We start from the raw sequence: 243,793 nt of genomic DNA on the forward strand, positions 1-243,793 counted from the left end.
ACCTAAGTGCTCATCAGCAGAAGACTGTATAAACAAAATGTCATGCATACATATAACGGAATACTACACAGCTATAAAGAATAATGACGAGTTCTCAAAATATATTGGGAAACCCTGGTGGCATAGTAGTTAAGTGCTACAGCTGCTAGCCAAAAGGTCAGCAGTTCGAATCCGCCAGGCGCTCCTTGGAAACTTCACAGGGCAGTTCTACTCTGTCCTATAGGGTCACTGTGAGTCAGAATCGACTTGACTGCAGTAGGTGGTTTTATTGTAATGTGGATGAATCTGGAGGACACTATGTTGAGAGAAACAAGTCAATCACAAAAGGACAAAAATTGTATGATCACACTTTTATAAGACAATAGGTACCCATACGGAAGCCAACATTCACTGGTGGTTACCAGGGATGAGAGGGGGAAGAAGGGAGAGTCACTCTCTAGATAGTAGACACTTGTTATTTTTGGTGATGGAAAAGTCAATACCCAATATGGGTGAAGTGTGCACAACTTGACCAAGGTAAATGATGACACTAAGAAGTATACAAGAATAAGGGACATTTTTGGTAAATGCTAGAACATATACAACTTTGCAATAACAACAAAAAAATATGTGTGTGGCTACATAGGTAGATATGTATTCCTATGTATAGGAAATTATATGGTGTGTATATACAGTTGTGGAAACCTTGGTGGCATAGTTCTTAAGAGCTATAGCTGTTAACCAAAAGGTTGGCAGTTTGAATCCATCACGCGTTCCTTGGAAACTCTATGCAGCAGTTCTACTCTGCCCTATAGGGTGGCCATGAATCAGACTCGACTCGACGGCAATGGGTTTGGTTTTTTTGTTTTGTTTTGTTTTTTAATATGGTTGTACATATAGGTGTATCTGTAAGCACATGTATATGCACGTATGTGTGTGCTTCATATATATAATTAAGCACATAGAGGGCAAAGTTACAGATACTTCCTAGACATAAACAAATACCTCACAGGAATGTTTTACTGGATTTGAAGGCTTAGGACCACAGTCTTGTGGGAGAACTTGGTTCATAAGTTTGATATTCTCCATCCTAGTTTAGTGAGTAGCATCTCGAGTCTTAAAAGCTTATAAGTAGCCATCTAGGGTGGTCTCTTCTCATCTGGAATGAAGGAGAAAGAAGGAAACCAACGACTCAAAGAAGAAACTGGTCTGTAGGACTAAAAGCCTTCATGAACCCTGGCAGCATCTATCCTGAGACCAGAACTAGATGGTGCCCAGCTACCGCTACCAACTGTTCTGACCAGGGACCCTATAGACTGTCCCAAATAGAATGGGATTAAAACATAGAACAAAACTCAAATTCTTTAAAAAAGTCCAGACTTATTAGACCAGTAGTGTCATTGATTGAACTGTGTCCCTCTAAAATGTGTGTCAGCTTGGCTATGCCATGATTCACAGTATTGCATGGTTATCCTCCATTCTGTGATCTGACTATCCTTCACTTTGTGATGTATTATAAATCATAGCCTCTATTCCTACGGTTATGCTCCCATTTGGGAGTGAGCTGTACATTATGTTAATGAGGCAAAATCAGGCCAGGTTAATGAGGATTACATTATGTTTGTTATCTTAATGAGGCAGGATTAGGGTGGGATGTATCTTGAGTCACTGCCCTTCACTGCCCTACAAGAGATAAAAGCAGAGAGACAGAGGGAACTACTACCACCAAGAAAAAAGATCTAGAAGCAAAGTGTGTCCTTTGGACCCAGGGTCCCTACTCTGAGAACCTTCTAGACCTAGGAAAAGATTTATGTCAAGACACCTGGAGATCTCCAAGGAATGCTGGACCCACAGATGTTAAAACGAAACAAGGATCTTCCCCCACAGCCAACAGAGAGAGAAAGCCTTCCCCTGGACCTGGCACACTGAATTCAGACTTCTAGCCTACTAAACTGTGAGAAAAGAAATTCCACTTTATTAAAGTTATCCACTTGTGGTATTTCTGTTACATCAGCACTAGATAACTAAGACAGGTAGAGACTAAAGGAACACCTGAGACTATCGCCCTGAGATACCCTTTAAACTTTATACTGAAATCACACCCAGAGGTCACCCTTCAGCTAAATAACAGATTGGCTTGTAAAATAAACAATATCACCTGTCATGGGGGAAAAGACCCCTAACTCAAATTTAATTAAAAGAGATTTTTATTAAACCAAGCCAAAGACAATCAATCCGATGAGGGACCCACTAGTGTGCACCGGGCACAAAAGACTAGCAGAACCCACTGAATTACAGTCAGGGAGCAGCTAACATACTGTTACAGAAGGAAGTAAGGATACATCATTGTCAGGGGTGGAATAACAAAGTGTGACCTTAATAACGATTGGTTACGGAGCTTCTGTCGACTAAGTTACATGCTTAGTGACATTACATCGATTTGTGGCTTACAAGTTTTGTCTTAATTCTCCTTGGGAATGATCCATTGAGGTGAGGTATCTGGGTTAAGATTCCTTTGGAGACAAGCTAACAAAATCTGATTGGTGCTTGAGGAGGTAAGATAGTTTCTACTTAGTGATATGGGTACTTTGTTGATTAGTTGCCACTTAGTTACCATGAAGAGTTCACAAAGTGGTCAGAGTTACATAAAAGCTCCCTGGTTTTGTTACAAGGAAAAGCCACATTCTTTTAGATACTAAGCTAACAGAGAGAACTGCCCTAACCAGTTTACCTTTCTGGTTCCACAGATTTTCTACACAGAGTGAATTCCAAAATTGGATCCCACTTTAGCTTTTCTTACTCAGATCAGATACCTCAAAAATAATTTTTAGGGCCTCCATATCAGTACTGTGTTCCTTTAAAAATCATCTATATGAGACCAAATGGTCAACATTTATCGTAAAGACGAGAAAGTAAGGGGGGCAGGGAAGCTAAATTAATGGAAACAGAACAATCGGAATGGAAATAATGAGAATGCTGGCACATTGTGAAAAACGTAACCAATATCATGTCTAGAAATTGTTAAGTGCAAACCAAATTTGCTGTGTAAACTTTCACCAAAAGCAATAAAATAAAAAAAATAAAAAAAAAGGAAAGAAGAGGTAGGAGTAGCTCACACATAATTTATTCCCAAAAGCTGACACTTCACTGAAGCCGCCCTGAGGCTTTCTTGGTGTAGCTCTCATCTGGGGCAGAAAGAAAGTACCCTCTCTTTCTTTGTGACTCTGAGCAGTGTTCCTTGTACAGAAGACTTTCTTCATTTCCTACACACTCAAAGCACGTAGCCACTGCTCTGTTGGGAAGAGGCTATGGTTTCAATGTTCTCCCAGTTGAGAGTTTGCAGAGCAAGGGAGTTAGACGTTTGGCTGAAATGAACTGCCAGCAAGAGACAAGCACAGTGTGGTTCATTGTTGTTGAGGAATGCAAGCCCCACCCCAATAGTGGAGCATGCACAAGATACTTCCTTCATTATCCAAGCATCCAAACAGCATTTTGCAAACATAAATGGCAGTTTTTGACAGATTGCAGCTCTCATCTAGTGGGACTCATTGCTCTAATTTGGCTGAGTCCTGAGCATATTGCAATATGCCTTCCCCTAAAAAGACTTTGCTGGGTTTCTGCCATCTCCCAGAATGTATATAAAGAGATGGCTCTTCCCCATAACTGCACCCACTCTAACATATATAAAACACATATTTACCAATTAGCAAGCTAGAGACGGGTGACCAACTCCTAAGTGCTTGATTGATTGAAATCATTTCAAAGACAGGTTTCATTATGCCATAGACTACCATCATGTCTAGCATAACAGATTATTTCATATTCACTTTATGAGACACTTGCTTAGTCAGAAGTATATGTGTTCCTAGAGGGTATAAAAATAACTAAGATTTGGAATCTTAGAACATCTGGAGGGTTGAACAGCAATGAGTCAAATACTTTTGACGTCAGCATGGTGTTATAGCATTTGAAGAAGTCCAATAACCATAATGATGGCCATACATTAAAAATAACCATTGCATTGGAAAAATTATAACTTGCCAGCTCCACTAACCGGGGGAGCTCAGGACAGAAGCAGCTCCTGTCCAGGTATAAACAGTCCATGGGATTTGATTACCTTTCCCTTCTGCATACCTGTGTGGGCTTATTTCAGGAGAACAGGCCCTTGTCGGGAGGCTTCAACCATTTCACCTGTGCAGTGGAGAGGTGGGTGTTTGATGTTTGACACCACTTTGCCTATTAAACAGGGTCCTCACCTACCCACATCAGGGGTCTAAGGACTGGTGGCTTCACTCAAGTCACCCAGCCACCCATGACAGGGGTCCAAGGATAATAGGTACCTCCCAGTCCTTACAACCAAAAACATTGGGTGCCCATGGTCCATCTGCAGAACTGGTGCACCTGTATGCTCTAGGGAACAGGGACATACTTTCCTCAGAGACACTTGGGGGATGAAAGTCAGCACACTGCTGTGTTCAGAGCATGACCTCTTGCTGCAACCAGATACTGGTACCTACACCAATCACCCCGCCCCTCTAAGACTGTAGGACACAGCCTATACCATACACTTGATGATCAGCTACCTGGACACCTGAGCTGAATTCATACAAGAAAAGTGAATGGACTCCTAGACTGATATACCTGATAACAGCTCTAGCCATTTGGAGACAGGCCGTCAGAGCTCCAAAGGTGAAAATAATCAAGCTAGCTCACGCAAGCAACCCATTTTTGCATATCAAAACAAAACAAAAAGCTATGACACAGTAAGCAAACATAAAATAAACTAATACAATAATGTACAGATGGCATGGAGTCAACAGTCAATATTAAGTCACATAAAGAAACAGACCATGATTCCCTCAACAAGCTCTCAAAACAAAGAATCAAGGGACCTTCTAGATGAAAGTGCCTTCCTGGAATTACCAGAGGCAGAATACAAAAGATTAATATACAGAACCCTTTAAGACATCAGGAAGGAAATCAGGCACGACGCAGAACAAGCCAAGGAACACACAGATAAAGCAGTTGAAGAAACTAAAAAGGTTATTCAGGAACATAATGAAAAATTTAATGAGCTAAAAAAAATCCATAGACATACAGCAATCAGAAATTCAGATTAACAATAAAATTACAGAACTACGCAACTCAGTAGAAAGTCAGAGGAGCAGAATTGAGCAAGTGGAAGGCAGAATTGGTGAACTTGAAGATAAAGTACTTGGTGCCAATATATTTGAAGAAAAATCAGATAAAAGAATTTTAAAAAATGAAGAAAACTTAAGAATCATCTGGGACTCTATCAAGAGAGATAACCTATGAGTGACTGGAGTACCAGAACAGGGAGGGATAACAGAAAATACAGAGAAAATTGTTGAAGATTTGTTGGCAGAAAACTTCCCTGATATCGTGAAAGATGAGAAAATATCTATCCAAGATGCTCATCAAACTCCATATAAGGTAGATCTTAAAAGAAAGTCACCAAGACATATTAAAATCAAACTTGCCAAAACCAAAGATAAAGAGAGAATTTTAAGAGCAGCCAGGGATAAACAAAAAGTCACTTACAAAGAAGAGTCAATAAGAATAAGCTTGGACTACTCGGCAGAAACCATGCAGGCAAGAAGGCAATAGGATGACTTATATAAAACATTGAAGGAAAAAAATTGCCAACCAAGAATCATATAGCCAACAAAACTGTCTCTTAAATATGAAGGTGAAATTAGGACATTTCCAGATAAACATAAGGAGAGGAAATTCGTAAAAACCAAACCAAAACTAAAAGAAATACTAAAGGGAGTTCTTTGATTAGAAAACTAATAATATCGGGTATCAATCCAAGACTAGAACACTGGACAGAGCAATCAGATGTCAACCCAGACAGGGAAATCGCAAAAATAAATCAAGATAAAAAAAATGCTCAAAACAAGGAAACAGCAAAGTTATTATGTAAAGAAGACAACATTAAAACAATAAGAAGGGACTTTTTTTTTTTAAGAATGTAGTCATAGATCTTTCATATGGAGAGGAAGACAAGGTGATAAAAAGAAATAAAAGTTAAGTTTAAATTTAGAAAAATAGGGGTAAATAAAAAGGTAACCACTAAGGAGACAAACTATCCTACACATCAAAATAAAATACAAGGGAAAAAATAGAGACTCAGCAGAAACAAAATCAACAACGGTGAATATGAGGAAAGACAATATATAAAGATAAACTACTCAGAACAAAAAATTAAGTAGGAAAAACAAACTGTTAACAACACACAGAAAAAGACATCAAAATGATAGCACTAAATTCACACCTTTCCATAATTACACTGAATGTAAATGGACTAAACGCACCAATAAAGAGACAGAGAGTGGCAGAATGGATTTAAAACACAACCCATCTATATGCTGCCTACAAGAGACACACCATAGACTTAGAAACACAGACAAACCAAAACTCAAAGGATGGAAAAAAATATACCAAGCAAACAACAATACTGCAGGAGTGGCAATACTAATTTCTGACAAAATAGTCTTAAAGTTAAATCCATCATAAAGGATAAGGAAGGACACTATATAATGATTAAAGGGACAATATACCAAGAGTATATAACCATATTAAATATTTATGCACCCAATGACAGGACTGCAAGAGACGTAAAACAAACTCTACCAGCATCGAAACGTGAGATAGACAGCTCCACAACGATAGTAGGAGACTTCAACACACCACTTTCAGTGAAGGACAGGACATCCAGAAGGAAGCTCAATAAAGACACGGAAGATCTAAATGCCACAATCAACCAACTTGACCTCATAGACATATACAGAATACTCCACCCAACAGCAGCCAAGTATACTTTGTTTTATAGTGCACATGGAACATTCTCTAGAATAGACCACATATTAGGTCATAAAGCAAGCCTTAGCAGAATCCAAAACATTTGAAATATTACAAAGCATCTTCTCTGACCATAGGGCATAAAAGTGGAAATCAATAACAGAAAAAGCAGGAAAAAGAAATCAAACACTTGGAAACTGAACAATACCCTCCTCAGAAAAGACTGGATTATGGAAGACATTAAGGATGGAATAAAGAAATTCATAGAATCCAACGAGAGTGAAAACACTTCCTATCAGAACCTTTGGGACACAGCGAAAGCAGTGCTCAGAGGTCAATTTATATCAGTAACTGAACACATCCAAAAAGAAGAAAGGGCCAAAATCAAAAAATTATCCCTACAACTTGAACAAATAGAAAGAGAGCTACAAAAGAAATCCTCAGGCACCAGAAGAAAACAAATAATAAAAATTAGAGCTGAACTAAATGAAATAGAAAACAGAAAATCAATTGAAAGAATTAACAAGACCAAAAGATGGTTCTTTGAAAAAATGAACAAAATTGATAAACCACTGGCCAAACTGACAAAAGAAAAACAGAAGAGGAAGCAAATATCCCGAATAAGAAATGAGAGGGGCGATATTACACCAGATCCAACTGAAATTAAAAGAATCATATCAGATTACTATGAAAAACTGTACTCAAACAAATTTGAAAACCTAGAAGAAATGGACGAATTCCTAGAAACACACTACCTACCTGAACTGACACAAACAGAGGTGGAGCAACTAAATAGACCCATAACAAAAGAAGAGATTAAAAAGGTAATCAAAAAACTCCCAACAAGAAAGAGCCCTGGCCGTGATGGCTTCACTGAAGAGTTCTACCAAATATTCAGAGAAAACACCACTACCACTAAAGGTATTTCAGAGCATAGAAAAGGACAGAATACTACCAAACTCATTCAATGAAGCCACCATATCCCTGATACCAAAACCAGGTAAAGACACCCCAAAAAAGAAAATTACAAACCTATATCCCTCATGAATTTAGATGCAAAAATCCTCAACAAAATTCTAGCCAATACAATTCAACAACATATCAAAAAAATGATTCACCATGACCAAGAGGGATTTATGCCAAGTATGCAGGGATGGTTCAACATTAGAAAAACAATTAATGTAATCCATCATATAATTAAAACAAACGACAAGAATCACATGATTGTATCAATTGATGCAGAAAAGGCATTTTACAAAGTTTGACACCCATTCATGATAAAAACTCTCAGGAAATAGGAATAGGAAGAAAATTCCTCATCATAATAAAGGGCATTCATACAAAGCCAATAGCCAACATCATCCTAAATGGAGAGAGTCAGAAAGCATTCCCCTTGAGACTGGGAGCCAGACAAGTATGCCCTTTATCACCACTCTTATTCATCACTGTGTTGGAGGTCCTAGCCATAGCAATTAGGCTAGATAAAGAAATAAAGGGCATCCAGAATGGCAAGGAAGAAGTAAAAGTATCTCTTTTTGCAGATGACATGATCTTATACACAGAAAACCCTAAGGAATCCTGAAGAAATGTATTGAAACTAAGAGAAGAGTTCAGCAGAGCATCAGGATACAAGATAAACATACAGAAATCAGTTGGATTCCTCTACACCAACAAAAAGAACATCGAAGAAGAAACCACCAAATCAATACCATTTTACAGGAGCCCCTAAGAAGATAATATAAAAAAAAAAAGGAATAAATCTTACCAGAGATGTAAAAGACTTATAGAAAGACAACCATAAAACACCTCTGCAAGAAACCAAAAGAGACCTACATAAATGGAAAAACATACCCCGTTCGTGGCTAGGAAGACTTAACAGTGTAAAAATATGCATTCTACCAAAAGCCATCTATAGATTTAATGACATTTTTTAATGAGATGGAGAAACAAATTACCAACTTTATATGGAAGGGAAAGAGGCCCCCGATAAATAAGGCATTCCTAAAAAAAAGAACAAAGTGGGAGGCCTTACTTTACCTGATTTTAGAACCTATTATACCACCACAGTAGTCAAAACAGCCTGGTACTGGTACAACAACAGATACATAGACCAATGGAACAGAATTGAAAATCCAGGCATAAATCCATCCACATATGAGCAGTTGATACTTGACAAAGGCCCCCAGTCAGTTAAATGGGGGAAAAGACAGTCTTTTTTACAAATGGTGATGGCATAACTGGATATCCATCTGCAAAAAAATGAAACAAGACCCATACCTCACTCCATACACAAAAATGAACTCGAAATGGATCAAAGACCTAAATATAAAATCTAAAACAACAAAGATCATGGAAGAAAAAATAGGGACCCCTAATACATGGCATAAACAGTATACAAAACAATGCAGAAGAAAAACTAGACAACTGGGAGCTCGTAAAAATCAAACACCTATACTCATCCAAAGACTTCACCAAAAGAGTAAAAAGATAACCTACAGACTGGGAAAAAGTTTTTAGCTATGACATTTCCGATCAGCTTCTGGTCTCTATAATCTATACAATACTGCAAAAACTCAACTACAAAAAGACAAATAACCCAATTAAAAAATGGGCAAAAGATATGAACGGGCACTTCACTAAAGAAGACATTCAGGTAGCTAACAGACACATGAGGAAATGCTCACAATCATTAGCCATTAGAGAAATGCAAATCAAAACTACAATGAGATTTCATCTCACTCCAACAAGGCTGGCATTAATTCAAAAAACACAAAATAATAAATGTTGGAGAGGTTGTTGAGAGACTGGAACACTTCTACATTGTTGGTGGGAATGTAAAATGGTACAACCACTTTGGAAATCGATTTGGTACTTCCTTAAAAAGCTAGAAATAAAACTACCATATGATCCAGCAATCCCTCTCCTTCGAATATATTCTAGAGAAATAAGAGCCTTTACACGAACAGATATATGCACACCCAGGTTCATTGCAGCACTGTTTACAATAGCAAAAAGACAGAAACAACCAAGGTGCCCATCAATGGATGAATGGATAAATAAATTATGGTATATTCACACAATGGAATACTAACGCATTGATAAAGAACAGTGAGGAATCTGTGAAACATTTCATAACATGGAGGAACCTGGAAGGCATTATGCTGAGTGAAATTAGTCAGTTGCAAAAGGACAAATGTTGTATAAGACCATTATAAGAACTCGAGAAATAGTTTAAAGGAGAAGAGAATATTCTTTGATGATTATGAGAAGGGGGAGGGAGGGAGGGAGTGAGGGGTCATTCACTAATTAGATAGTAGATAGGAACTACTTTAGGTGAAGGGAAAGACAACACACAATACAAGGTAGGTCAGCACAACTGGACTAAACCAAAAGCAAACAAGTTTCCTGGATAAACTGCTTTGAAGGCCAGCTTGCAGGGGCAGGGGTTTGGGGACCATGGTTTCAGGGGACATCTAAGTAATTGGCATAATAAAATCTATTAAGAAAACATTCTGCATTCCACTTTGAAGAGTGGCGTCTGGGGTCTTAAAAGCAAGCAAGCAGCCATCTAATGTGCATCAGTTGGTTTCAGCCCACCTGGATCAAAGGAGAATGAAGAACATCAGAGACACAAGGTAATTACGAGCCCAAGAGACAGAAAGGGCCACATAAACCAGAGGCTTACGTCATCCTGAGACCAGAAGAACTAGATGGTGCCTGGCCACAACCAACGACTGCCCTGACAGGGAACACAACAGAGAACCCCTGAGGGAGCAGGAGATCAGTGGGATGCAGACCCCAAATTCTTGTAAAAAGGCCAGACTTAATGGTCTGACTGAGGCTAGAAGGACCCCGGTTGTCACAGCCTCCGGACCTTCTGTTAGCCCAGGACAGGAACCGTTCCCAAAGCCAACTCTTCAGACAGGGATTGGACTGGACAATTGGATAGAAAAAGATGCTGGTGAAGAATGAGCTTCTTGGATCGAGTAGACACTTGAGACTATGTTGCCATCTCCTATCTGGAGGGGAGATGAGAGGGCAGAGGGGGTCAGAATCTGACGGAATGGACACAAGAAGAGAGAGTGGAGGCAAGGAGCGGGCTGTCTCATTAAAAAAAGGAGGGTAATTAGAGTATATAGGAAGGTGTATATAAATTTTTGTATGAGGGACTGACTTGATTTGTAAGCTTTCACTTAAAGCACAATAAAAAATAAGATGATATAACCACTGCATACAATTTCAAGCACCAGCGTCCACACGTTTTAGAAAATTAGTTGCTTAACTGGTGCATTTCGTTAGCTACAATCCACTCTGATTTGGGAGAATGTACACTTGGAATGAGTAGCTGGGTTACTGTAATTTGCCCAGCATGGGCTCCCTAAACAAACAAACAAACAAAAGTAGTTGCCATGGAGCCAACTCTGACTCAGGGCAACCCCATGTGTGTCAGAGCAGAAGTGCACTCCACAGGGTTTTCAGTGGCTGGTTTTTCAGAAGTAGATTGCCAGACCTTTCTTCTGAGGCCCCCTGGGTGGATTCAAACCACTAACCTTTTGGTTAGTAACTGAGTGCTTAACCATTTGCGCCATCCAGGGTCCCCTGTGAACTGCATACATTCTTTTTATCTAATTTTCTTTATTTTAATAGAATTTATAAAATAAAACAACCCACAAGCCATAACTCTTCCTTCCAACGCATACTGGTCAGGGTTGGAGGCCTTCCTTGGGCTTAGTCAACCGGCCATCACAGCCACCCTCTGTAGATGTTGCATCGGAAGCTGGTGACACAGCCAAGGGACCTAATGTTCTTATGCATTTAACTGGCACGAGAGTTGTCTGCTCCATTCAACTGATCTCTTGAATAATCCAATATCGTCTATGGATATTTGGAACATATTAAAAGGTTGACTGAAAAAGGCATGACAAATTTACAATAGTGGTTATTTTGGGGGGAAGGAAGAGAATGGAATTGAAGATGGGTAAGAAACGGACTTCCATTCAATCTGCAATATTCTGTTAAAAATCAAAACAAATACTGCAACTGTCAAATATGGTATTTTTAAATCAGGAGTGATAGAGAGTCACAGGGTGGTGCAAACGGCTAACACACTTGGCTGGAGGTTCAAGTCCAGCCAGACGTGCCTCAGAAGAAAGGCCTGGTGACCTACTTCCAAAAAAATCAGCCACTGAAAGGCCAATGGGGCACAGTTCTGCTCGGGCACACAAGGGGTCACCATGAGACTCAACAGCAACTGTTCAGTAGGGCGTGGAAGTATTGGCTCTATCATACTCTTTTTTTTTCTTTCCTTTAAATTTATAACTATCCATGGGACCCCAAAACACTTAAGAAAAAAATTAATAACTAAAGCAGGGAGCAAGAAAGTCCTAAAATATGTTTGGTAATGGTGGAAGCAGTGTGAATACTTGCCAGTGGATGCCTTGCACGGTCTACTCGAATGCAACCTTTGTGGCTGTGCAGTGCGAAACCTGCACAGCTGTATGTGGCAGCCCTGAGTAAGCCAGCTGCAGTGAAGGACTTTTGTGCCTGAACTGCGGAAGCTAAGGTTGAAACATTAGTTTGCTACTGGATACTGGAGTTGCGACTATCATGCCAAGGTGCTGAAGATTTTCAAGTGGAAGAATGGCCTTGTCTAAAAGTATATTTTAGGAGAATGAATCAGGAATCTGCACGCAGGATGAGTTGGTGGGGAGGAAATGGAAGCAGCAGTGATGTGACGTAGGATGATGGAGGGAAAGCCTAGGAAGCTGCATCACCCTGGCTGGTATTCAGGAGACTTCCATTCTTGCTTCTATTCTGTTACTAAAAAGCTGAGTGATCTCGGTGGTTGTATTAGCTTCTCCTGTGGCTGCTGTACAAAGTACCACGAACTGGGCTACTTATAAGAACAGATATTCATTGTCTCACAGTTCTGGAGACTGGGAGTCTGAGATCAGGGTGTCAGCCACATTGATTCCTTCTGCAGCTCCGAGGGAGAACACATTCCATGCTCTCTCCTAGCTTCTGGTGTTGCCCGCAATCCTTGGCATTTCTTGGTTTGCAGATGCGTCACTCCAATCTCCGTCTCCGACTTCACAGGGCCCTCTTCTCTGTGTGTCTCTGGGTCTCTTCTCCTCTTTTATAAGGATGCTGCTCATATTGGTTTAGAAGCCACCCCGCTCCATTACGACCTCACGCTAACTTAACCAATAACATTTTCCAAGACCCTATTTTGAAACATCGTCATGTTCTCAGGTAACAGGGGCCAGGAGTTCAACATATCTTTTGGGGGGCCACAATTCAATCCATAACAAATTGTATATTCTATACCCACCAAATTACTAAAATAATAGTGTATTTCAAGGATAATTGGAAACAGCCTTTCTGACCCAGTCTGACGCTTTATTAAAATGGCATTAAATATGTCAAATAATAGCAGTATTTTGAGAATATCTGGAAAATTAGCAATACATAAAGAAGGAAATTATTGCTAAATTTACCACTCAGAGCTAATTGGGAGACCTGGATATTTGTGTGTGTGTGTAAACAAACGTATTTAAAAAAATTGAAAACAGGAACATTCATATTTTGCAATTTGCTTTTTTCATTGGCCGTCACACGTGTTTCCCTGTCTTTAAATATTTTTTGTCGTTGTTAGTAACTTTGACATATTCACATCATATTTGCCTAAGTAGTATTAGATTTTACAAAAGCACCTTAGCTATTTATTCAACTTCTATTTTTTAATATTTAAGTTGTCTGTTGCCATTTTTCACTTGTAAAAATAATGCTAAAATAAACACATTTGGACCTAATTAATGTGGGTACATATTAGAAATGAAAATACAGGGTTTGAAGTTGTGAATGTATGAAAAGTCCTTGATACACGGTGTAAGTTTGAAAGGTAAAAAATGCTCTTGTTTTAATTCGTATATTAGTGAAGGTGAACATTTTGCAAATATTTATTAACCATTATGTGCTTCTCTTTTGCTTATGTTCTTTGTTCATGCTTCTGTTGGGATAATGGTTATTTTTGTTGCTTATCAATGTGTCTATCATATACATAAATAATTTTCCAGGTTATTGGTTTGCATTTGAATTTTATTTATGGTGGTGTTTTTAAATATATGAAACTTTGACATTTTACATATTCAAGTGTGTTGGTCTCTTGTATTGTGATTTTTCCTTGTCTTTTGGCTCAGAAAGTCCTTTCTCTCCCCAATGGCAGAAAAAACATTCACCTATATTTCATCATAATTTTTTTATGGTTTGATTTACATATATACGGAGTAGTAACTTATTTGGAATTGCTTTTTTCTGATTACATTGGTAATACTTTCTCTGTATAAGATATTCATACTATACATAAAATATGAGGAAAAAAGAGAAAAATCACCTGTAATGCCAGGCCACGGAGATGACTACTGCCAATATTTTGTACGTTTATTCATTTGGTAAATAATTTTATTTTTCATATCTACCCTGTATTGAGGGCAGTGGTGGTTTAGCAGTAGAATCCTCACCTTCTATGCAGGAGGCCAGGGTTCTATTCTCAGCCAGTGTACCTCATGCACAGCCACCACCCCTCTGTTCATGGAGGCTTACATTTTGCCATAATGCTGAATAGGTTTCAGTGGGGCTTCCAGACTAAGACAGACTAGAAAGAGAGGCCTGGCAATCTACTTCTGATAATCATGCAGTGAACACCCTATGGAGCACAAAGATCTGATTCAAAACCAATCATGGGTATGGCACAGGACTGGGCATTGGTTCTTTCTGTTCGGCATGAGGTCGGCATGAGGTCACCATGAGTCAGTGCTGACTTGGTGGCAGCTAACAAGAACAGGCACTGAGGAAACGATGAGCTAACCAGGCCGGATCTGGTCTCCCGTAAACCCTGGGGTTGTCTTTCCGGGGGGGATTATAAAGTCCAGCCACCCCACCACTGTGTTGCTTTGAGGAACTCCCTGCCTAACTGCCCAACGCCATGCCAGCCACCACAGGCTGACTGTGCACCACTGTGGCCAATGCCCGATTTTCTAACCAGACATCATGGAGGGCAGGGGGTGCTAGAGATTTGAGCTTTTCATGCATTATCAGGGGTCTGCCAGGGTCAGGACCCCAGTGTCAATGTTTGGGAGCTACCGAAGCAGCATGCTTCCTGCCCCAGGACACCTCTGGCCAGAGGGTCCTGACTGATGAGCAAACCTGCATCAGATGTCAGTGCAAGGAAATTTACCTTCATCTCCATTTTCTTGTAGTGGTCAACAAGGGCTGTGGCTGCTTGGCGGCTGAGAGTCAGAGGCAAGTTTTTCCTCCATTCAGGGTATCTAGGACGATAGAAACAAGGCCTGTGAGGCAGATTCTGACCCTCCCTTCTAGCAGCTAGGAGGACCTGTGCTCCAGTGCCCAGCTGCCCAGAGTCTGTTGAAGAGGACATTAGTAAAATGATAATAAAACATTCATCCCTCCAGACTTACGTGTGTACAATTTTTCCCTTTTATAAAATATGTTTTTGTGCTGCTGTGTTGGCTCCAACTTATGGTGACTCCATGTACAACAGAATGAAACTTTGCCCAGTCCTATACCATCTTCATGATCATATACTCAAGTCCATTGTTGCAGCCATTGTGAATTTTGAGTGCCTTTTTTTTTTTTCCAATTTAGGGGGCTTAACTTTCAGCACTGTCGTGGATTGAATTGTGTCCTCCAAAAATATCTGTCATCTTGTCCACCATTTTGTCATCTGATGTGATTTCCCTATGTGTTGTAAATCCTATCACTATGATGTAATAAAATGGATTAATGGCAGTTATATTGATGAGATCTACAAGATTAGATAGTGTCTTAAGCCAATCTCTTTTGAGACATAAAACAGAGAAGCAAGCAGAGAGATAAGAGGACCTCATATCACCAAGAAATAAGCACCGGGAGCAGAATGCTGCCTTTGAACCCAGGGTTCCTGTGCAGAGAAGCTCCTAGTCCAGGGGAAGATTGATGATAAGAACCTTCCTCCAGACCTCACAGAGATAGCCTTCCCCTGGAGCTGACACCTTGAATTTGGACTTCTAGCCTAGTTGTGAGAAAATAACTTCCATTTGTTGAAGACATCCACTTGTGGTATTTCTATTATAGCAGCACTAGGTAACTAAGACAATGTTCTGTGGTGATCCAGAGGATTTTCAGTGGCTAATTTTTGGAAGTAGATCTCCAGGCCTTTTCTTCCTACTTTTAGTCTGGAAGCTTCATTGAAATCTGTCCACCATGGGTGACCCTGCTATTTGAAATACTGGTAGCATAGTTTCCGGCATCACAGCAACACCCAAGCCACCACAGTACCACAAGCTGACAGACAGGTGATCAGTATAAAATATAATCACTCTGTACCACAGACCTACTATAGACGTCTTTCAATTTTAATAAACATAGAGCTACAACAACATTTTTTTAAATAATTTGTTTTATTTTTATTGTTGTTGACTGATTATATTCTTCAAGTTGTGTAACCATTCTCACCCTCCTTTTCTGAGTTGTTCCTCCCCCATTAACATTAACTTCCCCCTAAGTTTCCTATTTAATCTTTTGAGTTGCTGTTGTCAATTCAACCCCATATAGATAGTTCTTAAAAAAGCACAATGCTCAAGGCAGACATTCTTTACTAGTCAAGCTAAACTATACAATATCATTTTTTACGGTTGCATTTTTTTTTCAAGTGTAAGGATGCAATATAATTTTCTCAGTAGGTTGTTTCCAGTTTTAGTTACGAAGAGTGCTTTAATAAACATGCATATATATGTACATATGCATGTATATGTATATATATTGCATATATATTATGCATATATTATATATATGTTTTCATTCTATTGGGATATATTTCTAAAAGTGAAATTGTTCAAAGCATATGGATTTATAAAACACTGATATCTTTTGCGAAATGAGCAAAGCGTGAGAGCACCTATTACCCCAAACCTCTGCTGCTGTTGTTGTGTGCCGTCGAGTCCATTCCTGCTCATGGCGACCTTATAGGACAAAGTACAGTTGCCCCATAGAGTTTCCAAGTCTGTAAATCTTCATGGAAGCAGACTGCCACATCTTTTTTCCAGTGAGCTTACTGCCGACCTTAAGGTTAGCAGCCAAGCACTTAACCACCAGGGCTCCTTAAACCTCTGCCTGTGCTAGATTTTACTGATCTTTTAAGCCTTTACCAATCTGATGAGTTGGATGTTAATGTCTCCTTTGGTTTCCCTCACTCCATGCCGAATCTTCTGTCTCTCTCTGCTGGATCATTCTTCGCAGCCTAGAAACCTACTCGGCCATTTTCCCATTAAAAAAAAAGCCAGCTCTCTCTTGACCCCACATCACCTTCTGTCTACTGCCCCTGTTCTCTATTTCTCTTGGCAGTTAGCCTTAACATGTACTCTCTCCTCTGCTTTAGCGAGCCTTCACTCTTCAGCCCTTCTCCATTTGGTTCCATCCCTTCCTGCCCCAGGAAACGGCTCTGGCTTCAGGTGGCTACCATGTTGCCAGACTCCATGGGCCGAAGTCCTGTCCTCTGCCATCTTCTTAGCAGCATCATAAGCATCTTTCAGAACATTCTCCAAGGACTATCCAGTCATAGCTTCACTGACACCATGGTTTGTAGGCCTTGTTTACCTCTTCTGCAAGCCTTTCTCTCTGTTTTTCTTTAGGATAATTGGCCAAATAAGTTGGTTGACATTTCCTTCCATTCAATCAAATGATTTCTTTGCCCCATACAAATCTGGCTTAAGTTTATGGTCACAGAAAACACTTTTTAAATATTACAAATATGTTCCTATGAAATATGTTCTCCATTGTGTTTATAATAACATCCTCTGGCATATCTATAACCAATAAACCAATCACCATCGAGTTGATTCCAACTCATGGCAACCCTAGGTGTGTCAGAGTAGACCTGTGCCCCACAGGGTTTTCAATGGCTGATATTTCAGAAGTAGATTGCCAAGCCTTTCTTCTGAGGTGCCTCTGGGTAGACTCAAACCTCCAACAGCTGAACACATTGGTCATTTGTACCACCCAGGGATTCTGGCATTTCTATAGTCCTTTATAAAACATTTTTACATCCATTGGATTATGAGGTACTTGTCCACCTATATGGAATTATTCTCATATTACAAACATAGGTGTTGGAGCCTCAAAAGGTTAGATAGCTCCTGTAATATTGTAGTCAAGGTTTTTCAACCTCAGCACTGTTAATATTTGGAGCCTGCCTTAGGCTGGGTTGTCTAAAGAAGTAAAACCAGTGAAGCATGTATATAGAGAGAGTTTTATCTCAAGAAAATGGCTCACGCAGTTGCAGATGCTGGCAAGTGCCAAGTCCATGGGTCAGACATCAGGCTGGAGGCTTCTCCTGACTCACATAGCTGCAGGGGCTGATGCACTCAAGATCAGCAGGTTGCATGGCAGGCTGCTGGCTCACAGGCTATGGAGGACAATGAATGTCAGAATTAGCAGGCAATAAAACAGGCTGCTGGTTCAAGTTGCAAGAACTGGAGGTCAGATGATGATGAGCCAGATGCAGGATCCAGAGCAAGGGACGAGCAAGCTTTGCCAGAACACCCATATATAAAAAACCAAACCTAGTGCCATCGAGTTGATTCCGACACATAACGACCCTATAGGACAGAGTTGAACTGCCCCATAGAGTTTTCAAGGAGCACCTGGCAAATTTGAACTGCCGACCCATTGGTTAGCAGCCATAGCACTTAACCGCTATGCCACCAGGGTTTCCTCATCCGTGTGTGTGTGTGTATACATATATATATATATGTATATATGTATGTATTTATTGGATGAAGGCCACAGCCCCTGAGGAAACTCCCTTTACAACTGGTTGGTTGAACACATTGAATCACATCATGTAGGATGACTACATCATTACATAACTCCCAAATTACATCATTACATAATGCCAAACCACATCATTACATAACTGCCAAACCACTGAGAATCATGGCCCAGCCACATTGATACACAGCCTTAACAATCATAGTCCAACCCTTGTCAATTTGGCACCTATACACATCTCCATAAACCATACATGATCTCTAAATAAAGACAATTACAAAGTCATACTTGCCCATAACATGATACATTTAACATGCATACAACCAAAAACGCACTAGCACCATTTACATCTTATATTTTATAAGTCAAGAAAACAAAATATTTGATGCTGACATACAAGTTAGAAATACTCATGACAATTACAATTCTTGTTTCTGTATTCCCTTTACACTCAGCAAGCACTACAGTTGGTCATGGATTTTTGCCTGGTGGGTGACACAAGCCTTCATTCCTGAAGGGTCTGGGACATTAGCAGTCATGTTGGACTTGCATTGCTATAGTTTTCTGTTGGCTTTAATCACAGGGCACGGTAGTACTAAGAGATGCCATAAGGGAGCTCCCATACTCCAAACGTACTCTTCTTTACCTCCATTATATAATACAAATCTGATTTCCCCTTGGTAATCAGGGTCAGTTGCACCAGCTAATATGGTAAGTCCCTTCTTTGCTGTTGATCCAGAGGCGTGAGGAGTCCAAAGTGGCCGGAGGCATTCTTAACTTCCAGTTCAATGGAATGCATGTTGTGTCTCCTGCTGACAGCATTCCTCCCTTTGGAACTAAGATGTGTAGACCTGCAGAGCATAAGGTCGTAGGGACAGGAAGGAAAAATTTGAGAGTGGATTGCTAGAGGTAATAGTGATTGGGGTCAATCCCATTTCCACCCCTTGATTCCTGGACCTGTGAATCCTGGCTATCGAATAAACAGCACCATATATAGGGCCCTGATTTAGAGCATATACAGCCTCCTGAAGAACATTCCCCCAACCCTACAAAGTATTGCCACCTAGCTGGTGTTGTAAATGTGGCTTTAGGAGGCCATTTGGTCAAGCCAGCTGCTTCAGATGATGGGGAACATGGTAAGACCAGTGAATTCCATGAGCATGGGCCCGTCGCCACACTTCATTTGCTGTGAAATGAGTTCCTTGATCTGAGGCAATGTAGTGTGGGATCCCATAATGGTGGATAAGGCATTCTGTGAGTCCAAGGAAGGTAGTTTTGGCAGAAGCATTAGGGGCAAGGAAGGCAAATCCATATCTAGAGTAAGTGTCTATTCCAGTAAGAACAAAACACTGCCCTTTTCATGATGGAAGCAGTCCATTATAATCAACCTGCCACCAGGTTGCTGGTTGGTCACCTGGAGGAATGGTGCCATATCAGCTTTGGTCTGTGCTGCTGGCAGATTGGGCACTCAGCAGTGGCTGTAGCCAACATGGCCTTGGAGATTGGAAGTCCATGCTGCTGAGCCCATGCATTATCTACATCCCTGCCACTATGGCCACTTAGTTCATGAGCCCATTAGGCAATAACAGGTGTAGCTGGAGAAAGAGGATACCTGCTTTCCACAAAACACATCACCCTATCCACTTGATTGTTAAAATCCTCTCTGCCTAGGCCATCCTTTGGTGAGCATTCACATGAGACACAAATAAGTTCACTTCTTTGACCCCTTCAGAGAGGTCTATCCACATACCTCTTCCCCATACCTCCTTGTCGACAATTTTCCAATTAATGTCCCTTCCAAGTCCCTTACCATCCACCCAAACCATTGGCCATGGCCCATGAATCAGTATACAATCTCACATCTGGCCATTTTTCTTTCCAAACAAAGTGAACAACCAGGTACACTGCTCAAAATTCTGCCCACTAGGGGAATTTCTCTTCACCACTGTCCTTCCAGAAAGTCCCAGAAAGGGGCCATAGTGCTGCCGCTGTCCACTTTCAAGTGGTGACTGCATACCGCGCAGAACCATCTGTAAACCAGGCACAAGTTTTCTCTTCCTCAGTCAACTGACCGTAAGGAACTCCCAATGAGGCCACAGGTGCAGACTGGGAGAGAGAAGTTAATGTGACACGAGTGAAGACCATGGGCATTTGGGCCACCTCTTCATGCTACGTACTTGTGCCTTCAGGTTCTACTCAGGCCCGATCTCATATATTCCACTTCCATTTAATGATGGACTGCTGGTGTGCTCATCTGACTTTATGGCTCTGTGGGTCAGGCAACACCCAGTTATGATGGGCAACTCAGGCTGCATGGTAACTTGGTGGCCCATGGTTAAGTGTTCAGTCTCTACTAAGACCCAGCAACAAAGCCAGAAGCTGTTTCTCAAAAGGAAAGTAGTTATCTGTTGAAGATGGCAGTGCTTTCCTCCAAAGTCCTAAGGGTCTGTACTGCAATAGGGGCCTGCCAAAGGCACCAAACAGCATCTCTATCTGACACTTCAAGAACCCTTGATTCAGTAGGATTGTATGGCCCAGGAGGCAGAGCCACTTACATAGCAGCCTGAACCTGTTGCTGAGCCATCTCTTGTTGTAGGCCCTACTCAAAACTAGCTTTTTGAGCCTCTTGATAAATAGGCTGGAATAGCACACACAAATGAGGGATATTTTGCCTCCAAATCCAAAGAGGCCCACCAGACATTGTGCCTCCTTTTAGTTGTAGGAGCAGCCATATGTAACAATTAGTCTTTCACTTCAGAAGGAACATCTTGACATGCCCCATACCACTGGACTCCTAGAAATTTCACTGAAGTGGAAGATGCCTGAATTTTTGTGGGATTAATTTCCCACCCTCTAGAATGCAAATATTATACCAGTAAGTCCAGAGTCGTTGACACTTCTTCCATACTAGGTTCAATCAGCATAATGTCATCAATATAATGGACCAATGCAACTTCTTATGGACGGAAAAGGTGATCAAGGTCTCTGCAGACTAAATTATGACACAGGCCTGGAAAGTTGATGTAGCTTTGAGGTAGGACAGTGAAGGTGTATTGCTGGCCTTGCCAGCAGAAGGCAAACTGCTTCTGGTGTCCCTTTAAAAATGGAATTGAGAAAAAGACATTGGCTAGCTCAATAGCTGCATACCAGGTACCAGGAAATGTATTAATTTGCTCAATCAGAAACAGTATTTGAAACAGCAGCTATAAGTGGAGCCACTGCCTGGTTAAATTTTGTATAATCCACTGTCATTCTCCAAGATTCATCTGTTTTTTGAACAGGCCAAATAGGTGAGTTGAATGAGGACATGGTCAGAATCACCGCCCCTGCATCTTTCAAGTCCTTGATGGTGGCAATAATCTCCACAATCCCACCAGGAATTGATACTGATTTTGGTACACTCTTTTCCTAGGTAGGAGCAGTTCAAATGGCTTCCTTTTGGCTTTTCCTACCATAATAGCCTTTACTCCACTTGTCATGAATCCAGTGTTGGAGTTCAGCCAGTTGCTGGGTACATCTGTTCCCATTGTGCATTCTGGATCTCTGGAAATCACTACAGGATGGGTTAGGGAACTGACCAGACCTACTGTGAGACGAGCCTGAGCTAAGACTCCATTAATAACCTGACCTCCATAAGCCCCCACTCTGATTGGTGGGCAACAGTGGTGTTTTAGGTCTCCTGGAATTAGTGCCAGATCAGAGCCAGTCCACAGTAATCACCAAAAAGTTTGGTTATTTCCTTTTTCCCAATGAGCAGTAACTCTCATAAAAAGCCATAGAGCTCTTTGGAGAAGGCTTGAAGAAAGATTAACAGTATAAGTTTTTGGCAGTATACTGGGGTCCTTCCTCAAGGGAATTCAGCCTCCCCTTTGTTCAAGGGGTTTGGGGTCTGTAAACTCAAGCAAGTCTGGGAATTGATTGATGGGCCATGACTCTCTATCCTGGCCTTTCGAGTCAGACTGCCTTTCACTTGACCCAGAATTCTTCTGCTGGTACAGATCAAGTAAATATTTAGTAGATTTCCCATCTATTTTACTCCTAGGGACAGCATAACTAAATAGCCAACGCCATAAGTCCATACAAGTAAGACTATTCTGATTGTTGCTTTGACTCCGCAGTCCATAACAGTAACCACACTCCCTGTATTTGTCAACTGAGTGCCGCCACTTGGCCCTCACCACCACAGAGTCCAATCAGCCTCATTGTAGTTAGGTGCCTTAATTCAGTAAAGGCAGTTCTCACTATCAAGTCTGACTTATGTAAAATAGCAATCACAGAAGTCTTCAAGGATGATGGGGCTCCTTCATCCAAGTTGCAGTAAAAGGTGTGTCCTCTGGGTACTCCACGTGTGGATCTGTGGGTCTAACCTGATAAATCCACTTTTGCATGCCAATTTCCCTAAGCCTTTGGATACTTTTTCTACAGTATACCAAGGCAGATCTGGTACCTCAACTTAATTTAGTGTAGGCCACCAATTAACCCATACTTCAGCAAATCAACCATATAAACTATTAGATCCTTCCCTAACCTCTTGAGCTTAAACATTAAAAGAAGAATTTGTGCTTAGTGGGCCCATATCAATAAACTCAAACTTATTCAACTTTAAGTTCCTTGCACCATTATTCCACACCCTTAATTGCCATTTCCACACATATTCTCCAAGTTTCTGTATGTACATATTAGGAAAGTCAAGCAGTTCTTGAGTGTAATGTACCTCCTCCCAGGTCACACTTTATACTTCATCCTTTGGGGCTTGCTAGAACTTAAGTCTAGTTATAGGTCTAGAAGCAAAATGGGTAAAAGGGTGGGTCCTGGGAACATTCAGCAATGCCCCTTGTAAGGCATCTGCCTCAGGTGATGCCCCAAGCAATGACTCAAACGCCGCCCCAGGTGATGGCTCAGACAAAGGATCTTCCAAGATCAGCAGCCAATATGACAGGACTCTGGCTCAAGTCCCAAGCACTGGAGATCAGATGATGACAAGCCAGATGCAGGTTCCAGAGCAAGTGAGCGAGCTTTGCTAGAATGTCTATAGGTTAGGTAGGTAGGTCGGTCTGTTGGTCGGTCGGTGGGTGGGTCGGTGGGTGGGTCGGTGGGTCTGCGGGTGGGTCGGTGGGTCGGTGGGTCGGTGGGTCGGTGGGTCGGTGGGTCGGTAGGTAGGTAGGTAGATAGGTAGGTAGGATGGAAGCTGCATCCCCTAGGAAGCTCCTCTTACAACCGATCGGCTGATCACATCAGATCACATCATGGAGAAATGACTACATCATTACATAATTGCCCAATTACATCATTATGTAGCTGCCAAACTACATCATTACATAACTGTCAAACTACATCATGCCAAACCACGGAGAATTATGGCACAGCCAAGTTGACACATAATACTAGCCATCAAGAGCCAGATAATGCTTTGTTGTGGGGAGGCTCTCCTATGCATTGTAGGATGTTCAGCAGCATCTCTGACCTCTCTCCCCTGATAGCAGTTGCACCACCTCCCCCAGTTGTGACAACCAAAAATATCTCCAGATATTGCCACATGTTCCTTGGGGGAAAAAAATCAACCCCCATTGAGAAGCATTGTTGCAGAGTGAGAGTGGCCTCCCACGGGCAGACGGTGTGTTGTCAGATGGTGAGTGTTGATCAGTTTCCCACTGTGCCCTAGGCATCTCAGAATGGGGAACCTGCACCATGCGGGCACACTGCAGGGGTCAACTGCATGAAACCATTGCAAAATACGGGGAATACTCTTGGAAGGTCACTTTAACTCAAGGATTCCTGGGGTATGACCTCACAATTGCTAGAGTTGGGTGTCTTTAAAAATAAGCCTTTAAAAAGATTCCTTTAAACAGCAATACAAGATGTGGTATACTGTTCAAATCATGAATATACGCTTAGGGGAGAGGAGAAAAGTCAATAGTCCTAGTGTTTGGTAAACACCTATTTGTCGCTTGGGCTAAAGCTCCCAGCAATAGCATCACCTGCAGGCGTAAAAAAAAAGCACTGTGTCTAGACAGTCTCTAAAATATTGTTAAATGTCCTCAAAATAAGTGTTGTAAATCCTAACCCCTATGCTTGTAGACATAACCCCATTTGGGAACAGGGCTTTCTTTGTTATGTTAATGAGGCCGTATCAGTGTAGGGTGTGTTTTCAATCAATCACTTTCAAGATATAAAAGGAATAGTTTAAGCACAGAACCGAAGGATCCCTGATGGTGCAATGATTAAGAGCTCAGCTGCTAACGGAAAGGTCAGCGGTTTGAACCTACCGGCTGCTCCGTGGGAGGAGAGGCCTGATGATCTGCTCTTGTAAAGATGACAGCCTAGAAAACCCTATGGAGCAGTTCTACTCTGTCCCTTAGGGTCTCTGGGAGTCGGAATTGACTCAACGACACACAACAACAAGCACAGAAGCAACAACTCACAAATGGGTGAAGATACATGCCATGCCACATGAAGATGGCCAAGGAACCAAGGAACAGAAGTTGACAAGAGACAAAGGCTTTCTCCCAGAGCCATTAGAGACAGAAGGTCTTCCCTTAGAGCAGGTGCCCTTAATTTGGACATCTTGAGTTCTAAACTGTGAGAAAATAAATTTCAGTTCATTAAAGCCACCCATTTGAGGTATTTTTGTTACATCAGCATTGAGGCTAAGACACTAGCCAGTATTAAAACTCTCACCATAAGCCTTTCTTCATCTTGGATCTAGCTGGCACCTGCTTCTACACGAGGACAAACTTTTCTACAGCCCCTCCAGAAGAAGTTCTTCATTCTCTTGCCGTCCCTACCATAGGGTCCCAAAGTGGGATCACATCTTCTCTGTTCCTCACTGACAATCCTAGACTGCTGTGCCTCGATTCTTCCAGGTGTGTGCCTTCCTGCTCTAACAGCCTTCATCACTTCTCCTGTTGCTCTCCACTTTCTACCTGGCCATGCCCATCATTGAAGGCCTTGGTACTGGACCCATGGTTCCCTCTCTACTCGGAATTCTGACATCCTCAAGTAATGCTCTGGGTTCATTTCTCCTCTTTGGTGATCTCCATCTCACTCCATTGTAGTTTTTCACTCTGTGGGATAGGCTGGCACTTCCTCTCAAAGACTACCTCTTGCCTCTAGAACACATAGCCCTATCATGGTGGATGACTGGCAGTTCATGGACATGGTGGTCATTCTTGTTCTCACTCTCAATCTCTCTCTCCCCTTGGGCTCCCTTCTTGCAAAGCTGAGCCTTTGTCCTTAGATTTTACCCTGCCTGGGTAATTCGGCCCTCCCTCTGGCCCCATGCTTGTTGATCAAGCCAATTTTGATCATCCTTGGTCAGGGCAGGGTTCACTCTCTCTAGGAAGATTCCTGACCCCACACTTGACATGCTCTTCCATCCCTTTTTGTAACAACATGCACGCACAGCCTTACCAATGCCCCTTTGTGCATCTGATCCCCTCTCTGTCAGCTCCTAGAGGTCGCAGCTCTTATTCTTTTTCACTGCTCGATTTCTGCTGATTAGCCCATAAAGACATTTAAAAAGCATTTGTTCAAAGAATGAATAAATGGGATTTGTAGGAGTTAAATGAGATACTGAATGTCTTAGCTACCAAGTGTTGTCTAACAGAAATACAGCAAGTAGATGACTTCAAAGAACAGAAACTTCTTCCTTCACAGCTAAAGAGGCTAGAAGTCTAAGGGGAAGTCCTTCCTTGTCTTTTTTGGCTTGTAGTGAAAAAAAAAAAAAAGTTGCTATCGATTCCAACTCATGGATACCCCATGTGTGTCAGAATAGAACTGTGCTCCATAGAGATTTCAATGGCTGATTTTTTGGAAGTAGATTGCCAGGACTTTCTTCTAAAGTGCTCTGGGTGAACTCGAACGTCCAGCTTTTCAGTTAGCAGCAAGTGCATTAGCCATTTGTACCACCAAAAGACTCCGTCAAAAAAACAAAACCGATGGAGGGGGCCAAGATGGCTGACTAGGTAGACACTACCTCAGATCCCTCTTGCAACAAAGACTCGGAAAAACAAGAGGATCGATCACATACATGACAATCTACAAACCCTGACCAACAAACACAGATTTAAAGAGTTGACCTGAGTGACAGAGACAGAGAACAAACAACTACGGGGAAGCAGAGACTGTTTTCGGAGCCTGGAGCCAGCGTCCCAGTCAGGTAACCTTCGCGTCGGGCTTAGGACGGGTCGCAGGGGAGCTGAATACTACATCCTGTGATGGTGCAAACACGGGGCGCAGCCCTACCCCCCTGAACTGACCTCGGGAGGGGACCCAGCCGGTCAGCTCAGGCAGAGCGGCAACGCGGCTGGTGGGAGGAGAAGTACCCGGGAGGCAGCAACTGGTTTTGGAGCCGGGACTGCAGCGTCCCAGCCAGGGAACCTTGGCACGGGGCTTTGGACTGGGCACAGGGGACCTGAGCACCACATCCTGTGATGGTGCAAACACAGGGCGCAGCCCTACCCCCCTGAACTGACCCCGGGAGGGGGACCAGCTGGTCCGCGCCGACGGCGCAGCGACGCGGCTGGCGGGAGGAGAAGTCCCCAGGAGGCAGTGACTGGTTTTGGAGCTGGGAGAGCAGCGTCCCAGCCGGGGAACCTTGACGCTGGGCTTTGGATTGGCAGCGGAAGAACTGACCACGGCTTCTGGGGGCCAGACCCTCGGCGGAAATCTCTACCCAGACAGCACACACAGGCGACACGCCCCGCGAGAATCTCAGATAAAATAGTAATCCCAAGCAAGATAAGCAACTTTGTCTATATTCCAGGGTGCTACTCTCTCCTCCCCTTCCCAGGCGGCTTCATTAACATTGGAATTTCCTGAGCCAGAGGGAGAACGGCTCTGTGGCTTTTCTTTTCCCTTTTTTTTTTTTTTTTTTTTGGTCTTTTCCTAACTCAAAACCCATGGACCAAAAATCCTTCCCTAATTGGACTAAAAACACAGAACCAGCTCCAGCCAAGCATATGCGATCCATATCTCAGGCTTTCATCCCTACAGGGAACAAGGTGGCTATGATAATGCAAAGGCATTTCTGATAGGGATCTGAATGCATTTTCTTTAGCAGATTTACTGGAAAAATAAGTTTCCCAGGTCTGATATCTCTGCGTATTCAACAGAGCCCTCACTGACCCACAACAGGGAACCTAGGGCTGAAGCTCCCCCCAGACCACCTAGCCTCCTGCCTTAGGGGTCTAAGGAGGGTGACACCTACCAATCTGTAGAGGTACTTGCATTGGGGGCCTAAGGTACAGCTGCAGAGCCCACCCACCAAGGTGATTTAGGAATAGAGACACACCTACCTCACTGACACTTGGGGGAAGCCTGTCAGCATCCTGCCCCCCCTGGAGTGTGAACCCCAGCTGCTAATAGAATGTAAATGGACTAAATGCACCAATAAAGACACAGAGAACCTCAGACTGGATAAAGACACACAATCCGTCTATATGCTGCCTACAATGGACACACCTCACACTTAGAGACACAAACAAGCTAAAACTCAAAGGATGGAAAAAAATATATCAAGCAAACAACAAGCAAAAAAGAAGAGGAGTAGCAATATTAGTTTCTGACAAAAGAGACTTTAAACTTAAATCCAACACAAAGGATAAAGAAGGACACTACATAATGATAAAAGGGACAATTGATCAGGAAGATATAACCATATTAAATATTTATGCACCCAATGACAGGGCTGCAAGATACGTAAATCAAATTTTAACAGAACTGAAAAGGGAGATAGACACCTCCACAATTATAGTAGGAGACTTCAACACATCACTTTCAGAGAAGGACAGGACATCCAGTAAGAAGCTCAATAGAGACATGGAAGACCTAATTACAACAATCAACCAACTTGACCTCATTGACTTACACAGAACTCTCCACCCAACTGCTACAAAGTATACTTTTTTTTCTAGCACACATGGAACATTCTCTAGAATAGACCACATATTAGGTCATAAAACAAACCTTTGCAGAATCCAAAACATCGAAATGTTACAGAGCATCTTCTCAGACCACAAGGCAATGAAACTAGAAATCAATAACAGAAAAATTAGGGAAAAGAAATCAAACACTTGGAAACTGAGCAATACCCTCCTGAAAAAAGACTGGGTTATAGAAGACATTAAAGAGGGAATAAGGAAATTCATAGAATGCAACAAGAATGAAAACACTTCCTATCAAAACCTCTGGCACACAGCAAAAGCAGTGCTCAGAGGCCAAATTATATAGATAAATGCACACAAACAAAAAGAAGAAAGAGCCAAAATCAGAGAACTGTCCCGACAACTTGAACAAATAGAAAGTGAGCAACAAAAGAACCCATCAGGCACCAGAAGAAAACAAGTAATAAAAATTAGAGCTGAACTAAGTGAATTAAAGGAACAGAAAAACAATTGAAAGAATTAACAAAGCCAAAAGCTGGTTCTTCAAAAAAATTAACAAAATTGATAAACCATTGGCTAGACTGACTAAAGAAATACAGGAAAGGAAACAAATAACCCGAATAAGAAACGAGATGGGCCACATCACAACAGACCCAACTGAAATTAAAAGAATCATATCAGATTATTACGAAAAATTGTACTCTAACAAATTTGCAAACCTAGAAGAAATGGATGAATTCCCGGAAAAACACTACCTACCTAAACTAACACATTCAGAAGTAGAACAACTAAATAGACCCATAACAAAAAAAGAGATTGAAACAGTAATCAAAAAACTCCCAACAGAAAAAAAGCCCTGGCCTGGATGGCTATACTGTAGCGTTTTACCAAACTTTCAGAGAAGAGTTAACACCACTACTACTAAAGGTATTTCAAAGCATAGAAGATGACGGAATACTACCTAACTCATTCTATGAAGCCACCATCTCCCTGATACCAAAACCAGGTAAAGACATCACAAAAAAAGAAAATTACAGACCTATATCCCTCATGAACATGGATGCAAAAATCCTCAACAAAATTCTAGCCAATAGAATTCAACAACATATCAAAAAAATAATTCACCACGACCAAGTGGGATTTATACCAGGTATGCAAGGCTGGTTTAATATTAGAAAAACCATTAATGTAATCCACCACATAAATAAAACAAAAGACAAAAACCACATGATCTTATCAATGGATGCAGAAAAGGCATTTGACAAAGTCCAACACCCATTTATGATAAAAACTCTTACCAAAATAGGAATTGAAGGAAAATTCCTCAACATAATAAAAGCCAACAGCCAACATCACTCTAAATGGAGAGAGCCTGAAAACATTTCCCTTGAGAACGGGAACCAGACAAGGATGCCCTTTATCACCACTCTTATTCAACATTGTGCTAGAGGTCCTAGCCAGAGCAATTATGCTAGACAAAGAATTAAAGGGCATCCGGATTGGCAAGGAGGAAGTAAAATTATCTCTATTTGCAGATGACATGATCTTATACACAGAAAACCCTAAGGAATCTCCAGAAAACTACTGAAACTAATAGAAGAGTTTGGCAGAGTCTCAGGTTATAAGATAAACATACAAAAATCACTTGGATTCCTCTACATCAACAAAAAGAACATCGAAGAGGAAATCACCAAATCAATACCATTCACAGTAGCCCCAAGAAGATAAAATACTTAGGAATAAATCTTACCAAAGATGTAAAAGACTTATACAAAGAAAACTACAAAGTACTACTACAAGAAATTAAGAAGGACATACTTAAGTGGAAAAACATACCTTGCTCATGGATAGGAAGACTTAACATAGTAAAAATGTCTATTCTACCAAAAGCCATCTATACGTGCAATGCACTTCCCATCCAAATTCCAAAGTCATTTTTTAATGTGAGAGAGAAACAAATCACCAACTTCATATGGAAGGGAAAGAAGCCTCAGATAAGCAAAGCATTACTGAAAAAGAAGAAGAAAGTGGGAGGCCTCACTCTGCCTGATTTCAGAACCTATTATACAGCCACAGTAGTCAAAACAGCCTGGTACTGGTACAACAACAGGCACATAGACCAATGGAACAGAATTGAGAACCCAGATATAAATCCATCCACATATGAGCAGCTGATATTTGACAAAAGCCCAGTGTCAGTTAATGGGGGAAAAGATAGTCTTTTTAACAAATGGTGCTGGCATAACTGGATATCCATTGGCAAAAAAATGAAACAGGACCCATACCTCACACCATGCACAAAAACTAACTCCAAGTGGATCAAAGACCTAAACATAAAGACTAAAATGATAAAGATCATGGAAGAAAAAATAGGGACAACCCTAGGAGCCCTAACACAAGGCATAAACAGAATACAAAACATTACCAAAAATGACGAAGAGAAACCAGATAACTGGGAGCTCCTAAAAATCAAACACCTATGCTCATCTAAAGACTTCACCAAAAGAATAAAAAGACCACCTACAGATTGGGAAAGAATTTTCAACTATGACATCTCTGACCAGCGCCTGATCTCTAAAATCTACATGATTCTGTCAAAACTCAACCACAAAAAGACAAATAACCCAATTGAGAAGTGGGCAAAGGATATGAACACGCCCTTCACTAAGAAGATATTCAGGCAGCTAGCAGATACATGAGAAAATGCTCTCGATCATTAGCCATTAAAGAAACGCAAATTAAAACTACAATGAGATTCCATCTCACTCCAACAAGGCTGGCATTAATTCAAAAAACAGAAAATAATAAATGTTGGAGAGGCTGCGGAGAGATTGGAACTCTCATACACTGCTGGTGGGAATGTAAAATGGTACAACCACTTTGGAAATCTATCTGGCATTATCTTAAACAGTTAGAAATAGAACTACCATATAACCCAGAAATCCCACTCCTCGCGATATACCCTAGAGAAATAAGAGCCTTCACACTAACAGATATATGCACACCCATGTTTATTGTAGCTCTGTTTACGATAGCAAAAACCTGGAAGCAACCAAGGTGTCCATCAACAGATGAATGGTTAAATAAATTACGGTATATTCACACAATGGAACACTACACATCGATAAAGAACAGTGACGAATCTGTGAAACATTTCATAACATGGAGGAACCTGGAAGGCATTATGCTGAGCGAAATGAGTCAGAGGCAAAAGGACAAATATTGTGTAAGACCACTATTATAAGATCTTGAGAAATAGTATAAACTGAGAAGAACACATACTTTTGTGGTTACGAGGTGGGGAGGGAGGGAGGGTGGGAGAGGGTTTTTTACTGATTAATTAGTAGATAAGAACTGCTTTAGGTGAAGGGAAGGACAATACTCAATACATGGAAGGTCAGCTCAACTGGACTGGACCAAAAGCAAAGAAGTTTCCGGGATAAACTGAATGCTTCAAAGGTCAGCGGAGCAAGGGCGGGGGTTTGGGGACCATGGTTTTAGGGGACTTCTAAGTCAGTTGGCAAAATAATTCTGTTATGAAAACATTCTGCATCCCACTTTGAAATGTGGCGTCTGGGGTCTTAAATGCTAACAAGCGGCCATCTAAGATGCATCAATTGGTCTCAACTTACCTGGAGCAAAGGAGAATGAAGAACACCAAAGTCACACGATAACTAAGAGCCCAGGAGACAGAAGGGGCCACATGAACCAGAGACCTACATCATCCTGAGACCAGAAGAACTAGTTGGTGCCCGGCCACAATCGATGACTGCCCTGACAGGGATCACAGCAGAGGACCCCTGAGGGAGCAGGAGATCAGGGGGATGCAGACCCCAAATTCTCACAAAAAGACCATACTTAATGGTCTGACTGAGACTAGAAGAATCCCGGCGGTCATGGTCCCCAAACCTTCTGTTGGCCCAGGACAGGAACCATTCCCGAAGACAACTCATCAGACATGAAAGGGACTGGACAATGGGTAGGAGAGAGATGCTGATGAAGAGTGAGCTACTTGTATCAGGTGGACACTTGAGACTGTGTTGGCATCTTCTGTCTGGAGGGGAGATGGGAGGATAGAGAGAGTTGGAAGCTGGCAAAATTGTCACGAAAGGAGAGACTGGAAGGGCTGACTCACTGGAGGAGAGCAAGTGGGAGTGCGGAGTAAGGTGTATATAAACTTATATGTGACAGTTTGACTTGATTTGTAAACGTTCACTTGAAGCTCAATAAAAGTTAATAAAAAAAAAAACCATTGTAATTGAGTTGATTCCAACTCATAGCAACTCTATAAGAGAGCAGAACTACCCCCATAGGGTTTCCAAGGAGCAGTTGGCAGATTCGAACTGCTGACTTTTTGGTTAGCAGCTGTGCTCTTACCCACTGCACCACCAAGCACCAAGAACTCCATAGCTGCCAGTAATCCTTTGCATTCCTGGGCTTATAGATGGAGCTATCTCAGTCGACTGTCTTCCTCTTCCCCTGTCTGTGCCTCAGTGTCTATTCTGGTCTTTTTATAACTCAGAAGGGATTAGGTTTAGAACCCACCCTACTCTGGTGTGACCTCATTAATGTAACAAAAGAAAACCTCCTATTTCCAAACAGGGTCATATTTACAGGTACAAGGGTTAGGATTTTAACACATTTGGGGGACCACATCGTTCAATCTATAGCACTGCGTATAGCCCATATCTGGCTCATTCAAGCACAGGTAGATACTATTTTTGCTATTAACAGCAATGATGCTAAGCCTGATGTATTGAGGCCAGTGTCACTCCATGATTGCATTCGATGGGTGCATGGAAGGTCACTGGCAAGACTGTTCCAAAGTGCCCGCGAGGGCTGCTGCTCGAGGAAAAGATAGCGAGAGCCGTCAGTACCTCAGCTGCTCAGGAGAAATGGTTCAAGTCGTAGCTGGACAAGGTCCCCTGTCCCTCTCAGGAAATGTCACTTTGTTTTATATCACGTTGTGCCCTAGCTACCACTCAGGGAGACACACAGTGCCTCACAGGCATGTATGCTGGGAATCGGAGCTCAAGGGACTCCGATCTGCAGAGAAGGTAGTACCATGGTCCCAGCCACGAGCTGACCTTTCCACCTTCAGGTGATGCTGCTCCCTGTTGGAGGGCTGGGGGAGCAGGGGAACTCACGATGAATGCAGAAATCCACTTTGGTTGGGGAAATTAAAAGCACATTTAAGCCTTTGTAGGACATTGCTAAAAGATGTTCCACAATTCTGTTTGGTTGAGTCGTTAAGAGCTGGCCTGCAAAAGAAAAGGTCGGCAGTTCAAATCTACCAGATGCTCCTCGGAAACCCCATGGGGCATAGCAACTGATAGGGTTGCTATGAGTCAGAATCAACTCAACAGCAATGGGTTTTGGCCTTGAACTAATGTATTAGGCTTCTTCACTCTCAGTTTCCTCATTTGTAAAGTGGGTGGCATGAATACTCATCTAGGAAAGAGCTCTAAAGAATGAAGGGGATTAAAGTACCCAGTGTTCCTTAACATTGACTTGTAGTTGGGTACCCTTGTTGTTTCCTGTCAGCTATAGACCAGCTGAAAGTTCCTAGGTGGTGCAAACAGTTAACATGCTCGACTGTTAACCAAAAGGTTGGCGGTTCACATCTATCCAGAAGTGCCCCGGAAGAAAGGCCTGGCAATCTACTTCCAAAAAATCAGTCATTGAAAACTCTATGGAGCACAGTCCTCCTCTGACTCGGGTGACTCAGGGTCCACTCGACAGTCACCGTTTTTTTTTTTGTTTGTTTTCGTAGACTAGCGTGGTACCTGCACCTGGGTTGTCCTTACCGGGGAGTGGAGCCCTGGGATTTAGGGGAAAACTGATCCAGGTACCTCTTTAATCTAGAGGGTATCTGAGATTGTGGTTTGGGCTAGGAAATGAAGGGTGGAACAAGATGAAGATCACCTTTTGCCAGGCGATGGAGTTAACGAGGAATAAACAGCTTTTCCCTTTCCTAAGGCAGTAATGTGAGCCAGTGCTGGTTCAGTGGTAGAATTCTTGCCTTCCATGTGGGAGACCTGGGTTCAATTCCCAGCCATTGGGCTTCATGTGCAGCCACCACCCGTCTGTCAGTGAAGACTTGGCGAGTTGCTATGATGCTTAACAAATTTCAGTGGAGCCTGCAGACTTAGACTAGGAAGAAAGGCTTGGGGCAATCTACTTCTCAAAATCAGCCCCTTAAAACTCTGTGAATCTCAGCAGTCCCATCCACAAGTGATTACAAGGATGGCACAGGACGGGGCAGCATTCGTTCCTTTGTGCACGGGGTTGCCGTGAGTCAGGGCTGACTCAACAGTAGCTAACAACAACAACAAGGAGGTTACAACAACAACAAGGAGGTTACAACAACAACAAGGAGGTTACAACAACAACAAGGAGGTTACGTAGCAGAGGGCCAAGGGCAAGACCCTGGGGCCAAGCTGCTCACAGACCAGCCTCACTTCTTCCCACTGTAGTCAATTTACTCAGTCTTTCTGTGCCTCACGTTTCCTATCTGTAAACTGGGATAGTGATAATTCCGGCTTCATTAAGCTGTGATGTTTAATGAATTAATGTATGTAATGCTCTTGGGAGATTGCCCGGTCAGGATTAGTACATGGTGGATGCTAGCCGCTATTACTGTTCTTATTGCTGTTGTTATTGTTGTCACTATTAGCCTAAGTGAAAGATGAGAACATCCAGCTTACATATAGCCTTTGGTTTACTGTAATCACAGAACCAAGGGAGCTCTGATGGCACAATGGTTACGTGCTCATCTGCTAACCAAAATGTTGGCGTTTTGGACCCACCCAGTGGCTCCACAGGAGAAAAATCTGGCGATCTGCTTCCGTAAAGATTAAAAAAAAACAGCCTAGAAAACCCTGTGGGGCTGTTCTGCTCTGTTACGTGAGGTCACTGGGAGTAGGAATTGACTTGACAGCACCCAACAACAGTGTGGTTTACTCTGAACAGTTATGCTGGGGGCTAAAATAATATTAATAAATCATTGAAGAACAAAGTGACGATTAAAGAGTCACTGTGCTTATCGGAAAACCTGGTGGCTTAGTTCGGCTGCTAACCAAAAGCTTGGGAGTTTGAATCCACCAGGCGCTCCTTAGAAACACGGTAGGGCAGTTCTACGTTGTCCTGTAGGGTTGCTATGAGTCAGAATCTACTCAACAGCAGTGGGTTTGCTTTTTGGTTTTTTGGTGCTTAGTTAGGAGTCCTGTGACACACTAGTTAAGAGCTCAGATGCTAACCCAAAGGTCAGCAGTTTGAATCCACCAGCTGCTCCTTGGAGACCCTCTGGGGCAGTTCTCTTCTGTCCTGTAGGATCCCTATGAGTTGGAATAGACTCAACAGCAATGGGTCTAGTTTTTCGGTTTTGTGCTTAGTTATAAGAGCTAAGTGCAGATTTAAAGACTGTGTAACAGGGCACACTGTGGCTCCAAATCCCACAGAACAAAGAAAAAGACACACAAAATAATCAGCCAGAAAGCCCAGGAATCAGTACTTGGGACTCAGCCCTCAGCTGCATTCTCTGAGCACTGAGCTCTTGTAAACTTCGGAAGAGAAACCCCATACCCTAAAAACAGCAGAGTGAGATTTTGGCAGTCTACTTAGATGCTGAAATTCTACATTTAGGTCATTGTTTATTTTACCTAAACGTGGTAGTTGTTTTACTTACATAAATGTCTATGTGTTATCTTATTGTAAACTTGATAAAGCAGAGGGTCAGCAAAAAAGAGGAAGACCCTCGACAAGATGGACTGACACAGTGGCTGCAACAATGGGCTCAAACATAGCAATGATTGTGAGGATGGCACAGGACCCAGCAGTGTTTTGTTCTGTTGCACACAGGGTTGCTATGAGTTGGAACCAACTCGACAGTACCTAACAACAACAAGAAATTATAAACTTATTATTAAAAAAAAAAAAAATGCCCTGAAAGTATGTCATTACATGAAAACCATTCCTTTGTATCTTGACTTTAGAGAAAGCTTCTCCTCCCTCCCTTCACCCTCTCACCTTCTCTGCTTTCATCCTTTTATTCTATCACGACACAGATTTTTGTAACTGTTGGAAAAGTGATTGTTAGAACAAATCCAAACAAAATTGTTAGAACAAGTTCAAATATCATCAATAACAAATTCACATTTCAGTGAAATGTAAAAGCTTCCCACCAAATCCTAAACCATCTGTTTTCTGTGATCCTAAATCCTGTAGCTCGCGACAGTCTGATCCCATTGTACATGGAGTCGCCACGAGTCGGGGTCGGGTGGGCGGTGCGACTAGACGGCAGCTGACAACAGCAACGTGTCCCGTTGACGCACGGCGGTGTGGACGCACAGTGTTTCCACTGGTATTTATTTTCTTTTAGATTTCCTCTTTAGCACGGAGTTATTTAGCAAACTCTTTTTAAGATTTCCAATAAGCTAGAGATTTTGGTGCTGTCAACTTAGAATATCACAGAACTGTGGTCAAAAATCCTATTTTTCTAAGATTTCTGTTGTTGTTGGGTGCCATCGCTTAGCACCCCATGTGACAGGGTAGAACTGCCCCACAGGGTTTTCTTGGCTGTAATCTTTATAGAAGCAGATCACCAGGTCTTTCTCCCTTGGAGCCACTGGGCGGCTTTGAACCACCAGCCTTTCAGTTAGCGGCCAAGTGTTTAACCATTTGTTCTTCCCGGGCTCCTTTAAGAGACTGGTTGGGAAATATTCAGTTTTTTTTGTTATTGTTGACAGCTTTTCTTTTTGACATGAAGGGTAAAAAAGCCAAAACAAACCCACTGCGGTCGAGTCAATTCCGACTCATAGCAACCCTATAGGGCACAGTAGAACTGTCCCATAGGGTTTCCAAGGAGCGCCTGGTGGATTCGAACTGTTGCCCTTTTGGTTAGCAGCCATAGCTCTTAACCACTACACCACCACGGTTTCCTGAAGGGTAAAGGATGGAGAAATAAATAGAAGGTAGAATCAAAGAGGGACAAGAGTATGGAAGGAAGGGTCGGGGCCTGGGGGAAGATAAGCACATCTGAACTTTGCCTCATCATGGACTTTGGCAGACACGGAGAGAGAGAACACCGACCAACAAAGGTCCCCCATCAACTCCGGCATCACTGTTGATGCAGGGCGTGAAGGAGCCTTCTCAGCTCAGTGTTCTAACCTTTTCTTGGTGCCAGAGGCTGCAGCTGAAGACAGATGGCAGCCACATGAGGAGTGGCAACTGATTTTCCCAGGCACGGGTCACTGAGAAAGGACAACTTATGCCACCGTGGTCCTTGCTGGGCACTGTGGGAAGGCTAAGGAGGAGGGAACTCAGTAGAAGCCCAGATCCCAGGCACCGTGCATGCTCAACTGGAAGTCTCTATCAACTGCTATGACACTATGTGTACAAACAGTGGCCACTGCTACCCTGTCACAGGATACCCTGGCTCTCCAGCATTGTAGAAGACGGGATCGGTCAAGCCTAGGCTGAGAGAACCAGCATGGCAGGCTAGAAACCCCCAGACTTAGACAAGCTGGGGCCATATATGTGTCCCTGAACATTGCCCTTGTGACTTGGTGAGGGTCTCAAGCCTGGGTTTCCCCACCTGTAAGGATCTATACCTTACAGGGTCAACTTGAAGAGCCCATAGTATGAAGTGTATGGGTATACTTAATAGTGCTTAGGATTTGTTGTTATCGTTAGTTGCCATCGAGGCAGCTCCAACTCATGGTGACCCCACGTAAAACAGAACAAAATGTTGCATTGCCCTGCACCAACTCCACGATTGTTGGTGTGCTCAAGTTCGCTGTTGTGGCTAATGTGTATTTTGAGTTTCTTCCAACCTGGGGGACTCATCTTCTAGCACTATATCAGACAATGTTCTGTTGTGATCCATAGGGTTTTCACTGGTAGATTTTTCAAAGTAGATAACCAGGCCTTTCTTCCTAGTCTGTCTTAGTCTGGAAGCTCCACTGAAATCTGTCCACCTTGGGCAACCTGATGGTGTTTGAAACACTGGTGGCATAGTTTCCAACACCCTAGCAACATGAAAGACACCATAGTAGGACAAACTGACAGGTGGGTGGTGGTTTAGCACTCAGCACACCATCAGTGTTAATCGGCTTATCCAGGCTCATCTCCTGGGATGTTCTGGCAACACTGAACACTTCTGGCAGGGGGATCTCCTGTAAGTTCCCTTGCCTTGACCTCCGTAGCTCTGCTTCCCCTCCCTTTTTCGTGCCTCTGCAGCGCCTCTCTCCTGAGTCCTTCACTGGCTTTGCTTTCTCTCCAGTTCTCTGTTGTTGTCTGCCAGTTGTCGAGTTGGCTGCGACTCACTCTGACCTCATGTACAACAGAGCTAGCTAACTACTAGCCAATCCTGCACCATCCTCATGATCATTGTTGTGTTTGAGTCCATTGTGGTGGCTATCTCCCTTTCTATACAGGGGAGCTCTGTCAAAACCTCCACCCAGGCCGCCTCTCTCCCTGGCCGGAGCCACCTCTCCACTGTGCTGACTTTCACATTTTATGGAGGGCTCCTGAATTAATACTTAGAGTCCTGATCTTTACACAAGATCCAGCGTCTCATTTCCAGTTTCCTTTCGGGCATCTCCATTTGTAAAGTCTAAAACCAAGCTTCCTGGTGTCCCCCGGCTGGAAACCTCCAAGTCAGACACACTTAGCTTCTCTCTCTTCCACATCCCATCAACTGTCACATCCTGTCAGGCTGATTCTGCAGTGGCCCACATCAGCGCTGGCATCTGGTCTCTCTTTTCCATTCCCATCATCGTCCTTGTAATTCAGACCCTCATTACCTAGCACGTGGGTTCAGGCAGCCACCTTCTAATTTGTCTTGGTGCCCCCATGCCCCTCTCTACCCCCTCCCTCCCTCTCCTACAGCCACACACTGACTAATATCAGGAGAGTCTCTAAAGTACAGCTGATTGTTATCAACGCATTGCTGTTGTATTCTTATCAGTTCCCTTTTGTTAATGGCAACTTCCACGCACGGCCTCCTAGACTGGTCCCCCGTCTATGAGTCTGGGATGTCTCTCCAATTGTTCTCTGTGTCTGTTTGCCAGCTACAGGGACTCCTAGATGTTCCCCCAGACATATCTCAGGCTGTCCTGCTTTGCCGTTGTTCTCACCCTTCTGTCAGCCTGGAAATCCTGGCAGCATAGTGCTTAAGAGCTACAGCTGCTAACCAAAAGGTCAGCAGTTCCATTCCACCAGGAGCTCCTTGGAACCCCTACAAGGAGCTCTGCTCCGTCCTATAGGATCGCTATGAGTTGGAATCGACTTGACAGCAACGGATAGGGTTTGTCAGCCTAGTGTGAATGTTGTTACGGATTAAATTATGTTCCCACAAAATATGTGTTGGAATCCTAACTCCTATGCCAGTGGGAAATAGGGTTTTCTTTGTTACGTTAATGAGGTCATACCAGTGCACGGTGGGTCCTAAACTCAATCGCTTCTGAGTTATATAAAGAGCAGATTAGAAACAGAGGTACCACACAGAGGGGAAGATAGATGTCACGTGTTATGGATAGAATTGTGTCCCCCCAAAATGAGTGTCAACTTGGCTAGGCCATGATTCTCAGTATTGTGTCCACCATTTTCCCATCAGAAGTGATTTTCCTATGTGCCGTAAATCCTGCCTCTATGATGTTAATGAGGCAGGATTAGAAGCAGTTATGCTAATGAGGCAGGACTCAATCTACAAGATTAGGTTGTGTTTTAAATCAATCTCTTTTGAGATATAAAAGAGGGCAGTGAGCAGAGAGACAGGAGGACCTCCTACCACCAAGAAAGTAGTGCCAGGAGCAGAGTGCATCTTTTGGATCTTCTTGCAGAGCCAACAGAAAGAGAAAGCCTTCCCCTGAAGCTGGCACCCTGAATTTGGACTTCTAACCTACTAGTCTGTGAGAGAATAAACTTTTGTTTGTTAAAGACATTCGATTGTGGTATTTCTGTAATAGCAGCACTGGATGACTAAGACACTGTGTGAGAATCATCTGCAAGCCAAGAAATTAGTGGATATCTGAGACTACCACCTCCAGAGCTGTGAGATAATACAGTTGTTCTTTAAAGTCACCCACTGGTGGCATTTGTGTTATAGCAGCACTGGGTAACTAAGACAAATGGCCTTCCTTCAAATCTTGACCTACCTAGTTCTATCCTTTCTTCCCATAACTCTCTTCCCATTTCCCCCACTCACTTACCGCATCTTGCTCCTGGGATCTTCCCCAGAACTTGGCTTGTATTTCTTAGACAACAGCAAGATGTTGGGAAAAGTGTATGTACTTGAGAGTCAGCCTTATTTAGGTTTTTAACCCAATTTTGCCAGCATCTAGCTGTGGGAGCTTAGGAAAGTTACTTAATAACTTAAATATAGCATATTATATATTATGTTACAATATATAATATGTTGCTGTCGTTGTTAGGTGCTGTCGAGGTGGTTCTGACTCATAGCAAGCCTACATACAACAGAACAAAACACTGCCCAGTCCTGCATCACCCTCACAATCATTGCTGTGTTTGAGCCCATTGTTGCAGCCACTGTGTCCACCCATCTCATTGAGGGTCTTCCTCTTTTTCACTGACCCTTTACCTTACCAAGCAGGATATCCTTCTCCAGGGACCGGTCCCTCCTAATAATATGTCCATATAATATATCATATGAAGCAAACATATCACATAAACAAATAGCTTAGCCCAGAGCCTGGCACATGGCCAGTACTTACCAAGGTGAATTATTTCATTGTGGTGGATGTTGTTATCACTAGATGTCTTATTACCCAGTACTGCTATAACACAAATACCACCAGTGGGTAGCTTTAAAGAACAGAAATACATTATCTCACAGTTCCGGAGACTAAAAGTCCAAATCAGGGTCTTGACCATGTAGATTTCTTCCTCGCTGGTAGTTCCAGATGCCCCTTGGTTCCTTGGCTTGTAGATGACCCTCACACGACATCTATCTTCCTCCATGTGTGGTGCTTCTGGTTCTAATCTGCCCTTTATATAACTCAGATGTGATTACATTTAGGACCCACTGGCACTGGTATGACCTTGTTAACCTAACAAGGAAAACCCTGTTTCCAAGCGGGATCACATCCACAGGTGTAAGGGTAAGAATTCCAACATATATTTTAGGAGGGATACAGCTTAATTCATAACACTAAGGTGTAAGTTCCATAAATGTAAAGGCAGCCCTTTCTTTCTTGTGGTTAAATAAGTGAGAACTTAGACCTTGTTTGAAAAAGTTTAAAAATTAAATATTAGCATGAATATATTGATGCTTTCAAATTTGAACATTTATATTTGAATGTCTAACACTGCCTCAATTTCTTGAACTGTGTTTTCCTTCAAAGTCTACAGGGCTGGCGCTGAGCCCCGGCTCCGCTGCACCGCAATCACAGCACGAAGCCTCAGCTGGGTCATTATCAAAGAGTGGCTAAGTGTGTTACTGGAATCACCTAATCACAAAACGCTCTGGCATCAGTTAAAAACATCAACAGATGTAGGCTCACAGACATTTCTATTTCAGTAATCCAAAGAGGTCTCACTCTTCTGAGTTCTCTTGTGCCCAAGGAAGAGGGGATTTTTAAATGAGTAACGGGTGTAAACATATATGTTTTCTCAATTTCACTCGAAAACACTAAGAATTCTCCTTGACAACTTTTTAATTGTGTTTGTTTTGTTTTTGACGTCATTCTCTCTCCTGTCCAACCAGATGTCCAGAATCCAGAACAGCAGACTCATACTCAACAATCTTTGGGATTGTGTTAGACAGAAAAACAGGCTTCGAGAAATGTCCACATTCTAATCCCCAGGAACAGTGAATATGTTACCTTACGAGGTAAAGGATAGCATATGCAGTTAAAGTTACTAATCATCTGATTTTAACATAGGGCGATTATCTTGGATTATCCATGTGTCCCCATTGTAATCACAAGAGTCTTCAAAAGTGGAAGAGAGGGTCAGAGTCAGGGAAGGAGATGTAATAATAGAAGCAAGGTCAGAGTCATGTGATTGATTGTAGGTTAAAAATTTTTTTTTGGTAGTGGATAAATAAATATATATATGTATATACAAACATACATACACCTACTCCTCACTTGCTGACTATCTCGTTACCCAACATTTCACATTCACATATAGTAAAAAATCTACTATTCAACTATTCTGGGCATTAACGATGTATGTCTGGCAGTAACAAATGCCAAGATGCAAGGCGAGAGTAACGCTGGCTGTGATGGTTAAGGTCATGTGTCAACTTGGCTGTGCCATGATTCTCAGTAGTTTGGCAGTTGTGTAATAATGTAATTTGGCAGTTGTGTAATGATGTAGTCATCCTCCATTTTGTGATCTGATATGATCATCCTCCATTTTTGCCTGACACCAATTTTTGCATAATGACCTGGTCTTTGGAACCCAACCATGTCGATAAATGAGGAGTGGGTGGATACTATTTCATAATCATTGAGCACCTTGTCAGATATCAGTTTCTTGGGCATAAGGAGAAACACCAGTGCCTTAGCCAAGGTGCCAGTCTCAAGAGGCAGGAAACTGATATTTACCACTTCACTTTAAAGCTCATGCTGTGCCCACAAAAAAAGAACAGATGTTCTTAAATAATTACAGATCAAACGGCATCCAGTGTGTGAGTCTTGAATTACTGGTGCTGGAACAGATAGAGCTATTTATAGTCATCCTGGGGCTGGGAACGGAGCAAGTGGGACAAAGAAGGACTAATGTCTAGCTCAGGGGCTGAGACTTAAATGAAGCATTGCAAAGGGGCAGCTGCCAGTTATGGGCAGAACAGTCGACACCACCCACACAACCACCGGTGGGAAGGAACGATTTCAAACCCATGGCCTCAGAGACAGGGACAAGCCTGCACAGGGAATTGTTTTGCAGGGCCTGGCTTTTAGCAATAAACCACCAGCTATTCTTGGTAGAGGGGAGAGGCTGAAAAAGCCCTGAGGCCTCTTTTCTTGTATTCACTAGCTGGGTTGAGAATTTTAGCTTCTCAAAAAAGAGTGGGCTCTAAGAGAGGAACATTGGAGGAGGCAGAGGCTCAATGACAGGAATGAAATCATTCTTTCCGCATTTACAGAGCTGGGCTTTGTTTCCAAGGAGGGACAATTGAGAAACAGTAGACTAGTAGTTTATTCCCCAAAAGGATGAACGCAGGGACTCTCGTGGGTGTTCATTCAGCCCATCAAGCAAGTGCGCAAAGTTGGGTGGACTGGTGCAATGGCAGCAAGGTGCCCCTGTGGGCTTGTCTCCACAAAGGCAAAGCAGCACCGTGATTCAGGTCCTGAATTTTGGGATCAGATAGGTCTAGGTTTGAATCCCATCTCAGCGTGAGCTTATTCAGGTCACTTAAATGTCTCCCTAAAATATAATGTATCTGTTGTACACCAGTGTTCATTGCAACACTATTCACCATAGCCAAAAGATGAAAACCAAATGGATAAACAAAATGTGGTATGTACATACAATGGAATATTACTCTCCCATAAAAAGGGATGAAGTTCTAACACATGCTACAACATAGACAAACCTTGAAAACATTGTGCTGAGTGAAATAAGTCAGACACAAGGACAAATATCGTATGATTCCATTTATGTGAAATATTTAGAATAGACAAATGCGTAGAGACAGAAATAAATTAGTGGTGATCATGGGCTGGGGGGATGGAGGAATGAGGCATTATTACCTAATGGGGACAGAGCTTCTGTTTGGGGCAATGAAGAAGTTTTGGAAATAAATAGTGGTTATGGTCAGAGAATGTTGTGTGATTGATGTCACTGGATTATACACTTGAGAATGGCCAAAATGACAAACTTTATGTTGTGTATATTTTACCACAACTAAAAAAGAAAAAAAAGTGGGATAAGGGTATTTTCAGAGAAACAAAAAGCTGAAAGAATTTGACACCAGCCACCTAACTAACCAGAAATTTTAAAAGAAGTTTTCCAGGCAGAATGAAATGATACCAGGGGGAAACTCAGACAGGCATGAAGGAATGAAGAATTCCAGAAATGGTCAAAATGAGGACAGTTTTAAAACAATATATTTTTCTTTCTTGGTAATGTCTTTAAAAGTTAATGAACTGTTGTAAAGGTCAATCGCAATTAAATGCAATCTATTCAATTCAGTTTCGATTCAGCTACAAATATGACACTTCTTTCTCTGACCCTAACCACCAGAGCTAGGTCAGACCACACAACCCAAGACCTCAGGCACCAGCTGCAAGCTTGGGGGTACACACCACACCTTCATTTCTGACCTGTGGCCTACAAATTCAGGGGTTTCTTCTACCCTCCTAACGATTCCAGACATAAGTGCAGAGGTCTCCGGGTCCTCCTCACTTCTGACCTGCTGGCTCCCTCCACTCCTTCAGGTCCATTAATTAACCAGAATGAATCACAGGACTCAATAAAGCTCTGTACTTACAATTACAGTTTTATTATAGCAAAAAGGATGCCAATGAAGAGAAACATGGGGAAAGGCCTGGAAGGGTTTCCAGCGTGGAGCTTCCATGTCCCAAAAAGAGATGTGCTACACTTCCATGTACACAGATGTTTTTCATCAGCCAGGAAGCTCCTAGAGCTTCTGTGTCCAGAGCGTTTTTTGGAGCCTCATTATGTAGGCATGATTGATTGAGCTCAGAGAGAATATGCTAATATCCTAATACATGCTACCTCCTGAGGTAGGCTGATGTCATGCATCTGGTCTTTCTACCCTGACTAGCCCAGGCCTGAATCACCTCATCAGCATAAACCCTCAGGGTATGGTCTGTAACCTTTAGAGATAAAAGACACTTCAATCACTGGGGAAACTCCAAAGTTTTGGTGGCTATCCCTCAGGAACCAAGGACAAAGACCAAGTCCTTTGGACAAAGTTCATCGTATAACTATTAAAAGCAAATTAACAACTGTAGGGCTTATAATACTTGAAGAGGTAAGATATATGGCATAAATAGCAGAAGGGACGGGGAAGGGAATGGAAAGATACTGTTGGAAGATTATTACATTACACATGAAATCCAAAAACCAAAAAACCAAGCCCATTGCCAAGTCAATTCCAACTCATAGCAACCCTATAGGACAGAGTAGAACCACCCCACAGGATTTCCAAGGAGCAGCTGGTGAATTTGAACTGCTGACCTTTTGGTTAGCGGCCGTAGCTCTTAACCACTGTGCCACCAGGGCTCCATATGAAATAGTATATTTGAACACGGAGCAGTATTTGAAGGGAGGCTGTGATAAGTTATGGGGACATATTGCAAATGCTTAAGTAATCGCCAAGAAGAAAGTCAAGCAATCTAGTGAGAAAGACCAGTGAAGAAATCAACAATGGCGGCCAAGTGTTACTGTCAAGGTCCACAGGGACAAGTGCAGCATGTGAGGGGTGTACTGAGGCAGGTCAGCTTCCGCTGGCCTTTGTAGTAATCAAATGTTCTCAGGGTAGGTGCCGTAAGTTAAGTCCTGAAGAGACTGGCCAGACCTAGGGAAGAAGGGCTGGAGAAGAATGCCCCAGGGGACTGATCCAGGGAGCCTGTGCAAAAGGACCAAGCTGAGAGAGTCTGGCCCTGACAGGAAGAAGACTGATAGGTGTCCACCACCAAAACACCAGACCACCAGCTGGAGTGAGGACTGTGAGAAAAAAAAGAAGTATTCATGCAAAAATATTTGCATATTTCCACTGATAAGGTGCCCTCATCCTTTGAGTATGTGTGCATGCACGCATACTGTTACATGAAATAAAAATGGAGTCATGTGGTTGACAAAATGGCGAAGTTGGTTGAGTGGACAATGCCCCTAAGACTTGTTTTTACTGAAACTTAAGCCTAGCTTTCCTGTCAATCAAGCCATCCCCAATGAGCACTGAAATCCTGACAGTGTTTCGACAGTAAATTGAATAAACCAATCAGAAATAAGCCTGTTTCTCTATATTGTCAATATAAGCCAATCTCTGCTGATACTTGGTGTAGTGCCTTTCCACATGTGGTTTGGTGCTACCCGATTCATGAATCTTCTGCCCAAATAAACCTCATCTAATAGATTAATTTTATTATTGATTCAGTTTCTTTTGACAGCTGAGGTGTTTTTCTTTTACAGAAGCCCTCCTGCATCCTTTTTAACATATTGGTCAATACTTTTTCACTTCAGGGAGCCCATTGTTTTATCTTCACTCTCTTTTCAGTTGCCCCCCCCCGCCCCGTAAAAGAACCCAATTATGTTGCCATCAAGTTGATTCTGACTCGTGGTGACCGCGTGTGTTACAGAGTAGAGCTGTCCTCCATAGGGTTTTCAACGGCTGTAATCTTTACGGAAGCAGATCACTAGGACTTTCTTCCACAGCCCTGATGAGTAGGTTCAAACAGCCAACCTTTAGGTTAGTAGTCAAGTGCAAACTGTTTGCACCACTTACCGACCCCTTTCCAGGTTTCAACAGAGCTTCTAGACTAAGACAGACTAGGAATTTCAGCAACAGATGGTCAGCAAGAAAGAATGAGCAAGATGAAATTCATGCTACGATAATTTTTTTTAAACTGCCAGGGATATAAGTTTGAGTGATCAAGGCTGTACAGTTTACTTTATAAAAGAAAATATACTTTTTAAAAATTAAAACATATAAAAAAAAGTACAAAATTCTATAATGGGATCTATAAATGGGATCTTATTGCACATGCTAATCTATTTTTAAAAACACCAGCAATATGTCGGGGACACCATTTGTATCCACAAACACCTTTCTAGAATATCGTTAAGTTATCAACATGCATTGGATTTCCTTATCTTCTTGTTAGCCTATCCCAGCCCACCAGTGCCGTCGAGTCCATATATACCTTTAAAAAACAAAAACCAAACCTTTTGCCACTGAGTCAATTCTGACTCATAGCAACCCCATAGGACAGAGTAGAACTGCCCGACACTGTTTCCAAGGAGCGCCTGGTGGATTGGAACTGCCAACGTTTTCGTTAGCAGCAGTAGCACTTAACCACTACACCAGGATTTCCTATATATACCTTAGGATCTTCAAATGAGGTTAATACGAGTAAATATTTGCTTTCTATTTTGTATTTGAAGCTTTCTTGTATCTTCTTTGGAGTAAGAAGCCATTACCCTAGAACATTGCTCATACCATAGCTAAGAATGTGAGACAGCATTATTTTGCAGACCTACGCCAGTCATTTACACTTGGGGCTTTAGATGTCTGACACCTATTCTCTCAGAGCAGAACTCATGGTTTAGATGCAGGGTCCTATTAGACCTACACTATACTGACATCTGCTGGTCACTAAGAGGTCATCGCTTATAATTTAAAAAACCAAACCCATTGCTATTCAGCTGACTCGAACTCATAGTGACCCTATAGTAAAACTGCCTCATAGAGTTTCCAAGGCTGTACTCTTAATGGCAGCAGACTGACACACCTTTCTTCCACAGAGCCACTGGGTGGGTTCAAACTACTGGCCTTTCGGCTAGCAGCCAAACGCTTAACCGCTGCACCACCAGGACTGCTCATAATCGCTGGTGATAGCTATTCAGAATGGAGAAAGACTCACAAGGTGGTTTTCTCTGAGTATGCTGAACTTAATTTTTACTCAGTTTTTAAGGCTTTAACCACGCGAATGTACCAATTTCTTTAGGCATCAATGTCCATAATCAAATTGTTTTTCTCCATCTCTATTTCCTTTGTTCTACCACTTATCGTCAGTTTTTCATACCGTGGTGGCTTGTGTGTTGCTGTGATGCTGGAAGCTATGCCACCCATATTTCAAATGCCAGCAGGGTCACCCATAGTGGACAGGTTTCTGCAGAACTTCCAGACTAAGACAGACTGGGAAGAAAGACCGGGAAATCTACTTCCAAAAATTAGTCAATGAAAACCCTATGATCCTAAATGGAGAGAGTCTGAAAGCATTTCCCTTGAGATCAGGAACCAGACAAGGATGCCCTTTATCACCACTCATATTCAACATTGTGCTGGAAGTCCTAGCCAGAGCAATTAGGCTAGAAAAAGAAATAAAGGGCATCCAGATTGGTAAGGAAGAAGTAAAAGTAACTCTATTTGCAGATGACATGATATTACACACAGAAAACACTATGGAATCCTCAAGAAAACTACAGAAAATAGTAGAAGAGTTCAGCAGAGTCTCAGGGTACAAGATAAACATGCAAAAATCAGTTGGATTCCTCTACACCAACAAAAAGAACATCGAAGAAGAAATCACCAAATCAATACCATTTTACAGGAGCCCCCAAGAAGATAAAATACTTAGGAATAACTCTTACCAGAGATGTAAAAGACCTATACAAAGGAAACTACAAGACATGACTGCAAGAAAACAAGGGACCTACATAAGTGGAAAAACATACCTTGCTCATGGGTAGAAAGAATTAACGTTGTAAAAATCCCTATTCTACCAAAAGTGATATATAGATACAATGCAATTCCGATTGAAATTCCAGTGACATTTTTTAATGAGATGGAGAAACAAACCACCAACTTCGTATGGAAAGGAAAGAGGCCCTGGATAAGTAAAGCATTACTGAAAAAGAAAAACAAAGTGGGAGGCCTCACTCTACCTGATTTTAGAACCTATTATACCGCCACAGTAGCCAAAACAGCCTGGTACTGGTACAACAACAGATACAAAGAACAATGAGACAGAATTGAGAATCCAGACAGAAATCCATCCACATATGAGCAGCTGATATTTGACAAAGGCCCAAAGTCAGTTAAATGGGGTAAATACAGCCTTTTTAACAAATGGTGCTGGCATAACTGGATATCCATCTGCAAAAAATGAAACAAGACCCTTACCTTACATCATGCACAAAAACTAACTCGAAATGGATGGAAGGCTTAAATATAAAGTTTAAAATGATAAAGATCATGGAAGAAAAAATAGGGACAACACTAGAAGCCCTCATACGTGGGGTAAACAGTATACAAAGCATTACTAACACTGCAGAAGAGAAACTAGTTAACTGGAAGCTCCTAAAAATCAAACACTTATGCTCATCCAAAGACTTCACCGAAACAGTAAAAACATTACCTACAGACTGGGAAAAAGTTTTTAGCTATGACATTTCCAATCAGCGCCTGATCTCTAAAATCTATATGATACTGCAAAAACTCAACTACAAAAAGACAAATAACCCAATTAAAAAATGGGCAAAACATAGGAACAGACACTTCACCAAAGAAGGCATTCAGGTAGCTAACAGATACATGAGGAAATGCTCATGATCATTAGCCATTAGAGAAATGCAGATCAAAACTACAATGAGATTCCATCTCACTCCAACAACGCTGGCATTAACCCAAAAAACACAAAATAATAAATGTTGGAGAGGTTGTCGAGAGACTAGGACACTTATACACTGCTGGTGGGAATGTAAAATGGTACAACCACTATGGAAATCGATTTGGCACTTCCTCAAAAAGCTAGAAATAGAACTACCATAACATCCAGCAATCCCACTCCTTGGAATATATCCTAGAGAAATAAGAACCTTTATATGAACAGATATATGCACCCCCATGTTTATTGCAGCACTGTTTACAACAGTAAAAAGATGGAAGCAACCAAGATGCCCATCAGTGGATGAATGGATAAATAAATTATGGTATACTACGCATCAGTAAAGACAGTGATGTATCTGCGAAACATTTCATAACATGGAGGAATCTGGAAGGCATTATGCTGAGTGAAATCAGTCAGTTGCAAAAGGACAAATATTGTATAAGACCGCTATTATAAGAACGCGAGAAATAGTTTAAACAGAGAAGAGAATATTCTTTGATGGTTATGAGAAGGGGGAGGGAGGGAGGGAGAGGAGTATCCACTAAAAAGATAGTAGATAAGAACTACTTTGGGTGAAGGGAAAGACAACACACAATACAGGGGAGCTCAGCACAACTGGACTAAACCAAAAGCAAAGAAGTTTCCTGAATAATCTGAATGCTTTGAAGGCCGACGTAGCAGGGGTGGGGGTTTGGGGACCATGGTTTCAGGGGACATTTAAGCCAATTGGCATAATAAAATCTATCACGAAAACATTCTGCATCCCACTTTGAAGACTGGCATCTGGGTCTTAAATGCTAGCAAGCGGCCATCTAAGATGCATCAATGGGTCTCAACCCACCTGGAGGAAAGAAGAATGAAGAACACTAAAGACACAGGGTAATCCTGAGCCCAAGAGGCAGAAAGGACCACGTAAACCAGAGACTACATCAGCCTGAGACCAGAAGAACTAGACGGTCCCCAGCTACAACCAATGACTGCCCCGACAGGGAACACAACAGAGAACCCCTGAGGGAGCAGGAGAGCAGTGGGATGTAGACCCCAAATTCTCGTCAAAAGACCAGACTTAATGGTCTGACTGAGACTAGAGGATCCCGGAGGTCATGGTCCCCAGACCTTCTGTTAGCCCAAGACAGGAACTATTCCCAAAGCCAACTCTTCAGACAGGGGTTGGATTGGACTATGGGATACAAAAAGATACTGGGGAAGAATGAGCTTCTTGGATCAAGTAGACACATTAGACTATGTGTGCATCTCCTGTCTGGAGGGGAGATGAGAGAGCAGAGGGGGTCAGAAGCTGGCTGAATGGACACAAGGAGAGAATAGAGGGAAGAGGTGTGCTGTCTCATTAGGGGGAGAGCAATTAGGAGTATATAGCAAGGTGTATATAAATTTTTGTAAGAGGGACTGACTTGATTCGTAAACTTTCACTTAGAGCATAATAAAAATTTTTTTTAAAAAACCCTACGAATCACAACAGAATATTGTCCAATGTAGTGCTACAAGATGAGCCCCTTAGACTGAAAGGCACTCAAAATACACAGTGGCTTCAGCAGTGGACTTGACCTTACCGATGATGGTAAAGATGGTGCAGAATCAGGCAACTTTCATTCTGTTGTACATGGGGTTGCCATGAGTTGGCTCTGATTCCACAACTATGAACAACAATAAATACAACAATGAACAACAATAAATTCATCCATCGCTGCCGGTTGCAATTGGTTGGACCAAGTATGATCATTTATCACTACCCTGGGAACATTTGTGTGGGAGAAAGTGGACAAATAGAAAACTTCCCAAGCTGTTCCCGTTTACCTTGTTTTTACAAATGATCCCCCTGAGCTCTTGGGTCTTCAGCAGAACAAATATAAGGGGCCCGGGAGAGTGGAGGGCATGGAGAAATAGCTCAGAGAGCACCTCATGCTGTGTGCCTGCTCCTTTCTTTTCATCCCACTTCATCCTGGTGGCCTCAGTGTACATTATACAACCAGCCCCTTCACAGAAATGTCAGTGGCAAAAAACTGAACTGTTATTTGTCATTCTGGAAAACAGCTTAAAATTGTAAGGTGAACTTCCAGAACCCTAGTTCCTAGAAAGAGAAACTCCCCCTAGAGAATAAGCTCCTCCTCCGTATACCTACTGTATTACTCCCCACTAGCATACCTACGATGGCAGTGGGTTTGTTTTTTTTTTTTGGTTTAGCATGTCTAAGGAAGCCCTGGCGGCATAGTGGTTAGGAGCTACGGCTGCTAACCAAAAGGTTAGCAGTTCGAATCCATCAGCCGCTCCTTGGGAACCCTATGGGGCAGTTCTACTCTGTTCTATAGAGTCACCATTAGTCGGAATCAACTCAACAGCAATGGGTTTTTTGGTTTAACGTGCCTACTACCCCCTGCTAGTGTCACCCTAGTCTTTTGCCCCATCTACGGGGTCACAAAAAGAAATGAGATTTCAAAATCCCGTGGAACTGGGCTCAAATCACCTCTCCCCCTCACCTGTCTGGACATAGGTGAGTTATAAAACGTTCTAAGTCTTGTTTTCATCAAATGTAAAACATGAATTAAAAAAAAACAGTTGACATCAAGTCGATTTCCACTCGTGATGACCCCATGTGTGTCAGAGTAGAACTATTCTCCATAGGGTTTTCGATGACTGATTTTTTGCAGGTAGAATGTCAGGCCTTTCTTCAGAGGCATCTCTGGGTGGACTCCAACCTCCAACCTTTCAGTTAGCAGCCAAGCATGTTAACAGTTTGCACCAACCAGGGGCTCCAAAATATAAATAACAACAAATACTTCAAAAGGTGTTCACAAGGATCGAGATGAACTATGCATGTAAAACTTGAAAGAGGTCCCTAGCACATAAAGGGGAGTCACAGCAGGTGCCCTGGCCTCTGTTCCCCTCTCTCTGCCCCTTTCGTCTGCTCCTTCTGAGAGCCAGGCATCTTAAAAGCAGTCTCCATCTTCCTGCTCTCCAGTCTCTCTTCCGCCCCTCCAATCAAGATGTTCCCACTGCTCCACTGAAACCATTCTCAACAGGCTCACCCATGACCCACTGACTGGTTTCTGGCCTGGGCTCACTTAACCTCTTAGGATCCCATGACACCCGCTCACTCACCTGGTGTTCCTTCTACGACACTCCTTCTCAGACTCCTTCATTAGCTCTTCCTCCTTGTCTTAGGCTGGGTTCTCTTAGAGAAGCGAAACAGTAAAGTGTATAAATATATATAGATAGAGATTTATATCAAGGAAACAGCTCACGTAATTGTAGAAGTAGGAACGTCCCAAGTCCTTAGATTCACAGAGACGCAGAAGCTGGTGAACCCAAGACCAGCAGGTCAGAGAGCAGGGCTCCACTCACAGGCTGTGAAGGCTGAGGAATCCCAAGGTCAGCGGGCAAGACCACAAGATTTCTCCTGAGTCATTTAGCTGCAGGGGCTGGCGAACCCAAGATCAGCAGGTCAGGGAGCAGAACTCTTGCTCACAGGCCATGAAGATCGACGAATCCCAAGATGGACAGGTAAGTTGCTAGCTCAAGTCACAAGAACCAGAGGTCAGACAAAAGACAGCTGCTGAATCCAGAACAAGACAACAACCTTGGCAAGGCAAGCAGGAAGGAAGTAGGCAGCAGAAGGTGGAGAGATGAAGGCTGAGGGGGCAGTGAGCCGCCACAGGCCTCACCCCCACCAGTAACACTCAGCAGATCCCATCACAGGGATGATCACATATCGAATTTCAACAGGGAAGTGACAAAACACTGAGAAATCATGGTCCAGACAAGTTGACACATTCCTCAATCCCTTTTGAATAGGGAAGCCTCAGAGCTCAGTCACAGACTCTCTCATCTTTCCTCTCTAGACATTCTCCTATGGATCCCCACAGGTTTAAATAACACTTACATGTTGGTGGGGGCAGTGGTGCCTCAGTGGTAGAATTCTCACCTTTCATGCAGCAACCCGGATTCGATTCCCAGTCATTGCAACTCATGCTCAGCCACCACCCATCTGCCAGTGGATAGCATGTTGCTATGATGCTGAACAGCTTCCAGTGGAGCTTCCAGGCTAAGACAGCCTTGCAATCTACTTCCAAAAATCAGCCATTGAAAACTCTGTGGATCACAAGAGTTCAACTTCTGTTGTTCACGGGGTCACCACGAGCTGGGGTCTGATTTGACAGCAGCTAACAACAACAACAAGATATGTTGATAACTCCCACAGTATTAGCTCAACCCTAACCTCCCCTTGAGGGCCAGGCTTGTACATTCAACTCTTTACAAGGCACCTTCTTGATGTTGTGCTGAACGTCTTTCATGCACCTTCTTATATCCTCTTAGCCCACCTCTTGCTCCAGCAGTTGCTGTGGCAACCAGCTGCACACAGGAGGAGCTGACAGCACCTCACCTCTGAGGCCTGCACATCCTTACCTTAAGCCCCAGGACTTCCTTGCTGATGCAGCTTTGGCTATCTGCAGAAGCCCACTCACCAGTCAGGTTGAAGGAATCTTACACCGGGGAGAGCAGGGACTTGATACTCCCAGAGGCAACCCTAGAAAATGGAGGGGTGGAGAGGTGGTAGACCAGCACTTCCCTTTCTGTTTCTCAGCAGGTTTCAGCCCACGTGCCCACAATGGGATTCAACTCAATAACACACTCTTGGGTTGCCTTTCCTCTGTCTTGGTTCCACTTGTTCCAGGTCCTGGTCCACCTCCTGGTCCTACTTCCCCAAATAAATTATCCACGTATACGCTCTTGTCACAGGGCCTTCGTTTGGGAGGAACCGGAGCTCAGCAGTCTGAGAAATGGGCCCCTTGAGTGAGCTTTCCGTGGCTGCAGCAACAAAGAACCACGAGCTGGAAGAAGTTACGCCTGAGCTGAGGCCTCCAGGATAAGTAAGAGTTGTAAAATGGAGAGGTTAATCAGGGGTGGGAGGGGCCAAGGATTCCTGGGTGCTGGTTAGGATAAACTAGCACTGGAAGTGCTCACTTATCTATGCCAAGAAATCTGGAGGACAGCTACCTGGCCAACTGACTAGAAGAGATCCATATTTATGCCTATTCCAAAGAAAGGTGATCCAACCGAATGTGGATATTATCGAACGAATGTCATTAATGTCACACACAAGTAAAATTTTCCTGAAGGTCATTCAAAAATGTCTGCAGCAGTATACCAACAGGGAACTGCCAGAAATTCAAGCCGATTTTGAAGAATGCGTGTAACAGAGATATCATTGCTGATGTCAGATGGATCCTGGCTGAAAGCAGAGAATACCAGAAGGATGTTTACCTGTGTTTTATTGACTATGCAAAGGCATTCGACTGTGTGGGCCATAACAAATTATGGATAACTTCGCAAAGAATAAGAATTTAGAACACTTAATTGTGCTCCTGAAAAACTTGTACAAAGATCAAGAGGCAGTCATTGGAATAGAATAAGGCAATACTGCGTGGTTTAAAGTCAGTAAAGGTGTGCATCAGGGCTATATCCTTTCACCATACATATTCAGTCTGTATGCTGAGCAAAAAATCCAAGAAGCTGGACTATATGAAGAATATAGCATCAGGATTGGAGAAAGACTCATTAACAACCTGCGTTATGCAGATGACACAACCTTGCTTGCTGAAAGTGAAGAGGACTTGAAGCACTTACTAATGAAGATCAAAGACCACAGCCTTCAGTATGGATTACACCTCATCATAAAGAAAACAAAAATCCTCACAACTGGACCAATTAGCAACATCATGATAAATGGAAAAAAGATTGAAGTTGTCAAGGATTTCATTTTACATGGATCCACAATCAACACCCATGGAAACAACAGTCAAGACATCAATAGACGCATTGCATTGAGCAAATCCGCTGCAAAACATCTCTTTAAAGTGTTAAAAAGCAAAGATGTCACTTTGAGACCTAAGGTGCACCTGCCTGAGCCATGGTGTTTTCAATCACCTCATATGCATAAGAAAGCTGGATGATAAATAAGGAAGACCAAAGAAGAACTGACACCTTTCAATTGCGATGTTGGTGCCAAAAGAACGAACAAACCTGTCTTGGAAGAAATACAACCAGAATGCTCCTTAGAAGCTAGGATGGCGAGACTTTGTCTCACATACTTTGGCCATGTTATCAGGAGAGCTCAGTCCTGGAGAAGGACATCATGCTTGGTAAAGTAGAGGGTCAGAGAAAAAGAGGAAGACCCTCAAGGAGATGGGTTGACACAGTGGCTGCAACAATGGGCTCAAGTATAATAACAATTGTGAGGATGGTGCAGGACCTGAGAGTGTTTCGTTCTGCTGTACGTAGGGTCGCTATGAGTTGAAACTGACTTGATGGCACCTAACAACAACAATAGTTCGGGTTAAAAACCACAATAAAAACACTGCTAACATTGAGTTGATTCTGACTCATAGTGACAGAGTGTCATTGCCCCAAAGGGTTTCCAAGGCTGTGATCTTTACAGGAGCAGACCGCCACATCTTTCTCCCAAGGAGCAGCTGGTGGGTTCTAACCGCTAACCTTTTGGTTAGCAGCCAAGCACTTTAATCACTGCACCACCAGGGTTTACACAATAGTCTTGCTAATTAATAAAGACCATTTTGCCTTGGGCAATGTGCTCTTTTGAAGAATTGGTTTTTTTGGGGGGGGGGCAGGGAGGAGATGGAAACTCCAGGGTCTACTGGAAGCTGTGCTTTAGGGTAAATTGTTATTATGTAAACACCACTCCCTCACCATTTTCCACAGCCATGTCAATAAGATGGCGTAAGAGAATCTTCGGAAGTTCTTTTCATCTTTGGAACATTTTTGACCTCCTAGACAATATCTGGGTTTTAGATAAAACTTCACCCCACTAGCAAATCGCATATTCAATAAACTTCAATCAATTTCTATTATTGGCTTAATATAATTTTTGCTTCAACAATTCTTAAGTATATTTCAAAAGTTAGAGAAGCCCTGGTCTAGGGCTCGAACTTAGGATGACAGGCGTCATCAGAAAGCCTTTCTGAGTCTGAAAGCCCAAGGCAGACAGACAGTTGCTGGCCTCCATTGTGTGTCCCTGTGCTTGTCCCTCCCGAGTCAGCTGCAGTGTCACTGCCTCTGAGAGCAGCAGGACTGCGTTCAGCATCTGCGTGTTGCCTCTGCTGCACAGGAGGGAGCTTTGCCTGCTGCCTGGTGCCGGTGTGAACGCCATGGGGGGCTACAGCTGGACCCCTCACACTCTGCCCACCTTCACAGGCCTAATGGGCCGCCCCACACACTGCCTTGGGCACTACAGCTCACAGTGGGCACCCGCCTACATAAAAGAGGACAGGCTCCCAGCCCTTTCTCCCCTTGCCATGACTGGGCTTCTGACAGTTTACTGCCTGGGGCTGTGGCATTCTACAGGGATCTGCAGGGTCAGCTGGTCCCTGCAGGAACTCTGAGGCCACATCTGTCCAAAACCGCGGCCCTGAACTCCACCTGTGGATATGACCTCAGCTTGAGACACAGATTGCCTTAGGAGTTATTGGGTTTCAAAAGGCATATGCTTGTGCGCGCGCACACATGAGTAAAAATGTTTTCTGCTTGTGCTTGTGGTTCAGTTGCACTTGGCTTCCATGGGGCCCCTCGCATGGATCTTACAGAATCCTCCCATTGCTTCCTCTCTGCTCCCTAAAAGGCAGCTGCGGTGTAGGGGGCTCCTCCTTCAGTCCCGCATCCACACTTAGAAAGTCATGTAACTGTTCTATGCCTCAGTTTGTTCACCTATAGAATGGGTATAATCATGCCTACTTAAACACTCGCAATAAAATTAAAAGAGATGCTCAGAAATTATATACTGGTACATGCTGCCGCATGGATGAACCTTGAAAACATCCTGCTGAGTGACATCAACCAGACACAAAAGGAAAAATGCTGTATGATCCCACTTACAAGAAATATCTAGAATATGGAAATACAGTGAGAGAGAAAGTCAAGTGGTTGCCAGGGGCTGAGGGGAGAGAGGAATGGGGAGCCACTGCTTCACGGGTACAAGGTTGCTGTCTGAGGTGATGAAAAAGTTTCGGAAAGAAATAGTGGCAATGGCGGCATACATAAAAAAAAATTAAAAAATAATAAAGGAGATGTGATAAGATGCATCACACGCTGAGATACAGAAAGTTCTTGCTACAGACGTGATCCTGCTGCCCAAGAGGGCAGCTCTCAGTGGGTTGTAGTTTGGTGGAAGCCCAGTCTCCCAGGTGCAGGGCCTGAGGAGGGTACTTGTGGACTAGTTATCTGTGAGTGCCATCCCAGGGGACAGAAGTGAGGGATTGGGGAGGGAGGCAGAAGACTTGAGGGAGGGCCTTTTACCACAGTGGCCTCCGTAACAGATGGTGGGATCCTGAGGACCACATGCTGGGAAGTCTACTCAACCTCACTCGCTACCTTTCCTTGGAAGAGTAGAAGAGTTTACCCCTGGCCCCCATATGCCATTCCTCAAAGGTCAGGCGCACAGAGTGTCAGCTCTCCACATTGCCAGGTTGCACCTTCATAAGGTGGCTCAGACGAGGGCGCTGCCGCGAGTGTTGTTAGTGGGAAAGCCCTGGTCCGGGCAGCCACGGTGTGGCATGAGTGGAGACAGGGTGCTGCCAGGGTGCACCCACGTGAAGCCGGGCAGACCTACCGCAAGGTGAGCCAGAGCAGGTGGGGTAAGGTCATGAGGACCTGCAGTGGGGCATGGGAGGGTTCTAGTGCCCCGGGGTCCCAAGTCAAATCATCTTATCATGCCCTCTGGCTCCGTCTGCTTTTTTTCCCTTATCTCGACTCCTGTTTCCCCCACATTTCTCAACTCTTATGGGGAAATCTGGGCTTTTGAGAATATCGTCAGCCAAACAAGGGTCTTTCTGCAAGGGAAATTGATCCTCTCAGCCCACGGGGCTTCATCGTCAGGCCCTCTGCTCTTCTTGGCAAGGCTCGATTTGTGTGCCTGTCAGTGCAGTTCAGTGGCTGGTGGGGTTGTGTCATTGTTGTCGCTGGGCTGCTATCATTGTTGCTGCTATCGTGTCGTTGCTGGTGCTGTTACATTGGCGTCGTGTTGTGTGTTGCTGCTATTGCGTCGTCGTTGCTGCTGCTGTTACGTTGGTGTTGTGTCGTTGTTATTGCTGTGTTGCTATTGTGGTTGCTGCTGCTATTGGGTTGTTGTGTCGTTGCTGGGTTTTTGCTGTCTTTGAAAACCCAGAGCTCCGCAGACCTGGAGCCTTTCCAGAGCCCTAAGCGTCCGAGTTCTCTGTATTCCCCTTGCCTCCCACACACCTTGCAGGTGCCATCCACACTGGAAGCAAGGATTGACTCAGCAATGTTCCTGCAGAATAAAACATCATTAAATCAAAAACAAATGAACGCACTAGCAGACCAGAAGCAGCAGAGTCAAACAGCCAGAGGACCGCGAGGTGGAGGCAATGTGTTTGGGGGCCTTTGGGTCTGTTACGGATTGAATTGTATCCCCCCAAAATATGTGTTGTAAGTCCTAACCTCTATGCCTAGAGTCCCCGGAAACACCGGTGGCGTAGTGGTTAAGAACTACAGCTGCTAACTAAAAGGTCAGCAGTTTGAACTCACCAAGCACGCCTTGGAAACAGTATGGGGCAGTTCTACTCTATCCTATAGGGTCGCTATGAGTCAGAATCGACTCGAGGGCAGGTCGCTATGAGTCAGAATCGACTCGAGGGCAGGTCGCTATGAGTCAGAATCGACTCGAGGGCAGGTCGCTATGAGTCAGAATCTACTCGAGGGCAGGTCGCTATGAGTCAGAATCGACTCGAGGGCAGGTCGCTATGAGTCAGAATCGACTTGAGGGCAACCGGTTTAGTTTTCGAAAAAAACTAAACCCATTTTTGTAATCCCATTTGGGAATGGGTTGTCTTTGCTATGTTAATGACGCAGGATTAGCATAGCATGTGTCTTGAATCAATCTCTTTAGATATAAAAGGAATTAAATAAGTGAGCAGAGGAGAGATGGGGTAAGATAGATGGCAAGCCACATGGAGATCTCCAAGGAACCAGGAAGCAGAAGGCGAAGAGACCAGGGCCTTCCTCCAGAGCCGACAAAAAGAGAAAGTCTTCCCCTAGAGTCAGCGCTCTGAATTCAGACTTCTAATCTCCTAAACTGTGTGAAAATAAATATCTGTTTGTTAAAGTCACCCCCTTGTGGTATTTCTGTTACAGCAGCACTAGATAACTAAGACAGGGACCAAGGCGTCCCAGCAGTTGCATCGCTCACTGACACCCTACAGCACCAGCCGTGTACCTGCCTGCTCTGTCCAAGAACTCTTCATGTCCAGGAAATTCAGGACTCCCCCAGGCCCCAGACTGAGAGCACAGGAGAGGGCCCCCAGGTCCTCCCATGCCGCCCCCAGACAGGTGGCACCCTGAAAGTGGCCATGACCTAACTCTCTAGGCACCTAAGATAGGAAATAACCGCAAGGCTTTCCTTGCACCCCTTTTCTGGAAGAGGACCAATGAGAAGGGTTTAAACCACCTTAAACAAGGCCTCTTTTCTCCAGGACAGGGGCAGTAGTGGTTCAGTGGTAGAATTCTCACCCTCCATGCAGGAGACCTGGGTTCGATTCCCAGCCAGTGCACCTCAAGCGCAGCCACCATCTGTCTGTGGAGGCCTGTGTGTTGCTATGATGCTGAACAGGTTTCACTGGTACTTTCGGACTAGGAGTCTACTTTTGAAAATCAGCCAGTGAAAACCCCCTGGATTACAAGGGTCTGATCTGTGATCGATCCTGGGGAGGGCACAGGATGGGACAGCATTTCCTTCCATCTTGCGTGGGTTCTCCACGAGACTGGGGCCGACTCTAGGCAGCTAGCAACAGCAGTCTGGATAAATCAATCCATTTGGAAAGGCGGGCCCACTTCTCTCTGGGCTGACTCTCTGCCACATGCCCTTGAGGCCTTGGAGAACTGAGCCTGAGCACCCACAGGTAGAAATCCCTACCCCCGGGACACCAGCTTTCCTCAGAAGGAGCCAGTGAGTCTTGGGGTTTTTTGGCAGCTCAAGAATCTCAGATTCTCCCCAATAAGATAGGAGCAGCTGGACTGTGGAGCTGCCCGTAGCTCAGGGCCCCTGGACAAAAGGCACATGAAAGTCAGGTACCCCGAGAAAGAAGGGCCTCCACTGCCCTGCTGGCTGAGAAAGCCGTGGAGTTCCCTTACTCCGTCCCAACAGCACCAGGGCAGGGAGGAGGGCGGGGCAGTCTGCAGGATGTGGGGTACAGCCCATCATCTCCGTTCTGGGGTACTGCCAAGGGAGGGGGCAGAGGCCACAGCTCCAACCTTTGTGTTCCTAGGCTCTGGGCACAGAGGCCTTAGCCAGCATCCTAGGGGAGGAAGGAGGGGAGGAGCTCTGCGGGCCTGGGAGCCAGGAGTCCTCCCTCTGGGTGCCTCAGGGGTGAGGTGCCAGGAAAACAGTAAGTACAGTGGGCACTTGCTATACACTGACTGCCCTGCCCCAGGGCTAGGTGCTTTGTCCCTTCTCTCTGACTCTCGAGCCAGCTGTGTGAGAGAGGTTATAGCTCCGTCCTATATAATCGGAACCTGAATCCCAGGGAAGGGACTTAACTTGTCTGAGGCCCCCGCTGGTGAGTGGGAGAGCCAGGATTTGGACCCCGGTGTGTCTGATTCCCAAAAGGCCATGGAGGTTGTGACCTGGATAGAGTCAGGAATTTGGGGCCAGAGACAGAGATCAATAAAAACCAGTTGTCATAGAGTTGATTCCAACTCATGGCGATCCCATGTGTGTCAGAATAGAACTGTGCTCCGTGAGGTTTTCAATGGCTGATCTTTCAAAAGTACGCCTTTCTTCTGAGGCACCTCTGGGTGAACTCGAATCTCCAACCTTTCAGTTAGCAGCCAAGTGTTTTAACTGTTTATGCCACCCAGGGACTACAAGAGACGAAGACACTGCAAGGGGAGCAAATGAGGGGAGTCCTGTGATCATCCGCCATGGGCTGTGACTTGCGTTTATAGCTGCCTGGGAAGAGGCACTGCCCCACGCGTGCTAGTGCACCCCATCCCCTGCCCAAGAATGTCAGATCCACACTGGACAAATTTCTCCTGTTTTATTTATTGCTGAATTCCCAGTGCCTAGGCTATTTCAGACACCCCTATATAGTACATTTCACATGCACACACACACACACACACCTCTTTGGCAAAACCCCTGTCTTCCTGCTTCTTGGAGTATGAACAGCCAAAAAGCACTGGAAAGGGTATGAGCATTGGAGAGAGAAATTCCCCCAATAAATACAGATTCCTTCGCATTCTGGTAAGTCCCTGGCTGGTGCAAAGGGTTTGTTCTCCGCTGCTAACTAAAAGGTTGGCAGTTCAAACCCAGCCAGTGGTGCCCCAGAACAAAGCCCTCACCATCTGCTTCTGTAAAGCCAAGGAAACGTCAGAATCGATTTGACGGCAACAGGTCTAGTCTGGTTTTCCCATCCTGGTAACACCATCTCCAAACATCTCACTGGGGAGAAAAATGAAAATTCATTGTTCTTGAAATGTAAAATTGGACCTGCATACGGAATCTCTCAAAATTGAAAAAGGAAAACAAGATATTTCCCCCCCTTGGTATTTTGTAATCAATTCAGAAGAAGCTTGAGAAAACCTCCACCCTTCTGCGGCCCAGCATCCACTCAGCTGAACATTGCTCAGCCAGGATTACATGAAAGCTGAGGAAAGAATGGAAACACACAGAAAACCTCATCCCAGCCCTCGCTGCTTGGTCATGTTCCAAAATGACCTTCTTGCCAAGTGGACTTTTGGCTTCATCCATTCGAACAACTCTCACTCACTGCTTAGAAGAGGTGTTTTGGCTGAAAAAGGAGCTCATGATATAAGTCTCACATGACATTTCATTCCAATAGCGAGATTCGGGATAGGAAACAGTGACTCGGAAGCTGGTAGAGTTTGCCTGATTCTCTTCGCAGGGCACTTCTTCCCCCAAATACCCTTCCTCTGGTCATTCAATTATCCTGGCTCTTCAGCCCCACATCGCCACCCACTTACTTTATATGTTTATTTAACAAACATATGTGTTCAGAGCTTACAATCTGCCAGGCACTATTCTAAGTGCTTCATGTATGTGAAGCCTGTGCAACCTGTAAGGCTGGTATTATTCTTATTATATCCATTCTACAGATGAGGAAGGAGTCTCTGCGTTGGTGTAAATTGTTAAGCACTGGACTACTAGCCAAAAGGTTGGTGGTTCACACCCACCCAGAGGCACCTTGGAAGTAAGACCTGGCAATCTGCTTCCAACCCTATGGAGCACAGTTCTACCCTGAACAGATGCAGTTGCCATGGGTCCGAATCGACTCGACAACAACTAACAACAACACAGATGAGGAGACTAAAGCTCAAGGTAAGGAACTTGCCTAAGGCCACATGGCTGGTAGATGACAGAACCAGGATTTATACCAAGCTCTGGTCCACCGTCTGTCAACACACCAAGCTCTTTCTTCCTTGAGGTAAGCCACCCCTGTATCCAATCCCTCCAGAGCCCGAGATCATCAGGAAGCTAATCTGATAAATCCTTCTGCTAATGAGAGATAGTTGGGCGATGGTCTCCAGAAGTTTCTGGAGCCTTCTAGAGCCTATTCTCTTCCATTTGTCCTTTAAACCAGAGGCCAGGGCTCCAAAAAAGAGATTTTTCTGGCTACTTTAAATCAATACACATTCACCAAGGATATATTGTGAGTCAAACCAAAACCAACCAAACCAGTTGTCATCGAGTCTGTTCTGACATCCTCATGTGTGTCAGAGTAGAACTGTGCTCCATAGGGTTTTCAATGGTCAATTTTTCAAAAGCAGATTGCCAGGCCTTTCTCCTGAGGCATCCCTGGGTGGACTTGAACTTCCAACCTATGGTTAATAGCTGAGCACTTAACCACTTGTGCTTCCCAGGGACTCCACTGGAAAACCTGGTGATGTAGTGGTTAAGATCTATGGCTGCTAACCAAAAGGTCGGCAGTTTGAATCTACCAGGCACTCCTTGGAAACTCTGTGGGGCAGTTCTACTCTGTCCTATAGGGTTGCTGTGAGTTGGAATTTACTGGACAGCAATGGGTTTGACTTTGGTTTGAGACTCCACTATGGAGGTGTAGTTCTACTCTGAAGCACTTGGGGTCACCATGAGTCCGAATTGATTTGATGGCTACTGGTTAACTGTGAGCCTAGCTCTTAGGGCTTCTAGAAAATCTAGGCCATTTTAGGCCATTCTGTTCCCATCTCCTTGCTTCTGTCTGAAAACTAGGCTGGGGCATAGGAACTACTTATTTGGAATGAGGGTATTTTTTTCAGAGTCCTTTAAAGCCTAGAAATTGGCAATAGATCTTGTACAGAACACCCAAGAAGGCACAGTCCGCTGTGTCCTTGGTTCACTGCAGTGGGTCACCAGGAAAATCTGCCTTGCGTATTATTATGGTATTTATTCGTTTATACATGCCCACCTGTTTTCCAAATAGCTAGCTGTCAGCCTCAAGACACAGAGACCTTCAAAACACACCAGTGCTTGACGTTGAAAATCCCTCAAGGAGAGGTGGTTGCCTATATGTTCATTTGGAGAAAAGAAGGGGAATCCAGAACACAGATTTAACCCACACAGCGTATAAACACCCCACACAGGGTCCACACACCCCACATGGCGTCCACCCTCTGCCATAGCAGGAAGGCGGAGGGCTCTTGATTATCCCAGCAGCCCAGGAACTCTGCCCCTCCCAGATGCTGGGGTCATGTGGTCCAAACGGCAGAAGAGCAACCACCACCCACAGCCGTGGTGAGACAGCGGCAGGCTGCCCCTGCTTCAAGGCAGGACAGGTCCTGACCCAATTCTGCCTCCTCAGGACACAGCAAAGGGCCAGGGCCAACACCCAACTACGATTCCTGGTCCACACTGGGGACAGGCTTTACTGAGCCATTGAATCCTAACAATTTTATTTGAGGCGCAGGACTTTTTTTCTCTTCTTTCATATATTCATTAAAAAGCAAGCAAGTTAAATTTCTAGATAAAGAAGGACTCCTCCTTGCTGGGAAAAGGGCACGCAAACTTTATGTAGCTAGATTGAGAACAAGAGTCATGTGTCACACCCAACAGCCCACCTTCCCCTCAGAGAAAGTGGTATCATGGCCTGATGAGTATCTGGGGCTCTACAACCCCTTAAGGGAGTGGGCCAAGTGTGTCTCCTTAAAAGCCCCATGGGGAAACTGGCAAAATTGGAAGTTCCTTGGTTGAGGAGGAAGTGGGCAATGGGAGCATCACCCTGCTTAATGATCCTGCACAGCCCACGCCAGCACCTGGTGAACTTCTGTGGCCCCACAGAGCAGATACAGGCTTTGTCCAACTCTAAGGCCCCTCTAGTTGACAATTCTGTGTGTCTCTGTGTCTTCCTCTGTGTGTGTCTTTCCACACCACTTCTAAATGTCTTCTCTGCAAAAGTAATTTTTCCTTTGACCCTAAGCACCCAGGCTAGGTCAGACCTCACAAGTTACTGGACACAGTCCTGCAGGCTGCCAAGTCTGCCCAAGACCTCAGACACTAGCTGAGTACTGGGCACTCCCCCAGGACCCCCTCACTATGAGCTACAAATTCAGGGGTTCCCACTATCCCCTTAGAACACCAGCCACAAACTTGGGAGTCCCCACAGCACCCTCATTTTTGACATATTGGCCACATGTTCAGAGCCCTGGTGGTGCAGTGGTTAAGTGTTTGGCTGCTGACCAAAAGGTCAGCAGTTTGACTCCACCAGCCACTCCTTGGAAACTCTATGGGGCACTTCCTTTCTATAGGGTTGCTATGACTTGGAATCAACTCAACAGCAGTGGGTTTTTGGTTTGGTTTGGCTATATGTTCAGGTGTTTCAACTACCCCCTCAGGTTGTATAACTCACTAGAACAACCCACAGAACTCAGGAAAGCTGTACTTAAGACTGCAGTTTTATTATTGCAAAAAAGACACAAATCAAGACCATCATAAAGAAGAGATGCAAAGGACAAGATCTAGGAGGATGCCTAACGTGGGGCTTCCATGTCCCAAGGGACACTTTACTGCCCTCCACACACACATCCTCCAAGCATCAGTGTCATTTACCAGCCAGAAACCTCACCCATGCTTCAGTGTCCAGAGTTTTTATTGGGCCTTCATTATGTAGACCTGATTGACTCTACCCCCGAGGCTAAATTCAATCTCCAGCCCCTTCCCATCCTCCTTCCCCTACCTTAGGTGTGGCCTTTCTGATTTAGCCAGCCCCACCTAACTTGAGTCACCTCATGGCCTTTCTGATCTAGCCAGCCCCACCTAATTTGAGTCACCTCATTAGCATAAACCCTAAGGTGTGTGGTGGAGCCTTCAGGGATAACAAAGACATTTCAATCATTAGGTAAATTCTAAGAGTACAGAGGTTACCTCCCAGGAACTAGGGGCCAAAGACCAAAGCCTTTGGGTCAAGTAGTTCTTCACCCCACGGAGGGCATCACACAGATTCCAACTACCTGAAGCTGGGAGTATGGAGAGATTTACTGAGTTTCTTCAGGGGTGCAGAGCACTGCTTCACACACAGTGCAGGATCTGTCTCCCCAGTCCCTCTCTCCCATCTCTATCCTAGTGCTGCCCCTGGAACACAGCCTCTCCGCTCCCCCCGCCGTCATCCTGGCAGGCAGCAACCCACTGTGGGTACATGCACAGCTGTAATAACCTGGTCACAAACACAGCCACCACGTAGAGGTCGGCAATGACTCATCTCTTGCTAAAGATGTTACCAGGTTCTGGAGAGGGATCCCTTCTGGTGATCTTGCTGATGTCGATTGGTCTAAGGGCTTTGATTATTTTTTGACAAGTTAGCCCCAGTTGCATTACTTAGAAATAAGTCATGCCTTCTATGAATAACGTAATCTGAAAGGTTATTAGAAGAACTTACAGGTGATGAGGAAATTATTCCAAGTGCACAAATTGGGAAAGCTCAAAAGTACATTAACTACCTTGGGCCATTGGGAGCTCATTGAGAGCCCTAAAATAATTCATCAGGTAATAACACCAGAGAGTTACACAGCTGCCATCTCCTGACATCCCTGACCTTTGGAACAGAGGCCAACATGTCTTCCCTGTGTTAACATAAATGAGCAGAAATAGAAAAATTGTCTAAAGTGCTCCTGATTAGTTGGTGCTGAACTAAGGTCTAGATCTCCCCTGGGCTCCTAGTCTACCCCCTTTCAGCCCTGAAGACCAGAACTTTAGCTATTTCTCACCGCGGGCAACTTGGCACTTCAGAGAAAAATCTAATTTAATGTTTTATGAAAGGCATAAATATTCTAGATTTTTCTCCTTCCATTTAGTCACAGTGAAGACCATGGTATCTGATCCTCCTTGATTTTCAGACAGTCAAAAATTAAAGGTTTTCTGAATTTTTCCTTTTGTACAAAACAAAACACATGGTGGACCCATGCTCTGGTTTTGTCAATGTTGGTATTGATTATTTTTTAAATTCTTCATAGGACTGTTACGTTAGTTGCCCTCAGATTGGCTCCATCTCATAGCAATGTTATGTATGACAGAAGGAAATGTTGCCTGGTTCTGTGGCATCTTTATGATCATTGATATTTTTGAGCCTACTGCTGTGACTTTGTGTCAATCCATCTCATTGTGGGTTTCCCTTATTTGCGCTGACCCTGTTCTGTACCAAATATGATGTCCTTTTCTACCAACTGTTCTTTCTTAATGACATAAAATAAGCAAGATAAAGTCTCACCATCCTCACTTCTAAGGAACATTCTGGTTACATTTCTTCTAAGACTAATCTGTTTGTTCTCCTGGTATCCATGGAGGAGTCAATATTCTTTGCCAATACCATTTTAACTGATTCCTGGAACTAAATGCCAGGTTTGTTTTTTTTTTTCAGTATTGTTAATCTCTGTGGCTAATATACTAGGAAGCCTTGGGCCCCAAGCTTACAACAGTACATTTCATCTTCCCATTCTCCCAGGCGGAGGGCTATTTCCCCCAATTCACAGAAGGAGAAACTGAGGTCTAAAGAAGTTGAAAAACTTACCCGAAGTCCCACAGCTAGAAAGTACTAGGATCACACTGGGATCTGTTTGAATTCCAAGTCTGTGATCCTCCGATTTCACCGAACTAACATTTATGATACAATGCCGAATGCACTTGGAGAAGCATTTGCCCCTTAAACGCCTCCATAAAAACCAGGCAGAAACAACCAAAATGCCCACCAACAAATGAACAGACAGACAAAATGTGATATATACATACACTGGACTATTTCTTGGCCATGAGAAGAATGAAGTTCTGATAGATGCCACAACATGGATGAACCTTGAAAACATGCTGAGTGAAATAAGTCAATCACAAAAGGACAAATACTGTATGAGACCACTATTATAAAAACCCAAGAAAAGGTTTACACACAGAAAGATGCAATCTTTGGTTGTTACGAGGGAGGAGAGGGTTGGGGGTGAAATCATTAACTAGATAGTAGAAAAGTGTCAACTTTGGTCAATGGAAAGACAATGCACACTATAGGGGAAGTCAGCACAACTTAACCAAGACAAAGTCACCATGACAGACTGAGTTACTGGGGCTCAGGGGTGGAGACCGTGGTTGCGGGGGTTAGCTAGATCAACTGACATAAAAAAGTCCATAAAGAAAATGTTCTACATCCAACTTTGGTGAGTAGTGACTAGGGTCTTAAAAGTTTGCAAGCAGCCATCTAAGATAGACCTACTGGTCTCATCCTGGCTGGAGCAAAGGAGAATGAAGAAAACCAAAGGCACAAGGGAAGTATTAGTTTGAAGGACTAATGGACCACAAGTACCACAGCCACCACCAGCCTGTGCCCAGAAGAACCATATGGTGCCCGGCTGCCACTACCAACTGCTCTGACAGGGATCACAATAGAGGATCCCGGACAGAGCAGGAGAAAAATGTAGAATAAAATTCCAATTAACTACAAAAACAAAAAGACTAGACTTAACTGGTCTGACGGAGACTGGAAGAACCCTGAGACTACGACCCCTAGACACCATTTAACTCAGAACTGAAGCCACTCCCAAAGTTCACGCTTCAGTCAAAGATAAGCAGGTCTATAAAACAAAACAATAACACACATGAGGAGCATGCTTCTTAGTTCAATCGTGTATACAAAACCGTAAGGGCAAAACCTGCCCAAAAGCAATGATGAGAAGGCAGGAAGGGACAGGAAAAATGGTCAGATAAAAGCAGGGAATTGGGGTATGGAAGGGGAGAGTGCTGATACATCATGGGGAGTGCAACCAACGTCACAAAACAATTTATGCATAAATTGTTGAATGAGAAAATAATTTACTCTGTAAAGTTTCATCCTGAAGCATAGTTAAAAAAAAAAAAAATGCAAACATAACTAGGGGATGAGTAGTACCTATGGAAAACAGTTTGTGCCATCTGGCTTAGTCTCCTAGTGCCGCCGTAAGAGAAATACCCCAAGTGGGTGGCTTTAAAAAACAGAAATTTATTTTCTCACAGTTTAGGAGGCTAGAAGTCTGAATTCAGGGCACTAGCTCTAGGGGAAGGCTTCCTCTCTGTGTCCGCTCTGGGAGAAGGTCCTTGTCTCTTTTCAGCTCCTGTTCCTTGGCAACCTTCATGTGGTGTGGCATTTATTTTCCCCCATCTGTGGTTTCTTACTTCTGTATCTAATCTGTTCCTTTTATATCTCAAAAGTGATTGGCTTAAAATACCCTACACTGATATGGCCACATTAACATCACATACAAAACACTTTTCCCAAATGGAATTACATCCATAGATATGTTGTTGTTAGGTGCTGTCCAGTAAGTTCCAACACATAGCAACCCTCTGTACAACAGGACAAAGCACTGCCTGGTCTTGTGCCATCCCTACAATCATTGCTATGTTGGAGCCCATTATTGCAGCCAACATGTCAGTCCATCTCGTTGAGGGTCTTCCCATCTGGCACTCATCCTCAACTTTACCAAGCATGATGTTCTCCTCCAGGGACTGGTCCCTCCTGATAACATCCCGAGTACGTGAGACAAAGTCTCGCCATCCTTACTTCTAAGTAACATTCTGGCTGTACTTCCTCCAAGACTGATTTGTTCATTCTTCTGGCAGTCCATGGTATATTCAATAGTCTTCACCAACACCATAATTCAAAGGCTCCAATACTAATTCGTCTTCCTTATTCATTGTCTAGCTTTGACATGCATATGAGGTGATTGAAAACACCATGGCTTGGGTCAGGCGCACCTTATTCTTCAAAGTGACATCTTTGCTTTTTAACACTTTAAAGTGATCTTTTGCAGGAGATTTGCCCAATGCAATACATCATTTCATTTCTTTTTCATTTTTTTATACTACTTTAGATGAAGGTTTACAGAATAAACTAGCTTCTCACTAAACAATTAATACACGTGTTGTTTTGTGACATTGGTTACCAAGTCCACAACATGTCAACATTCTCCCCTTCTCGAACTTGGGATCTCTATTACCAGCTCTCCTGTCCCCTCCTGCCTTCTAGTGCCTGTCCCTGGGCTGGTGTGCCCCTTTAGTCTGTTTTTTTTTTTTTTTTTTTTTTTTTTATGGGCCAGTCTAATCTTTGGCTGAAGGTTGAACCTAGGAGCAATCTTATTACTGAGCTAAAAGGGTGTCTGGGGGCCATATTCTCAGGGTCTCTCCAGTCTCTGTCCGGCCAGTAAGTCTGGTCTTTTTTGTGAGTTAGAATTTGGTTCCACATTTTTCTCTAGCTCTGTCCAGGACCCTCTATTTTGATCCCTGTCAGAACAGTCAGTGGTGGTAGCTGGGCACCATCTAGTTGTGCTGGCCTGTCTGGTGGAGGCTGTGGTAGTTGTGGTCCATTAGTCCTTTGGACTGATCTTTCCCTTGTGTCTTTGGTTTTCTTCATTCTCCCTTGTTCTAGATGAGGCAAGACCAGTGGACTATCTTAGATGGCTACTCACAAGATTTTAAGACCCCAGATGCTACTCACCAAAGTGGGATGTAGAACATTTTCTTTATAAAATGTGTTATGCCAAATGAGCTAGATGTTCCACGAGACCATGGTCCCCACAGCCCTCAGCCCAGTAACTTGGTCCTTCAGGGAGTTTGGATGTGTCTATGGAGCTTCTGTGACTTTGCCTTGGGCAGGTTGTGCTGACTTCCCCAGTACTGTATGCTGTCTTACCCTTCACCAAACTTACCACTTATCTGTTGTCTGTCTAGTGTTTTTCCATCTCCACAACTCCCCTCCCTCGTGACCATCTGTCCTGGTTATCTACTGCTGCTATAACAGAAATACCACAAATGAATGGCTTTAACAAAGAGAAATTAATTTTCTCACAGTCTAGTAGCTTTTTTTTTAGTAGAAGTCCAAATTCAAGGCGTCAGCTCCAGGGGGAGCCTTTCTCTCTCTGTCAGCTCTGGAGGAAGGTCCCTATCCTCAAACTTCCCCTGGTCAAGGAGCTTCTCAGGTGCAGGAACCCCGAGTCTAAATGACTTGCTCTGACCCTGGCGCTGCTTTCTTGGTGATATAAGGTCCCCAACTCTCTGCTTGCTTTACTTTTTGGAAAACAATACGGCACTCCCCTGAGAGATAAAATGTGGTGCAGGCCACACCCCAGGGAATCTCCCTTTACATTGGATCAGGGAGGTGACCTGAGTAATGGTGGTGTTACAATCCCACCCTAATCCTCTCAATATACAGTCACAAAATGGAGGACAACCACACAATCCTGAGAATCATGGCCTAACCAAGTTGATACACACATTTTTGGGGGGACATAACTCAACCCATAACACCATCTGAGGTTGTTTCTTTCTGTGTGTAAACCTTTTCATAAGTTTTTATAGTACTGGTCTCATACAATATTTGACCTTGTTTCACTCAGCATAATGCCCTCCAGAGTCATCCATGTTGTGAGATGTTTCCCAGATTCATCATTGTTCTTTATCATCACATAGTACACCATTGTGTGTATATATACCATAGTTCATTTATCCATTGATCCGTGGTTTCCATCTTCTTGCTTTTATGAAAAATGCTGCAATGAACATGGGTGTGCATGTCTATTTGTGTGATGGCTCTTATTTCTCTAGGATATATTCTTAGAAGTGGGATTGCTGGATCATATGGTATTTCAATTTTTAGCTTTCTAAGGAAGTGCTATATTGTTTTCCAAAATGGTTGTATCATTTTGCATTCCCACCAGCAGTGCATAAGAGTTCCAATCTCCCTGCAGCCTCTCCAACATTTGTTATTTTTCTTTTTTTTCATGCCAGTAATGTCGGGATAAAATGTTATTTTATTGTGGTTTTGATTCGCATTTCTCTAATGGCTAGTGATCGCAAGCATTTCCTCATGTGTCCCTTAGCCACTTGAATGTCTTTTTGGTGAAGTGTCTGTTCATTTCCTTTGCCCATTTTTAATTGAATTATTTGTCTCTTTGTTGTAGAGGTGTTAGATTTTCCTGTAGATTTTAGAGGTTAGACCTTTGTCTGATTTGTCATAGCCAAATTTTTTTCCCCAGTCTGTAGGTTCTCTTTTTACTCTTTTGGTGAAGTCTTTTGATGAGCACAACTGTTTAATTTTTAGAAGATCCCAGTTATCTAACTTATCTTCCAGAGTTTATGTGTTGTTAGTTATGGTTTGTATCCTGTTAATGCCGTGTATTAGGTCCACTAGCATTGATCCTATTTTTTCTTCTGTGATCTTTATAATTTTTGGTTTTATATTTAGGTCTTTGATCCATTTTGATTTAGTTTTTGTGTAAGATGTGAGGTATGGGTCCTGTTTTTTGAAGATGGGCATCCAGTTTTGTGAGTGCCGTTTGTTAAAAAGACTGTTTTTTCCCCATCTGATGGACTTTGGGCCCTTGTCGAAGAACAGGTGACTGTAGGTAGATGGATTTATATCTGGGTTCTCAATTCTGTTTCATTGGTCAATGTGTCTGTCGTCGTACCAGTACCGGGCTGTTTTGATTACCATAGCTGTATAGTAGGTTCCGAGGTCAGGTAGTGAGAGTCCTCCTACTTTTTTCTTCTTCTTCAATAGTGTGCACTACTTATCCAGAGCCTCTACCGTTCCCACATAAAGTTAATAATTAGCTTTTCCATCTCTTTAAAGAATGCTGTTGGTATTTGGATTGGGATTGCATTGTATTTGTAGATTGCTTTAGGTAGAATTGACATTCTCACAATGTTGAGTCTACCTATCCATGAGCATGGTAGGTTTTTCCATTTATGTCATTCTTTTTCAGTTTCTTGCAGTAGTGTTTTGCAGTTTTCTTTGTATGGGTCTTTTACATCCCTGGTTAGATTTATTCCTAAGTATTTTTTTTATTTTATTTTATTTTATTTTTTTAGGGGCTATTAAATGGTATTGTTTTCCTGATTTCCTTTATGTCATTCTCTTTATTGGTGTATAGGAATCCAACTGATTTTTGTCTGTTTATCTTACATCCTGCAACTCTTCTGAATCTTTCTATTAGTCGGGACAGTTTTCTCATGGAGTCTTTCAGGTTTTCTGTGTATAGTATTATGTCTTCCTCAGATAAGGACAGTTTTATTTCTTCATTACCAATTTGGATGACCTTTATTTCTTTTTCTTGCCTTATTGCTTTAGCTAGGACTTCCAGCACAATGTTAAATAGGAGGGGTGATAAAGGGCATCCTTGTCTTGTTTCTGTTCTCAAGGGGAATGTTTCCAGCCTCTGTCTGTTAAGAATGGTGTTTGACTGTTGGTTTTGTATAGATGCCCTTTATTATGTTGAGGAATTTCTGTTCTATATATATTTTATTGAGAGTTTTTATATCAGGAATGAGTGTCAGACTTTGTCGAATGCCTTTTCTGTGTTGATTGAAATGATCATGTGATTCTTTTATTTTATTTTATGTGGTGGATCACTTTGATTTTCTAACATGAACCATCCTTGCATACCTGGTATGAATCCCACTTGGTTGTGGTCTTATTTTTTTGATATGGTGCTGAATTCTTTTGGCTCGATTTTGTTGAGAACTTTTGCGTCTATATTCATGAGAGATACTGGTCTATAATTTTTGTGTGTGTGTGTGGCATCTTTGTATTGTTTCATTCCTTGACTGCTGTTTCCAGGGACATTGATTGTGGATCCAAGTAAAACAAAATCCTTGACAACATCAATATTTTCTCCTTTTGTCATGATGTTGCTTATTGATCCAGCTGTGAGGATTTTTATTTCCTTTATCTTGAGGTGTAATCCAACCTGAAGGCTGTGGTCTTTGATCTTCATCAGTAAGTGCTTCAAGTCCTCCAATCCTGATGCTGTGTTTTTCTCCACACAGTCCAGCTTCAGCATACAGATTAAAAAAGTATGGTGAAAGGAGACAACCCCTTTGCACACCTTTCCTGATTTTAAACTACGCAATATCCTCTTCTTCTGTTTGAATAACTGCCTCTTGGTCTATGTACAGGTTCCTTATGAGCACAATTAAGTGTTCTTGAACTCCCATTCTTCTCAATGTTATGCATAATTTGTTATGATCCACACAGTAGAATACCTTTGCATAATCAATAAGACACAGGTAAACATCTTTCTGGTATATTCTGCTTTCAGCCAGGATCTATCTGAATCAGCAGTGATAGCCCTCACTCTACATCCTCTTCTGAATCCAGGTTGAATTTCTGGCAGTTCCCTGTCAATGTACTGCTATAACCATTTTTGAGTTATCTTCCATATGCATAGGGTTTAGGATATACAACACACATTTTAGGGGGATACAATTCAATCCATAACACCATCCTCGTGCAACAAGGCAGGAATAACAATACATTTAGGGAATCAAGGTGAAACAGAGCTGAATTCTTGCCCATAAGTGTGATTTAATCAACTTGTTCTGAGACAAAGAAGGTAGGGTATCTGAATGCAATGTGGAGACTGAAGACACAAAAGAATCTGGAACAATGATCAAAACATTATTCATGCGGTTATTACTGAGAAACTGCTGAGAAGAAAGGAGACACAGAATTGCTCCTCCATGCTGTCGGAGTGAAAGCCCCTGGGAAGCTTTGCCAGCTCAGTGAGCATGAAGGTGACGTAAATGGTTCCTGTAGCAAAGCATTCAGAGTTAATTTATGGAAGTGGAGAAAAGAAGAACACATACACAATCATAAGGCCAGTTTCCCTAGTTTTCTCCTCTATCTCAAAATGAGATCAGTATCAATGGTTATAACATTTAGAACAAAGTTGTTGTTAGCTGCCATCAAGTGGGGACCTGCCTCATAGAGCCTCAGGCACAATAGAGCAAAGCTCTGTCTGGTTCTGTACCATCTTCATGATCATTGGTATGCTCAAGTCCCTTGCTGTGGCCTCTGTGTATTTTGAGTGTTTTCCAAATTAAGGGCTCATCTCTCAGCAATCAAACATTATTTTGTTGTGATCTATAGGGTTTTCACTGGCTAATTTTTGAAAATAAATCATCAGGCCTTCCTTCCTTATCTCTTCTAGTCTAGAACCTCTGCTGAAAACTCTCCACCATGGTATTTGAAATACCAATGGTATAGCTTCCAGCATCATAGCAACATGGAAGCCACCACAGTACAACAAGCTGACAGATGGGTTGTGGTTATAAAATATACCACACTATACCAAAGTTATGCAGATGACACAACCTTGCTTGCTGAAAGTGAACAGGACTTGAAGCACTTACTGAAGAAGATCAAAGACTACAGCCTTCAGTATGGGTTACACCTCAACATAAAGAAAACAAAAATCCTCACAACTGGGCCAATACGCAACATCATGACCAACGGAAAAAGATCGAAGTTGTCAAGGATTTCATTTTCCTTGGCTCCACAATCAACACCACTGAAGCAGCAGTCAAGAAATGAAACAACCTATTGCCTTGGGCAAATCTGCTGCAAAAGATCTCTTTAAAGTGTTTAAAAGAAAGGATGTCACCTTGAAGGTAGGGTGCGCCTGACCCAAGCCATGGTGTTTCAGTTGCCTCACGTGCATGTGAAAGCTGGACGATGAGTAAGGAAGATCGAAGAAGAATTGATGCCTTTGAATTATGGTATTGGCAAAGAATATTGAATATACCATGGACTGCCAAAAGAAGAACAAATCTGTCTTAGGAGAAGTACAACCAGAATGCTTCTTAGAAGCAAGGATGGCGAGACTTCATCTCACATACTTTGGACATGTTATCAGGAGCAATTAGTCCCTGGAGAAGGACATCATGTTTGGTTAAGTAAAGGGTCAGAGAAAAAGAGGAAGACCCTCAAAGAAATGGACTGACACAGTGGCTGCAACAGTGGGATCAAGCTTAACAATTGAGAGGATGGCGCAGGATTGGGCAGTGTTTCATTCTGTTGTACACGGGGTCGCTATGAGTCGGAACTGACTCAACGGTGCCTAACAACAACAGCATACCATAGGCCTACCTAAGATGTCTTTTAGTTTTAATAAACACAGAGCTACGGTATCATTTTTTATGATTGCGTTTTTTTCAAGCATAAGGATGCCATAATTTTAGGAAAGAAATTGAGGTCTATAATAGAAAAAGTTAGGAAATCTAAACTTAAATTCTGGCTTTGCAGTCTAGTACTTGTTGACAGCAAACCAATCCTTGAACCTCTGTGAGTCTCAGTTCCCTCCATCTGTAAACCAGAGGGAATAATTCTTGCTTCCCTTCTCTTACGTGATTGCTTAGCTGATCGAATTATATTGTGAACTGAATGTGTTTTTCATAAAGTATAAGGGATGGTAAAAATGCAAGGTATTTTTTCCTGCTCTGTGGTAGAGAATCAGAACAATTGGTGTTATTATAGTCACATTCTACTCCTAGCTTCTGTGACAGTAAAGATGTTGTGGAGATTATTTAAACCCTTAAAAGCTTTATTGTGCATGGATCAATAACAGCAAAAGTGTTTTTTCAAGCATGTGGTGTCTGCAAAAGCAAAAAGTTTATTGAATTCTACTAAGGCCTCTTTATAACTCAGACCCTATCACTTTCACCTGGTTGTTGTGAGGCTCAATGGCAGTTCAGTGGTAGAATTCTCATCTTCCATGCGGGAGACCTGGGTTCGACCCCTGGCCATGGCACCTCGTCTGCGGCCACTACCTGTCTGTCAGTGGGGGCTTGTGTGTTGCTGAACAGGCTTCAGTGGAGCTTCCAAGCTAAGAAAGGCCCGGTGATTTATTTCTGAAAAATCAGCCAATGAAAACCCAATTGATCACAACGTCCTGATCCACAACCAATCTTGGGGATGGTGCCAGACCTGGCAGTGTTTCGTTCCGTTGTGCATGGGGTCACCATGAGTCAGGGATTGACTCAATGGCAGCTAACAACAAGATCAACGTTGTGAGGTTCAGAGGACATCATGAAGCTGAAAGTCTTCTTTGAACCCTGAGAAGCAATTCATCCATTAGGTGGTTTAAGCTGGGAAGCAGCAGCATCGCCAGTCCTGAGGGCCACCAGAATGGACACGAACACCACTGGAGGCTGAGGGGGAGTGGGCCGGGAGTGGCAGGCTGGTGCTGAGAGGGGCCTTCGCTGGCCCCTCTGGTGGATACGATTTTCCTCCCTCCAAATATGGCGTTCAAAATCAGTAACAACAAAAGTGTTTTTTCAAACATGTGATGTCTGAAAAAGCAAAATGTTTATTGAATTCTACTAAAGCTAATTTATAACTCAGATTCTATCACTTTCAGACCAAGCAATGAGATCCCCAGAGCCACAGAGGAGCAGCCCATGAGGAGCCCCCAGCCCTGCAAAGGTGGTGAAATAAAACTAAAAGGTGAGACACCTTTTCTTCTACTTTAAGTACACTCAAAGCATCCGTGGGTGGAGCAAACAGTGAACACGTTCAGCTGCTAGCTGTAAGATGGGCGGTTTGAGTCCACCTAGAGCGCCTCAGAAGAAAGGCCTGGTGAGCTATGTCTGAAAAATAAGCCACTGAAAACCCTACGGAGCACAGTTCTGCTCTGACCCACATGGGTAGTCATGAGTCTGAGGCTAGTGCATAGCAACTGGTTTTAATAAACTTCTCAAAAGTCACGAGAATGAGCCTACGCCTATCTTACTTCCAGATATTTAAGGCTGCAACTGCCAAGAGCTTGTCATGGTTCTCACTATCGTTTTCAACAGATCCGCCTTTACAAGATTAATACAATTATGCTGTCACCTTTATATCCTGAAACTCATCCAGGTGTTCCACGTGCTCAACACCTGCCGGGAGAGGAGGATGAAGCACGTAACACCTGAGAAGTTTGCAGGGCAGCCTGGCAGGTGCCCTCAAGGAACTGATGCCTTTTGGGCAAGTTCCTTGGGGAGGGACGTGATGGCTGGTAGGGGTTTCCTGAGGAGCTGATTCTATGTGCAGTGGATTGAAACACTGCCCGGTCCGGCACCATCCTCGCCATCACCAGGATTATTATGCTAATAACGTGCCATCATTAGCATCCTAGAACTGTGGTATTTCCATACGGCTCCCAGCCAGAGGTGACCAGTTACCGTCAAGTCAGTTCCAACTCATGGCGACCCATGTGGGTCAGAGCAGAACTCTGGTCCATAGGGTATTTTTCCTTTCGTGATTTTTTTTCTTCTTCTTTTCTTTATTTTATTGTGCTTTAGATGAAGATTTACAGAGCAAATTCGTATCTCATTAAACAACACACATGTTGTTTTGTGACATCGATTGCCAACCCCACGACGTGTCAACACTCAACCTTGGGTTCTTTATTATCAACTTTCCTGCTCCCTCCTGCCTTCTCAACCTTGCCCCTGGGCTGGTGTGCCCATGTAGTCTCGTTTTGTTTTATGGGCCTGTCTAATGTTTGGCTGAAGGGTTGAACCTCAGGAGTGACTTCAGTATTGAGTTAAAAGGGTGTCCGGAGCCATAAATGTTTCTTCAGTCTGTCAGACCAGTAAGTCTGGTCTTTTTTTGTGAGTTAGAATTTTGTTCCACGTTTTTCTCCAGCTCTGTCCAGGGCCCTTTATTGTGATCCCCGTCAGAGCAGTCAGTGGTGGTAGCCGGGTACCGTCTCGTTTGTACCGGACTCAGTCTGGTGGGGGCTGGGGTAGTTGTGATCCATTAGTCTTTTGGACTAATCTTTCTCTTGTATCTTTGGTTTTCCTCATTCTCCCTTGCTCCAGATGGAGTGGGACCAGTGGAGTATCTTAGATGGCTGCTCACCAGCTTTTAAGATTCCAGACACCACTCACCCAAGCAGGGTATAGAACATTTTCTTTATAAACTATGTTATGCCAATTAAGCTAGACGTCGCCCGAGACCATGGTTCCCAGCTCTCTCCATAGGGTTCTCAGTGGCTGATTTTTCAAACGTGAATCACCGGGCCTTTCTTCTGAGGCATCTCTGGGTGGATTCAAACTGCCAACCTTTCAGTTAGCAGTTGGGCATGTCCATTGTTTGTACCACCCAGGAACTCCAAGCCAGGACTTAAGGAAAGCAAACGAGGCCACAGAGTAGCTTACGGTTGTGCAGGATCTGTATTGCACAACCCCAGGGGCATCTTCCCCATGGACCATGCTAGGAATGGTGTCCCCTAGGGATATGCAGGGCCCACATGCTTACGCCTGCACGGAGTCTGGAAGTCTGGCCCCTACAGGCTCAGTTACCCTAGGTTCTAACCATGATCCTCGGCACACTTGTAAGCGGAGTATGCCAAGTCAATGTCTGAAAAGGAAAGAAAATAAGCAGATCAGTAGACAATGCAGTTTAAGCTACCCAGAGGCACCTTGGAAGAAAGGCCTGGCCCTCTACATCCAAAATTCATCCACTGGAAACCCTGTGGAGGACAGTTCTACTCTGACGCACATGGGGTCGCCGTGAGTCAGAATCGACTTGACAGCAACTGGGTTTTTAGGAAATGTGGCATACACAGTTTCTTCACCTCTGTTCTCCAGGATTCGCCTTCCTTAGCTACTTGCTTTGGGAAATGTATTCACTTGCCTGGAAATCCCCTCTCTGTTGTTTGTTGAAAACAAAGAACAGAAACACAAGAAAAACCCTTTCATTACCTGGTACTGTGTTACACATGTACGTAACAAAACAGGGGATAAAAGTCTGGGCTTGTGGCAGCAAACAATGAGGGATTCATGGACCCACTGAAAGAAACGCACACAGCAAAGAAGCCATCGTGTGCCTTTTTTTTTTTTTTTCTTTAGAAATTTTCTCGTCAGGAAAAAAAAAGTTTGTCAGGAGCAGGAAGAATCAAGACTTACTTTCTTCAGACTAATCTGATAGTCACATCCGTATTTAAAAGGAAACTGTAATAATCTGGGCTGGCCGTTGACTGTGAAGGTTCTAGAAGCAAGGAGACCCAGAGAAAGTGAACTCTTGCCACAAAAGAGGGCAGAGGGATTTTCTGAGATGGGGCCTGCTTACAAATGGGTCCAACTTTCATAGCAATTCTTTTTTTTCCCAACTCATGCCACAGGCCTGGAGGTGTGTGTTTTATAGGCAAGACCCTGATTCACCGTCAGCCACTGGAACCAAAACTGTTGTCATCAGATGCTATAGACTTGGCCCCCAAATCACAGTGACCCTTGCACAATGGAAGAAAGAAAATGCAAACCGAACCACTGTGATCTATAGAATTTTATTGACTGATTTTTAAGTAGGTTGCCTGGCCTTTCTTCCTAGTCTGTCTTAGTCTGGAAGCTCCCCTGAAACTTGTTCAGTATCATAGCAACATGCAAGACTCCATTAACACACGGGTGGTGGCTGTGCTGGGTTCCACTGATGAAGATTAAAATCGAACTCGGGTCTCCCGCAGGAAAGGTGTGAATGCTACCACTGAACTACCAATGCCCTGAGGCTGGAATCACAAGGGAAGAAAAAAGCCCCAGTGCTCTGGGTGAGAACTGCCAAGCAGGTCTGGTCTCTTCAAAACTCTTGCTAATTAAGTGATTGGAAAAGGGACAGAAAAATTTGCAGACAAAATAGTCCAAAGTTTATAAATTCTTATAAAGTAGTCCAAAGTTTATAAATTCTTATCTCGGGTGGATTCAGTCTTGGATAAACAAGCACATAATTTTCCTTGTGCACACAGAATTTCATGGAGCTCAAGGAAGGAGCTGCTATCGCTGCAATGGGGTGTATGGTGGGCAAGGACTAGGAGTGGGGCTGGCAGTCAGTAAGGGGATGTGACTGTCCCCCCTCCTCTGCAAGGTAAATGGTGCTGTTTCTCCAGTACGTTACTCTCCCCCATGGAGCCCCTGCAGCATCCTGAGAAAAGTGATCCCAGGACCCCAGGTGCCAGAGAAAATGTGTGGGTGGGTCAGGGCTAGCCCGTCCCTGCTCATGTTGCTCAGCAGAACCTCCTTTCTCTTCATGCAAGTCAGCAACTACTTACAAACATTTAACAAGGCTCACTGTAGGCAGCACAAAAAATTAAGCACTCAGCTGCTAACTGAAAGGTTGGAGGTTGGAGTCCACTCAGAGGTACCTCAGAAGAAGGGCCTTTTGAAAAAATCAGCCATTGAAAACCCTACGGAGCACAAATGTACTCTGACACACATGGGGTCACCATGAGTAGGAATTCACTCAATGACAACTAGTTAGGATCTTGGTCTGGCCCTTGCTAGGGTGCCTCATCTTTTTTCATCTGTAAATGGGGCTGGCACTCACAGGGCCTGCCTCGTCTGATTGTTGGTCAGATTCAGTGAGCTGACACATGTCCATTTCGGGGAAGAGGGCTGGCCCACCACAGGTGCAAACACCTTCAGCCTTTGTCACTGTACACAGCACACACACGACATTGTGCCAGGGTGGGCTGAGGGGCAAACATGGAACATATTGATCCGTGGGCCTCCACTTCTCTTGCACACTCATTCCACGTTTCCTGGGGCCGCAGTAACAAAGTACCACAAACTGTTACTGTTGTTGTTAGCTGCTATCAAGTTGGCTCCAACTCATGGCAACCTTATGTATAACAGAAGGAAACGTTGCTAGTCTTGCACCATCCTCACAATCTTTGTTTGCTATGTTTGAGCCCATTATTGCAGCCAGCATGTCGATCCATCTCATGGAGGGTTTTCCTTATTTTTGTTGACTCTCTACCAAACACGATGCCCTTTTCTAGTGATTGACCTTTTCTGATGACTTGGTTCAAGAAGACACATGAGACTATGTGGGCAGCTCTTGTCTGAAGGGGAGATGAGAAGGCAGAGGGGGATAGGAGCTGGCTGAATGGACACGGGGAATACAAGGTGGAGAGGAGGAGTGTGCTGACACTTTATGGGGAGAGCAACTAGGAATACATAGCAAGGTGCCTATAACTTTTTGTATTACAGACTGACTTGATTTGCAAACTTTCACCTAAAGCACGATTAAAATAAATAAATCAATAAACCCCCCACCAAAAAAAAAAAAAAAGTGAGCCTGTATTTGGCACTGGTCTCTACTGGCAAATTCTCTGTTTTGCCTGATCGGCTGGGTCCTGTGGGAGGAAGAAGAGGAGGGTTAGGGGAACAAGAAGTGCACTGGGCCAGGGTGGGGAGAAGGGGGCTGGCTGTGATGTGAAATAGAATGGAGACCTTTAGCAAGGACTTGAAGAAAGTGAAGGAGTGGTTGATCTGCAGCTGTCAGGAGGAGAGCATCCCTGACAGAGGAACAGGCCTGGTAAGAGGTCTGAAGGCTGGAGCGCACCAGCCACAGTCTTCAGAGAGGAGCCGTACAGCTGAGAGGCTGGAGCTGCCGGGGAGAGGTCAGAGCGGAGGGAGCCTGTGCAGACCACAGAGGGCTCACCCATCACTGTAAGACATGGGTCCCACGGGAGGCACGGCAGGGTTTTGAGCAGAGGAGCAACACAATGTGACATATTTTAACAAGATCTTTCTGGCTGCTGAGCAGGTAAGAGTGGAGGCCAGGACACCAGCCAGGTGGGGAATAATGATTCCTGATGATTGGATGTGGGGTGTGAGAGAAAGAAAAGTCAAGGGTGTCTCCAAAAATTGGGATCTGAACAACTAGGAGGATGGATAGGATATTTACCTGAGGGAGGAAGACCACAGGTAGAGGATTTGTGTGTGTGTGTGTGCGTGTGCGTGTGCATGCGTGTGTGTGTGTGTGTGTGTGTTGGGGTGGGTGAGGCATTTAAGAGGAGAAGTTGTGTTTTAAATGTTAAATTTGAGATGTATGTTGGAAATCTCTGCAGAGTATCAAGGAAGCAGAGGGTAGGTGAGTCTTCGTGTTGGCATCCAGGAGAGGAGGGTAACCTTGGTACTATGAACTGATGATATTTAAAACCATGATTATGGGTGCAATCCCCAGGAATTGAGCATGGACAGCGCACAGAAGAGGACCAAGGACCAAACCCTGGCATTTCCAACACAAAGAGGTTGAGGAGAAGGAGAGAACCACGGGGAAGAAGAGAAACCAAGAGAGGGAGGTGCCTTGCATAGGAATCAAGAGAAAAGGGAATCAAGACAGAGGGTGAGGCCCTGTGTCAAATGTTGCTTTTATGGATTGAATTGCATTCCCCCAAAATATGTGTTGGAATCCTAACCCCTATACCCTGTGGATGTAATCCTGTTTAGAAGTAGGATTTTTGTTATATCAATGGGGCCACACCAGTACAGGGTGTGTCCTAAATCTAATCACTTCTGAGTTATTAAATGGGCTAATTAGATACAGACATGGACATACACGGGGGAAGACAGACACCATGTGAGAATTGGCCACAAGCCAAGGAAACAAGGAACGCCCTAGCTACCGACATGGAAGAAATCAACATGGCCAATACCTTGCTTTGGACATTTAGCCTCCAGAACTGTGAGAAAATAGATTTGTTCTCTTGAAAGCCACCCCGTTGTGGTATTTCTGTTATAGCAGCCTCGGAAGACTAAGACAGTTGCCAAACACTCAGGTGAAATGAGAACCAAGAACTACCCAACTCCACTCTGGGGCTCAGAGCCAAAGATGATGTTCATACGCGGAGATTGTCCTTCCCTGGGTTGCGGCAGCTCATCTCCATGGTTTACACTTGGTTCTAGGGATTCCATCAAGTTCAATGTCCAATGTGGGTTCAACACAGACTCAAGGATATGAGGCTGTTTATTTAGCCCTGAGCTTCGAGCACAAAATACCACAGCCCAAGGCCTATCACAGGAGTTAGAAAAGTAAAAAACACTGCAGCCATCACATCCCCAAGCAAAAGGAGACCAAATTCATCAGCGTCACCACATTCATAAACAGAAAGCTACCAGCCTTGAAGAGCAGGTAAGGCAACTTTCTTCCATGTCACTATGGAGAATATCACTGTCCTGCACTTACGAGGTAGGGATACATTAGAGTATTTTCTTTCAAAGCCAAATTTTAAAATCTCTTAACTAAAGATGATCCAAAAAATAGCGATTTTTAACACAAAAAATGCTGCCCTCAAATTTTCCCTAAGTTAATGTCATGGATCCATTCCTGCAATGTTGGAATCTGAAAATGTCCTCTGCTGACTGTGGGGCAAAGCCCTTAACTTCTCTTGGTCTCAATTGCTTCACTTGTAAATTTTTTTTTTTTTTTATGGAGCCTTGGTGGCGCAGTGGTTAAGTGTTTGGCTGCTAACCAGAAGGTTGGCAGTTCGAATTCACCAGCTGCTCCTTGGAAACTCTGTGGGGCAGTTCTCTGTCCTACAGGGTCAGTCGCTATGAGTTGAAATCAACTTGGCGGCAATAGGTTTGGTCTGATTCAAGGAGAAGATACCCATCTGTCAGTTTCTTGTGCTGTGGCGACTTTCATGTTGCTGTGATGCTCGAAGCTATGCCACAGGTATTTCAAATACCAACAGGGTCACCCATGGTGGACAGGTTTGAGTGGAGCTTCCAGACTAAGACAGACTAACAAGGAAGGCCTGACCATTTACTTCCAAAAATTATCCAATGAAAACCCTATGGATCAAAACAGAATGACCAAAACAATGGACTCAAACATACCAATGATCATGAAGATGGTACAGGGCTGGGCAATGTTTTGTTCTCTTATATACAAGTTACCCATGAGTTGGAGCTGACACCTACCAACAACAAAGAAGATAAAATGAGATAAAATATGTAAGAGTTTGGAACAGGTCCTGGCATATGGCAGCTGATAAAAAGTAACTATTATCATGGTAATGGCCTGATTTTAAGCATCTTGCCAGGATACTGGGTGGCACAAGAGGTTTCTGATCAGCTGCTAACCCAAAGGTTGGCAGCTCAAACCCATCTAGCAGCTCCATGGAAGAAAGGCCTGGTGAACTGCTTCCATAAAGATTATAGCTGAAAAAAATAGAGCAGTTCTACTCTGTTAACGCATGGGGTTGCCATGAGTCTTGGGGGGGGAGTCTCTACTTGATGGCACTTAACAACAACAAAACATCTTGCCAAGAAGATAAATGTCTACCAGAAGTCCTTATCCGCCCCCCCCCCACCCCCACACAGGAAGCTCCAAAGGCCAGGCTGTGGGCTGTGCTAGCTCCAAAGTCCAGAGTTCCAAGAGAACCCCAGTCTGCCCTGCTGACCAAAACACTCCCTCTCTCAAGCAACTCTTAAACTGTCTGTGAGAGGAGCCCCTTGGGACTTTTTCTCCTCATTACGCAAGTGATAAAGGCTCCTTGCAGGATTTTGGATGGCTCAAGGGAACCTCTATGAAAAAGGCTTGGCTTGTGATTCAAATCTTCTCATCATAGCTGAGGAATCCCTGGGTGGAGCAAACGGTTAAGTGAAGAACTACTAGCCGAAAGCTCGATGTTCTGGAAGACAGACCTGGTGATATGGCCTTGAAAACTCCACAGAACAGTTCTACTCTGCACACATGGTGTCACCATGAGTTGGAATTTATACAATGGCAACTAACAACAACAACAACAACAAACTCATAGCTGAGATCCCACTGGGTGCATGAGTCTATGTCCTGCTGTTTGCCCCAAGGAAGAATTTCTGTGCAGTAACTTTCTTTGTTAGGTGCTTTAGTTTTTTTGTAGTCCACTCTGAACAGGGCCACCAGCCTCCTGAGATGGAGGAGCCCCAACTCCCAGAACAAAGCAAACAAATTCCACCCTCCAAACCAAACAAAATCCAATCCTGCTCAGCCAGGGAATGGATCTTTAGGCTCCATCTGCATTGTTTACTCAGGGGCAGAGCTAAACCTGGCCGCCTTCTCCACGGCTTTGCAAAGGTGTTTCATTCCACTGGACTACAGGGAGTTCCAGGTTTCTCACAGGACTGAGAATGTCAATTTTCCAAACCCAGGATGATAAATTAGAAGGGCTACTGGTAAATTTTTATAATGGCATAGCAAACTCTAGGGTGTTAAAAACTTAATAAACATTTGAACCTATATCTATTACCATCAGTAACATTGTTGCTTTTTATTAATAAATAGCTAGTGACTATTAAGCAATTAAGGAGCCCTGGTGGCATAATGGAGCCCTGGTGGCACAGTGGTTAAGAGCTTGGCTGCTAACCAGAAGGTCAGCAGTTCGAATCCACCCAGCTGCTCCTTGGAAACCCTATGGGGCAGCTCTATTCTTTCCTACAGGGTTGCTATGAGCCAGAATTGAGTCGACTACAACAGGTTTGGCTTTTTGGTTTGGTGGCATAATGGTTAAGAGCATGGCTACTAACTGGAAGGTTGGCAGTTTGAACCCACCAGGGGCTAAGTGGGAGAAAAGACCTGGTGGTATGCTCCCATAAAATATTACAGCCTAAGAAATCCTGTGGGGTAGCTCTACTTGGTCCTGTGGGGTCCCATGAGTCAGAATCTACTCAAGAGTACCTAACAACAAGATTAAGGAATTATAAAACCTGCCAGCTCTTTGTGAAATGACTGATAAGTAGTATCTCCTAATTTTCAAAAATATTGGACGAAATGGGCTTTATCTCCCATTTGACAGATGAGAAAGCTAAGGCACTAAGGGACAGAATGGTTTGCTGAAGAGTATACAGCTGGAGAAAGGCTGTGTCAGGATTCAGACCTTGTCAGTGTGACCGGGGTGTCCTAACTTCACCATGTTGCCCCTTCCCCTCACTCCTTGGCATTCCAGGGGCTCACCTGCCTGTCTTTTTAAATAATCCCACCAAGCACTTGAAGGGCACTTTTGATCTGGTGCTACAAATCTCTCCTCAGCCCAGGGAAAAATTTTTGTTCCTTTGGTCATGGCTCCACTGCCACCATTTCTGTTATCTTTTCCTGGACTCCTGTCAGATGAAAGAAAAGATCTTCTGGACCTCCTTCCATGATAAGCACTTCCTTTCATAGTTTCCATCTCTTTGCCTTTTCCCTCTGTGGTTGTAACAATTCTTTGAATTAAATCGAGCTCCTAATTCATCATATCAGATTTTTAGCTCTGTCTGCTCTGCCATTTACTGCTGCAACTAAGTTCTTCTTTTATTCTCAAAAATTATGCTTTTATCTCCAAGAATTCTTTCTTGTGCTCCAGTTGCTCTTTCCACCACCTGTCAGTTTGTCATACTGTGGTGGCTTGCTTGTTGCTATGGCGATAGAAGCAAATACCAGCATCATCACCCATAATGGTCAGGTTTCAGTGGAGCTTACAGACTAAGACAGACTAGGAAGAAGGACCTGGCAGGCTACTTCTGAAAAGCATTAGCCAGTGAAAACCTTATGAATAGCAGCAGAACACTGTCTGATACAGTGCTGGAAGATGAACCCCCCAGGTTGGAAGGCACTCAAAAGATGACTGGGGAAGAGCTGCCTCCTCAAAGTAGAGTGACCTTAATGACGTGGATGAAGTAAAGCTTTCGGGACCTTCATTTGCTGATGTAGCACAACTCAAAATGAGAAGAAACAGCTACAAACATCCATTAGTAATCGGAACCCTGAATGTACAAAGTATGAATCTAGGAAAATTGGAAATCATCAGAAATGAAATGGAACGCGTAAACATCAATATCTTAGGCATTAGTGAGCTGAAATGGACTGGTATTGGTCATTCTGAATTGGACAATCATATGGTCTATTATCCGAGAATGACAAATCAAAGAGAAATGGCGTTGCATTCATCGTCAAAAAGAACATTTCAAGATCTATCCTCAAGGACAATGCTGTCAGTGATAGGATAATACCCACATGCCTACAAGGAAGACCAGTTAATACAACTATTATTCAAATTTATGCACCAACCACTAGGGCCAAAGACAAAGAAATTGAAAATTTTTATCAACTTTTGCAGTCTGAAATTGATCAATCATGCAATCAAGATGCATTGATAATTACTGGTGATTGGAATGTGAAGGCTAGAAACAAAGAAGGATCAGTAGTTGGAAAATGTGGCCTGGGCGATAGAAACAATGCCGGGGATCAGGTGATAGAATTTTGCAAGACCAACAACTTATTCATTGCAAATACCTTTTTCCAACAACATAAACAGCAACTGCATACATTAAAAAAAAAAAAAAAAAAATTTTATTTTTTACATAGACCTGGCCAAATGGAATATGCGGGAATCAAATTGAGTACATCTGTGTAAAGAGACGATGTAGAAGCTCAATATGATCAGCTAAACAAGGCCAAGGGCCGACTGCAAAACAGACCATCAATTGCTCATATGCAAAAAAGTCGAAGCTGAAGAAAATTAAAACAAGTCCATGAGAGCCAAAGTATGACCTTGAGTTTATCTCACCTGAATAGAGACCAACTCAAGAATAGATTTGACGTACTGAACATTAATGACCAAAGATCAGATGAGTTGTGAGATGACATCAAAGACGTCATACACAAAGAAAGCAAAAGGTCATTAAAAGATAGGAAAGAAAGAAAGGCTAAAATGGAAGCCAGAAAAGACTCTGAAACTTTCTCTTGAATGCAGAGTAGCTAAAGCGAATGAAAGAAATAATGAAGTAAAAGAGCTGAACAGGAGATCTCCAAGGGTGGCTTGAGAAGACAAAGTGAAGTATTATAACAAAATGTGTAAAGACCTGGAGTTAGAAAACCAAAAGGTAAGAATACGCTCAGAATTTCTCAAGGCGAAAGAACTGAAGAAAAAATTCAAGCCTCAAGTTGCACCTGACCCAAGCCATGGTATTTTCAATCACCTCATATGCATGTGAAAGTGGGACAATGAGTAAGGAAGACTGAAGAAGAATTGATGTTTTTAAATTATGTTGTTGGTGAAGAATATTGACTATACCATGGACCGCCAAAAGGATGAACAAACCTGCCTTGGACGAAGTACAGCCAGAATGCTCCTTAGAAGCGAGGATGACAAGGCTTCATCTCACAGGCTTTGGGCATGATATCAGAAGGGACCAGTCCCTGGAGAAGGACATCATGCTTGGTAAAGTACTGGGCCAGCGCAAGAGAGGAAAACCCTCCATGAGATGGATTGACACAGTGGTTGCAACGATGGGCTCAAGCATAGCAACGATTATGAGGGTGGTGCAGGACCAGGCAGTGTTTCGTTCTGTTGTACATGGGGTAGCTATGAGTCAGAACCTACTTGACAGCACCTAACAACAACAATTGCTCTTTATATTATTTTATTTTACAGTAAACACTCTTGTTTCCTTGATAAAACAGCATCTAGAATTTCCTTGAGAAAAAAACTAGAATCATTTTTTAGGTACTCCATCACCCTCTCAGCTCAGTGACCCTCTTTAAGCTGCTGATTCTCCCTGTGTCTGGGGACTTGCAACGTCTGCACATATTTAGAAATAAAAAGTAAAAGCCAAGATGGATGGCTTTTGGTAGCTTGTGTGGGATCCTTCTGTAACCAGTTTAGTAGAAGTCCTTGAAGGAAGGTGGAGAGAATGGAGGAGTCCTTGGGTGGCACAATCAGTTAAGCACTTGACTACTAACTGAAAGGTTGGAGGTTCGAGTCCACCCAGAGGTACCTTCAAAAAAAGGTCTGGCAATCTGCTTCTGAAAAATCAGTCACTGAAAACCCTGTGGAGCACAGTTCTACTCTGTGCCTGTGGAGTGGCCACGAGTCAAAATCTACTCAATGGCAATGACTGGTTTGGGGTTTGTTCGTTTGTTTGTTTAGATAGAATGGAACAAGGGGGTTGCTGGAATGCTTCCCCTTGGGCCTGGTACAGATGAAGGACTGATGGCAGGTGGGGTCAAGGCTAAGAACCACTGCACAAGCTAGAGGCTGCCATTCTGAGCCAAGTGGTAGCTCTGGTCCTGAGTTACAAGCAGAGCCCGAGCAGCCCTTCCATGCATGGTGCTGGTGGAATTCCAGAGGCTCCTTCATTAATTCTCCAACACTGCTGAAGGTCACCCACCCTCCCTTCTAGCCCCTCTCTACTGGTGGATCATAGGGTTGTCAACTGTAGCCACGTCTCTGAACTCGGGGCCCCTGTCATCTGCATGAAGGACCCTGCCAGCCCCAATGCGGGGGACCCACGGATACAACCTGAGTCAAGCGCCACGCTGGCTGGTCTCTGGATAGGGAGGGCTTGCCTCCGTTTCCAAAATCTTCAAGTATTTATCTTTCAAGCTCCTTCCCTTTAGTTCCTGTAACCTCTCCCCGCCCCGCCGCCTGCAGACTACCCATTATGGGCTACTGTAACCTAAGCTTGAGAGAAGGGAGGGCTCCTGCACCCTGAGCTTGGTGATAGTTGGAGGGGAGGGGGTCTGAGCCCTGATTTTGGTGGGTGGGGTAGGGGTGATGGTGAAACATTTCTGTGCCCTGAGTTTGGTGAGGTGCGCCCCCCTGAACGTGGTGGGGTGGAGGTGGGGTTCCATCCCCTGAGCATGGTGGGGCGGGGGCGAGGGTTCTGCCCCTGACCTTGGTGGGGTGGGGGTGGGGCTCTTTGTCCCCTGATCTTGGTGGGGTGGAGGTGGGGTTCTGCTCCCTGAACTTAGTGGGGTGGGGGTGGGGTTCTGCCCCCTGATCTTGGTGAGGTGGGGGTGAGGGTTCTGCCCCAGGAGTTTGGCGAAGGCTTCTATGCCCTGAGCTTGGTGGGTGGGTGGATTCTGGGGCTCACACTGCTTTTCTCCTTTCTAAGGTGAAACTCATTTGTGACTGGGCCAGCCCTAGGTTTTCAAACCCCACTAATTAGAAGACTGTCTTGGGGAGGGGAGGGTGTTAAAATGTTGATTCCCAGCTCAGAGCACCCCGCCCCCACCCCCTGAGTTGCGCTTTCTCCTGCTCTTTTTTCCTTGTTTTTCTCTCCTTCGCTTTCTCCTTTCTTCACTCTTCTTTTTTTTTTTTCCCACAAGAAACTCATAAACCCCCACAGAGGACAAATCCTATTCTTTAAATGGCCTCTGTCAGAACGGAAGCTTTTGCAGGCACACACTGGAATTTGTCTTCCTCCAGACTTTTACCAGGAAAGGGAAGAGATTAAGACTTTTAGAAAGTGACCAAAATAAATATAGCACATTAAAGACACACCCTGGGCCCATCTCTGGCAGGCAATCCACCTGACTTAGCCTCTCACAGCTCACAGACTCCCCTCCTCTGCCTGTATTGATATTAATATTCATCAATTATTCTAATGCAAAAGCTACTCAACAGGAGAGAGCGGAGAATTCCAGAAGGAGGCAGAATGTGGTGGAGAGGTATCTACTCTCTCACCTGTGGGATTATTATCAAATGACTTCTGAGAAAATTTAGATTTATCCAAGAAATTTTTGAGGCTCTTTTTTTTTGTCTCTAGAATGAGAAATGGAAATTGTTCTTAGTGCAACGGGCAAAAGTTGAGCAGTACAGTTACAGAGTGAAAAAAAAAAAAGGAAAGCATTTTGACCAAGCCCTAGAAATGAATAATAAGGAAGGAGGACAACAGAGATCCAAAAAACCATTGCTGTCAAGTCAATTCCAACTCATAAGGACCCTATAGGACAGGGTAGAACAGCCCCCATACGGTTTCCAAGGAGTAGCTGGTGGATCCGAACTGCCGACCTGTTGGTTAGCAGCCAAGCTGTTAACCACTGAGCCACCAGGGCTCCAACAATACAGACAGGGACCTCCAAAGATCACAGATACACATCTTGAAGGGGTCACAGTCAATGGCTGCTAACTATGTAGCAAAGGTCCCTGGGTGGCACAAATGATTAGCATTAGATTATTCACCTAAAAGTTGGTGGTTCCAGCTCACTCATCAGTCCTGCAAAAGAAAGGCCTGCTTCCATAAAGATTGCAGCCAAAAAAAAAAAAAAAAAAAACCCTATGAAGCAGTTCTACTCTATAATTTATGGAGTCTCCCTGAGTCAGAATTGACTGGAAGGCAACATTGTTTCTTTTGTTTTGTTTTATTTTGACTATGTAACAAGCACTTCCACATTCGTTACCTTATTTCACTGACTTTAATGATAGTAAAAGGAGCCCTGGTGGCACAGTGCCTAAAGCAATCAGCCACTAATCGAAAGGTCTGCATTTCGAAACCACCAGCAGCTTCAAGGGAGAAGGATGTGTCAGTCTACTTCTATAGAGATATATAGCCTTGGAAAACCTGTGGGGTTCCTATGAATCGGAATTGACTTGATGTTGTTGTTGTTGTTAGGTGCCGCCGAGTCGGTTCCAGCTCATAGTGACCCTATGCACAACAGAACGAAACACTGCCCAGTCCTGCGCCATCCGTTGTTATGCTTGAGCTCACTGTTGCAGCCACTGTGTCAATCCACCTCCTTGAGGGTCTTCCTCTTTTCTGCTGACCCTGTACTTGGCCAAGCATGAGGTCCTTCTCCAGGGACGCATCCCTCCTGACAACATGTCCAAAGTATGTAAGATGCAGTCTCGCCATCCTTGCTTCTAAGGAGCATTCTGGCTGTACTTCTTCTAAGACAGATTTGTTCGTTCTTTTGGCAATCCATGGTATATTCAATATTCTTCGCCAACACCACAATTCAAAGGTGTCAACTCTTCTTCGGTCTTCCTTATTCATTGTCCAGCTTTCACATGCATATGATGTGATTGAAAATACCATGGCTTGGGTCAGGTGCACCTTAGTCTTCAGGGTGACATCTTTGCTCTTCGACGCTTTGAAGAGGTCCTTTGCAGCAGATTAGCCCAATGCTATGCGTCTTCTGCTTTCTTGACTGCTGCTTCCACAGCTGTGGATTGTGGATCCAAGTAAAATTAAATCCTTGACAACTGCAGTCTTTTCTCCATTTATCATGATGTTGCTCATTGGTCCAGTTGCGAGGATTTTTGTTTTCTTTATGTTGAGGTGCAGTCCATACTGAAGGCTGTGGTCTTTGATCTTCATCAGTAAGTGCTTCAAGTGCTCTTCACTCTCAGCAGGCAAGGCTGTGTCATCTGCATGACACAGGTTGTTAACGAGTCTTCCTCCATACTTGATGCCCCGTTCTTCTTCATATAGCCCAGCTTCTCTTCATATAGCCCAGCTTCTCGTATTATTTGCTCAGCATACAGATTAAATAGGTATGGTGAAAGAATACAACCCTGACGCACACCTTTCCTGACTTTAAACCAATCAGTATCCCCTTGTTCTGTTCGAACAACTGCCTCTTGAGCTATGTAAAGGTTCCTCATGAGCACAATTAAGTGTTCTGGAATTCCCATTCTTCGCAGTGTTATCCATAGTTTGGTATGATCCACACAGTCAAATGCCTTTGCATAATCAATAAAACACAGGTAAACATCCTTCTGGTATTCTCTGCTTTCAGCCAGGATCCATCTGACATCAGCAATGATATCCCTGGTTCCACGTCCTCTTCTGAAACTGGCCTGAATTTCTGGCAGTTCCCTGTCGATACACTGCTGCAGCCGTTTTTGAATGATCTTCAGCAAAATTTTGCCTGCGTGTGATATTAATGATGTTGTTCTATAATTTCCACATTCAATTGGATCACCTTTCTTGGGAATAGGCATAAATATGGACCTCTTCCAGTCAGTTGGCCAGGAAGCTGTCTTCCATATTTCTTGGCACAGACGAGTGAGTACCTCCAGTGCTGCATCTCTTTGTTGAAACATCTCAATTGATATTCCGTCAATTCCTGGAGCCTTGTTTTTCGCCAATGCCTACAGAGCAGCTTGGACTTCTTCCTTCAGTACCATTGGTTCCTGATCATATGCCACCTCTTGAAATGGTTGAATATCGACTGATTCTTTTTGGTACAATGACTCTGTGTATACCCTCCATCTTCTTTTGGTGCTTCCTGCATAGTTTAACATTTTCCGCATGGAATCCTTCACTATTGCAACTTGAGGCTTGAATTTTCTCTTCAGTTCTTTCAGCTTGAGAAGCACCGAGTGTGTTCTTCCCTTTTGGTTTTCCATCTCCAGCTCTTTGCACATGTCGTTATAATACTTCGTCTTCTCGAGACGCCTTTTGAAATCTCCTGTTCAGTTCTTTTACTTCGTCATTTCTTCCTTTTGCTTTAGCTGCTCGACGCTCAACAGCAAGTTTCAGAGTCTCCTCTGACATCCATCTTGGTCTTTTCCTTCTTTCCTGCCTTTTCAGTGACCTCTTGCTTTCTTCATGGATGATGTCCTTGCTGTCATTCCACAACACGTCTGGTCTTCAGTTACTAGTGTTCAATGCGTCAAATCCATTCTTCATATGGTCTCTAAATTCAGGTGGGATATACTCAAGGTCATATTTTGGCTCTTGTGGACTTGCTCTGATTTTCTTCAGTTTCATCTTGAACTTGCATATGAGCAATTGATGGTCTGTTCCACAGTCGGCCCCTGGCCTTGTTCTGACTGATGATATTCAGCTTTTCCATCGTCTCTTTCCACAGATGTAGCCAATTTCATTTCTGTGTGTTCCATCTGCTGAGGTCCAAGTGTATAAAAAAAAAAATGTGTATAGTCACCGTTTATGTTGGTGAAAGAAGGTATTTGCAATGAAGAAGTTGTTGGTCTTGCAAAATTCTATCATTAGATCTCCAGCATTGTTTCTATCACCAAGGCCATATTTTCCAACTACTGATCCTTCTTCTTTGTTTCCAACTTTCGCATTCCAATTGTCAGTAATTATCAATGCATCTTGATTGCATGTTTGATCAATTTCAGCCTGCAGCAGCTGAAAAAAATCTTCTATTTCATCTTTGGCCCTAGTGGTTGTTACGTAAATTTGAATAATAGTCATATTAACTGGTCTTCCTTGCAGGCGTATGGATATTATCCTATCGCTGACAGCGTTGTACTTCAGGATAGATCTTGAAACATTCTTTTTGACGATGAATGCAACACCATTCCTCTTCAAGTTGTCATTGCCAGCATAGTAGACTATATGATTGTTCAATTCAAAATGGCCAATACCAGTCCATTTCAGCTCACTAATGCCTAGGATATCGATGTTTATGCGTTCTATTTCATTTTTGATGATTCCCAAATTTCCTAGATTCGTACTTCGTACATTCCAGGTTCCGATTATTAATGAATGTTTGTAGCTGTTTCTTCTCATTTTGAGTCGTGCCACATCAGCAAATGAAGGTCCTGAAAGCTTTACTCCATCCACGTCATTAAGGTTGACGCTACTTTGAGGAGGCAGCTCTTCCCCAGTCACCTTTTGAGTGCCTTCCAACCTGGGGGGCTCATCTTCCAGCACTATATCAGACAATGTTCTGCTGCTATTCATAAGGTTTTCACTGGCTAATGCTTTTCAGATGTAGACTGCCGGGTCCTTCTTCCTAGTCTGTCTTAGTCTGGAAGCTCAGCTGAAATCTGTCCCCCATGGGTGACCCTGCTGGTATCTGAATACCGGTGGCATAGCTTCCAGCATCACAGCAACACACAAGCAACACACAAGCCCCCGCAGTGCAACAAACTGACAGACACGTGGGGGATTGACTCGACGGCACCTAATAAGGACAGAGTAGAACTGCCTCATAGAGTTTCCAAGGAGCACGTAGTGGATTCAAACTGCGAACCCTTTTTGGTTAGCAGCCATAGCACTTAACCAGTATGCCATCAGGGTCTCCTTAGGTGAAATAAATCGGTGTTTTTTTTACATTTAAGCCAAATCTTCTAAATCACTTCTGGAGTCATAGTTGTCAATATCTGTGTTTTTCCATACAACATCATCCATCCTCTGTGTTATTTCCTGACAGTAGTTTCCTACTGCTGCTGTAACAAATACCACAAACTTAATGGCTTAAAACAATACAGAGTTTTACTATCTATAGGTCAGAGGTCCAACGTGGATCTCACTGGGCTAAAATCAAGATGCCGGCAGGACTTTGTTCCTTTCTGGAGACTCTAGAGGAGATTCTGTTTCCTTGCCTGTAACTGTTTCTAGAGGCCACCCACATTCCATAATGTTTACGTTGTCCCAGAGTTTGACAGCACGTCAGAAGTCTTTGATAACGCCTTGCTTTGGTATACCAAGATGTTCCAAGTTCATCTTCTGCCCCAGACCTAGAATCAGCCATCTCCAAGGAGCCCTGGTTCCCTTTAGAGGGAAGTGGTACTTAGAAACCCTAATTTGGTCATCAAGGATGCTCATTGTTTCTAGGCCTTTTCAGTGGACACGACAAGGAATATTTTTTAAATACCAAAGTTCTCAGGAATTGTTATTGATTGAATTGTGTCTCCCCAAAATACGTGCTGTAAATCCTAACCCTTATACCTGTGGAAAGGAGTCCTGTGGCGCAGTGGTTAAGCACTTGGCTGCTAACCAAAAGATTGGCAGTTTGTTAACAGGGAACCCAACAGAGAATCCCCAAGGGAGGAGGAGAACAGTGGAATGCAGGCCTCAAATTCTCGTAAAAAGACCAGACTTAATGGTATCACTGAGACTAGAAGGACCCCAGAGGTTATGGTCCCCAGACCTTCTGTTAGCCCAAGACTGGAACCATTTCCAAAGCCAACTCTTCAGACAGGGATTGGATTGGACTATAAGACAGAAAATGATACTGGTGAGGAGTGAGGTTCTTGGATCAAGAGACTATGTGGGCAGCTCCTGTCCGGAGGGGAGATGAGAAGGCAGAGGGGGACAGAAGCTGGCTGAATGGACACAGGGAATACAGGATGGAGAGGAGGAGTGTGTTGTCTCATTAGGGGGAGAGCAACTAGGAGTACATAGCAAGGTGTATATAAATTTTGTATGAGAGACTGACTCAATTTGTAAACTTTGGCTTAAAGCACAATTTAAAAAAAGAAAAAAAAAAAAAGGTTGGGAGTTTGAACCCACCAGTCGTGCCAAAGGAGAAAGATGTGGCAATCTGGTTCCATAAAGATCGCAGCCTGGGAAACCCTATGGGGCAGTTCTATTCTGTCCTATAGACTGGCTATGAGCTGAAATCGACTTGACAGCAAGGTGTTTGGTTTGGTGTGTAGCTGTGGATGTAACCCTATCTGGGAACAGGAGTTTCTTTGTTATGTTAGTGAGGCCATATCAGTGTAGGGTGTGTCTTAAACCAATCACTTCTGAATTATAAAAAGTGCAGACTAGGCACAGAAGTAAGGCACTACAGATGAAGGAGAACAGATGTCACACCACATGAAGATTGCCAAAGAACTGAGGATCAGAAGCTGACGAGAGACAAGGATCCCCTGCCCACCAATAAAGATCCTTTCCCTAGAGCTGATGTCCTGAATTTGGGCTTTTAGCCCCTAAAATGTGGGAAAATAAATTTCTGTTTGTTAAAGCCACCCATTTATGGTATTTCTGTTACAGCAGCACCGAGAAGCTAAGACAGGAATACATACTAACATTTCTGAAACAAATTCAGGACTACAAAGCTCCTTAGCCTCTCCTGTCTGACATCTATATCTCATTTCTCCCAAGCTAAAATTCTCGTTTTACCTGGGCAGCTTTAAAAACTACCAATTTTGCAGCCTCACCCAAACTAACTGAATGATAACCTCAGGGGAGGAGGCCAGGCATGGGTCATTTGTTTAAGGATCTCCAGGTCATTCTAAAGAAAGCCCAGGAAGAGGGAGTAGTCACCAGCGTCGAAGACTGCTGAGGGGTTGAGTAAGAAAGAAGATTGAGAAATGTCTACGTAGCCTGTCAATTTGTAGGTGGAGTTTTGCAGGGTAAGGAGTGAGCCTGGGAGGAGGAAGTTAAGATCGTGAATGCAGGCAGCACTTTCAAGAAGTGTGGTTATAAAGGGAAGGGAGATAGAGGGCAGTATCTACCCCACCTCCTTGCAGAAGTGTAGGGGCAAGAGAAGCTCTTGTTTTAAGAGAAGAGGGAATTTTAAGCATGTTTGTAAGTTGCTGAGATGTAGCCAGGAGGCCGGCAGAAGAAAGTTTCAGGAGAAAGCAGAGAGGGATTGATAAGCTCCCACTGGGGATCAGGCAGCTGGGGAGGTACCTGGGTAGGAGGAAGAGGAAAGATGTCCTTGGATCTTGTCTGCCAACTCAAGAGTAAGGGCCAGATCCTATTTAGCCTTTTGCTGCCAGTGGCTGACACAGTGCCTGATACATGAAAACCCATTGCCTTCAAATCCATTCTGACTCATAGCAACTCTATAGGCCAGAGTAGAACTGCTGCATAGGGTTTCCAAGGAGCGGCTGGTGGATTCGAACTGCCAACCTTTTGGTTAGCAGCCGAGCTCTTAACTACTGCACCACCAGGGATCCATTGATACATAAAAAGGACTCAATAATTACATGTTAAAAGTGACTCAAAGACGCAAATGTAGAAACCAAAGAAAGATAGTGCAAAATTCAAAACCAAACCAAACCCATTGCTGTTGACTCATTAAAAAAAAAAAAGCCCACTGCTGTCAAGTCGATTCCAACTCATAGCGACCCTATAGGACAGAGTAGAAATTCCCCATAGAGTTTCCAAGGAGCGCCAGGCAGATTTGAACTGCCAGCCTTTTGGTTAGCAGCCGTAGCACTTAATCACTACGCCACCAGGATTTCCACAGTGACCCTTTAACACAGAATAGAACTGCCAGGTTTTCCAAGGAGGGGCTGGTAGATTCGAACTGCTGACCCTTTTGGTTAGCAGCCAAACACAAACATGGGTTCTCAAATTTGTAGTCTGATCCTTTTAGGAAGTCCTTTAGGTCAAAATTATTTTCATGACAATTCTTGTCTTTCTTACTCAACCTCTCAGCAGCATTCCACACTGGTGACTACTCCCTCTTCCTGGGCTTAGGGTTCTCTAGAGAAACAGAACCAGTGAGTATACGTGTGTGTGTGTGTGTGTGTGTGTGTGTGTGTACATATATGTATATATAAAGAGATTTATTTTAAGGAATTGGCTCATGCAATGCCTGGGGATGGGGGTTGGGGGTAGGGGGACTGGCAAGTCCAAAATCTTTAGGTCAGGCAAGGGGAGAAGTCCCAGGCGATGCAAACAGTTAAGTATTTGACTTCTAACCAAAAGGTTGGTAGCTCAAACCTACCCAGAGGTGCCTGAGAAGAAAGGCCTGGGGATCTGCTCCTGAAACATCACAGTCTTGCAAACCCTATGGACCACAGTAATATTCTGCAACACATGGGGTTGCCATGAGTCACACTCCTCCACAACTGTTTTTGTTTTGTTGTGGTTGTTTTTGGCCAGGGGAAGAGTGAAGGAGTTTTGGCAAAATGCCCATTTATAGTCCGAAGGCAGAACACACCCTAGGAAAACTCCCTTTTTGCTCTTAAGGCCTTCATCCTGTTTGGATGAGGTCCAGCCACAGTATGGAGGGTAATCGGCTTTACCTAAGGCCAACCCATGTAATCACGTGTAACCAAGGTCGTCCCTGATTTACCATGTATTCTAGTTATGGCGAACCTCACTTATGACCATCCTTTTCCTTTTTCTCGTACATCTCACCCTTTGTAATATGTACTACGTGCAACGTTGCAGTGTGTAATTTGCCAGTGTTGTCCTCAGATGTTCAATTTTGTGATTTACTGTTCAAAACACAGCCGTATAGATTTATACTTCTCAACTAAATCAGGGGCTTCCGTTGCTTGAAGACATGGACCCAAATGATGATCACTTTGCTAAAGTTGATAGGCACATTCGGGATGCAGTGAGGTGTTACCACGAAATATATGAAGACAGACACGGACCATAGAGACAACTCTCACCAATTTCCTGACTAGAAGCACCAGCCTCCCTCCCAGGGATAATCCAGATGATCCAGAACCTTCTGGAGTTATTACGGCAACTGGCAAAACATCAGTGTCATCCAACTCTCCTTCATCGTTGGAGTAAATGTGTTTATTTTTTAATATATGTATTAAAACATATCTTTAAGTTTCTATGTAATGTTTCCAAACCCCAAAGACAAATAAGGATTGGATTTATAAAGATACTGATAATAAAAAAAGGCAATAATAATGACAACTTAAAAAAAGAGGTATTTGACTTATGTCCGAACTGACTTATGATGGAAAGAGGTATTTGACTTACGTCAAATGGTGGAGTCGTCAGAATGGAACTGTCAGAGACCACCTATCCTTCATAACAGAGTCTAGACTAGTGTCCACCCAAACAACTGGGCTCCATAGCCTAGTCAAGTTGACACATAAAATTATCACAATACTGAACTGTTATTTGCCTTTTTTTCACTCAGTCTCCCATGAGTGTTGGGTGGAAATTTCTAGAAGCTTCATGGCACGTGATATCCTAACAGGCTAAAGGCAGAGGCAGCTATGATAAGCCAGCTGTTGTCTAAGCCAGACATTAAAGAGATTTGAAAAATGTAAAAGAATGCCATCCTTCTGATTTTTTTGAAAATAGTTTTTTTTGTTTTTAATAAAAAGGTTATTTATGATGCTGTGTAATAGGTTTATGCTGTTATTTTTAAGGAACCATTACATGTTGTTAAAACTTCTCAGTTTTAATTTCCAATTTAGTAAATGTTAATATATGTGGCCCACTCAAATAAAAGCTCTTTGGGGTCCTCAAAAGCTTTTCAGAGTGTAAAGGGGTCCTGAGACCAAAAAGTTTGAGAACTGCTGGTGTAAAAGGAACCAGAGCTAGCTGGATGAGCCAGCGAGCATCAGTGTAGCACAATAGTGACAACGTTCTGGCAGACACGTTACTGAAAGGAATTGTTGGTTAGTTCTTTGGGCTGGAGAGTGAGACCCTTCTTCACCCTCACTGCCCAGGGAGATGCTTAATGACAATGCTTGCCCTTTCCAAAGTGGGGGGAAGGGAACCCCACAACCAGTTGCTGTCCAGTCGATTCCCATGTGGGGCAACCCCACTTGAGTCAGAGTAGAGTTGTTCTCCATAGGGTTTTCAGTGGCCATGACCTTTCAAAAATAGGTCAGCAGGACCAGGCCTTTCTTCTGAGGTACCTCTGGGTAGTCTCAAACCACCAACCTTTTAGTTAGTAGCTGAGTGCTTAACCATTTGCCCTACCCAGGGATTCCTTCCAAGGAGGGAGGACTCATCTAATTCTACGGCTTTTGTTTCTTTGAGTGGATCTAGAAGGTCTGCAGCTGGAAAGAAAGGTGCTCAGAGACCTGTAGGAAGAAGGAGGAGGCCATGGGTGCAGTGAGGGAGGACAGGGAAGTCTGAAGGGGATACTGGGAAAGGGCTATGGGTTATGGTAGGCTTCACCTTTTCTTTCTCTCCCCTGTGTTGTTCACCAACATTTTGGGAAGTAGATTCTCTCTTGGGGAAGGCCTCAAGGTTGCTATGATATAAAACCAACATGGCCCCATGAGAGGACCACCACATATGGTTTCCATTAAAATACCCCAAATTCAGCCATCACCATAGTCTTAAGTAGGAATCAAGAACTTGCAGACCATTCATAAAAAGAGAGATGGCCAAGGAGATAGTCACAAAATGTTGTCACTTCCACTTGTATTATTTTCTGACGAGAGAGCTCTGCCATCCATTAAAACTGCACGAGACCCTGGCTGGCTACATCTTAAGCATCCATTTACCCATAACCTAAATTATTCTTTTTAAAACAAAAAACTCAGGAACCATTTCGCTAGTTGGAGTCAGAGGTTTCACGAAGTACAAACCTAATTTTAATTAGACTTGGTTTCCAAAAATTTCCCTTGTGTTTTTTAATTACGAGAGAGAGCAAATATCTTTAATGTTGAACTTATGTCATGTAGCTCCTATGTCAATGTCTTTAATAAATTCCATGTGCTTTTTACAAGGGTTGTTTTCTTCACAGAGCTCTCTGACTTTTTGAACCTGTCAGGACTGGACAGTAAGGAATATAAACAATCATTCAAAAAAAAAAAAAAATCACACTTCCTCTACAACCTTGAATTTGAAATATGAATATATGAATGTAATAGCTCTAAAATAACTATGCAGATTTATGTGAAATATCAATTTAGATTATATCATGGGGCCTAACTAGGCCTTTCTTTGTGCTGGTGGGGATTTTGTTATAAAGTTGGGAGATAGTTTGGGGAGAATATAATTTCTAGTTAAAGTCATCTAAAAATCAATACTGCTGAAGGTCCCTGACATAAGGATCCCTCCAGAGCTAGATGGGTTTCTAAAATTGGGAAGACAGGAATAAATATCAAATCTTCAGTAGAAGTGGATAGAAATTGCAGCCAGGAGTCAGGCTAAGTTTCTACCTCCCCACTGTTTGAAGACAGTCTTGTTTGTTTTTAAAACAGCTAACATAATTCAGCTGGAGGAGGCAGAAAGCTTTTTCCCACTCCTTGTTTCAGTAGAAATCGATGGACGTTGGCTTGTATAATCGTCCCCCCTGCGTTTAGTACCTAAAATAAAATAACCCTCATGGCTTGCATTACTGAAGGTATTTCTGCCGGCTTGGTGTCTAAGGCTGAACAAGTATTAATTAGATAATCCGCGGAGAGCTGGCTGGGAAGAGAACAGGAGACTGGCAGCGGAGTAGACTCTGGGCCCTGATTCTGGGTGGAGATAGTAATTTACTAGGTGTACTAACGGGAGACCCGGGGGAGGCGACAGCAGCTCTGGCAGCATCTGCAGCACGCACACTCCAGGCTCGAGGCCAGCTGCGGGACGCCACTTCGCCAGCGGGTAACTGTGGCAAGGGGAGAGGTTCCCGCAGACAGCGAGCTGCAAAGGGCCACCCCATGACTTCTAGGAGGAAATCACCAAAGGGAAGTGAAGGCTCACCCTTTGACCCTCCCAGCCTCCACTGAGATCTCTTAAAGATCACTCAGGGAATGAGGAAGGGGAAACTGGCAGGCGAGGAGGTGGTCCTCAGACGGGACGTGATCCGGACCACGCGTGGGCCCAAGGGAGATAGCGGGTGTACTTGGCAAGCGGAGGCACAGGATCCTGGCCCGTGTGATGCTCGTAGCTTGTACTATTCCTTCCTCTCCTCTCTGACCCCCAAGTCACCCTGGCAGCCCCTGCCGCTGCCGGGCCAGAGAACACCGGCGGGGCCCCCTTTCGCGCGGGGCCAGGGGGTGCTTCAGGCCCTCTCTGCCCTGCCCCTTTAAGGGTTCCCGAAACTTTCCCCCCTGGTAGCTGCGAAGGCTCGTCACATCCGTTGGCCGTGGCCGCCGGGGCACGTTCCGAGGAATTTCGGGACTCGAGTTTCCCGGGGAAAAGGAGCGCCGTGAGGCCAAACAGAGTGGGCAGCAGCGGCTCCGGGCACTCTCTGGTGGGCCCCACGGCCCGCCTTGACCTTGGCCGCGGGGGAGGAGCCAGGCTCCTGCGGGGCGGCCCGCGCCCGCCAGAGGGGGCAGCGGCAGAGAACTTGCTCAACTTGGCCGCGCGGGCTGGGGAGGGCTCGGCACCTCCTCCTCATCGCCTAGATCCTCCCCTTCTCGAGATCCTCCTCCTCCTTCTCCTCCTCCCAGCCTCGTCCCCCGCTCCACCGCCGCCCGCTGGCCCTGTGTGCGCCCAGCCTGCAGCCCCGCAACGCCCGGCAAGTCGCGGAGCCGCCGCCGCGGACGGGACGGGCCGGGCCGCGCACCCCCCGGGCCCCGGCGCTGGCATGGGCGCGCTGGCCCCGGCGCTGCTGCTGCCGCTGCTGGCCCAGTGGCTCCTGCGAGCGGCTCCGGCGCTGGCCCCGGCGCCCTTCACGTTGCCCCTGCGGGTGGCCGCGGCCGTGCCCCCCGGGGCTTCACCCACCCCCGGGGCCAGGGCCGCCTCCGCGCCCCCCGCCGCGCCCCGGGCAGACGGCCTGGCGCTCGCCCTGGAGCCCGCCGCGGGCGCGGCCAACTTCTTAGCCATGGTGGACAACCTGCAGGGGGACTCCGGCCGCGGCTACTACCTGGAGATGCTACTCGGGACACCTCCGCAGAAGGTAGGTCGCTGGGCGCTCGCCCGCGCGGCGGGTTCCAGATCCGCACCGCGCCGCCCCCGCCGTGTCCCGGCAGCAGCCGCGGGCTGTTTAGGGGCGCTTGGGGGCGCCCGGGGATGTGTTCGCGCGCCTTAGCTGCGCCCCCAAAAGCAACCAACTCCGGTCCCCCGGAGGAGAGAGAGGAGAATGCAAAGGGGATCCGGGGAACCGGGCGAGGGGAGTGAAGGGTGCTCGCTCTTGGGAACTTGGAGTGGTGCCAGCCCCTGCCTGGGGCGTAGCCAGGAGGCGCGTGCGAGTGTTGAAGAACTTGTGAGCTCCCCTCCCCCAAGCCCCTCCACGAGGCTGGACGCGGGAGGACACCGGTAACTTGCTCCTAACGCGATTTCCTCTTGTTAAGCGACACCTCCTTCCAGGGAGGAGGAGGTGCCCGGCCCTTGGGCGAGATGCTGCTATTACTGGGGAAAATCACCTTGTGTTGATACCCCCCCCACCATGCTGTCTCATTGCTAAAGAGGCTTGTGGCCAACATGAGGGATTTTTACTTGAGCTCAGCTGAAAGCTGCACTGTTCCGAAGTGGCTGGCTCCCGGGTCGCCACAGAGGGGAGCGACGTTGCCTCCGCGCCCCTTTGCTTTCTCGGAATTGGTTTGTCAGCTTCCTTTTAGTTCGCGCGGATGCCCAGCCTCTCTGCACCGAGCGCTGCGTCTACACACGTGTGCGGGGGAAGTATTAAATGCCATAAACCTGCTGGAAAAAAATACGGGCTGAGCTAGGCTGCAAGGGACCAAGTCCTAATGACAATCTGATACTGAATATTCACTCTGAGTAAATTCAGTCAACTTTCTTTTTTCTCTCGTTCAGATTTTCATGCATTGGGGCTTTTTGTAACAAGAAACTCCTGTCCTCAGGCACGGTGATCTTCAAACAAACAAAACCCCGGAGTTGTTCTTGCCCCCTCATCCTTTCAAGCTACCTAGTATGAGTGTGATTTGAAGTTTTTTTTTATCAATTGAATATATTGTGTGAAGATACTTTATTTTTAACCTTGTCATTTGGGTTTTTTTGGGGGGGGGAGGTTATAATTCAGCTATGATCCCGCCATAAATAGAACGTACTCATTACTTTTGTATAATTCTGAAGTTATTCAAGGCTTTTCTTAAGAGGAAAGGGATGCCATGCTAATTCTTAGAAAAAAAAAAAAAAGAAAAACTCTACCAAATAACTTCTACAGTGACTTAATTATTTTCCTTTAAAAAAATCGACTTCAAAAGGGTATTCTGCTCAAAACTTTGATTCTAGTTGCCCTTCATCAAAGTCATGGGAATACATGTGACCGAACTTGGCCGTCTTCAAGGATGGGGGGTGGCTGGAGGGTGTTGTGGGGGCGGAGGTGTGGGAATGACAGTCAGCTGAGGAGGCTTAACTTGACCAGAAGCTGGTCAAGTAACCAGGTCCTGTAACAACCACCACGTGAAAACATGTGCTATGGGCAGGGACCTTGTAACTCTTACATTTTGCAAGATAGTGAGCACGAACCTCTTTTGGCATCCACTGATAATCTTTTGGGACATTTGGGAAATGTGTGTCTTGATAAAGAGCCCCGGTGGTGCAGTGGTTACGCACTCAGCTGCTAACGAAAGGTGGGCAGTTGGAACCCACCAGCCAGTCCTTGTAAAGATGTGGCTGTTGACTTGGAAACCCTATGGGGTGGTTCTGTTCTGTCCTAGGGGGTCTGTATGAGTCAGAATCAATTTGACAGCAGTGTGTTTGGTGGGTTTTGGTGTCTTGACAAAATAAAAAACAAAAAAACGCTCAAGTTGATTTTCAAGTGGAAGTAAATTCTCTCTACTAAAGCCGATTTTGACTTTAGTTTGGGTGCTGTTATAAAAGGAGCCCTCTGCCCCTGCCTCCAGAGGAAAAGGGAAGGGGGAAAAAATCCTCAGAAAAGACTAAAAAATACTTCTTTGGGGCTCTCAAGAAAAGTATTAAACAAGCCAATGATCTTTATTTTAAAATGGTGAGATTTAATTAACAGGACTGTACTGAGCACCGTGCTTATGTCTTTACCTTGGCCAAGAAGTAGTTCTTTCAAGGTTATTTCTCAGCTCAACATGATGGTGTTTCCAGGGAGGCAGTTTTTACAATCCAGACTAGATTTTTGCATTCTGCATTCGATGGGGAGAGGGGCATTCTGTACCTCCCTCCCGGCTTGATTTAGCGATAAGCTGCTTTATAGCCAAATCCACCTGTGTCGTCTTTTCCAAATGCCTGATGTAAACTCCTGGGCGTTAGTGCCTCGTGCGTTAGGATGCATGGCTTGGCTGTCTCCCCTGCAAGATCTCTGACCACCAGCAGGACTTCTCAGCAGGCTGGAGAGGGCAGCAGCCATGTGACTTCGGAGCCTGGAGTGAGTGTTCCCGCTCTATTAGTGCCCAAGGATCAGGCATTTATTCTCTGCTGATGCTCCGAAGCCTCAAATAAAATTGTTTTGGTGGAAAAAAAAATGGAATTGTAAATTCAAGCAATAAATAACCAAGAAATTTTCAAGAAATAAATAAGAATAATTGATAGAAACCCTGGTGGTGCAACGGTTAAGCACTCCGCTACTAACCGAAAGTTCTGAGGTTCTAACCCACCAGCTGCTCAGTGGGAGGAAAAAACCTGGTGATCTGCTCCTGTCAGGATTACAGCTTAGATTATTCACAGTAGCAAAAAGATGGAGACAACCGGAGTGCCCATCAACAGACGAATGGATAAGCCAACTATGGTACATACACAATGGAATGCTACTCAATGATAAAGAACGATGATGAATCTGTGAAACATCTCACAACGTGGATGACCTGCAGGGCATTATGCTGAGTGAAATAAGTCAATCACCAAAGGACGAATACTGTTGAGACCACTATAAAAACTCATGAAAAGGTTTACACACAGAAAGAAACAATCCTTGATGGTTATAGGGGAGGGGAGGTATGGGGAGGAAAAAACACTACCTAGACAGTAGATAAGTAGTTAGCTTTGGTGAAGGGTAAGACAGTGTACAATACTGGGGAAGCCAGCACAGCTGGGCCAAGGCGAGGCTCATAGGTACATGCAGACTCCCTTAGGGACTAAGTTACTGGGCTGAGGGCTGGGAAGCATGGTCTCAGGGGAAATCCAGCTCAATTGACATAACATAGTTTATAAAGAAAATGTGCTACATCCTACTTTGGTGAGTAATGTCTGGGGTCTTAAAAGCTTGTGAGCAGCACAAGGGAAAGAATCCAAAGGACTAATAGACCACAAATAATGCAGCCTTAACCAGACTGAGTCCAGCACAACTAGTTGGTGCCCGGCTACTCCCACCGACTACTCTGACAGGGATCTCAGTAAAGGGTTCCGGACAGAGCTGGAGAAAAATGTAGAACGAAATTGAAACTCACATAAAAAGGCCAGACTTACAGGTCTAACAGAGACTGGAGAAACCCCAAAAGTAAGGCCCCTGGACACCCTTTTAACTTAGTACAGAAGTCACTTCTGAGGTTTACCCGTCAGCCAAAGATTAGACAGGCCCGTAAAACAAACAATAGCACGTATAGTTTAACCATGCATACGAGACTAAATGGGCATACCAGTCCATGGGCAAGGACGAGAAGGCAGGAGGGGGCAGGAAAGCTGGACGAATGGAAATAGGGAACCCAAGGTCAAGAAGAGGAGAGTGCTGACATGTCATGGGGTTGGCAACCAATGTCACAGAACAATATGTGTATTAATTGTTTAATGAGAAACTAATTTGCTCTGTAAACCTTCACCTAAAGCACAATAAAAAATAAGATAAAGGGCAGCTTAAAACAAAAAGATTACGGCTTAGGAAACCCTATGGGGCAGCTCTACTCTGTCCTGTAGGGTCGCTATGAGTTAGAATTGACTCAATGGCACACAACAACAATAGTCTATGAGGCGTTGGTGGTTTGGTGGTAGAATTCACGCCTTCCACACAGGAGACCTGGGTTCGATTTCCGGCCAGTGCACCTTTTGCGTGTTGCTGTGATGCTGTACAGGTTTTAATGGAGCTTCCACACTAAGATGGACTAGGAAGAAAGGCCTGGTGATCTGCTTCCAAAAAATCAGCCAGTGAATACCCTGTGGATCACAGTGGTCTGATTCCCAACCATCCTGCTGATGGCACAGGGCTGGGCGGTGTTGCATTCCGTTGTGCGTGGGGTCCCCGTGAGTTGGGGCCGACACCAAGGCAGCTGACAGTAGTCTGAGGGTTTCCCATGTGGCAAGCAGTGTGCTGTATATTCTATATGAGCGCGCTCCCGGAACCCCACAACCACCATCTGGTTCTTATCCCCATTTGGTGGATCGGGAAACTGAGGCTTGCAGTGTTTGAATGACTTCCTAAGGGCAACGGGGAAAGAAAGAGGGAAACCCAGAAATTGAACCCAAGCACTGGCCCCCAGAGCCCAAGGCCTGAATCACTAATTTCTTTTCTTTGGATTTGGGCCTCAAGCTCTCCTTTCTAGCCAGCGATCCCTGAACCTCACATGCCAGGGTGTTAGGGGCTTAATGTGTTACCACAACTGGACAGTCCCCCCACTCTCTACAGAAAAAAAACAAACCCATTGCTGTCGAGTTGATTCCAACTCATGGCAACCCCATGTGTTACATAGTAGGACTGTGCTCCGTAGGGTTTTCTTGGCTGTAATCTTTATGGAAGTAGATTGCCAGGCCTTTCTTCCACAGCACCACTGGGTGGGTTCGAACCCAACTTTAGGTTGATAGTCGAGCGCAAACCATTTGTGCTACCCAGGACCTCCACTTCCTGCAGTTCCGCCATCGGTCATTCTCCCTTTGTCCAGGGCAGTGCTTACACGCAACTTAACGAACAGTGGGGTCCAGGTACTCCACAGGAGAGAAACTGAGAGAGGAGACTCAGGAACCAAGGCCCCAGAGATCACGGCTCTCCTGTGGGAAAGCCAAGTGTTGCAAATGTGCTCGATCCCTGAATGCTTTCATCAAGGAGCGGGGACCCGTTATGCTACCTGGCAGCTCTGCGAGGAGTCCCAGGCGTCTGCCCAGCAGCCTGGGTGATATCCGCCGAATCCAGTGCCACGGGCAGGCAGGACCGTGTTGGCATGGAGATGAGCTCCGGGTTTTGTTCATGGAAACCATTGTGTGACTTCTTTCTGACGGTGGAGAACCAGCATCTGTTTGAACCATGCAATTTGGTCTTAATAATAATAATGGTGTTCTGAAGTGATTATAATTACAGCAATTTCCATTATTTAAAAAAAAAAAAAAGAACTTTTAGGCTAATGCAGTAAATCCATCTGAAGACTCTAGAAGGTCTACAGGTTATATATACCTGTAGCTGCTTCAAGAAGCCTTTTGGGGTTTCTGTTCAAAGAATTTCTGTCATCTTCACTACTAGGTAAGATGGACAGTCAAAGTGTTTTCATATTTAAACACTTGAATGTAAAGAGATGATAAATTATTTGGGGGATCATGTCATAGTGGTTAAAAGCCACGGCTGCTGACCAAAAGGTCGGCTGTTCGAATCCCCCAGGCACTTCTTGGAAACCCTTTGGGGCAGTTCTCCTCTGCCCTGTAGGGTTGCTCTGAGAAGGAGTTGACTTGACAGCAACGGGTTTGGTTTTTTTGTTTTTATTTTAATCACAACACATTTGCTTGATCATCAGCCTATTAGTACACCATTATTTGAAAGGCCGGGTTGAAAATACATATCAAACCTGTACAGTTTAGAAGTTTGGTATTTTTCAGAATAAGCCATCTAGTTGTGCCAAATAACAGACTGAGAAAGGAAAGGCGGTGACGGCAAGAAGTAATTTGGTGGAACAAATGGAGCTGGCAAACTATTAAGGACAATGAGAAAAGGAAAGAGTACTTGGGGTCAAAGAGCAAGGAAGTCAAAGCTGGTTTCCCACTAGCTCCTTTAGAGAAAGAATTCAACCTCAAAGGCCGTAGTACAGAGAGGAAACTACATAGGGGCTCAAAACAACATAGGGGACAGAGGCCTGAGAAAATAGTTAATAACCAGAATAACCCTTTGTTGTTGGCTGCCGTTGAGTAGGTCCCCAACTCATGGTGACCCCGTGTACAACAGAACAAAGTGCTGCCCAGATGGGTAGCACATCAGACCACTGTGATCCCTAGTTTTCACTGACTGGTTTTTGGAAGATCACCAGGCCTATCTTCCACCTTATTGGAAGCCCTGCTAAAACCTGTTTAGCATCACCCCACTGATAGATGGGTGGTGACTGCGCATGAGGTGCGTTGGAATTAAACCTGGGTCTCCTGCATGGAGGGTGAGAGTTCTACCACCGAGCTACCCTTTATTGCTTGCTTATTGGGTGTTGGACACCATGCTATGTGTGTTGCATAGGTCACCTCATTTAATCTTCACAATTATTTATGAACTGCGTGCAGTTATTGGATGCAGTTTTCAGATGGGGAGACTGAGACTTGGGGAGGCCAAGTAATTTGTGCAGGGCCACCCGGGTGAGTGGCAGAGCTGGGCATCGATCCATATCTAGCCACCCAGTTCCAAAGTCAGAGCTCTTCCCCGCTGTTCTGTGTGGTGCCGCCATTTTATTTACGGTGTTCTGGAGGGATTTTCCACTGCACGTCTGTCAGTTTGTCATGCTCTGAGGGTTTGCGTGTTGCTGTGATGCTGGCTGCTCTACTACCGGTATTTGAAATACCAGCGGGGTCACCATAACGGACAGATTCAGCAGAGCTTCCAGACTAAGACAGCAATTTTTGCTGTAATTTTTGTAGAGTTTCTATTAATTATAACAGTATCTAACAGTAACCTTTTTCGAAGAGCCATCTTCATGAATCTGTGAGGATTTGGGGTTGTGTAGTAGCGTCCTGATGGGGATCTGGACTCTGGTAGTGATATGCACGTGTGACCAGGGAGGGGACGAGTGATGAGTCTCCCCGCGCATCCCTTCCCACATCCCTTGGTGATTTTTTAAGTTCAATCTGAGTTTATCATTCTATGGATTTTTAAAAACTACCCCACCTTTTAACCGCCACCGATTTTCGTTTGGAGTTAAATTTTAATTTTCATTAAAGGCTGTAAACAAATGGTGGTTTGGGGGCCAAGGCAATGTGCGGAGGGGACTTGGTGGGAGAGCCAGGAGGAGAGGATTATGTCTCTACTTGATTTCCGGGTTGGTTTCCCCACTAGTGGGTAATTGCTAAAAAACGTTAAATGTCTCTTGTCACGTTGCACTAATTGTAGAATTGCAGAATTATTGTGTAAAATGGGGAAAATCTACCCAACTTTTGCAAGCTCAGAACAACAGTATGTAATCACCTATGGCTAGTGAATACCCACGTTGGCAACTACGCAGGATAGAAAAGCCTGGGCATTTCATGTTTTAAAGGCTTTATAAGGCATCTCTCGCCCCCTTTGGGATCGGGATATATTTGATCTGAAATAAACATCTTTATCCCACAAGACCTTCTTCCCTCCACGTCCAGCCTTTTCCTGGATTCTGTCTGATTTCCTTTGTTACAGGTAGGCTTGCTTAACCTCCTCTGGGGTATTAAGATAACAGCTGCTGTTGAGTCAGTTCCAACTCATGGCAACCCCAAGTGCGTCAGAGTAGAACTGTGTTCCATAGAGCTTTCAGTGGCTCACTTTTTGGAAGTAGATTGCCAGGCTTTTCTTCTGAGGTGCATCTGGTGGACTTGAACCTCCAACCTTTCAGTTAGCAGCTGAGCGTGTTAACTATTTACACTACTCAGGTACCCTGGGTTATGTTCCCTGTTTCCCCCTACAATGATTGCTGATCCTTCTCGCCAAAAACCAAAAAGTAAGGATAAGGTCAGCTATTACAACTAGTTGTGATAGTTAGGCTAGTGTTATTACTCGTATTACCACTGTGACTAGTAGTTGTTGTATTAGGCGCCACGGAGTTGGCTTGGACTCACAGTGACCCTGTGTACAACAGAACCAAACGTTGCCCAGTCCTGCGCCATCCTCGCAACCATTGCTGTGTTTGAGCCAATTGCTGGAGCCACTGTGTCAATGGACCTTACTGGGGGTTTCCCTCTTTTTTGCTGACCCTCTGCTTTACCAAGCATGATGTCCTTCTCCAGGGACTTGTCCTCCTGATAATGTGTCCAGAATAAGTAAGAAAAAGTCTCACCATCCTCGCTTCTAAGGAACATTCTGACTGTACTTCTTCCAAGACTGATTTGTTCATTCTTCTGGTAGTCCATGGTATATTCAATATTCTTTGCCAACACTACAATTCGAATGTGTCAGTTCTTCTTCAGTCTTCCTTTTTTATTATCCAGCTTTCCCATGCATAATATGCATGGGCAATTGAAAATACCATCGCTTGGATCAGGCACACCTTAGTCATCAAAGTGTTTTATTTTTTTAATGACTAGTAGTAACAGCAGAAACTCTGGTGGCATAGTGGTTAAGAGCTACAGCTGCTGACCAAAAGGTTTGGCCGTTCGAATCCACCAGGCGCTCCTTGGAAACCATATGGGGCAGTTCTGCTCTGTCCTGTAGGGTCACTGTGAGTCAGAATTGACTCGGCAGCAATGGGTTAGTAGTAACAGTTAGCTGTTCTACTCATTGTGGGGTTACATGGATGTCATTGGACCAGGGAAGAGGGGTTAAGAGGCTGCAGTTTTCCCCTTTCCCATGGTGTGTGTCAGCATGTCTTGGGGTTTATTTCTTACCTCAGACACTGAATATAGCAGGACAAGCCTTTGACCCCTGGATTCAGGGTGTGAGTGTGCTCAGGAGTGATGGCTGTGGACTGCTGCCCGCCCCACGCGGAGCACAGCAGGCACATGGTGCTGGGTGGAGCTGCGTGATGGTGAGCGAGGTACCTCTCCGTCCAGCTGAAATGTCTCCTATTCCCACTAACAATGGGCCCTCTCCTTGGACTTGGCCCCCTTGCTGTCTGTCACAGATGCCTTCTCCAGGTCACTCTGCTGTGTTTGCCCAGCTTGGACACTCCTGTTTTCTTTATCCCTCCTCCCTTCCAAGGAGATAAGGGATGACATGGGCTGGGTGGAGATACTGGGACTCATTGTGTGTTAGCAACAATAGATACTCCCTGGGAAACAGAGCACACCTGTGCGGCAGGTGCCTCCCCCCCCCACCTCCCCCCATCCCTCCCTGGCTCCGTGACTCCTCTGGCTGTGAAGACACACTTGCAGAATTGGAGTGCATATGTGGATCAGATATTCTGGGCTGGTTTTCCTGGTGGCGTGGGAGTTCATGTGTGCAGCCTGGTTGGACCAACAGCTGTAACTTGACTCTGCTTTCTCTTCTCCTGTTTGATTTTTTGCCTATTGCTACCCAGTAAAGAATGGTTGCTTTTTTGCTCTTGGAATTCTCCAAGACAGAAAAGGAATCTTGGAGAGCTGACATTCACCGCATTAAGGACACAGAGCTGGTCGGTTTGGTTTTGAGGTAATGCTTGCTTCCCAGCGCGGGTCTCCGGTTTTTATTATCCGGCACGTCAAAACCTGTACATGGAAATACACACTCTGAGATCTGCCTTTTTAGGAAGACAAAGAGGACTGTCTGATGAGGAAAACGGTGGTGCACTGGGCCAGCGCGGTCATTCCAGGGTGCTATAAAGGGCCGGGGAAGCGTTCTTTCCGTTTCACACTAGACTGAGAATGGCAGGGAGGGAGAATTTATACCTCCCCCTCTGAGGAGAGTCCTCAAGCTCCAACTGCAGATCACAAGCCCCTCCACAACACTGCTCTAGAAGTGTTTTTTTGGTGTGTGTGGTGAAATATACATAACACAACATACTTCTCAGCAGTTTCTACAGGTACAATTCAATGGCATTGATTCCATTCTTCAAGTTGTGCAACCATCCACACTATCCTTTTTGAAATCATTCCAGCACCATTAGCTTAAACTCACTGTCCCCTAAGCAGAACCCCCCCATTCCCGCTCCCCCTGAACCAAACCAAACCCATTGCCGTGGAGCCGATTCTAACTCATAGTGACCCTATAGGACAGAGTAGAACTACCCCATAGGGTTTCCAAGGAATGGCTGATGGATTCAAGCTGCCAACCTTTTGGTCAGCAGCCGTAGCTCTTAACCACTATGCCAAAAACCCGAACCAAACCCATTGTCGTTGAGCCGATTCCGACTCACGGGGACCCCATAGGACAGAGTAGAACTGCCCCATAGGGTTTCCGAGGAGCGCCTGGTGGATTTGAACTGGCGGCCTTTTTGGTTAGCAGCCGTAGCTCTTAACCACTACACCACCAGGGTTTCCAACCACTACGCCAAGTAGATATAATTCCATTCAGGAATATGGGGTTCTTTGTTATGTTAATAAGGCCTTATTAGTGTCCAATCGCTTTTAAGTCATAAAAAGAGCAAGTTAGGTACAGAATAAGGAACTACAGATGAGGGGAGAGGGATGTCATACCACGTGAAGGATCCCCAAGGGATGGGGAACAGAAACTGAAAAGAGACGAGGACTTTCCTCCAGAGCCAACAGAGGGAGAGAGCCTTCCCGGAGAGCTGGTGCCCTGAATTCAGACTTCTAGCCTCCTAGACTGAGAGAATAAATTACTTTTCGTTAAAACCACCTGCTTGTGGTATTTCTGTCAGAGCACCACCAAGAGCGAAGATAGTGCAGGTGCTTCTACTTGCTCTGTAAGGGGCAGTGGATATTAGAAGTTGTTCCAGAACAAATTTCTGTTTTGACCTTTAGCAGGGCAGTGGTTATTTTTGCTAAGGCAAGAAAGAGATGTGATGATGCAGGGATACGTTTTACTCTCTGGAATAATCCTGCCTGGGGAAACCGTAGATGAGCCCCCAGTGTGGACAGCTCCCCCTTAAATTCTGTGTTCCCCCGCTGGAGAATATCTGTCTGTATCACCAGCGCCATGTCCCTTGGATGTCTGGAGACCATTTAAGCGGGACACCAACAAGAACTGGAAAATTGGCAGGGTAGGGAAGTGGAAGAGGGGCGGCTTTGTCATCCAGTCTTGGCCATAACAAAAAAGACCACAAGTGGGTGACTGTAAACATCAGGGACTGATTGTCTCACAGTTCTGGAATCTAGAAGTCTGAATTCAGGGCATCAGCAGGGCTGGGCTGTCTCTCTGTGGTCTCTAGGGAGGAGTCCTTCCTTGTTGGTTGCCCTGGGCATTTTTGGCATTTTTTGACTTGTTAGTGGGTCCTTATGTGGCATTTCCCCCTGCGTATATGTCTCTCTGTGTCTCTTCTCCCCTTTATAAGACACCACTCCAGAGGGATTGGGTTTAGGACCCACCCTACTCCAGTATGACCTCATGAACATAACAAAAGAAAACCCCTATTTCTAAACAGGGTCATATTTATAAAGTATGTTGTTGTTGTTAGGTGCCATCGAGTCAGTTCCGACTCAGCGACCCCATGTACAACAGAATGAAACACCACCCAGTCTTGCACCATCCTCTCAATCCTTGTTATGGTTGAGCCCACTGTTGTAGCCACCATGTCAGTCCATCTCGTTGAGGGTCATCGTCTTTTTTGCTGACTCTCTACCAAGCGTGATATGCTTCTCCAGGGACTGGCCCCTCCTGACAACATGTCCAAAGTTTGTGAGACAAAGTCTCATCATCCTTACTTCTAAGGAGCATTCTGGCTATACTTCTCCAAGACAGACTTGTTTGTTCCTCTGGCAGCCCAAGGTATATTTGATATTCTTCACCAACACAATAATTCAAATATGTCAGTTCTTCTTCAGTCTTCCTTACTCACTGTCTAGCTTTCACATGCATATGAGGCAATTGAAAATAAAGTATAGGAGTTAGAATTTCAACAGATATTTGGGGGGGACACAACTCAATCCATAACACCTGCCAAAACAGGTGGTCTACAAGCCTGTGTTCTAAAATACGGTAGGCCTTTCCTCAGAGTCTCCTTAGTCTTCATTTCATCAGGGTCTGGTGAGCCTGCGTTCCAGTGTCACAGCCCACAGCAGATTAGAAGCAAACGAGAAGAGGGCTGGGGTGTCCTTTACCAGTTACAAGCTGTGGGATGGTGGGCAGGCGCCTACCTTCTCTGCACCTCTGCCATCTCTCCACAAAAGGGTAAAGGTGCAACAACACTGGTTCCATGGTCCTCGTGAGAATTAAATGAGGTAAAACGTATTGTGACCTTAGTGCAGTGCGAGCCACATGGTGAGGGCTCAGTAAATCCTTTGCTTAGGAAATAAGCCAATTCCAGACTGCTAGTAAACACATGAGAAAACAAATAATACAAAATAAAATGAAGTAAACAAAACCTACAAGAACTAAACACCTGGCAACCCAGGGCTGTGTCTTCAAGGAACTTGAACCCTGTCCTCTCTCACTCCGAAGCCAGGGCACTGCCCCTCACCTTCTCTAGGGGTGGTGGGGATAGAGCTTTAACCCTGGGGGTGACGCATGGCCTAACTCAGCCATTCTCAACTGTCTTAGGCTGGGTTCTCGAGAGAACCAAAACCAGTGAAGTGTATAAATATACACGGAGAGAGATTTACGTCAAGGAAATGGCTCAGGCAGTTGTAGAGGCTGGAATGTCCCAAGTCCGTGGGTCAGGTTAAAGGCGTCTCCTGATTCATGCAGCTGCAGGGGCTGGCGAACCCAAGATCAGCAGGTCAGAGAGCAGGACTCTTGCTCACAGGCTGTGGAGACCAGTGAATCCCAGGATTGGTAGGCAAGACAGCAGGTAAGCTGCTAGCTCAAGTCCCAGAACTGGAGGCCAGACGAACAGGAGCCAGCTCAGGATTCAGAGCATGCCGATAGCCTGTGAGCCTTGCAAGAAAGCCCACGTATATATCAGATGCAGGCCACAGCCCCAAGGAAACTCCCTTTCAACTGATTGGCTGCTCTAAGCAGATCCCATCATGGAGGTGATCACATGACATCACATCTCATCATGGAAGTGATCACACCAGCATCATACTTAGACTCTTGTCTCTTTGTTTCACTAATGCCCTCTGTAGGGTAGGGTCCCCCAGAAGCAGACCCTGAGAGGAGGATGTGAGTGTGGGTGGTTTATTTGAGAGGTGATTTGTCCTGAAGGCAACTCCCAGGCTGTGCTTACTCGTCCACACTGTGGTCCTGCAGCTGGCCGGAAAAAGCCCTCAGGCTTGCCTTTGGAAGCTTTCCGGCCTGGTGCACAGCAACGGCAGGGCCAGGACAGAACTTGCTGCAGCCACTGGATCCCTTGTGCCTGGAACCATGCCTGACACAGCTAACACATTCACTAGATATTTGAAGGATGAAAGAACAAATAACTCTTTACCACTGAATATATTTGAGAACATCATTTTGTCCCAGGAATCACAAAACAGGGTTTCCAGACTCTTCTTTGAAATCCCAGCTTCCTCGCGTGATCTAGAATCCAGCTCATGAAAGCATCTGTGAGTCAGTCTGGAGTGTGCCTCTTGCTGCTGTGTTGTGCTTTGAACTTCTCCCAGAAGCTGAGGATATGATATGTAAGTACTGAGCGAGAGGAAATGGTTGGGGGTTAGGGGGTAAAGGGAGATCATGTTTGAGGTTAAAAACAACCACAAAGCCTCCTTTGAAAATGGAATGTTCTGAACATAAGAACTTTTGAAACCTTTGGAGTGGCTGGTGTCTTGACTTATTGAATAGTATTGCCACAAAGGCTACAGAACAAATAGAAAGTTCCTGATCCAGCCACACTTCCGTGTAGTCAGTACCTAAGTTTACCACAGGATAACTCTCATAGCTTGTGTAGACATAAGAATTTATTATGTAATTCTTGATTGTGTTATATGTAACGTCGATTCTTAAGTACATAAGATATCTCTATTGTCCTTTGATGAAGAAATACGTGTGCATTTTGGCACTAACCCTCTAGCATACAAGGGAGATTTCTATGATATCACCTGCTTGCTTCCGTCACCCAAATGAAGCATACAATGCCGATCTGACTGGTCAGGCTGGGTCGTGTTTGTAGAGGGTGGGGTCACTGCGTGCTCAAGGACACTCCCTGTCTTCCCTGTGCCTCTGAGCTGGTGCTTGCTTGTAGTCTGTTTGTCTCTGTTTCTATGGATACACACCTTGTCCTGGATTTCTGAACCATAAAGCTGGCCTGAAAATTGAACAATCCTAAAATTTGTGTTCAGGCACACAGAGAGGCAGGGACTCACTAAACCTCAAATTTAAGTCATAAGATCCAATTCAGCTTCCACAGGGTTCTCCATGGGGGCTACTGGGGCTTAGCACAGCCAGTGATACAGTGGTACACTGTTTGCTGTTCACTGTTGTTCCCTATGGCTGCGCTCACCTCAGCATCCCTGCCCAGTGGAGGAGTGATGGGGGCCGCAGGAGCTGGGCAGTCCTGTGCTAACAGCATCCCCTGGTGACCCTCAGAGTTTTGAAGCTATCTCTGTATTATCTTTTAGCTTCCGTTGATGCTGTTGACAAGCCTAATGCAATTGTGATTCCTTATTCTTTGTATATGAACTGTATATTTTCTCTCTGGAAATCAGGCTATCTTGGAATATTTTACCATTTTAGGATGATATGCCATGGTATGAGTCCTTTAAATTTATTTTGTTGGGTACTGGTGAGTTTTTTCACTCTGAAAATGCATGACCTTCAGCTCTGAGAAATTTTCTGGTGAATTTTTATTTTCTCTTTTTTTGACATCCTATTTTTTTATTATCCAGATGTTGGGCTTTCTAGTTTGGTTCTCTCCTATTTTCCATCTCTTTGACTTTTACTTGTACTCTCTGTATTCATTTCTGCCATCCTAATTTTAATTTCCAAAGGCACTTTCTTTTTCTCAGAGCATTCCTTTTCTTGTTGTACCTTATCCTTGTTTCAGAGGTGCGTATTTTCTTCTATTTCTCCGAGAAAATTGTGATTTTTTAAAAGTTTTCTTTCTGCTTCTTGCTTTTTCTTTGTCTCCTCTGAGTTTCGTTTTTCAGTGTACTCGTGGTCTCTGCCCTCATGCTAAAGGCTTTCCTCGAATATCTGGTGATTATTGGCCATCCCTTCATTCCTAAAAGAGGAGCATTAAAAGGGTGATTGTAAGTTCAGGGCTGTGCATCAGCAGAGTACAGAGTAAATTTTCATTATTTATATCAGTGTTTATAGGGTCGCTGTGAGTAAGCATCGACTCGATGGCAGTGGGCTTGGCGTTTTGTGGTTTAGTTACAGAAGACACGCAACCTGTGGCAGATGTTATAAATTGGGTGACAGAACTGGAGCACCTTCCCAACGCCCTTCTCTCTGGCCACTCTTCACTCTAGCTTCCTTTGTGGCTGAGAGTGGCTAAGTGACAAGTTATGCACAATGAAACCTAAAAGGAAGCCTCCCATGGGATTTCAGGGAAAGCTTATGCTTTCCAGATAAAAGTGACAGGCACGGCTGGGATTGCATTTCCCCCATCCTTCCTGCCCTTAATGAAAACACAAAGCCTGCAACAGGGACAGCCAACTTGTGACCTTAAGAGTTCAGGGGAATAGCAGAGATGTTGACACGGATGTCTTTGAAACATTGATCTAATACCAACTCTCTGTAGAGGCTTTTGTATATGGAAGAAAAATAAGTCCTTACTTGTTTAAGTGACTCTAAGTCTAGTTTTCTCTTACTTGTAGCCAAAAGCATTCTGAATGATGCAACGCTGTAACTTTTGGAGAGAAAAAATAGCATGAAGCAATAGATCATTCTTTTCATTTCACTAAGATTTCCAAAGAATAGTAGGACAGTCTAAAAGTCTATTTATTGTTATCTTTCTCAATGCTATTGGCCAGGTGCTTCATTCCAGTATATAAGATATGGACCTTGTTAAAGGGATCTAGACTTTGGTCATCACGAAATGGACCCCACTAAAGAGGACCACCTGGAGGAGGGATGTGACCTCACAAGTGGGAGTTTGTATGGCCTAGACCAGGAGTCAGCAGACTGTGCCGATTGGCCAAACCTGGCCCACTGCCTGTTTTTGTAAATGAAGACTTCGGAGAACGTAAAAAAAAAAAAAAACCATAGCCATGCTCATTTGTGTACACATTGTCTATGGCTGCTTCCACACTGTAACGGTAGCGTTGAGTTGTTGTGACAGAAACCATATGGCCCACAAAGCCTGAAATAGTTAACTGTCTGACCCCCTCATAGAAAAGTTGGCTGGCCTCTTGGCTAGACTGTCAGACAGTAAGGAATAAGGTGTAAGTAGTAAGTGACCAGAGCCCTAGTGACACAGTGGTTAAGAGCTTGGCTGCTAACCAAAAGGTCAGCAGTTCAAATCCACCAGCTGCACCTTGGAAACCCTATGGGGCCGTTCTATTCTGTCCTATAGGGTTGCTATAAGTCGGAACCGACTCAATGGTACCTAACAACAACAGTAAGCGGCCAGCTTGCTAGCAGAGGCTTTGCCCCATCAGGAAGTTGCAAGTGGGAGACACCTAGTGGTGGGGAAGGAGGAGGCAGGCACAATGGCTCTGAAGACCCTTTGATTACCCCACAAGAGAAAAGCTGAGCATGTGGACATCAGCCACATCCAGAATTACCAACTATGCCAGCCAGATAACGTTGCTACCTCTCGCCCCTCCATTCTTTCCATTTCAACCCTGGAGAAACCATCATCGTGAGCCAAGTGGGGAAATAAAGAATCCAACCTGGCCACCCCACCCACTGCAGGTCTCTGAGCCTAAATCTATTAAATTGGATGCCAGAGAGAATTTTCGATAGGATTGGACTTACAATACCTAAAAAGAAATTTATTATCAGAAAGCTGTGGGAAAAAGAGAGGCTGTGCCCAAGATCTAATCCAGGGCTGGGGAAGAACAATTCACAGAGCTTGTTTGAAGGCAGTTGTGTGAAAAGAGAACGTTCTGTTAAAACATTATCTCACCATACAAATGCTATGGAGGGGAGCTTAGAAGCATCTAGAAAAATTACACATATTTTTACTCTTTGACTCAGAGATCCACTTCGAGGAGTTTGTACGAAAGTTAAATTGGGAGAAATACGAAAAGGTATATTGACAAGGCTGCTCACTGTGGTGCTACTTGTAACAGCAAATGATCAGAAGGATCTCAAATGGCCATCAAAGGGGAGTTAGTTGGATATGGTACATCTACATCTATGTTGGCAAAGAATACTGAATATCCCATGGACTGCCAGAAGAACAAAGCAGTTTGTCTTGGAAGAAGTACAGCCAGAATGGTCCGTAGAATTGAGGATGGTAAGACTTCGTCTCATTTATTTTGGACATGTTATCAGGAGGGACCAGTGCCTGGGGAAGGATATCATGTTCAGTAAAGCAGAGGGTCAGCAAAAAGATTGAAGACCCCCAACAAAATGGACTGACACAGTGGCTGCAACAGTGGGCTCAAACATACCTACTGTTGGGAGCATGGCACAGGACCAGGCAATGTTTTGTTCTGTCGTACATGGGTTTGCTATGAGTTGACTCGACGGCACCCAACAACAACATATCTCCACCGTAGAGTACCATGCAGCTATAAATGAATGAGGAATATCTTTAAATACGGCAAGTAAAAAGTCAAGCTGGAGAAAAGAGAGTATAACATGTTACTGTCCATCTAAGAAAGGGGGATATAACACATGTGTTTCTTTTGAGAGATTGCCCAGGACAGAGATCTCCAAATTGGTGTATGAGTCTCCTAGAGCCCGTGTAACAGATTACTACAAACTGGGTGGCTTAAAACAACAGAAGTGTATTCTCTCACAGTTCTGGGGACTGGAAGTCTGAAATCAAGGTCTCAGCAGGGCCACGGTCCCTCTCAAGGTTCTAGGTAAGAGTCCTTCCTCGTCTCTTCCTGAATTCTGGTGGCTGCCAGCAGTCCTTGGTGTCCTTGGCTTGTGGTGGCATCATTCCAATTTCTGATTCCATCTTCACATGGCCTTCTTTCCTGTGTTTCCTCTATGTCTTTAAATTACCGTCCTTTTAAGACACCACCTAATCCTGTATATTGTTGTTGTTAGGTGCCATTGAATCAGTTCTGGCAATCCTACGTACAACTGAATGAAACACGGCCAGGTCTGGTGCCATCTTTATAATTTTTGCTGTGTTTCAACCCATTGTTGCAGCCACTGTGTCAATCCATCTCATCAGCAAAGGCCCCGTTTCCAAATAAGGTCACAATCTGAGATTCCAGATGGACGTGAATTTGAGAGGGACACTATTCAACTCATTAAAGTTGGGGTGTACCCATCTGCTGGTATACAAGATGGTCCATTGGGGTGTGAAAAAAAATATTAGGACTTGGGCTTTTTTTTTTTTTTTAACCCAAGATAATAAAAATAAAGCTTTACTAAGTTGTGGTATACAGATGGACGGGGTAGCCTGGTTTGGTCCGTTGGCTAGGTGGCCTGGTCCCTGATGACAGGGCCACATCGAGGGGGCCTTAACCTATGCTCTGTGAATACACCAGCCACTCCTATGAGTGTTCTGTGCCTACAGCCTGTTGCAGCCTTTTTCGTGCTTCAAAACATCATTGATCTGGTTTGTTTTAAAAAACAAGATCTCTAAAGATGCTCTTATTTCCCAGGAAGTCAAAGTTTCAGGTTTGCTGGCTTTTTATTGTGATGGCAAGTGGCGTACTGCTTAGCAGATATTAAACACACACACACACACACACACACACACACACTCAATTAAAACATGTCCCCTCAAGGTGATTAAAATTTTGTTTTGTTTTATTGTAAGAAATATGTATAATATAAAATTTGCCATTGTGACCATTTTTTCATGTAAATTTTTTAAAATTGTGCTTTAAGTGAAAGTTTACAGATCAGTCTGTCATACAAAAATTTATATACACTTTGCTATATACTCCTAGTTGCTCTCCCCCTAATGAGACAGCACACTCCTTCTCTCTACCCTGTATTCCCCGCGATCGTTCAACCAACTCCTGTCCCCCTCTACCTTTTCATCTCACCTCCAGACAGGAGCTGCCCACATAGTCTCATGTGTCTACTTGAGCCAAGAAGCTCACTCCTCACCAGAATCATTTTCTGTCTTACAATCCAGTTCAATCCGTGTCTGAAGAGTTAGCTTTGGGAATGGTTCCAGTCTTGGGCTGACAGAAAGCCTGGGGCCCATGACCTCCAGGGTCTCTCTAGTCTCAGTCAGACCATTAAGTCTGGTCTTTTTATGAGAATTTGAGATCTGCATCCCACTGCTCTCCTGATCCATCAGGGATTCTCTGCTGTGTTCCCTGCCAGCGTTGTGACCATTTTTAAGTGTATGATTCAGTGGTGTTCATTGCATTGACAATGTTGTGGGACTGTCACCACTCTTTCCAAAATTTTTCATCACCCCAAACAGAAACCCTGGACCCCGTAAGTAATAACTACCCTTCTCCCCTCCCCCAGGGCCTGGTAATCACTAGTCCACTTTCTATGTCTCTGCACTTGCCTGTTCTAGATAGTTCTTATAAGTGGGACCATACAATATTTGTCCTTTTGTGTCTGACTAATTTCATTCAGGATAATGCCTTCAAGGTTCATCCATACTGTGGCATGTATCATCAGAGCTTCATTTCTCTTCATCGCTGAGTAATATTCCATTGTATAGATAGACCACATTTTGTTTATCCATTCATCTGTTGATGGACGCTTGGGTTGTTTCCACCTTCAAGGTGACGTTTTAACATCAAGTGAGGAACCACTTTGTAAAAGAAACTCCTGCTATTGAGAGAGTCCTTTGAAGATGATACCTGTAAATACTTTCATTATTATTTGATTTTTATTTTTAAGAATGATGTAGCTCTGCTCCCTGTAAAAACTTGTACACCTTTAAGCCTGGAAACAGAATTTTCTGTTTAAAAATCTTCTAAAGAATTTCAGTTCTTGAAGAAAAAAATAAACTAGAGATAAATGATACTTTCTGGCTTGTTTGCTAAAGCCGCCAATTGAAATCAGGAAAGATGGGAATGTATTATTTATTATCCTCATTTTACAGATGGGAAACTGAGGCACAGAATGGTCACACTGCTAAGGTAATACAACTCATAAGGGACAGTGCCAGGATTTGAACCCAGGTGGGCCTGCCCTAGTGTGTGTGCTCTTAGCCTCTGTGGCACGCTGCCTCTTGTGTGTTCCATAAGTTTCATAATGTGCATGTGAATAGCCTATAAAAAAAAACTTTTTATATAGACAAATGTTGAGTACTCAAAAATATTTTTCTTGGGGGTGCAGTTTATCAGAAAATTTTTAAAGTCACTGGTCTTTCACAGTTCTGGAACCTTGTAAGAAATTAGGGCTTCATCTGATTAAAGAGAAACTATCCCTCAATTTTTTTTTTTTTTTATATCCCTCAATGAGCTGAGTCTACGTGGGCCAGTTCCTGGACTGTCACAGCACTCAGTAAATATTTATCCATTTGTTCATTCACCTGTCTCTTCCTGACATGTGGCCTTCCGGAGAATTCACCTCTTGCTTCTTTAATAAGCTCTTCTACCAATTTTTTTTTTTTTTCTACCAAAGCAGTCCCAGAACAGAATTTTACAATGTAAAGCTTTACCTAAACCGTAAGTATCAACTTCAGCAGTGCCTACGTATGGCGTAGTTTGCCCCTCTTTCCAGTTAGCCCACTGAATGGAATATTAACACCCCTCTCCCACCTTTTTTTTTTTTTTAATATACATGCAGTTTACAATTGGCTGCTAATCTAAAGGTTGGCAATTCAGACCCACTCAGCAGCTCACGGAAGAAGGACCTAGGAATCTGCTCCCATAAAGATTGCAGGAGCCAGGAAAACCCTATGGAGCAGTTCCACTCTGTGACACATGGTGTCATCATGAATTAGGTGCTGACTTAACAGCAGCTAACAACAACATCACAGAAATCATTGTCCTTGGGTGGTGCAAACAGTTAAGCACTCAACTGCTAACCGGAAGGTTGGTGATTTGAATCGACCCAGAGGCACCTTGGAAGAAAGGCCTGGCAGTCTCTGCTTCTGAAGGCACAGTTCTACTCTGGCACGTACGGAGTCGCCGTGAGTCATAATCTACTCTGTGGCAGCTAGTTTTTTTGTTTGTTTTTGGTATCGCAGAAATCATGGCGTCTGCTCAAGCCTTTTTCTACCTGTGGTGTTGTTCAGCTTGCTGTGTTCACTGCAGTCTCCTCTCACTCTGGATCTGAACGTTTGGTGGATACGTGCTCACTGCCCTACACCTGGTTCTCGGGTGGGGACCATGTTGTCAGCAGGGTCTCAGGGCCTTGTAGCTGCATTGGGCCCACCCAGCCCTCCTTCCCGTCCCCGTTCCTGATCAGTTTCTGACATGCATGTCTGTTCCAGCTCTGGCCTCTATCTGCATCTCACCCCACCTCGCTCAGCTTTCTCCTGCAAGGACATCCTGCGTCCCCTGCTGTTATGGACTGAATTGTGTCCCCCAAAAGATATGTTGAAGTCCTAACCCCTGTACCTGTGACCATGACCTTGTTTGGAAATACGGTCTTTGAGATATTATCAATTAACATGAGGTCATCCTGGAGTGCAGTGGGTTCTAATCCAATGCATGGTGTCCTAAAAAAGAGAAGACACACAGAGGGCTGACGGCCATGTAAAGACAGAGCAGAGATTGGAGTGACGTGTCTTCGGGTCAAGGAACACCAAGGATTGCCGGCCATCACCAGAAGCTAGGGGAGAGGCAAGGAACAGATTCTTCTTCAGGGCCTCTGAAGGAATTAACACAGCCAACACCCTGATTCAGACTCCTGGCCTTCAGAATTGAGGGAGAATAAATTTCTGTACTTACAAGCCACCCAGTGTGGGGTCCTATGTTACAGCAGCCCTAGAAAATTAAGACACCCGCCCTTCCTGTTCCATCACCGTCACTTCCAGACCATTTTATCTGACAGGGATGAGGAAAGGGAGGAAGGCCTTTGGAGGTAGAATTGTCCCTGTGCCTTCTGGACCATAAAAATATTTATCTTATTAAGTCTTTTTTTTTTTTTCTTTCTGTAAATGAATGCTGATAGAAACATACTGAGCATCCGCCGAGTGCCAGAAACCACTCAGGCCTTCTCACAATAAAGGCAGCTTTAAAAGAAACACGTTGATTAATAGAGTTAAGATGATTTGTTTTTCACGAATCAAGACCCAGCCACTTGGGGCGAAACTGTGACATGCAGGTGAATCAGAAAATTACAGCTTCTTTTTTTTTTTATAGCCAGTTACCCGGTGCTGAGGCCATCTCTGCTGCCTGCCCTTCAGAGCACTTGAAACAAAAAGGATTGGAATGTTTTGGACAAAACCTAGCCCTTAAAAGTCTGACGCTTTCAGCTGTGACTCTCACAGTCTCCGCTCTGTCTTGGCAGCTCATTGATCTCCAAATCTGGCAGCCTCCTCAGGGGAGAGAAGATTTAAGATGGAGCAGCCAGCTCCAATCTCCGTTTTACCCAGGAACCTGGAGGTGTCACGGTCACACAAGTTAGGCGCGTATTAACCATACATGGGTAGGCTGCGGGACTCTTGCACCTATAAATCAGAGTTTAGGAAATTGTGTGGTGAAGTGTTTGTTCAGAGTTGGCACTTATATGCTCTTGCCTGAAGAAAACCTATTTTGGCCGTGGAGGAGATAAAGTTTGAGTTAATTTGGACAGTTTCAAACAGTCATCAATTGTTTACAGATTGGCAAAACCAGCATTTCTTAGGATCATTGTCAATGATTAAAACTAAAACTTGGCTGTTTTAAAATTCAGGCAGATGTTAACAGTTGATGGTCATGTCTTGGACTTGTCAGGGTGCTAAAAAACTCATAGTAACCATATGGGACAGAGTGGAACTGCCTCCATAGGGTTTCCAAGACTGTAATCTTTATGGAAACAGGCGGTTACATCTTTCTCCTGAGGAGTGGCTGGTGGGTGCACCTTTTGGTTAGCAGCCAAGCACTTAACGACTGCACCACCAGGGCTCCTTAAAAAGTCTACCGTTTTTCCTTTTGGCTTTTGTATAATTTTCAGAAACTGTGAAGTCATGTAATAGTTATTACCATGCATTGTTTTTCAGAGGTCTTAGCGTCAGAGGATCAAGCTTGACCATAACCCAATGTTTGTTGTATATATCATGGTGTGGGTAATATTTCATTAACATGTACAGAAATTGATAGATGTTTGATTAGTGAATTGGTGGACAGTGATGGGAAGGCCAGATATAGACTTTAAATGGAACCCCGAAGCTGCAGAGATCCCTCAGTGGTGCAGACAGTTTGCCCTTGGCTATTAACCTAAAGGTTGGCAATTCCAACCCACCCAACAGCACTGCAGAAGAAAGACCTGGCAATCTGCTGTCATAAAGATTACAACCAAGAAAACCCTATGGAGGAATTCTACTCTGTAACACGTGGGGGTCACCATGAGTTGGAGTCAACTTGACAGCAGCGGGTTTTGGGCTTTTTGATTCTGAGCCCGGAGAACATCCTGAGAAGCTCCCAGCATGGGGAAGGCTCAGAAAATCACGTCACATAGCCAGCAGTTCACAGTATCTAGGAGAATTACTCTCCAGGTGAGGCACACCATGGGCTCTAGGGTAAGGAACTCTACCTGGCCTTAAATATTTGACCAACCGACAGGTGGTAAGGGAAATCGTTGCAATGGACAGGCATAGGTCTGCAGAATCAAAGCCAGCGTGTGCACTATTTAATAAACTGGAAGCTCTACAACAGGCACTAAGTTCTTGTTCGTCATTTCATCCCCAGGTAGTGGTGTAGCACCTGGCACTGTGTAACCAGTTGTCACGGAGTTGACCTTGACTCTCGGCGGCTTTATGTGTGTCAGAGTAGAATTATGCTCTGTAGGGTTTCCAATGGCTGATTTATTGAAAGTAGATCCCAGGCGCCTCTGTGTGGACTTGAACCTCCAACCTTTCATTTAGAAGTCAAGCATGTAATCTGTTTGCGTGACCCAGGGGCTCAAGGCGCAGGGCAAGTACGTAATAAATACGTGTTGAATTAAACTGAGAATGGAAGAACATGCTAAAGGGGATGCCCTGAAATTGTAACATGTTAGGGTTTCCCAACACTAAGGAATCCAGCAGAAACTCGGCCACCTCTTGGGGTGGCTGTAGATGGCAGTCCCACGGTATTAGGAGGTTGGACTGATTCAGTGGTCCCCAGATCTGGCTGATCGTCATGATCACCTATAGACCTTGTTAAAAATATAGATTCCAGGCTCCCTTCTCTGGGATTGAAGAGTCCGTGTTTTTGTAGGGTCGCAGTGATTTGGAACTGACTCAAGAACAATCCGTTTAGTTTTTGTTTGGTTAAGATTATTCTGATGAATCACCAAGAAAAAATGGTGACCCCTAAGAATCCTTTCAATTTTTAAATTTTTGTGTTTATTAATAAATTAATCTGGTGATTGAGTTTGGTTACCATTTTGCTAAGGCAAACCAAAAAAAAACAAACCCACTGCCGTCGAGTTAATTCCGACTCATAGCGACCCTATAGGACAGAGTAGAACTGCCCCACAGAGTTTCCAAGGAGCGCCTGGTGGATTCAAACTGCTGACTTCTTGGTTGGCAGCAGTAGTACTTAACCACCACGCCACCAGGCAGCTACTGTAATTCATGTGTGACTGTACTCAATAAATAGTTAAAGCCACCAGCTGCCATACAGTCAACTTCGACTCATGGCAACACCATGTGTATCAGAGTAGAACTGTGCTCTGTAGGGTTTTCGTTGGCTGATTTTTCAGAAATAGATCACTAAGCCTGTCTTCTGAGGCACTTCTGGGTGGACTTGAATCTCCAGCCTTTTGGTTAGCAGTCAGGTATGTTAACTGTACCACCCAGGAACTTCCCAGTAAATAATGAGTACTTAATGTTTGCCTGGCTCTGTTCTAGGCAAAGAGGAAAAAGCAGTGAGCAATAGTATCCAAAAGCCCTGCCTTCCCGTTGCTTACATGTTAGTGGGGAGAGACAGACAAATCAATAAGTAAATACATTGTATTTAAGTGCTGGTAGGTGCTATGAAAAACAACATTAAAACACAGAGAAAGTGTTAACTAATTATGTAGGATAGCCAGGGAAGGTGTCTCCAATGAGGTAGCATTGGAGCAGAGACCTGAAGAAAGTGAAGGAATGAGCTATGTGGGGAGGGATGTTTCAGGCAAGGAGAACAGCCAGTGCAAAGGCCCCACGGTGGATGTGGACTTGCGTGTTGGAGGAACCACAAGGGTCCGTGGGACTCTGGAGCATAGTGTGTTAGTTGCAGGAGGAGAGGTCAAATAAGGAAAGGCGATTGCTGTTGGTGAGAGCTGTGTAGATCTGGAGGGTAAATTAGGAGTTTGATTTTGGAAAGACTTTCATAACAGTCAAGATGAGACGTCAAGCAGTAGCCGAATAGGCATCAGAGTTCAGGCAAGAGGTTCCAGTGAGAGATGTAAATCGGAGAGTCAGCTGTTTAGAGATGGTATTTAGAGCCATGAGATTGGATACATTTACCATAGAGGGAGTCTAGATAGAAAGAGGTGAGGTCCAAAGAGTGGGCCCTGGAACATGCCAGAGGATAGAGGATGGGAAGTGAGGAGTGTCAAATAAAAACAAATCCAGGCTTTGACAGGGAGAAGCTTTATTCAGCAAGAAAAGGGGGAAAAGGGACTCTTACAATAGGGCAAAGAATCTATTGTAATTCTAACACTCCGGCCATAAGATCGGCAAGCATCTCAAAGAATTAGGGAGAAAGGATTTTTGTCTTATAGACAGTGAGAGTACCTAAGGCTAGAAAAATCCCCGGTGTGGGCAAGGGGGCTGAAAGTCCATGTTGTTGGACAGGAAATCAGAACGCTTTACTCTGAGGCCAGCCTCTTCTTCAGGAGGGGACCTTAGGGAGTTGTTGGCTCAGGCTGAAGGTGGACCAAGGCTCAGGGACTTGGGACAAGGAGAGAAGCTTAACTGAAGTCTGGTGAACAGCATTGGGTTCTGATTGGTCAGTGTGGCTGCCCATCTGTGAGGCCAGGAATGGAAATTGGGAGAATCCTTGCCTGGCCTTGTCATTGGTAAAAAGGGGGCATCCAAGAGCCTCATCTATGTCCCATAGACACTGGTTATTTGCAGTAAGCTAAACTCAAAGGCTCGGGAGATTTCTTTTAACCATCACTCTTTTCCAGGATCACAGGGTTCAGGTGAAATTCAGCATTATCAGGAGGAATCAATCAGCAAAAGGACCTGAAAAGGAAGAGCCAGGAGGAGGAAGGAGAACTAGGATGTTGTGGTGTTCTGGGAGCCGGGGGAAGCAGGGAAGGAAGAGCTGTGCCAAATCCCAGGATGGGCCAAAGAAGAGAGGGCCTGCCGGTTAGCTTTGGCATCTGAGGGCCAGTGCTGACCTAAAAAAGAGCTATTTTCATGAGATGGCAGGTTCAGGTGAGAAAGGGAGAGAATTTGGAGACGATGATAACAGTCATCTCTTTGAAAGGGCTTTACTGTAACAGAGAGCAGAGAAAAGGGCTGATTTTAGGGAACTGTGGGGTAAGAGGAAACCCTAGTGGCATAGTGATTAAGTGCTACACCTGTTAACCAAGAAGTTGGCAGTTCGAATCTGCCAGGTGCCCCTTGGAAACTCTGCAGGGCAGTTCTACTCTGTCCTATAGGGTCGCTATGAGTTGGAATCGACTCAACGGCAGCGGGTATGGGGTAAAAGTTTCTGCGTTGTCTCTTGGCACAGTGGTTAAGTGCTATGGCTGCTAACCAAAAGGTCGGCAGTTCGAATCTACCAGGTGTTCCTTGGAAACTCTACAGGGCAGTTCTACTCTGTCCTGTAGGGTTGCTATGAGTCGGAATCGACTCAACAGCAACGGGATTTTTTCTTTTTTTTTTATTTCATAATATCTACCACTCATTTGTCAGTTTGTAGTACTGCGATGGCTTGTGTGTTGCTTTGATGCTGGAAGCTATGCCACCAGTATTTCAAATACCAGCAGGGTCACCCATGGTGGACAGGTTTCAGCAGAGCCTCCTGAAGAAGACAGACTAGGAAGAAAGGCCTGGTGTTCTACTTCTGAAAACAAGCCAATGAAAACTGAATATTGTCTGATATAGTGATGGAAGATGAGCCCCCTAGGTTGAAAGGCACTCAAAATACACAGAGGTCACAATTGACTCAAGCATGCCACTGATCTTGAGTATGGGACAGGATTGGACAACGTTTTGTTCTGTTGTACTTAGGGTCAGCATGAGTCGGAGCCAACTCAATGGCAACTGGAAACAACATTTCTTGAGAAGGGAAATATAGCAGCCTGTTTGTAAGCAGGAAGGTGTGATCTTGGTGTTGTGTGCTGTCAAGTTAATTTTCGACTCATAGCAACACCATGTGACAGAGTAGAGCTGCCCCCTAGGGTTTCCCAGGCTGCAGTCTATACGGGAGCAGATTGCCAGGTCTTTTCTCCCACAGAGCTGCTGGTGGGTTCCAACTGCCGAGATTTTTTGGTTAGCAGCAGAGCACTTAACCATTGTGCCACCAGGGCTCCTTGTGACTCTGGTAGAGAAGGGAAAAGTTGATTCAGAAGAAAGCGGGAAGAATTAGGGGTGTGCTGTCCTAAGTGGGCGATGGGTGGAGTCCAGGGCCCACTGAGAGGTGCTAGTGCATGGATCAATATCTGTCTCTGCTTCTTCATCAAACACGTTTTTTCCTGGCGCAGTGGTTAAGAGCTTGTATGTTAACCTAAAGGTCAGCAGTTCAAATCCACCAGCTGCTCCTTGAAAACCCTATGGGGCAGTTCTGCTCTGTCTTGTAGGTACCTGTGAGTCGGAATTGACTCATGGCAACGGGTTTTTATACAAGGACTCTCACCTGTATGTTGGAGATTTTGCCAAGGTTATTATGCTGGGATTTATTTAATTTTAATTTTTTTTTTGCTTTTTTCTTGACTTCTCCCATCTCTAGAATGTTCCAGAAGATTTCCACGTGAATATTTTATATCCTAGTTAGGAAAACAGCTATATTTCACTGTCATAGAAGTAATAGAGGGATGCATTCATCATTTTTCTTCTTAGGTAGCATTCTTTTACTGTATCTGGACACTATAAAAATGTGGAGATCAATGGAGATTTCACATTTTTCCTGAGAGGAATTTACTTAGAAGGGCTTTAAAAAATCTTTAGCAGAGAATGATATCTTTGATCGCCATATGCCTATTAAAACAGATTTTTTTTTTTTCCCTGTCACGGGTTTTACCAGAAAAGAAGCATTAAAGCCTTTCAGGAATCACGTAGAAAGAGGCCACGTGTCTGGCCTGAAATTAGTAAATGGTGGCAGATTCAAAACAGTAGCCTGTCTGTGTCAGACATTCCTAGTTCCTGCGGCTCAGATAAGCATGCAAGGATTTACAGGAAACAGAGATAAAAGTTGTAGATTTTAAGAAAATGTCACTGCAAGGCTGGGTCCTTGCATTCTACATGCTTAGATTATCAATCGTTACCCTTTAACATAAGTAGCATAAGGGGCCCTGGTGGCTCAACAGTTAAGCACTCCACCACGAATGGTTGGCGGTTGGAACTCACCCAAGTGATTCCGCAGGAGAAAGACCGGGCAATCAGCTCCCTGAAAAGTTACAGCTTAGGAAGTGTTATGGGGCAGTTCTCCTTTGTCACATGGGGTCGCGATGAGTCTAAACGGCATCTAACAACAACAACAACCCTTTAACATGCTCATGTATAGTAATCAGTGTTGCTAAGAGATGTTTGGATTGAAACCGCATTTTCTGCTTTCAAAGCAATTAATGATAGACACAGATAGCCAGTATTTCGTGATGTATTTTCAAAGATAGATAAAGTATAGACCCCAGGAGATTCACCTAGCAAGGCCATTCAGCATGTCACTTCTAAGTATAGTAAAGTCATTATCTGTTTGCAGAATTCAAAATAATGGGGCGTCACTGGCCGTCTACTTCCTATTTCGGAAATTTACCTTCCTAGTCTATTCCGTTTGATACAGTACCAGAGTGGATTATATTAGCTTAACAAACACCATACACAGAGGGAGTTGTTTTTTATTATTGCGGACAAAATATATATGACAAAACACATGCCATCGCAACAGTTTCTACAGGTACAATTCAGGAACATTGATTACATTCTTCAAGGTGTGCAACCCCTCTTACTGTCCTTTCCCAAGTCACTCCACCACCGTTAACATAAACTCACTGCCTCCTAAGCGGAAAGTCCTCCATCCCCTCTCCCTCTCACCCCTGGTAGCCACTGACCATCTTTGGTTTCTGTATAAACCAAACCCTTGCCGTCGAGGCTATTCCAATTCACAGCGACCACTAAGAAGCTTTGGTTTCTATAGATTTGCTTATTTCCGATCAGTGAGATCATACAGTATTTGAACTTTTGCGACTGACTGATTTCACTCAGCACGTTGTCAAGGTTCATCCACGTTGTGGCATGCACCAGGACTTCATTTCTCTTTATGGCTGTGTAATATTCCACTGTATGTATGCACCCCATTTTGTTTATCCACTCATCTGTTTTTGGGCATTTCTGTTGTCTCCACCTATGTTTTGTTTTTTAAGCATGTATTGACGGGCAGGAGGAAGGAGCTCGGAAATTGAAGTTTTAATTCAGTGTATAAGGCTCACATGAAATGTCTATAGTTATTTCTGCTGTATTCCTCACCAGCCTTATGTCAGTTGAATACTGATGGCTCCTTATAACTTCTTATGAAAGAGAAGACTGGTCTCTTTGCCTTAATCCAACCTCAAACCCAATGCTTTCAGGTTGTTCTGACTCATAGTGACCCCATAGGGTTTCCAAGGCTGTAATCTTTATGGAAGCAGACTGCCACATCTTTCTCCCTTGGAGCTGCTGGTGATTTCAAACAGATGACCTTTCAGTTCGCAGTTAATCGCTTTAACCCCTGTGTCACCGTAATACCAAACAAAAACCAAACCAAACCCAATGCTGTCAAGTTGATTCAGACTCATAGTGACCCTACAGGACACAGTAAAACTGCCCGATAGGGTTTCCAGGGAGCAGCTAGTGGATTCGAAATGCAGACCTCTTGGTTAACAGCTAAGCTCTTAACCACTTCACCAGGGGCACTATCTCCTTCATTTCCATGGCCCCCTGATGGGAGCCACCTGCTCACCTGGAACAGTGATAATATTTGGAAGATTTCATTGTAAAGCTGGGTCCCTGCATTCCACATTCAGATGGATATTAGGGTTCTTGGATTATTAGTCATTACCTTTGAACGTGCTCATGCATAGTAATCAATGTTGTTAAGAGGTGTCTCTGCCTTTGCCTGACACTTAGGATTTAAATCTCAGTAAATATTTAACAACTGAATATTTATTGAAAAAGATTTTTGCACAAATAACATGCACATTATTCTTTTTTATTTTTTTTAATGCCAACCGTGCAGCCCGTTTACCTGTTATTTTCCTAAGCATGATATCCACGTTATGTGAGTGGGTACATTATTTCCAAAAAATATGGTAACTAGTGGTTAAGAGCTTGGCTGCTAACCAAAAGATCGGCAGTTTGAATCCACCAGCTGCTCCTTGGAAACCCTATGGGGCAGTTCTATTCTGTCCTATTGGGTCGCTGTGAGATGGAATTGATTTGATGGCAGCAGATTTGGTTTTTGGTTTCTTTCATAATAACAATAACTTAAATCCTGCCTGTTCTTGCAGCAAGGGTATGCATTTTGTCTTTGATTTTTAGCGTTTGCCAAAAACTGTGATGACATTTGAGGGTTTGGAACCTGTGTAAAGTTCATCCCATTTCCTGTTGGTCCAAGTTCAGGTCTGAAATGGTTTTCAAACACAGTTATAAGCTCTTGAGCCAAAGGAAGCATGTAGTGAAACTCCAGAAATACCTTGAGAGGTAAGACATTTCACCTTTGATAAAAAAAATTTTTTTTGAAAAAGGTGCAGAAAGTGTCGATTTTTAGGTACAATGTCATCTCCTAAAATCCCTGGAAATGTGTAACGGAGCCGTCTGGGAGTGTCTTATCTGTCTCTTTGGGAAGGAAAAGGCCAGCTTGCTTAACAGAAGTGTTTTCCTATTTCCCCACATGCCCTTCCCCCACAATCACCAAAATATGGGGACAGAGCTTCTTTTGTCCTTTTTAATAGTTTGCTTTCTTAAAAGGCAGTTTAGCGTGGATTTTCTCTTCTGTGGGAAAGAGGATCATTATTTTATTGGCACCAGTGGCTGAGGTCCAACCTTGTGACTCTCACACATGACTGTTAAAATATCCGTCTTCATTCCTCAATCAGTAGGATCACATCCTGTTAGCAGACACGGTGTAACCTCTGAGGCACAGAGAGAAACTCCACAGCCCCAGGGAGGACTGTGGGAAGAGAGCATCATCCTCCGTGGGAAGAGAGCATCATCCTCCGTGGGAAGAGAGCATCATCCTCCGTGGGAAGAGAGCATCATCCTCCGTGGGAAGAGAGACCTCGTCTTCTTTGTCTGCCGCCTGAGTGGTCTCCTGTACCCTTCCCCCCTGCCCCCCGGCCCGACCGAAAACAAACCAAACCACTTACTGTCAAGTTGATTCCAACTCCTGGCACCCCCATGAGTGCAGAGCAGAATGGTTCTCCATAGGGTTTTCATGGTTGTGACCTTTCAGGATTGGATTGCGAGGTCTTTCTTCCAAAGCACCTCTGAGTGAGTTTGAATCTTCCACTTTTGATTAGCAGGTGGACGACCCCCCTCCTCCCCCGGAGGTTGCTTACAGAGAGGGAAGTGCAGCCACTCAGGCAGATATAAGCATCCAGCCCACCTGTCACTGAATATCCCACTGCAAAGGATAGCCACTTCCTAGCTTCCAGCTCTCCACCTCCGGAAGCTTGATTGACGTGAGGCTGCCTGTGGGCAGCCTCTCTCAGTCCGTGTTTGGCTTCTGCATCCACAAGGCAGAGGCCAGATCCTGGACTGTGGTTTATCCCTGAAGAAGCCACTGTGAGCGGCCTCCTGGCAAACAGCCAGCCACCTTCAGCTGTGACCCAGCTGCTCTGTGAGCCCTGAGCCCAACACGTGAAACGGCGCCTGATTCTGGCCCTGGCTGTGGTCGTGGGCAGGCAGCCCTGGGCCAGTGGCCACACCTGGGGGGTCTCGGGGACCTTGTCTGTTAGGAACAGAAGGATTTGCATGTGAACACGGTCTCTGGTTCTCAAAGGATACGTGGATCCCTAGAATACCAGGTAAAGCAAGCCAAGAATCAAAAGTGTACGGACATACAAGAATGTAGTCAAGGACCGGCAGCCTGTAGACTCAGCATGATGAGGGCGGTGGGCTTACCAGAGTTTCCTCTCTTTCTCTTCCAAGCATATTCCAATGCTATTGCTACAGCACTTGCTCTGTTTCCTAGTATTGCCACGACAAAGTAACACAACACGGGTGACTTTAAAGAACAGAGATTCATTGTCTCACGGTTCTGGAGGCGAGGAGCCTGAATTCAGGGCGTCAGCAGGGTGAGGCTGTCTGTCTATGGAGAATCCTGCCTTGTCTCTTCCAGTTTCTGCAGCCTTGGGCGTTTCTTGGCATTCCTTGGCCTGTGGAGGGACCCTCGCATGCTGTCTTCTCCTGCGTGTGACTCTGTTTCCCCGTCTTCATAAGATTCCACTCAGGCGGGATTAGGGTTAGAACCCAGCCTACCTCAATATGACTCTGTTAACTGATAACTGATGACATCTGCAAGGAAAAAACCTATTTCCCCCAAACAAGGTCATATTCACTGGTACAGGCATTAGGGCTTCATCCCATCTATCTTTTTGAGGACACAATTCCATCTATAGCACGACTGTTAAAAATTGTCCTCGGAGGCCTGGAGGCCAGTGCCCAGTCAGGGCCCCCAGGAGCTGACCTTCAGGCTGACTCTGCCAGAGGATGCCTTCCCAGCCTTTTGGGGCGTCCCTGCAGCCTGTGGGTGACCCGGTATTCTAAACAATTCAGAATGAATTCTTAGGGCAACGACTGAGCTTATACATGCTGACTAAGGCTGAAACGAATCTGTCCATTTAACAGATGAGCAAATCGAGGTGGGAAGATGACTGTGAGTAGCTGGGGCCAGAGCGGAGATTAGGCGTGATTGCTTGGTCTTTGGCAGTTGCAGGGGCACGTGGGTGGTCTGCTCGGGAAGGATAGACTCAGACTTGTGCTTTGGGGACTTGCCACTGGAGAATCAAGTTTAGACGTCTGGTAGATTATGTCCAGAGAGAAGCACTTTGAGAAGTAATCATTAACCATTCTTTCTGTAAAGACGGGAGTCATAGGCTGGGCTCCTGGGAGCATTCTCAGAGTTTAGCTGCAGGATGTTTGCGATGTACTTTTGGTGTCTACACCAGTGGGAGGGGGTGGAAGAGAGCAGGAGTGAGCAGAGTTAGAGCGAAGCCCTAAGACAGCCTCGGCTGACCCCATGGAGCTGGGAAGCTCAAATAGCCCTGAAGGTTGTCCCGAGTTGGGCCAAGACGGCCAGGTGGTTATTCTGCAGTATGGAGCCGTCATTAGATGTGGGTGGGCCCTAGGAAGGGTGGCAGCGGGTGAGGTGACCAGCTGACCACTCTCCTTGTACCTTTACTCTTGCCCTCACCAAGGAGAGACGACCTGGGTGGTTCATGCAGGATCTCCCACACGGTGTCTTCCACAGGGGTGGAAAGGGCATTTAAATTCCCAGTCGTCATCATTCCTGTCTGTGAGAAATAACCTTTCTGCGCCACTCCTCCACTTGTGGGAGCTGGCTGAGAATGTTGTCGGTTGAAGCGTGTCCCACAAAAAAGATACATTTTTAAGTCCTAGCCCAAGGTACCTGTGAATGTGACTTGTTTGGAAATTGGATCTTTGCAGATGTGATTAGTTATGGTGAGGTCAGACTGGAATAGGGTGGGCCCTAATCCAATGACTGGTGTGCATATAAAAGAGGAGAAGAGACACAAAGATGGAGAGGGAAGATGGCCATGCAAAGAGGGAGGCAGAGATTGGAGTGATGAGGCCACAAGCCAAGGAATGCTGAGAATGGCCAGCAAACACCAGAAGCTGGAAGAAACAAGGAAGGATTCTCCAGTAGAGCCTTCGGAGGGAGCACAGCCCTGCCAACACCTTGGTTTTGGACTTCTGGCCTCCAGAATGGTGAGGGAATATATTTCTGTTGTTTGAGGCCAGCCAGTGTGTGGCACTCTGTCATGACAGCCCTAGGTCACTGGTACAGGAGGGGAGGAGGGAAAGCTACAGAGTTCTCCAGGCTGCCCAGATAGTCCTGCCTTGTTCAGCAGGGTCATTAGAAGTGTCCCCAGAGAGGACAGCCAGCCTGGAGGCAGAGAGCTAAACCAGCCGGTGGTGGGAGTGCAGGACAGCGCCTTGGGGCACAGGTGGCTGAGGACTGGTCTGGACAGGGCTGTTGGCCGTGTGTGCATTCCTGCCATGTCACTCCCCTTCTCTCCCAAGTGCCTGGGTCTGCAATCAGTGAAAGGATGAGGTTCCCACACCAAGGAGGTGCCAGTACAGGGACAGGAACAGCCACTGGAGGTGACATGTGAGGGAAATTGGGAGGTCTGTGGAAGCTGAAGCTCAGAGCAGGAAGAGTCACTGTGACTGTGAGACCCAGGAACTCAAGGAAACCAGGAGAGGGCACCAGACCCTGAGAAGACCCAACTGGAGCACTCAGCTAACTGGACTAAGGTCTCTTGGGACGGACTGGCCTCAGTGACGTTTGGTCACTGTTCATGCACACATTTACCCATTCGACATTTATCAAGCACTTACTGATGTGTCGGGCGCTGTGCTTGGAGCCTGCAGTACAAAGGCCCTGGGGTTGTCCAAGGAGGTGGGAGGGAGAAGGAGCCCTGTGGACAGCTTCAGGGACGATTCCGGGAGGGGAACATTCAGGACATGGGGCTCATGGAAACGGAGAAAGGAAGGGAAGGCAGGAGAGTGGGCGGTGGAGTGGACAGAGCGGGAGAGCATACACCTGCCTGGGAGTGGAGCCATCTGGGGTGGAACCTGCCTTGTTCCAGCCTTGTGCCCAGAGGCCAGCAGCACAGCTCATGTCCCGAGGCTTCATCACGTGATCACGCCTATTTCCTTCGGACCACTCAGCTGGGGCCAGCTCTGTGTGCTGCTGAGAGAACTTCAGGGGGCCCTGGGCTCCATCCTGTGCCCAGACTAACAGCTATGGGGAAACCAGAGATAAAGGGCTGGTGGATAGTTGATACACATGGTTAGTTTCCAAGGAGTCCCTGGGCAGTGGAAATGGCGAAGTACTCAGCTACTAACCAAAAGTTTAGAGGTTTCAATCACCCAGAGGCACCTTGGAAGAAAGGCCTGGTGATCTCCTTCTGGAAAATTAGCCGTAGAAGACAATGGAGCACAATTCTACTCTAACACACATAGGGTTGCCATGAGCAGAGTTGATTCCACACAGCTGGTTTGGTCTTCGTTTCCTGGGGCTGCCATGACACAAGCACCACAAATACCAAAGAACAGGAATTTATTTCCTCACAGTTCTGGAGCCTAGAAGTCTAAATTCAGGGTGTGATTCAAGGCGAAGGTCCTTCCTTGTCTCTTTCAGCTTCTAGTAGCTGCCGGCAATCCTCGGCGTTCCCGGGCTTGTAGACACATCTGCCACCATCCTTCCATGGCATCTTCCCCCCGGGTGTATCTTTCTGTGTCTGTTATTGCTGTTAGCTGCCATCGAGTCAGCCAAGACTCATGGGGACCCCATGCACAGTGAACAGAACCCTGCTCAGGCCTGCACCATCCCCACGGTCGGCTGAGAAGCAGACCATTGTGACTCATAGAATTTTTACTGGCTGATTTTCGGAAGTAGGTCACCAGGTCTTTCTCCCTAGTCCACCCTAACCTGGAAGCTGCACTGAAACCTGTTCACCATCATGGCAACAGGCAAACCTCCACTGACGGATGGGTGGTGGCTGTGCATGAGGTACACTGACGGGTGGTCAAACCTGAGCCCCCACATGGAAGGTGGGGACGCTACCCGTGAATTACCACCACTCTTTATAAGGCACCACTCGGAACGGACTAGGTTTAGGGCCTACCCTACTCCAGTATGACCTCGTTAACAAATCAGAAGAAAACCCCTATTTCCAAACAAGGCCACATTCACAGGTACAGGGGTTAGGATCCCCACATCACTTTTGGGGGGACACAGTTCAATTCACATGCCACGTCTGACTCAGTGATGTATTGGAGAAGTGAGCCTGTAAGAAGAGGGAGAACAAAGCTGCACTATTCCTGTCTGAGACGTTAAAATGTAATTTTAATTTCTAACAGTGTAATGCACTATTCCAGGTGCATTACAAATATGCTGTCTCACGTGTTCCTCACAGCAACACTCTTTCTTATCCCCATTTTACAAATGAGGACTCCAAGGCTCAGAGAGGGTGTGTGATTTGTCTGAGGCTCCGCAGTCAATAGGAGGTTAAGTCAGTATTCAAGTCCAGGTCTAACAGCACCAAACCCACTGCCATCGAGTGGATTCCGACTCATAGTGACCTTATAGGACAGACTCGAACTGCCCCATAGGATTTCCAAGGCTGAAATCTTTAGAGAAGCAGACTGCAAATCACCACCATTTCGGTTAGCAACTGAGCGCTTAACCATTGTGCCATTAGGGCTCCTAATAGCCCCAAGAGCCAATATTTTTCACGTGGCTCCACTTTCCTTTTATACAGCATGTGTGGGGTGTATCCTGGGGCCGTAGGTGGAAAATGGACTCGAAGCTAGAATAGTAAGAATGGCCATAGTGGCCAAAATAGTTACAGATTTTGGGTTATGGGTTCATGATAAAATCCCCTCACCTTAGAAATCCACTCTTAAGATAACAGGGATGGGTTGTTTAAAAGGTTTTAAAGCTCGGTTAGTGTGTTAGTTTCCTTTGGCAATTGGTAGCTTAAAACAACAGAACTCTATTCTCTCATGGTTCCAGTGGCCAGAAGTCCAGATTCAAAGTGTTGGCAGGCTTGGTTCTTTCTGGAGGCTCTGAGGGAGAATCTGCCCCATGCCTCTCTCCCAGTATGCCTCTGGTGGTTGTCAGCATTCCTTGGCTCATGGCAGCATCACTTCAATTGCTCCCTCCGCCATCACGTGACCATCTCCCTGTGTCTCTCTGTGTCTTCTTATTAGTACACAGTCATTGGGTTTAGAGCCCACCCCAGTCCAGTATGGCCTCATCTTGACTAACTACATCTCCAAAGACCCTATTTCCAAATAAAATCACATTTTGGGGTTATGAGTGGACATGAGTTTGCAGGGGTACTATTCAACCCAGTACAGTTAGGGAGGTTACTCCCCTCCACCTCCGTAACCACCCTGCCACCTGAGTGACAGGGCTTCGTCTGCAGAGTTCGCAGCAGTTCCCATGTCCAAAGGGATTCCAGTTTGGGGGTTAGGCTTTGAGCAATGTCTTAAGTTCTTAAAACAGGGACCTCCACGCCATCCCTCATGTACCCCCAATACTGCTCTCTGTACATCACCCTCTACAGCCAGTGTTCTGCTGCCAAACCCTGAGGTTTTAGTGGAAGACTGTCTCCACTGTTCAGGAATCAGGCCAAAAGCAGCTGTGGTGGACTTGATGCCGACTCATATGGGTCAGAGCCTCTGCCCATCCCCCTACCATCATCATTCAGCAGTGGTGGTTTTCCCAAAAGGACCCAGGAGATCCCGTGTCTCTCAACATGTGTTTTTCTACTAAGAGACCTGTGATGCATACAAGGAGGCTTGGTGGTGCAGTGGTTAAGTGCTCGGCTGCTAACTGAAAGGTCGGCGGTTCGAATGCACCAGCCGCTCTGCGGGAGAAAGATGTGGCAATCTGGTTCTGTAAAGATCACAACCTTGGAAACCCTATGGGGCAGTTCTGCTCTGTCATATAGGTCACTATGAGTTGTAATCAACGCGATAGCAATGGGCTTGGTTTTTGGCTTGTTGATACATACACACACACTCTCACCCACACTTACACTGGCACTCACACCCCCCCCACAGTGACACACACATGCACTCACACCCACCATACATTCACACGCTTGTCCGCACCCGCTCGCAAACACACACTCACATGCACACGGTCTCACACACAGAGCTTGGATAAACTGTGCCATCAGGCACCTCTTAGCTGAGTCCTCTAACATCTGTGTTAAGTAGAGCTCTTGGAAAATGATTTTTTTTTTCCCTCCTTTATAAAAACAATGTTAACTTTAGATTGTGGAGAAATGGCGGGTGGCAATTGGTTTATGCTTTCTTCCACAAGGCGTGTTTAAGTAATGAGATTTCATGTCTAGAATTGATGCGCCAAAAGAACCTGATAAGCAAAATCAGTGCCTACAATCACACGATCATAACTGTGGGCAAACAGCCCTGTGTGACGAGGCCCGAGAGAAGGCGCTGCCTGCGGTGGCGTCTCCTCACAGGAATCAGCAGATGGGCTGGTAATGTGATTAGGACTCGTTGTGTTAAATGAGCCATTATTTAAATTATCTGCTAATTTTCCTATCTATTAACCTGCTGGAAAAGAGACAGTGATATCCCAGAGCTCACGCTGCTAATCACTAACTAGATATCTCACCCAGTTTTTTCCTTTAATGCAATGGTTTGCCTTATTGCAGCAATTAGCAAATGGCTTTCCAGGAGGCTATTGCCCAAGGCATCAAGTGAGGAATAAGAAGGGAGTGTATTTACATCTCAGGTCGTTGGTGTGGGGGCTCAACATCTAGGGCTCCCTAGGCTCTGGGGGGTTCTTGGCTTTCCTGAACACTCTGTTTTCCTTTCTTTCAGGGTCTCAGAGGAAAGGATATCTGGTCTTTATGGGAGTGAAAGGTGGGGTTTGTGGGGATAATCTTCTCTTGTTTCTCCCTGTCCTGAGACATTGGTGGTGGTGGTTGTTAGCTGCTGTCGAGTCGGCCCCCAGTTCATGGTGATGCTATTCCCAGTCCTGCGCCATCCCCACAACCAGTTGTGGATGGGACATTGTGACCCCATAGGGTTTTCACTGGCTGATTTTCAGAAGTGGATTGCCAGGCCTTCTTCCTTCCTAGTCCGTCTTAGTCTGGAAGCTCCACTGAAACCTGTTCAGCACCATAGCAACACGTAAGCCTCCACTGACAGATGGGTGGTGGCTGCACGTGACAGGCATTGGCTGGGAATCAAACTTGAGTCTCCTGCATGGAAGGCAAGCATTCTACCACTGAACCTGCGCTGCCCTCTGAGACACTGTGGGGATAAGGAAGTACAGCAGAGAAGAGAAGGAAACCAATATGGGTGCATTGATGAGAAGGTTACTGCTTTGGACAACTGGATCTGGAGACTTCTGGGAGACACTGTTGAGTACTCTCAGAGTTGTCCACCTGAAGGGTGAGGGACCCGGAGTTTTAATACACCAGTTTTTGTGTATTTTTGGCTGAGGGCTACTCAGGACACTCAATAAACTGCTGCTGCCAGAGAAAGCGACAGAAGCTGGTGTTGACTGCCCAGGGAATGGGGTGGCCACTAACAAACTCTGCTGTCTTCTCATGTCTTACTCTGTTGTTGTTAGTTGCCATCGAGTTGGCTCCGACTCGTGGCGGCCCTGTGTATAACAGAATGAAACATTGCCTGATTCTGTACCATCCTCATAATTGTTGGTATGATCAAGCCCATTGTTGTATAACTTAAGTTATACTTAGATATTTAAGAGGTATGTTTGTGATCATTTCATATAGAGGCTGGTACATTAGCTAGGTTTAGCACCCACTAGCCAATTCTAGAAAATCTACATGATTTCTCTGCACAAATCTATAAGGGGTTTGGCCTACTGGGTTTTCTCTAGTTTCTTCCCGTGCCTCGGCAGGTTCGTCTTCGTAATCCGCTTTCCCTCTTCTCCTCTGTGGAGCCTATGCATATTTTTTTCCTCATCTTCAGGAACAAATGTTTAGTAAATTACTACTAGTTGCAGGTACTATGGGGACCATGAAGAAGATGACTAAGCAACTTACAAGTTAATTGAGAGGAAAGGCAACATCAAGTTGGCTCTGACTTATGGTGACTGTATTAGGCTGGGTTCTCTAGAGAAGCAAAACCAGTAAAGCATATAAATATATATAGAGAGAGATTTATATCAAGGAAATGGCTTACACTGTTACAGAGGCTGGGCCGTCTCAAGTCCTTGGATCAGGATAGAGGCTTCTCCCGATTCACATAACCGCAGGGGCTGATGAACCCAAGGTCCTTAGATGGGAGAGCAGGGCTCTTGATCACAGGCTGTGAAGATGGGTGAATCCCAAGATTGGCAGGCAAGACCGCAAGGCTTCTCCTGATTCACATAGCTGCAGGGGCTAGCGAACCCAAGATCAGCAGGTCGCAGAGCAGGGCTCCCACTCACAGGCTGTGAAGATCCATGAATCCCAAAATCGGCAGATAAGCTGATAGCTCAAGTGCCAAGAACCAGAGGTCAGATGAACAGGAGGCAGCTGCGGGATCCAGAGTAAGCACAAAGCCAGAATATCTCCCTTTCAACTGACTGGCTACTCACAGCAGATTCCACCAGGGGAGTGATCACATAGAAACACTGAGAACCATGGCCCAGCCAAGCTGACACATAACCTTAACCATCACAGCGACCTTATGTACAACAGAAGGAAATGTTGCCAGATCTTCATGATCATTGGGATGTTCGAGTCCATTGTTGTAGCTGTTGTGTCAGTCCATCTTATGGAGGGTTTCCCTCGTTTTCACCATGACGTCCTTTTCCAGCAATTGGTCTTTCCTGATGGAAAAATTAGAGGACAGTAAAGACATTAGACAACTCTGGGTATCAAAAATCAGGACCTGGACTGTCAGGGGAGAGAAGAATAAATTGGTGTCATATCCAGAGGCCATTTGGAAGACATGGGACTCAGCCTGGGTCTCAAAAGACAACCCACCCATGAGCAGTTTCTGATTTATTCTTGACCAGCTGCCAAAAATGGCTAGAGGTGGCTTATAATTGCATCAGAACAAAATGAAGAAAATAAGACTATTCAAAATGTGTCATTTTAAAAGTGAGTAACTGGTGGTTGGTTCAGTGGTAGAATTCTCACCTTCCATGCAGGAGGCCTTGATATGATTCCCGGCCAATGCACCTCATACTCAGCCACCACCCGTCTTGTCAGTGGAGGCTTGCATGTTGCTGTGATGCTGAACAGATTCCAACAGAACTTCCAGACTAAGACTAGGAATAACGGCCTGGCAATCTACTTCCAAAATCATCCCATGAAATCCCTGTGGATCTCAATAGTCTGACCCACAGCTGATTTACAGGAGTGATGCAAGACTGGGCAGTATTTTGTTCCACTCTGCATGGGGTCGTTATGAGTTTGGGACCAACTCGACAGTAGCTAACAACCACAACAAGATTTGGCTCAGCAGAACCAGGCATGGGGAGAAAGTCCTGACTAACCCTGAGAGCATTCCTACCAAAGGAACATTCCTGAAGAATCACTTATGTTCACATCACTCCAGAATCAGCCACTGGCCTTCACCAGAGGTTCCTATTTGTTGGAATATCATGGAGTTTGTGTCAGTGAGCACCAGCAACTGCATAGTTTCCTTCCTTCCTGACTTACGTTGCACAAACAGTTAACACCAGATGTATGGAGCACTCGCCATGAGCCCGACACTGGGCTGGATAACTAACTTACCCGACTGTGTTGACTTCTCACAAGTGTCCTGTGACAGCAGTACACCGCCCTTGTCCTAGGTGAGGAACGGAGAGGCCTCGGGAGGAGACGTAACCTTCTAGTCACAGTGGAGCCCTGCCAGTGGGATTTGAACTCTGGTCCCTTGGCACCCAAGTCCTGCGTGCATTCTCATTCTGCTCAGCTGCAGAGAAGGTGTCATGCGTGATGTGAAGACAGGGTTGCCGTCAGGAATAGAATTGTGTCTGGCAAGAAGATATGTTGAAGTCCTAACCTCTGGTACCTGTGAACGTGACCTTGTTTGGAAATAGGGTCTTTGAAGATTTTATCAGTTAGGTTAACATGAGGTCATGCTGGAGTGGGAAGCCCCCGCACACAAAAAAAAATCAAACCAGTTGCCACTGAGTCAATTCCAATTCATGCAGACCCCATGTATGACAGAGTAGAACTGTGCTCCATAGGATTTTCAATGGCTGTGACTTTTTGGAAGTAGATTGCCAGGCCTTTCTTCTGAGGTGCCTCTGGGTGTATTCAAACTACCAACCTTCCAGTTAGCAGCTGAGCACTTAACCATTTGCATTGGAGTAGAGTGGGTCCTGATCCTATGTGAGTGGTGTCCTTATAAAAGAGGAGAAGAGACACCGACAGAGACAAAGGGAAGACAACCATGTGAAGATGGAGTCAGAGACTGGAGTTATGCTGAAACAAGCCAAGGAATGCCTGGGGCTACCATAAGCTGGCAGAGACAAGAAAGGATCTTCCTTTAGAGCCTTGGGAGGGAGCATGGTGGCCCTCCTGACACCTTGAATTCAGACTTCTAGCCTCCAAAACTATGAGAGAATGCACTTCTGTTGTTTAAAGCTGCCCACTTTGTGGGACTTTGTGACGGCAGCCCTAGGAAACACATACACCCATGTATTCCTGACTTTCACTCATTGATTCAACAACTCTCTATGGGGCACCCATAACCTCCAGGCACAGGCCAAGGTGCTGGGGATAAAGAGATGCACCAACACACAGTCCCACTCTCATGCAGGAAGCGCTGTGCTAGGTGTATTACATGGGGCGGGCTGGCTCCAGTGGGGCGATGATGCTTCAGGGCTGGGGGCACCGACTCTGCAAGAACAACACGTAGAGGAAGAGGTACCTGCAACTGAGACAGAGAAGGGAGAGCCATGGTGGGAAATCCAAGATGGTGGCAGGAAAACCAGTTAGTTGCCATTGAGTTGGCTCCAAATCATAGAGACCTGTCTTTGCAATGTTGGCATGTTTGAACCCATTGCTGTAGCCACTGGGTCAATCCATTCTCATTAAGAGTTTCCGTCGTTTTTGCTGACCCTCCACTTTACCTAACGTGATGTCCTTTTCTAATGATTGGTCTTTTCTGATGATGTGTCCACAGTAAGCAACAAAGTTTCGTATCCTCACTTCTTAGGAACATTCTGGCTGTATTTCTTCCAAAACTGACTACAGCAGCTACCCTTTCCTCTCCATCACAGCCAAGCACCTGTGGATTTCCTCACCTTCTCAATTCCTCATCTCCTTTCTCTCCACAACCTGTGGGGGGATTGCCTCCCCCACTACACTACTGGCCAAACTCAACAGTGACCTCCATACTCTAAACCCTTCTTCTACACCACAGCCACCTCCCAGCTGTGCACTCACTCGCCCAGCCTGGAGCAGCACTGACCACTACTGACCCATTCCCTTCTTTTGCTTTTTTTTTTATTGAACTTTAGATGAAGGCTTACAGAACAAACCAGTTTCTCATCAAACAACTAGCACACACATTGTTGTATGACGTTGATTAACAACCGCATAACATGTCAACACTCCTGCTTCTCAACCCTGCGTTCCCTATTACCAGCTTTCGTCTTCCCTCCTGCCTTCCAGTCCCTGCCCCAGGGCTGGTGTGCCCTTTTAGTCTTGTTTTGTTCCATGGGCATGTTCAACGTCTGGCTGAAGGGTGAACCTCAGGAGAGGCCTCATTATTGAACTGAAAGGGTGCCTGAGGGTCATACTCTCAGGGTTTCTCTAGTGTCTGTCAGGCCAGCAAGTCTGGTCTTTCTTTTTGAGTTGGAATTTTGTTCTACATTTTTTCTCCAGCTCTGTCCAGGACCCTCTATTGTGATCCCTGTCAGAGCAGTCAGTGGTGGTACCCAGGTACCATCTAGTTGTACTTGACTAGTTCCCTTCTTGAAGCTTCAATGGGAAACAGGAGGCAAGACTCCGGGCATCTTGTCTGGCCATTTCACCTCTGGGTGTCTCTTTGTTCTCATTTGTAAAGTGGGGATAATATCTTTCTTATGTGTTTCTGGGTCATTTAAATTTATGCTTTGAACATCCAAAACATTCCCCAAATTTGAGAATACGTATGCTCTTTTAATGTCTCTTTTAGGGGCTGAGCTACTTCCTGGACAGGTTTGTAGTATGTGCATAGAGTTGAACCCAAGGAGGCAGGAAGTGATTTCGGAAATTCCCAGGGTAAAGGAAGTGCCAGGTTCTGCTGCCGGCATGGAGGAGTAGGGTAAAGTGTCTAGAAGAAACCTGGGGTTAAACTGCCCAGAAGAAACCTGCAGCCCGAGTATTTGAATTTTCACTCATTTCAGGGTGGCTCGTGTGCAGTTTATAGGGCAAGTGATGATATTTTTCTTTATTTGCAGTTGTGATGACTTACAAAAAGGGAGCGAGGGCCCTGGTGAGAAATCAACCTGAGAAATGCCTGTTCCAGAGTCATTACCAGAAAACGAGCTGGCCTCCTGTCTGTTGCTCAGCAACGTTACGCACAACCAGGGGGTTTGCTATTCCCTGGACAGCTGTCCCTTGCCTGGCTTTGCGGCTGCCTTGTTTATTCGGGGTGATTTCTGTCCCTAAATTGTGTACTCTAGAAGGGACTTAGATGGTGACTAGCTTTGCTAGGCTCTGACTCAGAATTCAATTTTCTTGAAAACTGTTTTCTGTGGAAATAGCTGTAGTGGACATCTGGGCAATTAGAAGCAACACCCGATATAGAATATTGTGGTCCATGTTTTGGTCTAAATTTCTCTGCGTTTGCATTCCTTACTTTTTTGCAAAGGATACATTGTCAGGCAAGACCAATCACAAGAAAAGGACAACATGATTGGTAAAGGAGAGGGTCAGTGAAAACAAAGGAGGCCCTCAATGAGAGTGTTTGATGCAATAGCCTCAGCAGTGGCCTCAAACGTACCAGTGATCACGAAGATGGCACCGGACTGGGCAGTGTTTCCTTCTGTTATAGACAAGGTCACCATGTGTCGGAGCCAACTCAGCAGCAAACTAATAACAACAAACCTTTGCAAAGGAGCAGCAGTGGGCAGAAGTGAGGATACCAAGATACGAAACCAAGCTCATAGCCACCGAGTTGATTCTGACTCATAGCTGTGAGGTGTAAAAATGGCTTCAAGAATACCCCTACAACCCATAGTGCCAGCAGCCATTCAAAAATTCAGAGCCGGGTGTTTTACCACAGTGTGCATACAGTGTACCCTACGGTGTCTAGAGCTGTAGGTTGGCAGGAAGCAGAGTACAAAAAAGATCCTAAATGTATGGAGCTAGAGCTACCACTCCAGAGGAAAGGCTGAGTGATCCTTCTAGTCTCTCAATTAAAAGGCTGTTTTTTAATTGTTGTTGCAAGAAGTAAGCAAAGCATACACAGCTGAAATGTGTAGTTCAAAAGGTATTACAGAGTGAATCCACCACCCATCTGTCAGTTCGTCATACTGTGGTGGTTTGCGTGGTTAAATGGGAAAATTAATAACAGACATCTTACTTTGATTTTAAGGTTTTTCTTATGCATAAAACCAAATATTCACCATAAAAAGCCTGACCCAACCTGCAGAAGCCTGCCAGGAGCTGCTCTGTAAAAAATGTAAATTTGTCTTACCCTGCTAGAAAAGGAGAGTCATCAAACCCTTATCTCTCAATTTAAATCTCACAAAGCCTCCTGGCTGCAGGAGGGTCCCATTGCCACGGAGTGGATTCCAACTCACAGCGGCCCTGTAGGACAGAGTAGAACTGCCCCATAGGGTTTCCAAGGCTGTAAATCCTTATGGAAGCAGACTGCCAAGTGTTTCTCCCATGGAGCAGCTGGTGGGTTCGAACTGCTGACCTTTTGGTTGGCAGCTGAGCTCTTAACCGCTTGCACTACTAGTGAGGATGAAAAAAAAAAAAATGAGGGTGGTGTAAAAGGGCTCTGTTCACAATATGATCTGGAGGCTGGGCCTGAAATTCCATTCCAAGGAAAGAAGAGTGAAACGGCTGCCCAGAAAGTTCCCTGGCCCCTTGGGCTATTCTGCGAGGGACAATAGTCTTGTGTCTGCCTTGTGCCTACTTCACAGGAGTGTCGTGTAGACATGGAATGTCACCCGGACTAGTGTGGGTGGCAAGAATGCAGGCCGTGGGGCGGGCTGGCCTTCCCACACACATCCTACTAGGCCGTGTGGGTCCACGGTTGCCGGCCAGACCCAGACAACGTTTGTATAAATGTGTGCTTTCCTTACTGACCATGAGCAAGGGATGGGCTGCGTTCTTATCTGGCAATCTATAGCTTTTATTATCTGCACTTTTTTTTAATAGTTGTAAATGTATAGGTAACAAAACATTTGCCATTTCTGTGATCTTCACCTGTACAGCTCAGTGACATTATGTTTATCATGTTGCTCAACCATCACCGTGAACTGTTCCTGAATTTTTCCATCACCCTTAACAGAAACCCAGTATCTCCTAAGCCCGTGACTTTCAATGACCAAGAAATAGTACTTCTCACTTTTGAGGAATTAGGTTTTTTGGTTTTTTTATGCGTAATTGATGTCTCCTGCTTAACAATCGCATTCTCCTCTCTCTTTTAAAGACAAGGAATCTCCTCATTTGCCTCAGGAAGGAATTGTCATTTTTTTTTCCTCTCCCCTCTACCTCTCCACCTTTCACCCCCGCAAAAAACAAAAACCCAAACCAGTCGCTGTCAAGTTGATTCTGACTCCTGGTGACCCCAGATGTGTCAGAGTAGAGCTGTGATCTATAGGGTTTCCTGTGGCCAATTTTTCTAAACTAGATCACTAGGCCTTTCTTCCAAGGTGCCTGTCTTAGTTATCTAAGGCTGCTAAAACAAAAATACCACAAGTAGATGGCTTTATCGAGCAGAAGTTTATTCTCTCACAGTCTAGGAGGCTGGAAGTCCAAATTGAGGGTGCCAACTCTAGGAAAAGGCTTTCTCTCTTTGTTGGCTCTGGAGGAAGGTCCTTGTCATCAATCTTCCCTTGGTCTAGGAGCTTCTCTGTGCAGGAACCTCAGCCCCAGAGGACGTGCTCTGGTCCTGGCGCTGCTTTCTTGGTGGTATGAGGTCCCCTTGTCTCCCTGCTCGCTTCTCTCTTTTATATCTCAAGAGATTGGCTTAAAACACAACCTAATCTTGTAGATTGAGTCCTGCCTCATTAACATAACTGCCTCTAATCCTGCCTCATCAACATCATAGAGGCAGGATTTACAAGACATGGGAAAATCACATCAGATGACAGAATGGTGGACAGTCACACAATACTGGGAATCATGGCCCAGCCAAGTTGACACACTTTTGGGGGGACACAATTCAATCCATGACAGTGCCTCTGGGTAGACTTGAGCTGCCAACCTTTCAGTTAGGAGCCGAGTGCATTAACCATTCACCCCCCAGGGAGTCTCTCATGCTGAACATAGTAAGTGGCTTTTGCTCGAACTTGAACCCTAAGCTGACTGCAAAGAACACGTGTCACCGAAGTGAGCCCTGTGAGGGGTGCAGAGGCACAGAGGGGGCCCATTTAGAAGATGGAATGGTGTGACGAGTGGGCAGTTGTCCAGGTGAGTCCTGGCCCCTGGCAGCAGACAGCAAGCAGGAAACCTGGGGACATGCTTCCCCAGCACAGCCGAGAGGTTGCCATCCACAGGGCCTCTGGTCAGAGTGTATTAGGAGAAAGTCGTATTGGCAAAAAATAAATCGTTGTAGATTCTCCCACAAGGGAGTAGCTCAAAGCCTCATTAGTCCCTGTAGCTATCCAGCATTTCTGATTTTTCACAGAGTTCTTAGGGAAAGGGGGGAGAGAACCCGGAATGGGCCCACCTGAGCACGTATTCTCTGTGGGCGTCCTACAGACTCCCGCTTACCACTGGGACAGAGACACTGAGTGGTATAAACGGTTAACATGCTTGACTCCTAAACAAAAGGTTGGAGGTTCACGTCTACTCAGAGTTATCTCAAAAGAAAGGCCTGGTAATCTGCTCCCGAGAGATCAGCCATTGGAAACCTCATGGAGCACAGCTGTACTCTGTCACACGTGGGGTCACCGTGACTTGGAGACGACAGTAACTGCTTTACCTCACGGCAGCCCCTGGAGGTGGGATTGTGTGCTCGTTTTACAGGCGAGCGCTGAGTCCGGAGGGGTGAGTGGCTCCAGTTTTGTTGCCCCTGTTTGTATCAGTGGTTCCCTCAATTCACTGTTCATCCGAAGGCCTTGGGGAGTCTGTTCAAAATACAGACTCCTGAGCCCCACTCTTACCTGGGAGAAACTAAAACAAAACAAAGAACAAATTCGCTGTTGTCGAGTGGATTCTGACTCATAGCGAACCTACAAGACGCGGTAGAACTGCCCTAGCATTTCTAAGACTGTAAATCTTTACGGAGCAGATTGCCACATCTTTCTCCTACGGAGCAGCTGGAGAGTTCCAACCACCAAACTTTTGGTTAGCAGCTGAGTGCTTTTGACTACTGCACCACCAAGGCTCCACAGGGGAGACTGGAACGCTAAAATACGTATTCTTAACCACAGTCAGCACAATACGGACAGATTTGGGGAAAAGGATCAGTGAAATTGTTACCGGAATAAGGTTCTTGCCTCTCACTGGTCAAGAATGAGCAGGTAAGGCACCTTGTTTTCCACAAGAGCAAAGCTTTATTGAAGAGGCTTGCAAGCGGAGACAAGGAGGGCCTAGAGCAACGCCTAACTCCGTCTCACAGAACAAAAGATGGCAGCTTTCCAAGATGGCGCCTGTCCCGGAGGCCTCCGAGATTCATAGCAGGACTTATTATGGGGTGTTGCGCCTGCGCAGTCTCTCACTCCCGTGGTCCGATTCCCCGGATGGGGCTGCAGCCCCTCACTGGCCCTGGTGGAAAGCCACACAGAGGTCACAGGTGGATGTTCTGAGCATGTCCCTTGGCCTGGTTTTCTCCAGCCGCTTCTGAAAAGGCACTTTAAAGAAGTTTTAGATACTATTTTTAGATACCCTGCCCCATTGTTCTGGGGAATGGCTTTGTTTTTGCGCGCTGGCCCATTTCTTGTTACTTTGTTTGCAGATTTGGGGGCCCCCGTTCCCTGTCTTACTAAGTCTCTAGGTTCCACACTGAACCCCCTGTTACCTCCCTGATAATATAGTCTGTTTCTCTTTTACTTGCTTCTCCTCTGGCTACACCAGACTCTTTGCTGTTTCTCAAACAGGCACCCTCCGATCTCAGGGCCTTTGCTCCCTGTCTTACAATCCAGGGCATTCTGGAACTGGCCCTTTAAGTTGATTGTAGTTCATACAAAATCAGAAATGAGTTATTCGTGAGAGCACTGGACAGTATCATCAGCACAACTAACCCTTCATTTCAGAAAGTAATTTAACAACTCACATTAGCTAACTGAAACCCTCCTTCACCTCCCCAAGTGGGTTTGCCATGCAGAGGCCCAGGTTCCATGCTTGGCCAGTGCACCTCAGGTGCAGCCACCACCCATCTATCAGTAGAGTGGAGTGTTGCTATGATGCTGAACAGGCATCAGTGGAGCTTCCAGACTAAGGCAGACTAGGAAGAAAGGCCTGGCAATTTACTTCCAAAGATCAGCTCATGAAAGCCCTGTGGATCTCACCTGTCCCAAACACAACCCAGTATGGAAGATGGTGCAGGACCAGGCGGCGTTTCGTTTCATTGTGCATGGGGTCGCCGTGAGTCGGGGACTGACTCCATGACAGCTAACAACAACAACAGCATGAGAAGTTTGTTCTTGCCTATTGATGCTGAATATAAAACTGAGTGTTACTAATATTGCATTGCCTGGAATTACTGTTGGTTGTTCATTTGACTGTGTGTGTACCTAGAAGATTACCTGTGATCCGTATTGAAATGAAACAACACTTGAGATAGGGCAATAACAATGGAAAAATGAGGTAGGTGATAAAGAATTTACTTTTTTTTTTTTTTTTGTATTTTCCCCACTTATTGCCCACTAGCTATGTTGTACAAATGGGGCAGTGAGTGGAGAAGTCCTAAGAACCCTCACCAACACTTATAATTTTAGGGGCAGATGGCCTGGGCAGATGAGTGGACAGACACCGAGGATCCTTGAGCCTCTGAGCCTGAGTTCTCAATAGCTGTTCCTAGAGCCCACGTGCTGAGCTGGGAGGAAGAGGGAAGGGAAGGAAGACCTGAAAAAACACAGAGATGGGGAGTGGGGATGAGGCAGAGTGTGAGAAAACCAATAAGAGACCCCCTGGGGGAGCAGAGATTAGAGGAACAAGCCCAATGAAGAGCCCACCCCACAATAACTAAAAAAAAAAAAAAAATTGAGGGTACCACTTAATTTTCTCTAGCGAGTATGGAAGATTTTAGGAAGGGCTGCTGGAGAGAGTCCAGCAAATGAAGGAGATGGCCATGGGGTCTGACTGTTGAAAGACAATGTTCCAGGGTGCAGCGCCCACCCAGGGAGAGGACCTGGCTGGGTGGCCTCATGAGGAGCTGTTAGGTGGTACAAACAATTACCACATTTTTATGCAGATAAAATGCACCTTCTATGTTTGTGTGACTACTGTTCCCTCCTCCCGCCAGGTATCTTCCTAAACTCACTACATAATTTTTTATAGCAACATGTAAAAAAAATTAGCATAACAGAGCTTGTGAAAATATCTTGTGGGGGGGGGAGCAGTTTGCAAACAAACATAGAAGGCCTTATTTGCGTAAAAATACAGTAATGCTCTTGGCTGCTAATCCAAAGGTCGGAGATTCAAGTCTAGCCAGAGGCTTCTTGGAAGGAAGTCCTGGCAGTCTACTTCCGAAACATCAGCCATTGAAAACCCTGTGGGGCACAGTTCTACTCTGACACACATAAGGTTGTCAACAATAGAAACTGGGTGGCCTGAACCCTGAAGCAGGCTCTGTGACGACGGCTCAGGAGCAAGAACAGCCCAAGACTGCCCAGAGCTCTGGCTGGCAGGTTCCCTCACCCCCGTGTGGATTGGGGTGGATGGCAGGTAGGCCCCACATGAGGTGGGAAGGAGTCCGGGATTATTCCTGCAACACACAGTGGGGCAAATCAAAAGGTAGCCTGGAGCTGCCTGTATTAAGCATGAAGCAACATAGCACTTAATGCAGACATACTAGAGAGTAGAAGAAAAAAGAGCTCTGTCGTGCAGAAGAGAGGAAATTCCATGAATACATCGTGCTATAGGTATACTTCACCAAATGGCGAATTCAACAGAATACAATAGAAAGATGAGGTGAACTGAGTGAAAAGGAATTTGCAGCAATAAGGAAACAAGGTGAGGAACGAGAAACATTCCTGCAGAACCAATAACTGAGCTAGATACAGCCAGGAATAAAACCAACAAGTCAAAGAATAAAACAAATTTTAAACAAATGACTGCTATAAAGGGAAGGCTCAAAATAAATTCAGTGAAGACAGAGGAAAAATCTGAAGAAGTTAAAACAAGAAGAACTACAGTAAAACCTGCAAAAAGCAGAACCTGGGTAAGGCAGAAACCTGTCAGAGAAGGAAAACTCAAATATTTTCTACTAAAACGAGCAAAAGAAAAGTGGCAAGACTGTACCCTGTCAAAGGCAGAAAACTTGGAAAACCCAGGTGAAGAAGGCAGTCCCTTTGAGTTCCAGCTCTCACAGGTTTCACAATAATAGATATGGAAAACTAAAATGATGGTAGAATAACTGAATAAAGACCCTAACAAATGAAACAGAAAAGTCTTCGGAGACAAAGTACCAGAAAATTCGCCTGAAAGTTAAATAACAGAAAAGCAAAGAAAATTTGAATCTTCAGGTTGAAAGGTCAACCTCTTTTTCTAGGAAAATTTAATCGGACCAACCAATATTAATATATATTGTGATAAAGGTATAGAACTTTATGGATAAGGAAAGGATTCTTCAATACCTAAGCAGAAAGAGAGAGTCACTTTCAAAGAGAAAAATTAAGGCAAGCCTCAGTTTTCTCCACAGTACTTAGTGTCAGAAGACATTGGATAAATACCTGTAAGGTATTATGGGAAAAAAATACCCAAACACAGGCAAATCTTTATATAAGGTATCTTAGTCATCTAGTGCTGCCACAACAGAAATACCACAAGTGGATGGCTTTAACAAAGAGAAATTTATTTTCTCACAGTCTAGTTGGTTTCAAGTCCAAATTTAGGGCGTCAGCCCCAGGGGAAGGCTTTGTCTCTCTGTCGGCTCTGGAGGAAGGTCCTTGTCCTCAATCTTCCCCTGGTCAAGAAACTTCTTCGGCACAGGGACCCCTGGCCCAAAGGACGCACTCTGCTCCTGGTGCTGCTTCCTTGGTGGTATGAGGTCCCCAACTCTGCCTGCTTCCCTTTCCTTTTATCTCTTGGGAGATAAAAGGTGGTACGGGCAGCTCCCCAGGGAAACTCCCTTTACCTTGGATCAGGGAGGTGACCTGAGTAAGGGTGGTGTTACAATCCTACCCTAATGCTCTCAACATAAAATTACAATCACAAAATGGAGGGCAACCACATAGTACTGGGAATTATGGCCTAACCAAATTGATACACACATTTTTGGGGTGGACATGATTCAATCCATGACTTAAGGCTAAAGGTCGTGGAGAGTCATCCTCAATCAGTAAAGCACTCGGGGAACATGGCACCCATCTTGGGATGGGCCTCATGGGGTACTGAGCAAAATTTAGCCATCCGAGGGCTCGATGAAGAAGCTCTGGGTGGAAGGACTGGTGGGAGGTCGTGAGGCTGCTTCCTTAAAGAACGATGACTAAACAACTGCCGGAATTCTGATAAACTTTGAGAACATAAAAACAACAGTGTAACATATTGAGAGGCTGGTTAAGACAGAGATTCTTGAGATTTAGGTGTGTTTATCTCATCTTCTTCATGGAAGGATGATGTTGCCAGACAATAGGTAAAAATTATACGCAGGTAGGTCAAAAGAAGAGGCAGTGGTGGTTGAGTGGTAGTTCTCACTTTCCGTGCAGGAGACCCAGGTTCGATTCCCGGCCAGTGCACCTCATGTGCAGCCATCACCTGTCTGTCAGTGGAGGCCTGCATGCTGCTGTGATGTTGAACAGGTTTCAACAGAGTTTCTTGACTAAGATAGACTAGGAAGAAAGGCCTGGCAATCTACATCTGTCAGCCACTGAGAGACCTATGAATCACAATGGTCCAGTCTACAACCGATCATGGGGATGGTGCAGGACCAAGGACCAGGCAGAGATTAGTTCTGTTGTGCATGGGGTCGCCGTGAGTTGAGGGCCAATTTGACAGCAGCTAACAACAGATATGGAAGAGGGATCTAAATCAGGGCTTTGAACCTGTTCCTTCTGATTGGAACTCCTATGGAGAATTTGCATTTCTAACAAGTTCCCAGGAGATGGTAATGCTGATGGTCAGGGACCGATTCTAAGAACCACTAGTAGAGCAGTGGTTTTCAAAATTTATTGTACATAAGAATCATCTGGGAACCATGTTAAATGTGGATTCTAATTTAGTATATCAGGGGCGGAAATGCAAATTGTCAGTAGGGATCTGAACCCGAATGAATCAGTTCAAAGCCCTGACTTAAATGACCAGGGTAGAGGCCCAGAGCTGAATGAGGGGTTTTTAGGAAATACTAGTGGCTTTTTTTTTTTTAGTGGCTTAAAATGGAAACCCTGGTGGCGTAGTGGTAAAAAAATTGTTTTTAGTGGCTTAAAGGAAACCCTGGTGGTGTAGTGGTTAAGAGCTACAGCTGCTAACCAAAAAGTTGGCAGTTCGAATCCACCAGGTGCTCCTTGGAAACTCTATGGGGCAGTTCTACTCTGTCCTATAGGGTTGCTATGAGTCAGAAGCGACTCGATGGCAACAGGTTTGGTTTGGTTTTAGTGGCTTTAAAAAAACTCCTAGTTATGTAACTGAATTTATTTTCTTTCAAAGCTTTCTGTGGGCAGGATCAAGGTCAGTGTGTATCTGAAGCAAAACTGTTTCCCCCTGCCTGCAAGCTTCTTCACACACTGTGTTTAGATTTCAGCTCTACAGCAGCTTTGTTTCCATTTGATGTTAAGTATTTTCCAACTGGTAAATTGTTATTGGTGCTTAGCTTTTAAAAACTTATTCAAGAGTATTGCCTTGTTCAGGTAACCTGATGGTTTCTGTTTTTTTCTCCTTAAAAAAAAAAGCTGCAGATCCTCGTTGACACGGGAAGCAGTAACTTCGCTGTGGCGGGGGCCCCACATTCTTACATAGACTCCTACTTTGATGCCGAGAGGTAAGTGGTGGATCGGGAGCTCCAAGGGGCCAGGTTTTGGGTGCTGCTTGAATTGGCCTACTTCAAAATGGGGGGAAGCAAAACCGCCATCTGGCTGCTTTTGTTTTAAGGTTGGGAGTGTGTGTGCATGCATGTGTGCATGTGCGTGTGGTGTGTATGTGTGTGGTATAGTATGTGTGTGTCTGTGAAGGTGAGTGGTGTGTGTGGTATAGTGTGTGTGTGTCTGTGAAGGTGTGTGGTGTGTGTGGTATAGTGTGTGTGTGTCTGTGAGGGTGTGTGGTGTGTGTGGTATGGTGTGTATGTGGTATAGGGTAAGGGCGTGGGGCCAGTCCCCCAGCTGGAGAGACGATGGAAAACTACTTTGCATTGTCCCTAAGGAGTTTAGTAGGAAGGATCCCTGGTAGTGCAGTGGTTAAGTACTCAGCTAACTGAAGGGTCGGCTGTTCAAACCTACCAGCAGCTATGTGGGAGAAAAGGCCTGGAGATCTGTTCCTGTAAAGATTACAGCCTGGGAAACCCTATGAGGCAGTTCTGCTCTGTCACGTGGGGTCACTATGAGTCAGACGCGACTTGACAGCACACAACCACAGCTCAGTAGGGGTTAAGGTGTGGTTCATGGAAATCATTTCTGTGCAGAATGGTGTTTCTGGGTGACAGAAATCCATGACTCATCTGCAAAGGGGATCTTTGTGGTGCCCAGAGTCATTTCCTTGTGGGTACCTACAGGTGCTTCGATGCTGTCCACATCTATTACTGTGACCCTAAAGTTGACACTTTCTGCAGACGAAACAAGCTGACGCGCAGTGGTCGGCTTCTTAGGGTCATGAACCCTCCAGACTCAAAAGTGCTGCATCAAATTTCCCTCCTAGAAATCCTTTTTGTGCCTTTCCCATCTAACTTTTCCTGGCCACACTCTTTTGTTCCAGAGAATAAACCCCATCTGGGGAGAAGGATGGGGAATACAGCAGCTGGGAGGTTTCTGGAAATGCTGGGCTATTTTAGTAAAGAAAGGCGACCTGCTGGAGGATCCAGCCCTCTACGTGACGCAGAAGCCACGTCTCTGGTGGCAGCAAAAGTGTGCCTCTGCTGTGTACCTTGCAGCTGCTTTGGGGGTAGTGGTGATGGCTTGTGGGGCTACAGAGAAAGAGGTCAGCCCCTCCCTCAAGGATCCTATAGCTTGGTTTATGTCATGGCTTGAATTGTGTCCCCCCCCAAATATGTGTCAGCTTGGTTAGGCCGTGATTCCCATATTGTGTGGTTGTCCTCCATTTTGTGATTGTAGTTTTATGTTTAGAGGATTAGGGTGGGATTGTAACACCACCCTGACTCAGGTCACCTCCCTGATTCAAGGTGGAGGGAGTTTCCCTGGGGTGTGGCCAGCACCGCCTTTTATCTCTCAAGAGATAAAAGGAAAGGGAAGCAAGCGGAGAGCTGGGGACCTCCTACCACCAAGAAAGCAGCACCAGGAGCAGAGCACATCCTTTGGGCCAGGGGTCCCTGCGCCTGAGAAGCTCCTTGACCAGGGGAAGATTGAGGACAAGGACCTTCCTCCAGAGCCTCCAAAGCCTTCCCCTGGGGCTGACACCCTGAATTTGGACTTGTACCCTACTAGACTGTGAGAGAATAACTTTCTCTTTGTTAAAGCCATCTACTTGTGGTGTTTCTATTATGGCAGCACTAGATGGCTAGGACAGTTTATGACTCAGAGTGTTGGTGAGCTTCCATCGTTGGTATTCCAGAACGGAACTCCTGACCCGTGATTGCTCTGTGGCTGAGAAGGCTATTAATGTGACCAGAAGTTGTTGTTATAACCACAGACGTGTGTGTAACTACATTGCCCCTGTGTACTTCAGTGCAAATAGTTAAGTGCTCAACTACTAGCTGAAAGGTTGGCGGTTCAAACCTACCCAGGGGCACCTTGGAGGATAGTGAGGGGTGACGTTTCTGTGGAAGGGGGAGAGAGGCTGGCTCGTCATGCTCCTGCCGCCCTTTGTCCCCTCCCTTCGGATTGGAAGCCCTGGTGGCACAGTGTTTAAGAGCTATGTCTGCTAACCAAAAGGTCGGCAGTTCGAATCCACCAGCTGCTCCTTGGAAACTCCACGGAGCAGTTCTACTCTGTCCTATAGGGATGCTATGAGTTGGAATAGACTTGATGGCAACTGATTATTCAGATTGGTGGTTCATGCAAATCATCTGCCCCCAAACCAACCCTCCCCCAGTTCCTGCTCCAAACTGCTGCTTTGTGGAACAGATCTAGAGTTCAGCGCAAGCCTTTCTCTTATAACACAAGGAGGCCCAGGAGCCCAAGGGTCTGGAGTGGGTTCAAGCTTCTAGGTCAGCAGTTTTCCAGCCTTCCCCTGTTTTTCTAATGAGTGATTTGTAATGCCCTGAAATTAGATCCAAAGATGATATAACTTACCCACATAAACAATTCTAAGATGCCCTGGTGAGCAGCCTGGGTGACGGAAGCAGTTTGTGATCAGTTACTAACCCAGAAGTTGGCAGTTCGAACCCACCCAGCACCTCCGCGGAAGAGAAGGCCCGGCAAACCGCTTCCGTATAGATTATAGCCAGGAAAACTCTATGGTGTTAGCAGCTCTACCCTATAACACATTGGGTCGCGTGAGGCGGGCTGCCTCAACGGCAGCCAACATACAGGATCACTTTTCAAAGAAAGCGTGTCTTACGCAGTCGCAAGCATGTTTAAAATTCCATGATGTGGTATAACCAGTAACCAATTGCCATGGAGTCGACTCTGACTCACAGTGACGCCATGTGTGTTGGAGTAGAACTGTGTGTGCTCCATAGGGTTTTCAATGGCTGAGTCTTTTGGAAGTAGATCTCCAGGCCTTTCTTCTGAGGTGCCTCTGGGTGGACTTGAACCTCCAACTTTTCAGTCAGCAGCTGAGCACTTAACTGTTTGCTCCACTCAGGGCCTTCCCTGATGTAATATAACCCGTTAACCCCTTGCCATCATGCCCCAAAAAACCAGACCTGTTGCCGTTGAGTTGATTCTGACTCATAGCAACCCTACAGGACAGAGTAGAACTGCCCCATAGGGTTTCCAAACAGCGTCTGGTGGATTCAAACTGCCGACCTTTTGGTTAGCAGCAGTAGCTCTTAACCACTGCACCACCAGAGCCCCTGATGTGATATAGAGGGCAATAAAAGGAGATTAATTTATAGTAAAGTAATAGGTACCCCAATGTATAAACACTCTGGCTCAGCACCCCTAAGATACCTGTGAAATAAGGGGAGCTCAAGGCTATGTGAGAATCAACACAGACACGGCAGGGCCCAGTGTAGACAGAAAAAAGCCAATTGAGTTAGATAGACATAGACACCCAGGGCGGTGATTTTCCAAAATGGCGAGGAATGTTGATAAAGTCCCCCAAAACTGAAGTATCATCTTCCTTCAATTTATACAATAGCTTCATTCCTGGAATATTCCATGTATGTTAAAACTAGGTAAAAAAATACTCTGTGCGTATGTAAAACACTCTCTGTACTGCATGTGTGCTCAGATGATCATCAACAGGAGTCTCAGCCATGTGGATGTCCAGAGGGATTTGGGAAAGTGGCCCAGGACATGGGGCAATTCTTCATGCTGCACAAATGCCCTGGATATCACAGGGGATCCCTCGTTCTGTCCCACGAACAACCGAACACCAACCAACCAGTTGCCAAGGAGTTGATCCCAATTCATGGAAACCCCACGTGGGTCCGAGTAGAACTGTGCTCCGTAGTGTTTTCAATGGCTTGTTTTTTGGAAGTAGATCACCAGGGCTTTGTTCCAAGGTACTTCTGTATAGACTTGAGCCTCCAACCTTTTGGTTACCAGCTGAATGCGTTAACTGTAGACAGCACCCAGGGAATCCATACACAGCTCCCCAAATTTCCAAAACTCCCCTATTGGGCAGGACCACTGCACTGAGCACCACCCATCTTGGTTGCAAAGCATCCCTGGTCCTGAGTTCTTTCAACTGTACGGTTCTGGCCTATACTGCACGTTGACTCAGTTTGTTCACGCCTAGCATGGAATGCAGAACCTAAGAGGCAGAACATGAAAACTCCGTGATTACATATTTAGCCTAGTTTTTCCTCCCCCGGAGTAATTTTGTTTCTCGTCACGCATCCGTAGACACATGAAACAAGAGAAAGGAACAGGTAAGTACAGCGAGGCCAAAGTCAGGGTGGTGTGTATAGTGATACTGTGGATTTAAGTGTGCAAGGTTAGCACTGTGCATGGTAAGTGGCGGTTCTTTGGCTGCGGGATCTACGGACTGAGCAGCTCCATTGCCCGCACTCAGGGCATGAGGCGCTGGTGGTTTGGTGGTGGAATTCTCACCTTCCATGCAGGAGACTTGGGTTCCATCCTGGCCTGTGCACTTCAAGCACAGCCACCACCCGTCTGTCAGTGGAAGCTCGTGTGTTGCTATGATGCTGAACAGGTGTCAGTGGAGCTTCCAGACTAGAAGGAAAACCCTGGTGATCTGGTTCCAAAAATCAACCAGTGAAAGCCCTACGGATCACAGTGCTCTGACCGGCTACCTACTGGGGGGGTGGTGCAGGACCAGGCAGCGTTTCGTTCTTCCATGCATGCAGTCGCCATGAACCTAACACCGACTTGATGGCAGCTAACAATGACTTAGACAACTAGGTGTCTTTTTCTTTTACCTTCTTTGTTCATTGTTTGGTTGAATTATGGTTCTCTTACCTGCCAAGTTTGCTTGGCTTACTCGATTGGCTTTTAAACCCATAACCAAGCTTGGGTTCAGGTGGCAGATGGTATCTATTTTTCGTACTTAAAGATTGGGCTCCTCCGGCCCCTTTGCACCTGATTTAATATGAACGTCCATACTTTCTTTGATGGTTGAGCCTTTCTGCCTGCTAATCCCACCAGAGAATTTAGAACAACCCCTGTAGGTAGACTCCATATCTGAGCTTTCTGAACGCTCAAGGTTCGGACCTCATTCTCCTTTGGGAGGAGGGGGTAAATAAGAGAGACAAAAAAACCTACCCATGTCTGGGGGAAGCCCTAGACTTCCCCTCAATTGTCAGCTTTCCTTCCCTTGGCACTTTGGCAATTCAAACCTCAATTTACCTTCCTAATTTGCAAGTAATACTGAAGTTTACTTATTAAATATAAAACATCACCCACATCTTAGGCCTCTAGCCTTGATACCAAGGGCCCTGGTGGCACAGTGGTTAAGCACTTGTCTGCTAAACTGAAAAGTTGGTGGTTTGAACCCACCAGCTGCTCTGTGGGAGAAAGATGTGTCAGTCTGTTACCATAAAGATTACAGCTTTGGAAACCCTATGGGGCAGTTCTACTCTGTCCTGTAGGGTCGCTATGAGTCAGAATAAACTCGATGGCACACAACAACAACAGTGAGCCTCGATCCTGCCTTTCTTTTAAAAAGAACCATTCTTCAAAAGGGCTATCAGGTTTCTTCTCAGCTGAATCCGATGGGAAGCATCATATTTCTTAGTTTTAGTCAAGTCCTATCAACTCAGAAGAATGAACAAGTCAGTCTTGAAAGAAATACAACCAGAACGCTCCTTAGAAGTGAGGATGGTGAGACTTTAGCTCTTTTACTTTGGACGTGTCATCAGGAAAGACCAATTGCTAGAAAAAGGACATCACGTTTGGTAAAGTAGAGGGCCAGTGAAAACAAGAGCCACAACAGTGGACTCAAACTTACCAATAATCATGAAGACGGCTCAAGACCAGGCAACGTTTCATTCTTTTATATGTAAGGTCGCCATGAATTGGAGCTGATTCAAAGGCAACTAAAAATGACGACGAATTCTATCAATTGCATCCCTATCGTCATGCTTGTTTGCAGGTCAAATACTTGCTTAGATTTATTCTAACCATCTTTTATTTCCTTTCTTTGTTTCTTCTGTGCTTCTCATAGGGTTATAGTCAACATGGACTTACTGTTGTAAAGATATGAACACATTTTCTTTCTATGTAGATTCTGTGTCATGGATTTGTCTAATGCTTTCAGCTAGCTTTAAGGTTGGCCTAAGGTATGCTTTCCGTCGTCATATTTCATGGAATCCAAGAGAACATTCTCACTTCCTTTCTCAATTTTAGACCAAGATTTCTTTTCTGAGATGTCGCTTCCTGCACTGAGATGTCTCAGTATTTGCTTTGTCCTTCTGATCTCCCTTGGTTATAATAAGGCTTCCGGTTGGGTTTGTCAGCCTCTGATTCAAGTCCCCCATCTTTGGATATTCACGTTTAATGCTTCCTGAAACATTTCCCAGTAATTGGAGATTTGGCTTGGGGTTCTTTGGCAAGCTGTCTTTGATTTATGTAATAAGACACAGTCAGGTTGCCATTAGTCATTTGTGAGCTGGTCCCCATCAGAAGCCCTCTTTTCATGGTGGTGAATGTTCCAGTGAGTTAGTGGATGGCAAAAAGAAGGTCGTGTAATTTTTTAAATGTACTTCTTTTACAGCCAAGATAATCACTTCTATCCAGTCGGCTTGATGAGAGATCAAATGCACCCATCCCTTGACCTCTGCAGGAAATTGAGGGTTTTCCCATTAGAATGTCTCCTTGCTGCTCTGCTCCATCTGGGAGGAAGCCCACCAAGCTTCACCTTAAGCCGTGCAAGGGAGAAATTTCTTTTCCTCGCCTGACACTTGTCAGTGGCATTAGGGAGTTAAAGAATTGCCTGGTGACCTCATTGAAAAAGGCTAAACTGGATACTGGAGATCAAATGCCTCACTTTTCCAAGCCATGATGACAGATAGGTTTGCCTGATTAAATAATATCTTCACCTGCATGTAGTTTGTCTGTCCAGGAGGGGACTTGCCCTTTTGGAACCCGGGAGCATATACCATTATTGAGGGTATTGATGAACCGCCAGTTAGGCAGATTGGTCGAGCAGCCCCTGGGCCGCCAGTGGCCCTATCCTGTCTAGCCTGGTGCCTGGCAGAACCATAGTAGAAGGTTAAGAGGGGTATTTGGTCATCTGGTCAACAACCCTGCAGGTAAACCCTGAAATGTACAGAAGCCCCCAGGGAAGTCTCAGGCTAGGTTCTTAGGGAGACGCAGCATTCCCTGGGTGGGGTGGTGTAGGAGAACTGAAGCTGACCCAAGGAGTCAATTCTTTTGAATTCTCTCCTCCCACCTTTTCATGCTCTCTGCTAACAATAGTAGGTTTCTTTTAATATAATAAAATGTTTTGCAGCTATTTTTCTCCTCAGTTCAGTTGATGTAACTTTTTAATCCTGTGTTCCCTGAATACTCATATCAGAGGAAGAACATCCCCTGAATTTGGTTCCAAGTGTTTTTATTGCCGTGAGCGGGCTTTTTCCCAGCTGCCCACATCCCTGATGGATTGCTGCTTCTGAGAACCGGGAATGGACATTGCAGGTGCAAAGCCAATCTGGGGTTCTCTCGATATAGTTAATTAATATGCAGAGCAATTGAGGGTTAAAACACTTTAGTGCCAAGACGCAGGATGTTAGAAAATGATGGAACAGTGCATTTTTTAAAATTAAAGTGCTAGAAATGATACACTAACAATCCTTGTTGTTGCTGATGCTGCTGTGTGCCGTCAAGTCAATTCCAACTCATCAAGACCACATGTGACAGAGTAGAAGTGCCCTATAGGTTTTCTTGGCCATAATCTTTATGGGAGCAGATTGCCAGGTCTCTCTCTGGCAGAGTCTGAGTGGGTTCGAACGGCCAGCCTTTTCCTTAGCAGCTGAGTGTTTAACCATTGTGCCACCAGGGCTGCCTATAGTTTGTCTTTGGTGTTTTTCACTCCTTGAAATTTATTTCAAGTAGCCTGGAGAGCATGAGTTTAAGATTATTTTACTCTCATGTTATCTAGGACTGTACTGGCCACTAGGGTAGCTATAAGCCACATGTGGCAATTTAAATTTAAATTAATTAGTGTTAAATAAAACAAAAAAATCCAATTTTTCAGTCGCACTAATCAAATTTCAGCATGTGAAAGCTGGACAATGAATAAGGAAGTCCGAAGAACTGATGCATTTCAATTACGGTGTTGCTGAAGAATATTGAATATACCATGGACTGCCAAAAGAACGAACAAACCTGTCTTGGAAGAAGTACAGCCAGAATGCTCCTTGGAAGTGAGAATGCCAAGACTTCGTCTCACATACTTTGGACATGTCATCAGGAGGGACCAGTCCCTGGAAAAGGACGTCAGGCTTGGTAAAGTAGAGGGCCAGCGAAAAAGAGAAAGACCCCGAACAAGATGGATTAACACAATGGCTGCAACAATGGGCTCAAGTACAACGGTTGTGAGGATGGCACAGGACTGGGCAGTGTTTCATTCTGTTGTACGAAGGGTCGCTTTGAGTCGGAACCAACTCAATGTCACCTAACAACAGCAGTGATCAAATTTCAAGTGCTTGGTAGCCACGTGTGGTTGCCATATTGGCCAGTGCAAGTACAGATATTCTTATGATCACAGAAAGTTCTACTGGACGGCACTGATCTAGAACATAGTAGAACTCTACCTTTTAGAAACCTGTCCCACAAGAGCTTGAAGGCTCCTCTACCTCCTTCTGATAACCTTAACTAAGTTTTCCCACATAGACATGTCCCTTTTAATGGGGGTAGTTGAACATTAGAATGAGACAGTTTGGGGTATTCAGTGAGAATAGCTCTCTATAGGAGCATTTTCTAGAAAAAAATTAAAATTTAATTTAAAATCCTAATTTTAGTAAAAAATTAAATCTGTTAAATTTTCTAACAGTTGATCATAGATTGACTAAAGGTATTAGAAAATTATATTAAAATCAGTTGCCCTCCAGTTGATTGTGAATCATGGCGACTCCATGTGTGTCAGAGTAGAGCTGTGCTCTGTAGGGTTTTCAGTAGCTGATTTTTCAATGGCCGATTGCCAGGCCTTTCTTCAGAGGCAACTCTGGGTGGACTTGAACCATCAGCCTTTTGGTTAGTAGCTGAGCACATTAACCTTTATACTACCCAGCTATTTTTTGTTGAATACTTGCTGTATTTCAGGTTCTATTCCAAAATCTTTGCAGTATTAACTCTTTTAATTTGATTAATCAATGCCATGAGATAGGATACTGTATTATCATTTTTCAGTGTAAGAAACTGAGGCATGAGGGTAGTTAAATAACTTGGCCCAGGGTCACACAGCTTAGTGGTCGAACTGGTATTTGAACCTCAAATTAGTTTGCCTGATATTTTAAAATTAACATCGTGTTTTTCCTGATAGTAAAAATTATACATGCAAAAAATGTGGAAAAGCCTAACCACAAGAATGAGCTTCCCCCAAAAGCCCACCACCGAGGGGTCATCCCTGCTAATATTTTAGTATAATAGATTGTTTTGAAGAAGATTCTGCCACCTATACAATTTTTCTCTTAGAATTTTTCTGTATCATTGATAAATTCTTAGTGTATACCATTTTGCAGTGCTATATAATATTCCATCATGTGGACGTGTCGTAATTAACTGTTTCTACTGGGTGTTTGGATTGTTTACAGTTCTCTGCTATTATAAATAAAACATAACAACTGTCTATGTACATGAATCTCTGCCTGTGTAGTGGGTATTTCTTTAAGATCAGATTCTCGGAAGTACAATTACTGAATTAAAGACGGTTAACATTTTAAACCTCATGGGAGGTTTAAAAAAAAATTCACCTCATCCCTGACTTAACTTACTCCCTGAGCCCCAGTAAATCTCCAGGGGTTCGTGTGATCCTAGAGCAAAGACTCACAAATATGGATTAAATTTGCAGAGACTTGATATGAAAAAACACTGCAGGCACAAAGAAACACTTGGAGAATGATCATTTGGTAGTCTGACACTTATGTTAGAATTTGATAGTTTTTTTCAGGCGCATGTAGTTTGAATGCCCAGATTTCTATCTAAGCTCTTCTTTGTGTTCCTTCCTTTAGTCCTACAGAATCTTCAAACTCGGTGGGCGTAAGAACTATCTGATAACGGCTGGACACCCCAGTCACGCCTTCTGAGCCTGGGGACAGCTTGAGGGGATTTTCAGAGATAATCTTGGTTATGTTTAAAACCTTCTAGGGATTTCTCATCTCCCTCAGGGTAAAGCCTATAATCTTCAAGGACTCACAAGGCCTTTCCTTTCCCCCAGCTCTCTGACCACAGCCCCCCTCCCCTCTTTCACCTGCTTTGGCTCCACTGGCCCCCTTAGTCCTGTTGATATCAACCATGCTCCTACCCCCAGGACCTTGACACCTTCTGTCTCCCCTTCCCAGGATGTCCTTCCCCCAGGGTACAGCATGACTTATTGTCTGTTCAGCTCTCATACAAATGCCCTCATATCACAGACTCCTCCCCGGCCACCTGGTCTCTCACACTCCCCTCACCCCACTTGATTCCCTAGTAGCTCTTATCACCACCTCAAATTTTATGTATTTATTTGTGGGCTGCCTGTCTCTCTCACTAGAGTGTAAGCTTCCAGGGGGTAGGAATTTCATCGATTCTATCCAGTGCCCTGGCGCCCTGGAGGCACAGTGGTTAACAGTTTGACTACTAATCAAAAGGTCGGCAGTTCAGATCCACCAGGCTTTCCTTGGAAACCCTGTGGGGCAGTTCTGCTCTGTCGTATAGGGTAGCTATGAGTTGGAGTCGAGTTGATGGCAACGGTTTTTTTTTTTTTTTTTTTATCCATTGCCGTGTCTCCTTAGATTAGAACAGTGCTTGTCCCAGAGCAGGTGCTCCATAAATATTCATTGAATGAATGAACAAGTGATAGCAGGGATTCACTCTTCCCCTGGGCATTAACTTCAGATCACCCCAGAAGGATACATGCCACTCTATTCCCAATTGTTGCCAAATAACAATCACATTGATTTTCAGTCCTTGTAGTGGTGTGGGAAAATGTCAACTTCACAGCACCCTGACCAGTGTGAGGTGTTCTGATTGTAAAGCCTTGGGGAACAGGTCACTGCCCAATCTTGTTTGTGTTATTGTATTTTAACAGCATCTGTTATCGTTGGGTGCTGTTCAGTCAGTTCAACTCATAGCGACCCCATGTGACAGAGTAGAACTGCCTTTCTTGGCTGTAAGGTTTATGGAAGCAGATTGCCAGGCCTTTCTTCCGAGGAGCTGCTGGATGGGTTCAAACCGCCAACCTTTCAGTTATCAGCCAAGTGCCTAACCGTTGCACCCCCAGGGCTCCTTCCAGTCACTCTTAGGGTTTTTGGATGTTGGGTTGTGGATCATGTTACATGACTCCTATCACAGTGGGCCATTATGTGTTTTGGTATGAGTATAACCCGCCCATCATGAGCATGACGGCCTTGAGAAAGAGGCTGTGACATCACGAGGTAACACGGGCCCTGAGGAGGAGGGGCCCTGGCTTTGGTAGGTCTGGCTTGGTCTTTATTCATCACATTGGTTGTATGTATGTTTCTGAAGCCCAGGCTGTAGCTGCCACAAGCTGGTGGAGCCTCTTTCTCAGCTCTGACACCTCCCTATGTCACAGGGCAGCACCCAGAGTTCCCACAAAGCCAGAGGTGCCCAAATTGGGTTGTGCCCTTCAAAGGCTAGAGCAGTTAAGGATAGCACCTGGCTTAATGGAATTTAAGTTGGGCACCAAAAAAACCCAAATCAGTTACCATGACGTCAGCTCTGACTTGGGAACCCCACGTGTGTCGGAGTAGAGCTGCGCTCCGTGGGGTTTTCAGTGGCTGATTTTTCAAAAGTGTATCACTAGGCCTTTCTTCCGAGGCACCTCTGGGTGGACTCAAACCTCCAACATTTTGGTTAGCAGCCGAGCGCATTAACTGTTGCAGCGCCCAGGGACTCCAGCTTGGGCACATGGAAGAAATAAACTCAGGGACCATATGTTAACACCAGTGCTTCTCTTACACATGGAGTGGAAAACGCTGCTCCCTGAAAGTTAGTAAGGATGTTGGGGGGTGTCGCCATCATCTAGTGCTGCTATAACAGAAATACCACAAGTGGATGGCTTTAACAAACAAATGTATTTTCTCACCATCTAGTAGGCTAGAAGTCCAAATTCAGGGTGTCAGCTCCAGGGAAAGGCTTTCTCTCTCTGTCGGCTCTGGAGGAAGGTCCTTGTCATCAGTCTTCCCTTGGTCTAGGAGCATCTCAGCGCAGGAACCTCAGGTCCAAAGGGTACGCTCTGCTCCCGGCACTGCTTTCTTGTTGGTATGAGGTCCCCGTGTCTCTCTGCTTGCTTCTCTCTTTCATCAAGAGATTGCCTCAAGACACAGTCCAATCCTGTGGGTTGAGTCCTGCCTCACTAACACAACTACTGCCCTTCCTCCCTTATTAACATCCCAGAGGCAGGATTTACAACATATAGGAAAATCACACAATACCGGGAATCATGGCCCAGCTCAATTGATACACACATTTTTGGGGAGACGTAATTCAATCCACAAAAGGGGAAGACCGTCACTTGGTTAACCTCGACGCTGTTAATTATCAAGGATTGCGTACAGACCTTGAAAACATTATGCTGAGCAAAATAAGTCAGTTGCAAAAAGACAAATGTTGTATGATCCCACTTACATGAAATATCTAGACTAGGCAAATGGAAAGAAACCAAACTCTATTAGGGGTTACCAGGAGTGGCGGGAGCAGAGAAGAGGGTCTCCTTGCTTGGGGGTGCACTAGCTTTTTTTAAGGATGAAGGAAAAATTTGGAAAGAGACGGTGGTGATGTTTGCACAAGATGATAAACATGACGCATGTCGCTGAATATCGCATGTAAAACATGTTGAAATGGCGAATGCTTTGTTATATATACTCGCCGCAATTTAAAAAATAGCAAATTTTAAAAGTGAAAAAGAATTCTAGGCTTTCTGTTTTTAGCACAGCTGTCTTTGCCAGGAAGGAGCCCTGGTGGCACAGTGGTTAAAGTGCCCGGCTGCTAACCGAAAGGTTGGTGGTTCAAACGCACCAGCTGCTCTGCATGAGAAGGATGTGGCAGTCTGTTTCCGTAAAGATTACAGCCTTGGAAACCCTATGGGGCAGTTCTACTCTGTCGTATACAGTCACTGTGAGTTGGAATCTACTCAAAGGCAATGGGTTTGGTTTGCTTTTTGTCTTTGGTCTTTGCCAGGATGCGCAGCCGTCTCATCTTTGTGGTTTGGAGAACGGGACACACAGACAAAATACAAATTAGCTGTAACAGAAATACCACAAAGTGGGCGGCTTTAACCAACAGAAATTTGTTTTCTCAAGTTTAGGAGGCTAGAAGTTGAAATCAGGGCCCCGGCTCTAGGGGAAGGCTGTCTGTGTCTGTCGGCTGTGGGGAAGGTACTTCTTCCTTGGCTTCTTGGCAATCTTCATTTGGTATGGCACCCATCTTTCCCCATCTGTGCTTGCTTCTGTGTGCCTAATCTGCTCTTTCAATATCTCAAAAGGATTGGCTTAAGACACACCCTACACTGATATGGCCCAAATGGGATTACAACCACAAGTTTGTTGTTACTTGCCTTCGAGTCAGTTCTGACTCATAGCAACCCCTTGTACAACAGAAAAAAACACTGACTAGTCCTGTGCCATCCTTAAATCGTTGGTATATTTGAACCCATTGTTGCAGCTACTGTATCTGTCCCTCTCACTGAGGGTCTTCCCCTTTTTCGATGACCCTCTTCTTTACCAAGCATGATGTCCTTCTCCAGGAACTGCTCCCTCCTGATAACATGTCCAAAGTATATGCAATGAAATCTCGCCCTCCTTGTTCCAAGGAGCACTCTGGCTGTATTCCTTCCAAAACAGATTTTTCTTCATTCTTTTGGCAGTCCATGATATAGTCAATATTCTTCACCAATACCATAATTCAAAGGCATCAATTCTTCTTTGGTCTTCCTTATTCATCGTCCAGCTTTCACATGGATATGAGGCTACTGAAAGTATCGTTGCTTTGGTCAAGCGCACCTTAGTCCTCAAAATGACATCTTTGCTTTTGAACACTTTAAAGAGGTCTTTTGCAGCAGATTTGCTCGATGTAATATGGCATTTGATTTTCTGACTGCTGCTTCCATGGATGTTGATTGTGGATCCAAGTAAAATGAAATCCTTGACAACATAAGTCTTTTCTCTGTTTATCATGATGTTGCTTATTGGTCCAGTTGTGAGGACTTTTGTTTTCTTTATGTTGAGGTGTAATCTATACTGAAGGCTGTAGTCTTTGATCTTCATTGGTAAATGCTTCAAGTCCTCTTCACTTTCAGCAAACAAGGTTTTGTCATCTGCATAACGCAGGTTGCTAATGAGTCTTCCATCAGTTCTGATGCCACATTCTCACATAGCCCAGCTTCTCAAATTATTTGCTGAGCATACAGACTGAGTAAGCATGGTGAATGGATACAACCCTGACACACACCTTTCCTGATACGTTAAGCCACGCAATATCCCCTTGCTCTGTTTGAACTACTGCCTCTTGGTCTACGTATATACGTTCTGTACGAGCACAATTAAGTGTTCTGAAATCTCCATTCTTTGCAATGTTATCCATAATTCATTATAATCCACACAGTCGGATGCCTTTGCATAGTCAATAAAACACAGATAAACATATTTCTGGTATTTTCTGTGTTCAGCCAAGATCCATTTGACATCAGTAATGATATCCCTCATTCCATGTCCTCTTCTGAATCCAGCTTGAATTCCTGGCAGTTCCCTGTCAATGTACTACTGCAGCTACTTTTGAATGATTTCAGCAAAATTTTACTTGTGTGTGATATTAATGGGGGACACTGGTGGCATAGTGGTTAAGTGCTATGGGTGCTAACCAAAGGGTTGGCAGTTCGAATCTACCAGGCACTCTTTAGAAACCCTGGGGCAGTTCTACTCTGTCCTATAGGGTCACTATCAGTTGGAATCAATCTGATGGCAACAGGCTTGGTTTTTTTTTGTGTGTGTGATATTAATGATACTGTTCGATAATTTCCACGTTCTCTCGGCTCACCTTTCTTTAGAATGGGCACATATATTAATCTTTTCCAGTCAGTTGGCCAAGTACCTGTCTTCCAAATTTCTTGGCATAGATGAGTGAGCACATCCAGTGCCGCATCCATTTGTTGAAACACCTCGGTTGGTATTCCATCAATTCCTGGAGCCTTATTTCTCATCAGTGCCTTCGGTGCAGCTTGAACTTCTTTCTTCGTTACCACTGGTTCTTGATCAGATGCTACCCCCTGCAATGGTTGACCATCAGCCAGTTCTTTTTGGTGTGGTGACTGTGTGTAGTCCTTCCATCTTCTTTGATGCTTCCCGCATCATTCATATTTTGCCCACAGAGTCCTTCAGAATTGCAACTCAAGGCTTGAATTTTTCTTCTGTTCTTTCAACTTGAGAAATCCAAAGCATGTTCTTCCCTTTTGGTTTTCTAACTCCAGGTCTTTGCATATTTCATTATAATATTTTACCTTGTATTCTCAAGCTGCCCTTTGAAATCTTCTGTTAAGCTCTTTTACTTCATCATTTCTTCCCTTTGCTTTAGCTTCGCTACGTTCAAGAGCAAGTTTCAGAGTCTCTTCTGAAATCCATTTTAGTCTTTTTTTTCCTTCCTGTCTTTTGAATGCCATTTTGTTTTCTTCGTATATGATATCCTTCATGTCTTCCCTCAACTCATCTGGTCTTTGGTCATTAGTGTTCAATGTGTCAAATCTATTCTTGAGATGGTCTCCAGATTCAGGTGGGATGTACTCAAGGTTGTATTTTGGCTGTTGTGAACTTGTTTTAATTTTCTTCAGCTTCAACTTGAACTTGCATATGAGCAATTGATGATCTGTTTTGCAGTCGGCCCCTGGCCTTGTTCTGATTGATGATATGGAGTTTTCTATTGTCTCTTTCCACAGATGTAGTTGATTTGATTCCTGTGTTTTCCATCCAGTGAGGTCTACGTGTATAGTTGCCGTTTATGTTGTTGAAAAAAGGTATTTGTAATGAAGAAGTCAATGGTCTTGCAAAATTTTATCATGCCATCTCCAGCATCATTTCCATCACCAAGGCCATATTTTCCAGCTATCAATCCGTCTTTGTTTCCAACTTTCACATTCCAATCACTAGTAATTATCAATGCATCGTGATTGCACGTTTGATCAATTTCAGACTGCAGAAATTGGTAAAAATCTTCAGTTTCTTCATCTCTGGCCTTAGTGGTTGGTGCATAAATCTGAGTAATTGTTGTATTAACTGGCCTTCTTTGTAGGCGTATGGATATTATCCTATCACTGATAGTGTTGTTCTTCAGCATAGACCTTGAAATGTTCTTTTTGATGATGAATGCAACACCATTCCTCTTCAAGTTATCATTCCCAGCATAGTAGATCATATGATCATCCTATTCAAAATGGCCAATACGAGTCCATTTCAGCTCACTAACGCCTAGAATATCGATGTTTATGGGTTCCATTTCATTTTTGATGATTTCCAATTTTCCTAGATTCATACTTTATACATTCCAGGTTCCGATTATTAATGGATGTTTGCAGTTGTTTCTTCTTATTTTGAGCCAAGTCACATCAGCAAATGAAGGTCCCAAAAGCTTGACTCCATCTACCTCGTTCAGGTCAACTCTGCTTTGAGGAGGTAGCTCTTCTCCAGTTGTATTTTGAGTACCTTCCAACCTGGGGGGCTCATCTGTTGGTACTATATCAGACACTATCCCACTGCTATTCATAAGATTTTCACTGGCCATTTTTTTCAGAAGTAGACCACAAGTATAGGGGTTAGGATTTACAACACAGACTTTTGGGGGTCACAATTCAATCCATAACACTCTGTAAAGGAGTAGCTCTGACAGCCTCTTCTGTGTCCTCCAGGTCCAGCACTTACCAGTCCAAGGGCTTCGATGTCACCGTGAAGTACACACAGGGGAGCTGGACGGGCTTAATGGGGGAGGACCTTGTCACCATCCCAAAAGGCTTTAACAGTTCTTTCCTCGTCAATGTCGCCACTATTTTTGAGTCAGAGAATTTCTTTTTGCCTGGGATTAAATGGAATGGAATACTTGGACTGGCTTATGCTACCCTAGCCAAGGTAAGGTTAATCTATTAATTTAAGTAAATCAAATAATGGGGCTGAGACTCTGAAACTAGGTAATAAAGGGGGCCACAAAATGTGTCCCAGGCCGTTGTTGGAGACAAATATAAACTTAACAGTGAGTATCGTGCTGAAAATAGACTAGTGTTCACACAATTAATTCTGTTTCTAAGCATGTTTTCAATTTAAGGTAAATAGCACTATTCTGTAAATCTTCTTGCAAGGTAGACTATTAGCATTACTTTTTTTGTTTTTTGTTTATTTTAGTTATATATTGAAAATGTTAACAGAATCTGAATCATTCTGATTATGGGGTTTGTTTAAGAGTTTTGATTGTTATTGTTGTTATCTACCATCAAGCTAGCCCCTGACTCATGGCGACTCCACACACAACAGAAGGAAATCCTGCCTGGTCCTATACCGTCCCCATGATCTGTTGCAGATTGGGGAGTTATGATCCATAGGGTTTTCACTGGCCGATTTTTTTGTCTTAATAATATTTTATTGTATTTTAGGTAAAAGTGTACACAGCAAATTTGGTTGCCCTTTAACAACCTTTATACAAATTGTTCCATGCCATTGGTTACAATTTTCACAACGTGTCAGCGTTCTCCTTATTTCCATTCTGTTGTTCTGTTTCCATTTATCTAGCTTCCCTGCCCCTCCTTAGCTTTTCGTCTTTGCATTAGAGTAAATGTTGACTGTTTGGTCCCATATAGTTGATTATTTAAGGGGAACATACTTCTCACCATTGGTATTGTTTATTTTATAACCCAATTATTAGTTGGCTGAAAGATGACCTCTGAGAATGGCTTCAGTTCCAAGTTCAAAAGGTATATTATGGAGATCGTTTCGGGGGTTCCTCTAGTCTCTATCAGTCCAGTAAGTCTGGTCCTTTTTTTAGAAAGTTGTATTTCATTCTACATTTTTCTCCTATTCTATCCAGGACCATCTATTATATCCCTGGCCAGAACAGTTAGTAGTGGTAGCCGGGCATCATCTAGTTTTTCTGTTCTCAAGCTAGATGTGGCTATGGTTAGTGTGGGCTGTTAGTCCTGTGGACTATTCTCTTCTTTGAGTTTTTTGTTTCCTTCATTCTCTTTTGCTCCAGATAAGTGGAGACCAAGAGTTGTATCTCAGGTGGCCGCTCACAGCTTTTAAGACCCCAGATGCTGCTCACCAAGCTAGGATGTAGAGCATTATCTTTATGAACTATGTTATGCCAATTGACTGAATCGTGTCCCACAAGACTATGGCCCCAAGCCTTTTAACTCAGTAAACCAATCCCATGTGGTGTCTGGATATGTCTAGGAAGTCTCCGTAACTGTGCCCCCATATGCTTCATTGTATATGTGAACATCTATGCAGCACATAAATCATGTATATACAGATGCCCACAGATGCACCTACGCATGCACCCATGTGTGCTCACATATGCCTTCTTGTATACATACACGCATACGTATCTACCTATGTAACCACAGATGTGTTTTTGGGTTGTTATTACTGTTGTTGCAAAATATCAATGTGTTACAGCATTTACCAAAATTGATCCTTATTCTTGCATACTTCTTAGTATCTTCATTTATTTTGTTCATGCTGTGCAGGCTTCACCCATGTTTGGGATCGCCTTTCCCATCACCAAAAATAACAAGTGTCCACTATCTAGAAAGCGATTTCCTTTCCCCCTCCCATCCCTGGCAACCATTGAAGAGTGTGGCTTTCTGTGTGCATACAGATTCTTGACTCTTTATAAAAGTGAGTCCATACAATGACTTAAAAGAAAACACCCATTATGCTTTATTTATTATGTATTATTATGTAAATCGTGTGTGCGTGATGTGGGGCTTACCTGGACCTGAATGTTGGCAGGCAGAGAGCCCTCTGCCAGGCCGAGTGCAGCTTGTGTTGCTTCCCCTTCACTCCTGGGCACCTCCGAGGAGCCACCTGGGACCTGAGCATAGATGTCCTGAGAGCATGCCCCAGGACTGTCCGCCACAGGAAGTAGTGGAGAACCAGGGAGAAATTTTGGAACCCTTGCTCTCATCAGCATCAGAACCTTCACAAGATGGGGAAGACAGAACTGAATGCTCTCAAAACACTTGTACTTGGGACTGACCCGAAGGGAATCATGTTCAGATGCAGGAGGTTGGCTCGCTGGCTGGTAGGGAAATTTCCACCAGGTAGGGTTGCCAGAGGTGGATTAGACGCCAGCCAGGGTGCATACCTGGGCTCTTGAAGACCCGGTTGGTTCGCGTACACTGGAGGAAAGCAGAAAGAGGTCACCTCTCCTGGCCCTGTAACTGGGCACCGCACCTTGGCCTGATGCTGCTCAATGTCAGGCTTTGAGCCAGAGCTAAGTGTTGAAGAAAAAAGAGGCATGATTGTAGGAGCAGCAGGCCCAGCGACAACCTAGCCTCCCTTGATCCTACCTTGTGGGAATATTTGTTCCAGCTCAAGTTTATTAGCAAATGAGGGGGGGGAGGGCCTCCCAGCCCTGTGGCTTCACAAGAGCAAAGAATAACAATTACTGAGTCTGCTAGTCCCTGGTTTGTGTAAACAGTTAACACACTTGGCTCTAACAGACAGTTTGGCAGTTTGAGTCCACCCAGAGGTGCCTCAGAAGAAAGGCTCGGTGATCTACTTCCAAAAGATTAGCCATTGAAAACTGTGGGGACCACAGGCCTGCTCTGACACACAGGGGGTCACCACGAGTTGGAATCAACTCCCAGCGCCTGGTTGTTTTTTATTAGGCACGGGACTGAGAACATGACAGGGTGTCAGTTCACTCAATTCTTACGACGACTCCATGAGGTGTACTTGGTAAGGCCATATTATCCCCATTTTAGAGATGTAAAGGCTGAGGGTCAGCGAGGTTTGCTCCCTTGTGCAGGTTGGTCAGAACGCAGAGCACTGTGTGCACTGCCCACTCTGTGTCTAAGGAATCTGGCTGGGCAACATGCCCCTTTCTCCTTGGTATCGTAGGATGAGCTTAATCTGGGATTTGCAGACTGAAAATAATTTATATTCCCGAATATGTTTTCACTGACACTGTGACCTCAGGCAAAACGTTTCATCATAATGACTGTTTGGAAAAGCAAGATATGAGTATGCTTGATTTTATGCTAATTATTCAGAAGATGATAGAATAAACCTAAATGACGTGGGATTAGTAATATGTAAACTTCTGTGAGTGCGGACAACTTTCCGGGTATTTGAGTGTCAGGATGCCTCAAAAAGACCCTGTATCTTTTTGTCTATGAAATTCCAAGGAGATTACCAACAATTGGCTTCACGAACCCCAGGTTTGGGGAGGCAGTCATGGGATTTGGGCAAAGTGGAGCAGAGCTGGAAACAGGACTGACAGGGCCCCCAGAGGGTGGCCTGGGTTAGTTCCAAAGATAGAGCTGGAACAACTGGGACAAGCCATCAGTGGTGGTCATAGTGCCTCACAGCCTTTGGTCAGTGCTAACTGCTTTGCACCAAGGCTGTGCATCAGAACCGCCTAGAGGGCTTCACACCCCATAGATGCGCAGGCCTACTGCAGACCTACTGAGCCAGATCCTCTTGGGGTTAGTCCTGGGTAACCCTATTTTTTTAAAAGCTCTGGAGGGATTTTGAGGTGCAGTCCTAGTGAAGAACCATTTGTCAGAATATTAATAGACCTTTACTATGTGCCAGGCATTGTTCCAAGCTCTTTCTATGTATTAACCCATTTAATACATACAACCTTTTAGGAGGTTATTGTCACCCTCATCTTACAGATGAGGAAACAAAGGAATAAGTCACACAGTTAGCAAGTGAGAGAGCCAGGATTCAATTCCAGAAAGTGAGCGAAAGGAGAACGCCAGACCAGGTCGCCAGTAGACACATCCCATTTCAGGAGAACACTTTTCCTGATTCATTGACCGAGACGCTAAGCCTTTCAACAAAGATGACATAGACTGTGCCAAATTCCGCCATAGAACTCTATAGAAGCCAAGAAAGAAATCCGTAGGAGGCCAAATACAAATGGACTAAACGAATAGAAAGATTTATATCTACTTGATAATGGAACTCTACGTTCACTACCTCCAACACTATAGTTTTCGTTTTTATAGATAATAAATCATCACTCCTTACGTCAACCATAGGTGCCTAGAGTAGACCTAGAGCACTTGCGCTACCACAGTTCGCTGTGACGTGTTTATCAAAAACTAACAACTCATAGTGACTAATTCTGGTATCTCCCAAGTTGTCAAAGTCAACTCTAAACTCAAGCCTGTTACCTTCCTCTCTGACCGCCAGTACCCCCGGCCCACCCCAAGCTCAGAGCTGTTCCCAGGAGATCATTCCTTTTCCTTTTGGTCCATCGGGGGATATGGTGGTGTCTTCAGAATGTGTAGTTACATACCACAAAGGCACAGAGCAAACTAGGCCTGGTGAAATGTTGTTGTTAGTTGCAGTTAGTTGCAGTTGACTCTGACTCATGTCTACCTTATGTGTAACAGAATGAAACATTGCCTGGTCCGGTGCCATCTTCATGGTCTTTGGTGTATTTGAGTCCATTGTTGTGGCTGGCTTTTGTGTCAGTCTCCCTCATTGAGGGTTTCCCTCACTTCTGTTGGTCTGCTACTATACCAGGGTCCCTGGGTGGTGCAGTGGTTAAAAGTTGCAACTGCTAACAAAAACATCAGCAGTTCAAATCTACCAGCCACTCCTTGGAAACCCCGTGAGGCTGTTCTACTCTGTCCTATGAATTGGACACTATGAATTGGAATCAACTCGATGGCAGTGGGTTTGATTTGGTTGGTTTACTAACCTCAAGGTTGGCAGTTCAAACCCATCCAGCAGCACCATGAACCTGGTAATCTGCTTCTATAAAGAGTACAGCCAGGAAAACCCTATGGAGCATTTCAACTCTGCAACATGTGGGTCGCTGTGAGTTGAAATTGACTTGCCGGCAACGGATTTGATGTTTTTTTGTTTTTTTTTTTTCCTACTTTACCGAACACGAGGTCCTTCTTTAATGATCTTTCCTGATGACGTGTCCAAGGTCAGCGAGTTCAAATCTCATTATCCTCGCATCTGAGGAACATTCTGGTTGTATGTATGGCAAAAAACAAAAAACAAAAACAGGGAGGGATAATAAGGCTTTTTCACCTTCAAGATTGTGTAGCATTGTTCCTTTTGCTGCCGCTTGCCCTATCTCCAGAGTTTAGGAGACAGCTTGCCAAGAGCTCTAAACTCTCAGATCTAAACCTTCTCTCACCACCTGGGGTCTGGGATGAGCTGTCCTCAGGGATCAGTCATCTCTCATTGGTGTGGTGGACCAACTGGGGCTGAGAAAGGTGAATAAAAACTTCAGAAGCAAGGTGGCTCCTAAAGAGACTGCTGTCTCCTTACTCTGGAAAGTCTAGGATTAGAACCCACCACCCCCGCAGTAACCTACCTCCACACCTCGTCACGCCCACCTCACAAGGCAGTCATGATGTGACAGCATCTTAGTAGCTTCCAGAACTGCGATCTTAGGTTTGCAACAGCGGAGTACCAAAAGGAAAAACACCAAAATGCCATGCAGTAGAAAGTTCTAACGGGGATGCTGCGTGGTTTAAAGTCAAGAAGGGTACGTGTCAGGGTCATATCCTTTCACCATACTTATTCAATCTGTATGCTGAGCAGATAATCTGAGAAACTGGACTAAATGAAGAACGTGGCATCAGGATTGGAGGAAGACTCGTTAACAACCTGTGTTATGCAGATGACACAACCTCGCTTGCTGAAAGCGAAGAGGACTTGAAGCACTTACTGATGAAGATCAAAGACCACAGCCTTCAGTATGGATTACACCTCAACATAAAGAAAACAAAAATCCTCACAACTGGACCAATAAGCAACATCATAATAAATGGAAAAAAGATTGAAGTTGTCAAGAATTTCATTTTACTTGGACCCACAATCAACACCCATGGAAACAGTCAAGAAAAAAGACATATTGCGTTGGGCAAATCGGCTGCAAAAGACCTCTTTTTAAAGTGTTCAAAAGCAAAGATGTCACTTTGAAGACTACGGTGCGCCTGACCGAAGCCATGGTGTTTTCAGTTGCCTCTTGTGCACATGAAAGCTGGACAGTGAATGAGGAAGACCGAAGAATTGAAACATTTGAATTATGATGTTGACGAAGAATGCTGAATATACCATGGACTGCCAGAAGAACAAACAAACCTGTCTTGGAAGAAGTACAGCCAGAATGCTTCTTAGAAGCAGGGATGGTGAGACTTCATCTCACATACTTGGGACATGTTATCAGGAGGGACCAGTCCCTGGAGAAGGACATCATGCTTGGTAAAGCAGAGGGTCAGCGAAAACGTGGAAGACCCTCAATGAGGTGGATTGACAACAGTGGCTGCAACAGTGGGCTCAAACTTACCTACTATTGTGAGGATGGCGCAGGACTGGGCAGTGTTTCGTTCTGTTGTACGTGGGGTTGCTATGAACTGGAACAGACTCAGTGATACCTAACAACAATTGCTCTGCCTGCTCACAAGCTTGTTTATTGTTTAGCCCTGGAAAATGAAGTGTAAGGAAAAATAATATTGTGTATAAACCTTGGGCCGTTCCTTATCTGCGCTGTGAGTCATGAAGCTGTTGGCCTTCTTTTCACCTCCCGCAGCCATCAAGTTCGCTGGAGACGTTCTTCGACTCCCTTGTGATGCAAGCAAAAATTGCCAATGTTTTCTCCATGCAGATGTGTGGGGCAGGACTGCCAGTGGCTGGATCTGGTACCAACGGAGGTAGTCTTGTGGGTATCTTTTAGTCTTAAAGGGGAGAAAAATCACAAATCATTGGGGCTGTTTGGTTTTTGTTTGTTTTTTTCTGTTTTAGTAAGCATCAGATAAATAATAGACACAGAAGCCTGCATAGGTACTGTGGAAATTTGATAATCCTTTTTTTTTTTTTTATTATAGGGCCTTTGAAAAATGGATAAAATTAGGTTTTCTTTTACCCTTCCAAACCATCCTGCCATCTCGAAAGATAATTCTCATTCCTTCCCCAGATTCCATCACAGCTTTTGTGTACTGCCTTAGGAAAGGAAACTGTTCTCGGGAGGGAGGGTGGAGGGAGGCGGGAGGAGCAGTGGAGGGTCCGAAGCTGGGCCTTACCTTGGGTAGCAGAGGGAAGGAGGCAGCTGGGACATCAGGGCATCCTTTCTCTCTCTGTCAGTGCACGCACACACACAGACGTGCACACACACCACACAGCAAAGGTGTTATCTGCTGAGACACCATGGATCTGCCTTAGGTGGAGCTTGCCCTCAATGGACCCTGTACCCAGGTGTCTAACATAGCAGAGCAGCAGGAGGAGGAGGGTGCCTCTGGGGTCTAGGGTGGGTGCTGCTGACTCCTTTCCTCCCTGAAGCGGAGAGGAGAGCCAAGGTCCCATTTCCTGGGAACTTTCATTTGCTCACAGCTCACCTGCTTTTAACACCTTTCGAATCCCCTTTTGGAAGGGAGAAAGGTAGCTTAGGGTTTGTGGAGTTACAGTAATGGTTTTGCAAAATGAAGTTTTGATCAGGGAAGCTGTTTTGTTCTGCCTTCGTCTTGTCCAATATCTAAAGAACTAAATTACTGTCCATCTGCATGGTTAGCTGTTTTCATGCATTCTGTGGGGGGATATCGCAATATTACAAAGCTGGAATCATACAGACTTTGTTTACATAAAAGAAACCACCAAATGGTCACAGTTTTACCAGGGCATAATGTTTGACCTGTTTAATTTTCAAGCATATACATTTGTTTCACAGCATCAAACAAAAGTATCAATTGCTGTGTATTTTTTTCAAAATATATAGTATCTGCTTCTCTGGAAACCCTGGTGGTGTAGTAGTTAAGTGCTACAGCTGCTAACTAAGAGGTCGGCAGTTCGAATCTACCAGGTGCTCCTTGGAAACTCTATGAGGCAGTTCTGCTCTGTCCTCTGGGGTCACTATGAGTCAGAATTGACTTGACAGCAATGGGGTTTTTTTATATGCTTCTCTGTGTAGCCTGCTGGTTTGTCTGTGTGTTTTTCTCCCTTATGCCTGTAAATACTTTTCTTCCCAGGTCTTGGGTGGAATTCAACCCAGTTTGTACAAGGGCGACATCTGGTATACACCTATTAAGGAGGAGTGGTATTACCAGATAGAAATTCTGAAATTGGAAATTGGAGGCCAAAGCCTTAATCTGGACTGCAGAGAGGTACGTAGCGGATGGTCTCTGTTGTGTCCATTCGTCTGTCTGTGTGCTTGAGTCACGTAAATATTACAGCTGGGTCCTGTGTATGAAATCAGAAGTTACCCTAGCACAGGAGTGTTACATTAAAAGATACAGGGTCTTTTTTGTACGGTAAGTTTAAATTTGTGTAAAGAACCCTCCCACCAGAAAAAAATTGCTCTCTTCTAATCACTGAGCTTTATAGGAGAAAATAGCATAAAGTGATTAATGATGAGGATTATCTTGAGCTACGGAGTCCTGGTGGTACAGTGGTTCAGTGTTCTGCTGCTGACTGAAAGGCCGGTGGTCCAGACCGATCAGCCACTCTACAAGAAATAGATGTGGCAATCTGCTTCTGTAAAGATGACAGCCTTGGGGCAATTCTGCTCTGTCCTGTAGGATCGCTGTGAGTTGGAATTGACTTGACAGCAGTGAGTTTCTTTTTTTCGTTTTTTCTGACATTATGATTATGGTGATTTGGGGGAGCCTCAGTTTTCTACAACATTTTCAGAAGGGTTTATAGAAGCTACCAGCATTTCATTTTATCCTTATGTGTTACTGTTTCCTTTATAGGCATCACATTCCACTGCAAATTCCCACACACAGATACCTCTGAGAAACCCATAAAAGGCAAAGTTGATAAAATGATGGCCAATTCCACTGGGATTGTGTTTCAGGCCCAAGTCCACAAATCTGTGGTTTTTAGTCAGACAGCACAGCTACTTGTCATTAAAGAGCCCAGTCGTAGCAGATTCAAATGTGAGGGCCTGAACTGAAATAAACTCTGTGTGTTTGTGTGTCTGTGTGTGTGAGTGTGTATTAGAGAGAGTACAAGTATATACTTGGAAGTTTGAGTCTCAGATGCTTGGTTCTTTCCCGCCCACTCAGTGCATCACTCATTCCCCAGAAGAACAAACAACAAAACCCAAGCTCCTCAGGGCAGCGTTTCTGTTTGGTACAGGCCTCGCATAGATTTACTTTTCTTACGTATATAAAAAAGTAATACTTTTATGAACAAACTAAATTGTATTTTCAGTTATGTTAAATTGCCTCCAAACTGAAAGTAATTTTATATTTGAAAAGAATTTTATACACGAATCAGTATATTTCATTTTCTTAAAATTCTTAACTTGTCCCACCACTGCCTTTTGACCTGACTGCTGTATTTGGTCTTAGAACTCATGCATTTGCTTTAAAAGCAGGAGAATCAAATTGCCTAGGACACATTCCTTGCCTGGACATCCTTGCTCATACAGTTGTGTCCCTGGCGGTTGGGGTGGCTCGTCTGTGTCAGCTTGCTTACTGCCATTCTTGTCATCCTGCCACACACAGAATCTCAGAGGTGGGGACAGGGCTGGCAGGGGGTGTGTGTGTGTGTGTGTGTGTCTTTTACTGAATGTATCTCTGATCTCTGGTTTATTTCCAAAAATTGGGGTCGCTGAGTGGTGCGAATAGTTAGTACTTTCAGCTACTAACCAAAACCTTGGAGGCTGAAGTCCACCCAGAGGTCCCTCGGAAGGAAGGTCTGGAGATCTGCTTCCAAAAACTTAGCCATTGAAAGCCCTGTGTAGCACAGCTGTGCTCTGACACACATGGGGTCACCATGAGTTGGGGTTGACTCCACAGCAGCAGGTTTTTTTAATTGCAAAATTACCTTCCCTTTTTCTCTTTTTCCCTTACCAGGATACTAAAGGGTTGATTTTGTAAATGAATGTAAATGCCACATAATGTGTTGTTTCATCCTGGAAAGACCCTTTCTTCCCCTGGGGGTTCCCTGATGAGGGGAAAAGCTCTGTGTTGGGAGGGCTGTTCTTTCTGGTCACGTCACTTCCCCTTCTGGGCCTCAGTGCCCTTAGCTGTGATACGAGCATGTTGGGCTAGGAGATCCCTGATCCCCACATGCCAAGAACATGAAATGAAATGAGACATAGCCACCCAAGCAGTGGTATCGCTGCCCTGATTTGTATAACAGCTCCGCAGTGATGGCGGACAGCAGAGGCCCACATCGAAGGGGAGCGCCATTGTTGCTGACATGCCTTCTCCCCGCCCCCTCACCCATTCCTAGTATAACGCAGACAAGGCCATCGTGGACAGTGGGACCACACTCCTGCGGCTGCCCCAGAAGGTGTTTGATGCAGTGGTGGAAGCTGTGGCCCACGCATCTCTGGTGAGTCCTTGTGATGCTCATGAGCCTTTGAGAACACCTTGTCATGGCCACTCCACATCGGGGGGAGTGATCCCATGTATCTGAAAGTCTCCATCTGAGGGTTCTTGGTTTTTCTTAAACGGCTATTTGTCAAGTCTTATTCTTTGTTGTTTATCAGCAAACAGTCCCTTCTTTTGAACTTCAAAGGTATTTCAAACAAGGGTTTAGTCGGTGTACTTTTTTTTAGTTTAAGAAAAAACACTTGGTAATATAACTATGTCCCTGGGTGGTACAAACAGTTAATGTCCTCAGCTGCTAACCAAAAGGTTGCAGGTTCAAGTCCACCCAGAGACACCTCGGTAGAAAGGCCTGGTGTATTTTTATGCAAATAATGCATGCTTCTACATTTGTTTGCCAACTGTGCCCTCTTTCCTTATTTTCATAAGTGCCACTAAGCCAATTTATTTTACATGTTGCTGTTAAAAAAATTAGCATAGCACACTTAGGAAAATACATCACGGGAAGGGTGCAGTTGGCAAATAAATGTAGAAGGCAGGCATTATTTGTATAAAAATACAGTACTTCTGAAAAATCAACAGTTCCACTCTGACACAAATGGGGTCACCATGGGTTGGAGTCGACTCAAGGGCAGTTTAAATATCACTATATTAAGGTAAATAGTAAAGGAGCCCTGGTGGTGCAATGGTTAAGTTAACCGAAAGATTGGAGGTTCGAACCCACACAACAACTCCACGGAAAAAAAGACCTGACAATCTGCTCTGGTAAAGATTACAATCTAGAGAACTCTATGGGACAGTTCGACTCTGTGCCACGGGGTCGTTACGAGTTGGAATTGACTCAACGGCACCTAACAACAACAACAATGTAAGTAGTAAATCAGGACTAAGTTTATAGTCTTTAAAAAGAAAACAAACCAAAAATCTTACTCCTTTTTGGTCTTCATCTAAGCTATGTTAAAATCTGAATTCTTACTTCTGTAAAAGTATGTGGTTTTTCTCTCAGGAGGTAAAGGTCAAACAGCCAACCTAATTATTTTAGGGCCATGTGTTGAAATACGAGTTAAAATCATGGTGGAGGCCAGCATGCCTCTAGGGCCCTGGCTGATGGTATTCCCAGTGTGACCCCAACTGTCTGTTCAGTTCAGGGCAGCAGAATGGACCAAAAACATTGCAGAGCAACCCTGCTTTGAGGGTCAGATGGGATCACATTTTGTCTGATTTTAGACATTACTAGCTGGGCGCCTGGGGAGGGGCTCCGTGCCCCTCGAGAGCCTCTGTTTTCTCCTCTGCAGGGTTTTGTGAGGGAAAGGTAAAGTCCCCAGCGTAGAGTAGGCAGTGCAGAGAGAAGCTTTATTTAATTTCCAAACCATGGTGCCACTACTACTTCTTTGGAGGTGAGACAGATGTTAGTTTTGACTGCTTGAGTATTTTCACAAGCATTTGTCCATTTAGGGCCAACCTGGCAAGAACACCAAAAATGAGGGTTTCCTGCACAAAGCCTTTGTCTGGTACTAACATGGGCTGAAAGGAGCAGTGGTGTCAAAGCACAGCTACTAACTGAACGGTCAGCAGTTCGAATCCACTAGCCATTCCTTGGAAGCCCTATGGGGCAGTTCTACTCTATCCTATAGGGTCATTGACTCAACTGCAATGGGTAACATGGGCTGAGGAGGCAGTGGTAGTTCAGCGGTAGAACCCTTACCTTACACGTGGGAGACCCTGTTCAAGTCTCGTCAGTGCACATTGTGTGTAGCTACCACCCACCTGTGTCAGGGGAGACAGAGTGTTGCCATGATGTTGAATGGAGCCCTGGTGGCACAATGGTTAAGAGCTCGGCTGCTAACTGAAAGGTCAGCAGTTCGAATTTGCCAGCCGCTCCTTGGAAAACCCTATGGGACAGTTCTACTCTGTCTAATAGGGTCGCTATGAGTCGAAATCGACTCAATGGCAATAAGTTTTTTGGCTTTTATTATGATACTGAACAGATTTCAGTGGAGTTTTCAGATTAAGAGGGATCAGGAAGAAAGGCCTGGTGATCTGCTTCCAAAAATCAGCCAATAAAAACACTATGGATCACAACAGAGCAGTGTTTCCTTTCACTGTGTATGGGGCCACCATGAGTCAGGGGCCGACCTCGTGGCCGCTAACTACAACAACATGAGCTGATTGTCCCACAACTCTGTGGGGGTGGCCGTGCTCAAAGAACGATTGACAGGAAGATTTCACAGCAGTTGCGCATTACAGGCTATCTCAGGGATGCCAGAAACATAGGAAACAAGAGAGGGCTTTTGGCTGTGCCGAACCAAAGCCTCAAAAGTGTAAAACTGCTGTGGCAAGAGCAGTAGGCAAACCAGAGAACACAGAGGGAAATAGGGAAGAAATAACATGGAGACCCTCGTTGACCTAGAAGGTCTATGAGGCAATACAGTCCAGAGCAGCTGCCAATCAGTAACTAGAGCAAAGCCCTATCTTTTCTAATATCTGCTGAATCAGAAAACACGGATGGTAAATTTTTTTAGCATCTTAGGTTTAGAATCATAGCAACCCTGTAGGACAGCGGAGAGCTACCCCACAGGGTTTTCTAGGCTATAATCTCTATGAGAGCAGATCTGTAGGTCTTTCTCCCCTGAAGTGCCTGGTGGGTTCCAACCACAGACCACAGGGTCACTATGAGTCAGAATCAGTTCAGTGGCACCCGACAACAGATTTAGAATGCTTGCTGAAAATCAGACCAAGTTTCAAATAAGGACCAACATGCTGGTTTCTTAAAGAATAAAAATACCTTCTGCTGAATTCACAGGTGTGTCTTCAAATATAACCTTCTCAGTTATTATAAATTTTCGACTACTGTCCCAGGGTTGTGAGAGGGACTAGCTGATGGCCACACCCCAGGCCTCTGCAGCACCTTCCAGAGACCCGAGACAGCAGGACTGGGGGGCTGACACGCGTTCGCACCCCTGAGTTCACCGAAGCACGTGTTTCAGCAGTGATTATTACTTGTGAGAAAGCCACGAGGTAGAAAGAAGGAGATTACGAAATTTGTTTGCCTTTTCTAAAATTATCCTCTGACTTCAGCGCTGCCTGTGTCAGGAAGAAGAACCTCGGGCAGGTTATTTGTTTTGTTTGGGGGCAGGGAAAGCTCAGCAAGGGGTGTATTGTCTCTCTGTCTTAAATACTGAGGCAGGAAGCGTTTGTTCTTTTTATCTGCTAGGTTTACCTGACAGCTCTATCTTGATTTGGGTTTTCTTTCTAGCGAAGGGAAGGGCTGGCTTCAGAGAAGGAAGGAGAATAAATAACCAAACTTGGCTTTGGTTATGCAGGTGGGATTTTAGAAATGAATGGTTTGTATTAGTGGTATTGGTGGTTTCCGAGTCCCTGGGTGGCACAAACGGTTAAACACTGGGCTGTTAACCGGAAGGTTGGTGGTTCGAATGCACCCAGACGTGCCTGAGCAGAAAGGCCTGGTGATCTGCTTCCGAAAGGTCTGTTCCAGACGGGAGGGAATTGCTGAGCTGGTGGAATTCAGAGGTAAGGTCATGCTTGAAAGGGCCTTACAGTCCACATTTAGGATTTGTTCTCTGTTCTAAGCGCCACAGCCCATACTACTGTGTGACCTCGGGCAAGTTACTTCACCTCTCTGTGCCTGGGTTTCCTCATCTGTTAAGTGGAAATGATAAGTGTTGTGAGGATGAAAGAAAATTATCGTATGTAAAACACTTCTAACAGTCCTTATAATACTAGCAAGGGCTCGAGGTGTGCCAGCCATTTTACTTGTTATTTTGTTATCACCATCGTGCTTCCAGAGGACTGATGTCTCCACCACTGTGTCCAAGTGAAATGTTGGTTAGCCCTGTGGGCGTCTGGTGCCGAGAGCTGGGAGCTGTTCCAGGCTGATATGCCAGACTAGTCATTGTTTATTCCATGATCTCGTTTTGTCTAGATTCCAGAATTCTCTGACGGCTTCTGGACTGGGTCCCAGCTGGCATGCTGGACTAATTCTGAAACACCTTGGTCTTATTTTCCTAAAATCTCCATCTACCTGAGAGATGAGAATTCCAGCAGATCATTCCGCATAACTATCCTGCCTCAGGTATGGCCTTGAACTTGTACTTTTCTCTCTCGAATGTGATTGCAAAAGCATAGATTTTCACATATAACACCCGTATTAGATATCACGCGGGTATTAGAGATCTGCTGTTACCACAAGAACGCTGTGTAACGAATGGCCACAAAACTTGGTAGCTTAAAACAGCAAGCATTTATTGTTGCTCATGAGTCTAGGTCACCGGGTAGCTTGGCCAGGCTGGGGTGGGCTTGGCTGATCTCGGCTGGCCTTGCTCACGGGTCTGCGGTCAGGTGACAGTAATATAACTACTGTGTGCTAGGTTTTAGGGCCATAATGGGGGCAGACAACAGACCTCTGTTCTTAGGGTACTTAGATTCTAATGCAGGAGACAGAAGTTTCTCAATCACATCAGTAAATATAAAATTATAACTGCAAATGGAAGAAGGACCATCAAGGAAAGGTACACCGAGGTCTACTGGAATTATGTGGGGTAGTCAGGGAGGGCTTCCTGGACAAGGTGGCATCTGAGCTGAGATCTAGAGGGGAAAGGATCTCAGAGCTCCATGATCTAGGATGGCCACATGCACATGTCTAGCGGGTGGGACAGTGGGGTGGCTGGCCACGTGTCTTCCATCATCCAGCCGGTGATCACGTTGTAGTGTCAGGGTTCCAAGAGAGAGAGAAGCACTCAAGGGCTCTTGAAGTCTGGACTCAGAAGTACCACTCTTTTATCCACCGTACTGCCCAAACAAGCCCAAGGCCAGCCCAGATCCTGGAGTGGGGAATAGACTCCCACTGTCAATGACAAGAGCTACAAAATCACATTGCAAATGGCAGCTCCAGGGAAAGGTGAAGAACTGGGAACAGTTTTCCAATCTATCTAATACAACACCGTATATTTTTTCCCTGTTTATTTTTAAATAAAGGAGCCCTGGTGATGCAGTGCTTAAGCACTGTATACCCAAATTCTTCCCCTCCTTTAAGCCCTGACTCCAACAACGAGCCTTTTGTGAAACCTTTGCTGAGCAGAATAGCCATCATGGGTGACCTTGTCCTTGAAACTCATGTGCATTTTTTCCAGTCTACTCATCTGCATGGAATTGTACCTTTAGGTTATATTTTATGCTGTTGCTGTTTTCATTTGATGTCCATGTTTGTTTTTTTAAATTTATATTTCTTCTTCAATTAAATTAATTCCTTGAAAATGAGAACCAAGAGTTTTAAAAATCATCCTTCCTTCATAGGACCTTAGCCTTCTAGTGCAGCTGTAACAGAAATACCACAAGTGGGTGGCTTTCAAGAACAGAAATTTCTTTTCACACAGTTCAGGAGGCTAGAAGTCCGGATCCAAGGTGTCGCTCCTAGGCGAAGTCCTTCCCTCCGTGGGTTCTGAGGGAATATTCTGGTCTCTTTCAGCTTCTGTGACCCCAGCGTTCCTTGATCCCTCAGTGGCCTCTATCTTTCCTGCTTTGTGCTTGCCTCTGTGTTTAATCCTCTCTTTTTATAACTAAAAAGCGAGTAGGTTTAGGATGCTCTACACTGGTAAGGCCTCTTTAACATAACATTAGATTGCATTATGGAAGGTGAATATATCATAATACATTACAGCCACAAGTGCCGGGCTTAGGATTCCAGCACATATTAATGACACAGTTATTACTACTGACAGGCCCCTGGATGACACAAATAGTTTATGCTTGCCTACTGACCTAAAGCTTGGTGGTTCGAACCCACCCAGTAGCGTTCATACCTACGGCCTACTTTGTTATTGTTTGGTGCCGTCAAGTCAATTTTCAACTCATAGGGACCCCATGTGACACAGTAGAAGTGCCTCATAGGATTTTCTAGGCCTGGTGATCTGCTTTTGTAAAGCTTACAGCCAAGAAAACCCTATGAAGCAGTTCTATTCTGTAACGCGTGGGGTTACCATGAGTCGAAATCGACTGGATGGCAACAGGTTGTTATTATTAACACATATATTCCAACACATATAGGATTTAGGATTCTAACACATATTATTGACACAATTCAATCCAGAGTAACTGCCTACCAGCTGGTGCCATTTATGGAACGGACAGATTAATGGGTCTTTGTTGTACCTTGATGGATTTGGGATAAAAGAATTGGGCTTGGGTATAGACAAGGAAGAATAATTTCAGAAGAAAAAGGTCAGCGATGATATTGCCTTTTCCCCATTTTCAACTTTACGTGTGGTGGTGCATATTCCCAAAATGGAAAGATGTTGGGGGAAGGATTGAATGCTTCCAGGGGAACCCAGCCCAACAGAGGACACATATGGCTGGACGTGAGAGGCTTGAGTGAAATGCTCAGCACTGCCCTTGACTCACTGGAACTGGGAGCAAATCACTTAGCCCTCTGTGTCTGTCTCTTTAATTCTAAAGGAGAAATAAGAATACTTGCCAGAGACATTTTCAAAAAACTGCGATATACTTGGCTCAAAGGCATCACACAGAGTCATGTTCGAATGATGTTTTCAGCACCTTTAAACTAATGGTGCTCTCACTGATTACATTCTGGTCAGCCTCATGGTGAAATGTGAACATGGTTTGTAACTAAAGTCAGAACCCAACCTGAGAACAAAGGCGAATGTGTAAATAAATGGCACGTGGGTTGGTCAGCAGAGCGGGGACTCATACAGAAGCAGGAGGGAAAAGCAGGCATTCGGGGAAAAAAATCTGTTATGTGCAGGGCAAGTAATGGCCATCGACACTGAAGGGTCACCTGGGGATCTTCCGTGGCTTTTAGGACGGAGCCCTGGGCGAGCCTGGGATATAAGGCGGGTTTCGGAGGTTTTGCTTCATTTTCGTACCTCTGCGTAAGAATTCCTGTCATTCTCACTGATGAGGCTGTGTGTATTTTTTGGTTGACTTTGGCATGTTCACATTTTCCATTTCTACAATCTGCTTTCCTCCTCTCTGTTTTTCTCCATCTCGTCGCATTTGCTTTCTGCTTCCTTGTTGAAGGTGGGGGACAGTGGTGGTTCAGCGGTAGAGTTCTTGCCTCCCGTGCGGGAGACCTGGGTTCCATTCCCGACCAATGCATCTAACGTGCAGCCGACCCCTGTCTGTTCGTAGAGGCTTGCATGTGGATATGTAGCTGAACACGTTTCAGCAGAGCTTCAGACTGAGATAGACTAGGAAGAAAGGCCTGGCGATCTGCTTCTGAAATCAGCCAGTGAAGACTCTGTGGGTCACAACGGTCTGATCCACAACCAGTCATGGGGATGGCAAAGGGCCAGGCAGTGTTTTGTTCCATTGTGCATGAGGTTGCCATGAGTCAGGGGCCCACAGAACAGCAGCTAATGATAACAGCAGCCTTGTTGGGAGAGGACTTTGACAGGAAGTTGCAAAAGACCCCCTGATGACAACCCCACAAGCTCCACGTGCTGTGACACTCCCCTCAGGGTCTCCTAGCAATTTGGCTCTGTCTCTCTTGCCCCCTTTCTAATATTGAGGGCAATCAGGGCTTCCTTGTCACCAAAGTTTTAAAACAGAACTCCTACCTAGATCCTTTCATGCGTACTAGGTGGGCAGATGGTCACTAGTACAGAAAAGAGCCATATCAAAGACAATTTTCTTCAACTCTTGTCTGTCCCCAACATTTGGGCTGAGTTATTTGATGTGTTAAAAAAGGCAGCCCCCAGCCCCAGCCCGAAGGCAAATTCCAATTTTTTTTTTTCCCTTCACATAACTGTAAAAATGTAAATACATTCAATCTAAATACCACTAGTTGGTGTATTTGTGCTATTTTAGTTTTAAGGCAGACAGTTTATTCTGAGATCCGGCAATACCGAAGCTTTCCCAGCCTGTTACAGAATTTACAATCTGGAATCCTTACTGGAAGTCAACTAGGACACACAGAAAGGACAGACTAAAAGATGTGAACTCAGTTTGCGTCCTATTTGATAACAAACTCCTTGCGACAGTATCCGTTGCATATTTGAGAACTCTACTGTGTGGGTTTTCTATTGAATTCGCTCATTCAGAGAGTTACGTGTGTGTGTTCATACCTGTGGCCCACTTTGTTGTTGTTGTTCGGTACTGTTAAGCCAATTTTGGATTCATAGCAACCCCATGGGAGAGCGTAGAGCTACCTCACTGAGTTTTCTAGGTTGTAATCTTTACAGAAGCAGATGTCTGGGTCTTTCTCTCATGGAGCCACTGGGTAAGTTTGAAACACCGACCTTTCAGTTAGCAGCCACGCCCTTAACCATTGCACCACCAGGGCTCCTTCAGGCCTTCTTACGGAATCTTAAAGGTAAAGCAGATCTGATAGAGATGCCTGAGAGGGACGAGCCAGTGAGCTAAGAGGAAGAAGAGAGTGCTAATCTCTTAGAGGCCAAGTGGAGAGAGAGTTTCAAGGAGGAGGGCTAGTCGATGCTACCAAGAATTGAGCCTCTTGGAATACTTACCACTCTCCTTGCTTACCTGGCTCCTTCATAGATGGAACCTTCTAGAGGGAATCTTACTCATCATTGTATTGCTAGTACCAAGCTGAGCTAGTCTGGTAAGTGCTCAGTAAATAGCTGATTAATGGATGGATGGATGGACAGACTGACAGACATCCTCTGTACGTGTATGTGTGTATCTGCGCATAGTTTGTTGTTTTAGTTGTCGTCCAGTCAGCTCTGACTTATGGGGACCTTTTATATAATGGAATGAAACATTGCCCGGTCCTGAGCCATCTTCAGGGTTGTCAATATGTTTGAGTCCATTGTTATGGCTGTTTTGTCCATCCATCTCACGGAGGGTTTCCTCTATTTTGTGCTGACCCTCTACATTACGCTATGAGTCAGAATTGACTCAATGGCAATGGGTTACAGGTACTTACTTTACAAACACGGTGTTTTCTAGTGATTGGTCTTTCCTGATGAAAGTAAGCTAGCTGAAGTCTCTCCATCCTCACTTCTAAGGAGCGTTCAGCTTGTATTTCTGGTATATTCCACCTGTATAGTTACACGAGGTTGTTTATATGTTGTCATGTTCCTGTCACTTTCAATAATGTTTCTCCACTCTCAGATGGGAGGGACGCTAGGTCTTCTTTTTTCGTCTGTGACTCCCCATGGCACCCCAGAGGGTTCTGAGCACAGCTGTCACCTCAGCAATGTTGTGATGTTGCCTGACTCTTGTCTTCTGTGTTTGTTTGCTCCCTCCTTTTACACAAACAGCTTTACATCCAGCCCATGATAGGGGCTGGCCTGAATTACGAGTGCTACCGGTTTGGCATCTCCCCTTCCTCGAACGCGCTGGTGATCGGTGCTACAGTGATGGAGGGCTTCTACGTCGTCTTTGACCGAGCTCGGAAGAGGGTGGGCTTCGCCATGAGTCCCTGCGCAGGTGAGCGATTCCTGCCTGGTACAGAAAGCCCTAACATGGGCACTTTCAGTAAATTACTAACTTGGAAGCAATTCCGGATGACAGATCGGTGACTGTTGAATTGTTTCACTCATGCCCTTCATCAGTGATCAACAGCTTATCAGTAAAATGGGTGGTGGGGTTGCTGAATGAAGCTCCTAGTCCAGTGTTTGACATGCAAATACTCAGTACATATCAGTCATTACAGTTCTGTCACGTTCGACTTTAAATGGCATCCCCATACCAGGAATACAAATTCTTGGTGACGCCTTGATGGGAAATTACAGTGTTTGACAGCTAAAACAAAGTGAGTGAAAAAGAAAAATCCTATGTAAGCTCTGTCTATTTTTTCCAAGGAGCCATGGTGGCGCAGTGGTTAAGCGCTTAGCAGTTCAAACCCACCAGCAGTTCCTTGGGAGAAAAGACCTGGCGATCTGCTCCCATAAAGTTGACAGGCTTGGAAACTCTCTCTGAGGCAATTCTGCCCTGTCACATAGGGTCACTATGAGTTGGAATTGACTCAGGGGCACACAACAGCAGCAACAACATATTTTTCCTTAAGGAAATTCTCATCACCAAGTAACAAGTAAACGCCTATGATTGCTCTTTCTCAAAACCCTGAAGTAATGAGAGCAAGGAGCCCGACTTTGTGGTAGAATTTTCTTAGAGGGCTGGGTGGCGTGAGGGTTTGCAGCTGTGGTCGTCTCTGAAACGTAGTTGAGGATCTGGGAGGTCTTTTGAGAAAACGGGGCCTTTGGGAACCAGGAGCGCACAATAAAGTTGCGAGCGCGGCTAAACCCCTGCAGCTGGAAAACTTCAGGTTGAACAGTTTGCTTGAGGTGGAGAGCGTTCCCACAGGGCTTGATATAAATGGGAGGCAGGATAAGGTGCTTCTGCTAGGAGTCCAGGCTGACAGGGAAAAGGCAAACCACACCAGAGGGTGTGTGACTGGATTGCCGGGGACGAGTGAAGGAAGAGTGTGAATTGGGGAAGTGATAGCTGAAGCCTTTCCAAGCAGGTATTTCAGAGGGCCCAAGCATTTTGGCACTTGGGATTCAGAGTCAGGAACAGAACGAAGCCCAACAAGTTGTGCTGGTAGCATGCTAAAAGTTGCTGTTGAATCAGCTTAGACTCATGGAGACCCCGTGTGTGCAGACTATAACTGTGCTCCATGTGGTTTTCAATGGCGGTGACCTTTCAGAAGCAGGTCACCAGGCCTTCTTCTGAGGCACCTCTGAGTGGGTTCAGATGGCCCATCTCTTGGTTAGTTGCAAAGCGCTTAACCATTTGCACCACGCAGGGACTCCCTGGTAGCATGCTAAAGGGGAGACAAAATAAGCAGATGTGCGCTAGAAAAAGAGCTAAGGACGAGGAGGTGTAACAGAAGAATTGTGCCCAGGCAAGGTCAGGAGGATCAGCTCTGACATGGGGTGGGGCTTTTCTCTCTACTGAGGGACCCCAAACAAGACTCCGGCAGTTTTAAGGACCTCCAGTGGGTAGAGGGGAGGGCCAGGGGCAAGAGCTAGTGGTAGAAAAGGAACAGAAGAAAATGTGGGGATTATCATGAAATGCCAGATGACCATGTAACCAATGGTGCAAACAGTTAACAAGCTCAGCTGCTAACCAAAAAGTTGGAGGTTTGAGTCCACTCAGAAGAAAAGCTTCGTGATCCTCTTCCGAAAAATTAGCCATTGGAAACCCTGTGGAACACAGTTCTACTCTGACACACATGAGGTCGCCAGGAGTCAAATCAACTCAGCAGCATCTGGTTTTGTATGGAACCGAAGGAAAGGAACGATGAATTTGATGGAAGGAAAGCCTTACACGTTAGATACAGTGGAAGGCCAGGCAGGAACGCTGTACTGGGCCTCCTGATGACTTAGCAGACGGACACACTGAGCAAAGAGTGGGCAGGAAAGCCCCCGAGATGAAAGGCTGCAGATAAAATGCCAAATGATCAAAGGTGACTTCTGCAGGGCGGGAGAGATGTTGGTTATTATTTTTGAATACTGAAATCATGGCCTTGAAATGGAAATTCTGGAAAACGAAGCAAGTTAAGTCATGTTTTTTTATCCTTGTTTCAACACGCTGTCATTCTTGGCAAGTAGAGTAACAATTTGGAGAATGGAAGGAGAAACATGTAAAAATGTAGACTGTTTGGCCAATTCGTACTCTTTTTAAATAAAATCACCCAACCCAGGGTACGTATTTGATATGTTGTAATATATCTTCATAAACGTCAATGCAGGCTCACTTAACTTTATATTCAGTTTATATTTGTGGATCTTTGAGGCTTGTCGTTTTATACCTTAAACCCAAACCAGTTGCCACCAAGTCGATTCTGACTCATGACGACCCCATATGCGTCAGAGTAGGACTGTGCTCTACAGGGTTTTCAGTGGCTGATTTTTCAGAAGCAGATTGCCAGACCTTTCTTCTGAGGTGCTTCTGGGTGGACTTGAACCGCCATCCTTTCATTTAGCAGCCACGTGCTTAACCGTTTGCCCCACCCGTAGATTCCCATTTTATGTCTTAGTCCTGAGTCAGTGTTAACCTTTTGGAAGTGCATTAGCCCTTTCCGTCCCTCAGGTTACCCTTGAGTGAGCCCTTTCTCCGTTAACTGTAATGTACTACCGGCAACAGTACTGTATTCCCCAACTGTGAATATTTGCATTCTTTTTAACCCAGAGAATCTAAGAACTGTGGCAATTTTGCCCACAGTTTCCATTCTCTTGCTAAATACCATTAGAGGCTACTATGGCAACAGCCGTTACATCGTTCACTGTAATACTGCAGAGAGCATGATAACTGTATGTTTCCTGAGTGAGTCGCTGTTGCAACTAGTTCAATATTAAGCACTTCCAGGCAGGGTCACCTTCCTTCCTGCACTTCATCGGAATTCTTTGTTAGGTACTCTTATTCAAGTTTTTGTTGCTATCTTTTTTTTTTTTTTTAATATATTTAAGGATTTGGTACTTAAATATTTGATTTTACCAGCAGTGGGAATATACACTGATGTATGCCTCCCCTTTGGTGCAAATTGTTTAGCTATTAAAGTAATTATTTAACCTCAGGGCCGCAATTAAAGGAGACCGCTCTTCATAGCACCATGATAAATGGAATATATACCTGGCCTTTTTTTTTTTTTTACTTTGTGTGTTTATTTCTAAATTATAAAATGTTTAAAATATTTTTACAATCACAGAAAACCATATACTATGTACACACCTATGGAACCAAACCAAAAACCAAACCCGTTGCCATCGAGTTGATTGCGACTCCTAGCGACCCTATTGGACAGAGTAGAACTGCCCCGTAGAGTTTCCAAGGAGCACCTGGTGAATTCGAACTGCCAACCTTTTGGTTCGCAGCCAAGCTCTTAACCACTATGCCATCAGGGTTTCCAAACCTATGGACCATCCAGATTTAATGAATGTTAACCATTTATCACATTTTTTTTCCTCAAAAATTTGTCGTAGAAATAAAAAAATAACAAGTATAGCTAAAGCCCCACCCCTTCCCCAGCTAAAAAAACTAAACCCGTTGCCGTCCAGTTGATTCTGACTCATGGCAACCCTACAGGACAGAGTAGAACTGCCCTGTAGGGTTTCCAGGGAACGGCTGATGGATTTGAACTGCCGACCTTTTGGTTAGCAGTTGAGCTCTCAACCACTGTGCCACCAGGGCTCCCTCCCCAAAGTTAACCTCTATCCTGAAATTGATGTATATTCTCTTCATAATTATTACCACACATTTATAGTTTCACTACATAGGTGTAAGTACCTTGTATTCGTCATCTCTCACTGTGCAACAACTTAACCCAAAACTTGTTGTTGTCGCCTGTCAAGTTGGCCCTCTACTCCTGGCAATCCCATGCACGATGGCGCAGAATGTTGCCAAGTCCTGTGCCATCTCCACGATCCTTTGTGGATCAGACTGTTGTGATCCATAGGGTTTGCATTGCAAGATTTTTAGCAGCTGGTCACCGGGCCTTTGTGCTGGAAGCGCCAGTGAAACCTGTTCAGCATCATGTGTTGTTAGGTGCTGTCCAGCCAGTGTCGACTCATGATGACCCCATGTGTTACACAGTGGAACTGCTCCTTAGGGATTTTTTGGCTGTTATCTTTACAGAAGCAGATCGCCAGGTCTTTCTCCCACAGAGCCGCTGGGTAGGTTCAAACCGCCAACCATTTGGTGAGAAACCAGGTACTTAACCATCGTGCCACCAGGGTTCCTTGTTCAGATCGTAGCAACATGGAAGTCTCCACTGGCAGACAGGTGTCTGCTGCATATAAGGTGCATTGGCTGGAAATCGAACCCAGGTCTTGAACATGGAAGGTGAGAATTCTACCACTGAACCACCAGTAACACTACCCCAAAATATTATCAGCTGTTTATTACCTCACACAGTCCGTGAGGGTCAGGAATGGAGGAGCAGCTTAGCTGGGGGTTCTGGCCCAGGGCCTCTCACGAGGCTGCGGTCATCTGAGGGCTGGATGACCTGCTTCCCAGCTCACCCACACGTGTTGGCAGGAGCCCCCCATTGTCAGGGAGTGAGCAGAGCTGTGACGAACTGCCAGGTGTCCTAAATAGCTGATTAAGACAAAAAGCCAAAATGAAAATGACAGTAAGCCTTTCACCACTTACCGTGTCAATATAAGTAAAAGAAGCCCCAAGAAAAGGTGCCTGGCTCCCCCCCTTCCACATTTTCCCAGGAACAGGGCCAGTCGAGGACCAGGTGGATCAGCACCAATGTGAGGGTGGGTTCTTCTCGCTGCTCAGGGAGCCCCGAACAAAAGGCTCCTGCAGTTGGGGCCAGTAATAGGGCGAGAGAGAATGGCTGGTGATAGGAAAGTACTGAGCACTGTGTCAGAGTGCATAAAACTGTCTTCAAGGTTCTCTCACTTTCCCTCATAAGGAGACAGAAGGCACAGCCTTTATGACCCGATCTTGTCTCACCTCTGCCTATTCTATTGGCCACACAATAGGCCAACCTTGGCCCAACCTGGGAGGAAACTACAATGGTGAATATCAGGAGCGAGGGTCACTGGGGTCATCTTAGAGGCTGCCTACCATATACTGTGAATAAGTACTCATGACAAGATATAGAAATAAAAACAAACTAACCAGTTGCTGTCAAGCCCATCCCACCTCACAAGTGTTGGAGTAGAACTGTGTTCAGTAGGGATTTCAAGGCTGTGACCTTTTTTTTTTTTAATTGTGTTTTTAGTTGAAGGTTCACGGCTCAAGGTAATGTCTCATATAAAAATTTATGCACATATTGTAATGCGACCCTAGTTACAATCCCTATGATGTCACAGCATACTCCTCCTTTCCGCCCCAGGTTTCCCGTGTCCATTCACCCAGCTGCTATCCCTTTCTGCCTTCTCATCTCGCCTCTGGACAGAAGCTGCCCATTTAGTCTTGTGTATCCACTTGAACTAAGAAGCACACGCCTCATGAGTATCATTTTATGTCTTATAGTCCAGTCTAGGAAACCCTGGTGGCGTAGTGGCTAAGTGCTACGGCTGCTAACCAAGAGGTCAGCCGTTGAAATCCGCCAGGCGTTCCTTGGAAACTCTATGGAGCCATTCTACTCTGTCCTACAGGGTCGCTATGAGTCGGAATGGACTCGACAGCAGTGGTTTTTAGTCCAGTCTAATCTTTGTCTGAAGAGTTGGTTTTGGGAATAGTTTTAGTTCTGGGTTAACAGAGAATCCAGGGGCCATGTCTTTTGGGGTTCCTCTAGTCTCAGACCATTAAATCCGTTCTCTTTATGTGAATTGGAGTTCTGTGCCCCACTTTTCTCCTGCTCCATCAGGGGCTTTCTGTTGTGTTCCTTGTTAGGGCAGTCACTGATGATAGCCAGGCACCATCTAGTTCTTCTGGTCGCAGGCTAATGGAGTCTCTGCTTTATGTGGCCCTTTCTGACTCTTGGGCTTATATTTTCCTTGTGTCTTTGGTGTTCTTCATTCTCGTTTGGTCCCGGTGGGTTGGGACCAATTGATGCATCTTAGATGGCTGCTCTCAAGCTTTTAAGACCCCAGATGCCACACACCAAAGTGGGATGCAGAATATTTTCTTAATAAACTTTGTTATGCCAGTTGACCTAGATGTCCCCTGAAACCATAGGCCCCAGACCCCCACCCCTGCTACTCTGTTCCTCGAAGTGTTTGGTTGTATTCAGGAAGCTTCTTAGCTTTTGGTTTAGTCCAGCTATGCTGACCTCCCCTGTATTATGTGTTGTCCTTCCCTTTACCTAAGATGATTCTTGTCTGCTATCTAGTTAGTGAATATCCCTCTCCCTCCCTCCCCACCCTTGTAACCATCAAAGAATGTTTTCTTCTGTGTTTAAACCTTTTCTTGAGTTCTTATAATAGTGGTCTCATACAGTATTTGGCCTTTTGTGACTGACCGATTTCACTCAGCATAAGGCCTTCCAGATTCATCCATGTCATGAGATGTTTCACAGATTCATCATTGTTCTTTATTGTTGTGTAGTATCCCATTGTGTGAATATACCATAATTTGTTTATCCATTCATCTGCTGAGGGGCACCTAGGTTGTTTCCATCTTTTTGCTATTGTGAACAGTGCTGCAGTGAACATGGGTGTGTATATATGTATTCCTGTGACTGCTCTTATTTCTCTAGGATATATTGCAAGGAATGGAATTGCTGGATCGTATGGTACTTCTAGGAAACCCTGGTGGCCTAGTGGTTAAGTGCTACAGCTGCAAACCAAAGGGTCGGCAGTTCGAATCCACCAGGTGCTCCTTGGAAACTTTACAGGGAAGTTCTACTCTGTCCTATAGGGTCACTGTGAGTCAGAATCGACTCGATGGCACTGGGTTTTGGTTTTGGATGTACTTCTATTTCTAGCTCTTTAAGGAAGCGCCGAAAATGCTGTGACCTTTTGGTAGCGGATCACCAGGGCTTTTCTTCCAAGGTGCCTCTGGGTGGGTTTGAACCACCAACCTTTCAGTTAGTAATCAAGCACCTAACCAGTTGTACCACCCAGGGACTCCTAACAAGAAATAGGGTTTCTTTTTGATATTTTTAAATTTACATGAATGCTGTGGTACTATATGTGTCCTTGGGCAGCTTGCTTTTATTGCTCAACATCGTTTTCTAGATTTTTCCGCACTGCCTTAGGTATTGCTGTTGTTGTTAGCTGCCTCCAACTCATGGTGACCCCGTGTGACAGAGCAGATCTACTCCACAGGGTTTTCTTGGCTATAATCTTTATGGAGGCAGATCACCAGGCCTTTCTTCCATAGAGCCATTGGACGGGTTCAAACCACCAACCTTCAAGTTAACAGCCAATTGCAAACCACTTGCACCACCCAGGCTCCTTGACTAGGTCATTTATTTTGACATTTATTTTATCCCATTATATGAATATACCCAGTTTCTTTATCCAGGTACACATGGATCAGCATTTGGGTCCTTTCTCCTATTTTGCACTTACAAACAGCACTGTAGGAAACATCTTTGTGCGCATGAATGAGCTCTTCTGGAAATGGTATTTATAGGTGATTTAGTACATCATTCTTCAGTGTTACTGGCTATTGTCAAATTTGGATCCAGAGACCACCAGCATCATATAAGAATTTCCATTCCTGCAGAGAATTTTCATATTCACTTATTTATTTTGCCAGTCTGTGTGTGTGAAATAGTAATACATTTTAGTTGATTACTCATGAGATTACACAGTTTTGATACACGTACTGGCTTATTGGGGATTGAGCTTTTTCTGAGAGTGAATTCTTTTATGTATCCCTATTTCTAATTGTCTTTTTATTGATGTGTATGTGTTCCTTATATATTTAAAATATTAACTTTTCTGGGTTACGTGCATGACAAATACTTTGACTCTCTCTGGATTCTCATTTTACTTGTTTTTGGTGTTTTTTATTTATATTTTTTCTAATTTAGTGAAATCAAATTTATCAATCTTTTCCTTCTGGCTTCAAACTTTGGTGTCCTATTTAAGAAATTCTTCCCTGATTTCAGAAAATAGAGACAATTTTTTTTTTTCCCTAAACTGTGAAGTGGGAGCTAACTTTTTACATGGACATTCAATGTTCTCAGCATCATGTATGGAATATCTAACATTTTCCCCTCTGATTTTTTCTAATATTTCATTATGAAAAAGTTTAATATATAGAAGAGATTAAAATATGCCTTATAAACCAACCACCTAGATTTAATCGTTTTAAACATTTTACCATATACTGTTGTGTGTGTATATGTGTATGTACGTAGTTTTTGCTGAACTATTAGACAATAAGTTCAGGTCCCGTGAGATCTCATCCCTAAATATTTTGTTGCGCGTCTTTTAAAAATAAGAACATTCTTCCACAATACGATTACTGCACCTAAAAAAAATAGCAATATGATGTTGGTTGTACAATTTGATTAATGTAGTTGGTATCACTAAATTATATAGGTGAAAAACATTGATTTGGCCAATGTGTTATATATAATGTTACAACAATAGAATATTTTTTTAAATAGCAATAATTAGCTGATATTATGTACTGTCTAGGCTATATTCAGATTTCCCCCATTGTCCCAAAAATATACTTATTATTTTTTTTTTGGCAGGGGAGTGGGTGGGAAGGAAGGCCAGTTTTATAGAAGGTTTCATATCTGGATTTGTCTCAGTGTTACCTAATGGTGTCATTTAACTTCTCCCTCTAACCTCATATCCTGTGAACTAGCATTCAGGGTAAACACTTTTTGCAAGGTACGCACTGAATTTGAGTACTATCTCTGTCATATACCAAGCCCCCACGTACGGAAAAAAAAATCCCAACCCATTGCCGCTGAGCCAATTCCAACTCGTGACGACCCTGTAAGACAAAGTGTCACTGCCCACACAGGTTTCCAAGGCCATAATCTTTATGGAAGCAGACTGCCACATCTTTCTTCTGAGGAGCAGCTGGTGGGTTCGAACCGCCAACCTTTTGGTTAGCAGCCGAGCACTTAGCCACTGCGCCACCAGAACTGCTCCTCCCCACATCTACCCAGGTCTCTTTCTGTGGACTCTGTCTTGTCCCATTGGTCTAGTTGTCTGTCCCTGTGACACCATGTGTTTTTAATTTTTATACTTGAAATAAGACTTAATATCTGGCAGGGGCTTGGACCCTAGCCCTAGGGCCTCTTTCTTTCTTTCTTTTTAATTTTATTGTGGTAGAATATATATAACAAAATATTTTCCATTTCAACCATTGCTATGTGTACCATTCAGTGACAGTAATTACATTCACCATGTTGTAAAGCCAATGCTACTTTCTGTTTCCAAATTTTTCGTCACCCTTAACTCAGTACTCAAATTTCTTCTGTCACCCACCCCAGTAACCAACCACTACTAAACCTTGATTACTATGCATTTGCCTGTTCTAGATATTTCGTGTCAGTGGGATCATGTAATATTTGTCCTTTTGCATCTGACTTATTTCACTCAGCGTAATATTTTCAAGGTTCATCGACACTGTCAAAACCAAAAAACAAACCCATTGCCATCGAGTCGATTCTCATAGCAACCCTATAGGACAGATTGGAACTACCCCATAGAGTTTTCCAAGGAGTACCTGGTGGATTTGAACTGCCGACCTTTTGGTTAGCAGCGTAGCTCTTAACCACTACACCACCAGGGCATGGAACATCCGCACTGTAGCATGTATTAAAGCTTCATCCCTTTATCTGGCTCGACATCATTCCATTGCATGTGTAGACCACGTTTTGTTTATCCATTTATCTGTTGATGGGCATTTGGGTTGTTTCTACCTTTGGCTATTGTGAATAGCCCTGCGATGAACATTGATGTATTCTGGGGCCTATTTCTAATTGAGGAATGTCTCTTGATTCTGGGCTCAGCTACATGTTTAAAATTTAGAGGTTGTATTTTATCCTAAAGGCATTCTGGTGGCGCAGTGGTTAAAGCGCTTGGCTGCTAACCAAAAGGTGGGCGGTTCGAATCCACCAGCCACTCTGCGGGAGAAAGACGTGGCAGTCTGCTTCTGTAAAGGTTACAGCCTTGGAAATCCTCTGGGGAAGCTCTACTTTGTCCTAAAGCGTTGCTAGGACTCAGAAGCAACAGCAGTGGGTTTGTTTTTTATTTTGTTTTTTATCCTCATTTCTGTGTGTTATACTGGCAAGAAGTTTCATCTTAGCTCCCACTACCATTTGATGGAGCCAACATCTTTGGAAGCTGCCCTTCTCTCTGTCTTTTATTTTGGTTTTGTAACAATAACAAAAATGGCCACGGAAGCAGCAGTCAGGAAATCAAACAACGTATTGCCTTGGGCGAATCTGTGACAAAAGACCTCTTTAAATCTTAAAAAGCAAAGATGTCACTTTGATGACTAAGGCGCGCCTGGTATTAGCCACAGTCTTTTCAGTTGCTTCATGTGCATACAAAAACTGGACAATGAATAAGGAAGACCAAAGAAGAATTGACGTCTTTGAATTACGGTGTTGGCAAAGAATATTGACTATACCATGGACTGCCAGAAGAATGAACAAATCAGTCTTGGAGGAAGTACAGCCAGAATGCTCCTTAGAAGCAAGGATGGCGAGACTTTGACTTGCTTACTTTGGACATGTTACCCGGGGGGACCAGTCCCTAGAAAAGGGCATCATGCTTGATAAAGTAGAGAGTCAGCAGAAACAAGGGAGACTGTCAGTGAGATGAATTGGCACAGACAGCGACTGTAACTAAGGGCTTAAACATAGCAAGCATGGTAAGGATGGCGCAGGACTGGGCAATATTTCATTCTGTTACACGTAAGGTCCATGAGTCTACGAGTTGGAGCTGACTGAAGACACCTAGCAACCATAACAACGACAATAATTTTGGTAATCGTGATAATAATGTTTGTCAGACAACCCTTAGCGATAGAACCAGGCTTCTCTGTAAGGGTGGAGGAGGGGACTGAGTGGGACTCCTTGATTAGGATTTCCTGGGGAGCTTTTCAAATCTCCAGGGTCTGCATCCTTACCCCCTTCTTCAGTCAAGGCATGTCAGAATAGTGGTGGTGGGAGGGAGATGGGTATTTGGGGGAAAGTTTCGCTGCCCTTGCCTGTCCTCAGTGCACCCCACCCTGCTGAGATTCACTGTCCACTTCCTGGAGCCAAGCAAGACTAGTAAGATAGAAATCCAGGTGTGATGTGAGCTGGCCACCCAAACAGTGCTGTGACCTGGGTCTTACCTCATGTGGCCTCATGCCCCTGGAGCAATACTGGGGACCGGATCACTTTCAGCTGCTCTCTGTTGCCAGGGCCAGGTGTTGTATAGCTAGGAAAATAATAGAGTGATAAAACTGACAACTTTCTGTAATCCTAATGTGTCCAAAGCTTCTGAAATACCACCCATCGCTTTTTATAGATTGAGACATTTAGTACCCAAGAGCTGTGTCGATTCCAGCCTGCAAAACTCGAGATGCCTCACGGGTGATGACGTCACTTCTCTGAAGCTTTCTTGCCTCCAGTTGCAAGTGGATCATCTGGTCCACGTTCATGTTGAAAAATAGGAAAGTTAGCTGCTAAGCACAGAATCTCAGAGATAAGCCTCTGCCATTCTTTTAGAGTACAATCAAAAGATGCCAAAGCCAGGCACCCTAAGGACTGAAATCAGCCAGCCCCACGCCTGAGACCTGAGATACCGCCCGACTGTCACGTGTTCACAGAGCAAAGGGTGGTGGCCCTGGGCTCAGAAGCCTGTCCCCAGACTTCAGAACAGCGCTTTTCCAAGTAAACCCTGCCTACTCAGAACACATCTCAGGGGCTAAATCATTAGCATGGAGGACTGTTCCCTTTAGTTTGTGTGCTGTGGAAAAAAAAGACTTGACCCTCACCGTGTTCCACCACCCATCTGCCTACTGGTAGTACTGTGATGGCTTGCATGTTGCTGTGATGGAGGAAGCTAGGCCACCAGTATTTCAGATACTGGCAGGGTGACCAATGGGGGGCAGGTTTCAGTGGAGCTTACAGACAAGAAAGAAAACCTGGTGATTTACTTCTGAAAATCAGCTAATGCCAAATCTAGGGATCACAACAAAACATTGTCCAACTCACTGGCTTTGGACACGTCATTAAAAAAAAGAAGGATTAATTGCTAGAGGAGGACATAGTGTTTGGTGTAGAAGGCCAGGGAGGATGAGGGAGACCCTCAGTGAAATGGACTGGCAAAACAGCCTCAACAATGGACTCAAACATGCCATCGATCATGATGACACAAGACAGGGCAACGTTTCGTATCGTACATAAGGTCGCTGTGAGTCAGAGTGAACTCGATGTCAGTCATCTATCTTATCTTTTTTATCCTTGGTAAATTGATGTTTCTTCCTCAGCAACACATTATCAAGACCTTATCTTGACCTTTTGGGGGGAAGACAATCGGCATAATTAAAATTTTAACCCAAGACATTGATTTAAGAATTAAAAATATTAATACAATAATACCTGACACTTATATAACACTGACTTACCCAGGCACAGCGCTAAGTGTTTAACATGTCTTAACTCAGTTACCCTTCCAACAAGACTGACATGCAGGTGCTATTATTATCCCATTGTACAGATGAGGAAACTGAGGCTCAAAGAATTAAGTAACTTGGCCAAGGTCACACAGCTCATAAGCAAGGAGGTAGGCTTTAAAACCCAGAAGTCTGGCCCCAAGGGCCCATGCTTTTAACCATGGCATAATATGATCTCATATATAAATCCGGTATAAAAAAAAAAATCTATGGCCATAGAATTTCTGTTGCGAGGTGCCATCGAGTTGGTCTTGACTCATAGTGACCCTGTGTACAACAGAACGAAACACTGTCCAGTCCTGAGCCATCCTCACAATCGTTATGCTTGAGCCCGTTGTTGCAGCCACTGTGTCAATCCACTGCATTGAGGGTCTTGTACTCTTTTGCTGACCCTCTACTTTACCAAGCATGATGTCCTTCTCCAGGGACTGATCCCTGGAGAATTAGTAGAGTATGTTATAAATGCCCACACCGTCCAGTGAATGGCATTCCTAGAAGATATTCTCCAGGAGTGACTTTAAATCAACTTTTCTTTACTATTCAGTAGCTAAGGAATGCAGAGCCCTCGTGGTGTAGTGGTTAAGAGCTCAGCTGCTAACCAAAAAGTCGGCAGTTTGAATCTACCAGCTGCTCCTTGGAAACCCTATGGGGCAGTTCTACTCTGTCCTTTAGAGTTGCTATGAGTCAGAATCGACTCGATGGCCATGGGTTTAGTTAACAATGAGGCAGCAGTGGTTCAGTGTTAGAATGCTTACTTTCCATGTGGCAGACCCAGGTTTGATTCCCAGCCAGTATACCTCATGCGCAGCCACCACCCGTCTGTCTGTGCAGGTTTGCATGTTGCTATGATGTGAACAGGTTTCGGTGCAGCTTCCGGACTAAGACAAACTAGGAGGAAGGGTCTGGTGATCTACTTCTGAATATCAGCCAGTGAAAACCCTATGGATCACAGTGGTCTTTTCCACAGCCAATCATGGGGATAGCACAGCACGGGGCAGCGTTTTGTTCCATTGTGCATGGAGTTGCCATCAGTCGGGCCAACAAAATGGCCGCTGCCAAAAACAGCAGCAGCTCGTTAGCAAACGTGAGCGTACCATTGTTTCCAGACAATGCGTTATGTCTGACATTCTAAATTGGTGCCTTTTTCAAAAGTATTTTTAATGCATATTTTTTCTGATTGTAAAACTGTGATTTTTTTATTATTAAATATAGCTTAGATTTTAAAAACGTATATGAGCTTGGGCATTGAAGAGCGATACTAAAGTGAATCCCCAGGAACCTAGCATAGTTGGGCTTGGTTTGGTTTTTCTTTTTTTAACCTGAATGTTATTGTATCATATGTGTTGTTCTTAAATACACTTTTTTGACTGCCTTGTTCTTTTCCTTTTCTTTTTTTTAAAAACAGCTTTTTTTGAGATATAATTGGCAAAAAGTGAATAGTTTGTGTTTAAAGGATACACTTTGAGAAGTTTTTACATATGTGTGTATACACCCGTGAAACTGGCATAGCAAACAAGATAATAAATATATCCATCAAGCCCAAAAGTCTTCTAGAAAATTTTATATCAACCTGCCCCAGCCCTTGCCCACCCCACTCTATCCTCAGGCAGCCATTGACCTGTATTTTGTCACTATGGATGTTGTTGTTGTGTTGCTGTTGAGTCAGCCCTGACTCATGGCGACCCATGTACCACAGAATGAAACATTGCCTGATCCTGCACCATCTTTAGGGTCTTGATATGGTCGAGTTCATTGTTGCAGCCACTGTGCATTCTGAGTGCCTTTCAACCTAGGGGCTCGTCTTCCAACACTGTATCAGACAGTATTCTGTTGTGCTCCATAGGATTTTTATTAGCTGATTTTCAGAGGTAGATTGCCAGTCCTTTCTTCCTAGTCTGCCTTAGTCTGGAAACTCTGCTCAAACCTTTGCACCATGGATGACCCTGCTTGTATTTGAAACACCAGTGGCAAAGCTTCTGGCATCATAGCAACACACAAGCCCCCATAGTAAAACAAATGGATAGACAGTGGTGATCACTATGGAAAAGTTTGCATTTTCTAGAGTTTTATATAAATGGGATCACTCATTATGTATTCTTTTAGGTCTGACTTTCACTCAGCATAATTATTTTGAGATCCCTCCATTTATTTCGTGCATCAGAGTTAATTCCTTTTTATGACCGAGCAATACTTCATTGTATGAATACACCACAGTTTGTTTACCTCCATTCACCTGTTGACAAAATTCTAGTTTGTTGCCAGTTTTTGGCTTTTACACATTAAGCTTCTGTGAACATTTGTGTATAAGTCTTGGGCATATACTTCATTTCTCCTGGGTAAATATCTAGGAGTTGAATGGCTAGGTCATATGGTAGGTATATGTTTCCCTTCTTATGAAACAGCCAAACTGTGTTTCAAAGTTGGCTATATCCAAAGATTGAACAAGCCCATGGAACAGAACAAGACTAAAGGGGCACACCAGCCTTGGGGCAGGGACTGGAAGGCAGGAGGGAACAGGAAAGCTGGTAATAGGGAACCCAGGGTTGAAAAGAGAGAGTGTTAACACGTGGTGGGGTTGCTAACCAGTGTCATAGAACAATGTGTGTACTAACTGATGAGAAACTAGTTTGTTCTGTAAACCTTCATCTAATGTACAATAATAAAAAAAAAAAAACAGAGTTGGCTATATCATTTTACATTCCCACCACCAATGTGTAAGTGTTCCAGTTGCTCCACATCCTTGCCAACATTGATATGGTTGGTCTTTATTTAGATAGGTATCTTATTGTAGTTTTAATTTGCATTTCCCTAATGACTACTGATGTGGAACATCTTTTTCTGTCCTCATTTTCCATCTATGTAGCTTCTTTGGTGAAGTATCTTTTAAATTTTTCTCTCTATTTTTGGATTGTTTGTTTTCTTCTTATTAAATTTTAAGAGTTCTTTATATATTCTGGATATAAGTCCTTTATGAGAAATGCTACTTGCAAATATTTTCTCCTGGTCTTTTAATTCTCTTAACATTGTCCTTCAAAGAGGACAAGTTCTTAATTTTGATGTATCAAATTTATTGATTTTTTTTTTTCTTTTATGGAAGTGCTTTTTGGTGTTGTGGCTAATAAATTTTGCCTAACTTAAGGTCACAAAGATTTTCTCCAGTGTTTCCTTCTAGAGGTTTTATAGTTTTAGGTTTTATATTTAAGTCTTTGATGTATTGAGTTAATTTTTGAAAGGGTACAAGGTACACATTAAAGGTCATTTTTAGCAATTGTTTTAACATCGTTTGTTGAAAAGACTACCTTTTGTCTGTTGAGTTGTGTTATGGATTGTATTGTGTGATTGTCTACCATTTTGTCAACTGATGTGATTTTCCTATGTGTTGTAAATCCTATCACTATGATGTTAATGAAATGGATTAGGGGCAGTTATATTGATGAGATCTACAAGAGTAGATAGTGTCTTAAGCTGATCTTTTTTGAGATATAAAAGAGAGAAGGAGGCAGAGAGAAATGGGGACCTCATACTACCAAGAAACAAGAGCCAGGAGAATAGCACGTCCTTTGGACCTGGAGTCCCTGCCCTGAGAAGCTCCTGGACCAGGGGAAGATTGACAAGAACCTGCCTCCAGAGCTAACAGAGAAAAAGCTTTTCCCTGAAGCTGACACCTTGAATTTGACTTGTAGCCTGCTAGACGACTGTGAGAGAATAAATTTCTCTTTGTTAAAGCCATCCACTTGTGGTATTTCTGTTAGAGCAGCACTAGATAACCAAATTGCCTCTGTACCTTTGTCAAAACTCAGTTGGCTACATATGTCTGGGTCTATTTCTGGACTCACTATTGTGTTCTGTCAACCTATATGTCTATTTCATGCCAAAACCACAGTCTTGATTATTGTAGCTTTATAATAAAACAAGTTAAAAAACCCAAAAACCAAACCCAGTGCCATCGAGTCGGCTCCGACTCATAGCAACCCTATAGATAAAACAAGTTAGGTAGTGTAAATCCCCAAATACCTATCCTAGTTCTTTTTCATTCTCATGTGAATATTAGAATCAGCTTGACAACTTCTATAAAGAAAAAAAAATCCTTCTGGGGTTTTTTTGGGACTGTGTTGAATCTACAGATCAATCTAAAAAAAAAAAAAAAACAGATCAATCTAGGGGAAATTAATAAACAAGATTGAGTCTTTCTATAAATGAACATGGTTTGGTTGTTGGTAGCCATTGAATTGATTCCAGTTCATGGTGACCCCATGTGTGTAGAGTAGAACTGCTCCATAGGGTTTTCAAGACTGACCTTTTGGCAGCAGATCACTGGGCCTATCTTCTGAGGTAGCTCTGGGTAGGTTCAAACTGCCAACCTTTTGGCTAGTAGTAGAGTGCTTAGCCATGTGTGCCACTCAGCTACCTGAACATGGTAGATCTCTCCATTTATTTAAATCTTTTTTAATTTCCCTCAACAGCATTTCAGAGTTTTGAGTGTACAGGTCTTGCACATGTTTTATTTCATATTTTTATGCTATTGTAAATGTCGTTGTGTGTTTTTTTTTCAAGATCCCAGAACATACACCCAGTTTCTACATATACGGTTCAATAACGTTGGTTACGTTCTTCACGTTGAGTCACCATCCTCGCAGTCTCTACCCGTGCTGTTTCACCACCGTTGATTTAGATTCACTAACCTTCTCGTCTCTGCTTTAGAGTTACTGTTGACAGTTTGATCTCATATAGATAATTCTTTAAGAAAGTGCAACACTCATGTCAAATATTCTTTACTAATTTAGATAAAGGGTTGTTTAGTTTAAAGATAACTTCAGAGGATGATTTCAGTTCATGGTTTGAAGATTTTCTCAGAGCGATAGATTCAGGAGCTCTTCCAGTCTCAATGGGTCCAGTGAGTCCGGATTCTGTCTTCTGTCCACATTTTTTTCCCTTTTGATCAGGACTCATCTATTAATTCCATAATCAAAGTTGTTCAATACTGGTAGCTAGGCACCATCCAGTTCTTCTGGTCTCATGGCTAAGAAGGCAGTAGTTCATGGAGGCAGTTAGGCCTACTGTCAAGTTCCTTGTCCTATTTCTGGGTTATCTTCTTCCTTTGCTGCTCCAGGAAAATAGAGACCAATTGTTGTATCTTGGATGGCTGCTTGCAAGCTTTTAAGACCCCAGGTACAACTCACCAAGCTTGTGGGGTAAAATAGAAAATTGACTCGACGGCAATGGGTTAGGTTAGTTAGGTTGTCTTTTTACTCTTTTGATAAAGTCTTTTGATGAACATAAGTATTTAATTTTTCTGAGGTCCCAATTATCTATTTTGTCCTCTTCTGCTCCTGCATTTGTATTGTGTTTGATAACCTATCACTGAAAAAAAATTAGGTCCCACAGCTTCACCCCTGTATTTTCTTCCAAGACCTTTGTAGTTTTAGATTTAATATTTAGGTCCTTGATCTATTTTGAATTAGTTTTTGTGTATGGTGTGAGGTATGGACCTTGTTTCATTTTTCTGCACGTGGAGACCCAGCTTTTCCAGCACCATCTGTTGAAGACGCTCTTCCTTCCCCATTGGATATACTTAGCACCCTTGTTGAAAATGAGTTGACCATAGATGTATGGATTTATTTCTGGGCTCTCGATTCTACTCCATTAGTCTAATATTGGTTTTTTATTTTCAATTTCTGATTGTAGACTGATAGTATATAGGCATAGAATTGATTTTTGTATATTGATCTTGTATCCTGCAGTCTTGCTAAACTCACTTATTAGTTCCAGTATCCTTTTTGTGGATTCCACAGGATTTTCTACATAGATGATTATGTTGTCTATGAATAAAGACAGTTTTACTTCTTTCTTTCTGGGTGCTATGCCTTTTATTTATTTTTATCGCCTTATTGCACTGGCTAGAACCTCCAGTATACTTTCGAATAAAAGTGGGGAGACCATATACCCTTGCCTTATTCCCAATTTTACTGGAAAAGCATCCAGTGTTTCATGATTAACCATTATGCCAGCTGCAGATGCTTTCTTGTTGTTGGTAAAAATCTTAAATTTCTTCATTTTTGGCCTTAGTTGTTGGTGCGTAAATTTGGATAATAGTCATATTAACTGGTCTTCCTTGTAGGCGTATGGATATTATCCTATCACTGTCAGGGTTGTACTTCAGGAAAGATCTTGAAATGTTCTTTTTGACAATGAATGCAACACCATTCCTCTTCAAATTGTTGTTCCCAGCATAGTAGACCATATGATTGTCTGATTAAAAATGGCCAACACCAGTCCATTTCAGCTCACTAACACCTAGGATATTGCTGTTTATGCATTCCATTTTTGATGATTTCCAGTTTTCCTAGGTTCATACTTCGTACATTCCATGTTCAGATTATTAATGTTTGCAGCTGTTTCTTCTCATTTTGAGTTGTGCCACATCAGCAAATGAAGGTCCTGAAAGCTTTACTCCATCCATGTCATTAAGGTCGACTCTACTTTGAGGAGACAGCTCTTCCCCAGTCGTCTTTTGAGTGCCTTCCAACTTGGGGGGCTCATCTTCTGGCACTATATCAGACAATGTTCTGCTGCTATTCATAAGGTTTTCCCTAGCTAATTCTTTTCAGAAGAAGAACCTGGTGGTCTACCTCTGAAAAGAATTAGCCAGTAAAAACCTTATGAATAGTTGCTTTCTTAGATGTCCTTTAACAGACTGAGGAAATTTTGATTGTTTTGTATATTCCTAAGTTGTTGAGAGCTTTTATCAGAATTAGATTTTGGATTTTGTCATATACTTTTTTTGCATCTCTTAAGATGACTACAGGGTTTTTCTTTTCTGGTCTGTTAATATTGTGAATTACACTGATTGAATTTTTTAATGTTAAGCCACTTTGTGTTCCCGTGTCTTAGTCATCTAGTGCTGCTATAACAGAAATACCACAAGTTGATGGCTTTAACAAAGAGAAATTTATTCTCTCACAGTCTAGTGGCTTACAAGTCCAAATTCAGGGTGTCAGCCCCAGGGGAAGGCTTTCTCTCTTTATCGGCTCTGGAGAAAGGTCCTTGTCCTCAATATTCCCCTGGTCAAGGAGCTTCTCAGGCACAGGGACCCCGTGTCCAAAGGACATGCTCTGCTCCTGGTGCTGCTTTCTTGGTGGCATGAGGTCCCCAACTCTCTGCTTGCTTCCCTTTCATCTCTTGCTAAAAGGTGGCGCAGGATCAGGGAGGTGACCTGAGTGAGGTTGGTGTCACAGTCCCACCCTAATCCTCTCAACATGAAATTACAATCACAAAATGGAGGACAACTACACAATACTGGGAATCATGGCCTAACCAAGTTGATACACAGATTTTGAAGGGACATGATTCAATCCATGACAGCCTGGGATTAATCCTACTGATTCAGGATGTATTATCCTTTTTAAATAGTGTTAGGGTCAATTTTCTAAAATGTGTTAAGAATTGTCACATCTGTGTTTATAAGGAATATTGGCCTATCATTTTCTTTTCTTGAAATTTCTTTCTCTGGTTTTGATGTCAGGGTAATGCTGACCTCATAGTATGAGTTTGAGAAGTATTTCTTCCCTTAGAGTTTTCTGAAAGAGTTTGTGTAGAATTCATATTATTTCTTCCTTAGAATTAGGTAGAAACCTTCAGTGAAGCCATCTGGGCCTGGATTTTTCTTTCTGGGAAGTTTTTTTAACTACAAATTCAATATCTTTAATTGATATAGGGCTACTCATGCTATATATTTTTTCTTGAGTAAGATTTGATAGCTTTGATCTTTCAAAGAATTTGTTTCATTTTGAAGTTGCCAAATTTATTAGAATAAAGTTGTTCATGATGTTCCCTTATTTTCCATTTAATGCCTGTAGGATCTGTAATAATGCCACCTCTTTCCTTCCTGATATTGATAGTTTGTGTCTTCTCTTTGTTTCCTCATCAGTGAAGCTTAAGGTTTATCAATTTCGTTGATCTTCTTAAAGAACTAGCTTTTGTTTTCTTTGGTTTTTCTCTATTTTTGTTTTCTTTGTTATTGATTTGTGCTCGTATTTTTTTTTATTGTCAGCTTACTTTTGGCTTAATTTGCTTTTTTGTTTCTTAAAGTGGAGTCAGAGGTAGTTGATTTAATACCTTTCTTCTTTGCTAATACAGGTATCTAGTATTACAGATTTTTCTCTAAGTACTATTCAGTCAATAGAAAAATATATCATGTTTGGTAAAGTAGAGGGTCAGTGAAAACAAGGGGAATCCTTAAGGAGACGGATTGACAGACGAGCCACAACGATGGACTCGAACATACCAACAATCATGCAGATGGCACAGGACCAGGCAGTATTTCGTTCTGTTCTACATACGGTCCCATGAGTCAGAGTTGACTTGGCAGCAACAGGCACTGCCTTAACTACATTCCACGATTTTTAGAAAATTTAGTTTTCATTTAATTTAAAATCCTTTCTAATATCTCTTTTGTTTTCTTCTTTGACTGACCCATGGGTTATTTAGAAATAACAGTAGTTTCCAAATGTTGACAGATTTTCCAAATACCTTTCTGTAACTGATTTCTAATTTAATTCCACTGTGGTCAGAGAATATAATTTGTACAAGTTGAATCCTTTCAAATATATTGTTTTATGGCCAAGAATATAGTCTGTCTTGGTAAATATTCTGTCTGCTCTTGAAAACATCATATACTCTGCTGTTGTCAGTGGAGTGTTCTATAATTGTCAATTAGGTCAAGTTGATTGATAGTGTTGTTCAGGTATTCTTATAAGGTGTGTTTATTTTCTGTTGACTTGTTTTATCAATTATTGAGACGAATGTTGAAATCTCTGGCTGTATTTGTGGATTTGTCTCTTTCTCGCTGCAATTCTAGTAGTTCTTCGTACGTGTATTTCGAAACTCCGTTATTAGGCGTATAAACTTTTAGAATTATTAACTGTTGTTGGTGAATTGACCCTCTTATTATTATGAAATTATCATCTTTGCTATGAAATAAACTCTGTCTGAGTAATACTCCTACTCTGGGTTTCTTTTGGTTTGTGTTAGCATGATACATCTTCCATTCTTTTACGTTTAACCTACTTGAGTCTTTACATTTAAAGTGGGTTTCTCGTAGACAGCATATACCTGGGTGTTGCTTTTTATCCAACTGAACAATCTTTGCCTTTTAACTGGGGTGTTTAGACCAGGAGTGGCAAACAACAGCCTGCAGGCCAAATCTGGCCTGTAGCCTTTTTGTATGCCCTATTAGCTAAGAATAGATTTGACATTTTTAAAGAGTTGTAAATAATAATAAAAGGACATGTGACAAAAACTCTATGTAACATATTTACTATCTGGCCCTTTACAGAAGCAATTTGCTGACCTCTGGTTTAGACTGTTTACATTTAATGTAATGATTGGTAGGGTTGGCTTTAAGACTACCATCTTGCTATTTGTTTCCTCTGTCTCATCTGTTCTTTGTTTCCCTTTTCTTCTTTTTCTGCCTTCTTTTTTTTTTTTTTTGGATTGAGTATATTTATTACTTGTTTTTATCTCCTTGACTGGTTTACTAGCTATAACTCCTTGTTGTGTTACGTTACTGGTTGCTTTAGGGTTTATAGTGTACATCTTTAACTGATCACAGTCTACCTTTAAGTGGGGGAAGAGGGGAATGGTGGTTCAGAGGTAGAATTCTCGCCTTCCATGCAGGAGGCCTAGGTTCAGTTCCCGGCCAGCGCACTTCATTCTCAGCCACCACCTGTTTGTCAGTGGAGGTTTGCATGTTGCTGTGATGCTAAACAGGTTTCAGCAGAGCTTCCAGACTAAGACAGACTAGGAAGAAAGGCCTGGCAACCTGCTTCCAAAAATCAGCCAGTGAAAACCCCATAGGGCACAACAGTCCCAACTGCAAATGATCATGGGAATGGTGCAGGAACAGACAACATTTTGTTGTGTTGTACATGGGGTCTCTGTGAGTCAGGGAGGGCACAACTCAACAACAGCTAACAACAGCCTTTAAGTAATATTCTACCATTTCATGTTGTTGTGTTGTTAGGTGCCATTGATTCAGTTCTGACTCATAGCAACCCCGTGTACAATAGAAGGAAACACCGCCCGGTCCTGTACCATCCTCACAGTTGTTGTTAGGCTTGAGTCTATTATAGCAGCCATTGTGTCAATCCTTATCTTTGAGGGTCTTCCTCTTTTCTGCTGACCCTCTCTTTTACCAAGCATGATGCCCCTTCTCCACTGACTGATCCCACCTGATAAGATGTCCAAAGTATGTGAAACGTAGTCTCTACATCCTTGCCTCTAAGGAGCATTCTGGCTCTATTTCTTCCAAGACAGATTTGTTTGTTCTTTTGGCACTCTGGGGCATGTTCAATATTCTTCGCCAACACCATAATTCAAAGGCATTAATTGTTCTTCGGTCATCTTATTCATTGTCCAGCTTTCACATGCATATGAGGTGATTGAAAATACCGTGGCTTGGGTCAGGAGCACCTTAGTCTGTATACATACATGATATATATACACATGCTTCACTGGTTTTGCTTCTCTAGAGAACTCAGCCTAAGACAGATAAAAAAAAAAAAAAAAAAACAAGGGATGGGAGGGGGAATCACTTTCTAGGTAGTAGACACTTGTTACTTTTGGTGAAGAGAAAGGCCATTCCAAATATGGGTGAAGTCAGCATGGCTTGACCAAGGTAGAGAAAGACACTAAGAAGTACATGAGAAAAAGAGACAATTTTAGTAAATGCTGTAACATATACAATTTTGCTACAACAGTAAAAACAACCAAAAAATATGTGTGTGGTTACCTAACTACATATGGATGCACGTATGCGTACAGGAGGCATATAGAGTAAGTGCGCGTGCCTATACAGGTGTATCTGTACACATAGGTAGACACACGTTTGTGTGTGCTGCATCTATATCCACATATATAACAAACCACATGGGGGCACAGTTACAGAGGCTTCCTAGACATATCCAAACAACTTGTGGGATTAGTTTACTGGGTCAAAAGTCTTGGAACCATAGTCTTGGGGGACAACTTAGTCAATTGGCATAACACAGTTCACAAAGATAATGTTCTACATCTGAGTTTGGTGAGTAGTGTCTGGGGCCTTAAGTTTGTGAGCATCCATCTAAGATACAACTATTGGTGTCTACTCGTCTGAGCAAAAGAAAATGAAGGAAATCAAAGGCTCAGAGAAAAAACTAATCCACAGGACTGATAGCCTACACCAACCACAACCTCTTCAAACCTGAGACCAAAGAACTAGATGGTGCTTGGCTCCCAGAATTCTGGCCATTCTGACCAGGAACATGACAGAAGGTCCCAGATAGAATGGGAGAAAAATGTAGAATAAATCTCAAATTCCTAAAAAAGGCCAGACCTACTTTACTGTCTCACAGTTCTAGAGTCCAGAAATCTGAATTCAGAGCTTGGCCCTATGGGGAGGTCCTTTGCCTATTTCAGCTTCTAGTAGCTGGCAGTCCTTGGAGTTCCTGAGCTGTAGACTCTTCCGCCTCCATCATCAGATGGCATCCATCTTCTGCTCATTTGTGCTTGCCCGTCTCTGTGTCTGTGCTGTTCCTTATATCTCAGAAGTGATTAGGTTTAGGACACACCCTACACCAATGAAGCCTCATTAATAGAACAAAGAAAACCCTAGTCCCAAACAGAGTCACATCCACAGGTATAAGGGTCAGGACTCCAAAACGTCTTTTGGGGGGACACAATTCAACCCATAGCAGACAGTATACTCATTTACCACTCCTGATTTGAGGTACCCGTACAGTACAGGTGTGACACAAGACAAGTGCAGGGAGTGTTAGGATCTCCTGATTCAGTCTTAAAACCCCTCAAGAGTGTGAGTAGGTCCCAGGCCAACGTGAGGACACTGTTGTAGACTTGGCCTTACAGCATGAATTCAGGGTGATCCCACCAGGGCAGGCCTCTGTGACTCAGGCAGATCTGGCAAGCTTTCTGCTGCAGACGTTACTCCTCCTCCTCCTTTCTCATCTCGACCGAGGAAGCATAACCCACATGGGCTGTCTCTGTCGGCCCCAAAGATGCTCTCTTCCTCTTTAGCACCCTGGCCCTGCCAACCCTGTGAGAAGCATCTGGCTGGCCCCTCTGTACGTGGCCCTCCACCACATGGCTCACGTCCACAGACGTCCAAACGCTCTGTCACCCCAGTGCACAGGGGACTGGGTGCTGGAGTCACCCTGCCACGGTTGCCTCTCGCAGCGCGTACTCCAGTATTGGAGTCGCCGGAACCCGAGCGCCGACTGGGCTGTGGTTTCATTGAGCAAGGGTTTGTCTCTTTCGTCCTGTGTTAGAGATCGGCGGCTCGTTTCACAGCTCTGGATTTCTCCCCTTTTGTCTCCTCAGAAATTGCAGGTGCTCCAGTGTCTGAAATTTCTGGGCCCTTCTCAACCGACGACATAGCCAGCAACTGTGTCCCCGCCCTCCCTCTGAAGGAGCCCGTTCTCTGGATTGTCTCGTATTCGCTCATGAGCGTGTGTGGGATCATCCTTCTAGTCTTAATCATCCTGCTGCTGCTTCCGTTCCGGTGTCAGCATCGCCCCTGCCACCCTGAGGTCGTCAATGACGAGTCCTCTCTTGTGCGGCATCGCTGGAAATGAACCCTCCTCTGCTCTCGGGTGACCTTGAACTCAACCTTGACGAGAATGACGTCTCAAGTGCAACAGGCAGGGCCGTGAGCCCAGGCTTCCTCCTGTATCCACGAGTCTTAAATCAATATTGTGCTCCCAGATGCCTTCCAGATTCGCTGTATTTTGATTCTTGGTTTTAAAGTCTCCTCCTTCTCCCCTACATCCAAGAGAAATGATAATAATAAAAAAAAAAAAAAAAACACCTTTTTCTAAACCAAAACAGAGTGAATTGGACTTCAGGCTTTATGTGACTGGTTATGCCAAAACGTCTAGACATGACGCCAAAAAACGCAAGCCGTGGCTCATTTTCGTCTTTCTCAGATCTCTGGAGAAAGTGCATATAGTTTGTAACCCCTCTTAGCTTACAGTAAACCTTTTATATTAATTGCATTTAAAGGCTATTTTGCACCAGATCTCACCCCGGGTCGGTGTGGGAGCAGAAGGCTTGCAATATAATGGCAGGAGAAGAAGCCGGGGGCGCTGCCCTCTTCTGAGTCGGAAACAGGGCAGCAGCCCTTTTTGTGGGTCTCTCTTTGTGCTCTGAATGGGAGCTGGAACCCACTAGGAGGTCATCCCCTGACTGTATTCACCAGCCTCTTCTGAAGACAGACAGCCTTTGCCCATCGCAGTAGAGTGGGCAAGAAGCCTATCCTTTTGTGCCCAATATTTCTGAGTGTCATTGGTGTAAAACTAAAAACCTACCTCTGTTGAGACTTTGCCCAGGGTGCCATGCCTGTGGGGGTGCAACAGCCTGGCTGTAGCCATTACTCTCACCTAAAGGAACCCTCATTCCAGCAGGCCAGATGTCACAGGTGCTGAACCATACATCAACCCAGAAATGTTCTGTCTCCCAGCTGGTCATTGTCACACATGCTTACTCTTACTTAAAATTAATAAGCAGTGTCTTGAGAAAAACCAATTATATTTCACTAGTTAGGTTGTGGAGTCCCTGGGTGGCACAAACAGTTATGCACTCAACTACTACCCAGAAGACTGGTGGTTCAAACCCACCCAGAGGTGCCTTGAAAGACAGGCTGGCTTCCAAAAGGTCACAGCCTTGAAAACCCTACAGAGCAGTTCTACTCTGCCCACATGGTCGCCGTGAGTCAGAATCGACCCATGACAACTAACAACAGTTCGGTGGTTTTTCTTTCCAGATCTTGCCTAGAGGTAGATGGTTACTACCCTACTGAGAGATAGGAAAATGGTTAAATGCCCGTACTTCTGACCAACTCTCAGGGAATGCAGATGAGAAGCGTGAAAAGAAAGTAGAGGAAACTTAGACTCTTCTTCGTGCTTTGAAACCATGTCTTCCATTTGCAGAACCCTCTGGGCTCAAGCTCACCACCCTAATCAGTAAATAAATCTGCTTAGCATTTGACCTACTTGCTCCTTGCCTTTGGTGAGTTCAGTCTTTGGTGATGAACTGGGTGCGTGGTGTCCTCATTTGGGCAAATCCCATTTGTTAGCATTGTTTGAGGCCTTTGCCAAAGAAAAGTGTAAGCCTTTAACTTGACGTAGCCAGCCTTCTATGATCTGATGTAATGTGGAGAGGGGTTCAAAGCCAATGTCCCTCCTCCCTTGGTTGTATACCAAATCCAGTGTTCTCTTTGTATTGCTTTTGGGATGGGCTGGACATACAATAAAATTCCAATGTAAGGGCTAAGCGTTGAGTACCTCTTCTGACTGCAATGTCATTTGTGTTCTTGTGCGTGTTTCAGCCATCTCCTCGGCTCACCAGTCCTTGGATAGCACAAACAAGTGTGTGGCTACTAACCGAAAGGTTGGTGGTTTGAATCCACCCAGAGGCACCTCGGAAGAAAGGCCTGGCGATCTAATGCCAAAGATCAAAGCCATTAAAAACTCCATGAAGTGCAGTTCTGCTCTGACACACATAGGGTCACCAAGAGCCGGGGTGGACTTGACGGCAACTGGTTTTCCTGGCTTTGCTGACTCCGTCTCCAGCCTCCATATTAAGAATTATATGGCTGTTACAAAGACACAGGGAGGCCACTTCCTGCATGTCAGAGTGTCTTCATAGACTCTCCAGCAACCAGAGGGAATCTTCTGTGAGCTTCTTGTGAGAGCTGATATGAGTTACATCTTGGAAGGAAAATTAATCTTCTGTCTGTTCTTCAAGATGGGTTGACGCATGGAGGGGGTGATGCCCTTTTGGAATAGTATAGAGAGAAGAGATCCTGTTATCAGATGCTCAGTATCACTCCTGGTCCCAGCTAGTCGAGAGCGCCTCGTCTCAAAAGGCATTTCCAAGTGAACTCTCCGGAAGTCCAACTTTCTTCTAGTCGTGTTGGCTTTTTCATTGATCCCTGTTTTGTGGACCACTTCACAGAGCAGTGGAGTCAACGCCCCTAGACTGTCCTCCCCTGGCTGTGGAAAATCCAGACCCCTGAAATAAAACAAGGCAATTGCAGGTCTGACCTAGTTAGCTCTGCTGCTTATTCTCTAAGCAGTCATCCTGTGTTTTCCTCTTATCGTGTTAGGTTTCTGAGATGGAAGCCATTTGTCTTGCAACAGACAGGCAGGCACTGTTCCCAGCATCCACAACAGTAGCAAGTTAGGTTTCAAGTTGGGGTGTTTGAACGAATTTGCTATGGTGCTCTGTATTTCATACCAAAATTCTCTACCTTTTCATCTCAGATGTCATTGGATGTGACATTTTAATGGGAATACTTAAATTACAAAGGCATAACTTAGCAACAAGAATGAGATAGACAATTGAATATGGGACATTTTTCTGGCAGAACGTGCTGCTAGAAATTGAACTTTGAGTTAAAACCCTGTTAGTGACACCCATCTCCTCAAGTGATGTAAATGGTTACTTCACTTGGCAAACATTCAAGGAGACTTGCTTTGAACAGGAAAGGAAGTAGCAGCCCTTTGAGGGCGTCATATTTCTACCGTGTGATAAAAACTGTGGAAAATGCTGGGACACGATCCTTTCCTGAAAGATGAAGCTTAGTGTGAGATTGTTGTCAGAAACCTCGTCAGCCCTCCAATGGGAAATGGATGCTTCTATGTTCACAATAGTATTTTTAGTCAGAACGATGATTTATGCTCTTGATAACTTATTTGGTAGTCCGAAATGAAGCCCTGCCTTCAGAAACTGCAACGGCTTATTAAAAAATTCACAAGAAATGAGGATTGATTCTATTTTTTTTTTCCTTGTGAATTCAAAAGAACCACAAGCAATAGGTGTCGGATGATTTGTGCTACAACACACAATTTCACATTTCTGGGGAACCTAAAACAAAGCTACCTGGCATTAAAGAACCAGATGTCTGGTGTGTGATGGCAGGAAATGGTCCCTGAATGCCTTCCACTCACGAACACTCGGACGGCCTTTGCGTGACACATCATTAGATGCAGAGATTTCTGCGGGAGAGAAATTTGGGGTCAGTTATGGTTCAAAATTACTTAAGTAATTCTCCACGGTACAGTTTTACCAGCTCCACGGAGCTCTGGATAATAGTTTGGGAAAGGAGTGGTGATTTGGAGGTGCCATGATTTCATTTGAGAGGTGAAGAGGTGTTATTTAATGTTAAATGAGCTTGCCTCGTCCTCCCAAGGAAGGTTTAGTGCCAAGTTCTGGCCTTCTGCCACTTAATGTCACTGCGAATAAATCACTGTCCAACAGCCTGTTTTATAAAAAAAAAACAATAATTAAGTTTCATAGACTTTATCCTTATTAGTGGAAACCAAATAATTGAGTGGAATCCCAGTGTGTCTTGTCTTGCATGAACTTAGAATTGATAATGGAACTGTTCAGAGGAAAAATTTGCTGCTAAAAATTGTTTTTTAAAGGAAAACCACTAAACATCATGACACGTAAAATTATGGGTTTTTTGCCAAGAGAGAGAATAGATTTTTAGTGCCAAGAAAACTCCACACAACAGAACTTACTGTGTACATTTTAGATACTCAGATTTGGATTAATGGCAGTTTCCCAATTAAATTGCAAACTGGAAAAACCACATTTTGAGAGTGGGAAAGAAAAATAAAATTAAAGCTATGCTGACAAAAAGAAGCGGAATTAGCTCTTCTGGTAAAGTACCTTTCATTCCAGGTATTCTCAAATTCTGCCTTTAAAGTTGCTGAATCAATTGGACATGTGATTTATTTTAAGAATGTTAAGCTGGAGTCAGGCATCGGATATCAACATTGAAAAGTAGGGGAAAAAAGTGTCATGTTAGACTTGGGATTGCCTAAGCCTATGAAAAAAGGGCTGGTTAATTCAAGGAATGGAGGGCAGGGGAGGCTGGGACTTGGGGCAAAGTCTATAATCTGGGAAAGGAGGTAGGATAAGAAGGTGGTATCCCTCAATCAGTTGACAGGCACCATGGTCTAGGTGAATGGAAAACATTTTCAGTATGCCCTAGTCATCACAAGTTTTTAGCACATCTAGCTTTTTAGGAAGCCCTGGTGGCACAGTGATTAAGAGCTTGGCTGCTAACCAAAAGCCTGGCAGTTCAAATCCACCAGCCACTCCTTGGAAACCCTATAGGGCAGTTCTACTCTGTCCTATAGGGTTGCTGTCATGGATTGAGTTGTGCCCCCCAAAAATGTGTGTCAACTGGCTAGGCCATAATTGCCAGTATTGTGTGATTGTCCACCATTTTGTGATCTGTTGTGATTATCCTATGTGTTGTAAATCCTAACCACTATGATGTTAATGAGGTGGGATTAGAGGCAGGACTCAGTCTACAGGATTAGGTTGTATCTTCAGTCAATCTCTTTTGAGATATAAAAGAGAGAAGCGAGCTGAGAGGAGAGGGACTTCATACCACCAACCAAGAAGTGCATCCTTTGGACCCGGGGTCCCTGTGCTGAGAAGCTTCTAGACCAAAAGACTGATGACGAGGACCTTACCCCAGAACCGACAGAGAAAGAAAGTCTTCCCCTGGAGCTGGTATCCTCAATTCAGACTTCTAGCCTCCTAGACTGTGGGAGAATAAATCTGTTTTTGAAAGCCATCTTCTTGTGGTATTTCTGTTGTAGCAGCACTAGACAACTAAGATAGTCGCTGTGAGTCAGAATAGACTTGACAGCAACAGGTTTGGTTTTGGTTTACTTTTTAGGAAACAGGGCAGTGGTGGTTCCGTGGTAGAATGCTCTCTTTCCATGTGGGGGTTGGACCCGAGATCCATTCCTGGCTGATGCATCTAAAGCGCAGCCAACACCCATCTGTCACTGGAAGCTTGCATGTTGCTATGAAGCTGAACAGGTCTCAGTGGAGCTTCCAGACTGACACAGACTAGGAAGAAAGACCTGGTGACCTACTTCTGAAAATCAGTCAATGAAAACTCAGTGGATCACAACAGCCTGATGTGCAGCTGATCATGGGGATGGTGCAGGATTGGACGGCATTTAATTCCAGTGTGCATGGGGTCACCTTGAGTCAGGGGCCGACTCAACAGCAACCTTCTGGGAGCTTTCCAAATGAACCTCTGGTTTTATAGCATGTCGAAGAGAAATAATGAAGCAGAGAAACTTGCTTTGTGTACCATATTTAGAATACATCGAAGTCAAGAAATTCGAGATGCCTGAACTCCTTGGCAGGCTCAGTCCTCACTGAAGGTTCAAGGTCATGCACTGGAAGTTCATGGGCGAGGTCAAAAGGCAGCTGAGAAGGGACCCTGGTGGCAGTTGCCCTGATAGTCACGTTGAAAGACAAAGCCAGTCTGACTTGCCATGTCCACCCAGCCCTGCTGGGCCTGCCACTGTTTCTGAAGTCGTCATACTTCTATCAGAAACAATTCCAGAAAGAAGAGCTTGAGGGGGTTGAGGGCTCCTTCATATCCCTCCTGTAAGCCTCTAGCCCTGGTCCATCAGTGTGGTCCTTGGACCACCTGCATCTCTAGCCAGATGTATGTCATCCTGGCCCTCATCCCAGTCCTATTCAGTGCAAAAGGAGCCTGGGAATCTGATTTTTAAGCTCTCCAGATGAGCCTTGTGAACACATACCCGTGCTTTCAGACTTGGGCAAGTACCCAGCGTTGTTAAGAATGTCCTTCTGGGGTGAGTGAAGACAGCCTGATGTGGCCATTAGCCATACTTGTGGATACGAAAGGGAGGACAAAGCCAAGCCCCTTAGTGATGTCTGTGTATCTGGAAAACCTCTTGCTTATTTATTGAAATGAAGTATAAATGCCATGAAGACTCACAACTTCAACCAATAACATGTATTTTCTTTCCTATCCTGAGCTTTCTATGAGTCTCTGTAAGCAGATGTTATGCACCAACGTCCAGTGTTTCTACACTAAATTACAGAGTGGCATTCCATGGTGCACTTGTCCTTAAAGAGCACACAGCACCTAAAGGCTGGGCCAAGGGCACCATAAAAATTCTGATAAATTCAAATTCAGCCCATGCCAAGAGCAAATGGAGGATCTCTGGTCTTTGATGGCTCAAGGCCACCATGTGAAACAAAGCAAGCCTGTGTGCCCCATGGATTCTCCATGTCCTTGTTTGGACGCTGTTCCCAAGGAAGTGATTCTGGATGTTTCTGGTTATTATTTCAGGATATGGGAACGGGCATATGGTAAAATATCCACTTGCCTCTGGAAATCTGCTAGTCAGGGTTTCCCCATGCCCTGAGAGTTGGCAGGAATGTTGGCTTAAAACCAGTTGCCATCAAGTTGACTCCAACTCATGGCGACCCCATGTGTGTCAGAGTGGAACTTGCTCCAGAGGATTGTCAATGGCTGATATTTTGGACATAGATCTCCGGGCTTCATTTCCACGGCACCTCTGTGTGGACTCGAATTGCCAACCTCTCAGTTAGCAGCCGAGCACGTTCATTGTTTTGCACCACCCAGGGACTCCGTTTGTTGTAGTTGTTGTTAGATGCCATCAGGTTGGCTCCAACTTGTAACGAACTTATGTATAGCAGAACAAAACGTTGCCCTGTCCTGCGCCAGCCTCACAATTGTTGCTGTGTTTGAGACTATTATTGCAGCCACTGTGTCAATCCATCTCATTGACAGTCTCCCTCTTTTTCACTGACCTTCTACTTTACCAAGCATGATGTCTTTCTTGAGTACTTGGTCCCTTCTGATAACATGTCCAAAGTAAGTGAGACAAAGCATCATCAGCCTTGCTTCTGAGGACCATACTCGCTGTACTGCCTCCAAGACAGATTTATTCGTTCTTCTGGCAGTCCATAGTATATACACAATTCTTCTTCAGACTTCCTTTTTCATTGTCCAGATTTCCCATGCACATAAGGCGATTGAAAAGGCCATGGCTTGGGTCAGGCTCACCTCAGTCCTCAAAGTGACATCTTTGCTTTTTAAGATTTTAAAGCGGTCTTTTGCGCAGATTTGTCCAATGCAATACATCAGTTTCTTGACTGCTACTTCCATGGGCATTGATTGTTGATCCAAGAAGAATGAAATCCTTGACAACTTCAGTTTCTTCACCACGTATCACGTTGTTTATTAGTCTAGTTGTAAGGAGTTTTGTTTTCTTTATGTTCAGATGTAAGGGGCTGCCTTTACAAATGGAGAATTGTGTAGAATCAACAGGCTAATAGCTAAATTGTACATAACTCATGGGTATACCCCGAATGAATCATTCTGAGTAGTATATTTTTCCCTATTATTACTAATTATACCATTATAAATTATAGATTTATAATATAGATTTCAAATAAGTTGAGCACAGCTGTCATTTTGGTGGTATCACTCATAGGAGATGTGAAATCTTAAGTGTTTTCCAACACCTGACTCTTGGTATTTGTAGTTTTCTGTAGAAAACTATGGAATGTTTCTATGTCTTTTTCATTCATGATATGCACCTGGATCAGAGTATCATGAGAAAGTAGTTGTCTCCAAAGGGCAGGGCTTATTTCTTTCTAGTGTGAAAAGCTGTATGTGGACGCTAAGGTTTTGGCTTGCTACATTTTACCTACTGAAATACAATTTCACATTTATTTGAGACTAACTCTCCCAAATGAAATGTTAAGAAAACATTAAAAGTTTGTCTATTTGAGATAATGAAAAAAGTAAACAGTCTACTGATCCATAATGACAATCACCGAAAATATAATCCCTTACCTCTGGTTTCTTCTGCAATTTTATGTTCTCTATTGCTAGTGGTGAACACTTGGAATTGTTTGATTTTCCTAATTATAGACGTAATGCCATACATTCTTATTGGTGAGGTTTGAAATTCTGTTTAATGTTGAAATTGCTTAGTACATTTGGGAGGAAAGAGAATGAATTAGATGTCTCACGTGCTGGTAAAAGCTGGATTTTTTTGTCGTATTTCCTTGTATTGTTAATTTGCACAAGTTACACATACATAAAGTCATGGAAAATGGCAGCTTATTTTTTTCTGAAAGAGGGTGGAACCCCGCAGTGCTTGGGTTCCATGTAGTCTAATACAGGTACTGAGAGAACCTTTCTCATAGGAAGACTTTGCAAAGTGTTATTTGTATGTATCCTAGATTAATAATCTTTAACATGCAATTCTTAGCTGTAACCTGTATTTTAGGAAGTGTGCAGATTTGTTTTTACATTTCCTTTTTGGGATTGTTCTCTTTCTCCAGCACACCATGTTGATTTAAATTAAAGGTTGAGAAAAACCAAGGGCTGAGGGTAAAGGGTTCTTCAGTCCATTTGGAAGTGACTCTCCAGCTGCTGATAAATGCCCAACGTGTACCCTTCACAGCAAGACTGTTCTAAAATCATCTTATTTTTATACTCACATGGTCCACCAATTTCAGATGTACACCATTTCAAAAAGAAGTCAAATATTTTGGTGTATTTGAATAAACAGTACTTCCAACTTGTACCATTTGATTTTTTTTTTAATATTCATTTCTCTCGGATCACACTTCTGAAATTACTGGAGGGGACATATTATGGTTCACTGACTTCTGCTACCTTCATATACCAAGCCAGTTGCCATCTAGTCGATTCTGACGCATGGCGACCCCACATGTGTAATAGATCTGTGCTCCATAGGGTTTTCAATGGTTTATTTTTTGGAAGTAGATTCCCAGGTCTTTCCTCCAAAGTACCTCTGAGTGGACTTGAACTGCCAATCGTTCAGTTAGCTGCCCAGCACATTAACCATTTGTATAACTAAGGGGCTCCTAGGTAATATCGGTTCCTGGAAAGTATTCAAGATACATTGAGTGGAGGGAGGGCTCAAGCCCAATCATTAGGATATAAAGCATGCTGAAGATGGGAGAAGAATAAAGTGCTTTTAAAATCTGGGAACCCTACAGGGGCAGAGCGAAACTCCACATAGATAAGAAAACCCATGAGCACATTTAGGTGGTGTTATGGATTGAATTGTGTCCCCCAAAAATGTGTGTCAACTAGGCCATAAGTCCCAATGTTATGTGACTGTCCACCATTTTGTCATCTGATGTGATTTTCCTATGTGTTGTAAATCCTACCTCTATGATGTTAATGAGGCAAGATTAGAGGCAGGTATGTTAATCAGGCAGGACTCAACCTACAAGATTAGGTTGTATCTTAAATCAATCTCTTTTTGAGGTATAAAAAGGAGAACTGAGCAGAGAGGAGAGGGACCTCATGCCACCAAGAATGAAGAACCAGGAGGGGAATGCATCCTTTGGATCTGGGGTCCCTGGACTAAGAAGCTCCTAGACCAGGAGAAGATTGATGACAAGGACGTTCCCCCAAAGCTGACAGAGACAAAAAGCCTTCCCCGAGAGCTAGCATGCTGAATTCAGACTTCTAGCCTCCTAGACTGTGAGGGAGTAAATTTGTTAAAGCCATCCGCTTGTGGCATTTCTGTTACAGCAGCACTAGATGACTAAGACAGGCAGTATTAAGGGTTGGATAAAACTGTTCACCCTTGTTCTGGGGACTGAATATGAGGTTGTATACACCTGTGCCATCTGTCCGTCGTCCCTCACTCGTTCCCACAATCACCTGCAAGGTGGTAGTAGTGTCCCCATTTAACAGAGAAACCAGCTCAGAGTCACTTGTCAAAAAAAAAAAAAAAAACACAGCTAGAAAAGTGTTTGCCCTGGGATTAAACCAGTTACCACGGAGTCAGCCCTGACTCAAGGCCACCGTAGGTGTGTCAGGGTAGAACTATGCACCATAGGGTTTTTCATGGCTGATCTTCCAGAAGTAGATCACCAGGCCTTTCTTCAAGGTGCCTCTGGGTGGACTCGAACTGCCAACCTTTCAGCTGGTAGCCAAGTGTGTTAACTCTTTGCACCACCAGGACTCCAGGTTTATCCCGCCTTCAAGAGCAAAGGTCTCTCTAAACCTTACTATCTTACATGAGGTTTTAAGTCACACTTTCTAGAAATGTGACGTGCTATTCACATGAGTAAAGGAGCCCTGGTGGCACAATGGGTTAAAGGGCTGAAAGGTTGGTGGTTCAAAACTACTCACCGGCCCCACAGGAGAAAAGACCTGCCAGTCTGCTAGCATAAATATTACAGCCTTGGAAACCCTATGGGGCAGTTCTACTCTGTCATATAGGGTTGCTATGAGTTGGAATCAACTAGATGCCCACACAACAATAACGTGTGTGGGTAAGGATTCAATTAGTGGTTGACACCCTAGAGCCTGGTATGGCCAACTCAACAAAGCAAAAATACTTACTTTACAGAACTGACATCATCCATAAGCTGTGATCTAGCTGCTACACACACGAATCCTTTAAAAACACGTTTCTTTCAATACTAGACACTTTTTGTTTGACAGTTATACCTCCCCCCAAAAAAATGACAGTAATACCCAGAAAAGAAAAAAAGAATTTCGAACCTTTAGAAGGTGAAGCAATAGTTACTGGAGAAACAGAATAGGATATTTATTCTCTACTAAGGAAACAGCTAATTTGCTTTCTGTTTAAGGTTTTATTTTATAGCTAAACTCACAAGTTTACCCAGTTTGTGGCATCCATAAGCTGTGGGCAGCATCGCAGATGCCATTGTCTGTGTTTTTCGCTAGGTGGTGCTGTTGGCAAACTTTGTAGAATGGCTTTGTGCCTTTATTCATTCTGTGTAACTCTTACAGTACGTGATAATAGCAAGTTAGGCTTCTCTTGTTTTTGTTAACTCTCTACTTTACCAAACATGCCCTTCCTAGCGATTGCTCTTCTCCCAAAGTAAGAGGGCCGAAGTCTCGAAATCCTCTCTTCTAAGGAACATCCTGGTTGTATTTCTTCCAAGACTGACTTGTTGGTTCTTCTGTCAGTCCATGGTATACGAACGAACGTCCAACTTACCTACAACCTGCAGTTACAAGGAGACTCCGTAAAACCTATTATATTAAAAATTCAAAGTACATGCAATGGTTCGTAAAAACAAATGGTTGCTACTTTGTGACACACATCAAAACATGATTATTATTACTGTATTATTAAGTGTCTTAGTCATCTAGTGCTGCTATAACAGAAATACCACAAGTGGATGGCTTTAAGAAAGAGAAATTTATTCTCTCACAGTCTAGTAGGTTACAAGTCCAAATTCAGGGTGTCAGCTTCAAGGAAAGGTGTCCTCTCTCTGTTGGCTTCGGAGGAAGGTCCTTGTCCTCAATCTTCCGATGGTTGAGGAGCTTCTCAGGCACAGGGATCCCAGGCCCAAAGGACACGCTCTGCTCCTGGTGCTGCTTTCTTGGTGGTACGAGGTCCCCCATTTTCTGCTTGCTTCCTTTTTCTTTTATCTCTTGAGAGAGAAAAGGTGGTGCAGGCCACACCTCAGGGCAACTCCCTTTACCTTGGATCAGGGAGGTGACCTGAGCAAGGGTGGTGTTATAATCCCACCCTAATCCTCTCAACATAAAACTACAATGACAAAGTGGAGGACAGCCACACACGGTCTAACTAAGTTGATACACACATTTTTGGAGGGGACATAATTCAATCCATGACATTAAGCTGAAGATATGTTAGTATATCTGGAAGTGTTTCTTTAATGTTTTTTATACCTAGAAAGGTACACTATATGCTAAGACAAACATCTGACTAACTGACGTTAAACACGAACCATACCTAAAAACTGTTCCGTACATAACTGTCCTGACCTTACGTACAAATTCGACTTAAAGACAGATTTAGGAACAAAATTTGTTTGTAATCTGGGGATTGCCTCTATTCAGTATTCTTCGGCAATACCGCAATTCGAATATATCAGCTTTTCTCCAGTCTCTGTTAGACCAGTAAGTCTGTTTTTGGTGTGAGAGTTAGAATTTCGTTCTATGTTTTTCTCCATCTCTGTCCCAGACCCTCTATTGTGATCCCTGTCAGAGCAGTCAGTGGCGGTAGCCAGGCACCATCTAGTTGTGCTGGACTGAGTCTGGTGGAGGCCGTGGTAGATGTGGTCCATTAGTCCTTTGGACTAATCTTTCCCTTGTGTCTTTGGTTTCCGTCATTCTCCCTCGCTCCAGACAGGTCTCGCTCCAGACAGGGTGAGACCGGTGGAGTATCCGAGATGGCCGTTCATAAGCTTTTAAGACCCCAGATGCTACTCACCAGAGTAGAATGTAGAATATTTTCTCTATAAACTATGTTATGCCAACTGAGCTAGAAGTTCCCCGAGACCATGGTCCCCAGAGCCCTCAGCCCCGTAATTTGGTCCCTCAGGGAGCCTGGCTGTGTCTATGGAGCTTCCATGATGTCGTTTCCTTTCTTGACCGCTGTTTCCATGGATGTGGATTGTTGATCCAAGTAGAATGAAATCATTGATAAATCTTATTAATAATGTCTGTAAAAAATTTCAGTAGTTACATATCAAATGAACAAAGTTATTAATGATAAACAGCCGCCTACAGGAGGTGAGCAGTCTCCTACTTTGCTGATGGAAAGTGTAAATTGGAACGATCTTTCCAGAAAACCTTAAAATGTCCCAGTTGTCTTTGAATCAATAATTCTTTCAGAAATCTATCCTAAAGAAAGGGAAAGGTGGACCAACCGCAATATATTGTAGAGTGAGGGAAAAAAATGATTCACTGGATAATATATCAATATTAATTAATTGATTTTAAAGAGAAATATATATGGATGTGAAAATACAGAACTGAAGAATATAGTGAGTATATATGAAACTCACGCTCACATTTTTCCCCCCAAGAAGTAGAAATTATGGATGAGGGGAATGGTTTAAGGATTTTTTATATTCTTATTTTTGTTAAAGCAATACACTTCCGTCATTAAAAAAAAAAAAATCACAGTCCCAAGAGGCTTATAAAACAGTCCCCTGCCTCACCTGTCTCCACCCCGAGATTCTACTAAGCAGAGGCAGCAACCTCCAAGAGTTCTGTTAGCCCTGGTACTTCCTACTACCTTCTGTGTTTGCCAAATGCTTAGCCAATGGGCTCTTTGTCATTGTTAGGTGCCACTGAGTCAATTCTGACTCAATCAACACCATGTGACAGAGTAGAGCTGCCTAACAGGGTTTTCTTGCTATAATTGTTACGGAAGCAGATTGCTAGGTCTTTCATGAAGCCGCTGGATAGGTTTGAACTGCCAACCTTTTGGTAGCAGCCAAGTGCCAATAGCCTTAATACCACCTATTGAATAATTACCAACCCAGGCATTTTCTAAATTCCTACATTTGCTAGGAGCCCTTCCATATACCTGTTCTTGCATCTGTACCCATAATTTCCTTAATGTGATTTTAATATATAGGTGGGCAAGCCTCCCCCGTCTTCTCATGTAACGTTATCACATATTTATTCTAGATATCCTTTAGAAATATTGGCTGATGTTTCCAAAATCATCCTGTTGAGATTTGCTTTGGAATGGTGCTAAATTTATGGTTGAATTTAGGGAGAACTTAAATCTTTACAATATTGATCCTTCTAATTCAATAGAATGGCATGTTTCTATGTTTATTCTAAGTCGTCTGTTGTGTCCCTGAGAAGCATTCACTTCATGTAGCTCTATGCCTATTTCTTGCTGATTTAATTCCCAAGGAATTTGGATTTTCTGTTGTCATTGTAAATGGGAAGGTTTTTTTTATTATTATGTTTTTAACTTGGTTATTGCTCACGTATCGGAAAGTACCTATGTTTGTGTTTTTACCTTGTCTTTGGCTACATACGTAAACTTATCATTTCTAATAATTTTTTTCTGTTTTGATTTTCTGGGGTTTTCCTCAAAGAAAAGCATGCCAGCTGTGAAGAATAGGAATCTTGTCTCCTTTCTAATATTTGTGTTTTTTATTTCATGTTCTTGTCTTCTTTTTTTACGCCTTGTTTATGTTTAAGGAGTCCTTGCGTGATACAAACAGTTAAGCGTTCGACAACTAGCCAAAAGGTTGGCAGTCCCAACCCACCCAGAGGTGCTGCAGAAGAAGGACCTGGCAATCTACTTCCAAAAGGTCACACCCTTGAAAACCCTGTGGAGCAGTCCTACTCGGCACACGTGGGGTCGCCATGAGTTGGAATCAACTTGACAGCAACTATCAACAACAATTTATGTTTCAGCCTTTTTTTTTAATTAATTTTTGCGTAGGTAATACATTCACAAGTTCAAAAATCAAAACTCTCCTGACCCCTCATCTTCCTAGTCTCAACCCCTCTCCCACTACCCCTTCCACGTCTACCAAGGCGGTTGATGTTGTTGGTTGCCATCCAGTTGCCTTTGACTCATGGCGACTTTATGTACAACAGAACTGAACGCTGCCCAGTCCTACACCATCTTCATGATTGTTGGTATGTTTGAGTCCATTATCGCAGCCACTGGGTCAATCCATCTCATGGAGGGTTTCCCTCATTTTCCTGACCCTTTACTATACTAAACATTATGTTCTTTTCTAGTTATAGGTCTTTCCTGATGACCGTGTCCAAAGTAAGTAAGCAGAAGTCTCGTCATGTTCACTTCTAAGGAGCATTCTGGTTGTATTTCTTCTAAGATTGATTTGTTCATTCTTCTGGCAGTCCATGGTATACTGAATATTCTTCACATTTCTTCTGTCTTCGTTTTTCGTTGTCCAGCTTCCGCATGCATATGAGGAGATTGAAAAGATCATGGCTTGGGTCAGGTGCACCTTAGTCCTCGAGTGACATCTTTGCAGCAAATTACCTAATGCAAAAAGTCATTTGGTTCCTTGACAAGTAGAATGACATAATTGACAGCTTCAAGGTAACCTCTATCATCAGTTTGCTGTGCCGCCTTCCAAATTACCTTTATGCATTCATCTACACATATTCTTATTTTCCCTGTTTTTTTACACAAAAGGTAATAATGCACCCTGTTGTGCTTTTGTCCTTTTTCACACCGTTGATCTTCGGGATTGCTCCTTATTGCCTATTTCTTGGACATATCATATTCATTGTATGCTTTATGTAGCCAGCACCATGTTGACAGGCACGCAGGAAGTTTCCCATCATTTGTGCCTGCAATGAATAACCTTATATAAACATCATTATGTGTGCAAGTCCACCTGCCAGATACATTTCCAGAAAAGGAATGGCTGGGGCCAAAGACAACTGTATTTGTCATATTGACAAGTATTATCTCATTACCCTCCACATGGGTTATTACCATTTACACTCCTACAAGTAATGTATGAGGGTGACTGTTTCCCTGCTCTCTCGGCAACAGTGCGTTATTAGACTTGAACATTTTTGCCAAGCAGGTAGGTGGAAAATAGTCTTGTAGTTCTGATTTGCATATCTTTTTACTACGAGTGAGGTTGAGCATCTTTTCATATAATTAAGAGATAATGGTAGTTCCTTTTCTATGAACTGTTCAAATCTTTTGCACATTTTTCAACTGGGCTGCTCTTGTGTATTTCTAAGGTGTCATCATATCTATCTCACAGGCTTTACATATTGAGGGTCCCTGAATGGTACAAATGGTTTGTCCCCAACTGCTAATCGAAAGGTTGTTGGCTTGAACCCACCTAGGGGCACTGCAGAGCCCTCATGGTGCAGTGGTTAAGAGCTCACCAAAAGATCAGCAGTTCGAATCCACCAGCCACTCCTTGGAAACACTATGGGGCATTTCTACTGTGTCCTATAGGGTCACTAAGTCAGAGTCAACTCAACAGCAATGGGTTTGCTTTTTGGTTACTGGCGATCTGCTTCCGTAAAGATTACAGCCAAGAAAACCCTATGGAGCAGTTCCACTCTAACACATGATGCCACTAAGAGTCACAATCAACTTGATGGCAACAGGTGTGATTTTTTTTGTATTTTTTTTTTTTCGTGTGTGTGTGTGGTCTCTTTACATACTAGACTCATACTAGCTGTGCGGCTTTAGCAAATTACTTAACCTCTTCCTTCTTCAATTTCCCAGTCATGAAATGGGGTTAACAATTGTATTACGTCATAGGGCTGTTACAGAGCGCACTGAGCTAACACAATTCTACTTTGACACACATGGAGTTGCTGTGAGTCATGTGTGTGTGTGTGTTTTTTTTAATGGGTGCTTGAAAAGAAGATGCATTCTTTCATGGTAGAGAATTTAAAATAAACCCACTGCCGTCGAGTCAATTCCAACTCGTAGCGACCCTATAGGACAGAGTAGAACTGCCCCACAGGGTTTCCAAGGAGCGCCTGGTGAATTTGAACTGCCAACCTCTTGGTTAACAGCTGTAGCACTTAAACACTATGCCACCAGGGTTTCCGAGCCATCAATTCTACTTTCTTATGCTGTGAAGGTGCCCTACTTCTTTACTTTTTAATGTAATCTATCATGGCCTGAGAGAGGTCAATTGAATTCTATTAATGTGTTTCTGCCTGTTGCTCCAGAGTTCATTTAATCTCCATCTTATGAACATCACTTCCACATTACTTGGTCCATATGTGTTATGTTTTATATATTCGCTAGGAATCACTCCTTTAGCAAATAACCCAGAGTGCTCTTCTGTGTCTTGTTTAATAACTTTTGGCTTAGATTCCTCTTTGACTGGTATTAAGACCCTAAATCAAAAAAATCCATTGCTACCAAGTTGATTCCAACTCACAGCGACCCTACAGGATACAGCAGAACTGCCCTATAGGGTTTCTAAAGCTGTAAATCTTATTGGGAATGGACTGCCACATCTTTCTTCCGCAGAGCAGCTGGTAGGTTTGAACCACCCACTTTTCAGTTAGCAGCCTAGTGCTTAACCACTGAGTCACCGAGGCTCCTGTTCAGACCCCAGGCCCTACTTCACTGTTACTTGCATTGCACTATGTCTTAGTCATCTAGTGCTGTTACAACAGAAATATCACAAGTGGATGGCTTTAACAAAGAGAAGTTTATTCTGTCACAGTCTAGTAGGCTAGAAGTCCAAATTCAGGGCGCCCACTCCAGGGGAAGGCTTTCTCTCTCTGTCGGTTCTGGGGGAAGGTCCTTCTTGTCAATCTTCCCTTGGTCTGGGAGCATCTCAGCACAGGAACCTCGGGTCCAAAGGACACACACTGTGCCTGGCACTGCTTTCTTGGTGGTATGAGGTCCCCATGTCTCTCTGCTCGCTTCTCTCTTTTATATCTCAAAAGAGATTGGCTTAAGACACTATCTAATCTTGTAGATCTCATCAATATAACTGCCACTAATCCATCTTATTACATCATAGTGATAGGATTTACAACACATAGGGAAATCCCATCAGATGACAAAATGGTGGACAATCACACAATACTGGGAATCATGGCCTAACCAAGTTGACACATTTTTGGGGAGACACAATTCAATCCTTGACACCCTGCTATTCACTGTCTATTCTTTTATTTTCAGTTTTTCTAAATCACCCATAGATTTCAATTCTATCAGTCCAATCCAGAAATCTTTTGTTGACAAAATAGACAAGTTATTAAAAGAAAAAAAATTGTACACGAATGTTCGTAACACCTCTATTCACAAAATGGTGGACAATCACACAATACTGGGAATCATGGCCTAACCATGTTGACACATTTTTGGGGAGACACAATTCAATCCTTGACACAATAGCCAAAAAGTAGAAACAACTCAATATCCATCAGTGATTAATGGATAAATAAAACATGCTACGTCCATACAAGGGTGTTTTATTCAGCCCTAAAGAGAAATGAAGTTCTAATACACGCTGCCACATAAATAAACCTTGAAAACATGATGCTAGTGAAATAAGCCAGACACAAAAGGCCACCTAATATTACTTCATTTATATGAAATAGCCAGAATAGGCAAACTGTGGAGACACAAAGCAGATTAGCAGTTGTCAAGGGCTGAGGAAGCCTGGTAGCCCAGTGATTAAGTGTTACAGCTGCTAACCAAAAGGTCAGCAGTTCAAACCCACCAGGTACTTCTTGGAAACCCTATGGGCCAGTTCTTCTCTGTCCTATAGGGTCGCTGTGAGTTGGAATCGACTTGATGGCAAAGAGTCTTTTAGGGGCTGAGGGAAGATGAGGCTGGGGAATGACTCCTTAATGGGTACAGAGTTTCTTTTTTGGCGTGATTAGGATGTTTTGGAACTAGACAATGGCAATAGTTGCATAACACTGTGAATATACTTAATGCCACTGACTGCATGCTTTGAAATGTTTTAAGTGGTAAATTCTATGTATATTTTATCACAATCAAAAAAAAACAAAGATATGAGTTAAGTCCATTTACATTCATTGTCCTGACAAGACAGTCTGGTTTTGGTTTTACTATTTTATTATTTACATTTATATCATGTTTATCCCCCTTTCACTATGTGATTTGTTTGCTTTGCTTTATTTTTTTGTGTGTAGTTCTTTGATCCAGGAAAGTCAGTACTTTTAGTGTAGTCGTTACCTGTATAATTATAGCTTTATATAATGGCAGAGAGAGAGCCCCTGAGTCCCGTATTTTCAGACAATAAGTATTAGTTTATGTGCAGTGACCAGGTGACTACACTTCCTCTTGTGAACCATCTCCTTTCTCTCTGCCACCACCTAGTTTTAGATCAGTCTTAATATCTCTCTTTGGACCATCAGCTATATGTTATTTCTGTTGGTTCCCAGCTGGCACAGACAAGACAATCAATTAAGTCATTGATTGGATTGATTCTACCTCCTAACTTCCTTCCCACTTCCTTTCTTAGCTTTTGTTAGTTGTATCATTTCTACGTTGCCCAGGACATAGAACATTTACTTCCTGTTTTATCCGCCTAACGCCCACAACTCTGAGTGTTCACATTAGCCTGTTGCCATAGTTTCCCCAGTTGCCTCTTGGTTGGCTGAAGTTTTCCTCTCAAAGTGTCCTCAAAAAGGACTTTTAGAAACAATATTTCCTGAGTCCTTGCTTGCTAAAACTGTAGTCTTTATACTTCTAAAGAAAAGTTTGGCTGGATATAAAATTCTTGTTTTTCCCCTTTTTTTTCCTTGAGTATCTTGTAAGCATCACGTCATGTCTTCTGGCATTTCAACCTAGCTTTAGAGGAATCTGAGGTCAGCTTTCCATTCCCCTCCTATTTTAAGTGATTTGATGTTTTCTCCTGGCTTCCAAAAGATTTTTTCTTTATATTTAAAGCCTGATAACTTTACTAGGATATGTCTCATCCTGACCATTTACGGTCAAATTTCCTGACACAAGGAAAGTTACATACTATTTCCAATCCATTGTTTTAGCCCTTCCCACTTTTCATGTAGACTTCATTTATTCATTTGTTAGATCTGCTTTGCCTGTTTTCTCTATCATTTTTATAATGCTTTAAAAATATTCCTTTATTTTCATTTCTATCCCCTTTCTTCCTTACCATGTTTTCATTCATATCTATTTGGCCTGACTCTTCTATCTTTCTTAAGCTTTGTCAGCTCACATTTAATCTCTTCCTCTTATGTGTCACTCCTTTGCTATTTTTTTTTTTTCATTTCTTCATAATGGACATCCCACATTTTTTAAAACATTGCTTCAATGAGTTTTTATCTTTGTTTTTAATTGGTGATACGAGTTTACTTACACTTGTCATCTGCTCTTTGTAAACCTTTTTCTGGTAAAAGTCCATTACATGGTAAGGTTTGCATTTCTTTTCCAGGTTTTTTTTCTTACAACAGATATCTGCTTGAGTTCCTTTATTTTTAAATCACTCACCATGGTATGAATTGGATTTTCCTGGACAAGCTATTTTCAGGAGGTTCCAATGGAAGACAGAGTTTAGGTAGCTTTCTAAGTTTCAGGATTCTAACATTCCCTCTTCCCTGCTACCACAGAGGCAGTTTTCTGGAAATTTGGAACATGTGTGTGCATAATTTCGTAGCCCTCTGTCTTCTGATTCTCTGAGGAGTGCCAGCAGCCCTGATCACTCCCTGTCATAGACTGAATCGTGTCCCCCCAAAATGTGTGTCAACTTGGCTAGGCCATAATTCCCAGTGTTGTGTGGTTGTCCGCTATTCTGTCATCTGATGTAATTTTCCTAAAGGTTCTAAATCCTATCTCTATGATGTTAATGAGGCAGGATTAGAAGCAGTTATGTTAATGAGGCAAGGATCAATCTACCAGATTAGGTTGTGTCTTAAGTCAGTCTCTTTTGAGATATGAAAGAGAGAACCAAGCAGAGAGATAGAGGGACCTCATTACCACAAAGCAAAAAAAGCCAGGAGCAGAGCACGTCCTTTGGACCCAGGGTCCCTATGCTGAGGAGCTCCTGGACCCAGGGAAGACTGGTGACAAGGACCTTCCCCCAGAGCTAACAGAGAAAGAAAGCCTTCCCCCGGAGCTGACACCCTGAATTCAGACTTCTAGCTTCCTAGACTGTGAGAGAATAAATTTCTCTTTGTTAAAGCCATCCACTTGTGGTATTTCTGTTACGACAGCACTAGATGACTAAGACACTTCCTTTCCTATTCCCGTTACCGTGAAGAAGGAATTAGGCTTTTTCCTGTCAGCGTGAGCCCTTCATGAGGGGAAATGCATTTTTCCTGGTACCTTCTGAGATTGGACGCAGCTAAACCCTTGAACTACTTGCCGTCCTCTGTCTCTTCATTCTTCCTCCATGACCTCTGCCCTATCTCAGCTGCTCTTGGTAGCTCCTATGCATTCTTTGACTTCTACAACTTATCCCTCTCACCTAGTTTTACTGAAGATTCAAGGTTCAGGGCTTGATAGCTTGGTTTCTTATTGCTTTTCTGTGACTTCCAAGAGAAGAAAGGGGAAGTGGCTGGCTTACATAACCACTTTCATAGTGGAAATCTAACCTTCAGTTTTTATTGTGCATAATTTGCATAGTTTAATTTGTTTTACTCCAGGAACAATGTAGTTCACTTATTTAATTTTTTTTTTTACTGAAATTCAGATAAAGATTTATTGCAAACATATTCTTTGCAGCATTATTTAAGGTGGTTAAAAAATGGAAGGGATTTAAATGTTCAACAATTAAAAAATAGTCCAAATAGTGAGGTGTATATAAGCTTATATGTGACAGACTGACTTGATTTGTAAACGTTCACTTAAAGCTCAATAAAAATTATTAAAAATAAATAAAAATAAAAACCTCAGACAGCTGTAGCTGGGTGGCGGGGGGAGGGGGAGGATGGTTCCCAGTGCAACATCCAGTTCATCCCAGAGCTCATGATGACTCAGGGGAGGCCTTTGTAGGCTGTTTACATCCCTTCCCACCCAATTAACAGCACAGGCTTTAAGACCTCCTCGTACTCTGGAGACACAGATCAGAGGGTGCAGCAGCCAGAGCAAGGCAGAACGCCGAGCAGCGCAGGCAGTACAAGGCCATTCCCAGTGAACCTGGCAGCGGCAGCATTTCACAGCCCACTTGGAAAAGGAGGCATGATTCCATTAATGTCCCGATAGGAAAAGATAAAGCTATATGAAAACCCAAACAAAACCTGTTGCCGTTGAATCAATTTCTACTCATGGCGACCCCAGTTGTTACAGAGTAGAATCAGGCTCCATAGGGTTTACTTGGCTGTAATCTTTATGGAAGAAGATTGCCAGGCCTTTCTTCTGTGGCATTGCTGGGTGGTTTCAGATCCCCAACCTTTTGGTTCGTAGTCAAATGCAAACCGTTTGTGCCACTGCAATGTGATAGATCACTTTTGTGTGGCCTTTCTAGCCATGGTCTTGTTACTCCCACCCAAGCAATTGGGCAGGACTGTGCAGATATGGTAATTGTGGCCTACCAAAGGGATTGGTCAGGTTTGCCATTCTGCTGGGCTTGAAATGAGCCACCCCAGAGTCAGGAAAGAGAGGATCCCACCAGCACCAAGGAAGAATAGCCAGGAGTGGAGAGTATCTCCTTTGGACCTGGGATCCCTATGCCGAGATGCTCCTGGAACCAGGAGACAGACAGAGAACTGTAACACTAAAGGCAGTGAGAAGCGGCAGCAGAGATCTGGCAGCAGGGAGACTGCGCATTGGGCTTTCCAGCTCACGGACAGAGAGTGCCTTTGGGCAGAGGCCTAGGGCCAGGGAGAACTGGGCCTGCGAGCATGGCTGGGAAGAGGCTGCCCTATGGAAGAACTGTATCCTTGAGTGTTCCTGGAGCTGAATTGTAACCTGTTAGTTCTCTAATAAACCCCACAATAAGGAAAAAAAAAGTCCAAATAATTGTCATACAGCCATAATGTGGAATACTTGGCAGTCATTAAAAATGTCTTTGAATAATTTTAAGATCCAAAATGATTAAATTATACGAACAGAAAAAATTATATAAACTGTGCCGTATGATCCACAATTGTCAATGTACCCCCCCCCCACCCCATACATACACATATATGCATACACATACAGAAAGAGAACAATGATTGGGAAGAAATGCACCGAAAAGTTGAAAAATTCTCTCTAAAAGAATTACAGGTGATTTTAAAGATTCTTCTTTAAAAACATCTGTATTTCCCAAAGGTATGTTATTTTTATAAACAAGAAACACTATTAAAAGGAGAACCCTAGCCCATTCCTTTCTCCGGCCCTTTACACTTGATCTTGCTCTTGTTTCATTCTGTCTTGTTGGATGACCCCTACCCACCCACAGCCTGGGCTGGAACCTGAGTCATTCTTATCTCCTCCCTTTTCTTTATTTTCCACACCCAACCGGTTGTTACAATTGCTTTAGTTCTCCCTCCTCAAGAGCTCATGTCTACTTTTGTTCTAATCACCTGTCTTCTAGACTCCTGAGTTGGCTTCCTTATTTGTCTGCTGGCCCTCAGCCTCTTCTGTTTGAAAACCACCCTCCTATAGACTGAGCCACTCCCGGCCTGAATGTTTTCTTTGACTCTTTATGGCCCACAGGAGAAAATCCAAACTCAGGTATTTGAGGCCAGCCCAGTCTGACCCAAATCCCCTTCCCCCATCATACACCTGGCACACTGTAGACTCCAGGTACCCCAGGTATTCTGGTTTCATTTCTGTAATCAACCATGGTCATCAAATTATGTAACAACTGGCATGCAACATGCTCCAAACAACCAGAACAGATGCCTGCCATGATGGCTGGTACGGACATGCTGAATCTGCCCTCCCTAGAATACAGCAGGTGCTCAACAGAGCGGGCTTCAATGCCTGAAGCTTTGACGGAGGTGAGTCAGTCTAGTACCCCTTCCAGACAGAACCAGATCTAAGCTGTGCAAGAAAAATGATGACTGCTTCTAGCTCAAACCAACCAACCAAAACCATTGCCACTGAGTCAATTCTGTCTCATGGTGACCCCATGTGTTTCTGTTTTTGTTTTTTTTGGCTATAACATTTATGGAAAAAAAAATGACATGCGCCTGTCAGTTGTACTGTGGGGGCCTGCGTGTTGCTGTGAAGCTGGAAGGTATGCCACTGGTATTCAGATACCAGCAGGGTCACCCATGGAGGACAGG

The 243,793-nt window shown here is 44.1% G+C and overlaps 1 protein-coding gene across 4 annotated transcripts; it reads left to right on the top strand.

Moving 5' to 3' along the window:
* Positions 1 to 103,569: 103,569 nt before the first annotated feature.
* BACE2 (beta-secretase 2) lies at positions 103,570 to 220,302 on the top strand. 4 transcript variants are annotated; one of them, XM_064279474.1, is made up of 9 exons: positions 103,570 to 103,896; positions 157,929 to 158,017; positions 174,826 to 175,042; positions 181,698 to 181,826; positions 183,127 to 183,261; positions 185,342 to 185,443; positions 189,383 to 189,532; positions 194,697 to 194,865; positions 219,799 to 220,302. In XM_064279474.1, exons 1-9 carry the CDS (start codon positions 103,585 to 103,587, stop codon positions 220,050 to 220,052), a joined length of 1,557 nt encoding a protein of 518 aa, XP_064135544.1. In that variant the 5' UTR covers positions 103,570 to 103,584; the 3' UTR covers positions 220,053 to 220,302. The 4 variants fall into 4 exon arrangements, with proteins under 4 accessions (XP_064135544.1, XP_064135546.1, XP_064135545.1 ...); XM_064279476.1 differs by lacking the exon at positions 189,383 to 189,532; XM_064279475.1 differs by lacking the exon at positions 181,698 to 181,826.
* Positions 220,303 to 243,793: the final 23,491 nt, after the last annotated feature.

The sequence above is a fragment of the Loxodonta africana genome, chromosome 2, assembly GCF_030014295.1.
Source record: "Loxodonta africana isolate mLoxAfr1 chromosome 2, mLoxAfr1.hap2, whole genome shotgun sequence".
Taxonomy (NCBI): domain Eukaryota; kingdom Metazoa; phylum Chordata; class Mammalia; order Proboscidea; family Elephantidae; genus Loxodonta; species Loxodonta africana.

Bases quoted from the DNA above. Each gene is read 5' to 3' on its own strand.
- BACE2 (XM_064279474.1), top strand. From the start codon at position 103,585: ATGGGCGCGCTGGCCCCGGCGCTGCTGCTGCCGCTGCTGGCCCAGTGG. The intron at 103,897-157,928 runs GTAGGTCGCTGG...TAAAAAAAAAAG, and splicing joins TCGGGACACCTCCGCAGAAG to CTGCAGATCCTCGTTGACAC. The intron at 175,043-181,697 runs GTAAGGTTAATC...CACCTCCCGCAG, and splicing joins CTTATGCTACCCTAGCCAAG to CCATCAAGTTCGCTGGAGAC.